Here is a 232,583-nt window from a genome sequence, read left to right as displayed (position 1 = left end):
CCCTTGTGAAATGCTCCCCCCCACACTGCCCTCTCTCCTACCCCCACCACGGATGGGGTGGAAAGGGACCCAGGATTCAGTCACGCTAGGAGCCCTGTCCTGGAGTGGGGGGTTATAACACTGAGTAGGGGAGGGGAGAAGAGTGAGGGTGTCTGGCTGGAGCGATAATACAGGGGGCTGCGGATGGGAGGGGGGGCAGCAGGGCCGGCACCCCTGGGCACAGGGGCCCCATGGCACAGAGATATTTACATTGGCCACTCTCAGATTCCGACACACAGCACTTGGCCCTAGCACTGGCCCTCCGGCTCAGCTCGGCCCCCACCCCAGCCAGACAGGCAGCAGTGGCCTCAGGCACATCTTCCTTCTCCTTTGGCACAAGGCCCATGCGCCCCCATAAGGTGGGGCCCAGCAAAGCACCCGTCCTCCTTGCTCAGGGGGGGTAGGGCAGAGATGTGGCACGATGGGAGCAGTTTCTCCCGCGCTGACCTGGCTTTGGGTGAAACGAGTGGCCTGAGTCTGCCAGGCCAGGGACTGGCACCTTGCTTTTTGGCACGGTTTATTATAAATACCCTGCGGGGTGCTGGGGGTGAGGGGGGGGGGAGGGGCTGGCATCCCAGCCATGCGAGAGTGGGGAGGGCGGAGCTGTGCATCAGGACTGAGGGGCATTGGCACAGTGGGAGCAGGAGCTCAGGGCTGGGGGCTATTGGCATGGGTAGAGGCTGCCTGCCTTCTTCAGATAATTCATTGTTTGTTCCTGATGCGACTCCTGCTCCTTTTCCTCTTGGAGCAGGGGTGGCGGGGGAGAGAACAAACTCTGGGAGGTACCCACCCCTGCCTGATCCTGCCCGGCAGCGATGCCCCCCACCCCTTTGGGGCCCCAGTGATTTGATAATGGAGAGCGAAAACAGGAAGTTAAGTGCCAAAGAGGAATTTCCTCCCTGTGACCCCCACATCCCCTGTCCTGCCGGGGGGAGAGAGGGGGGACAGCACGGCCCCTGCCCCACAAGTTGAGCTGGGAAGCGACAGGGGAGAAATGGATCCAGAAAGCAGGATCCATTCCCAAATGGGCGGGGGGAACAGGACTCTGCCCCACCCCCTCCAGAGGCCCCGCCCTTCATGGTAATGTACCAGCAGGGAGTGGGCCGGAGTCACAAGGATCAGCAAATTAACAGTTACGGTTCCGCTGGGGGTGGGGGTGCGAGTAAAACCCAACCCAATAAATTAAAGGGGGGGGGGCGTGGGGGTCAGAGGCCATTGGCACTGGAGCGCTGCATCAGTGGCACCTTGCTTAGCTCCACCACGGGCGAGCGCGGCTTGTTCTTCATCTTGGGCACCCGCTGCAGCAACTGCTGGGCCTCGTGGTAGGCGTCACGCAGCTCCTTCTTCCACTGCACCAGCTCAGGGTCGCTCTGTGCCGGGAGAGGGAGCGGAGGCGGAGTTAGCCAGCGGGTCAGGGATCATGGCCAGGGGCGGGGTCAGCCACAGGCATGGAGGGGTCGGGCTCTAGTCTGGGGGAAATGACCTTTCTGGCAACCAAGAGGTAAAGATGGCTCAAGGGCAAAGGTCAGGGGTCAACACCTGGGGTAAGGACCGTTCTGATGACCTTGCTGGAGAATGCGATCAGCCATTCGAGGTCACAGGTCATTCTGGGACATGCCCTGGCTGGTGAGCCAGGTGGGGTTGGGCTCAGAGGTCATAGACCGCACCTATGGCAAGTGACAGGTACGGGATGACCTTTAACATGTAGGAGCAGGCTGAGGCCAGCCCAAGGTCAGGGCTCACACCTGTCCTGGTGACCGAGGCGGGGCTGTGCTCATCCACCCGGGAGGTCAGAGGTTGCAGCTCAGGCCCACAGCCTGGAGCTTTGGTTGGCTGGGAGGAGTTCCCGTCCCGCCTGGCACTTGGGCAGCTCTCAGCCTGCAGGACGGGGAGGGAGCAGCCCTAGGGAACAGGCCCTGGGGGGAGCAGAGACATGGTGTGGCCCTGGTTCAGCCGGGGGCGCTGGTGGCAGGGCAAGGAGGTAGCGTTAGGGAGGAGGTGGCGGGGGGAGGGGGCGCACTCACATCACACTGCAGGATGAGCTGCCTGTGCTCCCGGGTCTTGAGCAGAATGCATTTACGCTCCTTGATCTGGGTGTCCTCGACAGACTGGATTTCCTCCATGGTGAGCAGGGACTGCTGCAGGAGGCAGAGTGCCAAGGGGATGAGAGGGAGAACATTGCTCCCCACCCCCACCTAGCGTCCCCCCCCTTCCCTCCCCCCTGAAGCCCTGCCCCCAGCTCCCTACCGGGGACTCGCCCTCCCCTCGCCACTCCAGCCGGTTGGGGAACAGGTAGAAGTATCGCCGCTGCCATGGCGTCAGGAAGGGGTTGCCCATCTTGGACATGTAGCCATGCATGATGCAGTCCTTGCCCAGGGCGTAGTCTGTGCCGGGGGGAGAGAGAGAGAGAGAGAGAGAGAGTCAGATTGCAGCACCAGCCAGCTGTCAACACACAGGGAAGTGCCAGCAGGGGGCGCTGTTGAGAGTGGGGCAGGAGCGCTGGCTGTGGGGGGAGGGCCTGGCTAGTGCAGCCCCAGCTTCTCCCAGCACGGGGCGCTGTAAGGAGCTGGCTACTGGAGAGGTGGGGTGTGGTGGGGAGTGGGACTGGCCATGTGGGAAAGCTCTTAGCAGGGGCACCATGGGGATGGAGGCCAGCCATGGCGGGGGGGATGTCTCCCAGCAAGGGGCACCATGGGGAGCTGGGCTGGCCATGGGGGGGAGGGGATTTGCCAGCAGGGGGCACCGTGGGGACAGGGCTCCCCCCACGCACCCTCCTCGTGGCCCAGCTGCTTGTTCTTGGCCTTCTTGCGGGCCTCCAGCTTGTCGGTCTCGGCATTGACGGCGTCGAAGACGGTCTCCGTCACCTCCTGCTGCCAGCGCTCCGAGATGGTGAGCGGGAAGTTGCGGTACAGCTCCTGGTCGCTGTCCAACAGCTGGGGACGGATGGATGGATGGATGGACGGTGGGTGGGCGGGCGAGCAGCTGGGGCTCCCCCAACCCGGGGGGCTGGGTACCCCTCACATCCCCTCGCAGCATCACACTCTCTGGGGGAAGGGCTGAGGCTGGGTGGTTAGCTGGGAAGCCCTTTGCTGGGGTGCAGGAGGCTGGTAGGAAGGAGAAGGGGTCCCCTCCCCTCCACAATAGGGAACTGGGGTCCCAGAGTGAAGGGCTGGGTGGGAGATGCAGCATGTGCCCCCCTGCGACCTCTCTTGGCTCTATTCCAGCCCCAGCCAGCTCCTGCTGCCACCCCAAGGGACTCCAGCCCAAGCACTGCCCCCTCCTCCCTGAGATCCTCCAACCCAACCCCTGCTGCTTACCTACCTCGCCCAGCTCAGACACCCCCCACCTCCCTCAGGCCAAGACCCTCACCTGCTCAGAGACCCCTCCCCCACATCATCCTGCCCAGGATGAGACCCACCCCTCCCCCCATCCATCCCCCCTGGCTCAGACACCCACCCACCCGCCCCCCCCCCCCCCCCCCGCCATATAACCCACACTCAGGGCCTCCTCCCTCTGCCGCCTACCCTACAGCACCAGAATTCCCCCACTGGCAGCCGGGAATGCCACACCAGGAGCGCTCCCCCAATGGCAGCAGGTGGCACTGCGCCCGGAAGGTCCCCAGCCCCAATGTGCAGCTGTGTTACTGGTGGAGCTCAGCCCCGTTAACTCCTAACGAGGAGAGTCCGTGGGCACTGGGATGCTCAGGGCTTGTGCTGGGAAATGGGATAGGAGCTGCACCAGGGAGGGAGGGGAACCTGTATTGCCCAGTTCCTCCCTAGCAGGGGGAGGAGTGCTAACCCGGGGGGTTTCCTTTGGTACCTTGATCCCTTTTGTGTCCTCTTCATCGAAGGATCCAATGTCGAAAGCGTCGGCCGCATTCACCTCCCCGCGCGGTGGGATCAGGGGTGGTGGGTACTGCAGGGACAGGGCAGTGGGGGAGGCATTAGAGAATCTGGGGGGAGGGGAGGGGGGAATGGGACAGCAGCTTCCGCCACATGTCCCCCCAGCTGCTCCCTGTCCCCCTCCCTCCCCACTTACCTTCTGCAGGAAAACCATCTGCCAGTCCAGGCTCTGGAAGAAGGGATCCTCCTTCACCTCATGTGCCCTGGGAAGGAAGACGGGGGGGCGGGGTGGTCAGCAGAGGTGGCGTGAGGGTCTCCCTGACCCCCTACGTGAGGGGAAGGGATGCCACAACCTGTGTTCCCAGCCAAGGCAGTAGCACAGAACCTGATGTCAGGGCCCAGAGGCCTGATCCTAGCAGGGGCGGGCCTGGAGCGTGGAAAAGAGGGGCAGATGGAGATGGTGCCACCAGGCCAGCAGGAGCAGCTCTGGAGCTGCCTGTTCTATAAACACAGGGACTGTACTTCTGTAGGGCCTACGTGAACAGTGCCACTCAGGCGGAGGGATGGGTCTATCCAAGTTGGAGGACTGTAGCCCCCTGCACCCATCCTTCCTGGGCTGGCTCTCGCCTTGTGCTTCCTGGGTCCTGGTGCCGCCCCAGGGTGTGGCATAACCACCCCCACCAGTCAGGGACTTACCCATGCCCCATGCAGCCCAGCCTGCGGTTGACATCTCTCTGGAGCAGCCCTTCCAGCAGGGAGCGCAGCTGAGGCGAGAAGGAGTCGGGCAGCTCCACAGGCTGTGGAGGAGGGGAGAGGATTATCTTATGGGGAGGGGCACCCAGCACAGGGGCCAATCCTCGGCCCGGGGAGCTGGGCAGATCCTGCCTGGGGGTGGAGGGACACCATGGTTCCAAACCCAGCCAGCAGGGGGTGGTGGTGCACACACGCACACTGTCCCAGCCAGCAGGGAGCAGTTTCATACGCACAGCCAGGCGGGAGCTCCATTCTGCACAGGGGCTACACGGCTGGGCCGGGCTTGGGTCCACGGAGCCGGGTGCGTCCAGCTTGGTGACGCAGGTCCCTGGCTGAGGGCCCGTGGGACGGGGCCGGGGGGGAGCTGGCCACAGGCTCAGAGCTGAAGAGCAAGGCTGTTCCTGGCCTAGAGCGACAGGGAAGTGGCTTGTGCGGATGGGGCGGGGTCCCTCTCTGCGCAGCCCTGCGATCCTGACTGCCTGGGCTGGGCACCCCCTCTGCTGGAGGTCCCTACTCACCATGGTCAGGGTCATGCGGTCGATCTCATGCTTGTCCTTGGTCTTGTGCTGCCGGAAGGGGCTGTGCCTGCGATGGGAGGGGAGAGGGTGGTCAGCCGCTGTCCACGCCATACCCCCCTGCCCCACACGCGCCCCCCTCCCCCCTGCTCACTCACTCACCCCCTCAGCAGCTTGAAGAGCATGCAGCCCAGGGAGAACCAGTCGGCGCTGCTGTCGTAGGCCACACCCTTCTGCAGTACTTCCGGCGCCATGTACCCATGCGTGCCACTGTGGGGATATTGGGGGAGGGGAGGCGAGGGAGAGAAGACAGACAGACAAGGGGGTCAGAACACAACAGAGCCATGGCCAGCCTAGGAACTGCAGTGCCACACTCTCCCTGAAGAGGGTGCCAAAGAGCCACCCCAAACCCAGCCTCTCCCAGCAGGAGGCGCTGTAGGGAGTGGGGTGGGGGGAGGGAATTCCCGGTCACTCACACGCTGGCATGCGGCTTCTTCTTGGAGAAATCACAGGCCAGTCCCAGGTCCGAGATCCTGACGTGGCCAAACTCATCCAGCAGGATGTTTGCTGGCTGCAGAGACATGAGAGCAGTCCCATGAGCCGGGGTGATGGGATGGGGAAACCCAGGGTGGGGACAGAGGGGAAATGCAGTGTCTGAAATACTCTGGGAAATGGGAGGGGAGCCAGCGGGTGGGAGGGGGGCGCTGGGCAAAGCCAGTCGCTCACACCTGCCCTTCTCCCCTGAACTTCACTAATCAGGAAGGTGGGGTCCTGGAATGGTAGCTCTGCTCTCACCCTGAGATCTCTGGGCACCACCCCCCGGGGGGGGGGGGCGGCTGAGCAGGTGGGAACCCAATGGGGGAGATGGCAGGGTTCTCCTGAGCCCCTGGCATGGGGGAACTCCCATGGCGGGAGGGCTGAGGCTCTGGGAGGGGGCGGGTTTACCTGGAGGTCCGGGTGTGGGAGGATGGGACATACCCGTGGTGGGAAGAGGAAGGCGTGATGCTGGCAGATCAGGTGCCAGCTCTTGCTAAAGCTTTAGACCTCAGCCACGCACAGACAAATTCACGGCTGGAAACCCATCCAGCTCACCTGTGTGTCAGTATGGGTCAGACGGGCATCGGACTTATAACAATGTGTTTAGACTCTACGACATGCTTGTATGTTGCAATGTGTATTAATCCTGCTCAGAATACCTGTAACTCCTTGCTACCAGGTGATACTTAAATGTTAGCTGTATCGCTGTAAAGCGTTTGTTCTGAACGATGTAATTCACCAGACAAGAACAAACCTTTACGGAGTGCAAATTGCTATGAAAGGTGTTAGCCCTTCCTGCTGGGCGAGGGGTATCAAAACTAAACGGGCCATTGTGGGGCATCACAATACAAAGACTTTGCTACCTGCCCCTGCACAGGCTATGTGCAAAAGGGCTCGTCTCATCGGCCTGAATTCTGGAAGAAGGAAATAAAGAGCGCAGACATGGAAGTTTTTGATCTCTTCGCTGTTTGGATTCTCCACAGGACTGGAGGCAGGAAACAGACGCAGAGATCCCCAGGGTCAACCTGGGCTAGCCCAAAAAGACATTCAGTGCTAACAGATTACAACAACTCTCTCATCTTTTGAAACCATACACTGTAACTCATTTGTGTATATAGGTTTGCGGGCTTTCACCTGTAAATCATGCACCTTTCTTTTTCCTAGTTAATAAATCCTTAGTTAGTTTACTATAGGATTGGCTTCAGGCGTGGTCTTTGGTGTGAGATCTGAGGTATAGATTGACCTGGGGTAAATGGCTGGTTTCTTGGGACTGGAAACAACCTGAATATTTTGTGACTCTGGTGTATAGCAACCAACCAGCGCGAAGTCCAGCTTGCCTGAAGGCAAGATAGACTGGAGTGTCCAACGGGACTGTCTGGCACTCCATGGTATGACTGGTACAGTGCCTGAGGCGTTCACACTTGTTACTGGGTTGGTGAATTGTCATTAGAGTCCACGCCACCCACTGGGGTTCTTTGCCTTGCCTTTTAGACAACCTGCCCTGAGGTGAACCACTCCAGACAGCGTGACAGTGGGGTCACATTGAGGTCCCGGTGTGGGAGGATGGACACCCGTGGAAGGAGGAGGAGGGGTTACCTTGAGATCCCAGTGTTGGAAGAGGGGACACCCATGGTGGGATGGGGCAGGGCTCCAGGAAGGGGTGGGATTACCTTGAGGTCCTGTGTGGGAGGGTGGGAGACATCCTCCCATGGTGGGAGGGGGTGGGGCTACCTTGAGGTCCCGGTACACCACGAAGCGGTTGTGCATGTGCTCCAGGCCCAGGATGATTTCAGCGGCGTAGAAGCGCATCTCGGCCTCGGAAAAGACCCCGTGCTGGGATAGGTGATAATGCAAGTCGCCCCCTTGCAAGAGAGACAGCCAACATCTCCGTCAACATAAAGCCCTGCCCCACAGGAAAGAAAAGGTGGGCCACGTGGGGGGTGGTGGGGTGGCCTAGTGGCTAGCACACCAGGCTGGGTTCAGTCCCCACCACAGGCTCCTTGGGCAAATCACATCCCCGCTCTGTGCCTCAGTTCCCCTCCCCCTCTGCCTGTGTGGACGGCAAGCTCCTTGGGGCAGGCAGTATCTCGCTGAGCGTGTGCAGCGCCTGGCACCGGTGGGTGCCCAGACGGAGATCAGGTGTATTAGTGGGAGCAGTGTGGGGGCTGCAGGGTCCCACGGGGATAGCGGGGGGCTCTCACCGTTCATGAGGTCCAGGATGAAGCTGAGTTTGTCGGGGGTGTGGAAGGCGTATGACATACACACGATGAAGGGGCAGTCCTGGGGCGAGAGGGTGAGAAGGATCATCCACAGATCGAGGGAGCCCCACTGACTGCGGCACAGCAGCCTCCTCCCCCGACCATCACATGCTCCATCCCTTCCCCACACGTCTCTCCCTACCCGCTGCCCCCCCCATGCACAGCCCTCTCCACATTCCCCCACGCGCTGCCCCCACCCCCTTCATCCCTGTCTGCATGCTTCCCCACCTGTCACACGCTGCCCCCCTCAAACTCCCGGTCCCCCCTTGTGCTCCCCACCCCTTGCCTGTTCCCTCCCCAGGGCTGTCCCATGTGCTAACCACCTCCACCGCTGTCCCCAGGCCTAGGCCCCCCCTTTGCCCTGGATCAGACTCCCCCTGGTCTGATGCACCCCCCCCCCACTCCCACCCTGGCCAGGCGGGCTCCATGGCTGCAGTGCAAGGGCTGTCCTCACCCCAGTGCTGACAAGGGACAGCATGATGCGTTCGTTTAGGGCCAGTGTCTCCCCCTGCTTCATCTTAATGCGCTTCTTGTCCAGACACTTCATGGCATACCTGCCCGCAAGAGAGAGAAAATAATCCTTGCTGCTATCCTGGCCGCCTCCCACTGCAAATCTCCAAACCCCGGTATCCCTCCATCTCCCTCTGCCTCCCACGGCCATGGCAACTTCCTCCCCCTCTTCCCCCAGATCCCTCCGCCTCCCATGACCACGGCTACCTCCATAATGACAGGTATCCTTCCATCCTAGCCACGGCACCATCCTCCTCCCTGAAGGTATCCCTCCCCCTGCGGTGGCCAGGATAACACCAGCACCACTGGTATCCCTTCTTGTCCCCCTTGTGGCCCCCTTACCGCTCGTGCAAGGGGCCCAAGTGTGACAGCGAGCCCCCCCAACCTCCTCCCCAGGGGCTCCCCCCCCCACCAGTCGTAGCTCATTACATTTTGCCCGTGTCCGCTTTCCGGCAGCCGTACACCTCTCCGAAGCCGCCGCGGCCGATGATCCGGTGCACGCTGAAGTCGTTCATGGTCAGCTGGGCCCACGCAGGGGGAGAGCAGGTGGGGAAGAATCCAGACATTAATCATATCATACGGCAGCTAACTCACGGCACATCACACAGCGCAGCATTAGCTCCCAGAGCACCCCACCCACGGGCATCACGCGGGAGGCTGTGCTTGGCATTTAGGCCTCAGACCCAGAACTCTTGGGTTCAATTCCTAGCTCTGCCACTGACACCCGGGTGATGCCGAGCAAGTTGCTCCCCTCCCCCCCTTCGGGCCTCAGTTTCCGCAGATGTGACGCAAGGAGAATAATCCATCCTATGTCCAGACTGTATATTATTGGGGGCAGGGCCCAGCACCTAGCACAATAACAATCATTCATTGGAACAGCAGCACCTGTTCCCTTGCCACTCCAACCGTTGCAAGCACTTTCACTAAAGAATTGTAGGGAAGCGCGCCTGCGCCCCGCCCCCCACCTCCGAGGCAGAGAATAGGAGGGTGTGGGACAGATCCCAGATTGGGGCAACATTGCAGGAGGGCACTGGGGATGGTTTTAGGGGTGGCACTCCCCAAAAAACATCCCTTTACCCTGGGACATCCCCCTTCCCTTATCCCCCCATGTGTGTTTAAGGGTCCCGCCTCCCCTTGAACATGCATAGCCCCAGAGGGTTGGGATGATTTGGTGGCAGTGGGGTTAGGTTAGGACCCAGGGACTCTATGAGGAGCTAGGTGGTGGTTGTGGGATGTCCCTGTGCTGAGCAAGTGGCACATGGAAATGGGATTCAGTTCCAGGCAAGCCCATCCCCCCAAATACAAACTGCCAACCATCCCAGGCCAGGCCTCACAGATGGACTCCAGCCCCCTCCCTTGCCCAAGCCAGCCCCCCGCCCCCCCCCGATAGAACCTGCCACTATATAAATCCACGGTGTGCCCACACCTTGAATATTGCGTGCAGTTCTGGTCACCCCATCCCCAAAACAGTATCTTAGAATTGGAAAAAGTAGAGAGAAGGGCAACAAAAATGATGAGGGGTCTGGAACAGCTTCCTTAGAAGGAGAGATTAAAAGGACAGGGACTATTCAACTTGGAGAAGAGACAACTAAGAGGGGATATGACAGAGGTCTATAAAATCATGACCGGTGCAGAGAAAGTGAACAGGGAAGTGTTATTTACCCCTTCATGTAACACAACAAGAAGGGGTCACCCAGTGAAATTAAAAGGCAGCAGGTTTAAAACCAATGCAAGGAAGTATTCCTTCGCAATGGCAATTAGCCAAGATGGTCAGGGTCAGAACCATGCTTTGCGTGTCCCTAAACCTCTGACTACATGACAGGGGATGGCTCACTCGATAGCTGCCCTGTTCTGTTCATTCCCTCTGGAGCACCTGGCACTGGCCACTGCTGGAAGACAGGATACTGGGCTAGCTGGACCATTGGTCTGACCCAGTGCAGCCGTTCTTATGTTCTTACGCCCCGGGCGACACTCACATGGATGTTCAGCTCCACGTTCTTCCACTGGCAGAAGCGGGTGAATTTGTCGCTACAACAAAACGGAAAGAGGTGAAAAAACGACAGAGGCCCCAATAGAGCGACTCCCCACCCCCATAGACCACCCATCCCGCCCCACCCAGAAAGAGATCCCCCTCCAGCCCTGTGCAGAGACATCCCCCCACCTTCCAGGATTGCTGCAGGGAGAGAACCTCCAGCCCCCAACAGAGACCCACTTTTCCAGGCGAAGCCCCCCAGCCAGCCCCCATGGCAGCAGGCTGCTCTCACCTCTCAAAGAATTTCTGGAAGATGGCCCCATGCAGGTTCTGGCAGATCTCCTCAATGTACGGCTGGGGGAGACACGGGGGTCAGTGCATGGGAAAAAGGCGCTTACAGCAGAGAACCCCCCCAGTGGGATTAGCCCTGCCAGAACATTCCTCTTCACCCCTACACCACCACTGTGGCCTCCTCCCCCAAGGGCAGTGGGATGGGACCCCCTTTCCCGGAGACTGTCTGTCAACCCCATCCTGCATTGAGGGAAGGACAACGCTTCTTAGACACTCTCCCTCCCTGGCTGCCAGAGCAGTCCACCCCTTTGCCCTTCCCCAATAGCAACCCCCTCCCACACCGCACCGGGAAGGGACCAGAGACCAGGCTAGATGGGCTCATTGGTCCGATGTGGTGCAGCTGGGGAGGAAATAGTGAACTAGGTGAACCCATGGGATGGGACTGATTTGGTTCAATGCTGGCCTAGTGGGGCCTGTGTGGCAGGTTTGGCACCGCAGGGGGGAGATCTGGGGCTAGAGAAGTCCATGGGGCTGAGCCCGTGGGGTTGGTGGGAGGAAGGTGGGGGAAAGGTGGGGAATATGCACCTGGAACAGGTCTGGCGGCACCTGCTTCTTGCTGAGCCGGCTCTGCACGTGCTCCGTGGCACTCTTGGTGAAGGGCTGCGGGGAGAGATGTGGGGCAGTGAATGCCTGTGTGGCCCCTTACGCCTCCTCTCAGGGGGTCAGGGTGAGTCCGCGGCTGGGTACCTCCCCACCCCACGCTAGGCCACAGGGCAGGGCTGGGGCACCAGGGAAGACCCTGGACCATTTGGACAAGGAGAAATCCAACTCTCAGGACAGGATGGAAGGGCTGAGGGAGCAGTGTGTGATGAGGCCCTGGCCTGGCAGGGTGGTTTTGGGGGTCCTCATCTGGGGCAGGGTCTGTGGCGGTTTCAGGTCCCCTCCAGGGCAGGGTCTGTGGCGGTTTCAGGTCCCCTCCAGTGCGGCGCACTCACATGAGAGCAGGACAGCAGCTCTTTCATGATGTACTGGTCGAAGATTTGGCGGCTCTTGGCGGCTCGATCCTCCTCCGAGTCCAGCTTCTCATATTTCTTAATCTGGGGGGCAGGGGGAGCGGTGTCACAGTGGGGTGGGCTGCAAAGCCATAGCTGGGAGCCCCCAACATCCCATAGGGCAAGGGAGCCCTCCAGCAGCCACTCTAACACCCCACAGGGTGGGAATTTACAACGTCCCCTCCCCCACGCTGGGCCTCACCTCTTCATAGAACTCCACCAGCGGCTTAGCCTCCTCCACCTGATTCAGGCAGAAATCTCGGAACAGCAGGTACCCTGGGAAACAGGGAGACAGTCAGGATCCCGGAGTCCTGAACCGAACCCTGAACCTGGGCCCTCCTCCCCTCCATCAGAGCCAACGCCCCCTGCAGGGGACAGGCCCCGTGTCCCACTCCCAAATCATGCAATCCCACAGATCCAGATCCCATCTAGACCAGGGATGGCCACAGCGGGTTATGTTTGCCAAGCGCCCCTAATGTAGACCCCACCAAAGGGGGCTGGCCCCACCCAACAGGCCAGATGCTGCAGGCCCCTCCCCGCAGATCCAGGCTGGGCCACGAGGATCCCCGTGTGGCTCTACCCCACCCCCACTTGCCCCGCGGTTAAACGGCCCCAGGTGCTGCCGGCTTCCCCCCACCCACCCTCCAGGAGGGGAAGGCCGCAGTTCACAAGGCTAATTGGTTAAGAGGCCAGGTGGTGCGGAGCAGGCAGGGGAGAGCGGGGGTGGGGCTGGGGGAGCGCAGCGCCAGGGGATTGTGGGGCGTATTGGCGCGGAAACCACAAACGCCAGCGTGGGCGGAGGAGGAAGTGACAGGGGCTTCCTGTTGGGGGCCGTTAGCTACCAATGGCAGAAAGGGGAAGTGCCCCCCACTGCGCCAGCGGGGGTGCCCGGGCAGAGACCCTCCCAACTCCCAGGGACCCCCAACCCACCAGAGACAGCAGCCCCTGCCTCCAATCCCCCTCCCAACCCCAGCCCGCAAGGGACCCTCTGCTCCCAGGAACCCCCAATGGACCGGGAGGACCCGGGATTCCTGACTCTCCACCCAACCCAGCCCTGGACCCCAACCCTGACCCCAAACTCACTGGGGAACACCTGTCTCCTCCCATACCCCACCAAAACAGCGACCCTCGCCCCTGCCACACTCATCTTTACCCACCCAGCACCCCTCCCCACGGACCCCAGTCTCCCCTTCTCCCTGCCTACCAACTGACTGGGGTCATCACCTGACCCTTCCCTCCAATCCCCACCCTGGGATCCTGCCCCCAAGTGGAAAATCTCACCAAATGCTGCCCCTACCCCAACCAGAGACTCAGGAGGGGGATTTGGGCCTGGTGGGGGGGGGGGGGAGGGGAGGGGGGAGGGATGGGAACTGCCCAAGCCCTACAAAGAGGAAGGAGAATTTCCTCTTGCGTTTTAGCACCCTCCGCCTGTGTTCACAGCCAGCCTCTCACCTCCCCGGAGCTGCGTAGCCAGGAGCACGGCCAGCCCTGGGGACGTGTGAGCACAGAGCCCCCTTGCTCTGCTGCAGCCCCCTGCTAGCCCAGCCCTGGGCTCCCCGCCCCACAGCTCTGATGTTGTCCCTCAATCTCAACCCTCCCAGAGACACACACAGAGGAAGAAACACCAGTTATGCCAAGGGCCTTGAGAGGCTGGGGGGGGGGGGGAAGAGGTGAGGGGGAGAATGTGTGTGTATGTCTGCATCCCCTGCAGTACTTCACCCCCACTCACCGATCTTCTGAGAAAAGATCTTGTCAAAGGTCACTTCGCCCCGGTCCTCCAGGTATTTCTGCATGACACTGCGGATACTAGGGAGATACACAGCACACAAGGGGTTAACTGGGAGGACCCCCCTCCACACACCTCACTGCTGTTCCCACCCCTTGTAGAAACATCCTGGGCCCATTTGGACTCTGGATCTACTCGCCCAGGCATGCTGGAACAAGCATCTCTCCACCGGAGCCCCAGACTTTCCCACATTGGGGATTTCAACATATGCCTTTTCCCCTGAACCGAACCTTCCTCAACTTTCCAATATTCATCGGTTTGTTAAATTCCAGCTCCCTTTGAGATCCTCCCCTCCCTTCAGTAACTGCCTCCAGCTGCAGCTTCACAAAGTTCTTTGGGTGGGAATTGCCTTGTTTCTTTGTTTAAACAACAGCCGTACGGCAGCATTATTTAATCACTAGCACATTCGTAAAGTAGCTTTCTGTGATCAAGACAGGAGCATCCAAAGGCCCCAGCTGAGATCAGACCACCCATTGTGCCAGGCACAGTATTCACACATAAGAAATAGCCCCTGCCCTTAGGATCTCCCACAGAACAAACACCAAGAACGGAAACTGAGGCACAGAGACATGAAGGGACTGGCCCAAGGTCACCAACAAGCCAGAGCCCCATCCACTAGCTGCTGCCGCCTCTTGACGCTGACATGGGAACTGGTCACATCGTGGTTTGTTTTTGAGCGGTGTCAGAAATGGGTCTAGTTCTCCAGCACGTTTTTCATCTATCTCAGGGGCTCAGCTTGCCCCCATGTTTGTGGCAGCCGAGAACCTTGTGATCTTTAATGGATCTAACCTCACAACACCCCCTGTGAGGGAGAGAAGTGCTGTTAGCTTCATGTTCCAGATGGGGAAACTGAGGCGCAGAGAGGCTGAGTGATTTGTCCAAGGTCACACAGCAAGGAGGAAGGAACTGAAACCAGGTCTCCTGCTGCCCAGCTTAAGACCTTAGCCACTCCCTCAGAGTCGCCACTGAGTCAGGTCAGGCTCTGTGAGATCAACACGAGGCCCACCCCAGCCAAGCCAGACCTACAGGCTGTGTAACATCCTTCAATCAGGCTGGTCCCCGCAGGGCAGAGGCCAGAGACCTCTGCCAGGGGTTGTCAGAGTGGCTGGAGCCCTCCGGGGCTCAGAAGCTCTGCCCCAGAGTCTTAAAGACCTGCCAGGTCCTTCAGGCCCACCGGGATCCGCCTGGTGCTCCCAAAGTGCTTGGGTAGGCCTCAGAACCTCACCCTAGGGAGCGTCCCACCTGCCCAGTGTACCCATGGGCAGCTCCCCGAGGGGCACGAGCGCCGTTGCAAGACAGCAGCTGGCACCCGGCAGACCTGAGAAGGAAGACACCAGGCCTCATGGCACAAGGATCATCTCTGACCAGGGGGACGTGACCCCTGGGGCCCAGCAGGAAAGTCAAGTCTGGTGGATAATGGAAGGAGAGGTGGATCTGCACAAATAAGGCCTGACAGTGTACAGGGCAAAGAGGAGAATTTTTAGCTGCGCAGGACTCCTGGGTTCTCTCCCAGCTCTTGGAGGGGAGTGGGGTCTAGTGGTTAGAGCAGAGCGGTCTGGGAGCCTGGACTCCTGGGTTCTCTCCCAGCTCTGGGTGGGGAGTGGGGTCTAGTGGTAACTGCAAGGGGGGCTGGGGTTCTATTCTCGGAAGCGCCACAGAGACCCCATGTGACCTTCATCTCTCAGTGCCTGAATTCCCCATTGGCAAAGTGGGGAGGACGACCCTTGCATGGTCTGTCCAGCCTATGTAGACTGAGCTTTTCTGGGCAGGGACCCTCTCCCCACATGCCCATGCAGCGCTTAGCACAGCAGGGCCTGATTGCAGTTGGGGCCCTTAGGGGCTCCTGGAAGGTGGATAATAAGTGAAAGCTCCAGCCCAGAACCGATGGGGCGCCAGGTGTACATAAGGATGTGTGAGTGCACGGATGTGGGGGCGGGGGGTTCACGCAGAAGCCCCTGCACCCTCTTCTCCACCCCGCAACCAGATCGGACGTGAGGCAGCCCAGCCCTCTCAACCCATCTCCTGGCCCTGTGGTGTCACAGCTGGCTTAGCACGGCCCCACACATGGCCACATGATGTCCCTGAATGCTGGGGCGAAGGGGGGATTTCTTCAGACCCCAGCCTCCCTGCCCCCCCTCCCCCACAGGACCCCATCAGGCTGTGCCCCTCATGCCCCTGCTAGTCCCTGGCCCCATGCACCATCCAGGCCAGCAGGACTGGGGCTACAGCAGGCAGGACCTTTCCCACAGGCCTGGCTGGTGGGATTTGGGGGAAGGAAGGCTGGGCTGGCCTGGCTTAAGCCACTAGAGACTTCCAGGGAAAACAACAGAATGCTGCGAGGATCAAGGGCAGGGGAACCCCAAAGCCCCTAGTCCACCCCCCATTCACCCAGACCCCATCCACCTTATAGACCCAAGGTCACCTCCACACAGGAGATGCACCCCTCCCCCACCACATCTCTCCCAGTGATCCTCTTCCACCCAAAGACGGCCAGCCCCCAACCCCCCCTCCCAAGGCCCATCTCGCACAGCAGGGGCATCCCACAGCTGCAATGGCCATCCCATGGGCCACACTGGGGTAACGGACTGCAGGGAGCCCCCAATAGTGGGAGTAGGAGAGTGCAGGGAGCCAGCTCTCTGCAGCACCAGGACTTAGCGGTGGGCTCTGCCCACAGCCCTCCCCAGAGGGGACATCTGGGTAAGGCCCAGCTGTAACCGGGGCCCTAGGCCACAGTCCCGGACATCTTATCACAGCTATGTGCCTCGGCTTCCCCACACACCCCCCTCTACACCCTGGCACACAGCTCCAGCCCCTCCCCGCCCCCACTGCACCCCAACATGCAGCTCCAGCCTCTCCCTATCCCCACTGCACCCCGGCACACAGCTCCAGCCCCTCCCTGCCCCACCACACATGCCCAGCCCCCGCCCCTCCCAGCCCTCACTGCACCCCGACACACCAGCCCAGCCCCCACAAGGCCTACCCGGATCCCACACAGAGATGGGGTACTGTGGTGGGGGTGGGTGAATGTACAGCTAAGGAGGCACCTGGGGTCAGACAGGCCTGGCTCTGGGGAGCAGGGCAGGGGACCCCATCCAGTCATGGCCCCCACATGGACCCAGCACAGCGAAATCTGGAGTCCAGGCAGCCAGGCTGGGGCTGCCCCTGGTGCTTCCAGGGGCTCATAGCTAATAGGGTCCCCCTGCTATCCCTGTGGGCACCTGCCCCCTGTGGAGAAGCAGGAGCTTGGCTGGCCGCAGGGTCGTCCCCCTGCCGCCAGGCCATGGGAGCAGAGGGGCCGTGGGGTGGGATGGGTGCTCTCACACGTGCTCATGTGGGTGGAAACCCACAGCCCCACACCTAGCCCTGTGTGACTGCCAGGTGGTACCTGGGCCACGGGCCTCTGCCAGGTGGCGCTTCTGGTCTAGTCACCCCCTTGGCCTGGGCCTTGACTGCCATTGCACTGTGGGCCTGGGATGAGCTGGGGGGCTGGAGCCAACAGCTTCTACACTGGGTGGCCGATTCTCAGTGAACAGCCCTGACTCTGAGCTCCCCCCTGCAGCCGCTGCCCTGGTGGACACAGTGTAAGGCCCTGCTTTTTGCTGGAAGGGATGGAGGTGGAGGGCAGGGATTGGTGGGGATGGGGGGGGGGACCTCCATGGGCCCAGTACTATCCTATCCATGGGAGCAGGAAAACAGCCCCAGCAGGGCAGATTCTGCCCCCATCCATCCATCCACCTCCTCACCAAACCCTCCTCCCTTCCCAGCTCCATACACTAAGCCCCAGCCCAGTTCTGACATGACACCCTCCAACACCCCAGCCTGTCCTCCATCGGCACTACAGACCCCAGGGGGCCATGGATGCAAAAGGTGGGAGATTGGCCCTGGGCTCTTTGCTCTGCATCGCTCCTCTCCCCGCCATGGAGAGCCCTCCCACCCCAGAGCCAGCTGCATTTCGATGACTTTCTGTGCCCAGTTCCCACTGAAGCCAGATTGATGCCCGGCGTTGGTGAAGGCCTTTGGACGCAAAAAGGTGCCATGCACGCTAGCTTACGTGTCTATCGCCCCACAGGCCGCCCTGACCCCCGGGCACGTGTCAGGTGCCACTAGCTGGTTGAATAGCAACGATATTGTGGATGGGGCGGGGAGGGGATAAGGCTCGGCACAGATTGTGTCTAGAACACCACCGTGTGTGTGTGTGTGTGTGTGTGTCACAAAAAATCAACAGGCACCAGTGCAGCCCTGCTACACCCCTGTGTCTGATGCAGGCACACATATGGCCAGCTGTGTCTATCAGCCCCTGTGTAGGTGCTGCCCAGGGCTAGCAGGTACCGGGACATCTGATCTGCCAAGACGTTGGGCACCGGGGCCGCTCCGGGGTGCTGCAAAAGTGACAGATTCAGAGGAGGAGGTGGGGGAGGAAGGGTCTCTGGGCTTTAAAGAGGGGAGGGTCAACGCCCCCCCACCCCAGCTATTAGAGAGCAGGACACAGGAGCCTGGAAGGAAGCAGAATAATGGGAAGCCAGCTGGGCTGCAGGGGAGACAGAACCAGGAAGCCACAACTCCGACCCACACACACACACACACACACACACACACCACTTCGCCGGCCCCGATGCCAAACTTGGGGCACCCACTTTGCTCAGGTCAAAACACCTGCCGGGGAAGGGGGGGAAGGAAACGGTGCGGGTCCCTTTCACAGCCTCTCCCCCCCCCCCCCCGCCCGCTCCATCCAAGGGCCCGGCCGGCCGCCCCTCGCCCGCCGCGGGCTCACCTGGGCTCCGGCAGCAGGATCTTCTTGCTGGCCCGGGCTGCCGGGGTGGATTTGCTTTTCTCCATAGCCATCAAGTAGCTCACATCCGCTAGCACGGCTTCCAGGTCGGCCATCTTGCCCGAAAAGCCTCCCTCCCTCCCGCCTCTCCTGCCCTTGCTTTGAAAGACCGAGATCGGGAGACGATCGTGCCGGAGTCTCCCGGCCGCCGCTGCCGACACAGCCCCCTCGGTGCCGGGGGGTGGGGGGTTAAAAAAAAAGCAGGGGGTGCTGTCCCCCACCCCTTTCACCAACAGCTCCACATGACGGTCGCCCCTTCCACTTCTTCCTGATCAGCTTCACCTCCTAGCAGCAGCCGCCGCAGCTCCCCTTCCTCTGTGTGTGTGTGTCTGTGTGTGTGTGTGTGCAGGAGAGGCGGGTCTGTCTTGCAATGGATGCGGCTGGGGTTTTGCTTGTCTTCTCTCTCCCACACTCCCCCCCCCCCTCCACTTCTCCTCCTCCTCCTCCTCCCCCCGCGCCTTGACAACTGCTTCTGTTTTCTGGGCTCTGTGTGTGTGTGTGTGTAGCTGTCGGGGAGGGCCAGCCAAGGAGTGTGAAGGGGGAGGAGGAGGAAGGGACACGACCCCTTGGCTTGGAGAAAACGGTGCCAAAATAATCAGCCGATAAACTGGCCAGTCACTAGCCCGTGCAAGAGAGAAGGGCACACGCAGGATCCACAAGCCGCCCGCCCCTGCCCGCCACACGGGCTCCGCTGCTCCCACCCAGCTCCCTTGCTCGGGTCTCTCTCAGTCCGGCTGCTGCAGCTTAAAGCAACAGTGCCCTGAAAAAGGGAAGCGGAGGGAGGGAAAAGATTGAACGCTGCCCTCTGGAGGTTTTGTGTTAGCCCTTCGCCTCCAAGAGAGACCAGGCCAAACTCTCTCTGTCTCTCTCTCACACACACACACACACACACAGGCGCAAGCAATGCGCCCCCCCCCCCCCCCCCCAGCGCCTGTGATTCGGGTGTCACACGTGCCACCTGCCTGCACCGGTTCTCCACGATGCCGGTACACCTGTGGGAGAGCAGTGGGGTGCTGCTTTAGTGACGCATGGGCATCTAGAGGCTCCCCAAGCAGGGGGCAGGAGCCCATCGCTCTTGGGGAGGAGTGCCCCATAAAAACCTGCAAAGCCTCTATGCCTTGTCCTCCTTTGAGTCCCCCTTGGCCATAAGGCCTGCAGAAAAAAATGGCTAGGGAGCAGATGGGCAGCTTACTATGCTGATCAAATCTGTTACCCCCTGTGCCCCCTCTCTTTGGCATATGTGTCCCTGTTATCTCACCTCATGCCCTGAGTTCGTAAGCGCTTTGGGGCAGGGAGTGTGATTCAGACAGTGCCCAGAATCACTGCTGTGTTTGAGGAGCCGGAGCAACTCACCCAGTGATATGGTAGATTCCTCCATTACTTGGAGGCTTTAAACGGAGATTGGGAGATCTCAAGCACCCGTTCTGGGCTTGATGCAGGAAGCACTGAGGAAGTCCTTTGGCTTGGGTTATACAGGACGTCACGCTAGCTGTCTGATCGCAGTGGTCCTTTCTGGCTTTTAAAATCTATGACTCTCTAATATAGACAGACAGCTGCCACCACTCTGATATAAACAAATAAATAGTTCTAGGCATTGTACACATGTGAAATGACAAGCTAGAGTCTACCCCCCAGACTGCTATAATCTAGGCATAAAGACACAGATTTGGAGCTTCTATTTGGAAAAATCAGGCTTTTAAACCATATCAATTTTCTTTTTATAGACAAAATGTGTCTGCCTGTTGGATTAAAATGTGTCGATTCTATACCTAGATCACAGTTCAAACAGAGGCTAGGTGAGACAAAAGATTTTGATTGTGTTCGTTAATCCTAGTTTTTGTCCTTTACAAAAATTATTTAAAACTCCTGGCTGGGATTTAATCCCTCCCTTGCATATGTTTAAGAGCAGGAGCAGGGGGAAGTGAAATTGGCTAGCCAAATAATGAAATTGACTAACCTAGTTACACAGGCCAAACTGTGAAGAACAAACAGTGTGAATGATGAAAAGCATCGTATCACTTGGCATCTCTGAGAATGGTGACACTTCTGTCCAAAGACATCAGTCGGACTAGCGCACAGCCCACTGGTCAGGGCACGCTGCTGCCGTGTGGGCAAGCCCCCCAAGTGCAGATCCTTTCTCCACATCAGGCAGAAGAAGAAACTGAATCTGTATCACCCCCTTCCCGGGTGGGTGTGCTAAACACTGGGCTATAAGTATTAAAGAAGACCATTGGTGCCTTCCCCTCCACTATCTAGAAGCTGAAGCTAGAGAAATGCAGACTGGAAATAAGGTGTACATTTTTAACAGTGAGAGTAATTAACCATTGGAACAATTTACCAAGCGTCGTGGTGGATTCTTCATCACCAGCAATTTTAAAATCAAGATTGGATGTGGTTTCTGAAAGATCTGCTCTAGTGCAAACAGGAATTAATTCAGGGAAGGTCTCTGGCCTGTGTTAGACAGGAGGTCAGATCAGATGATCACAATGCTCCCTTCTGGCCTGGGAATCTATAACAATCTCTTGCCACTTTGACAACCCCAAATGTTAAAAACGTAGGAGTCGGGATCCAAAAAATCAGGAGATATTGAAAAAAAATTAATAAAATGTTGGGGTCTTTTTATTTGCCCTCTGATTTCTGAGCCTTTAGTTTTCATGCTTTCAAGCTTTTCCTGCCAAACAAGAGGGCTTTAAAAAAAAAAAAAAAAAAAAAAAAAAAAGCTGAGATTTTCACCTGATCAGCTCACTCCAGGAGCTGGCAATTTTAGCAAAAACACCAAATACCCCAAAGCTCACTTCAGGTGGCAGCATCGATGTGCTTAACTTTACTCCCATGACATCAGTGGGGCTATTCAACTGCTTGATGTTAAGCACGTGCATAACTGTTTGCAAGATCAGATGATAAATCCAGTCCAGTAGGCCCAGTGCCCCATATAACATAACCAGCTGTATTTTACAACTGGTTTCAGCTTTAGTACGCCCAGGCATTTAGTATTACAGGGAAAGAAAGATTAACAATGAGAAGCTTAATGGGCAACGTGATCACAGTCTATAAGTGCCTACATGGGGAAGAAAAATGTGATAACAAAGTGCTCTTCACTCTCTCTGAGAAAGGTAGAACAACCAGCTGGAAGTTGAAGCTAGTCAAATTCAGAGTGGAAATAAGGTGCAGATTTTTAACAGTGAGGGTAATTAGTCACTGGAATATCAGATGCTCCATCACCAGCAATTTTTAAATCGAGATGGGTTCTTTTTCTCTGCTCTAGTTCAAACAGGCATTACTTCAGGGAAGCTCTCTCACTTATGTTAGGCAAAAGGCCAGAGTAAATAATTACCATAGTCCCTTTCTGACCTTAGGCCTGGTCTACATGAGGAAATTAGGTTAGGATAACTATGTCACTCAGGGGAGTGAAAAATCCACACCCCTGCGTGACACAGTTAAACTGACCTAACTCCTGGTGTAGACAGTGCTAGGTGGAGGGAAGAATTCTCCTGTCACCCTAGCTCCTGCCTCTCCCGGGGAGATGGAGTACCTACGCCGACCGGAGAACCCCTCCCATCAGCAAAGGTAGCATCTTCACTGAAGCACTCCAGCAACGCAGTTGCAGCGTTTTGTGTAGACAAGCCCTTAGAATCTATGATGTGTGAAGATAAGCTTTTTAATATCATCCATGGCGCCAACCACAAGTGTTCAAAATTCATGAGTCAGCCTTTGTAAAATCATGATGGCTAATAATAAGAAACCCTGGGTTCTAATTTGCTTTCTAGCTTTTGAGACTTTGGGCTGCATTGGGGTCACATTTTCAAGATTTTCTACACAGTCAGGAGGGTCAGAAACTTTCAGGGGTGGCAGAACCAGAGGCAGGGGTGAGGGTCAGGGTTAGTGTCCCCGCACTGGAAATATTGCATGCAGGGAGTAGATCTATGTTTCCACCCCCACAACATCTCACAGAGATGAGAACAGAACAGGAGCCATCTATGTTTCACACACTCGCAGATGGGCAGAGACAAAAGTGGGAGCTGGAGGAGGGGCTGGAGTAGCCACTGCCCCTCCCCCCCCACCAGTGCATGAGATCAGGCAGGGACAACCAGCCTGGAAGAGGGGCAGGAAACATGCAGCAGGTGCCGGGATGTGGAATAGCACAAGGCTCCAGGAACTGAGTGGGGGGCAGTGGGGCATTGGCTCACAGGGCATCAGCCGCTGAGGAATTGCCATGGGAACAGCAGCAGGAACTAGCGGATGCCCCTTCCCAGCCTGGAGCTGCCACCCCACCCGCCAGAGTCACTGTAGCTCCCCTCATTTCTCCCACCCCCGGCTCCTCTGCACCCCCATTCACAGGGAGTTTCCATCCTGCCCCAGAAACTTTCATTTGAAGAAAGCAGGGGTCATCAGGTCAATACCATGACTCCTGGAGCTGGAGTTGTACGGAAAACACCAGATTGCAGGAATTGGCAACAATGAGTCATTCTCCGTTTTGCAGCTTAAACAAGAATCACGTGTAGTTGAACACGGAGGGTCCGATTGAAAGTTTTCCATCAAAAATGTTGTTCAGTGGAAAATTGGATTTTCAGCTAAATGAAGTTTTTTGTGAAAAGTGTCTGCTGCTTTCCACAGAAAATTTAGATTTTTCATCCAAAAACCCAGTGTCTGAAAACTGAAATATTTCAATTTGGAAAGGCTGCTGTGGTGCCTCATGGGAGTTGTAGTTTGATTTCCTCATATCCTCATTTTCATCTGTGGGCTGGGCTCCCTGGGCAAACAACATCTCCCAGAATGCACGATGGCCAAAGATTCCAATGATGCATTGCCTCCTCTCTTCAATAGGATCAGTCTGTGGGGCATCATGGGAGATGTAGTCCAACCAGGAAGCCTGGCTCATAGAGGAGAATGGGAGCATGAGGCACTCAAACTACAACTCCCACAAGGCCCTGGGGCAGCATTTACTAATTTATTTTTATTTTTTAGTTTGTCAAAATTATCAAAAGTAAAAAATAAATAAACAAATAAAAATCCATCACAGAGTGTGTGCCTACCATGTAGTGCTCCCCGCTGGCCAAGTGTGGTGCTGCCTGCCTCAGTTTCTTCTTCCCCAGAGTTTTCTCACTCTCCTGGAGTGACTCATGCCTCAGCCCTTTTAAAAATGTCACCTAACTGATCAGGACCAGCTGGTGAGGGGTGGAGGTAGTTTATCCAGCTATGCAGTGGAACCCAGCTAACCTTAAAGGACCAGACAACCTGTGACACCCACATTTTCTTGACTAGCTCTGTCAGTGTAAGAATTTTAGGGCTTTTGTTTTCAGTCTGAGCCTTCACTTGTACAGGTGCTGCACTCTCCTGGCAAACACACAGGGCTCCTTCTTGGCTTTGTCCAGTTGCCGCTGGTGAGAGAAATTGGGGTGTTGGGTGGCTACCTCTGATCACCACCGAGCTGAGCTGGAGTCAGACTGGCAGCCAAGAGTGGGATGGTGCATTTTCCCCATAGGCTGCACGTTTCCTGAAGCATTAAAGTGCTAGCTCAGCTTTACCCGCCCTCGTTTGGTAGCATATGCTTCGGTGTCTGTGATGACACAGGGCTGGGAGCAATTCATAAGTTGATTCCACATGTGATGACCTCCCATGGGGACAGAAGCATCTTCCTCTTGGCCGCCTCTTCTGCAGCCTCCCAGGAGCTGCCTCCCAGCACCCGCTGTGCATTCTGCTCCCAGATCTGATGGGGAAGGTTCTGCAGGGTCCTTAAGCCCTTAGTCTTTCAGCTGGAAGAGGATGAAGTTGGAAGCTGTAAAGTGAAAATGCTGGTAAGAGAGCTCCTTTCTACAGGCAGGTGGGATAGCGTCACAGCAACAACCCAGGAAACCTGGCTTCTAGTCCCAGGTCTGCCTGTCTCCCTTTGTGACTTTTGGACTAGCTCCTCAAAAGTATTTAGGCACCTAACTCCTCTTGCAATCAATGGGAGTTAGGTGCTTAAATTAGGGTTGCCAGGTGTCTGGTTATCAAATGGAAAGTCCGGTTGAAAATGGGACCTAGCAGTGTCCGGTCAGCAGTGCTGGTTTCACAAATTAGAAACCTGGCCACCTTAGCTTAAATACCTCTCAGGATTTGGGCCTTCCCCTCTCTGAGCCTCAGTCCCCCATCTGAAAATTGGGGACAAGGATCTTTCTGTCTTGTCCGGACTGATCTTTGGGGCAGCAGCTGTCTCTCCCCCATCTGTCTGTGCAGAGCCCAGAGCCCTAATCTCAGTGGGGATCTAGGTGAGATACCACGCAGACTGAAACTTGTCAAATCAAAAGTTATCATCAAGGAGACAACTAAAACCCCTCAAATCTACAATGCTGGGACTGGGGAGGGGGGAGGAGAATCTACCACTTTTATCCCTCGCCCTCCAATGGATCATTGCAAAGAGTCGAATGACATGGAATGAATCAGGCTGGTCTATTTCAAAGGGATGCGGCCAACTCTGCATTCGCCCCCTGTGCCTGGCACTTAAATGATTTGCAGAAGTTTGTACAGTTGAAGATAGAGGAAGCTGCTGCTAAAAGCTTCCAGTGAAAATTGTCCCCCTTAAAACAACTAGCTCAAACTTCCGCCTGCTGGGCTTCAGTCCAGCCACTGCTGCGCCAAGATCCTGAGTGTGATCTGACTAAGTCACGTTTCTAGGTTCCCAGCCCGGGATGCTGAAACTAGGGGCATGGGTGTGGGAGGGAGGAGGGGTGCTGCTGCACCCCTGACTGGAAATGGTTTCCATCGTATGCAGGGTTTACAGTTTTGTTCAGTGACTCTCAGTGCCTCCCACTATACAAACTGTTCCAGCGCCACTGCTCCCAGCTGAGAGAAAAATAAAAAAGGAACTACATCACGGAGGAGATGAAAAGTTCCACTGGCCTTTCGTAGAAGCTGCTGAGTTTTATTTTCTGCAAGTGGGTTGGGGAGGAGAAGCGATGGCTTTGTTTACAGGATCTTTTCATCATCAGGGCTCCCTTTGGAGGTGGAACTGGCTGTTGGTGCCACGAATGGAGAATCCGAGGCTCATACATTAAAGGAGAAGGGTGGGTGAACACGCCCGGAGTGCTGTGCTATCAGATCAGTGGGTGATGCCTGCTGGCTAGACACAAGAAAAGCAGCTGCGTCAACTGTCTGACTGGTAAACAGATTACCGGATGATAGCATCTGCCTTAGAGGATGTTGCCACTGGTGGTGAAGTGGTCCAGGCTTGGGAACTGGGCTGGGGCAGACAGATCTCAAAGGCAAATCAGGAATCCAAAGAGAGCTCTCTTGCTGTCGCTGTGGCTCTACCACCAGTTGCTCTCAGGGATTTTGCCCATGGCCATGTATTGATCCAAAGGGCAGGGTGAGGAATGCAGGCTGGCACCACCTGCTGGGGCACATGGGTTCAACACCACAGGGACAGACCTCCCATCCCACCACTGCTTGAGACCTCCTGCCCACATATGGCCTTGGGGGAATTGTAAGAGTTGGGGTGGGGCAGGAGCCATAATCCACCTCTCAAAATCCGGCAGCTCCCCCCCTTGTCCCCCGTCCAGATACCCAAATTCCAGTCTCCCCTCCCCCAACATTTTGTAGATCCAGGCCCCGTAGGCCCCACAAGACAATCTGCCGCTCTGGGCAAAGCGTCAGCCTGCTGCCCCTTTAGACATTTGCGGCCAACCCCCAGTGCCTCCCCCGCTGCTGCCACCCCCAACCTGGGACCTCCTGCACCTGGGTCAGAGGCTGATGGGGCAGGCCCAGACTGGGGCTGCAGGGGTCACGGGGCCCAGAGACAGACTCTCTAGGATAGAACCAGACCAGTCCAACGCCCAGGGACTGGCAGGAGCAGCTCCCAGCCCACAGGGTCCTGGTTAATGGGCAGTGAGGATCCCCCGCCATGCATGAAATCCCCCCACCCCCTATGCATGAAACAGACAGATGGTGGTGGGCTCCTTCCCACTGGATGGAGAGGGGTGATCTCTGCACCTCAGCCCCCACATCCCCAGCCCAGCCCCACCCCTGGCCTGCTCTGCTCCCCCACGGCACCCGGAATACCCAGCCCAGCCACCTGCACCCAGCCTAGCTGCCCCACATGCTGCGCACTGGAAGTTCAGGGCCAGTATCAAATCACCTAGACCCAGCATCAAATGAAACATGGGCTGATAGCGCTAATGGGGGTGGGTAACACGGGAAAAGGGCACCACGGTGCTGAGAGCTCTGCTCACTTTCATTTAGTTCCATTAAAGCAGCCATTTTTTCAAACATCCATGCAGTTTCTGGGGAAATCCCCAGACGCCTGCACAGGAGACTGCCAGATCCAGGGGTCTCGGCACGTAAGTTTAGCTCCCCATGGAGCGCACATGCAATTCTCAGTGCTCAGTGCCAAGCAGCAGAAAAATCTGTGGCTGCACTATAAAGAAGCTGTTCCCAAGTTTTAGGTGTGCTACGGTTATTTGCAGTATATGATCCAGCCACTAGAGGTCTCCATGTGCTGTGGAGCGTCCCAGGCAGCATGTGGTCTCTGGTAAACAAGAGAGACTACGCTGGGATGTGAGCTGCGGGGAAGCCTGTTTGCATCAGTACCTGTTTCCTTTAATAACCTCCCCCCACTTTAAAGGTGGAATGGAATTCCCTAGATCAGGACAGTAGGAAGGGAGGATGCTGGCCAATTTCAGAGGCCAGGCCCACAGGTGTTTTGGGGGAAGAGGCCCTATGCCACCAACTCTGCTGCGTTGCTTCTTTCAGACAGTGGCCTCTCTGCACAGCCACCCCAGTGAGCTTCAGATCCTTCCTGAGGGCCCCCACCTTGCACCAAGCCATCTGAGTTGGGGTGTTAAGAGGTTCCCCCACTGCCTTGGTTCTTTCTGCTGAATGCTGGAGGTCCTGAGAGAGGAGGAACTCCAGGAAGGTGCCTGGCTGGTGCAAAGAGGTAGAGGCGACTCAGCTGTTGGCGAGTTACCTCTTCTCTCTCTGGTGGCCTGGGCATCATCCCATGTGTGGGTGTTTAGTGATCTGCCCAGCCCAGGAAAGTGGGTGGAGGAATCCTTGACAAACAAAGGCTGCAGAATGCCCTGTGTCCTAGTCTGTACAAACACACAGAGAACGCGTTCTTCTGCTTAACTTCTTGGCAGACTCGAGGACTGGTGTCTGCAGGAATCCTGAACTCTCCCAAAAGACCCGCTGGCAGGTGCCCAGGCCTTAGAGATCAGAATGATAAACACAAATATGTTTGACGCAGCTCATCAATGTGGGATTATTTTCGCCACTCCTCCACCTCCTGCCAGCTGCAGCATCTGATCCAGCGTAGAGGAAACAGAACTCCACGTGAGGCAGTTCTCATTGTAAAGGACACGCAACGTATCCAAACTAGACACGAACTGGGCGTGAACATTCCACGGGAGCTGACGGAAGACCCATGCTCAGGACGTGCCTGATGGCACAAGGAACTTTTAGGGGAAAGCGTTTCTTTTCACTTTAAGAGCATCTGACTGTGGATTAGTTGAAGCTGATTCCTTATTGACTTAAACTAAGCTGATCTGAGCCTGGTTAAACCAAAGGGAGAGCATCTCCTTGCAGAGATTAGCCCGAGTTTAAACTCACCACTTACGTTAAAGGGATGCAATTTTCTTCTGAAGACAAATTCTAACTCTAAGGGGAGAGGGCTTTCCCAGGAGCTAAGAGCCTGGCCAGTTTTAATACTGCCATCGTTTCCAGATTAACTCTAACCAGAGGACTCAGTGCCCGCTGGGAATTCTGTCATCCTCAGAACATTTCCTCTCTTATTCATAGATTCCAAAGCCACAAAGGACAATTAGATTGTCTGGTCTGACCTCTTCTAGAGCACAGGCCAGAGCTGGTCACCCAATTACTCCTGCAATGACCCCAATAACTCGTTTTTGACTCCAGTGCATTTTCCTTATCATCATCATCATCGTCGTCATCTCCAGCTTGATCTTTAAGCTGCAGAATCTCTCAGTCCCCTGGGAATTAGGTCTGTCCAGTCCCGCTGTAGAACCATCAGCACCAGACACGTTGCTTTCTGCCTTTCAGAGAGTGTTGCCATTTTGATTTTTTAGGTCACTTCTATGATGGGGCTTTCGCTCTTAATAATGGTCTGTCCAACATGGCTAACTCCCCAGTGCCATTCTTTGAGGCATGGCTCCTGAGCGGCAGGGGGCAGCTAGACACCACGTTGAATGACCTCCTCCACCTTTGGAGTCCTTCACTCTTTGTTTCAAGACCGATGCACATTTCAAAGGGTCTCCAGCAGCTGGCGAGGCCTCTAGGGCCCAGATTCTGAAAAGTATTCAGGCACTTAACGGCTATCCATGTCAGTGGACGTTAGGCTGCCCAAATACCTTCAAAGACTCAGTTCAACTAAATGGCAAAGCGAGAAGATGGCTCAGTTCAACTAAAGGCAAAGCGAGAAGAAAAGGAAATAGCAGCACGTATGGTGGATAGATACCGCAGGCCGTGATTCATCTCCTGCTGCGCCTGCCAAGAGGCCATTGGTAGAGCTGGGTTGATGGCCAAGGGCTTGAAGATGGCTTGGGGGTGACCCACATGAGACACTTTAAAGGGCCCTGAATTAATTTCAGACCTCCCCCAGCTGAGCACCCATGAATCAGGCCCCGGTGCATCAAGTTGGATGCCCAGAAGAGTCACTTGGGGAAATCTCAGCCAGAAGGCATGAAACGAGCAGGTGATAGGCGAATCCTGTAGTAGGTGGAGACCCAAGGAAAGGGGGCAGAGAGAAAGGAACACAGGCCGGAAACTGGGTTGTGGGGAAAACGAGGGAAGGTGGAGGAGAAATGAAAGGCAGCCACGGTGGGAAGCAGCGCAGGTTGCTAAGGTGTCTTTGCAGGGCCGAGCAAGATGAAGACGGATGGAGAGGGATCCGAATGAGGATCCGGGGCAAGAACATGGCGGTATGTGGAGCTGAGGAGGTTGCAGTGGTGAAGGACACCGGGAGAGCAGCTCCCGCAGGGCACAGGCCACACGAAAGGGTGCAGGCAGCAAGATGTGACAGGGCCAATGCCCGACAGGGAGCAGGAAGGAGAAACATGGGCTGGTTTCTCCAGACCGTCATTTTGAGCAGGGAAAAGCAGAAGCATGAGGGGCAGAGCCACAGGGGGATGGAGAAGAGCTTGCGTGCCTCCAAAGGGCCCACTTGGGATGGGAGTGGAGATGGCATCCGATGCCGTCACCCGCCATAGGTGAGTCTCCAGTGGCCTGAAAGACCCAGTCCTGCACTGCAGAGATTGGCACCAGGTGGCACCTTCATCTGGTGTTAGCTGTGGGGGAGGGGGGGTAAGTGTCTCTATTCATCAGTGAGTGGAGTTGCAACGGTTCTCAAAGGGCGTCTACACACTCAACCCCTTCGCTCATTGCCAGGGTTACGCTGCCATCATGTGGCCACTTGGGGAAAGAGCAGCTCCCAGGCAGGAAGTTTGTCAGTTTCACGCTGATCAATTCCCCTAGGGACGCCTGGGGTGTAAAAAGGGCTACACCACATTGACAGGGCAAAGAGCTCTGCAAGGAAAGGGTTGGGTGACGGTGCTTTCGTGCAGCAGAGCCACTTTCAACTGAGAGGTGGCTACCGGCCGCTGAGGAGTTGTTTCCAGCTGTCTCCTCCCTTCAAATTCATGCACATCTGCCTATCTTTGTGTCTTGCATGATGTCTGTATAATACTGACAGGCTGAGAATCCTATTTCCCCAATGGCTTGCACAGGGCCAGAAAGGACTGCTCCATTTCTGTCATTCAGAGAGCTTCTTTGGACTCCCAGTAGGTCTTTTATCCCCTAGCTTCTATTCCCAGGTCGCAATCAGCAGCCTGGGACTCAGCCAGGGTGTGTTTTCATTTAGCACATTTGAGTCTGAGGGTGTGTGTGATCTGAAGCCCAGGTCAGGCGGCAGAGGAATACGAAGAGTCATCGTGATCGAGGCGCCAAGGACGACTTCCCCTGCAGAAGAATAAGGAACAAGATGCAGCCATGCTAGTTGCCCAAGAGCGGAAGTTAAACCCGGGTTGAAATGGACGGGAACAAGCAACGAGCCAGCCAGGAGACATGGAAGGGCAATGGAAAAGGTGAATGCATGATTTCTCGTCAAAGGAAACACACCTCAGAGAAAGTAAAGCTAACCAGGAAACAAAGAGGGGGAATTAAGTTACAAAATATCTGGGCTGGTTTTAAAGTGACTCTCTCGGGAAAAGGTATCTATGAATAGACCCTGCCGTTGAGGAGACTAAAGGCATCCAGGTCTGGGGGGGTAAGTTCACCTGGGATGTTAATACTTAGCTTTTATATAGCATTCTAGCTCTCAAAAGCACTTTACACAAAAGGCAGGGAGGCAGGGATGAAAGGGACTGGTTACGGAGCAGGTAAGGGGAAGGCGGAGGGCTCAAACTCTCCTGACTTTCAGTTTAGGGCCTCCTCTGCCAGACCATGTCCCTCTGCAAAGAATTAGCTCATGAATTTACCACACCTCTGATCGCCAAGCAGGGAGGGACCAGAGGGCTGGGAGTAGCCATAGCAAGAGCCACGAAGCTTTACCAAAAATAAAGTGATCCGTGTAAAGGTGTGTGAGCGGTGTCTCTATTGCTTGGAATCTTTCAATCCAAATTGGACATCGCTTGCTCTAGCTCAGTGAAGAGCTCTGGGCTGGAGCCGGGAATCCTTGGAGGAAGCCATCTGTGGCCTGGGATATACAGATCCGACAAGGAGATCACAACAATTCCTTCTGGCCCTAAAAAATGTGAATTACCATCCACTCCGTACATTTAACTTCTTCTCAGCAATCTATATAAATGAAGTGCATAAACCAGTTAGCACACCCTTAAAGGTAAGGGGGAAATGGGTTTGTGTCCTTTCTTGCCTCATAGACAGAGCCTGAGAAATTTGCTACACTAAAAATTAAACTTTCTTCTCTCCTTTTTCATGGCGGACCGGCACTTCAGCGCAGTAGTGCCTACGAGCAAACCAAGATGCGGGGGAGGCATTGTGCCAGGCACTGCATAAAGATGAACAGTGCCTGCTGTGAAGGGCGTACGATGGGCATGGCCAAGGGGAGAGGACAGAGCAGGGAAGCAGAGGGATGGGTGGGGGCGTTATTAGGATCAGGATTGATTAAAGGAGGGTGGGACATTGAAGGGAGAGGGTGGAGGAGCATAGAGGGGCAGGTGAAGAGGCTAGTACAGAACAGCTACTTAGCACAGAGAAGACCATTTCCAGAGCCAGCAGTCTGTGGCCATCATCCATGTCCCACAGCCCCGCCTAGGGCTGGGTGCACCTGCTGTGACGCTGGCTGGATTAGGGGGACCGTTTATGACGTTATTTAACATCCATATGTCAAAATTACAACAATTCATATGAGATAGGCCAAGTCAGCTATCATTAGAAAGGTTCTAGGTTGCTAAATATGATGATATTGTTTGTGTGGATGTGTCATATGTGCCTTGGAAGTTATGGCTCTGTTTGATGTATCTGTATTTCAACGTGTGCTGTGTTTCTGGGCGACACCTAGCCCAGACAGGATGGCTGCAGCACTAGCTGCTTGATGGCCCATTAAGGGAACTCAAAGATGCAATAAGCCCAGGGAAAGAACCCAGGGGCTACATCTTATGAGTCGCCAGGACTTACTCATGTGACCCTGGACGCCATCTTATTTTTGTAAATTTCCACAAGCTGCATGAAAAAGGCCAAGGAAAGGACATAAAAGGCAACTGCACCACATCCATTTTGTCTTCAGTCAGTCTTCAGTTGTCAGTCTTTAGTCTTCACCTACCTCTGGATCAACTCATCTACAGCTGAAGCTGTGAATCAAAGGACTGAGACCCATCCAGGTACTGGATGTACACCAGAAGGACTATACAGGCCTGCAAACTCCACAGTTGTACTGGAAACCTGATATATAGGGACTTTCAAATCATTTATATGTATCTAATTGTGTTCATCATTTAACATTTCTCTTATAGTTTATTTCCTTTTATAATTGGGAAATTACAAATTACTAAAGGATTGGCTGGCAGTGTGGTATTTTGGGTAAGATCCAAACTTATATTGATCTGGTACTGTGGCTGACCCTTTGGGGTCAGGAGAACCTTTTTGGTAAAGAGCATAGAGTTTGAAATAGCTTATCTCTTTACTTGACCTAGTGGCTAATTGGGAGCCAGAGACTGGAATGCAGTAAAGGGGGCTGTGTATATTTGTATTTTGGCTTCTTGATAACCAGTGTGGGGAATCAGAAACACAGTTTGTGGTTAGTTGGGAAGTCTGACTTCAGTGTCACCCACCCACCCAAGTGCTGGGAGAATCTTCTCTCCTCTTACAGCCTGCCCTGAGCTTGGCATTTTCAGGTGGTCTATCCTAGGCACGGACGGGTCACAGCAGCGCTGCAGGGAATCTGGGACAAATGCTATCCCAGAGTCATTCAGCCTGGGACCGGGACTTGAACTCTGCATTTCGCGACTGTCCTGCCCAATTCAGGACGAGTGGTCACCCTATACTTCCCTGGGCCTCTTCCCATCTGGCCCCTTTATCTTCACTCTTAGCTCAGGGCCCAGGGTCATGTCCCTCTCTCCCTGCTACCCCAGCTAAGCAACTGTAGCCACAGATAAACCCTGGCTAATCTTCAGGCTCCTGTGGCCAGAGAGCACAGTTCCCTGCTCCTCTGCTCCCAGCCAGGGACTGTCCTGCTAAGGACCTGCAGCTCCTTTTATCTGAGCCAGCTGGGCTCTGACCGGCTGTCACTAGCCCTTGGACGACCAGGTCTCTGTGGTTTCCAAGATGGCTGCTCCAGAGAGACTGGCAGGAGCTCCTTCGCTGCGCCATTTCTCCTACTTTGCTGCTTCCTGGGCGGGGTGTAGCATGACATGTTCAAGCCACCTGTCTGACCAGCAGTTGGCGGAAAGATCGTCAAGCTCCCCATCCCTGCCCTGTCACATATAGAAAAAGGCTTGGTCTGCACTAGCACTTCTGTCAGCAAAGCTTTTGTCAGTCAAGAAAAACATCCCCCCTGACTGACATAAGTTTCACTGACGAAAGCGCCGGTGTGAACTTTGTTGGCAGAAGAAGCTCTCCTGCTGACATCGTTAACACCGCTCATTGGGGGTTTAATTTATGCCGGCAGGAGAGTTCTCACGTCGGCTCGGAGCGGCCACACGGGAGACCTTACAGTGGCGCAGCTGCAGCGGTACAGGTGTGCCGCTCTAAGGTCTGTAGTGTAGACACAACCTTAGGAAACTCCCTTGCCAGTTCCCCCGTCCTCTGAAGAGGCCTTCAGCAAAAGAAATGGGAGCTGCTCTGGGCTCCGTACCCCTGAGATTTCTGAAAGGTAAAACACAAGCAGAAAGAAGTTCAGAGACGCCCAATTCCTCTCCCCACCCCAGGGAAGGGACAGACGTCACATACATACAGAGAGTTTAACTTAAACAGCCTAACTAGGAACTAAAGATATTCCTGCAAAGATGCCAAATTCAGATTACTGGGAGAGAGAGCAGATGACCCTCCCCATGGACTAGCACTGCAGAGTGCCCTAGTGGATGACACTGACCAAAGGCAATGGTTTCAGAAGTGGCAAGTGACTAAGGACCCTCTCTTCTTTGCCAAGGTGATTTAGGCACATCAGAGTCTAAATCCCATTGACTTTGAACACGATCCTTTGTCACTTTCCATCGCTGGGCCTGCTTCTCCCTCTCATGGCTTTGTCTGTTCAGATTGAGCTCTTTGGGGAGGGACTGTCGCAATATGTATCTGTGCAGTGCACCCTGCCATGGGGTCCCTCCAGGTCACACTACTAGCCTGCGTTTGCCTTGGTGTTCAAAGTGGGTAACTGGCTGCTTCCTAAGAGAAGATGCTTCTGGCCATGGGCTCCCTGGGACAGAAGCTATGTCTGGAACAGCACGTACAGCTAGTTATTAACTGTCTAGAACTATGACTTTAAAACACGTATAAAACAAGGGGGAGAACTAAAAACATCCCATGTACATTGGTACATGAGTGATGATTTAGACTGTAGACTCTGGGGGCATGCACCATCTTTTTGTTCTGTGCTTGCACAGCACCTAGCACAATGGGGACCTGGTCCATGACTGGGACTCTTAAGTGCTACCGCAATAAATAATCCTAAAAGTGAATGGGACGAGTTAGTACATTCTCACTTTTCAATCCCTCAGGGTTTCCACCCTGCTCCAGAGGGAACTTCAGCCTGTAGCGATCACTAACATATTTTGCTCCGCTGTACTGTGAGCCAAGTCAGTCTTAATATACAAATGGGTGCGATGAGTAGTGAATTTGCCCCCAGCTTTAAATTTATCCCTGGCTAAGCCCACGCAAGAAAGATTCCAATGGAAAAGCTTGTTTTTCAGGATGGCAGGAGCACGGGGAGACAAAGGGTTAGAAGGAACGTTCTAACATGCTCTTCACCAAAAACCCCACAATGCCATTCATAAAGCTATCCAGCGCCATCTAAAACTAGTCAGGTTGTTCGCCCCGACCCTCTCTGCTACTGCAAGGCCAGCCCAGCATCTCACTGTGCTGAGGGTTAGAAAGCTACTAATTCCCAGCCTAACTTTGTTCATGGCCCGTTTATCTCCCTTTGTTCTTGTGCCATCCCTGTCCTTTAGCTGCAACAGCTCTTCACCCTTGCATGTGTTTACCCCCTCCAATGTATTCAGAGAGAGCAACCAGATCCCCCCATAGCCTTTGTTCAACCTGCCAAGCTCTTCAGTCTCCTCGTATAAGCCAGGTCCCTGACCATGCTACCGGCCCTTCTCTGGGCCTGGTCCAGTTTGAGTTCATCTTTCTTGAACATGGCTGACCAGAACTGGGTGCAGTATCCCAGAAGAGGTCTTACCCCTGCCTCCTACAGTCGGTATTGATATGTCCCTCTCTCTACTGGAACTACCTCTCCTGATTCAGACTATGATCACATTTTGCCTTTTTCACAGCCACTTCCTAGGGCTGGGTTGTAGTCATCCTGTGATCAGCTATAGACCTAGGTTTTTCTCCTGCTGTCATTTCCAACTGAGAAACCTTGAACTTCGAGCAGTTTTTGTAAGTGCATGATCTTGAACTTTGTACTATTAAATATCATCTCATTTCTATCACTCCAGTTCTCAAGGTCATCCAATTCTTCTTGTATAATACTCCAGTCCCCCTCTGTATTCACAATGCCTCACAACTTTGTCTCATCAGCATAGTCCAAGTTTTTGTTCCATGGACATTATCTGAAACTCTTAGCTATTACCATGATCATAGGCCACATTGGTAGGCGTGGTTTAAGTTATACTGAAATGGAAGAGACAAGGTAAAGGGCCTGTCCAGAATAGATCTTAAAGGCAGAAGAGATCACTGTGATCATCTAGTTTGATCTCCTGTGTAACAGAGGCCAGAGAACTTCCCCAAAATCATTCCTGTTTGAACTAGAGCAGAGAAAAAACATCCAGTCTTGAAGTTGTTAATGGTTAATTGTACTCCTTCTTAAAAATTCAATGGGCAGATGATGTGAAGTTGGTGCAATACATCGGCTAGGAAAGTTAGAGAGAGATGTGAGCAGGACATTGTGAGCTAATAAACATCATCAAGCCCCGCCAGCCCAACAACCAGAATTAGACTAAAGCATTACAGCCCACAGAAAACCACACTATTATGTGCCATAGGCAGAGAACAGGACAGAAGCCCTAAATGACAAACTTCTAGGAACCCAAGGGCTCCAAAAAGTGTGAAGGGGGCAAGCAAAGTGGAGAGGAATTGAGTCGGTCAAAGCAGGCCTAACAAGGAGATATGGAAGGAAAGGACAGGGACACACGCTGTTGTGGAGACATACCACAGTGAGATCTTTCAGACTGTGAACCAGGCTGAAGGGGAGTGGGGGAGGTTTCAATTAGGATTGCAGTAGCAGTTGGTTCTTCTAGTACCTTCCATCAGAACCTCTCAAAGCACCTTCCTGCTTCAATGGCTGTTTGTATACAGTAAGTGGTCTGAGAAGCTTTGCTTCTCTGTTAACCCTCCCCCCACCAAATTTCTTCAGTGACACCCAAAGCTATGACGGAGCCTGTGAATGGAGCCAGGGTACAGAACCTCCCACAATGTGCAAAGAACTTAGAGCATTTAAAGCACTGAGGAGTCAAAAGATGACCTGCATAATGGGTGCTTCACCTTTTGCTTCTTTACAAGAGCCTGAAGAGTTGTGGGGTTTCTAAACCATTTTCCATTAGAAATCTTGGGCTAAAGACTGTCTAATCAGAGAACTAGCAGGGCTCTGACAAGAAAGGGAACCATACTGACAGAAACGGAGAGAGAGAGAGAGACAATAAATCGACTGTTATACTCTTCTGTTCACCTGAGGAGTGGCAGAATGGGGGAAGTGGAACTAGGAATCTCTCTGAGTGGTACCATTGACTTGAATTCACTTCCTGCTTTCGGGACATCCAACTTCCACACAACGTTCAGACCCGAGGCAGTTTTTTCTTTAAACTTTTATTCCAAAAATCCACCCCCAAGAAACAAAATATTTCCCTTCAGAGGCTGGTATTTTCCCCTCCCTCCCCGGCAAATGTCTCTCCTGTTCATGTGGTAATAGGTTAGGAGCAAAGATTCTCTCTAAAACCAGTATTGGAGACTGCTTAGAAAATAAAAACAAAAAAATTCCAATGCGCTCCACCTCCCTTTGCCCCCACATAATAACCCCCCAACCCAAAGGGCGTAAGACTTGTTTTCTTTTACCCTTAATGCTTACATTTAATTTTAAAGCACAAATGTTGGAGATGGACTCTAAATCACCAACAAAAAAAATATATATTTACAATATTTCTCTGGGGGAAAAAAAAAACTAAACAAAAAAACCCAAACACAAAAACACAACCAAAACCCTTTAAACCAATAGTGACTTTCTTCAGGGAGTTTTATTTAGGGTTTTTTTTTAATCACTAAGTGATTTCATATATATATATATTTTTTCTTCTTTCCTTTGTGGATTTTCATCCCTTGCCCTCCAAGTTGGTGGCCAGATACAGCAACGAGTATCGCACCTTTATTTTAATTTTTTATGTCTCTGAAGCCACAGACTTAGTGGAGGGCGGCGTCTGAGGCGGCGGCGGGACAGCAAACAAACTGACCACTTCCTTCACTCCTCAATCAGCTCGGCTCCTCCTCCTGCCTACCCCAGACACCCCTGGAGCATTGACCTGCTGTAGTTGAGCGCTGAATGCGTATGTGACTGTAGCAAAGATGCATTTGTTTTCCAAACTGAAAAGCCAGCCCAAAAATCCTCATGGCTGGCATGCCCCCCACGTTGGATGCACTTAAGATCTCCTGCTTACAGCTTCCCCTGCCTTCCTTTGAAACAAAAACAACAAACATAGTTTGATTTTTCTGTTTTCCACAGGAGTAACCAAAAATAAAATGGTGGAAAGCTTCCACTTCTAGGTCAGTGATAAAGTGGGGTTTGGTGGTTTGTTTTTTTTGCTCAAAACTCAGTATTCATTGCAGCAAAACTCCCATGTACCGAGGCACTGCGGAATTCATCACACTTGCACGTTCCAGTCAGCAAGCAAGCAGGCTCACGCTATGGAGGGCGGGGGCGGAGGAGGGGAAGCATAGGACCTGAGCCCCCCCCACTGGGGGTTCAGTGGATTTAAACAAAGACATCCCCCACCCCCAGCCAACACTACAGCAGCAGGAGTCATTGGTGCCAGAGCATTTGGAGCCAGCAGCCGTGGGGAGAGCTGGAGGGGCGACAGCTGCTTCTGCCTCCCTTATTGCTTTTGAAGCAGTGAGGGTGCATCTGGTCGAGTCTCCTTTGAGGTTTCACAACCACTCGTCCCTCCCCCTTTTCCCTGCTGCATAGAGAGTCCCTTTCTCCCCCGCCAGGCTGGAGAGGGCTGTGGGAATGCGTGGCAGGCTGGTTTGTGCTATCAGTATGCTCAGAAGTAGGGGGTTGGGGGGCAGGAGGAGGGGAGGAAGAGAGCAGAGTGCAAACTGTGCATTAAACATCGACAAGCTCAGAGAGTCAGGGGAGCGTCCAGTCGCTCGGGGAGGGGGGGGGGGGGGGAAATAACAATGACCCAAAATAAGATTCCAACCTGTCTTTTTAAAGTGCAAAAAGCTCTCTGCTGCCCGAGAGAGAGGGTTCTTTGGACCGACCATTCATTGCAAAGGAAAAGTGGCAGCTAAAGGGGTAGGGGGACGGGGGCAATCACGCCCCTCTCCACGTCGCCCAGTTTGAGATCCGGCAGCTATGCTGGCGAAGGATCCTCTCCTCTGGCTGCACCGTCCCATGAGCACTCAATGATACTAGCCTGCAAGAAGCGGGTGGGGAGAGCACGTAGTCCACCCTGTGCAGGATCTAGAAACCCCACTGATGCCTTCTGAGTCCTCCCTGAGCTCTGATGGACCCTGGACCCCTGCAGACTCCCACCCCCAGCCCTCCCCACAGCCCCAAGGGTGTGTGGCTAGACGGTGCTCTGAGCAGGCTAGCACTGCTCTGGAGTGGAAGCGTGGCTAGCCCTGGAAGAGACACCAAGCCTTAAGAACCCACTGCAATGGGGCTCTCGCCCTTCTACATGCAAGCCGACCCCCAGCACATCAGCAGGAGGAAAACCCCAGCCACTTTAGCTAGGCAAGGCCAAGAGGAGGAGAAGCTTAGGGGGCAAAGATATGGCACGCGTGCGAGGTTATGAGAAGCCACGGGGCCAACAGCGACACACATGGCAGTGGCACTGGAGAGACCAGGCACGCTTGTTTCACACCATCCAGCTCCAATCCCTTTTCCACGGGGAGGGTGCTGCCCTTGCCCTGCTAAGTAGGAAGTGAAATCTGTTTTCAGGGTGCCAAGGCAGGGAGAAAAGGGGGGCACGGTTCCCTGTGCAGACACCTCTGCAAAACCTCAGACTAAGAGCAGCCAGCTTCCAGAGTGAGCGGCCCTGGCCGCTGCCCATTCCTCCTCAGCTACGCGCCAGCCTGGCAGGGCACTTTCAGCTGCCGAAGTCCCAGGAAGAGGAGGAGGAGGAGAGACAGTGGAGTCGGGCTGGCCACTGCCCTGCCTGTGCAGGTAGGTGACGGAGGAGTGCACGATGTTGGCCTCACAGCAGGACAGGGCTAGGGAGGAGGAGGGGCTCTCCAAGAGGGGTGGGATGGGACCTTTCCTTCTCCTCAGTCTGCCTGGGGTAGGTCTCTAGCTGATTTTCTGGATCAGCTTCTCGTCAGACAGGCAGTAGAGGCTGCTGATGGACAGGTCTGAGATGAAGTGCTCGCAGGCCTTGCGGGTGATCTGCTTGCAGCCTCGCAGGTCGATCAGGGTGAGGTTGGAGATGCGCCGCAGGTATAGCAGGGACTGGTCCGTCAGCTTATTGCAACCTGAGCAGGAGAGGAAGGGGTTACAGTATAGAATGCCCCATGCCCCAGCCACGCACAGCCCTATACGACCCCGAATGTGGGGTAGATCATGGGAAGGGACGCTGAAATGTATATTGCATATGAAAACATCCCAGCCAGCCCCCCAATACCCCAGCCAGCACAGCAGCCCCTGGGATATTTAATCAGTGGTCAAATTCAGTCTAAACAGCCACTACATTTTAACCTTTTCAGTCTGCCATGGGCTGTCTCTCTACCATCCACCCTGCAGCTGCCAAGAGGGAGATGGTGATTTCTGCTAGCTAAGGGAACAGTTGGGTCTCACATCTAGAGCTGGCTGAAATTTTTCAGACAAGGTTTGTCACAAAATGCTGATTTCACTACATCAAAATGTTCCACTGGGATACGTTCACTTGGTCCATTCTTCCAGTGGAAACCCGTCTGGTTCCCCCACATCCCCCAGCAGACTGCCTGGTCAGCTGCCACAGAACTGGGGGCCTGGCAGAGCCCTGGCAGCTGGGGCTCAAAGCTGGGGGGTCCTGGCTGAATGCCAGAGAGGCTGGAAGCAGGGCTGCCTGGCATCCGGGCGGCTCAGGGAGTCACTTCTGAACTATTGTTTTGATCACTCTCATGTGGAATGAAGGGTTTCATGCGTTTGGGAGCTTGCCCACGGAATGGGAATGCCGAGCAGCCCTGCTGGCCATAAGGGCTATAGGCTTAACGTGTTTCAAATGGGAGAGTGGGGATTTCAGAGCGCAAGCCTACTGTAGCAGATGCTGCGGAACACCTGGTGCACTGGAAATGCTGCCACGTGAGCCCACGCCCTTCATTTAGCCTTGGGAGCAGAGTCCTAGCTGCTGTGTATTGCTGAACAGCTGCAGCTCACTCATCTCTGGAGCAGGACTAGGGTGAAGGCCACAACTGAGCCAACATGAAAACCAACCCTCCCTTGCCCCCCAGCAGCGTGGAACCCCCTAAGGAAGGGTAAATGAAGGTGGAGCAGTGACCCTGTCTGGCGCCAGGTAGGGGTGCAGAAGCTGCAGCACCTGCCATGTTGATCTCGGTGAGCGAGTTGCGCGTGGAAGACCCCACGGCCGTTAGGAGGTTGGCCGACTGGTCTGTAAGGTGGCTGCAGTGACTAAGGTCGAGTCGTGAGAGCAGGGGCATATGGCGGATGATGAGCCGGAGCGTGGCATCGGTGATGTCCAGGCCGGCCAGCCGGAAGTCCGTCATGTTGCGGAGTTTGCTGCGATTGTCTTGACCTGCAGAAGAGGGTGGAAAAGAGAGTCACGTCATGGCCACTCCCAGCTGCAATCTCTCCTGTTACAGGCCAGCACCTCCCCCTTCATCACCTGCACCATGAGGTGAACTTCTACTAAGTCAGTGCAGTCCATCCACCCTGCAACCCTGCCTGGAGACCACAGCCCCCAGAATACTGATCCCCCCATCCCGTGACAAGCACAGGTCCCATTGCACTCCCTGAATACTGGCCCCCTGGAGACTCTCGGTAACCACAGCCCCTGCCCCCAAACATGGTCCCACCCGGGGCCCTCCTTGTGCAACCACAGCGCCCATCCCCCACATGACCCAGGGACCAACATACTGGGTTTGTCTGTTGGAGGTGTGAGCAAGTCCCGGATCTGAGGGTCCTTGATTCCTACTGCCCACCGAAGATCGAGGGTCCTGAGAAGGGGGCAGCTGGAGGTACTGAGTGCGCAGACTGCTGACCAGGAACAGCCTGCTAAGATGAGGTCTTTCAGGCCTGCCAGGAAGAGGGTGAGACAGTGAGTCGAGAAAGCCCTGAACTCCAAGACACTCCTGTAGCTTCCTTCCTTACCTGAGACATATAGGACCCTTTGCCCACACCCCCGCCAACACATGCTGATGAATTCACCTCTCGCTCACCCCTGAGGGACAGAAGACCAGGATGGGACGTACACAGAACCTGAATTCCCATCTCATCCTGGCAAGGTCCAGGGGAAGGGGAGGTTTCCTGGGTTCTCCGCTATGTCTCCAAATCTCCTGGAGATGTGAGGACACAGTGGAGGACACAGGAAACTAATTGCTACAGCTGGATTCCCCACAAAACTCAAAGATTCACCAGGACTCCAGGGAGTGGGCAGTGCCATGAGACACCCTGAAGATACATGAACATGGCACCAATCCTAGATTACCTCTGACACCCGCAAAGGGCACAGGGCTATGGCACCCATTGCCAGCTGGCTATTCAGAGTGGTGGCAGGGCTTCCACACCAGGGGCTTCCAGCACAGGGATGTTCTGCTTTGCCCTCAGCATTACAACCCATGTGCTGAAGAGAGAAGGGTCCCCCCCTAAAAAAGCACAAGCCCCGCTCACCTGGCAGCCTGTTGACAAGCCAGGTGAGCTGTTTTTTGGAGATATTGGTCCAGCTGAGGTCGAGGCTGACCGGCTGCCTCTTGATGATGCCGCTCAGAGCCTGGGGAGTGATGGACTTGCATCTGCTCAAATCGATCTTCGTCCACAATCTCTTGTCGCAGCACCTGATGCAGAGAGACATGCATGTGGGGCGGGAAAAGCCCATGGCCCCACCCGATGCAGACTGCTACATGCCAAATGAGCGAGGGAGCTCCAGTGGTAACATGCTCCGAAGGGCTGGAGGTGAGCCCCCTGCCAGCTGCGCTAGCCACACTGTGGCAGGCTCTTAGAGAGGATTGTTCCTACCCATCCCAGTTCCTCTCTCTAGACGCACTCCAGTTTGTGCGGGAGGAGCCATTCCTGAACCCAATTGTACGCTCACTCCCCAGCACAGTGTTGGGCTGCCCCAGGAAGCAGCAGCAGGGCAGTCCATCATTTCAGCACTGTTGGCCACACCAAGAACGGGGGAACGAACGCCCAGAAGAGAAGCCACGCTGGGGCAGCAACTCACAGGTTACAACCCTGGCAGGCCTGGGGGATCAAGTGTGCTTGTGGCCTTTGCAGGCACTGAGGTCTCTGAGGATGGCCCCTCCTCTGAGGGGTTGGAACAGACGCGGTCCCTGCTCCCTGCCTCACTAGCTAGGAGGAAGCATGTGGGCCCAGCTCTCCTCACAAAAGCTACAGGCACCTCCACTGCCTTTGATGGGAGCCTGAGATGAGATAAAAAGGCCGCTGGGTAGAACAGGCAAACGCCATTGCCCATCACGACTGGGGACTGGCGGGGCTAAGAGATATTCAGGACCCCATGGGAGACTTCACTGCAACAGCATCAAGCCCAAATCCTCAGTGGCTTTGTGCAGCCTTGAGACATAGCTCGGCAAAGCCACCAGGAGAGGGGTGGTGGACGCAGGTCACGATCAGCCATAGGCCAGGTGATGAGAGTGCAGGATTGGTCCTATGGGGCACTAGCAAGGATGGCAGGCAGGACAGGAATTCAGGAAATACTCTGATGGAGAGGACACTGGCTGGTTATGGCCCAGTGGCACCATTCCAGGAGAGGGGTATTTCTTAAGGTTGGGAGAGCAGGTATGAAAAACAGAAGCAGGGGAAGCTTCCAGCACCAGCACACCACAGTCAAGAACCAATGGGAAATAGCACCTCTGCAAGGGGCCCAAAACATACTAGTTGCAAGGGTACCGTGCTTGACCCTGGAACAACCCTCCCCCCCCCCATTTCTCTCTCATTTGGTACCAACCAGCTGGCGGGGGTCCTATGCCTTTGAAGAAGGCGGTGGTGACACCACGCCCCACTTACCATTTGTACCAGGTCTTGCACACCCGCATACACTCGCACAGCTCCCTGCGGCTGAGGTAGCGGAAGACAGACATCCACACCTCGCGCTGCATCCAGCTCTCCTCGCCGTCCTGCGCCCGGCCACCTCTGCCGTTCAGCCGGACCACCCCGCCCTCCTCCGCACTTTCCTCCTCCTCCTCCTCGTCCTCAGCCGCCCCCTCCTCATCGGCCATCTCCTCCTCCCCGGCCCGCTGGGGCGTCCTGGCCGGGCAGTGGCGCACGACCACACGGGGAGAGTGCTGCAGATTGGTGGAGGAGGCGGTGATGGCCTGCAGCTTGGGCACAATGGAGGTGCCGTGCAGGTCTTTGGCGGGCCTCTGCAGCGTGACCGTGAGATAGGATCCGTGCAGCTTGGCCTTCTCCACCTCTGACAGCTCCTTCTTGCCGCTGGGGTTGTTCTCCTTCTCCCGCACCATGGTACGCTCTGTGTTCTGGAGCCGCAACAGCTGCCGCCGCTTGAAGCGCTCGTCCCGGCTGGCGCTGTGGTGGTCGCTGGGGCCGGCCCCCGGCGACGAGCGCGTCACCACGCCCCGCGGTGACGCTGGATCGTGGATCAGCTGCAGCATGGAGGTGGGCGAGTGCGGCGGGGGCGTCAGGGGCTCCTCGCAGCTCCGCAGGGGCCGCAGGACTTTGGCCTGCACTGTGTCCTCGTCACTCTCCTCCATCTTCCGCTTCTGCGAAGCGGCCAGAGAGGGGAGTTAGGACCTCACACGTCAGTGTCCAGCCTAGGCAGCGGCCCCCGACAATGTAGCAGGCAAGACCCCGGGGGAGCACATCGCCCCCACTCACCTGGGCAACAGCACCTTCTCTAGGCACTGAACAGTGGGGACTGTGTCGATAACACCCAGTATGTGCAGGAAGGGCAACAGAGAGCTCCTCCCCACCCTGGGCCCAACACTGTCCACATGGCAAGTCTGCTCTCCAGCACTGATTTGTAGAAACCAGGACAGGGAGCAGAGGGTGTTACAACTGAAAGCACAGCAGGGCTCAAGCCAACCATCCAGGCTGTGGGCATCTTCTTCACCGTAACCTCGCCCCCAGGCCATGGCACGCTTACCGGGCCCTCCCAAAGTGCTTAACTCGTGTCTGGTTTCCAGGATGGGGCTAGCAGCCCCTCCACCCTTTGCAAACCCACCTGCACAGGGGACTCTGTCAAACTGTTGGGAGTCACACTGACAGGAGGGGCTGGGAACAGTGTCAGTTTTCAGGATTACATGATCAGAGTTCAGCCCCTAAATCCACACCCGGCCACCCGAATAAGTGGCCTGATTTTCAGGGCTGCTCAACTCCCAGCCGTTCCCCCCTGAGCTACTTTGCCTAAGGGAGCGGTGGTGGAAGGGCTAAGCCACAAGACTTTGCTTGTCCTTGAGGCCAATGGGAAACCTGCCCCCTCCCACTGCTGAGCCCGGCACCCAGACTGGACACAGTCATCTCCTCCCGACTTGCAGCCTAGCCCCTGCAGGAGGGTCCCCACCTTGCTTGCCTCTGTTGGGACACTGTTCTCTGGGGCAACAGGCACAGTTCTACGTATGATCTGGTAACCGTAGTTCTGCTGCCTAGGAAGCGCTGCCAGCCTCCACTTGGCCAGCCGGCGCCGCACATAGTCTGCTCGCTGCTTGGTGGCAGAGTCTGGGCGCCAGTGCCCCTTGAGGAGCCGTTTCTTCTGCAGGATGCTGGAGTTTTTTTGTTGACGGGCTCTCTGTGAACGCGGCGGGTGGGTGGAGATGGCAGAACTATGAACCTGCTCCACTGCAAGTTAGCAACACGCAGCTCCACCAGTGCCCACCAGCTGCCTGGCCCCACCAAGGTGCCGCCAGCTTCACCAGTGCCCATCTGCTTGACACCGCACTCAGTGCCCTCTGGTTCCTGTTGACCCCATGTGGCCATGCATATACGCACACACGTGCCTGGCTTCGTGGCATGAGAACCCCAGTGGAGCCTCCTCAATTCTCCCTGCAGCCGTGTGTCCAGAGTGAGCAGAATCCCACACCCAGGTGGGCTCCCTGCTCCCCCAGATCTCCCCACCTGAGAAGAGCTGAGTGGGTGTGTGTTTAGAGGGCAATCCAAGTGCTCCCATACTCCACCCCCCCCCCCAATGCAAGCAGGTCTCCTCTTACCTGGCCCTTCTCCGAGTCATCACCCTGGTAGCACTTCGGACACTCCCAACAATTGGGCAATTCATCATTCAGCAGTCCTTCCCCATCCATCTACAAATGGGAGTTATCAAGTGGTTAGGCACCGCAGTTCAGCCCCGTCCTCCCTATGAGAGTGGACCCAGAAAGCCGTCCCCCCACGCCCCACTCACCTGCAGGCAGCCAGGGTGAACGATCTCATTGCAGATGCAGCATTCCATGAGCTTCTTCTCAAAGTCCTGTGAATCCTCGTTCTGATCCACCTCCCCGCAAAGCGCGCATGTGACCGAATGAGGCAGCCTGGGCTACAAAGGAAGCCAAGAGTGAAACCAGGGAGACGGGCACCCTGAAGGACGTGCCCTCATGCTTGGGGGACAGTTAGTTCCAGGAGCTCCCTTGTGTTGCCCCAAATCCTGCTCTGTCAAACTTGGGAGATTTGGAGTGGAAGGCTCAAGCAGATTCCCCTCCATCCTTGTCCCCAAGTGGCCTGCCTCTGCTCCCCTACTCCCACATTTAACCTGCCGCAGAACTCACCGCTAAGCACTGCCGCAGGACGCAGGACTGCTTCATGCGACCAGGACCCCCAAACTTCTTCATGTCCCTGCAGTAGTGGCACATGCCGCACTCGCCCTGCATGCAGGCCTTGCATTTACGGCACCGCACCCGCCTCCGCCGTGCTCCTGACACTATCGGAGACACTGTGGGCCTCACAGGCGTTGGGCGTGGGGCTGGCTTCATGGTGTGAGGCTTGGTGATGGGGATGGTAGGCAGACGCACCTTCGGCCGGACCTGGAGCTTTAGATAGCAAGGGAAGCACAAATGAGAGGTCAAAGATTGGAAGGTTCATGACTCACAGCTTTCAGTCTATCATGTTGGGGCAGCAGGAGCATCTCAGCCAGCCTATGTCTCACATCTTTCAGCATCTTGCATGCTGATCTCAAAAGGACTGCACAGATTCAGCCCAGTCAGTGTTATCCCCGTTTTACAGAGCTGGGAACAGACGTATCCAAGTAAAGGTAGGATTAGATCCCTAGCCACTAAACTGCTACACCCCAGAGACAGGTGGGAAGTCTGTACTTTCATACCATGAGCCAAGGAAGGAGAACGACTGTCTGAAGCACTTACCATCTTCCCCAACCCTTGCACCAATCTCTTCTTCCAGTTGTTGAGTCAGAGCTATAAAGGGGCCCCTACATCTGTATGACCTTAGAGAGCGGCTTGTCCCCTTCCAGCCTCCCCCTGGTGAGACCTGTTTGTCGAGCCTGGGAAAGCATGCCAAATCTGAAACGGTTTATAACTAGCCCAGCCGCTAAGCACCTTCGTAAGAATCTTCTCCACACAATTGCAGCAAATTCACCAATTGTGAGTGCTTTATACTGCTGGGAAGCTGGGATTTCAACCCTTAGCGGCATCCACCTCAGCCTGTTAGGGCTGGTCAGTGGTCTTGAGCTAGCATGGCTTTTTGGTCCAGGCCTGAATATTGATGTGCTGGCCCTTGGAGCAGTGCAGTTCCCAAAGTCTCTACCAACAGGCCACTATTTGGACATTTCTAAGAGCAACACCCCTAGTGAGAGTAGCCTAAACAAAAGGGACAGAACATCAACCCTCATGGAACTATGGGCATAAACTAATCTCCAGCTGGGGTAAGATGCAGACCCACCTGGCCAAAGGTGCTGGGTGGGGGGGCTTATTGCATCTGCCTTTCTCCAAGTCAGGAGCTAGGAAGACAGACAAACTACTTGGCCAACTGCCAAGGCAATCATTTCTGTTAGAGAGGGCCCCATTTTCCAGCACTCTCCTTCCCTTTTGGTCATCTAATTCTGACTTATGAACACAGAGAGATTTAAAAATTTAGGTACTTAACTCCCATTTATCTTTTAAAAATCTAGGCCTTATTGCTTATTCCCATGTATTCGCCAAATAGATTATGCAAACATTTAGCCTATGGGAGCTTTCATAAAGTTTTCCCATGACTACTTGCCATTAGTGGCAAGTGACTCAACAAATAAGTCACATGGTATCACTTGGCTCCACACCTGGATGGCAAACTTTGGATGGAAATGGCGGAGAGTGGCAAATCCTGTTTGTGTATGAATAGCTGGTGCATTCAGACCAACACACTCAGATTCATGTATAGCAGCGGTTTTCAACTGGGGGGCCGTGAGCCCCCACCCCATAGGGCTGAAGCCCGGAGCTCCAAGTCTGCCTCCCCCCTGAGATTGAAGCCTGGAGCCCCGGCCTCAGAATTCCTTGGCAGGAGCACAGCAGGGACTGATTCCCATAAGAAAGGGGAAGAAGCCTGCTTCACCCTGATGTGGGCTTTTTAAGACAGCAGACACTAGGTAAAGAGTATCTGTGGGAGGCCCAGACTCTGCTCCAAGCCAGCCACCTAAGGAAAGTTGACGGGCTCAGAGGTGTTTGCTTGTGGATGCAGACTCGGGTTTATGTTTATCTTTAACTTCTGCACTTTGCACTTCAGTTGCAGTGCAGAATGTGACAGCACCACTTTCTCCAATCTTGCAACTCTCCTGCCACCCTCTAAGGACACCTCCTCCCATCTACATTCCCGCATTTAAGTGGTTCTGGGAAGGGCTGCTTGGAGGGTCTCCGGGCAATCAGGCTACAGGGCTCTCTGCTCTATTTCCACCACTGGAGACTCCTCAGCAGAAGCAGTGGGGAGGAGAGAGGCTATATGAAACCTGAACTGCCAGCAGTTGGCTGGGATATGTGACAGCCCCGTCTCTTACCTTGTCTCTCTTGGGCCACTGGACGATAGGGATTCCTGTAAGTGCCAGTTTGGGGTCGCTGTTTGCGTGCTCCTCCAGCAGCAGCTAATGGAGAGTCAGGAAGAGAAAAGGAAGGAGACAAACAGAAGCACAAGTAGGTAAGCAAGGGAACAAGAAACTGCTGCCAGCCTGGATTTGTCCAGATGCCAGGGAGAGAACATTCCTTTTCAACACTGCTGCAGTGGCTGGGGAAGAGATGTCCTCCACCCTACCCCCACCAGTTCCTCACCACAGCAGACACCTGTTCATCGTTAGCAGAGCTGATCTACACAAGTGATAGTTATCATCTAGCCATTTCAACCCAGCAGTCCCTGGCAGACTACACTGAGATGAGAGTGTGGGTGTGAAAACTAGTTCCTTTGAAACAGTGTGGGGCACAGGAGAGTAAACCCAGCTCCTTTCCCCCCAGTTGCGGAGCTGGAGAATGACTCTTCCCTGTAATTCAAATGCTTGAAACAACAGAGTGCAGGACAGACAGCCCTTGCTCTGGTTTACGAGGCAGTGAATCTCACAAGGAAATTGTAAAGCCCTGTGCTGGGTGCCAGGTAGCTAGAAGCTTCTTTCCATTCTGCCTTCCCATTTGGATTTGACAGTAATGAACAGTTCCAAAAGGCGTTGGGGCTTAGAGGCTTCTGGGAATGTCCCCAGGGCCGGCTCTCCCGCCTTTAACTCCAGGACATCATCCTAAGGCCAGGTGCGAGCGACAGGTGCCTGCATTCCCCCGGGAGAACTCCTGGGCTCCCTGTGCCAAGCCTCCTGCCTCCGCTCTCCACTCCACCCACCCAGACTGCCGTTGCAGATGTGCTTTATTTACTTGGGTGTTGCTATGGCTACGTTTTCAGGAACCTCCCGCTGGCATTCCCGTGAGCCAGGGACCTGCGGTGCTTCCTGCTGCCAGGAGGGAACAGGGCATGGGCTGGGCTCACATCCCCCCCTGCAAAGGAAGCCTCTGCCGGGGAGGGCTGCTTTCCAGTTACTCCCCCGCCCTTCTGAGAAGGCTGCGGGGCGGGAGGAAGTGGCTGCCTGCACACCAGAGAAGCACAGCGTGCTGCTCACAGCCAGACTGTCCTCCCCCAGCCAGCCTTCCCATGAGCACGCACTGAAAGGAGAGGTCAGGGTCTGGGGCATTCACTCTCTCTCTCTCTCACACACACGCCTCAATGCCTAACAGAGCAGGGAAGGGAAACGCACACTCCCCGGCCGCGGGCACTCCAGGAGGCGGCTGTTCAGGCACGCACACCGTGCTGAGTGGGAGGGGGAACACCCTCTTCCACCATCTAACCAAGCAAGGCATCGGGGCGGGGGACCCGAAATATGCCCCGTGGGCTGTGATCTGGGGCGGGGGAACGCCCCGCTGCGCGGATCGCTAGCACAAGCGGAAAATGCTCGGACAGAGGCGAGGGGAGGGGAGGCGAGGTTCCCACCCCGGAACACCCCCAGAAAGGTGCAGCGACCCCGCTTAAGCCAGCAGACCCCAGCCAGAGGCGAGGGGAAAGCCCGAGGAGCTGTTCCGGGAGGGTGGGACAGGATCTCACAGAGCAGCGCCAGCAGCATTGTTCTGCGGCAACGTGGATGGCAGCTGAGCCCCCACTCGCCCGGTTCCCACCCGTCCCCGTCTCCCCCCCCAAAGAAGCTTGGCTGACTGCCTGACCTTGCGTGCCACGTCCCTCCGGCGCTGCCGAGGCTGGGGGGGGGGGGGAAGTTTGCGAGCCCCTTTGTTCCGTGCCTGCGCGGCGAGCTGCGGGGCGCTCCCTCGCTCGGATTCACGGTGCCAATCGGCCAAGCCCCCCCTCCTCGGGGGACATGTCCCCGAGAGCCGCCCTGCCTCCCTCCTTCCCCCCCCCCCCAGGCAGCTGCCCCAGCGGCAGCTCGCTCCTCCAGCGAGGCCGGCCCTCCGTCCGTCAGCCGCTTCCTGTGCCTGGCTGCAGACAATGCTGCTGCGTCACCCACATGCGGCTCCCAGCAATGCTTTGCAGCGGAAGATGGCAGAGGAGAAAGAGCGAGCGAGCGAGGCAGCGCGCAGAGGGCAGCTCGGTTCTGCTGCAGAGTCAGAGGAGGCAGGGACCAGCGGCTGGCTGCTCGCTGATTGGCGGCCAGGCCTGCCCCAAGAGCCCCTCGCTCCTGTCCCCTCCCCTCACCACTGCAATCGGAGAACCCAGGGCCAGACCCGGAGGGCTCAGGCAGGCGGCGTGTGGCAGACTTCAGAGAGCCACAGGAAAGCCTTAACCCCTTGTGCGCGCCGCAGCGCTCCCGCATCGCTCTTGGTCTTAACACGCCCTCGCTAGCCGCCTTCCTATTGTCTGAACCGGGGGGCTTCACGGGCTTCCTCTGAGCCACACTCAGCCCCTGTACAGCATCTGACGGGGGGGGAGGGGGAGGTTTATATTGGGATGAGAAAGGGGGAGATCAGGCCTGATTGCAGGCGCCCCTGAACACGAACTGAGTCTGCATGGCATTGAACCCGGGTCCTAAAAGCATGAACCTCTACGACTTCAGCCAAGAGACCACGTCGGCTAACTTTTGGAGGCAGCTGCCGGCTCAGCTCAACGTGTATTTCCTCCTCTGGTGGCTAGGTCAAAGAGCCATATGGGTTAACCGGACTTACACAATATGCCAGGGCACCCTTCCCATTCCCATCACCGGTGAATCGCAACACAGCACCCTGTGCCACAGCTTCAGCTAAAAACGGAGGGGTTATTTCAGTATGAAACATACAAGGAATGTGGTACCAATCAAGTTCTATTAAATTCTGTGGTATGCTGCTCCCCCAGTTTAATTTATTACACGCCCCCGCACCTTCACTCTTGTAGAAGCTGGCAGGGAAAGCTGAAAGTCTGGCAGGTGAGTAGGGCACAGTTGGATATTTTTGCACCCAAGGGGCACGGAGAGCAGCTGGGGAAGGCCATGGAAGGGAAGTGCACATTAGCTGGATGTTTCCTGCTAAAATAATCAAGGAGCTAGCACGGCTGTGGTTTGAACTGCCATCTAGGTTAGGCATCAGCATCACCACCATGGTGAACTGTCCCTCTCAGAGCTACTGTTGCAGGCTGGCTGTGGACTCAGGCAGACATCTCTGCATAGCTTCCACTGTGCTTGTTTGGCAGAGCCTCCCTGCCTCCATAAAAGGTAGAAGCTTTGTATAACAAAAGCCGAGATGCTGGAGCACAATTCTGCAGAAGTCTGAACATCATGGAGTACAACCAACCACATGCACCTCCTGTGAAATATGCCCTGCAGTCTTGCCCCTCAATGGGAATGGTTTCTTCAGTTTCATTAGGTAAGGGCCCTCACCTACTCAATACACATACCTCCCTTATTCATCATGTGCTGTAGGAAGCTACCTCCTCTCACCTCATCACGTTTGATCTCCCGGCCCTGATCTATCATCCTTGAGAGTTTGGGCAGTTGTCTACTCCACTTTACAGGTGAATAGGGAAGGTTTAACCCTCCCTTTCATAGCAAGAGAGATGAGAAGTGACTGCTTTCTCAGACCAAACACCTCTCACAAGCCACAACCTTGGCAGATTTCATTATGCCCTGTGGCATGGGAACAACTTCCCATGTAGCCAGTGACCTCCTCCCTGCTGCAGAGGGCGCCTATTCCATGCTTCTGGGCAGCCTCCAGGACTGAGTAAGGTCCAGCTCCCTCCAGCACTTCCTCACTTTCCCAACCTTTTCTCCCCAGCAGTGGCTCTTCTTGCTCCAGTATCAGAAGAGGAGGATGTGATGACCAGAAGTCTAGTTTGGCCATTTTAAAAGATGTGGGTTTCAGCAACTGAAGTCCTCGCCACCTCTTTAAACAGAGACAGGAGGGAGCAGCTCTAGACCCTCAGAACCTGGAGAGAGAATGGTGAGGAGGGAACATAAATGTATCTTGATTTATTGGAGGAGTTCAAGAGAGCTTATAACCTGCTTTGAATAAATGGTGGCTACACTTGCATGGCCAAAGGATGAGTGGACAATGGACCCTGCAGGCAGGGAAGGCAGTAGCAGACTATTAGGCAATGAAGGAGGATTTAATTTGGTGACTGAGGTAACAGAAACCAGCAGATTGGTGACACATACAGCAGTTCTGGGGAGCAGTCAGACTATACCATGAATGATTAGCTCTGCTACAGATTGGCAGCAGTCAGACCAGAGAGGATATCCTAGATATGAGAACTTCAGATTCCCTACCCTGAAAGGTGAACAGTGTCTCTCTTCTGTGTTGTACAGCTCCAGGCACAATCCCAGTTGCGCCTTTGGGCACTACCAGAATATAAATGTTTACTACTGCAATTACTAAGAGGTCCAGATTTGGGTTTATGAATAGCTTAAGTCCAATGAGCAGGTAGCAGATATAACAGACTTCCCTGAAGGCCCACTGAACAGCTACACCACTAAGAAACCAGGTCCTCAGACTTTGGGAAGCATTGTGTGGGAAGACTAAGTGACAATGGTGATTGGAAAAAATGGGGGAGCATGAAGCAGATTTAGATCAAAAAGCAGGGAGGGAAAAGGAGCCTCATTTACTACTGTGACCTGACGAGACATAAACTAATGGCTGCCCTGTTAAAAATCCACAAGTGCCATTTTACGCTACGTATCACAAGAGGAGCAAGATGTTAGACATGCACCAGTAAGTGTTGCTCAGATGCACAAGGCTTTGCATGATGGTCAGGAGGTAAGAGTGCTGCTGGATAACGAAAGTTTTCAGAAGTTAGTTCTTCACAAGAGATCTGGACCAATCTACAAATCATCACGTTGTATGTTTGAGGACTGAGGAATCCATGCAGCTCCTGAAGTACACATCACCGTTTTATGATGCAGGTTATTGTAGGAATATTCTCTTCCAATAGGGTATGAGGACAAGGTTTTCCAGTTCTCATAGGCCTTCTTAGTGAAACCATTACAGCTTGCGTAGTGATTCAATCATGGGCCAAGAAAGGAGAGACCTGGGATCATACCAAGAGGTTTTTTTGGGGGTCAGTAAAAACTAAAAACAAGGCCATGGAGAAGAGAGTAAAGGCATGAGGAGGCAAGGTTAAGAGAAAGATGAAGATGGATGTGATACAACCCTCTCAGTATTGATGTTCTAGTCAGAAGGTCTCACTCTTCACCCTCTGTATTTCCAAGTGGTAGAAGTCTGTGGTAAGCCAGTGAAGGGTATAAACTATGTCCAGAATGGGACCACACAGGAGTATGCATTAGGGAATCCCACAAAGGGTAGGAGCCAATAATCTGTAAGGCTTGTAGAGGAATGCTCCTCATGGTTTGACACACACCATTCCATAGGCAGGACATCTACGAACAAGAGGAAACCTAGGACAGGATAGCACTAACATTTTGTTGGCTGCAGAGGAATGAATTCAAGCCTGGCCTGAAACTCCAGAAAGTTGCCCTCAATAAGAAAAAAGGTGGTTACACATCTTGTGCTTCTTCCAGCTGTAGGAGGTGCCACTTTCCCAACATAAATGATGGATGCTGCAAGACCTCTAGAATGCAGTTATCTCGATAACCAGTATATAGCGGTTGTTAGTGACTATATACACATTCTTAAAGAAAGCTAGGAACTGTAGTTAAGCGTTTCAGGTAAGATATAGTTTCTTCCAAATGAGCAAACTGGCACAAGAACATTTGAAGAAAGTCCCTAATTCCAGCGTAATGAGGAAGCAAAACCTACTAACACCAGGACAAAGGATTTCACTTAGTGTTGAAACAGAGTAAGTTACTTATTGTCCTTCCCCCTCTGAAAGTTTGAAGAAAGTGAGCCTGATAAGTTATCAGACAGCCATCCCAGACAGACAAATGCCAAGTGTGATGAGAACATATCTTCTCTGAGAGTGGGTATAAATTAAGGAGCGGAGCAATGAGCCAGACAAAGATGAAGAATTGAGAAGATGTAAGATCTAGACAGGTTGGGGTTACACCAGGAAGAACCTCACTTGAGGTCTCACCTCACAGAACAAAGAATTGCCAGGGAAGACTGAGCACTAGAAAGACCAGTAAGAACAACACTGGTACAACATATCACCACTGATGGACTCCACTCAGGTACAGCAATGGTATCATCGTATTTCTAAAAAGATGGCTGCAATTCTGCAGGGAGAAATACAAACCATGCTGAATATGGGAGTTATTGAACCAACCAACAGTGAACAGGCAAGAGTCATAGCACCGGCCCCAAAGAGATGGGAAGATCAGAGATATTTGCAAACTAAACACAATACCTAAGTCTGATACTTCGCTCTAAAGTTAAGATTTGGTTCAATTTTTCTACATAAAGCAAAACCCCTTTGTTCTCCATAAATAATGGAGCTTATCTCATCCAAATTCTCAGCACAATCTGAGTGAATATTTAATGTTGAAGATTTTCAGTTAGCAAACTGATTGAGAGATTTAATTAAAATTTGTTAAAAATGGCCCCTTTAGCTTAATTCAAGTCTTAAGCTTTTGGGGAAGTTAATCATTTGAGATTAAAAGATGACTACCCTGTAGATTTTAGTTCATCTAAGGGAAAGCTGACTTTAAAGTTTATTATTGGGTTATTTTGATGTGACAATATTCATCCAAGCGGTTTTTTCCTCCATCATGATGTTTGTTGATTAATATTTTTTTATACTAAGTAGATACTCCAGAATCTAAGTTTTCATTTGAAGAAGTTTCTAGCTCTCATTGGTGTGGAGAAAAAGTCTTGAAAATAAGGACTGAGTTTATTTGCTAGCTTCTAAGGAGTTCTTTCACAAGCGGTCGGATCTCTGTGGAAGTGCCCAGGTGGCTCAGGAGCTCCACTGCTTGCTCTGGCCAGTCTGCACTACTTTTCTTTTTGCACTGCAGTCCTTCTGATTGATCCACAAGGCATGATCAACCAAGTTGTTTTGTGGATTACAAAATCTAGGTAATGGGCCAAGAAGTTCCTATACTCCTCCTGTAGCATCCACTGATAGGCCTTTAGAATGTGCTGGTACATCACGCAATTCATAAGACAGGACAGTATATTGGTACAATCTGCAAGGTGTTCTAAAGGCAGTATACTTGATATTCAGAGGGTAAGGATACTCAGCAAATACCCCTTACTCAGAACAAGAGTGCAGATAACATTTTGCTTTCACAATTCTTATATCACAATACTACAACAATGTGTATTAGTTAAGATTGCTACACACAACATACAGGACAAAGCCACAAAAGCAAAAGAAATCAAAAGTTAAACCAACCAACAGTACTATTCTCTATGCAGAGACGCCTCTCCACTAGCATAACTACCCTAAACCAAACCCTCAACTCAGCCCCAGCAGGGAGACCAGCCACCTGATACTCACCTGACCTCACCAATCTGGAAGAAGAAAGTTTTTGCAAAACTTTGTACAGAATGGGGTGGGAATCTAGTCTATTTGTGCTGATGGCGGGAGTATGGGCAAGGGGTGGCTAGAAGGCTGGCAGCACTACTTGTGGAGAGTTAAGGCTCTTCGTCTTTTTCAGATTTTCATCTTTTTTGCCTCTTTGTCTGTTTCAGAATGAATATTTAGTGTAACAGGGAAACAGCCAATGAGGAAGGATAGGACAGAAACCCTGCCTGCTGTCCCTGGTTTTAGGGTCCAAGACTGATGTTTTCAGAATAAGGTGGGCTGGAATTCCCTTCTTCCTTCAGTAATGCAAGGGTTAAAGACCTGTGGCCATCTTCATAGGCTTCATGGTGGGAAACAGGGTGGAAAGGAGAAACATGCATATAATAACCCATCTAGAAAAACCGGAGATCATATATCTTGGGCAAACAACGGAACAGAAATACAACCAAGTCCATCTGCAATGGGCAACGAGGAATGGAAGAGGCTCACCACCAACAGAAGATTAAGGCTAATACAGAGAATATGTTGTACCATCAACCTTCTTGCAGCGGGCACCTGAAAATGGACCAAACGGGCCCTAAAATGATTTTACAAACTCATGTCTATGATGGCACTAGAAAAAACTGCCTTGGTAGAGATCGTTAGTCACACTGGCATCTCTACAACCCTAAACAGATCCAAATTAGGTTGGGTTCTGTTTTCCCCTTTGAGCCCAGAGTTGCTCTGAACATCATTCAGTAGATTGAATACCTACATTTTACCTCTTAAATATGAGTAAAGAGGATCAGTCCCATAATACCAGGATAAAGGGACACCAAGTTAGAGGGCAGCACATTTAGAACTAAATGACCCCTTGGAGCTTATAGAACACTTTTGGGGCACCTCTCCTAGGTCACCAAGACAGAGTGGACTCAGTGATGGAGGCGTAGTTTTATAACCATTGATAATGTGCTTAGATCATAGAACCAGGCCTCATGGTTTCAGGCATAAGCTGGTCATCTGCAGGGAGGAATTCCTCCTGAGTCTCTCTGGTCCTGCCCCCAGCAAGCCAGATGCCTCCTGGCATGCCTTGCTTTTGTATATGGACAACGGCAAGCAGTGGGACAGGGGATTCCTTGGCTCTACGTACCTTAACATCAGCAATGAGAGCGTCTTCATCCTCTATGCCCGTGGGAACGCACTTCTTGTGCAAAGGCAGCGACTCCAGCTTGTCCACCAGACAACGTAGACCTTCCAGTTCAAACTGGGTCAGATGCACCTTCCTGTACTTGCAAGGACTGCTGCCATGGGGATCCCAGGCCTGGCCATTGTGGGATCCCCGGCTAGAGTCAGAGGAGGAGTCCATGGACAAGGTTCTCTTGAGGCCTGGCAGGCTCCTGCAGCCTCTGCTTAGTTCATCATAGTCTAGGTTGGCACCATTAGCCACAGGGCTTGTAAGGACTGACCGTCTGGTGACTGGCCGCCTGGGCTCCCTCTCTGCTGCATCATCCTCTTCATCCATGTTCCCTGGCTCCAAGCAGCTCAACTCCATATCTGCCAGTGGGGTGGGGGGAAGAGACAGCAGTGAGAGGAGCAGAATCACAGGCCTGCCAAGCAGATTGCCTACTCCAGATTGAGGGTTTTTTAAGTTAATCATCTGAAGGCAACAGGAAGGAATCTCCCTCAACCACCAGAGAGAGAATGGCATGTAAAACCAGGAAAATGACAAGCTCTTGGACAGAGCAAGACACTGAATAGAAACACCAATGGGGCTGATCTAGAGCGGCCACTGCGGGGAAGTGGCAGAAAAGTAGTTGCACTATAGCCTGATTTCCAGCCAGTGCCACATATAAAGCACCCCTCCCCATCGAGGCTGTGGCAGGAGAAGGGTTGCAGATGCTGCTGTTCCTACAGCTGTCCCATTAACATCTCTGCTCTGTCCATTATTTCACCACATGCCACTGCTGGGGAAAACTGATCAAATGGACATGGAGCTCTTCTATGCTGCAGAACAGCAGGCGTTTGAGAACAGTAGGCCTCCCTGACTGATCATCTTAAGCTTCTGAAGAAAATACTCTCTGAAATCTGCTGGGGAAAAAGGAGTCACGGCCTTTGCTGGAACTCTTTGGGTAGATGTTTGAGCCCTAGAAATGCTACAGCTAGGATGAGAGGCAACCTGGAAATGATTTTCAGATCCCTTTTGAGAGCAAGGTCTCATACATCACCCTTTATAGGATCCTGGCTCCAGCTATGTTGCAAGAGGCCCTGCAACCTTCAACATAAAAACCCATGGACACAGCAATTTAATACAGCACGCCACAAGGTTCTAGGCCATGGGAAATATTTACCCATTATCAGCTGGAGTCTGCCCATGAACACAGCAGCAGGGACCACATCTCGCCTTCCCCATTCACTAGAACCTGCAGACCACTTCACTGGGCACATACACAGTGACAACTTGGGCCAGATTATCTGCAGCACTTTAGAGCAGAGATGGCTGGTCTAATACTTCATGGGGATAAGGGAGAGCTCCAGGCCAGACTGCTGTTTTGACTCTCTGATAAAATCATGCCTCCTCCATCCTGTTTGCCCTCTTCCCTAGCATTGAACAGGATTCCCTTAAATGCGGCTAACAGGAAAGACAGGAAGTGTGAAATTTGAGGAAGTGAACCTCCTGAATCCCCCCATTCTGCTGCGTTGCCAGTGAGGGAAGTGGAAAAAACGGCTTCAGTCTGACAAGGAAGAGCTGGGGCCAACCAGCTGTTCTTACCCATGGTGAGCGACTCCTTCTGGAAGTCCTTGGTCAGGTGGGAGTGGCTGGTGATGCAATAAACATAGCGTTCCAGCACATACCAACACATCTCATAGTAGAAGGGGTAGCGAAACTTATTTGGGACCTGCCAAGGGGTGAAAGAGGCAAGACAAAGCTCAGGGAAGGGATCAGTTACACTCCAAATACAACCAAAAAGCACAGTGACGGCACTCCAAGCACAGCCACGCTGGTCCCAGAATGATCTTCTGGGAGGTGGGAATTGCAGGTACATGGAACAGCATATAAGAGGAGTGCTTCCAGAATCCTGACATTTTGTCTCACTGCAGGAAGCTGCCAACAGGCAATGCAGGCATAGCTCACTCCTAGGCCATTTGCATTTTATTCTTGTTTAGGGTCATGGATCTGTGCTACACTTGCCCTGAACAAACCCGCCCACCCATTATTACACGAATAGTAGCAAGGCAAGCACACTACACAACTCATTAGCTGTGAATACTGCACTTCGACTCACCCCAAGCTAAAATCTTACGTAAGTTACGTGTTCTGAAGGATGCTTAAGAGAAGGGAAGACTATTGCCAATAAGAGTCTTAGTGGTGCTTTTGCAGCTCCATGTTAGGAACTGTGTGCTATGCCCAGCAAGTCCTGAACCCACTTCACAGCAGTTAACTGGTAGGGATGCATGAGCTTGCAGATCCAAGCACACTCACCAAAGGTCACAAGAGGCTTTTGGCCGCAATAATCCCCTCTGCCTGGTCAAAACTTAGCAAAGCAGCAGAGAAGGGAAAGTAAAAATGCAGAAGCAACACACTTGAGCAACCCCAGTGACAAGTAGTCTTCCTATTCCTACAAAGAAGGGCTTGGAGATTCCCACTCAGATTTACTGTACCCAGTTCCCCGCTCCTCCTGGCTCTCTCCAGCCTCAAGCAGGATTGGAACCGGTGCCCCAGAAGTTAACGCCCCCATATCCCATCATCCTCCCCACCCCCAAACCAGCCATTCCTCCCATTTTAGACACAGTAAACTGGAGACAGATCTTTTTGGAAGCCTGGTAGCCTGTATTTCTTCCCTGGCATTGAGGGAGAGTCCCTGATCACAGGTCACCGTCAGGCCTTCCCAGTGGTCCTTACCCGTGTGCGGTCTTCAATGCTGTAGATCCGTAGCTGCATGGGGATGTTGAAGCTGTGCAGGAAGTTCCCCCCGAAAACCAAAGTGTCAGTGGGAGTGTACACAGCATGGATCCAACCTGTCAAAGAAAGGTAGAGTTCATAGGCCAGGTCTGTCTACAAATACATGGATGAAGCATCCTCACACACCTTACCCCTACTCCAGCTGGCTGATCCCAGCTCCTGGAAGGATGTTAACAGTGTGTGCCTGGGGGTGATCATCCCAATCTTAGCTGCTCTAGCCACCTGTCACTCACTCCCGTTCCTCCAGCAGCATCTTCCTTCCCTCTTCTACCTCTTCCTCGTCTTCACCCAACCTGTTACTGTTAGATTAAACTCTTTGGGGCAGAGCCTGTCTATATCAGCATGGCACCTAGTTCACTTGTGGTCTCAAAGAAATAGCCTGCAGTCTACCTCATCCATGTAGAAATTACCATGTTTCTGATCACACTAAGTTCTCCAGTATGATGTGACCTTGATCATGGGTTCCCTCAGTGTGGATAGGTAGATAGCTGTCCTGCTCCTTGTCTTTACCCAATTTGCTCCAGTGAAAGTTTGCAGTTCTCCATTTTGCATGCAGGCCAGCTATAGACCCTAAGTCAGTGGTTCTCAACCTGCGGCCCAATCAGCACACAGCTGCAGCCCATGTGACATCCTCAGGGCCATAAAGGCAGTATTGGATGTGGCCCACATACAACAATGGTAAACAGATTGAGAACCACTGCCCTAAGTCAAACAGGTCAGTGCCATGAGAAAAAGTGGAGATGGGGTATATGCTGTTTACTACACCAGCAGATCTAGAATGCACAGATGTGCTCTGCAGCGATGCCTTTTAAACAGTGGTCTAAATCCCTGCTCCTTCTATCTTTTCCAAAGGTGCATGTAATTCTCACTCTTTCGTACCATTAGTACTCTTTACTCACACAGCTCACTCTCCTCACTGAAACCTTCCCATAAACAGCAGGGAGGAATTTACTTCCTTCCAAGCTGCGGCAGCCCTAGTTCAGGGACATATCTACCTCCAACCCCACTGATTCCATCTTTTTCCTTTCCCACATAGCTTCCTATCATCCAATCTCTTAGGAAAGCCACCTCTGCAACATTTGGCCTTAATACCCCATATTCTTGCCACTTACCTCTTTTCTTCATATATCTTTCAGGTGACCTCCATCTGTTCTCTCCTTTACAAAAATATCTCTCACTTACGACCTTATTTGTAATCTTTCCTTTCACAAAAGAAGTCTTAACTTTTCTCATCTCTCCGACCACCTCTTAAAAACCAAACCCTTGACAGATTTCAGCTTCGTTTCACTGCAACAAGAGCCCTCCTCTGCCTCTATTTAGTTGCTAGGCATTATGAACACAGCTGAAAAACCTTGACACGTGGTATTCTCTATTTCTTGCCCCCAGAAGGAAGCTGCATGTGGTTATTTATGTGCTTTTATTAGTGAAGGCAGGGTAGAGTGTGGCTTGCATTTGGGACGAAGTAGTGATCCCCTAGATCCTGCAAGAGCTCCATAGTCTTGGACCAGCCCTTGAGAAAGCTCTGTTTTGCTCAGACAAGCTTTGACCTTGCCAGTAGACCATTCCATTTGCCAACAAAGCCCAGTTGACTGTGTTCATTTTCAAGACTTCCCAGACCCAAATCATTAAGAGTCTTGAAGATAAAGGTTCAGATCTATAGGTTTCCACAAGAATCAACTCTCATATTTCTCCATTATCTATCTTCTCTCCATGTTCTTGTCTTCACCTTCTCTACCACTTACTTGGATCACACTCAGCTGTATATTTAAGGACTTGACATCTTTCTTTTTTACCCTCTGCCTGCCTTTGCCAAGTGAGTCTGAAGCTTTGTCTCAGCTCCTTTTAGCTGAATGTCTCAATGTCTCAGAGACAGAAGGGTTTCTCTTGAACTGATGGACCAACTTCAAAACCCACTTCTCATTTCCTTTCTCATCTGCTTAGAGCTCCCAAATGATTCCACAGTTCCTAGCCCTGGAACCATCCTTGCCGATGGACTCTTTTCTGCCACATTTTTTGTACTACAAGTCTCTTCCACACTACTGCATCATCATTGCCCCCACTACACAGTCAGCCCTCAAAGTCTCATGATCCTCTAACCTTCACTCCTGCAACTCCCATCTCGATGCTTCCAACTATCCCGATTCCAGCATCTGTAGGATGCCACTGCTGCTGCCGCCACCGTCTCACACACACAAAGCAGTGTATTGCTCATTTCCTAAATACATGCAGTTACCTCCCCCCACCTTTCATTTCAGGAGGCAGGTCAAAACTGGCCTTATTTTAGGAACCTCCACGGAGTTATAGCCAACCAAACCCCCCCTCTACTTCCCTACGTTGCTTCCTCTACCAGGACTAGCTTCCATTTTGCACCTCCAATTCTTCTCACCAAACACCTTCTCTTCAGCTCCTGCCATCTGGAAGAGCCTCTCTCTCTGTCCAGCTCATTTCAAATATTCAGCTGAACACATCTTTCTCCTCTGCCTCTTACTTACTGACCCGTTTTGTTATTTAGATTTAGTACCTATTTAACTTGATGATACATTATGGGAGTTTGTATGAAAGATGCTAGAGAGAACAAAGGTATATCATATTTCCCTCTCTCTTCCAGTGGCTTGCTACCTAGGAAGTTAAGGGAGAAGTCACCCTGTTCTGAATTGCCCAAGTTTTATGGGTGTGTCCCCCAGAGATTCTCCCCTTCCACTGCCTCAGGCTTCCCAACCCCTGGCAAAGACCATATTCCTTTCAAAGACAAGGACAAAGGCACACTTTCAGGGTCCTCCCCGCATCCCCTTATACCTGAAGGGATGACGAACGTGTAGCCCTGCTTGAGCTCAATTCGTTGGCAGTCTGCCACTTTGTCACCAAGAAAGATGTCCCCCTGTTTTCCTGACAGCAGCCAATTCTCGTAGAGCTCCAGGTTCTGGGGCGTTGGAGGGATCAGCCAGAAGATCTGCAAGGTTCAGGATTGTTAAAAGAACTCTACCTATTAAACAAACCCCCCTTCACTCCTTTATATTATTTCTTTCAAGCACCAAACATCCAACTCTTTCCACCCACAATAGGCTCCACATGAAGAGAATGGTTCTAACAGACTCATTAGTAGGTATTCCGTTAGAGATGGCCAGCAACTAACAAGGCAGACTTCATGTCAGAAGGATGAGGCTGAGGACTGCAAGCATCCAGGGTATGTGGACATTCAGCACTTCATCACCTTACAGGGGAACCAAAGTCACAAGAAATACAAAACCCACTGGAGACTCTGGACACAGAAGATGTATAGCAATGGTTTCTGAAGTGCAGTTCTGCTATGGAAAATGCCTATTAGCAATAAAAACTGCTGGCAGAATTATTCTCTTATTAACCTCTGTGTAGCTCTCTACAGTATGCAAATAGTAGTTAGCCATTCCCTCCCAGAAGATAGCAAACAGATCTCACAACCTTCTGGACCAAACTTAAAACCCAATCCATTGAAAAAGTGCTTCAACTACAAGTCTCCAAAGTAATAAGTGTAGTTCAGGCTTAAATTAAGGAGTTCTGTGTTTTACTCATATAGGTGGTGGGCACAAGAGAGGAAAGCGCAGACTCCTGAAGTCTTGCAGTTTGTTGCATGCTTTACTGTTTTTGTAAGGTGCTCAGATACTATGGTAGTACAGATCATATCAATGCATGAGGGAGAGTGGAGTCCAGCATTCTATTCCAAAAGAAGCATTTACTCTGCAGTTTTGATATGATTTTTTAAAAAAAAAATATGAGGTCACCACAAGCAAGCAGCTATGAGGGGTTGTACAAGATATTTAAAGCTGGAACCAAGGTTCCTAAATATGCATGATTTTCATCCTCCTTATAACTGAACAGATCCTTTTGTCTGCAAAATTTGTGATTGCTATTTTTCAAACTGAAACAGATCAAATCTTTTTTGTTTTTAAGTTTTAGGACTCCGGAAACTGATTTTTTTTTTTTTTTTTTTTGAAAGAAATTTGGACAAAAATCACTCATATTTGTGTGCCTATAATAAAGAGCAAGTTGCCTGTTACAGCTGAACACTTTGGGAAGACTTTCAAAATGCAAAGATGAGAGAGTTGTGCACCTTTTGGTGGTCGACAGATGCCTTAGCTATCTTGGGTGTTAGAAGGTCTCCCCCTTCCTGTACATGTCCAACTCCACAACATGTTGTGCATAATAAAAATACTGTTTTTACAAGAAGCAGCTATTACAAATCTTTGGCATACATGACACTGAGACCTACCCTACACGGGAAAGGGTTAAAAACTCCCAGACCAGACAGCTTATACCAACAAAAAAGATCTTTTGCTCACAGAGCCTATACCAAAGTCCCTGAATGAAGTAAGCTATACTGGCAAAAGCATATATGTCAGTATGACTAATAAAAGCCCAAAAGTAGATTTAGAGTAGTTATGTTAGTTAGGGGGTGTAATTTCCCCTTCCCCGCACATCTCTAACCAAAATAGCTATGCTGGCAAACCTTTTAGCTTAGACCTGACCATCTCTTAATTCAAAATATTATCGATAGAAGTTTTTGCACTGGTTTAAACTAAAACCGTGCAAATTTGCGTCTCAACATTTAAGCCCTGTCTACACCAGGGGAAAAGGTATGTTATTAAAACATGATAGCTAACATATATCCCAGACTGAAAAAAGCGAACATCATTCTTGCAGAAGTATTGTAAGCATGACAAGAAGCAATTCTTTCACATTACTCCGCGCTGATAAGGCTTCAACTGGAGTATTGTGTCCGGTTCTGGACGCCACATTTCAGGAAAGATGTGAGCAAATTGGAAAAATTCCAGAGTTGAGCAACAAAAAATGATTAAAGGTCTAGAAAACATGACCCGTGAAATAATTGGGTTTGTTTAGTCTGGAGAAGAGAAGACTGAGTGGGGACATGATGATAATTTTCAAGTACATAAAAGGTTTTACAAGGAAGAGAGTAAAAAATTATTTTCGTTAACTTCTGAGAATGGGTTTAAATTGCAGCAAGGGAGGTTTAGGGTGGACATTAGAAAAAACTTCCTAACTGTTAGGATAGTTAAGCAGTGGAACAAAATTACCTAGGGAGGTTGTAGAATCTCCATCATTGGAGGTTTTTAAGAACAGGTCAGATAAACAATTGTCCAGAATGGTCTAGTTATTACTTAGTCCTGCTTTGAGTACAGACAACCAGACTAGATGACTTATTGAGATCCCTTCCAGTCCTTGCACACTTCTATGATTCCATGTTTTACACATCCTAGAGTAGACAGGGCAAGATGTAATTTAAACTAGCATTTAACACACGTCAGACAGGGTGCTGGACAAGATGGACCTTGGTGTGCCCCAGTGTGACAATTCCTACATGAATGCCCTAGGGTTCAGCTCAAGAAGCTAACACACTAAGCGTTAAGACCAGGTCTGAATCAAGTCAATGACAAAATAGAGTTTCAGGACAAAAAAAACATTTAAAAATACTTTATGCAAGATGAGTAGGCAGGGAGATCTATCACGCTAGGCAGCTATAAGCAGCCACAGATTTGTTACAACACATTATGCAAGAGCCTGCATGAGCTAGGGGATCCAGCTCCCTTTCAGGTGTGGCTGATTTCACCAGCTGAAATATTAAGTCTGGGGTTCCAGACCTACAATTCTTCTATAGACTGGGGGTGGTGAGATCAGAGCTCTGTGGGCTTTTCTGTGCATTTTACCAAGGACTAGATCCTTGGTGATGAAGTATAGACCAGGGATGAGAGACAGTTATGTTTGTACAGGGAAGAAAATCTGGATTATTTAGAGCAGTTTTCTATGCAGGAGTCCATGTGGTGCTTATAAGCCCCACAGGTATCAATAGCCCAGGAAGGCTTCCTCAACACTTATTTTATGTATATCAAACTTTATGCACTGAAATTTATGCTCTATAATATACCTTAAAGATTCTGCTTGGATAGTTTCTTTTTTACTAACTTTTTGCCTTGTACCTTTAAATGTTATAAAAATCTATAACGTTAATAAAGACAGTAACACTATGTCAACAAAGGCTGTGGGAGCAAATGCATGAACTGCACAAAAATGGTTAGACCAGTGGAAAGTCACATTAGGCTCTCAAAGACATTCCACAGCCTAAATCATCAGAAGTGTATTATACAAAGTTGAGAGACTTAATGCTAAAATCAATCAATGATGGTCCAGAGAAATTTGTATCCAGATCCATCCAAGCTTTGATGAAGTTTGACAGGGTTCAGTTACAAGAAACAGACTTTTTGAAAGCACTCCAGTCTTTAGAAAGCCCAGAGAGTCTCTACTACTGGTCTCAGAGTGCTGATACTTATGTCACACGCATCATGGAATCCCATGGAACAACATCCCAATTTAGAGGTTGGATCTTTCCTGAAGCACGTGGCTTTGGAAGTTTAGCTCTACCCTGGTTACTTTCTTAAGACTCACATAGAGCATCTTTAGTAGCAGTCCTCACAGGGGCTGCCCTCATACCTTTCCCCCTCGGTGGATGTGGTACCATACGGAGGTGCCGCCAAAGTCCACGTGGAAATCTGTGTAGCAGCCCTTAACACTCATCAGACAGTACCTAGCAGGAGACAGGAACAAGAGAGGAGCAAGATGAAGAGAAGTTGCACATACCTGTTTTAAAGTGTCACTTGTGAAAACCCAACAGCTGCAGTATACTCAAGGGTGTGTGGAGGGACAAGATGCGGGGTGGGCGCAGAGACAAGTACTCAGTGGTGTTAGGCTCCAAGGAAATGCAAACTGAGCAGCACTTGAGGCTAAATACTTACAGTAAAAACAGATTGCTGGCAATGGCAGGAGAGTTTATATCAAGAAATCAAATCCACCAAAGGAGCTTTAGCTCAGAGAGGAGAAGGAACAGAATCCCTCTTCACCTTCCTAAAAAACTCTGGGATTCTAAAAGGTCCTTCAAGTCTGTCACTGGCCTACTCTTCTTTGCTGTGGCAGGACAGTAAATACTTGGCAATTCATCCAATTCAACATGCTGTATTAGAATGACAAGCCATGCAAGTTTTACCAAGTGCAACTGGGACTTGCACAGTACTTAATGGTGTTTGCAAACAGTACATGGGGGCAGGTATACACGGACACAGACTCCTCCTCTCTCCCCAACAGCAGGCTGCCTGCCACATTGTTTTCCTTGAGTGACTGCCTGACCCCCTAGATCCACCAGAAGAGGAGGTGCTTCATGAGGGAACTTACTTCTGCACCTTGGGATACTGCATCTCCAGAATGGCATTCGTAGACTCTGTCTGACTCTCCTTCAGGTGTCTTGGCCACATGTTGTCGACCCAGTCGATCAAATCCACCTGCAACCAGAGAGGAATTAGGCCCAAGCCTTGGTAAGAAGGTCCCTAGCTCTCTCCCTCATCAAGTGAGTCAGAGATGCTCCAGGATTTCTAGGAGGCCCTTTGGCCAATTTGACACCTCCAGTGGCCAGGTAACAAATACAGTACTAATGAAGTAGAAATACTATCTATGACTGCAGTGAGACTGCCTCCCAGGCATGATCACAATCACAAGGATGACCAGGCGTCACAATTCCTAGCCAGTTTGCAAACACTGCTACTTCAGGCTTGGGACCGGAATTCAGGGTCCCATGCATTCCATAGCTCTGCAAAATCCAGAGTGCAGATCACCCTGCCATAGAACTGTGCTCTGAAATCTAACTTATTTAAACAAACTGTTGTAATCCTTATGGCTGCATAGGAAACCTTCCAAATGTGAATGAAGAGTACATAGCGCAGCAGTGTCCAATCTACAGAGACCCTGAAACAATAGCTGAGGTATGAACTGCTACCCATTTATATCAAATGGGACTCTCTTTAGGTTTAAGAGTTAATTTAGATGTCAACATTCACTACTAATAGATATCCTGCTTACTTCTCTCACATTCCCAATTGCCTTCTACACCTTCTCAGGACCACCACCCATCCCTACCCAAGCTGCAGAAACTTCCAGCTTTCCCCCCTGCTCAATGCAACTCCTACACAGCAATGTGCATTTGTAAAACAAGATTCTGCTGCACACAGAAGGTTTAAGGATCGTGTAAGTAATTTGAACATGCGATGCTTCACTGGGTTGGGTTATTTCATATTTCATTCAACAGAAATTACTTTAAAACATTCTTAACTTCTTCCAGAAACTCCAGCCTCCTTCACAGGGGGCAAGAGAAACAAGGAAGGCCTGATGCAGGAGTTTAGGAGTATCTTTGTTGGTATAGTAGAACCTCAGAATTATGAACTGACTGGTCAACTATACACCTCATTTGGAACCAGAAGTACACAATCAGGCAGCAGCAAATACCAAAAAAGCAAATACTGTACAGTACAGTACTGTGTTAAATGTAAACTATTAAAAAAAAAATAAAGGAAAAAGTTTTAAAAAGATTTGACAAGGTAAGGAAACTTTCTGTGTTTCATTTAAATTAAGATGTCTAAAAGCCACATTTTAATTTTGCATAGTGAAGTTTCAAAGCTGTATTAAGTCAATGTTCAGTTGTAAACTTTTGAAAGAACCACCATAACGTTTTTGTAAAGAGTTACAAACATTTCAGAGTTACAAACAACCTCCATTCTTGAGGTGTTCATAACTCTGGGGCTCTATATTCCCACCTCCCATTTGGTTGCCTGTGCTTTCACTAACAATGAAACGGAGGCTTCCCCCAAGATGCAGGAAGGGGTTCTACACACCAAGCTTCATAGCAGTTCAGTGCACACAGCTGAACGTGGAAGAACGCGCTGGTTGGAAGACAGCCACGGTTTTGTCAGGCAGTGGAACCAGCTTAACAGGATGAGGTTGGGAGTCAGTGACTCAGTCCATCCCTCCTTGGATTAGCCCAAATGTGTCTTTTATTCAGATTTGGATGTGCTCTACTGTGCATCTGCTCTTGAACCCCTTCCAGCAAGAGCAGGTGACTCCACTCTCTAGTTAGCCCTGCTCATTAGGATCTGTTCACATTTCTCTCACCTATAGGCTGTCACTCCTCACTGTAGCTTTGCCCTCCACCTGCCTCATTAGCTACAAATAACTCTGCCTCCATGACTGCCTTGAGGATTTAGATATGATTATGGTGGCTTCCTCTGACAGCAGAGAGGCGAGGCTCAGGCCAGGCTACCCAATCCTTTCTGCACTTCTCACCAGTTTAGCAAGGTCTGCAAAGCCCAAGGCTTGCATAGAGCTCTAGCTGCTCTTTGGGGCTGAAGCAGCAGCAGCAGCCCCATGAGTATTATGGGGAGGCCTCTGGCTGCTCTCTTCTTCAATACGGGGAGGCCAGCCTCAGTGCTCTACCTTTACTGAGATGAATGATAAGGGGGGAGGAGAAGACAGCTTTACTGACCGTAGCAGGTCTCTGCACAAGGTTCTCCAGCCTCGTGTGGCTGAACTCCAGGCTGATGACGTTATACAATTTCTCCCGCTCTTCCTCTGGGGTCTCATAGTAGCGTGCCCACTGTGCCATGGACATCTCAATGTCCCTCTGCGTGTTCACATCCATGACATCCACCATCCGCCGGCTCCCTGCCAGAGCAAAACAGACATCACTGCTGTGTACAAGGGGCCACTAAGAACAGACAAGCCATGACACCAGATGACAGGCCCCTCCTGAGGGATGAATTCATTAGTCCCACCCATCTATATGCAAGGCCAATCCCTCTCCTGCATGAGTGTACCAATGCCTTTATCCACATCCATACCAGGGCTATGAGAAGCTGTTTAGAGTTTTCTGAACAAAGTCCATTGCTCAGGCTACTCCTGGTCACAGACTAGATTCCTTCTCATGCAGTAAAATCCTTGATTTTTTGGACTGGGAGGAGCTGTTAGAGCCCAGCCAGCCATAAAGACTGTTCTAGCTCATGAAACAAGGGATTCAACAGCTTGAACTACTTCCACCGCCCCCATTTGTCTTCTGAATGTCACCGTGACCAGTTAATGCCATGCCACAAGGTAGCCGAAGAGACACTTACCTACATAGAGTCGCACGTCATTCACACTGAAGTCAGGATCTGGCATCCTGCAAGACAAGATACTTAACTAAAACAAACCAGGGTCTCTCACCACAGGCGCCTCTTCCTCCTGTAGCACTTGGCCTCCATATAGTCATCTCAAAGGCTCCAACCCCACATATTTCCCTTCCTCTCCCTTACAGGACACTACATGCTTCCCCCTCCACCTGTCAGGGCAGTCAAGAGAGCCATAACAGCAGCACAAAATCCAATGTGTGCAAACATTAAATCTACTCAAGTGCCTCAACAGGCAAATGCTGTGCACAACCCGTGGCAAGGGGAATAGAGGTAGCTTAGGAATGGGATAAATTGTCACCAGGGCTTGAACTACAAGTACATACCTAGGAAAAGGTCAGCCTGTGCTTGCGAATCACTGGGCAGGTCTACACTATGGACACCACAGCAGCACAGCTGCACCTATGCCACCATAGTACGGGTGCTTCTTACAGCGACCCAAGAGGTTTTCCTGGCGACGTATGTAATCTGTCTCCCCATGAGGCGGTAGCTAGGTCGACAGAAGAATTCTGCTAAGCTAGGTTGGTTTAACTACAATGCTCGCGGGTGTGATTTTTTTCAAACCCCTGAGCAATGTAACTAGGTCAAACTAAATTTTTGTGTAGAAAAAGCTCAAGTAATGGCCTATCTACACTGGTGATGTGTACCCAGCGTAGCTACACCAGAACAAGCCACATCACACAGATGCAGCACATCTACCCTGTGAGTTTGTACCGGTGTAGCTACACTATCATAAACATCTCCATTGCACACAGGCCCTAAGTCTCTGGCCCTCATGGTTAAAGAAAATCTTTCAAAGTGTGAAGTGAATAATGCAGCAATATCTTACACACCAGAGTCATGGTGTTTTAACTATACCGATCAAGTTAAAATGGTACAAACCACCACTAGGGTGGACAGTTATACCAGTACAAATGTGCTTTTACTGATATAATTTGTTTCCAACTTATTCACAGCTGTAACAGGTAAAAAAAATAAATCATCCCCATAACTAGCATACCAGTACTAAAAACTGTGCAGACTAGGCCTAAATTTGCAGGGAGTCTGAAACAATAGTGCTGAAGGGTGAAATGCCACATTCATCTCAAAGAGAAATTAATTTGAACGCCAACAGCGTTAGTTGATCAAAGTATATAAAGAAAGAGGGATGAGCGTGTTAAGCAGATCTGCATAATTGTAAGTGACATGTCACTTGCACCATCAGTTAATTCTCTCCACTCAAGTCAGTAAAGAGCCACATCCAAGGGACCTACCAGAGCTCAGGGCATTTGAGTCCCACTAAAAGAGATCCAAGCCCAACGAGACCTACAGTGTGCTCGTGATCATATTCTGAATGGTCTCAACCAATTGACTGGCCTCTCCCTTTAGCAGCTCAGGCAGAGTACCTTCATTCTACTGATTATCCCATTCTTATAACTCTCCCCTCAATTTATACTCTCTCAGACAGGGCTGATAACCCAAGCAACTGTCTTTTTGTTCTGTGCTGCTGCAGCACCTAGCACAATGTGGTCTGGTCCATGACTGGAGCTCCTAGCTGCTACAGTAATACAGATAAGACCCAGATGGGGAACCAGTTAGAATGAGCACCTATGTCAAAAGCATGGTATAAGTAAGTTCGACACAGCACTAGTGCAGCTACCAGAATCTGCTTTCCCACAGTTGGGCATGGGGGGCAGTGGGACTAGATTCTGAACTGAGCACTCTTGGGAGAACATCCACAGATACAACTTGGGATAGAAAGACCACCCTCAGGTGGAAAAGACCTGTCAGCCTGCTAGGTTATTTCTCTAGCACAGTCAGTGGCTAGCTAGGCTATAGTCAACCACCCTTGCCTATCCTCAATACTTACTTTATTCCGAGCCCATCGGAGTTCTTGAAAATCAGAGGGTCTCTCAGGCCACCCCGCTGGATGTACTCAACATTGAAGTCTGTATTGGGGCAAAAGAAGAGAAGGGGGGATGTATTAAGGGGAGGTTGCCAGAGATATTCACCAGAGAAAGGGCACGTAGCATGAGAAATGGAAAGAAGAAATGGGCTTGACCACCCTCCCCCACAGAATTTCATCTTCAAGCACTGTCCTAATCAGCAGTAGGCCCTGCCATAGGCATAGGCCAGACAGGCACAAGTAAGGCAGGCCTTGGGGGTTCCTACAGCTGCAGGGACATAGAGGAAGCAGGGAACAAGCAGGGAAATAAATAGAGTTTTTACTAATAGTTTTACTATTAATAGAGTTTTTACTACTATTGTTTACCAAACAAACCAAGTCAAACCCAGTCAAGAATCTTAAAGAAACCAGTAAGACTGCCTCCTTACTGAGGGCTCTGCATCTAAAGCAGTGGTTCTCAACCCATGGGTCAGCTGTGGCCCAATTAGCATACAGCTGCAACCCATAGGACATCCTCAATGCTATACAGGTAGAGTGTGTGTGTGTGTTTGCACGTGCACACGCAAGACAGAGGAGAGGAGGGGGAAGAGTGAGAGAAAGAGAACCACTGATCTAGCGCCTAGCTCACATTAGCTGTATGATCATAGGTGTCACACGCAGGCTTATAGTTGTCCCTTTAACTCTCTCCTTACCCCACCCTGCCTGGGTATGCAAAATAGGGACCTGTCTCCAGTCTTGCTCAGTATGTTTCAGGTGGAGCTTTTCTAGGAAGCAGCTTCAAAAATCATTCCCTGGGATCAGACACCCAGCTGCGGGTCCTGTTGGCCAGAGAGCTGAGTGGGGTAGAGCAGAGATTCCACTTAGCATCTTTCATTGCATCTCCAAGCCACATATCAGTGGGCTACAGCAGGGCATTTTTGGGGGAGGTAGGACTGAAAAACCCTATTTACTCTGCTGCATGTGCTAGGAAAGCAGAGTGGCAGAGAGGAGAAAAACTGAAGACACAGCAAGGGGGAACAAGGCCTTGCTGTTCAAGGGGTTTAGGGGGAGAGAGGAGATAGAAAATAAAAACAGAAGCAAACTTCTGGATTTCAGGAAGGGATTTAGCTACCAATAGTTGGGTCATCACCAATCAAGCTGGCGGCTAAAGAACTCAGCTGAGAGTTGTGTCCCCTAAAGCCCTGAGCACTGGAGGAAGAGCTCCTCTCCTCCCAGAGATTACATATACGCCCTGCAGTACTAGAGAAGTAGTTCTCCTCCCACAAGAGTAAGGATTGTAGAGGACACACTCTGATCAGACAGTCTGTTCACAAGGGCACTTTTTCCCCCCAGAGTTGCTCTCCAGAAACTTTGCAGTAGTGTGTGGATGTGGGCAGAGCACCCAGCAGAGGGGGCACACACCTTTGCCTTCCATAAAGATGACGAAATTGGCATTGAATTTATTGGTGGAGAGTTTCTCCTCCAGGTCGAATGTCCTCTTTCCCTCAATTTCATCATCCGAGATGCCATCATCTTCATAGCGCCGCCTCATTGTGCCACGCTGTGGAGAAAATGAAGAGGAGGAGGAAGAGGAGAACAGCTGAAGACAGCGCCCAGCAGCCAGCCGACTTTCTTTTCCAACTGTCACAATAACCCCAATTTAGATGGCTTGCTGGAAAATGCATTCCAGCTTTACAAAAATCTAGCCTGGGATTTCAGTGGGCCTCACATCACTTGATGGGTATTACACTGGGAATAAGAAAGCCACCCCCTCCCCGCCAGAAAGGAGAAAAAGCTATGTTAGTATGACAACACATTATCCCGGTATTACTCCGGGATATCTACCACTGGCGCACACATTTATTCTCCAGTCCCTTTTGCTCAGGGAAAATCATCAACAATTGTGGTCAGGTCCCTGGATGTAGGCCATGCAACAGCAAGAACAGCTAACTAAGCAACCTCTGCCCCCATTACCAGAAAGCATGCAGCTGTAACTCCGTATTTGTTCTCCCCACCACCTATAGGTTCTCGCACTTTAGACTGGATGGGGGACAGGGGGGATTGGGTTCTTCACTGCCTCCCCTCACTCCAAGTGTTGACCGCATCTCAATTTACAAGGGAGGAATGGGATGGGAGAGTGGCTCACACAAAGTGAGGCCAATGCTCCCATTTCCCTGCTAATTTTCATGAAGAACGTTAGCTGGGCTTTACAAGCTCAATCAGTATTTTGTCTTGAGGTGGGAAACAGAATTTGTTTTTTGTACATTTAGATTCCAGCAGGCCTACCATGTTATTGTATTCTATATACACAGCATAATCAGTCATATTTTCATCTTTGGCCTTGTTGGCACAAAAAAGTTAGTAAGACAGGGAATAGGCAATACCAGTATAAAGATGTTTCTATACTGTTCACACTACAGGATAAACAGCTATGTAGCTTTTCCAGATATATCTCCTAGACACTTCCCTCTAAAGTGCTTAACCTTCAGAACAACGGAGAAGCAAGCTTCAAAATGCCACTCAAAACTGGGCTTTCATTTATTCTTGCAAAATGGCACCCATCACTCACCACCAGGTACGCGGGTGAATTATGGGCACCATTGCAGAGGAGATCATAGAAAGTAAGCTCCTCCAGCCAGGCACGCTTATTTGCCAGCGAAGGGTCATGCACACTTAGGTGCCATATAAATAAATGGTAACTAGCTCGGAGATAAGCAGACGAGTGGTAGGAGCAAATGTAATGCTATGACAGTTGCAGGGCACCTTTCATTTAAAGCTATAGTGCTCTGCAAGCAGGTTTATAGCAGCTGGAGCAAAGGCAGCAGAATAGGTGATGGGCTGAGGCTCATTCAGGGGCCATCTCCACCAGTTCAGATCTGAACCAGGGGGCCAAGTGCTCCCTTGAATCTCCATCCCAGCCAAGCGAGCTGGGATATGAGGGAGTAAAAGCAGGAACTTTCATGGGCAGGGCAAACCCCAGGAGCCACGAATCCCCCAACAGGAGGCACCACCACCTCTGGACATAGTGATGATAATCAGAACAACTAGCAGTTTAGATCCTGGACTCAATTTGCCATTTTACTTGGCCTGCTTTAGTCCTATCCCATCTCTCTGCGGTCAGCTTTAGTCTCTCTACTTTTTCACTCTCCCCGGGCCCCACAATGCATTACAAAGCCATACCATGAACACAAAACCAGAATATTTTTAGAAGTTACAATAAACTTGCCAACCATCACTGTAGGTTGAGTCTTTCACCCTTGTCCTTCTTTGGTCTTGTCTATTAAGACACTGCTCTTTGGAACAAGGAGAATCTTAAGGCTATATCCACATGAGAAAGTTGCACTGGTTTAGCTTAAGGTACACTTCTTAAACCAATTTAGCTAAATCGATATAAAAGGATGTGGTTTAAGAGTGGATTATTCTGACTACCTGAACTTGCAATTAAATTTACAAGTTTGACCTAATAACACCTTCTAAATCACGGATAGATTTATAAGACATTTTCTACCATCCAGCAAACAGAGACATTTACCCACTGATAACACTTCATTAACTTAGTTTGGTTTTCATGGAAGCTTACACATCTTAAACAATACAGGAGTAGCCACCTTATCAGCAAGACGTGACAACATGCAAATAATGGATGAGGATTATAAAAATTACCTCGCTAAATATTCTACAACAATTTTTTTGTTCTCAAACTTGTTTGCATAGTTTGTAGATGGTTAAGTGTTCAACTCCAGTGAAAGTTAACGTTGGTCTTAGAAACCACATTTCCAGAACAGATTGCAAATATGAACAGTATTCTTTGATGTTTTATAAAATACAGTAAGATACAGCCACTTTACATTTTAGGCCATTTTAGGACAAATTAAGACTTTAGGAAGTCTATACTATATCGTTAGCTGTGTACAAATATGGCCAAATTAGGGCCTCAATACTTAAAGTTATAAACGAAAATTTCATATTGAATAATTTTAATTTCATAGTTTTAGAACCATATTTTGCACATTAGCCACTGGGAATAGCATTTACTATAATTAGCCCCAGTGGGAATACTCATAGTAGTTCTGCTATTGTTGTTAAACAACATACCTAGTTGTATTTGTAGGACAAGACCAATAGTCTAAATTCCCAATGACATCCTTGGAGTCTTGATCATCTGAAATCTTAAGGCTGGGTATCTTTCTAAGACATACATTATAGGGCAAACAGAAGTTACGGGCTTAATACAGAGGTTACTGGGTGAGCTTCTAGGGGCTGTGTTTTACAGATCAGACTTGATGACCATAATTGTCCCTTCTGGCCTTAAACTTTTTTTGCTTGCCATGGAAGCATTCACACACACCTAACCGTTTAATGCAGCAATTAAGAGTCCTATACTATGCAGCTTTGGCCCAGGATTTCAAGCTACAGTGGTACAACAAATCTGTGGTCTTAAGCTCAAGGCTTGGTAACGAGTAGTATTTCAGGAGGCAAGAAACATTCGTCTGCATGTTGATTCAGGAAAGGTTTATTTCAAGCCTAAATCTTCCAACCAAACACACATCAAATACAGTACTAACCACTAACAGTTATGTACTTGAGGAAGTTGTGCACCAGTGCAGCTGCACCACAGCTGAAAAACAGGTAAGAAGCTCCTTAGTAAAGATAAGGCCAGAGCTACATTATAGCAGAGCAAAGTGCTTTGCTTTTTGTATAAGTCTTAGGCTAGGTCTACACTACAGCCTATGTTAGCAAAACTTGTCGTTCAGGGGTGTGAATATTCCATCCTCCTGAGCGACATATGTTACACCAACCTAAGTGCTTGTTTGCACAGTGCTATGTCAGCAGGAGAGTTTCTCCTGCTGACACAGCTTCTGCCGCTCGCAGAGGTAGGTTTTTTTTTTTTTTGTTTGTTTGTTTTTTAATGCCGATGGGAGAGCTCTTTCCTGTTGGCATAGAGCATCTTCACCAGACATGCTGCAGAAGTGCAGCTATAATTGATTGGTACAGCTGTGCTGCTGCAGCACTGTATGTATAGATGTGGCCTTACTTAATTTTTAGAAACTCAACTCTCCTTTAAGTGAGAAACCTGTGAGCCCACCTTCCAGCTGCAGTAAAGCCTCCCAACAAGACGGATTGCTAGGATTTGACAGTAGTCAGGAGAAACGGTAGTGACTGTCTTACCACACTGTGTTCATTGAAAGATGCACACTTGCAGCATGCCACCTCCTGCAAGATGGGAGCGAAAGAGACCAGCTCCTTTAACCCCTTGGGATCTGGCTTTTGTCCCCTGGGAGGGTCAAAAAGAGGAAAGCCCCAGATCAAGAAGTGAAGCTTTATCCTAGTCTGTCATCGTATCACTGGAAAACAAGTTCTGAAACTATTATACACCCTCCCCTCATCCAATGCACATATCAAAATAATACACCTCTACAATGGAAGTCTGGATCCTGCCACTGAATCAGGAGAGGCACAGCATCTCACTTTCCCCTGCCCCCTAAGGATTATTATTATTATTTTTTTTTTTGAACAGGTCTCCCTCTGCCTCCCACTCTTTGCACAAGCTAAGGGAGGGAACAATCTGCCAGGATCCTTACAAAACTGGGACTTTCTTGAAAAAGCCAGAACATTAGTCATTCTACACAGAAGGGGTGGAGCTGGCCAAGGAAACTGTCTGTGGTCTGGCAGCCACACAGAGAAGACCCACTCCAGACATTGGAAGTTTCATTTCTGCTCATTTGCTGGAAAAGCTGCATAGCTGTTGATTTTAAGGATACTGACTAGGGCACACCCAACGCAAAACTGAAAGTGAAAAAGTTGGGACAGCCATATTTGTCAGACAACCATACTGGAGATATGGAGTGCTATTTTAAAATAATTCCTAGGCTGAAGAGAAAGCGTGAGGGTGTTAGGAAGCCTTACGGTTACATTTAAAGGTGACTTGCCTGCTGGCACAGAGAAATTAGACTTGATGCTTTTTCCTTCATGATATTAAAGAAAAAACACAAAAGATTCTCTTCTCCTTGTTACATTAGAAACTGAGGTCCTATCTATAGTAGGACATTTTAGAAATAGATGTGGCAGTCAAGGATCAGTTCATCTGTACCAGCGGAAACAGAGCAATCAATGTTTCAGCAGCTTCTGATGATTTCACCATTGTGTTAGAATGAACCTGCTTGTGAGCAAGTTTAACTAAGGGTATTTTTTCTGTTAGTGGTCTCTCCCTTGTTAATAGACTACAGGGAAGCTGACTACACACAAAGTACTGTCAAATGTCCTATCAGAAAACAGAGCCATACCCCTAGCGTTACTTTTTACTTGCATGCAACACATAAGGTTTCTGTAACAATAATTGACAGTATCCCTTTAAATATAGAGACTAAAGAAACTACAGATCCCAGCATGCAATGCTCTATCAATCTGAATAGAGACATGCATATTGAAGCATAATAATAGCAGGCTGGGCTCAACAGTCTGTAGGCCATGCCTGCAGCAAAATGCAGCATCAGATAGTAGTTGCATTTGGCCCTCAATCTGCCCAACTCCAGGTACATCACTAATCCCAGATTACCAAAATGCCCACTAAGTGCCTTCGAAAAGGAAATCTCATTTTTGTAATGCAATTTCTGGTACAAGCTGATAAAAAAGGCACAGGGGCATCAATGCTGGGAGAAACAGGCTTCTTGCAAACTAGTTTCAACAGAAGGAACACCTGGTTGCCATGACAGAAACAAGAAAGGTGTTTCAGGGTTTCCAAGATGAAGCTATACAAAGGCAGATAATAAAATGGGTTTGACCTGAGGCATGTCAAGTCAGATCATGAACCTTTTGCTTCAAGAGACCTAGGCTGAAATTAAACTTTGGTCGCAAGTGACATAACTGGCTGCATCTGTTTAGTTTCTGAATCAGTCTGTAGCAACAAGCACAGCTATTTAGGATAACTAGCAAACATTGCTCAAGGACAGCAAAGGATTGGAATAGCAAGAAGTGCTGCGGTACAGCAGGAGAGCTCCATGTGAGTAAATAAACGGAGCTTACTTTATTTGTAACCAGAAGTTCTTTGAGATTTGGGGCCCTTATCTATATTCCACATGCAGGTATGCATGTGCACCACATGCCTGAGACTGGAAAAAACTTGCAAGTATCATCATGTTGGTCCACAACTGTGCCCTGGATCTCCTCATGCTTGGCACCCAAGAGCATAAGGGGAGATACCAACTGACCACCTCTCCAATTCTTGCTCTAGCATAAATCTAGTTATGATCAGAAGCAGAAGGTAAGAAGGTGGGTAGTGGAATACAAACAGAGACCAAACATCCCAAAGAACTTTCACTTACAGGTATGTAACCTCCATTTCATCTTCAAGTGCTGGTTCCTCTAATTATTCCATGTGTGGCTGGCTGGCAAGCAGTACTCAAACTGGAAGGGTGGGGGACGGTGGGAAGATAACCTGATCCTTTAAGGATCTGACTGTTACGGGATGAGTAAAAATAGAATAGCCATATACTGGAGGAGGAAATACACTTATTGGTGCTAGATGGACCCGCAGTGAAGACCTGACATCTTGAGAGTGGGAAGGTAGTCTAAAATAGCAGAATGCCTGTTGGCCTTGATAACTGGTTCTATTGTACCAGGTAAAGAAATACCTCAATTTGGCTAGTTAACATTTTCTGGCAGAGATACAAGGTGGCTGAAGTAATATCTTCTACTGGACCAACTCCTGTTGGTGAAAGAGGCAAGCTTTCAAGCTACTCAGGTTTCCCAGACCTGAAGAAGAGTTCTGTATAGCTTAAAAATTTGCCTCTTTCACCAACAGGAGTTGGTCCAGTAGAAGATATTACCTCACCCCACCTTGTCTCCCTAATATACTGGGATCAACATGGCTATAACACAGCAACATTTTCTGATAGTCTTTCCTGCTGTAATTAAGAAGAGTTGGAATGGCCACTGAACATGAATACTCTTGATATTTTGATGGGTGTCAGACCTAGCCATGAGGTGGAGAGAGCCTGGGTTGGAATGTCTGCTTTCACTGCTCTTCTGAGAAGGACTGAATGCTGATGGGTTGACATTCACAGAAGGTCTGGAAATCAGCACTGCCTGTGCCAACAGAATACACTGAGAAGGATTCATGCTTTGTATTGACGAATCATCCGTAGAACCAGAAGTGACAGTGGGATGGGAAGGAAAGCATTCAAGTGGCCTGTCCAGCATGGTAGATACGCATCGCCCCTGGAGTCCTGACCCCATGCCATTCTGAAACAATACAAGTTGAACTTCTTGTTCGTGAACAAATCCAAGATGGCATACTACACAGAGTGAAGATATCATTCAGCACTGAATTGTGTAACTCCCATTTGTGATTGATGGCAAAATGCATGCTGAGATTGTCTGCTATCAAGTTCTGAGTGCCAGGAAGGTACGTTGCAGAAACTATGGGGTGATTTCGGATACATCAGTGCCATAAGTTGGCTCTCTTCTACACATAGTGAGAGGGACTTTCCCCCTCTTTGTTTATATAGAAGACGGCTGTCATTTTGCCTGACATTATCCAGACATGATGGGAATGGGAGGAATGCATTGCAGGCCTGTCTGACTGATCTTAGCTTTAGGAGATTGGACATCTTTGGAGGCCATGATGCATATCAAGTACCTTGTTCTGTGTGACCTCCCATGTCTACGAGGGATGCATCTGTGATTGTCATGTCAGGTCTGGGAAGTATGAAAGGAATTCCAATGCACACTTGCTCTGGGTTTGTCCACCAGGTGAGTGAAGCCCTGACATTGGAAAGGGATAGTCATGATGGTTTTCATGCTGTGTCTGTTGTATATACCATTTGCAACCAAGCTTGCAGATAATGGAGATGGCTTTACGTAGGTACAGGTGGCCACGTGGCATACTCAAGAAAGACAGGCTCCGACTGTTATCCAAGGTTTGAGAGTGACTTGATTTATCAGAATACTCATGGCATGGAATCTGTCTCCAGGAAGGTAGGTGGTTAAGTCCCAGATATTCCCTATATAGTTTATGAGCCACATGGGAGTCAGAGTAGACTTTTCCACATTTATTTGGATTACCAAGTATTCCAGGAGGTGGAACGAGGACAAAGCTGTCGACTCAACATCCAGTTGGGATCTGCTGGTTAGAAACCTGTTGTCCAAGCACTGGAAGACTGTGCAGCTCTCTCATCTGTGCTGCCCCTAGTGAAAATATATGACCTTCATGAAGATGCTGTTGGTGGTGTTGTCAGTCTGAATGGGATACCCTGAACTGATAGTGTGCCTGTCCTACCAGAAGGCTGATTAACCTTCTGTATGCGGGTGAACATCCACACAAAGGAAAGGATCTTTCATGTCAAGAGCTGCAAATCATGTGTTTTTCCCCCCAAAGGAGGGACTTATGGATGCCAATGTAAACATGTGAAATTTTAATTTACAAATAAAAATGTTTAGCTGACGTAGGTCAAAAATGGATCTCCATCCTCTCTTTTCCTTGCAAACTATGAAATAGTTGGAGTAGAATGCTCCTCCTTGATGACGTGATAGCACTTGCTCTATAGCTCCTTGTTCGAGGAGAGAGTCCATCTCCTGTCAGAGGATCTCTTTATGAGAATGGTCCCTGAAAAGGAGCTGGGAATGGGGTTTTGAAGGAAGTGGAGAAAGAACTCTGTGTAGCCAAAGTGAATGACATTTAGTACTCATTTGTCCATGTTTACAGCCCTCCGGTTGTGGGCAAAGTATGGTAGGTGGCCACCAAAGTGGATTTCAGAAACATGTGGGGATGGCATCATTATGAGGTTGCAACTCTTGAGTATCCCATCAAAAGTAACATTTAGCTGGTAGATGAGGCTGGGTGATTGTCTTTGAGGTAGATAGGTCTGCATATCTCGGCCTCTGCACCCTTTGATGGTTGCACGGGTTCATATGGTTTGTGGTGGCACAAAGGCTGTGGAAAAGGCCTTGGCTTATATTACCTGTTTATGATGCGTCCTCTTCAGCGCCAGGGTATAAATGCCCAGGGAGCAGAGGACTGTCTGAGAGTCTACTAACAAGTGCAAAGACTTGTCTGGTTTCTCATTAAAGAGAATGATTTCTCTTTGGGAAAAGTCCCTACTGGTGTTCAGAACCTCTCTGGGGAACCCCAAAAGCTGAAACCAAGACTCTCACCATATTACTATTGTGGTCACATCCACTACAGCTTGAAGTGAGGTTTTAGCCATGAGTACACCTTTGTCAACAAGGGTTTGGAATTGGACCCTTTTCCCATGGGGAGGATTCTTTCTGAATTCCAGGAACTTTGAGTAGTTCATAAAATTGTATTTTGCTAACAAGGCCTGGTAGTTAAAGATTCTGAACTGGAGATTGGTGGATGTAAATACCTACATCCCGAGAAGGTCCAGGCGTTTCTTGTCCTCAGGGGTAATCTTAGGGTTTTGTGCCTGGATATTTCTGTGACTGCTTGTACTACTAGCGAATTGGGGGCAAGCTGAGTAAACAGGAATTCTGTCCCTTTTGCAGGCACAAAGTAATGTTTCTCAGCCCTTTCAGGCGTGGGGTACACATTGCCAGTGTATGCCATACCACGCTAGCCGGTTCCATAATGGCCTCATTTACCAGAAAAAGCTACCCAATTGCCTCCGGTGGGCTCCAGGATATCTAAGAGCTTATACCGCATAACTTGAACTTCTTCTAATGGAATCTGAAGTTCTGCAGCCACCCTCTGCAATAGTTTCTGATATTACCCATGGTAATCAGGTGGGGAAGGTGAAGATAGAGCAAATAATACACATCTGTACTGGCAGACCCAGCTCATCATCGCCCTCCTCCATATACCCCTGTGGAGCCAGTTGTTCTTTAGAAGGAGAAGGATGATGTGACTCTGGTAGAGTGCACAGATCTAGGGTATCGTGCATAAGGATCCCACGGATCAGTTATGAAGGCTGGCTTAGGGAGGGCGCCCAGGGCGTTGCATACCAGTGATGTCTTGGAGGGCAACCCTGCTTGGGCAGAGGACTGGTCCGAGAAACTCTCAAGGCCGTCTGGATTAACTTGCTTGAGTTGGGAAGGTGATGGTTTGTCCTAGACATCAGATTCAGCCAATGAGAAGGACGGCTCTGGCTTCATAGGCAGTACCATGAGTGCTGGTACAAGGAAAGAACTGTTACTTACCTTGTGACTTTGTTCTTCAAGATGTGTTGCTCATGTCCATTCCCAATTTAGGTGAGTGCGCACACCATAAGTACCGGTGCTGGAAAACTCCCCCCTCAATGGTACCCGTACAAGCCAGCTCTAGCGCCCCCTGCAGCAGCACGCATATGAGCCTGCATATAGGCACCGCGGGCCTCCCCTCCCTCTCAGTTCCTTCTTGCTGGAACTCCAACTGAGGGGAAGGAGGGCGGGTGTGGAAAGGACATGAGCAACACATCTCAAAGAACAAACAGTTACAAGGTAAGTAAACATTCTTTCTTCGAGTGCTTGCTCATGTACATTCCCAATTTAGGTGACTTACCAGCAGCGTCTCCGGAGGCGGGCAGGAGTTCATGAACATGACCCTTGAAGCACCGCTCTACCGAAGCCAGCATCGTCCTAGGCTTGCTGCATCAAGGCATAGTGGAATACAAAAGGTATGTATGTATCAATGACCAGGTAGCTGCCCTACAGATGTCCAGTATGGGGACATGCACTTGGAAGGCCACAGATGACAGCCCACTCAACGAGAGTGCAGGCATCAAAGACACCGGCGGTGCAACTCCAGCCTGCTCATAGCAGTTTTGGATGCAGGCCGAGATCCACTTCAAGATATGCTGTGAAGAAACAGGCAGCCCTCTCATTTGGTCTGCAACTGCCACGAAGAGTTGTGTTGAGTGCAAAAAGGTTTGGTTCTGTTGATGTGAGATGGGCCCTGGCGTTTTACATCGAGAGAGTGTACATGCCTCTCTCCACTGGAGTGGAGAGATTTGGGACAAAAGACAGGTAACAAAATATCCTGGTTAAGGTGAAAATGAGAGACAACCTTAGGCAAAAAGGTTGGGTGCGGGGGTAGTTGGACTTTGTCTTTATAAAACACCATGTATGGTGGTTCTGATGTTAACGCCCTGATCTCTGAAACTCGCCTGGTGGATGTAATAGCCACCAAGACGGCCACCTTCCAGGACAGGTACGTAAGGCAGCACAAGGCCATGGGCTCGAAGGGGGGGACCTGGTGACTCTAGAGAGAAGAAAGTTCAAGTCCCACTGAGGAGAAGGCTCCCTTATTGGCGGGAAAAGCCTTTCTAAACCCTTAAGAAACATGGCTGTTATCTCGTGCGAAGAGACTGTTTTACCTTCCATCATGGGGTGGGCCACCACATGGGCCTTGATAAATGAGAAGGCCAACCCCCTTGTTTCAAATAGAGCAGGTACTCCAAAATTATTGGAATCGATCCCTGCATCAGGGAAACGCCATGCTTGGTCGCCCAGCAGGTGAAGCATTTCCACTTAGCTCTGGTCGATGGTTTCCTGCTTTCCAAGAGCACGCGCTGAACTTGGGATGAGCAGACCTGCTCCTCCTGACTCTGCCATGGAGCATCCATGCCGTCAGGTGTAAGGAGGCCAGATCTGGGTGGAGCAGGAGCTGATCTCCCCTTTTCTAATATGGCCTCAATTTCCTTCTTGGAGGAGGGGGACAATGAGTCTGTGAACTTGGCCAGTGACTGTCAGATATTAAAGTGGTATCTACCTAGCATCACCCGTTGGTTTGCTATCCATAGCTGCAGGCTAGCTGTGGAATAAATTTTTCAACTGAATAAGTTGAGTCTCTTCACGTCTTTGTGCTTAGGGGTTGAGCTGACTTTCCCCTGTCTGTCCCTTTTGTTGGCAGCTGTGACCACCAGAGATCCCGACGCGGGTATAAAGATATTCAAACCCTTTAGCTGGTACATAATATTTTCTCTCTGCCCTCTTGGGGCGGGACAGAGGAGGGAGGCTGGGGTTTTCCACAAGGCCTTGGCCAGTTTAACAACCTCCTCATGGACTGCGAGGGCCACTCTATTAGGGGCTGCTGAGGCCAGTATTCCAAAGAGCTAGTACTAACTACAACTAAACAACAAACTATGGACACTAGAACCAAGAATAAACCACTAGGGCTTAGCTAGAGAACTTGTGAAGGCAAGAGACGTTCTAGCACCGTCACTGGAGGCAAGAAGGAACTGAGAAGGAGGGGAGCCAGTGGCGCTTATAAGCGAGTGCACGTGCACGCCGCTGCAGGGGGTGCTAGAGCCGGCTTGTACGGTACCATTAGGGGAAAAAGTTTTCTGGCATCGGTGCATGTGGCGCGCACACACACCTGAGTTGGGAATGGACATGAGCAAACACTTGAAGCAGCAGCTCTGGCTTGTGGCCAGAATAGGGGAGTAACCTCCTTTCCATGAAGTAGTTTTTTTGGGGCTCAAAATGTCCCTCAGGAGAACTAGGCCTGAAAGCAGAGGAGATTGTGAGTTCAGGAGGGTGAAGATGTACTCTGGGAAGAACTGAGATGGACAAGGGCTCCTGGTTGTCTATTCCACCAGATCCAGTGCCACAACACTTAGTGGTTGGTTGGTCTTTACAGGGCCATGATGGTACTGGGAGTCAAGAGATAGAGTGTCCTGTCTGGAGCTCTTCATTAGCGCCGGCAGATGTCTATCCTTCAGCTTTGCTCCTGCATGCTTTCCCTTCGTGATCAAGAGGATTAGGCAGATCTAGTGCTTCGAATCTGCGTGGGATGACTCACCCAACTTGGAGGAGTTGGGGAGTGATCCCTTCTCTTGGAAGCAGACTTAGAGGGAGATTTGTTTTTATGTCTGAGAGACTGCCCTTTACTTTCATGAGAGGCCTGAGATAGTGGTCCTTTAGATTTATCTGATCCTGCCTGTGCTTGAGAGCTGTGGATGATGTACAGAGGGTCTCCCCAGCATGGATCTGGCTGGGGTCTCTTGGCTTTCTCCAGGAGGTGCTTTGTCAATCAAAGCTCTCATCCCTCTAGGGTTTGGGGTGGAACAGACCACAGATACCACACTTGGCAGAGATATGCGCCTCCCCAAGGCAGCAAAGGTAGTGGTTGTCACAAACTGAGGCCATGTCTACACTACCACACCAGCAAAATGTATATTGCTCAGGGGTGTGAATAAAACACACCCCTGAGCGACATAAATTTCACCGGCATAAGTGGTAGTGTGCACAGTGCTATGTCGGCGGAAGAGCTTCTCCCATCAACACAGCTACCGCTGCTCATGGAGGTTGTTTTATTATGTTGACAGGATAACTCTCTCCTGTCAGCATAGAGCAGCTATATGAGCTATCTTAGAGGCACAGCTGCACTAGTACAGGTCTGCTGCTGTAAGCTCACTAGTGTAGATGTGGCCTAAGGAGGAGTGAGGGCAGGAGACAGTTTTTAAAATGCCAGAATTCTGGGTATAGTCCTATTCCCGAAATGAGTGGATGGAGAAAGTCAATGGGGTGCAGAAAAATTAGCTAAACTATACAAAATACTACAACATTATAAAAACACTAAAAAATTACATACAATTATATTTACATAGATGAAGACAATGTGAGGATAGCTCCAGACAAGAGGATTCTGACTCAAACCATGCAGCAGTAAGAAGGAACTGGAGAGACAGTTGGTTCACACCTCCCCATATGCCCTCAGTATTGATCATGAGGAGATCCAGGAAGCAGGCTGGACCAGACACAACTTGCAAGATATTCCAGTCTTCGGCGCATGCACACCCATGTATGGAATACACAGGGACCTACACTCAAAAAAGAGCCTAAAGATATGTATGAGCCATCCCTGAGATGTCCTCACTTCTTACAGAATTCTGTGTATTTAACGTTAACTAAAGTCTAACCCAGACTAGGATTTAAAAGGTGCGATGTTAGATCGTGTAACCTAGCTTGATCTAAATTAGATAATCTAAAACTATAGTCAAGACAAAAGTAATAACATTTTATAGTTCTGCACCACAGTAACGTTATACTGGTGTCCTTCAAGTGGTATAACCTCTAGTGTTGATGCAGTTGTACCACTACAAAGGTGCTTATGTTGGTACAGGTTATTCCCATAAAGGAAGTGGAATAAGTCATACTGGTAAAGGTGCCCTATACCAGTATAACTACAGCCACACCAGGGGGATGGACCAGTATATAACCGTTTGGTGAAAAAGTCACACCCTTAACCAAAATAGTTAGGCTGCTACAAGAACTGTATTTAGACAATGCCACAGAACATGCTAAAGATATTAAAAACCTAAACTCAACCAGTTTCACATGATCTAGAGTACAATTGCTTTGTCTTGACTTAGAGTTTTAGGTGTTACTACACTGAGCTAGAAAATTCCATCAAACCTTTAAATCTTAATCTTGACAAGGTCTAAGTGTTTATATCTCATCAAAGAGGGTCAACTACAAAGGGTTCAGACTCCATTTGCCAGGATATCTAAGCAGAAGTACTCTGTGAGCAAAGTATTTTTCTTCAAGTAGGCAATTTCTCTCCCTCCTGTTCCACATCTATATAGAGTCTTCATTAGAAGCTGCCAGTGGGGAGGAGCAGCCCATTCCCAGGTAGAACACAGAAAAGCCCTCGTGTTTTCAGCCTAACTAGTAAAGGATCTAGTGTGTTTCAAAATGGTCTGTAGCACAAAGATGCTCCATTCAGCAATTCTCAGAGCATTTGAGAGAAGGGATTGTTTTTCTTGACGGATTGGAATTACACACACAGATGACTATACCAAAGTCTAATTCTACTATTCTGTTGACAACATAAATAAATAACCTTACACACCCTTAGATTTACTTTGCTTGTAAATTCTTTGGCAAGAACAGTGTTTGTACAGCATCTAGCACAATGGGGTCCTCATCCATGAATGAGGCTCCTAATCGCTACCACAATACAAACAGCTATTCACTGTCAAATTACTAGAAGCCTCTCATGCACATAGTAGGTCAACACATTTAAGGAAGACATTTAACTGCATTTGTAGAGTGGAGCAAGGAAAAATGTGTCTCCTAAGCCAACTAATTATGGCTGTTATTTGCAGTGATAATCAGAAGTACTTCAAATATAACCAGTTATTTTCAGGACATTCATCACAGTAGTATCTACTGGACACAATGACAATTACATATAGTGGACTTTTATCTCCTAGAGTTTGCAGCTTTAACTCTATGCAATTAAGCAGTTCACTACTGTCTTCTCTTCTGCCTCTCCCCTCTGGGATTTTTTTAAACTGTTGCCCATCTGGGATATTTATTGATCCCCCTCCCTGGATCATGCCTGCAGAATGGAATTGTTGCCTAGACAGTTTCAGACTTGATCCTGCTGAGCCTGGAAGACCCTGTACAGTGACCTTTATGCAAAAACCATTTTCACTGTGATACTATTCTGATCCTTACCTGCCTTACCAGATAATTACTATAGAATTACATAATTGGCCAGTTAATGATTGCAAAGGAATTTTATGAGTGGGAGGGGCAAGGAAAGGCAGGCACACAAAACACCATAGGCAAACCTCTGCTCTAGCATGTGTTTAGTATTAGTTGCAGACCCTTTTTCAAGGGGGAAGGAGGTGCCCAGCTGTTCAGTTTCTTTGCAGGACCAGCCTGCACCCTACACCCTGCAGCCCAAACCAAGATATGGCAGGCAGTAAATAAGGAGATATCATGCTGGGACCTGCTCTATTTTTGAGTACACTCCACCAGATCTCCCCACAGTGCTCCCTTCTCATTTTATACTGAAGTGTGTGGCCCAGCTGCCTTTGTACCAGGCACCAGTGTATTGCTTGCCGGCCCGCTGCTTTTCTTGAGCACACCAGAGTGCAGCAAAGACTGGAAGCTCCAAATTGTGAAGCAGATAAAACTTTCCTACACATCGGGTGCTCTGCTGTTTGGAGTATTTGAATCCACTGGCAGTCAGAACCCTTACAATTTACAAGGGAGGCCAACTTTTAGTGGGACAAAAATGCATATTTATGGTACAGTGGTGGAGAGGCATGCTGGAAGCCACTGCACAAGGGTGAAACTAGAGAATTCAGGAATCCCTCATGACATACCTCCTCAACCCAATCCTCACCTTCCAACACTGAGCAACCCAGCTAAATCCACACAGCCATTAAAATTATGTCCTATTGTCCCTTCCCCTCCCCGTCTACTGAATTCTCTCCAGCCATCTGCCTCATATAGATGACCGACTCCTTCAGACCACACACTTCTCCAGCCGTGGTGAGATTCCTGCTCTCCTCATCCACTAAGTTGTCAGTTGTTCTACTTCCCATCCCACAATATTACAGCAGGCAGCTTATGATCCCATGTGGATATTTTGCATAAGGTGCCCTCCAAACCTAAGACACTCACCGCACATAGATTGTACAAGGCACTCACCAAAGAGCTCTCAACCACTAGGGAGCAAGAGAACTCCACTGGTGAGGTATGTTGCATACGGCTGCCGCACTACCTTGACATTTAACAGATCTCAGCACCAAGTGGGGATAGCTGTGAAAGTATTTCAGTTATGTTAGCACAATAGAATCTGAGTATTCTTTGTACTAATGAGAGCTCATGTAATGAGTGGCTGGACTGAAGCCCAGCAAAGCAGCCCTCACTGCAGCAGAGTCCAACCTTGAACCATAGGTAGAGGAGGATATATAATGGTAGTTACACATTATTCTCCCTTCATCCCAACACTCAGAAGCCAGTGGTCAAACTCTTAGATAGCTTCTTGGATACTCTGACTACATGTCCCTTCCCCCATTTATTCCTAGCCCTCTTAGGTAACATACTAACAAAGGAAATGGAAAACACTGATAATACTTCTACAGAGATAAAGATGAACTCTGCAGCTCTCCCAACTCAAGCTGATCCTTCAACCCCACATCTAATCTCCTTAAGGATGGCATGGCTGAGGCTTACACCTGTTTCCACAATGGAATTCTTCAGACATTACTTCCTTTGATGCCCACATCACCACCTCTCCAGGCTATTTTTGCCTTCCAAGAGTCAGATCCATCTCGAATACAAATGAGAATTGAAAATCCAGATTTTTGAAACAAACTAGGAGTTGCGGTTTTTTAAATGTAAGGTCACATTTAAAAACCGATCAAGCTTGCTCATGTTTTAGGAATGAAGCCAGTGAACACCACAATTCTTTAGTCACTTCCTGCCTTGGTTATTGCAATTCCCTCCATGACCTTCCTAAATCTCTATTCTTGAAGCTTCAGGGGCCCCAGAATGCTGCACCCAAGTTCTCTCCATCCCAGGAAGCAGGAGCACAGCATGCATCCCTACCCTCCCATGCCACTGTCCCTATCTTATCTTTTGCTTTCAGCTGAGAACTGCTTTCCTGGTTTGAAACTCTATGCAAACTTGTTCCATATAACTTCCCTCTCTCCCCCTTCCCCACACTCTCTGCATTGTTCTGATCTTCACACTTCCTTTCCATAAAGGAAATTTCTCATTTATTTGTGCAGTCTTTTCTGAACTCCCTCCTTCAAAACTAACTCACACATACATACCACCACACCTATACACCACACATCTACCTTCACATGCATGTCTACCTGTAAACATCTTGAGAACCACTAGCTGTTACTTTGATCATAAGCAACATCCTCATTAGCCACCCCACACCTCTTTTCATTTTCCCCTTAAGCTAATTAGATTTGGATCTTTCTAAGGTACTTTAGCATCCATACACCTCCTAAACATTTCTAGATTTAACCTCAATGCCTCTTATGAGGCACTATTAACCTCATCAATAAAAATGAGACACTGAGGAAGAGATTAAGCAAGTTGCTCAAGGTTGCACACAAATTTTGTGGCATTTCAAGAAATAAACTGAGATCTCCCAAATCTTAGTTAACCTTAACCATAAGATCATTTTTCCTCATCTCTAACCCTTCCTTTAGCTCATCCACAATTACCTCCACCCACTGTTCCTGGATCACAATGACCTGCCTTTTAGAGCCAAATCAACACATCATGTGTTGCCAACTTTGGTGGGGAACAGTGTAGTGGTCCAAGCACACTTTATTCTTTCCAGCACTAGTGCTTTTATAGTTTCAGCTCTGCTTTTCCTGGATTCCATCTCTGTTTATTTTCTCCCTCCTTAGCTGTTGGAACAGTTGCACCCAACTCTGCAAGGCACATGCTACTACAACTATCGTAGCAAACGGTTGTGGGAAGGACACTTATGCAGCTGAACTTGGTGTTGTAAGGTTCATAATATCCTGATTCCCAATTGTAATTCGGCTCATCCAAAACTGCTGGACCCTTGAGGGAATTTATTAATATAGCAGTGCTGTGTTTCCTGTTCAGCTTGAAAAAGGTTTCAAACCTTAGTGTGATAAATCACACAAATCCCCATACAAGGGACCCAAGACACACTCTGCCAACTACTGCATAGATCTAAATGCTGACCTTAATCTGGAGTGCAGCCTGATACTGGGAGAATCAGGTGGCTAATTTTAGTAGCACTGCATACCCCATCCTCCAAAGAAGTGTTTCTGGAGAGAAAGCCATATTAAGCTAACCCTGACACTGGCTGGTTTCACAAGGGGAACCCTAGAACTAATCCAGCAGGTTTTGCTGAGGTCTAATACCCTACTACTTATTGCTTTGTGTTTTCAAAGCCCTGTACAACCTAATTAACATTTATTGCATTAGGTATTTATTCAGAATAGGAGAGACTCTAGCACCAGGCTCATGATTTAGCAGGAATCTAGTCAGAACCTGGAGACCTTCCAGGGTTTAAAGTTCCAGGAGGGACTCCTATCACAAGCAGGTCTGGCAAAGTTTCAGATCAAGTGGGAGGAGAGTGTGTGATTTGTGTGTTTTTTTTTGAGGGGGGAGGGGGAAAGATATAACTGATAATGCCATGGGTAGCTGGACAATTCAATGGGGAGTGCATGGGGACATATAGTTAGGCTCTTTAGCACCCACAGGCCGAAGACTTCAGCAGCTGTTGACATGCGTACTGATGGGCAACACTGTTTAACCCTAGGACCCACCCTGAGCTTTTGGCCAGGTCACAAAAGTTCTTGGCAGCTGCCTTGGATACAGGAATGCTGTTCCTCACAAGGAACATGGCAGTGCCAACCTCTGCAGCAGCTGCTGGTTACGTTGTACTTTACACCCTCTTCCATGATGTTGCCCATGTTCCCAATTGGCTTATCGCTTCAGTAACAATATTCTGCCTACGGAGTGTCTTTCACATGATAAGGAAGTAGCAAACATGAAGAACAACAGTCATTCACTCACTGCAAACTACTCCTTTTACTATCAAGCGTTTTTTGTTTTTTCTGACATTTGACAGCTTAAGTGAACTATGAGAGATTGTCCTGGAGATGATGTCCTCTAGCTACAGGACAGGTAGCATAAGCTTCTTCCATAATACCCCACGAATATGCCTCAACCTAGTATAGTAGTTAAGTATTTATGGGCAGTGCTACCCTAGTATCAGACTGTGAAACAAGAATGCCTGAGTGACAGCATACTGAAGGTAAGACAGAAACTCAGCAAGAATACTGTCAGAGCTACATAAGGATTCACTAAGTCTCTGCCATGTATGTTTTGGACACAGTATCCTTCTGATTGCTCAGCATATGTTAAATGGTTCATTTTGATTTAAACTTCATTCTTCTGAAGTAGATGGAACACAACCCATTTCACATCACCACACTCCAACCAGAAAGTCTCAGTAGTAAGCTATAGCATTACCACTCTCCCCCTTCCACCTAAGTTTCCCCAATATATGCACTACCCACTAAACCTCAGGGTGCAACCAATAGCTTGTATCTTTGTTTGGTCTTATTACTGTACTGAGGTGACAAAGCACCTTAAGAGTGATCAGATAGACTTCTCCAAACAAATCAGAAGGGAAGTATAAATGCGTAAACTTAAATTACTCTCTGCCTGATCTCCTTCATGACCCCCTGATAACTTTAAGTTGAGATGCTCTCAAATCTCACAGTCTAGATAAGGCTAGACCAGGACAGTATTTGAATAGTAGATATCAAAAGATGTCAACAGCATGGGAAAGATGGGGTTGCTGTTCCCACCAAATCAGTGCCATCTTTTAGATAAGACAACCCAAGATCCTCACCACGTCTGTTTCAAGGGCTCCATGGCGCTTTTTAACTGAAGTAGGGGAACTAATTTCAGTGTCCTTGTCAAATTCAAATTGCATGAATCTGGCCAGGTACACTCGCCTTTTTAGAGCCCTTCAGCTTCCCCCCAACTTGGAATGAGAATCTTACTTTGCCTTATGTGCAGTGTTACTGAGCACTGTTTGGCAGCTGCCATGTTCCATCCCAGAAGTGGCTGCATTTTATCTTTAGGTGAAGCATTCACTATACATCCTTTTGTTACTTCACAAGGGTATTAAGCAGATTAGTGAGCATTTGTAAAGCACCTGGAGACACTCAGGTGAAACATGCTGAAGAAGGTATGGAAGTTGAAAACTCAAGCTATACATTCTCGGCCCTCTACTCTCCACTTACAGCTGCTAAAACCTTCCAGTGCTAGTTCCTGCACTTGACTCCCAGAAGCATATTCATCAGACGCTAGCAGCAGAGAGGTAGGGTTGCATGGGAGTACATGAGACTAGAGGAAGGTAGGGCATATTATGACTCATTCTAGACAGTTAAATTCAGCAGCTTCCTAATCGGTTGCCTAGGGCTTTGCCTCCTCTTCCCCCAAACCCTCAGGAGACTGGCTGTTGAGTAAAAACAGTACAATTTCTCCAGTCTGTACCCAGTCTTTAGGATCAGTAGCAGTAAAAACCACAGGCAGTTATCACAATGAGCATGTCTACACAGCAATTAAACACCTGTGGCTGGCCCATGTCAGCTGACTGAGGCTCATCAGACTTGGGCTGCAGTGCTGTAAAACTGCAGTGTAGATGCTCAGGCTCGAGCCTGCACCTTCACAGGGCTCAAGCCCAAGCCTGAACATCTACACTGCAATTTTATAACCCCACAAGCCCAGGTCAGCTGACCCCGGCCAGCTGGAGGTGTTTAATTGCAGTGTAGACATAGCTCCACAGTGAGGTTGTCTCTTCACTACCAAAAAAGGGTGTAAGCTACCCTGTTGTAATATCCTAGTGGAGATAAGGCAGACAGTTTTTACTATGACATAGCTGGGTGAGGTATTAGTACTGACCCTGCCTAGCTATATCACAGTAAAACCTGCCTGCATCTCGTCTCCATTAGGATTTTATAGTGGGATAGCTAACGTGTCAGTCATCATGCTGTTTAAAAAAAAAAAAAAAAAAAAAGAATCTATTTTGGCAGTGAAGACCCAGCCTGAATTCTGCATCCTCCCTGGTGTAAAATTTGTGCACAAGTGTAACAAAGAAAGACACCTCACCTTAAAACTCCTATTCAGTTTAAAGGACCTGTGTCTGACAGAAGTGAGTGCAGGAGGATTAACACCTGTTATTTACTACAAAACCTTTGCCATACTGTAACCTATAGAACATTTCACATCACCATACCTCTATCCAGTTAAGCTTCTGGAGTCTCCACCGAGACTCAGAGTCCCTGCACAGAGAGCTCAAACACACTGTTTACTGCCAGTATTGTTTCTACAGCAACAGAAACAAGCAGAGCATAGAGGCACAAACACTGCCCATATTTTGTTCTCTTTTAAGGAACACCTGCACAGAATTTGAACAGGTATAGTGCTCTTTTAAAGAGGCCTTCACAGCTGAAGATGAGAGAAATCCAATCAAGTGGACTCAGCATCTTTTTCTGCTGCCTATTATACATTACTCCCTCTTTCCTGATAATCAAGTCACACACTAGGTTTCATCCCCAAATTCCTCAGAATCATCTGAGGTACTGACAAAAGTGCTATGAGCAACTTATGCTGGCACCCTATGGGCTTCTATAGAGTCTCTCCCTTTTCCACTGCTTCTTTCAAAAGGCCTCCTTGTTCACAGTTGCAGGGATAGAGCTAAAAGGGACATCTGGAGTAGACACCACCCTAAAGGTATTTCTATAAGCCTACCTTTCCCTCTTCTGTATGCCCTGGATTAAGCCACACCAGAGTAAATCCCATTTAATCAGTATGTGAACTGCCTTAATGTAGACAAGGCTTAAATGTTTCCACAGGAGGTGTCAGCCTGAGTAGTGAGTTTAGGCTTCCCACCACAGCATGGTGGGAGACGGGGGCCCTCCATCAACAGGGCAGGTACAAACTTCATAGCACTGAAGCATGCTTATGAGTGAACACATGCCACCCAGCAACTACACCTCTGCCCTGAATCAGCCAGAGCACATCTAGGGTGAAGGGAGTTCAGTTCCCAAGGCCCATCTAGATCTTGGCATCTCTGCTGACACAGAACCCAATTGTGGTGGTGGTTTTAGGTTTCATTTATAGATGTCTCTATGATACTCGGTGTGCATGTGCAGAGGTTTTTAGGACAAATGCATTAGTATTCCCATTTGGCGGATGGTAAGACTGAGGTATAGAGAAATTCAGTAATTTGCCCTTAGTCAAGCAAGAGGTCTTTGGCAGAAGTTATCAACAGAATCTAGATCTCAGATGTCGCAGTCCAGTGCCTTAACCACATGGCCATCTTGCCTCTCAATATAAATATGGCTTCACTAGGATTTGGACTGAGACTGACCCATGTCTCTCAGACCATTAAACAACTGTCAGAGGTAACCACTTTCAGACACTACCAAGTTGCGCTAAATTGGAACTGAAAGCTGAGAGGAAAAGTTTCATATCCCATTGCCAAACTAGTACCCTGTGCTCTTCCCTCAAAGGCAGAGAACAGTCCACACTTGTTCATTATGTGCTTCACCTCTGCACTCCAGCTGATTCTCTTGATTCATTCCAACTCATTCTCCCTCAACCCCATTCAGCATTAGGATCTCCCGTTTCCTATTCCCATCTTCTTTCTCTGAAGTATTGAGCATGGGCAAATAGAGGCTGGAGACACTCCAGGCTGTAGGGGCAGAAGCAGCCAAAGCAGGGATCTTTGGACATTCAGAGAACTTTCTACAGTTTTGACTGGACTCTCTCGGTCCTGGGCTGATTGGCTGTTTGATCCAACCTTCCCCCTCTCTTACAGGATCTGCCCCTCAGCTTCACCCCACACAGGCTCCTCTTATCCTTTGCTCTCCTGCCATGTCCCCCTCAGTCCCTTTCCCTTCCATCTAGCTGATCCCCTTCTAGCTAAACCCTCCCACCCAAAAATCATGGAACTAACCTGTCATTTGCTGCCACCACTTTGCTCACTCTACTTGTGCACTATAGCCTTTCCCTCACTGTGTCAGTGAATCATCTATTTAGACTATAAGCTCTTCAGGGCAGTGGTCATCTACTAATTTGTATGCACAGTACCTAGCACAATGGGTCCCTACTCTTCAGTTGCCTTTAGGCTCTACCATAATAAACATGTTAAATACATGAATTAGATAGACAAGATCCGACCTACTATGGAAATTCTTATACTGCTAGAAGTGAGTCTGAACACACATGTACATATTTCAGTCTAGTGACAGACCTCTACCACATCTGGGCACAATAACCAGGAACTGGCTGATAAGTGCTGTATTAATATAGTAGAGACCACAAATAAGAGCAGAGCCCTGCTGCGCATTTGCAACACTGACTATGGCAGGTTTCTCAGATCCTTAACTTCCTTCTTTAGCACAGTGATGAGTATCTGGGCATTTTCACAACATCATAGGATTTAACTACAAATCCAAACAAAACAGTGACTATATAAGTCTGAAAGCCCATGAACTGAAAAGTCAACAATGGCCACTGAATTAACTTTGAGTTCATGCAATTTATTTAGTGCCCTCCACTAAGCTCATCCAGGTCATCTGCTTCCATCGAATCAGCAAATCTGGTCTGTGCATCAGAAGTGTTAACAGCTTTCCCCAATGACAGGGAGCAATTGCCCCAAACGTTTGCACAGGCAACAGCCTAATTCAGACTGAGGTAAGAGCTTTTGTTTTTCCTCTAAACACAGTGCCGCTGCCCCATCACATGAAGTTTCTGTCCCAAAAGGACCACCTGCTGAACTACAGACCAAGTGTTGGAATTAACAAATAATGATTAGTGAACAATAAGCCAATGGGGAGGAATGGCCATCCTAAGGAGTTCACATCACCTCCAGCAGGGATAACCCCATAAAACCTATTCATGCTCATTAAGAGGAAACACTGATGCTACTTGCAAACTTTGTTTAGTAATCCAACAGGCAACTGAAAGTGCTCATCTGCTGCACTATGAGTCTCTTCAGCACTGCAGCTTACAAATCATGATAAAGGGACAGTCAGCTTTTAACAACAGCTGTGTTAAATAGTAAAGAGCAAATCAGCCTTTGAAATGTTTGTTTAAAGGCATTTATCTCCTGCACATCTCAGCTGAGAGAAAGTGAACACAATTGAGTCACATTCTAGTCTCGTCTCCTCCCCACCCCCCATTCTCTCATGAGCTAGTACAATACTGCCATGTTTAGGATGCAAATGCTGCAGGGGAATACTTTAACATAACTGTTCCACTGACATTTTAGAGTATTCCAAGTAACCCTTTTGACTGATTTTAGGCTCCATTAAAGACATGTTCAAAAAACTAACTTTGAGGCTAAATATGAGCAGTCTCTCTAAAAGACTAAAGATAGTTTGCTGCCCACATGTGGTTAGTGAAGTGAGCCTGAAACCCACTTTTTGAGGCCAAGGAGAGGAGTGAGTTAGAGTAATTAATCTCACAAGTCCTGTCTAGATTAGGAAAGTAAGGTGTGTTTAGCAAAAATGATCATACTACAGCTGAAGAGCATCCAGCCATACAAGGTTTCACCTATTTGTTGTAGAACCACTTTAATTGGTCCTCTTAGATAATGTAACAAAGCATAGTCTGTGCAAGGTAAGTGCTCAGAACATCTGTTCCTAAACGGGGAGGCAGCACTAGAATATGGATATGGGGTGAATGCAACACCTCCAGATTCATATGCAAATATATTTGGCACCTCCCACTCCTAGGCATCTACAGCTGCACGTATTTGACAAGACCCCCCCGCCCCCATCCAGCCATGCAGCCACAACTGCAAGCACTTGAGTAACTGGGATCAGGGCTTGAAGAGCTACCTATCACCCATGACATCCCACCCACATCTCGGAACCCAAATAGTACCCGTGACTCGGACCTCTTTTGTAAAGCATTTTGAGATCCAAAGTCAAGTGCTAGGTATTACTTGGTAGAGGCCCTAAGGCCAACAGGAGCAGAGAAATTCTTCTGATGAAGCATCACCCCAACACCCCTATTGTTAGGAAGCCAGGAGCTACTTGACTTCCTATCCATTGGGGCTTTTGATGTTGGCCCAGGTATGATCAATTTGGAGCCTCCAAACTTCTTAGAGAGAGAGTGGAAGGACCGGTCCATTTTAACTCCCTATCTCCATGGTAGCTGTAGAGGGGGATGTGCCCACTCTTTCAGTTCTGCTGCATATCCCCTCCATGTGCTGCAGTGCTTTGGGGTGCAAGAAGATTTTGCCCTTTTCCTGCTCCCAACCCCCAATACAGCACAGCATTCTGAGTTACAGTGGTCTAGCCAGTTTCACTGCTACTCAAACACAGGAAGTATAAAACTATGCTTGTATGTTCTACTCTGTTGCAAAGGGCATTTTCTTATAGAAAAGTCTCTCCCACATCCCTGCCTTGAGTGCTTCCCCAAAACACAGACTACGATTCTTCCTACAGTATAATGCAGGTCAGCGTCAAAAACTATGGTTGAGCACCTTCCCTTATCCTATGACTCCACACACTGTAAAGCATATCTGAACTAGAGCCTGGAGGGATACTGCGGACATCAAACATGTCATAGCAGGTTTACACCTTTCATGAAAGAGCTTTCACTTTATGCTGATGGAGACAGTTTCCCACAGGCAGAGGATCTGCAGATTTCACATGCAGATCTAGTCAGAGACTAGGCCAAGTCAGTACTTAAATGGGAGACCTCCAAGAACACCTAGGTCCTAGGGGCAGTGGGAGGAGAGGCAGTGGGAAGCAGTATTGGTGATTCAATAGGTTTTTTTCTACTGTGACAGAATAGCCGGCATGGGATGAGTGATATGGAGATGCAGCCTTTCAGATTATAGGTATAGCCGTAGGGTCCAGAGGCCCCAGTCAGCAATCAAGACACCCATTGCACTAGACTACGTACAAACACAACAAAAAGTCTGAGATAAAGACCCTGGGGCTTGATGACTGGACAATGTACAAGGCCTGCAGAATCTCCAGTTAAGGTAATGGCACTTTATCTCTCTATGTTTACCAATCCATTTTGACTAGATACAAAGTTATTGATCTTCATTTTCTAACCTAAACTTCATTAAGGAACAGTTGTAGGACAATTTCAGAGGTGGGTGAAACAAATCCTAATTTCTATCCCAAGGGTCTTGCAAGTCTTAAGTCATGTGTATCTGGATAATGCTTTGAGTTCCACTGAGGAATGAGAGGGTGAGATTTCTTATTCCTGTGATTCAAATATTCACACACACACACTCCCCCCTGGATGGCATCCCTAGGTTGCACAAGGGATTAAGAATGAATATGGAGCCTCTCTCACACTGGTTCTTCTCCAGCCCACTAGTACTAACTGCATATACCTCCCACCATTTGGCAATTGAGAATATACAAAAGGCAACACTTAACTGTGTTTCCAGTGGAACATTTCTACACTATTAAAACTAACCCACAATTACCACATGCTCTTACTGCCATCAGTGAAGACAAGGTCTGAGTAGGCCTTGGAGACTGAATTTCCCTTTCACTGCTAAAAGTCATTAGCCAGCACAGAAATTCTTTTTATACCAATATTATTTAAACATCTTTGGTTGAATACAGCCACACACTGATCTGGGAAGCTGGGATTATTTTGCTCTTATCCACTCAAGCCAATGAAGCTCCACTGAGAGGAAAAGAATTTCCAGAACTAACAATACCTTGGCTCTATAACACAAGAGCAAGGGGACCCTAAATTAGAGGGCAGTAACTTTTCAAACTAAAGATCCATTTCTCTCCAGGGTAGGCAGCCAACCTGTAGAATTCACCACTGGAAGGGACCACAGAGACAAGTACTGCACTGGGACAGCTCAACATGATAATTGAACACATTGAGTTCACAGAACCACAAGACAGCGATGAAAGGGTAATGAAGTCTCATGTTTCAGGCAGTAAGATGAACATAAGGGTCAAGGAGAAATCTTCCTCTTGTACAGCACTCTGCAAGTGGCCAAGTGCAGTATGTGAAGGGTTTTCACTTCCCTCTGAAGCATCAGACACTGGCCACAGCCAAAGATAGAGTCCTCAACTAGCTGGATCAGTATTCTGATGCAATATGACAAACCAGACTCTTCAAAATGGCCAGACAACTTACTAGAAAGCCTTAACTCATTCACTCTCTACAATGTCCATTTGAACATGTGTCTGCCATGTAGTCTACATGAAAATGGAATTGTGTTAGGTCAAATTATGTGGTGTCTGAGTGTGAAAAGCACTGGACTGACAACCCAAGAGAATGAAATTCTCAGTTCATTCTTCAAGGGTACAGCATAGACATTGGCAGTGCATGCTTCCTACTCACAGTGCCATTCCTGCCAGCATGGCCCTGCAGGCACCAAGTGGGAAGCTCAGTCTCCACAGTGGTCAAACACCTGATCCCCAGACTTAATGTCCACTTGGCGTCATGCTACTCACTGAAATGCATTCAGGCCTGGTCTACACCTAAAAATTAGAGGGACTTACCTACACTGTTCAGGGCTATGAAAAATTGTGTACCTGTGTGATGTAGTTAGGTCGATCTACCCCCATCGTAGAAACAAGTAGGTTGAAAGAAGAATTCTTCCATCAACTTAGCTACTACTTCTCAGAGAGGTAGATTAACTACAGCGATGGAAAAACCTCTGCTATCGATGTAGGAAGCATCTATGCTATGGTGTTCCAGTACTATAGCTATGCCGCTGTAGCGCAGATATGCCCCCGCACTCCTCAGAATCAAAGCTTGCATTTAGAAGAGTTTCCAGCCTTCTTCCCAGACAAAACCAGAAGGTAATCATGGCTGCTAAATTTACTAATGATGGGCTGTCTTCTTGCCTCTGCAACAACCCGAAACAATGGTTTGGAGAATTTGTTATCCAGTCCATCCATCTCAATGGAGATGTTAAATAGTCAATGCTGGTACTTAAGAGTTAACACCTAACAGATCTTCAACCACTGATCATTTTTGGAAGAGAAGATTAGGAAGGAGGTGTCAGTAAAGCCCCAAAAAAGTGATAGCGTAGTAAATTGGAAGTTGCTGCAGAGGAGGAAGCAGCAGACATTTACAAAATGTTAATAAATTAAATATCATGACCCCCATGACACACAAGCAGGGTGACCAGATGTCATGATTTTATAGGGACAGTCCTGATATTCAGGGCTTTGTCTTATATAGGCGCCTATTACGCCCCAGCCTCTGTTCTGATTTTTCACACTTGCTATCTGGTCACCCTAGACATAGGTCTCCCTGAAAGAATTTGCCAGTATAGATATGCCAGTAGAGCTACACAAGCCACCCTCTCCAGTAGAGGCAGCTTATGCTGGCAAAAGAACTCTTTTCACTTAAGTCAGTTACTCGAACAGAATAAGCCAATAGGGCAAAAGGACTTTTTGCTAGTATAGATGCATCTACATTAGGGTTTTTGCACACTTAGCTATGTTGGTTGTGGGGTGGGTGATTTTTTAAGTGTGGCAGAAACCTCAGTGACTTACCCCAAGACCACAGGAAGACTGGGAAGACCAGATAGAGAACCTAGCTATGATTCAGTCCTCTGCTCTAATCTCCAACCATTCTCCTCCTCCTGTGCTCTGAGCTTAGTTCAACACTACTGTTTATTCAGCTCTTAATATTCTGTTGGAGCTAAATCACCAATGCTATCACAGCTATAGGTAAAAGAGCTCATAGCTCTTGGTAATTTTAAATTTGATGTGACTATAGCCATTTTTAACAATCAAGCATGGCTAACAAACAATGACTTAACTATACAGCCTGTAGGAGTTACTTCAGTTTCCCCACAGAAGCCATAAGGGGTTGGAAGTATGAAGAATTTGTTTCTTTCACCAAGATGTCTTCTGCACCAGATGTTTAGCCTGAAGATTATATTCCCAAAATTTAAGATGCAACAGATACTATCCCCTGCTATATACAGTCCTCAGACAAGAGCTTTATCATTAAGTCAAGATGAACACAGCCCTACTAACTTCCCCTTCCTCTAAGGAACAAATTATTTAATGGGAGAGAAACCAGTTACTCAACAGATCACAATTGCTACCTCACTCTTACAAGGCGAGCACTAGTTACAACTCTCCAGCAGGCTCTCTGTAGGCTGTTAAGGCACAGAAGTAGCAACTGACTAAGACAACAAGGAAACTGACCTCCCCCCCTCTCTGGGAAACGCAATCCTAGAGAGCAGTGCACCAGACTTATTAGACTTCATGCCAATTGATTGTATTTCAGAAAGTTAAAGGATAAAGATTTAATTATAGTAGTCACAAGCCTGAGGGTTAGGACAGAGAGACCAAATCAACCATGCTGCTTGGCATGACTTCTCCAAGAAGTGGAAATTAAAGAGAACACCAGCTCCTTTTTTCCCATCCGTTGATAGGAACTCTGTCCCAGGCACAGACACAATTAAGAAAATCTCAGACATTCTACAGGAAGGTCTACACTTAAAACACTGCACTAGTCCAGATGCATCGCTGCAGCTGTGCTTCTGTGGCACTACAGCGGAGACGCTACCTACACCAACGGGAGGGACTCTCCTGTTGACATAGGCATGCCACCTCTTTGGGAGGCGGTTGCTATGTTGATGGGACAATTCTCCCATCAACTTAGCACTGTCTACACTAAGGATTAGGTCAATTGAACAGCATCATTCAGGGATGTGGCTATTTCAAACCCCTTAGCAACATAATTACACCGATCTAATTTCCTAGTGTAGACCTGGCTTCTGGAGTCTGAATATTAAAATTAAACAGATGCACATGCAGCCAGTTCCAACTAATTTCAGCATGATGCCTATTTCCTCAGGGCTGGTCTACGCTGAAGATTGACATGGGCATAGCTAAAAATTCACAGCCTTGAGAGACATAGCAATACCAACCTAACACCCCAATGTAGACAGTGTTAGGTTGATAGAAGAATTCTTCTGTCGACTCAAGGAGGTGGATTACCTACAGCGATAGGAGAAGCCTATCCCATTGTTGTAAACTGTCTACACTGAAGCAATACAGTGGTGCAGCTGTGGTGCTAAGTGTCAATATAGTCACAGGTTCAAAAGTATACTCAAGTCAGATCTGGGCCAATGTAAGAAAGTCATCCCAGTTTAACATACACAGTATCCCAACTCCCACTCTGCCCCAAATACCAAGAGATGCTTGTTTTGTCACAAGTTACAACTATACCAGTTTCTTATGTCAAAGCATATTCTTCGACCTGTGACTTTTCCCTTTTTGAAGCTTAAGTAGCCACGTGTTGGGCTGTTAATAACCATGATTATAATGTTCCCCTACGATAAAACACATTTGTATGATGTTAACTGGAGGCATCAAATGATCTGATTGACTGCCCAACTAAGTGATTATGTGTTTCAGCTGGAGATGTTAGTCTTATTGCTACATGGGGTAGTAACAAGCCCGTTCCCACTATAAAGCCAGGGAGCTTTTTTGTGTTTTAAAGGCAAATAAAGAGACTAAGAGAGAGAGTATGATGGGTAAAAAGTGAACACTTACCAATCTTTGGCTGTAACGGATCCTCTCTTCCTCGGGCTCCATCTCTGACTCTTCTGAAGACAGCGAGAAGGACACTCCAGGGCTACTGTCTTCCTCGTCTTCCTCCTTAGAAACCAGAATGAAACAGTGAAAGATTGCACACAGATATTACAAACTCTTCTTTAAGCCTTCATTTCTTCATTCGTAAGTGAATGATTCTGTAACATTGTGCAATACTATGTACAGAGGCCACAGAACAGCAGTGGGCTAGCTTCTGCAAAGAGTTACAAAGGGATCTCACTAAACTGGATGATTGGACAATAAAATGGCAAATGAAATTCAAAGTAGGTAAGTGCAAAGCAATGCACATTGGAAAATATAATCACAACTATACATACAAAATGACAGGGTCTAAATTAGCTGTTCCTACTCAAGAAAGAGATCTTGTCGTCATTGTGGATAGTCCCTCTGAAAACATCCACTCAGTGTGCAGCAGCAGTCAAAAAAGTTAACATGTTAGGAACTAATATGAAAGGGATAGATAATAAAATAGAAAATATCACAAGGCCGCCATATAAATCCATGATATGCCCACACCTTGAATACCACATGCAGTTCTGGTCACCATATCTCAAAAACCTATATTAGAATTGGAAAAAAAGTACAAAGAACAACAACAAAAATTATCTTGGCTATGGAACGGCTTCCATACGAGGAGAGATTAAAAAGACTGGAATAGCTCACCTCAGAAGAGACATGACAAAGTGGGGACATACTTAAGGGCTACAAAATCATAGTGTGGAGAAAGTAAATAAGGAAGTGATATTTACCCCTTCATATAACATAAGAACTAGGGGTCACCTGATGAAATTAATAGACAGCAGTTTTCAAAACAAAAAGAAAGTACTTCTTCACACAATGCAGTCAACCTGTGGAACTTGTTGCCAGGGCATGTTGTGAAGGCCAAAAGCATAACTAGGTTCAGAAAAGAATTAGAAAAGTTCATGGAGCATAGGTCCATCAATCGCTATTAGCCAAGACTATCAAGAATGCAACCACATGATCTGAGGGTCCGTAAACCTTTGCCAGAAGCTGGAACTGGATGACAGGGGACGGATCACTCAAAATTGCCCTGTTTTGTTCATTCCTTCTGAAGCAGCTGGCACTGGCCACTGTTAGAAGGTAGGATAGTGAGCTAAATGGACCAGTGGTCTGACCCAGCATGGCCATTCTTATGTTCTTTCAACTTTAACTCCTTATGGTTCTAACTTGGCCCCAGGTGACTAGAAATCTGGAGTCATTACCATTTTCTCATGTCTGATGGTTTGTGTGAAGAGAGTTGGTAGTCTCAGTTCAGGGAGATGCCTCCACATTAGAGTCACAGATAAGCCGTTCCACTTTAAGACCAGAACCATTCTAGTTTCAAATATATACTTAAACATATTTGGTGACAACAGAGTTGTAGCATGGTTTTCCTAGAGCATCAGATGTGTGTATCTGAGAAGCAGGTCACCTAAATCATGCTATAGATTCCTCCTCTGGATAATTTTTAATATGGTTCTCTACAGTTCCCCTCCCCCATCCTCCAACAAAAACAAACAAAAAATCCACAACAACTCTGGTCAGGGAAAACCTGCAGAAACTCTTCTAACAGTATTTCAACATACTTGCAGGTAGTGCAACTGACTACAACATAGACAGATCCCACAGCTCAGAATTTGCCTCACTGTAGTGCTATCATCACATGGAGGTGCTCTGATCATGTTATAATACTATTTGATCTTTTCTATATGGACAGGATGAAGTTGTATTATAACTATGTTACAGAGTCCAATCTTTATGGCCTTGTCTTTCCTAGACTGTTTGGGGAAATCTCCCATGGTAGTAATAGGAGTGATAGCACAGAAAGAGCTCAAGCAGCGACTGGTGTTTTCACCACCAAGTCATATCTACCCATTATGAGCAAGATCAGACAACACAGAGGTTAAAGTGCCAGTGCCCTGTCTATACTAACACTTCCGCCACTGCTACCACAGTGTCTTTAAAAGTTTACTGGAGACCGTTTACATGGCTTGAGCATGGTCTCATAATATAGTCAAAGTTTCTTCTCATGTGCACAGACAAGCTTTGGTATAATAACCACGGCACTAGTACATCATAACACAATGTGACAACACATGCTAAATTCCATAGTATAGATAAGGTCTAATGGGCCCCACCCTAACAGTATCATCAGAGAGAACAATATCTGATCTGGCCATATAGATTTAATTCTCCACCCCTCATCCTTGGAAGTGATCTTGGGCCTGGGCAGAGAGGAAGCTGGCTGGATAAGGGAAAGGAGACAGCATGGCTGCTGCCGGTGGTCTGGATATGCTGGGAAGACATTCAGAATGCCAATCTCTGGGGAACTGTCAATCCAGCATCTTTTAATAACACAGAACTCACTTTAAATTGCACAAATTGTTAAAACAGAAGTGTGACAGATGTCAGATGGCTTGCCAATAACAAGAAGTCTTAACCTAATTTCCCTCTTCAGAAAATGTTTACAAAGTTTTGTGTTTAAAAGAAATAAAGGGCAAGAGGGAAAGAAATCTCATCAACTCTTTCTCCCTCCTCTCAGGGAGGAAACCAACCTCTTCTACCACTCCCCTCCCTCCCCCCGCCGCCTCTCTTAATGCCATGGTCTCTCTCTTCAAAAGTGTTTTTAAAACCATGAAACAAATAAGAACATTGCAATATAGTAAAGAGATTAAACAATCCCCACCTACAAATCCCAGCTCATCCCTGAGGAGAAAGGCAAAGGAGAGATAATGCCTGTGACTGGCTGCTCCTCAGAAGCCAGAATAAAATACGTGGTTCACTGAGTTACATAAAGTTAGAGGGGTCGAGGACGGAGACCATGAACACTGGAGAGAACAGGTCACTAGACCCATCACTCTTGGCAAAAAGCAAGGGGATATGAAGAAAATCAAGTCTCTCACCAAGTCTCTTCTTCTCCTTTGTCCTTTTCTAGGGATGAAAAAAAATTCATAAAAATAAAGAGGAGAAATTAAATCCCATGTATGGCTGTCTTCTTCTCAGGAACTCGGAGGATCCTAGTATCCAGAAGGGATGGCAAGTCCCAGGAAAACAGCTCTGCTTGTAGAAGGGGGTCAGGATGGTCCCAGGATGCCTGCAACGCTCACCCTTCTCAGCGTGACTGGGAGCAGCCACACGGACCACCCCCAAACCCCTAAACTAAACCCACCCACCCCAGCGAACGGACTCTCAGCCAGTTACAGGCACTACCCTTACGTGAGAGTCACCCCCCCCCCAAAATACCCATCCCCTACCAACCCCAGTCTCCAACCCCCAAATCACCACCCACCAACCCCAGCCCCCAACCCCACCCTCTCAGTCACCCCACCTCAAATCTCCGCCCACACCAACCTCTAACCTCAGCCCGACCCCAATCCCCCGCCCCACCTCAAATCTCCACCCCACAACCCCCAATTTACCCCCCTCCCCAAATCCTTTGCCCCACCCCCTCAATCACCCCACCTCAAATCTCCCCTCCCCAACTCACCCCAGAGCAGCGCGCACCGGGGAGACCCCAGGGCTGTAGGGGCCACAACGGGGGGGGGGGTGCCCCTCCCCCTAACTCGCCCCCAATCCCGTCCCCTGCCCCCTAACTCGCCCCCCGGCCGCCGCCTCTCCCCAGACCTGGCCCCCCAAAGGCCAAGCGCCCCCGGCCCCTCGCTCTCACCCCAGCGCCCCACTGCCCTGCCCGGCTCTGGCTCAGCGCCCCGCTGCCATGCCCGCCCGCCCGCTCCCCGCCCGGCCCGGACTCGCTTCCCCTCCTCACACAGAAGCAGCCGCCGCCATTTTGAACCCGTCAGACTCTCACATATACACACACAGGATCGGCCCGGCCGCCCACACTGCGCCTGCGCGGCCGCGACCTCCTCCCAAGCCGCTGCCCCCTCCTTCCCGTTCCAAGCAGGCTCTCCGGCCGCGCACGCGCACCGGCCTCCCCGCCGCCGCCACCCAGAGAGCGACGGGCATTCCCACGCGGCGCACGCGCACGAATCTCACGTCCGCCGGCGGAGAACGCCGGGTGCGGGCGCTTGGGCGCAACTGCAACAGCGCCGCCACATTTTAGCGCAGGCGCAAATGCGCGCCACGAGTCCGACTCCTGTCTTCGGCCTATCGGAGCTTATTCCGCCCGGAAACCCATGCGCATGCGCAATGGCAATGCTAGTATTAAACAGAGGAAAACTTAGAGGAGAGGGACCAACTCTGAAACGTACAGGGGGAGAGTACAGCACTGGGGTACCTCCAGTGTGATCCTCCCCACAGCCCTGGGGTGTCCCTGGTGTGGCCTCCTGCACAGCCCTGGGGGCAGAGTGATCAGCTGTCCCGATTTTATAGGGACAGTCCCAATATTGCTTTGTCTTATATAGGTGTCAATTACCTTCCCACCTCGTTTTGATTTTCCACACTTGCTATCTGGTCACCCTACCTGGGGCACCCCCAGTTTGACCCCCCTGCACAGCCCTCTCAGAATTCAACCCCATACCCGGAAGGCACCCATGCTGGAATAGTTTTCCCACCGCACTCTTTGCACAGCCCTACGCCTAGGGCGGGAACCTAGTATGTCTCCCAGTGCCTGCTTTCTTGTCCCTCAGAATCTCAGCTGTCTTGAGACAATAACAACTAGATTCTTTAGCTGTTTCAAATAAATCTTGAAAACGTGATGTGTAACTGGTGCAGAGAGGCCATGAACAGAGCACTGAGCTGGACACGGGCCCTGGGTTTTATTCCCAGCTCTGTCACTGGTCTGCTGGATGTCCTTAGGCAAGTTGTTTTGTTTCTCTGGTCCTCAGTTTCCACATCTGTGAAAGGGGGTTAACAATGCTGAACTCCTTTATAAAGTGCTTTGAGATCTATGATTGAAAAGTGCTATAGAAGAGCCAGATATCATGAGGATTTATCTAAGATAGCAGGGCAAACTGCTCTGCTTTAGTTAAGGCTGAGACTTGTCTAACATGGTTTTTCAAAATGCCTCAAAATCAACAGGCTTGCTTGGATTGTCTTGAAAATGCCCATGCCTCATAGGACTCCAGGGTAGGCTTAGGGAGTCAAATTTGGGGTTGTTACAGAACGGGATCCCTGAGATACAGTCCCCCTAAAATATCATGTGATATCAACACATTCCAGCCCTTGTAACATTTTGTTTGCACCTAGATCAAGCAGTATCAGGGAATGACTTGGAAGGAAGAAGCAGGTGGTTGAGTCCCCAAGCAGGCTGGATTCCCTGAGGGACATGAAAACCCCAAGGAGTCTGCTAGGGATGTGGAGCCATCCCGATGGAAGGATCCCAGCACAGACTGCTGTCCCTAGGTTTCCCACCTCTCAGGTAGGAGGTCTCACAGTACTCAAGCTGTAGCGTTTTCCACAGAGTGTTCTCGACAACCAGCCCCCTCCCCATGCACTGATTCTTGGCCACTAGCAGCCCTTTGCACAGAGGGTGGATAGTGCTGTGCAAATGGCAGAGCCCCCTTCTGTATGGGAGCTAGTGAATCCCCACCAAGAGGTGGGCAGATCCTGGGATGCCCCACAGACTTTGGTGTTGGAGACTGGAAGGTGAGAGCTGCGTTCATGCCAGTCTGTGATGGTGGATGAGGCTGGCTGGACTGTGTAGCTCTTACTGCAATGATGGGCTTGGGAGAGGGTTGTTTCTGGTATGCATAAAGAGGCAATGGAGCAGGAATCCTGGGTCTCTTACCTTTCAAGTAGATGCCCTAGATGCACAAGGCTCTAGAGTCATTCTCAATCTCTCTCTCTCTGGCCCAGTAACTACTTAAGTATTTATCCGCAGTGGAACGACTTCAACAGGAGAAACCGAGGGAGCCTCACATCAGAATACCCCAAAGCCCAGTGGGCACAGCACCCTCCAGAGAGGGTGAATTGCAAGCAGAGATAGGCATGCCGCCCAGAGGTAGGCACTTACTGAGCTCCCTGAGAAGGGAGTGGCTTAGGACACATGCGTCTCATCAGCATTTCCCATTGGCTAGCCAAGGTGGCTGCCCACTTAGTATGCTGACTTTTGTGGATTGTTATCAAAGGCATTTATGTCTTCCCATTCATCATATGGGGAGCGTAGGCACCTGACTTGGGCTTTGTGGATCACAGTATAGTTGCTGTGATTTTCTAAGTGTCTGGTCCACACTTAAAAGTTAGGTCGACATAACTACAGTGCTCAGGGGTATGAAAAATCTGCACATCCCTGAGTGCCGTACTATGCAGACCTCAGCCCCAATGTATACACAGCTACTCAACAGAAGAATGCTTCCATCCACCTTGCTACTGTCACTCAGGGGAGTGGAATTCCTACAGTAATGGAAAAACCCCTTCTGTCGGTGTAGGAAGTAGCTGTGCTATGGTGCTACAGCACCCATAGTGTAGACATGGCTTGAGTCCCTTTGTGGATCTGGGTGTACGCTCCTAACTTTCATTAATTTCATTGGAAGTTAGGACCCTAAAGGCCTTTGCAAATCTGGGCCTGAGCATCTGTAGCCTAGAACAAAAGGATGGAGAGTGTTCACACTAGCACCTACAACTGTTGGTAAATACCTTGAGTTAATTGGCAATAAAGGTACAAAAGTCCAGTGAAATCAAACCCATAGGAAAAGCAATAGTGGTGCTTCTTCCTACCTATGGATTATGGTATCTGCATCTCTGGATATTTCTGTTCTCCTTCTCCCACAGCCTGCAAGGAGAGCCAATCCCCCTCTGCTGCCTTTATGAATGGCAAGAATGGGTGTATCCGGGGTCAGATTGCAATGGCAACTTCCTATCGGGTCACAGGGAAGGCTTTCCCACTTCCAAATTGCAACCTTGTTCTGCCAAACAGCCACATTGTATCTACTTGAATTCATAGCATCATCCAGTTTACAGCCAGAAGGGACCATTAGATCATCTGCATAACACAGCTCCCCAAATCTTCCTTCCAATCTGCAGATGTAGATATTACACCTTCTCCCCTTTCCCAGGGGCTTGCAGTAGCCTACATGCTATATGAAAGGGATCACTTTATCTTGTAACGCCTCCTGTTAAGAGTTTTCACCTCGTTAGAGGCAGTTCTCTTTAACAGTCTGTTTGGGAACAATTGGTTTCCATTATGACCGGGGGAGGACTGGGCTATCCACTATGATGTTATTATTATTTATAAATTATTATTAATTATAATGAGTGTGTCTGTCTAATCTTCAGACTGCAGGACTGGGAGTCAGGACTCCTGTTTGTTTTGTTTTGTTTTTTACAAACTCTGGGTTTGGAGTAGGATATAATGGGTTAGAACAGGAAGGACTAGAGGCTGGTCTTCTGGGTTCTATCCTGGGCTCCCCGAGGGGAGTGGAGTTTAGTGGTGAGAGCAGTGGGGGCCAGATCTCACTCAGGGGTCTATGCAGTGCCTGGTGCAATGGGATCGGATCTTGGTCAGGAGGAGCCTTTAGGCACTATTGTAGTTGCAAATAATAACAACCTTATAGAAGAAGGAAGCAAATAGAGTCACAGTGTGTAGGTAGCGATGACGCCTTGTTCCTCCCCAGACCTGCTCCCTGCAGGTCTCAGAGTCAGAGCCGGCTACAGCTGAGTTTGACTGCTTTCCTGCTGCCCTCCCTGCAGATAGCCAGCACAGTGACAGCAGAAGGAAGCGGATTGTGGTCTGCCTTGAGCATTGCTAGCAGAACCACAGCAAACTCTTCATTCTGGCTGCCCCTGGAGCGGGAAAGAGCCTCCAGGCGGTGGCCGTGGGGCAGGTGGTTAGGGAAAGCAAGCTTGTTTGGCTTCTAAATGGGGCATGGAGTTTGGCTCTGAGCTGGAGAGCTGCAATAAATGAAGCCCACAAGGCCAGGGTGCCTCCCATTCTCCTTTGACCATGGAAACCAGAGGAAAGGGGGCAGTTCGTACTATGGGAAGAAGAGAATAGCTGGAATGTAGGAGCTCTTCCTGGGCTCAGATACTAGAAGCGAACAGAGTGGTCAAGGCCATATGCTGGCTCTGTGCCATGCAGGGAGGCCCTCTGCTGATGGGGTTATTCCCTGGGGGCTAGGGGACACAGCTGTTCAACAGTTCAGATTGTACCCTGGGGAATGTCACAACCCTCTTGTTCAGGCTTTGCCTGTTTCGCTCCCTCTGATCTCTTGTTCAGTTCCCAGGTGAAAGCCCCTGACTCCCTCCAGCAGCCAAACCTTAACAACCTCATCTACCTCCTCCTTTGTTCTCCAGCCAGGGTCTTTGCATAGGGTGGGGAAATCCTCCTCCCCCTGGGTCATTGGTTGCTAGGTGTCAGTGTGCTGGTGACTGAGTTTTCCATTGTCTTTTTGGATTTTCCATTGATAGGGGCTGCCCTTGGCCAGTCTTTTTTTTTTTTTTTAAATGACCCTGTCATGGGGCATATGTACCTCCTGCCAGTCCAGCAATCAAAGGGTTAACACAGGCACTGCCTGCCACGGTTGATTGGCAGCCTCAATGTAGCTGGGAGAATAATAGGATGGGAGTGGGTGTAGTAGTTCCCAGAAGAGTGAGCAGGCCTGGAGGAGGGAACTTCTGCCAGCAAGCTGCTGAAGAGATGACGGACAACCCCTTAGAAGGAGACAGCCGGAAACCTGGTGGAGGTAGGCAGGAGCTCAGGGCAGAGCTGGAGACTATGAACCGTGATCCAGCTTACTTAGCCTGAGGACCCTGAGTTGGAGCCCAGTGGAGTGAGTGGGTTTGGGTCCCTCTACCAGCCTCCTGATGGACTTACTGGTGCCCCTGGGTCTGAAGACCCTCTCCACTCTTAATAGACTGACAGCCTGCCAGGCTGAGTTCAGCTGCCATGCCCCATCTGGCCAGAGGAGGCACTGTTCCACTGGCACTCAGACCCATTCAGGCTCAGACAGGTAGGTAACATTCTCACCTATGTCTCCCATCATGTCCTGAGAGCAGGCATTCTTCCCCCCCCCCCCCCCCCGCCCCTGCAATTGACAAACAGTGCTACACAGAGGTCAGTGGCTCTCAACCTTTCCAGACTACTGTACCCCTTTCAGGAGTCTGATTTGTCTGACGTACCCCAGGTTTCACCTCGCTTAAAACTACTTGCTTACAAAAGCAGACATAAAAAATACAAAAGCGTCATAGAACACTATTAGTGAAAAATTGCTCACTCTCATTTTTACCATATAATGAAATAAATCAATTGGAATATAAATATTGTACTTACATTTCAGTGAATAATACATAGAGCAGTATAAACAAGCCATTGTCTGTATGAAATTTTAGTTTGTATTGACTTAGCTAGTGCTTTTTATGTACCCTGTTGTAAAACTAGACAATATCTAGATGAGTTGATGTACCCCGCTGGAAGACCTCAGTGTACCCTTGGTTGAGAACCACTGACACAGAGGAAACTGAGGTACTCAGAGGGGGTCATAAAAATTACAGAAAATTCCTACTCAGTCACATACTGAAACAGTCTTGTGTATTCATAGACAGGGTGATCCCTTGTCTATTGTACTGTCTCTATCTCAGTGTTTCAGTTATCTGCTGTTGTCTCTGTTGGTTCTCCATTGATAGTCTTGGGACAGAGCAAGGCTAGGCAATTGAGCCTTGCATTACATCACCAGCTAATGAGGCAGGCATGACAACTCCTACTTGAATGGGCTATCTCCAAGACACATTAGCCCTGGGGGACTAACTTCTATTCCAAGTCCATAAAGCCTACTTTCAACATAGTTATATTATTTCTTAAATATTGCCTGTCACTACTGCTTGCAATGATCAGGAGTCTTGCTAAGTCACGAGCTCTCTGTACATGCCTTACATGTTACCCTTTATGGTTAAATGCCTGGCAAAACGCATGTTTGATGTACAGTAGAACCTCAGAGTTACAAACACCTCGGGGATGGAAGTTGTCCGTAACTCTGAACAAAACGTTATGGTTGTTCTTTCAAAAGTTTACAACTGAATATTAACTTAATACATGCAGAAGAAAAATGCTGCTTTCCCTTTATTTTTTTAGTAGTTTATGTTTAACACAGTACTGTGCTGTATTTGTTTGTTTCCCCCTCTGCGGCTGCCTGATTGTGTACTTCTGGTTCCAAATGAAGTGTGTGGTTGACTGGTCAGTTTGTAACTCTGGTGCTCATAACTCCGAGGTTCTCCTGTAGTGAATTTATCAGGTCTGAGACAAGAGTTGCTTGCAAAGAACAGGGGACCCTTTGCCACGGGCCCTCTGTGTCACCGTCCTGGTTAACCCAGTTAACCCCCAAGGGGGTGGCTCACTCCATTCCCTGTAACTAGTATGTATATAGGCCTCCCCGTGGGGCTGATCAGGAGACTTGCAGTGAGTATCAAATCCCTAGCAATGTCACACTCTGCATCCTGGGAAGAATTGCCCTCAGAGAGTGACCCACTAGGGCAGAGCTCATGGATTGGAGGAACTAGGGTTCTTCCCCATATTTTTGTTAAATCTGATAAACTGGAGAGGGTTCAGGGAAGAGCTCTGAGGATGATTGAAGGATTAGAAAATGTGCTTTATAGTGAGCCTTGCAGAGCTCAGTCTATTTAGTTTGAGAGAGAAGGTCAAGGGTCGATTTGATCAGTCTACCAGTACCTACATGGGGCAAGGCTTTATTAATGGGATCTTCAGTCTAGCAGAAAAAGATATAACAATCTAATGGCTGGAAGTTGAAGGTAGGCAAATTCATACTGGAAATAAGGTGTCAATTTTTAATGGTGAGAGTAATTAACCATTGTAACAATTTACCAAGGATCCTACTGGATTCTCCAGCACTGAAGTTTTAAATCAAGATGGGATGTTTTTCTAAAAGCTCCGCTCTAGGCATGATTTGGGGGCAGCTCTCTGGCCTGCGTTGTACAGGAGGTCAGACTAGATGATCACGGTGGTCCCTTCCAGCCCCAGAATCTATGATCCTGGGGAGTTGAGGACACACAGCCCTTTGGAAGTCTAGGCCCTGGGCTGTACTGTGGAGATACAGTCACACACCCACCTGGCCTCTCCCCTGGGCTAGGAGTTAACTAGACTAGAGACAAGATTTATTGTTCACTTGTAGCAGCCTGGGAGGCCTGAATCTGGGATCAGTATCGCTTGCAGTGCTAGAACTAGAGGCCCCAGCGCCCCATGTTCCACTAACACCATTAACCCACAGGCAAACCAATGCAGCATGTGCTTCTGCAGGATCCCCCAGTATGGATCTCAGGGGAGGAGGAATTATATCCCCCCTGTATCAGGAGCTGGGCACTAGGGTGTCCTGCAGAACAGCAAGAAGACTCCAAGGCTAGATGTACTTCCAGATGGGCTCTGGCATCTTACAACATGGATAGCAGAGGTGTCATTGCCCCCTGGTGGACAGATCCCCAGAGCATGGATGCAAGCACTGTTACATCCCCCTGCATTGCTGCAGCCAGGTCCCTTCATGGGAACCCTTAGGTCCCAGACAAGCTAGAAGGCAAAGCCCATTGGAGTCTTTCCTCGTTCATCCCCCTTCAGGACAGTGCAGTGTTGCTCCTCATGGTCCCTCCTTCGTTGCCTCAGGCAAGAGGCCCCTGGGAGATCAGGAAACTGCAACACTGCCCGAGAGTCAGGATCCCAACAAGGGCAGACAGAGCAGGGGCAAACCTGAAGCCAGGAGTAGTCAAGGAATTCATAGTCAAGTCCAGGCCAGGGTCAATACCAAGGGTCAGTCTCCAAGTCAGGTTTCAGGGTCCGAGTCGGGAGGCAAAGGCCAAGCCAGGCATTCAAGCGCAAAGAACAGTCATGGAACTCCTGTACTTGCCTTGCAGTTATCAGGAGAGTGGACGTGCCCAGGAAAGCCCCTTGAGTTTATATAAGGCAGGGAGCCAATCAGATGCTGTGCGGCTGCTGTCTGTCAGACCCTGGAGGTGCAACTTCCCATGGTCTGTGTCCACAGTGGGTCATGGGAAGTGGAGTGCAAGTTGGCTACAGCTGCTGCTGAGTGGCAGCCTGGAGATGTCAGCTGCCTCACTTTACAGGCATAGGTTCCAGACCCTCGGGGTCTTACAGTGGGGCTGGGAGAATGCAGTCAATCCAGGGAAATGAACGCCAAGCCTCTGGGAGGGAGGAATCTGAGCTGCAGGAAGGGATGATAGGGATGGAGAAGGGGCAGCAAACTAGATATCAGTTTGCAATGGGACCAAGCTGCAACTTTTTGGACTCTCTGTACATCATTTTCCTATAGTGGAGCAGACTGGTGATAGGCCTGCACCCTATTTCTCTGGGGTCACCACACCAGAATACTGGGCCACATCCCCAGCCGCTGTAAACCAGTGTCACTCCATTGGAATCAATGGGCCATATACCCAGCTGGTGTCAATGGGTGCAGCTCTCCTGGAGTCAATGGAGTGATACCAATTTATTCCAGTTGGGGATCTGACCCTGTTGTGCTGAGCTCTGGGTACCACATCACCAGAATGAGATAAGCAAAGTGGGAGCTGCTCGGAGAAGAGCCATGATGCTGCTCAGGCAGCTGATTTAGCAGGAAAGAGGAAACATGCTTGATCAGGCTAAGTCAGGGAAGCAGCAATGACGGCTGGTGGCAACACAGAGCTATGGATCTACGATGGGTTAAACCCCCGAGGAGGAAGGAGCTTAATTTGATGGCCAGGGGAATAACTGGGAGTCACAGGATGGAACTTGAGTGAAGGACAAGGGAAACTGAAGAGCAGGGAGATGGCTCAGGCTGGGGGATTGGCCTCCGGGGGAGGTGACGGGAACTCCAATGGCATTGAACATGACTGGCCAAGACAATGGGAAATGTCCTGCAGGGAACAATCCTGCCTTGGCCTCGTGGTGATGAGCTGGGTAGTCTAGTGGGCCTTTACCATCTCTAACACCAAGGGGTCTTTGATGGGCATTCCCTTACTCAGATCTCACTGACTGGAAAGAGATCCTCACACTCAGCCCTTTGTTCAACCTTATCTGTTGCTCCTAGTTAGTATTATTTATTATGTGTATTATCATAGCATCTAGGAGCCCCAGCCATAGAATCATAGAACCATAGGGTCAGTAGATGACCCTTGCCGTTCCTTGTCTCATTCCCTGCCAACATGCAGGATTTATTGTGTTTGTGAAAGGTGCTGTACGAACACAGAACAAAGCGTCTACCACATAGTTGTCCCCCCACAATCCTGCTTCCTCCTTGAGGTTGCACCCTGCAGAGACTTGTGGCTGTGGAGTCTCGTGGTTGGACTCCCAGGAGGTAAACATCACGAGGACTGGTCACTGGACACAGACTGGGGGGGGGGAAGCGGCATGTGGGCCACAGAGGTGGGAGCTGTGTGGGAACAGTGCCAAGCCAAGCCACGCTGTGGTGGCGGGAGCAGTGCCGAGCTGAGTCGTGCGAGTTGGTAGCTGCTGGGCCAAGCCAGACTGAGCTGGGAGGAGTTAGTGGTCTTGCACACATTCTCCTGTTCTGTTATGGAGCTGAGGGAATGAATCCTGAGAGCTGGAAAGTGGGTCCCCTCCACTCCAGTCTCCTTCCATGTCACAGCATGGGGGAAGCACTTACCCCTCCAGTGGTGTATTTGCCTCCTGGTTACACCCTCTGTGAGGAGGGGAAGATCTGCCCTGTCAGTGCCTGCTGTGTCCCCTAATGCCCACGGAGATGCCGGAGGACAGTGCTGGCTCCGGAATGGGTCCAAGGCACTGGGGCATCCCCAGGAGGAGCGCGGAGGTGGCTAGGAAAGCAGGCAGCTCCTCTTGGGTTTCCGTTTGCGCTGGCTCTTCCGCATGGCGCTCAAGGCAGCGCTGGAGGCCTCCACGAAGATGTCTGTGATGTTCTCCTGGAACTTGGCCGAGCACTCGAGGTAGGTCACGGCACGCAGCTCATGGGCCAGGGCCTCTGCCTGCAATAGAGGGGAGTGGTGTGAGACTTGCAGAGGGGGTAGGGGTGGGCAGGGGGTGGAGACACTGCTATGGGGAGGGCATGGTACAGCACGGGGCCTCCAGGAACCATTCCTGTTGGGCATCACCTGCCCTGGCTGTCATCCTTAGGCTTCCCAGTGCCTCTGGCAGGGCCCAGGACATGCACTGCTTTGACTGACTGAATTGTCGCCTTGTCACGACCTCATCCCAGCATGGCGTCGAGGAGCTTGGCTGAGCCCTGGCCCGTTATCTCTGGAAGTGACTATTTTTCCTCCCTCCCCAGAGTGGGGCTGAGAATTCAGGAGGGTGTGTGCTGGCCAAGCAGGCCAGGGGGAGCTGCCTCACCTGGTGGTAGGTGATGGGCTCCAGCCGGTCCTCGTGGAGCCGCCTCAGCAGGATCTTGTCCTTTCTCAGGTCAGTCTTGCAGCCCACCAGGACAATGGGGACGCCCTTGCAGAAGTGATGCACCTCCGGGTACCACTGTGCAGGGAGAGAGACGGAGACAGAGTGGAGGGGCTGAGCACTGGGGCAGGAGACCCCACATGTCATCAGGGGCTTTGGGGGAGGGTCTGAGCCCCATGTTCATCCCCATTAAATCATAGAATGGGACATATCCCTAAGGAACACAATAGAGGCCAGCAGAAGAGGGCTAGAATCACTGTAGAGTGGGGCAGGACAGCTGGCAGTGGGGGGGAGTGCCTGGCTACTCCAGTCCCAGCCTCTCCCAGCAGGGGGCACTATGGGGAGCGGGGCAGGAGTTCTGTCTGTGTGGAGAGCTCCCGGCTACTCCAGTCCCAGCCTCACCCATTTGATCAATAGTTGGTTTTGTTACCTTTGTGAGAATGTTTTCGAAGCTGCTGGGACTGGTGACATCGAAGCACATGAGAATCACGTGGGCTCCCGTGTAGGAGAGGGGACGGAGCCTGTCGTAATCTTCCTGCCCTGTGAGGAGGAGATGAAGGGCTAGGGTATTTAGTGACCTCCAAGTACAGGGTCCCCCTTCCCCTGGCTGTGAGAGAGGGGATCCAGTCCCTGGGGACAACCAACCATGGGCTCTGGACACACCTGCATGTGTATTCAGCCACCCACTCATGCATTCACACATACACTTACATATTGACACACACAAACATTTGCTGATACATATGCATGTTCACACACTTGTGCACTCACATATGCACAGATGCATGTACATGCGTGTGTACACACACACACTCTAGCACAGTGATTCCCAACTTTTTTGGCTCGTGGGCCACGGATATCATTTTTACAACCCTGAAGGGCCACCAGTCTCCGCCAGCAGGCTCCCACCTCCCCCCCTCACTGCAGCCAGACGGATGGAGTTCAGTGAGGAGGCTGCCTCCTTGCTGATCTCCCATCTCCCTGGCTGCAGCAGGGAAACCACACACATCCTGTAGCTCTGTGTGCTCCATCTGGGTCCCTAGACAGTAGCTCCCTTCTGCAGCCAGGGGGACATAAGATCAATGCTCCCCTACCTCTGGCTCCAGCAGGGACCCCAGTACCTAGGGACCCAGGCAGAGCGCTTTGATCTCCCGTCTCCTTGTCTGCAGCAAAGAACCTGCACCCATTTTTAGCCCCATGGAAACACGCTCCGCTGGGGTCCTTAGGCAGCAGTTCCCTTCTGCAGCCAGCAGTAGGGGAGCCATGGGCCACTTGAAAGACCCTGTGGGCCACTTTTGGGCCCCGGGCACAGGTTGAGGACCACTGCTCTAGCACATGCCTGAACTCACACATACATACACTCTCTGCTGCTGGAGAGACCCCCGCACCCCCAACAGCTGGCACAGATTCCAGGAGGGGAGATCCATAGCTCCTCCTGATGACATGGGAATCTTGACTCTTCTCTCTTCTGACTGCCTGGTACTGTCCTTGCTGGGCTGTCCCATGTCGTAGGAACCTGCAGTTCCTCTTTCCTGTTTATATGTCTGGGGCAACGCCGGGGCTGTCATCTTCCCCCCTCATCAGTTAGATCTTCTGATTCATTTTTATTTTGTTTGATTTATGTTTTCCGATGTTTAAAGATTCCTCCTACCCATTCCAGACACGCAAACGCACAATCCAGTGTGAGAGAGGCAGCGTTGCCCAATAGTTAGAACCTAGGCCTCCCTGCTCTGCCACAGATTTCCTGTGTAACCTTGGGCAAATCCCTTAGCTGCACCGTGCCTGAGTGTCCCCATGTGTACAATGAGGATTATAGCACTGCCCTGCCTCACATGGGCTTTGCGAGGATAAATACATTAAAGATTGTGAGGAGGTCTGATACTCTGGAGGTGGGAGCCAGATACCTATCTAAGATAAACAGATAGCTGTACACACACCTAGAGCCCTCAGTCCCCCTATTCGCCCATGCCTTGAGCCCCAATTCTTCCTCACACCCATTAACTGAGTGATAGCCCTGCTTTCACAATGTGGCATTGACAACTCTCATAATTTTATCATGATGGCTGGTGTTTCTCCGAAAGCACCAGCTCCTGGAGTCATTTGATTATGGGTAACTCTCAACTATCATTTAAATAAAAAGGAAGGTTCTAGCCCTCATTGAGTGGAGGAAAGTCTGAAAAGGCAATGGCTCATAAACCAGACAGCAAAGAAAAAGAACTCCCAGTTTATTAAAGATCTCATGATTTTTTTAAGCTGATTTTGTGAATCTCTGAGGCCTGTGATTGGCAGGGGTGACCAGTCCTGGGCTGTGTCACTTTAAGCTCAGGATAGGGGACAGAGCTTGGCACACCAGCATCAGCAGAACCCAGAAAGAACTTTGATCCCAGGGCGCTGAGGTGGGCCTGTGGAAAAAGGGCCCTTCTGTTGCCAGGAAAACGTTTTAAGAAAATTAAGGCAAAAAATACATTTTATAAATCGAGGAGGTCAGATACTGTGGAGATGGGAGCCAGATAAGTATTTAGGAGAGCTGGCTTTTTTAAAGCAAACTTGTAAAAAATGTGTCCCTTTCTTTCAAAAACCATCATAGTAAAAATTGGCTTCTTTGAAAGTGTTTCTTTTTCCATCGCAGAATTGCATGCTAATACAATCCACACTCTGATTTGCATAACAGGGTGCACCCAAACACACCACGCACATTGAATCAGATCCAGCTACGTACACAATTTTAGATCCAGTGATGATTTGCATAGCAAGCCATGTCCTAGCTGTTACACACGCACGCAAATAGACTGGTCAATTTTTCTATCAGGTGCTGGCTCCCTCAACTGTTCACATTGGGCATTGAAGGATCATACTCCCCATTCTCTCCCAGTACATACCCGCTGTGTCCCACAAATTGATTTGCACTGGCTTGCCACCAATCTGGAAGGAGGCAGAGTACTTCTCAAACACCGTGGGGACGTAGACCTAGGATGAGAAAGGACGGGAGAGTCACTGTGCTGAAAGGAAAGACACACAGCCATCCCATGGGGAGCTAGCATTCATTACTGCTGAGAATGCATGTATCAGGCTATCTAAAGTCCTCACGTGACCTCCATCATGGTAATAACTGAGTGACTCACAATCTGTAATGTATTTATCAACACCCCTGTGACGTAAGGGAGTATTACATCTATTGTACAGATGGAAAACTGAGGCACCGAGCCAGTCAATGATTTGTGCAAGGCCACAGAGGGAGTTTGTTGGAAGGGCAGGGACTTGAATGGAGGTCTCCCAAGTATGGCCCTTAATCACTGACTGTACTGTTCATTCACTGCAACAGTGTGATTTCCCTGTGTCATGTGCTACTATGGGCCAGGATATTTGTGTCGTGTGTCTCCTTGGGGTTTATTAATAATTCTTGTTTTATTTAAACAGAAAGCTGAGCCAATAACTGGTTTTTCAGTTCAGGTGCTGAACTGAAAGATCAAAAACCAAAATGTTTAAACCAAAATGGATTTTTTTTTTTTTGCTTTTCTCATGGACACAAAACAAAACAACAACAGAACCCCACAACACCAACTCCCACCTCAAACTCTTCTCCAAAAAACCAAACTCCCAAAATAAAATTCATTTGGGTCAAATGAAATGTTTCATCCCCCCCTCCAGTTCTTTATTTCATTATAAGTTGTTTTGGGGGTGTGGGGAGTGTTTCATGGTTTTTGTAAAGGGAAATCATGCCTCACCAATCCACTAGAATTCTTTGAGGGGGTCAACAAGCATGTGGACAAGGGTGATTCAGTGGACATAGTGTACTTAGATATTCAGAAAGCCTTTGACAAGGTCCCTCACCAAAGGCTCTTAAGCAAAGTAAATGGTCATGGGATAAAAGGAAAGGCCCTCTCCTGGATCAATACCTGGTTAAAAGATCAAAGACAAAGAGTAGGAATAAATAGTCAATTTTCAGAATAGAAGGAGGTAAATAATGGTGTCCCCCAGGGGTCTGTACTGGGACCAGTACAGTTCAACATATTCACAAATGATCTGAAAAAAGGGATAAAGAATGAGGTGGCAAAATTTGCAGATGATACGAAATTACTCAAGATAGTTAAGTCCAAAGCAGACTGCGAAGGGTTACAAAGGGATCTCACAAAACTGGGTGACGGGGCAACAAAATTGCAGATGAAATTCAATATTGACAAATGCAAATAATGCACAGTGGAAAACATAATCCCAGCTATATATATACAGTGATGGGGTCTAAATTAGCTGTTACCACTCAAGAAAGAGATCTTGGCATCATTGTGGATAGTTCTCTGAAAACATCCACTCAATGTGCAGCAGCAATCAAAAAAGCTAACAGAATATTGGGAATCATTAGGAAAGGGATAGATAATAAGACAGAAAATATCGTATCGCCTCTTTATAAATCCATGGTACGCACACATCTTGAATACTGCAGGCAGATCTGGTTGCCCCATCTCAAAAAAGATCTACTGGAATTGAAAAAGGTACAGAAAAGGGCAACTAAAATGATTGGGGGCATGGAAAAGCTTCCATATGAGGAAATAATACTTAGACTGGGACTTTTCAGATTGGAAAAGAGACGACTAAGGGGGGATATGGTAGAAATCTATAAAATCATGACTGGTGTGGAGAAAGTAAATAAAGTAGTGTTATTTATTCCTCAGAACACAAAAACTAGGGGTCACCAAGTGAAATTAATAGGCAGCAGGTTTAAAATGAACAAAAGGAAATATTTCTTCACACAATGCACAGTTAACCTGTGGAACTCCTTGCCAGAGGATGTTGTGAAGGCCAAGAATATAATGGGGTTCAAAAAAGAACTAGGTAAGTTCACAGAGGATAGGTCCATCAATGGCTATTAGCCAGGATGGGCAGGGATTGCTGTTTGCCAGACGCAGGGAATGGCCGATGGGATGGATCACTTGTTGATCACCTGTTCTATTCATTCTCACTGAAGCATCTGGCGTTGGCCACTGTTGGAAGACAGGATACTGGGATAGATGGACCATTGGTCTGACTCAGTATGGCCGGTCTTATGTTCTTATAACAGACTGCCTGGGCTAGTTAAGGTCTAGATTAGACCAGCTTTCTGTTTAAAGCTCGACTCTTCTAAGGACTATAAAATCTTTCCAGTTACTCGGGTCGCTTTGAAATTTGGTGTGTCTCATGGGGGAGCGGGGTATGGTTAGTGAGCTAAATATGGGCTCATTTCCCCAAGGGGTTACTGAGTCTGTACTGTGTAACACTGTCACCACTAGGAGGTTATACAGCGTGATCTATACTGTACAGTCAGAGCAGCACAACTACAACTTGTGTGTGCAGCCAGTGCCATACAGCAGATGAGCATGTGGCCTGGGGAGTCTGGAAATGCCCTTGTTCATTGTTGGAGGTGACCCAGACTGGCTGAAATCTCTCTAGCCACCACCCCACTGCAGTGTGTGAGAGGAGGCCGGCTGCCTGCCAGGGCGATCCTGTCTGGGTGAGCTCCTGCTGGCTCCTTGGGGAGGGTGTTTGCTGGCTACCTTAGCAGAGCAGGTTCCCTGGACAGGGAGAATGTCTCCTGGCCAGGACTCACCCCAGAGATCGCTTTCACTTCCCTTGGCCTGCCAGGCTCCCACAATCTGCTGGTGGGGGGAGTTTCCCCCCCACCCCCAGAGGTTCCTGCCTGCTCCATAGGGGGCTGGCTTAGAGCGCCTGTGAGCGGGAAATAGGGAGGGGGGCTTCTGGCAGGTAGGGGATGCTCTTTGTACCAGGGGTTTGACCCCGTAAGGACAGATATTACCTTGGGGACAGAATAGGTGGGCAAAGCAAGGCAGGTTTAGTGTCCCATGGGGGGAGCAGTGGGAGTCGGGTTCTCTCTGGGTTGGGGTCTCCCAGGGGGAGCAGTGTGTGCATGTGTGTGTGTGGGTCTGGGGCAGGGTCCCACAGGGGGAGCAGTGTGAGGGGCAGGGAGGTTTCTCTGGAGCAGCGTCCCATGGGGAAAGCAGTGTGAGGGTGGGGGCTCCAGGGCAGGGTCCCATAGGGAGAACAGTGTGTGTGGGAGAGGGGCTTCTCTGGGGCAGGGTACTCATGAGGGGAGGAGATAAAGAGGGGGTGCCTCTCCACAGGTCATGCGACTGGGGGAGGGCTCTTACCCTGGGGAAATCCCCCTTGGCGAAGACCATGAGCAGGGAGGTCTTTCCGCAGCCCCCGTCCCCCACGATCACGGCTTTGATCTCGGTGGCCCCCGACTCCGTGGGCCTTGTCATCTGACTCTGTTCTCTGTCTCCTCGCTGCATCTCCAGTGCCCTGTGTCCCCCAGCCCAGCTGGGGTTTCTTCCTGTTTCCGCTACTCAGCTGCCCTGGTCTGCCGCCTGCCAGCAGGCACCGTTCCAGAGCCCGAGACCTGGATGGGGCAGGATCCCTCCTCCTCAGATCATGCCTGAAGCTGCTCCTGTGTACGGTGAGTCGGTGACCTCAGTTCTCCAGGCCTCCTCCTCCTCAAGCGTCCACCACACACAGAGTTACTCTTGGCTCTGAGACTGCAGGTGACACTGGCTTCCGTCCCACACCCAGCTCTGGCAGGAGGGCGTGGCTGGGAGCTAGAGGGGTCCGCACCCTGCCCGGGCCCCATGGCCTCCTGCGCACTGGGGGGAGTGGGGACAGGTGTGGCCAGGAATGTGACTAAGACGGGCAGAGGTGAGAGAGAGTGATATAGAAAGTAAATAGTGACACACACTTGCTCACACGCTCACTCAGCAGGTCTGGATTTAGGCTTGGCAGAATTCAATCTTTTTTTTTTTTGTCATTTCAACAGATAATATCAACATTTATATTTTAGCATTTTTTTCCAATTTGTAGTGATTTAAATTTTCACAGTTGTGGGAAATCACAGCTGTGTGTGTGTCAGAGAATAAGGGAAGGGGTCAGACAATTCTTATTTAATAACAATAGATGCTAAGATTCAAAAACACAGGATCCAAGCATAATTTTTTCGGGCCCAGTACAAACTAGTAACAGGGGCCCCCTCCCACACTCCTACCACAATCCCTCATCCCATACATACTGGGCCCCAGTAAAGTGTACCCTTCCCCCCTCCATGTGGGGGCCCTGCAAAAACGTAATGCTTTATAACTGTTAAAACACAAACTGCCAGCCTCACATGTCAGAATATACCAACTCTAATCAGTTTGCAAGCAGCATTTTTCTGACTTTGCCTAGCTGCCCATTTCGCTGGGTCATTGATGGAAATAGTTTTTCTTCAGTTTGTGTGTGTATGCTGAAATTGACATTTACCGATATCACCAATAAAAATCGAATCCTTCCAAACCTATCTACACTGCAGGTGGGAGGTGTGATTCCCAGTCCAGGTTGACCTGGTTAACCTGTGGAACTTGTTGCCAGCGGATGTTGTGAAGGCCAAAAGTTAAAAAACAATTCAAAAAAGAATTAGATAAGTTCATAGAGGTCCAGCAACAGCCATTACCCAAGATAGTTAGGGACACAACCCCATGCTGGGTGTCCCTAAGCCTCTGGCTGCCAGAAGCTGGGACTGGACGACAGGATGGATCACTCAGTAGCTGCCCTGTTCTGTCATTCCCTCTGAAGCAGCTGGCATTGGCCACTGTCAGAAGACAGGATACTGGGCTAGATGCAGCCACTGGCCATGCTGCAACATCCACACTGCTATTTTTGCCACATCAGCTCAAGCAGGGCTAGTGCAAGTCTATCTACTCGGTCTGGGTACTACACTTCTCACCTGCAGGGTAGATGTACCCTTACGTATGCTCAAAGTCCACACATGCATGCACAATGTCATCAGCTCCCAAAGTTACACAATCATGAGTCAGGTGACAAATAATCAGAAGAGCCACTTTGAAATCTGGAGAATGGCCTCACAAAATGAGGGTCTTTTTTTTTAAAGATTAAATTGTGTCTTTCGGCTTTTGATTTTTGAACTTCTCCTGCCCCTCTCTCCACTCTGTGTGTGTGTGTGTGTGTGTGTGTGCCCTCTCTCCACTCTGTGTGTGTGTGTGTGTGTGTGTGTGTGTGTGAGAGAGAGAGAGAGAGAGAGAGAGAGAGAGACGCAATCATAGCATGCCAAGTAAGGGGATTCTGGCCCAGCTGCAGGAGCTTTCAGTACAAAGCTTTCAACTTCTCCCCGAGTCCCAAAAATATAATAGATTCATTCTGTGTCGTCCCCCCAGCCACACACCTGCCCCTCTGTCAGAATCCATGTCCACTTCTGCAGCTCCCAGGCCTGGGTTCTTCACCCCCTTCTCTTAGACCTGATGTTACAAGGATGCAGAGCGATGTGGGGAGTGAATGGGGCCAGATCCCCAGTTGGTGTGGATTGGCTGGACGGGACTGGCAGTATCTGAAGGCTGTGAGGCCGAGGAAAGGAGAAGGAATCCTGAGGGGGGTGGAGGGGAAAGGGGGCGTGTAACAACTCATGAAGCTGTAAGCCCTGTGCCCTGAAGTTTTACACTAGGGAGCTCACTACTATTGGTGAGAGGGGGGAGGAGCCTTCTATAACTGCTTCACAACTCCGGATGGACAGAACCACTGCCCCCCAGGGGAGGAGCTTTTTGCTGCCCTCTGTTGGTGAACTGGGGAAGTGACTGAATGAGCCAGATCTCATTTGCATTTTTGTTATGTGACAGTTTGGGTCATTTTGGTAAAAATTTAATAAAGTTTTGACTCGAGTGGTAACGAGACATTATTATCTTGTTGGGTGAGCAAAGGGCAAGAGAACTGCACAAATATAACCTGGTTAAGAGGTCATCCTAACCAAAGTTCAGGCTGGTACGGTTGGGTAGTGGTGTCAGGGTATATGCACTATAAAGAGGTACTTGATGTTTAGTGGGAATCTAAAGTGGCAAAGGATGTATTTAGAGTCTTTTATGCAATTGATCTTCTTCCCTAAAAGGCTTTGAGAAGAAGTGTTTCTGTCGAAGCTTTGTGGCCAGGGATGGGTCAGAGATGGCTACTGGCAGAAGCTGCAGAGTGAATTGGAGAGACGAGGGCGAGCATCGATAAAGCAAACTCACCAGAGATGGGTTAAGTGTTGGAAATTCAAGACTGGACCATGTAGCTCTTTCCTTAGGGGCTGGAGACAGATCTGCCTGACCTCTAGACTATGTCAACTATGGACAGCAAATTGTGAGTGGGGTGCTGGGTGGGGAAGGGGGAAATGAGTGCTAAGGGTGGAGAGCTGAGCTAAAGGATTTTGACCGAAGACATCATGGAGCGGGTGCCTTACTTAGTAGTCATATATATATAAATTAATAAATCAACTTATATATATATAATATAATATATATGTTGATTTATTGTTGCTGTACTTTCCAGAGTTGATTTTGTGTCCCTTCCCCCGATACAGTTCTTTGTTTCATACACGCTCACTGCATATGGGTGGGGTAAGGATGTCTGTTAAGGTCACCTGTGGAAGGTATTAGGTTTTTCTCCAGGTTTCCGGGTGGGGGCTCAGAGTGTTTGTTAATTTTAAGAGGAACCTTAGATATTTGAACCTGGCCCTTTTAACTGCCCCCTAGGCCTGGCAGAAGGCTTGGTCAGAGCTCAGGATCAGGTTCTTGACTGGGTGGTGGAGCTGTGTCCTGCAGGGAAAGGGTGGGATCTGGATAGACTGGGCTACACACCAACTAAATGGCCAACAAGGAGTGAGAACTTGAAGTGTAACCCGTGCTAATTCAGGACAGGGTGCTGCCTCCCTCTGGTGGCTGAATTGTGGATAGTGGTTAATTAGCTTGTTCCTGCTGTTTTGCTCACATAGCTACTCTTTTAGCTTCAATAGCAAATGCCTTTAGATCCAGAGATTGTGGGTGTGAGCCTCACGCTTGGCTAGATGATCGTCACACCCACGTTGGTCCCATTACCTCTTTGGCTTCCTTGCAGTCAGCAGGGGCATCCAAAGTCCAGGGTACAGGGAGGATCCCTGAGTCAGAGCCTTCAGCTGGGCCTATCAGTACTGGCACTGGCTACTCATCTTCTCGAGCCCTCCCCCCAGGAGGGCAGATCCCATAGAGTCTCACTTTGGTGCTGAATGCTATCGGTCCCCCAAATACTCCACAGGATAAAAGCAGGCCTTTCTGGGCTAGTCCTATCCTGACTACATCGACCTGCCCACAAGGCAAGTCTGCCGCAACCCCAACGCAACTCCGCAACCCCTTCCCCCTCCTTCCCTGGCCACTTATCGTATCTAGCGAGATAACACATATAGATAAGATGGATAACATCACTTTCTTACTTGCACTGCAGAAGTGGGAACACTGCAGCTTTGTGAGCTGGACACAGAAACTTTTAACATGAGATATCCCCGTGTACTGGGTAATAATGCAAAGTGTCAGACCCATGTAAAACCTGGCAGGTTAACTTATTAAACTGGCCAGGCTGGTCAAACACCAGCCAGGTGGTAACCCTACCCCAGCTGTGCTGGCAGCAGGGCCCCATCCAGCAGCCGTGCACCGTGCAGCAGAGCCCCTGAGGATCCTGGCTTATTTCTCTGAGTAGCTGCCGTGGAGTCTTTCCCAGGCCTGCACCGGCAGTAAAGTGCCTTTCTCCCCCCCAGCACCTCTGTGCCCCTTGCACCTGATGTGCAGGTGATCCAGGTGAGGCTGTTCTTGTTGAAGGGAGCAATTAGTGGGTTTAATGAGGTGGAAATCTGATGCTCTGACCTTGGGGAGGCAACTGAGAAGGTGATTCTAGGAATTTTGTCTGTATTGCTTGTCAGCTGAGCTGTCTCAGCCCTGGGTTTCCCATCTCACCTCAGTCCTGACCCCCAGCCACCCTCTATTTCAGCCCTGGGCTCCCCATCTCACCTCAGTTCTGACCCCCAGACATGCTATCCCAGCCCTGGACTCCCCCCACACAGCTCTGCTGGTGCCCTTCAATCCTGACCCACGGCCCTCTACTACTCCAGTCCTCTAGGTTCTGTATTTCTTTTCTCTTCCATTAAGACCTAGTCTACATTAGAAAGGATTTGCTGGTATATAACTACACTGGCCACCCTCGTAGTGGAGACCCAACTTATGCTGGGAAAACAGTGCTTTTGCTGGTATAGCTCTTACCAACTCCCTGAATGAAATAAGTTATACTGGCAAAAGCTTTTTTTTTGCACCACTATCATGGCATCTGCACCCAGGAGGGGTTTGCCCATGTAGCTATATTGGCAAACCCTTTGTACCATAGACTAGGCCTCAGAGGAAGGGAGAAAAATACCAAGCCTAGGATTTTGTACACTAGGGCTTTTGCTGGTATAGAAATCACATACCCTGTACCAGCAAAAGTTTCTCATTTTTAAAATATCCCTCCAAAGGGCCATAAGCCAAACCAAGAAAAAGCTGTTTTCACAAATAAGAGTACCCACATGGGAAGTTACACAGGTGTAGTAATGGCAGAAAGTATCATGTGTAGACAACTGGATAGATGCTGGCTACTGCTGGAGAAAAGAGCTCAATTTGGACAGACAGCATCTGAGGAAGTGAGCTGAAGCTCATGAAAGCTTATGCCTGCTGAAATTAAATTTGTTAGTCTTTAAAGTGCTACAGAACTCTCGTTATTTTTGCTGTATACAGACTAACACGGCTACCCCTCTGGAACTCTGTGCCAGGTGGTTCCTGAATATGTGCTGCCACCTTATGGTCATTTCTTGTCATGCAGTTTCCCATCTCTGCTGTGGTAAAACCAGTGCAGCACTCCACACTCCCAATGGGCTAGCAAAGGGGGGGCTGGTGCTTGAAACTGCCACCTGGCTGGTGTGGATTTAATTCTTCCCTCCCAACTCTGATGCATGTGTCTGTTCTCTGCAGGGAGTAGGAGTGAATCACAAAGGGACCCTGAAAGTTCCTGGCACAAACTCTTGGGAACAGGGAGCCGCCGTGTCCCCCTATTTCTGTGTTCTGGTGGGGGAGGGAGTCTTTAAAATACCAGCTCACAGAATCCCATTGATTAGCCCTCAGTAGTAGGAGTTGCTCAGACCAGCAAACAGTGTAGTGTTTGTCATCTGGAAACAGGACACAACCCCCCACGCCAGCCAAGCAAAGAAACATGGGTTCAAAGGGCTAATAAGCACATGCTTGATGGCTTGGTATGTGGGTGTGTGAAGGGGTGCCTCCCCTACACAAGGCCTTAAGAGAGAGAAAGGGCCCATTAACCCTGTGACAGGCGGCACCTGGAGAAGAGTCAGGCATGATAAGCTTTTCAGGGATGATGAAGGCCAGTGGGGCAAAGGAAAGGCTGAACTGCTATAAAACCCGGAATAGAGCATACGAAGGGGGCTGCAGTGTGACGGCCTGGAGTCGTGCTCTGGGCTTAGATAGGGAAAGGGGGAAACATGGGGTGGGAAGAGAATTGAAGCCCTGGGATCCTGGCCTTGAGGGAACGGTGCACAAAGAAGAGGGTGGAGAGGGTACCTCACAGAGGTGAAGTAGGAAGCAGCCCTGGGAAAGAGCAGCAAGGTTTTCAGATTTTGGCCACTAACTGAAGGAACCTGGGCTGGAACTGGGAGTAGTGGGTGGGCCCAGGTTCTCCTACCATCCACTGGGGCAGTGCACAGACTGGGTAGTGGAGCAGAAGACCGCCTGGGACAGTTTGTCCTGTAGGACTTTGATACCTGAGAAGGTGAGGACTATAGTGAGTTGGCTGAAGGGCTAAGCCACAAAGAGGGAGCACCCGGCGTGATGGAGTGGGAGGAACCTGATTCCAGAGAGAGAGTGAGCATGGGGTGAGAAACTGAAGGCAGGGTTGTCAGGCTGATTCTGAGCTAATCCCCAGATAAGCAGCAAAGAGGCGCCTTGGTGGTGACTAGCAAAGCCCATGACAGGACTGTGGGGAAGAGTCACAGGCTGGCTGGCTCTTTAAGGAGGATATAGGTCCAGGCCAACCTGGGAGACACTTCGCTTGCCTTCCCAGGCAGGGCATGTGACTAAATCAGGTGTGGCAGTACAACCAGGTCCCTGCTGGGTCCCATCAGTGAAATGTCTTTTCCACACTGGGCAGAGTGAGGCATAAAAATCATAACATGAGGGCATCTCATGAGTACTGGGCAATTTTATCACATCAGGCAGCATCAGAGCTCTGTTTCCTTTCTTTGAGTGTTTCTGCTCTCTTGGCTGGAAAAGGAAATGACTTGCCCAAGGTTGTCTCACAGGACAGATATAATAGAAAGCTGTTCTTATCTGTGAAAGCTCCTACTGTCTTTAGGGTGTAATCAACTGTGTTAAATAGCATGAGAATTAGCACCTTCTTCATTGTTTAATTTTCTCTATCTTTCCAAATAACACATTTATCTGATACATGGCTTTAACTTTGGGCTAGTCTGCACTTAAAACTCACAGCGACACAGCTGTATCGGTACAGCTGTGCCACTCTAAAAGCACTTGTGTAGCCACGTTATGCCGATGGGAGAGAGCTCTCCTGCCGACATATTAAAACCACCTAGATGAGCAGCGGCAGCTAGTTTGGTGGGAGAGCGTCTCCTGCCGACATAGCGCTGTCCATACTAGTGCTTATGCCGGCAAAATTTATGTCACTCAGGGGTGTGCTTTTTTTCACACCCCTGAGTGACAAAAGTTTTGCCGGCATAAGTGCTAGTGTAGACAAGGCCTTTGTCTTGAAAACTCCCATCGTTACGGTATGTAGGTCCGGGGTGTATATATATTACACACCCCACATGTCTGTTACCTATGAATATATATTTTAAGTTCATGTGACAATATCTGACATCTGCTTCTTACTACAAACCCATCCAATAGTAACAGATGTTGAAAAAAATGCATTTTGACTGGATGGGCATGAAAGGAAATAATGTTTTAATCTTAATGTTGAATGGTAACTTTATTGTATTCAGCCAAAGTGTAATAATCCAAGAGAAAGAAAGTCATTCCAAAGAAATGAATGAATGCCAATATCCATATAGTTAAATAACATATACATTGCCTGATTGAGTATTAAACATGATTTTAGACAATTAAAATAATTGTGATAAGCCTGGTGTGACAGATGTCTCAACCACATGCAGTATCTTTGGGGACCATATTATATTAAACGTATGAATGTTTTATGTATTAATGTGGACTAGGGATTGTACTTTGCTCCATGGGGAAAGGTTACTGCAGCTCCTCCAGGAACTAAAGGCAGATCCATATCCAGACACAAGAGGGGTGTAATCAGCGGGTGTGCTCAAAGATATTCTGTTTTACTTTTGGGGAATGATGATATGGCTTTAAAGGATGTGAATCAGATTACCTCTCTCTGTTAGCTCCAAACAAGGGATGGCGACACCCAGATTGCAAATGGAGTAGCTGGCAGGGAGAAGAGGGTGGGCTGTATCCCAGCTGCTGTATCAGAGAACTAACACTGTGAAGATCAAATTACCTTCCTAATAGATGCAAACAAATACCTGAGGGTATTGAGGGAAGGAGGAGATGAGATAGCCTTTTGCTCCATGGGAGCAATGAATCCCGGATTAAATGTTGAGTCCTAAAGCCCAGGGGAAGGAGAACAGCTGTTTGCCCACCCTTGAGACAGTACAAAACATGGTGATGGTGAGGTCTCTGGCCAAAACTGGTGACACTGAGGCAGCTACAGAGCACTGCCAAACTCGTGACACCCACCCAGGGGTGAGAAATGTCCAAATTAAATGTGCAACCGCTGCTTGGGAGTTGGGAGAGGTAACTACAGAAGGAAGAAAGTGGGGCTTCTGCACCCACTCTGATTGCTTGGTGGTCTGTGGAAATGCAAATGACCCTCAGTGGGATGGGGGAGGAGCTGTTGCTTGTGACTATATGGGAATCCATTTGTAGAATGTATGAAGTTGCTGATATTATGGAGTTATTAGGAAATGTTCCCATGAAAATCAGCCCTATCCTGAATGCCTGTCTGTATTCAGCGGGGGCTAGCAGGGTTGTATCACATCCTCCTAGAACAGATAAAATCGGATAACTTTGAACGACTGTGCCTTGATCAACAGTAGTTATGCTAAGGAGTAGCTGCATCTGTTGAATACCAGTGTTATCTTACTCCTTGGGAAGAGGGAGGGGAAGCTAGGAGCAGTGGATATTTACCAGGAGCAGAATAAAGGAAGACAAGGGACCAGGAGAGGTTTAAACAAGGGAACACACAGAGACTGTTTGCCTCCTTTTCTGGACACTGATGACCCCCAAGGGAAGGGTGAGCTGGTGGGGAAAACGGGAGCAGGTTTATTGTTTTGTGTAATCTGTGCTTTGTGATTAAGTAAAAGAGCAATAACGTGTTAGGAAGGGCAAAGCGTGTTAAATGCTTCACCACTTCTGCATGCCTCGGACGAGAGGTAACCTGTGAACCAGGCGATTCACACCTTTGGGGTGGTGTTCAGGGAGATGGTATGTTGGGGAAGTCTGGAGAGTCAACCCTGAGCCTGGAGGATCTAGGTAGCTGGAGAGTGGGTTCTAGCTCTCAGGAGGAAGTGTCAAGGGCAGGTCTGGGGAACCCAAGATTGGGGCTGTAGCTGGACTCTAGTCAGGCTCCGGAGGCTTAAACCACCTGAGTTTCCAGGGGCCCAGAGGTTTGGATCCCCCTGAACAGTCTGGTGGGGAGCCAGCAGGGGAGCTGTAGCCTAAACCTCTAGGGAGAAGGCATGGGACAGGGTTCCCTGCCAGAGAGGGGCGACAGCTAGAGATCTGATTGAGGGGGCATTCCTTGAGCACACCACGGAGAAGGTGAGAGGTGTAGTTACCCTGAAACTATGACAGAAGGGAGGGATGGGTGTCTGTGGGGCAGGGTCTAGGTCCCGGGAAGCAGTGAGAGAGGAGGGGGGTCTTTTCCCAGGCAGTGCTGGTTTGGGAGAGGGGGAGGCGGGAGACTCTTGACCTGTGGAAATCCGGCTTCATGAAGACGATGAGCAGAGAGCCCCCATCACCCACGATCAGGGCTGTGCTGGCAACAGAGGCTGATCCAGCAGCCCCACGAGCCATGCGGTGGAACCTCTGAGGCATTCTAGCTTATTTCTCTGTGTAGCTGCCGCGTCTCTCCAAGGCCTGCACCTGCAATAAAGCGCCCTTCCCTCCCAGCCCTCTGTGCCTCTTGCACCTGACGGCAGGTGTGCCAGGTGGGGCTGTTCTCGTCAGAGGGAGCAATTAATAGGTTTAATGAGGTGGAAAAGTGACACTCTGACCTTGGGCAGGTGGCTGGCTGAGAAACCACTGATGGAGTTCCAGGGACTTTGGCTCCGTGGCAAATGAACAGAGCTATTCCAGCCCTGGTCTCCCTCCTCCACACTTCCTTGCTAAAGCCCCTCAATCCTGACCCACAGCCCCCTTGCTATTCCAATCCCAGTGGAGATGAATACAGCCTGAAGTAATAGCTTGGAGAGGTGTGAACGACCCCAGTCATCTCGGTGGGGGGTCTCATTCCCCCTCCCCTCATCTTGGCACTGAATGCCTGTGCCATGCCCTGAGCATGCCTGGTCCCAGTGCCTGGCACAGACTTGGTCTGTCATGCCCTTGTGCGGCCCAGCAGGAGTTCAGCAAGCCTGTCCCAGCAGAGAATTGATTTATCGTGCCTGGGACTCTTCCACTGGCCTCTGCGCGGCATCATTTGCTGTGTAGCCTCCAATGTGTCCTATATCCGCCTAACTCCACACTGTCGGCCAGGCTGCAGATCCCCAGCACAGGACTGCACCCCAAGCTAGACCAGAGCAAGACTCGGGGGATAGCACTGGGTGAGAAGGGGTGTTTGTGCAGGGTTGAACTTCCTCAGAATGGCACACCCCACTCATGCTTCTCAAAGGAACTCTGGTATGGCCCAGACCCCAAGCTGGCTGAGAGGTCTAATGTGCCCAGCACGTGAATCTCCTGAGTGGAGGATGTGAACTCATAATCCTTGGATTCCAGGCCTGGTGCTGCTTCCCTAAGCCACCAAGAGAGCAGTCTAGTCATGGTGTGTCACTCATAAAGGTGCTCCTGAGGAAACAATAACTCGCAGAGGTGTGAACTGTCTGTAAGCAGAACCAGGAAAGCTTTTTGTAAATTCTGAAATACAGGGCTTGTCTACACTTGAAATGCTGCAGTGGGTCAGTGAAAACACTTTCTACATTGACGGGAGGGGTTCTCCCGTCAGCATAGGAAATCCACCTCCCCAAAAGCTGGTAGGTAAGTCGACAGAAGAATTCTTCCATCAACTTAGTACTGCCTATGTTAGAATTTAGGGCTAGTCTACACTTAAAACGTACAGTGGCACAGCTATTTTGGTACGGTTGTGCTGCTGTAAGAGCACTTAAATAGCCGCATTATGCGGATGGAAGAGAGCTCTCTCACCTTCATTCTGTGCAAAAATTGTGAGATTTCAAATCAGGACAAAACCAAATGTCAAATGCTCAGAATTTCCCACAAGATGGAAATTTTGTGGGGTTTTTTTTTTGGGTGGGGTGGGGAGGAAGCCTTAGTGATTTCCCTCCTTAGCATACCAAAAAAAAAAAAAAAAGTGCAGCTTTTTTTTTTTTTTTTTTTTTGGGGGGGGGTGGGGGACGGACGGAGGGGCCATGGCTGTATATAAGAAACCCCTTGACCAAATGACCCTAAATGTATCCCAGAAAGTATAAGTCTGGGCTCTGATGTAGCATACCAATATCTATCCCTATCCACATGGATTTTACAGTGCTTTGAAAATTAAAAGGTGATCACTTTTTTGGGAGGAGGGTCGGGGGCTATGTTCTTAGGAATCCTTTCACTAAACAAGTCCACATGTGCTCCACAAAGTCTAACCCAACCCCTAAAGTGGCCCATCAAATTTCAAGGTGCTCTGACTCCCCCGGAGTATTTTAGAACGCCTTGAGTTTTTGCATTTCCACAGGAACTTTACTTCAGGATGCTCCTGTGTGTGTGCTTGATTTGGTAGCTTAGCCCGGCATGTGTGCCACTTTACCGATCCAGAATGAAGGTCTAAAGACTTTTGAAATATTAGGTTTGGAAGTTGGATCTTCATTAGATGAATTCTTGGCAGTGATCCAAGTTTTAGGTGGCTAGTGCCACTGGTTTATTCTCTGGCTGGGAGTAAAAAATAGTGATAGGCCCCAGTACATTTTTAAATATGGCTATTCTGGGGGACTCTATCTTGAGAATCCCTTGTCCAAATGACCCCAAATTTGCTCTGCTTCCTCCATTCCAGCCCCACAATTGTCAAAGCAATTTTCAAGACAATCTGATTATGTCTGTAGATTTATACAACTGTCACAGCCCTAGTTGAGCTCCCCCTGTTGGACATTCATTGTGCTGATGGGTTTGGGCCTCCACACACTAGACCCATGTGCTTTGAGCCTCTCTCAGGACTGGTCTACACTTACCTGGTGATTTGGCGGCAGTTGACGGGAGTTACGCAAGCTACGCAGAGTAGTTTGCGTAACTCCCGGGGACTGTTGTGCTTCCCTTCTGCACGCTATCTTCACTGCACTGCGCCGTCGACGCAGCACTACGCCACTTGAGTGGGGGGGAATTAACAGCGTCGACTTCTGGATCGACTGAGCGGGTCTTCACTGACCGCTCAATCGATCCAGATAGGTCAATCTGATGGTGGCAAGATGTACCCTTAGTCTGAGTAGGTTCCAGCACCGTCTCTCCCCGTGGCCTCTCTGGTACACTTTCTGGGCACAGACTCTGTCTGTTATTCCTTCATGGAAATGAGACCCTGCAGCTCAGCTGCCATACAACCCCAGGACTAATACCCTACAATCCCCCAGAGCTGATCCCTCCAATTTTGTGGGCACTCTGAATTACAGATCACCTCTTCAGGGACATGTGAAAGAGGAAGCAAATAGACACATGGGCTTTTCAAAGGGGTTCCAAACCCAATCAGTCTTGACATTAGAGATCACAAGAAATGTACTGATCTATACACAACAATAAAACACCTGTTACCATCTCCCTGCCTCAGTTTCCTCACCACTCTGAAATGTTCTTCAGGATTTGGGACAGTGTCCTTTCAGGATTCCATGTCCCCCGTCATGGACCTCTCGCCTCCTGCCTTCCCCTCTGGAACATAGTCTGCCCTCTCTCTCCCCCAGCCCGCTTCCTTTGACTTGGGCTGGACCCACTGTCAGAAAAGGTCCCTCCCCTCTTCAAAAGTCTGTGCCTTTGTTTCTCTTTGTGACCCCCTGCTGTGACATTTCTGTCCCTTTGCTTTCCTTTTGGGGGATTTTCCACTCTCCCTCCACTTAAACTTGGTGGAATTGGTTTTCCAGCACAGGCACCCTCCTTAGTATGCCTATTGTTTGGCCAGAGCATCAACTACTAGCGGTAAATGTACCCAATGGCCTGTGATGGGACGTTTGATGGGGTGGGTTCTGAGTTATTACAGAGAATTCTTTCTTGGGTGTCTGGCAGGTGAGTCTTGCCTTCATGCTCAGGATTTAGCTGATCACCATATTTGGGGTCGGGAAGGAATTTTCCTCCAAGGCAGGTTGGCATAAGCCCTGGGGTTTTTTCGCCTTCCTCCGTAGCAGGGGGCACAGGTCACTTGCTGATGGATTCTCTGTACCTTGAAGTCTTTAAGCCATGATTTGTGTACTTCAGTAACTCAGTCATAGGTCAGGGGTCTATTACAGGAATGGGTGGGTGAGGTTCTGTGGCCTGCATTGTGCAGGAGGTCAGACTAGAAGATCATATTGGTCCCTCTGACCTTAAAATATATGAGTTGTTGAGGTTAACAACTTCTTTTGTTTGTTCTGTAGCTTCTTCCAGACAGAGTAAGTGATACATGTCAGGGTCTTGTTAGCTCAAGGCTGACATGATTGAGGCATTCAATAATATAGCAATTTCATAAACTTAACCAGAATTCATAATCTGTACATAGACAGATTTCCCCAAATCATCACAAGAGCACTTTGAAAAATCATCTCTTACACAGAAAGTTGTGCTCAGCCTTAATGGGAAAGTTCGTAATCTCCTCCATAACAGCATAGCGGGAATGGGAAATTAAGTGCAAGAAAAGAAATGGCCGCACAGTGGCAGCAAAGCCTCAGGAATGGCTGCTTGATAGAAACACAGAGCTTTGACATACTGGTTCAGAGCACTTGTCCTGATTAGAGCCAGCTGGAATTTTTTTGTTGAAACAGTTTTCTATTGGAAAATACCGTTTTGAAGAAATTGAAAGGTTTTTGCAAAATTGTGTCAATTTTAATGCAAATTCCTGTGAAAACAAATTTTCCCCCACAGAAACATTTTTCCTTTTGGAAAAAATGTCAAAATTTTGCTTTAAAATGAAGATTTCATTTATAAATGTATTTTGTTTTTTATTTTTACAATATAGCAGACATGTCAGTAGCAGTAGCATTATGTGAAATGTCAATATCATGTCAAGTTGTGTCATAATAGAATAGTCAAATTATATATATATTTATAAATATATATATAATTTAAAACATGGACAGCTCCTACTTAGTACAAATTAAAACACCTAATCTTACTTTCTAGGATAAAAACATCTCCTGTTTGTGTTGTAGTGGAACAGACAATACTTGGACAAAATTTTCAAAACAGAAATTTTTCAGAATGTCTTTTTCTCAGGAAATTTTGAAATGTCCACATTTCCAGAGAAATGGAAATTCCAAGTTTCAACCAGCTCTAGTCAGAGTTTGGGAGAAAAAGAGAGAATCGAAGACCAGGGGCTGAGAATCAAGATTCAGGGGCACTGACAGAACTGTGTGTGGGGGGAGGCCAGGGCTGGGAGAACTGGGGGGGCTGTGGGTTGGGATTAAGGGGCATCAGCAGAACGGGAGGTGGGCAGGACTGGAATTGCAGGGGGGCAATGCTGGGATAGGAGGGGGCTGTAGGTCATAACTAAGGGGCACTGCAAGTGGGTGACCTAAGAGACCTTTTTCATATTGAATTTATCTGGTTCTGGGATGTAGGGAAATCTCCATCCCCAGAACAGGGTCTCCCAGATGAGGTATGTAGCGATTTAAGTGTCCATCTCCATTGGGTCTGCCCTGAGCTGTCTCTCCATCCTCTCTGTGATCAGCCTGATCTACTAAGGCCCTCTGAAGTGCAACCTTGAGGGAACCCCCGAATCACCACTTCTTGGTGATCCTGACGAGGAAGTCAATAACTGGGTTGATGCTGCTGTTTGCAGAGGCCAGCAGGTGACATGTCTCAGCGTGGAGAAAAGAATCATTAAAATACTGGAGGAAGCTCCAGAGCCTGAGGGGAACAGTAAAGGTGAGGAAGAAGAGGACCATGAACAGGATAACGGTGAGGAGCTTTCCTGGTTGATGTCTCTGCATGACAATGAACCTTGGTGAACAGAGTCAGACTGGACAAAGTCCTGGTGGAAGTGAAAATCGGGAAATTCAGACTGTATATGAGCAGGGCTGCCATCCTACAGTCTGTCGCTAACCCAACACGGCTCGATAGCACCATGCCCCTCGATGGCTCGTTGAACCCGACTGAACTCAGGATATCTGGCCCTGAAAGCAGGAACTATGACTGGCTTTGCTAAAGACCCGGCGGATGCCAATGCCAATCCAGCTCCATGCCAGTAGCAGACTTACAAAACTCCATGTTCTGCAGCCCGTGACGAGGGCCTGAGTACCACGGAGTGAGCCCGTGTTACCTCACCGAGTAGAACAGTCGGCAGCTTCATTGTTTCTCCATTCTCCAGTTGGCCCATTTCTGTGAGGTTTTGGCCTCAGCACATGGAAATTGAGAGGGTTTCCTGCTGAAAAACCAGGCGGGAGAAGGAGGGAGTGGAAAGTGCACTGAGACTGGGTGGGACTGCAAGGAAAGAATGGCCCTATGTCAGTCTGTTGGGTTGTGTATTGATTCCCCCAGAGCAGTGGTTTTCAAACAGTGGCATACCATGGATCTCCGGTGCCAGGGGGCCAAGCCTGCATTTGTGCCCACCTGCCAGGCCTGACGCCCCCACCCCGATGCAGGGCAGGAGGGGTCCCCAGCTCCCACCAGAAGGCACCATGCCCCCCCAGTTTCCCCGGGGAGGGGCGGGTCTGTACCTGCAGGAGGGATGAGACACAACTCACCTCCTCCCCCTCCTGCTTGGGGGACTTTCTGCGGCTCAGTGTGGTGGCGGAGCTCTTTTCTGGCCCCCCAGCCCTCACTTACCTGCTGTGTGGTGCCTGACTCTCTTGCTCCAGCTCCGCAGCCCGTGCCAGCTCGGGAGGGGTGGCCTCATCTCCCAACCTGGGCGGGGAGGGGGGGTGCACCGAGCTGGCCCTTCACGTGAAAACCCTTCTGCCAGGTGAGGTTGGCAGCAAAAAGTCCTGGGGGGTTCCTCTTAACATTACAAAACAGAACCAGCTCAAACCAGCCACCCAGAAATCTGGGGAAACTGAGCACCACCTGAGGGTTCCTCTAAGAGGCAATATTTCCCTGAGTCTGTGTATAACAAAAGAAAAGTTTAATTAAAAGAAGGCAACACCACATTCATTTGGGAAAACACTGCTACAATGACCCGAAAGCACACAAACAATAAGTAAAACAACCTCCCCACTGTATCTTGGGCAGTGCCCTTTGCCTCAGTTTCCCGCCTTGTGGCGTGAAAGCCTGATGCATGAATGTTTCTTTAAAAAGCCACTCCCCTTTCCTTCTGCTGTATCCCCCTTATGGTTTGTTGTTTGAGGTCAGAGACCAGGGAAGCCTTCAGCTGGGTTCACCTTCTGCCTGAGAGGAGGTGGTGATGGCTGAGTAGCGCCTTCATCTCTGTTGGCTCCGCCACTATCGTTGCTCTACTTGCTGTGCTGCTGCCCCGGCTCTGCTCACTGTGGCCACGGTCACTGCTACCTCTAGCTGCAATGCTGTATTCTGAGCTTCCACCGCTTAGCCCTGTTCTCAATGATTTCATTTCTTTAATGATTTCACTGGGTGTAGTGAGGAACTTGTCTGCTGCTGCCTCCTCTGTGTTGTCTTCCCACTGCAGCGCTCTTTCCATGCCAGGTCTAAGGCTCGGGGCCTAGACCAGCTTATGAGTGATTTCAGCCTTCGTGATACCGAGAAAGAAACAGGATTCTTAACTGACTCTAGTCAGCTCTGTCTTGAAACACCAGAACACAGGCTCAAATAGCTTCTAGATCTCCTTAAACAGAGTCCAGCCCCCCCATCTCCTCTGCTTGGCATCTCTACCCCCTGCTTAGTGAGCGAGCTTCAATTTTGGGTGAGCGAAGCATAGTTCAGCTGCCCTTATTTGTATAATAAGGATTACAACATTTCATTCCCCCTGCCTTCAATCCTAACGTGAATTTTAACCCAAAGCAGCCAAACTTGATCACTTCGGCAAAGCAGAGTAGGTGTGTCAATGCAAATAGTCTTCTCCTGTGGTTTTTTCCCTCAATTCATCACTAGATGTCAGGGCAGAGTTTGCTCAGTCCCAGTTTACATCAGATTGAGCTAATTTGCCTTATATAGGAGAAATCTAAAAGCCAAAGAAATATTCATGGTCAGAGATTTTGATTATGTTATAGGGAAAAGGAGTATTATGGTCGTGATCCTGTTCCTATTAAATTCAAAGGAAAATTTGTCCCTGATTTCAGTGGCAACAGGATTGGGCCCTCAGCGGTGGTGGGAATCCTCTCTAGATAAGCGGAACACAGGGGAATCCAATGAAGGGAACTTTCTCCTTTCTAATTTCTTTGATTTTATGATCATTCCAGAAAAATCTCCAGACCCATAATAGGGTCTTCCAGGCTGGTTGCCATGGTGATTTAAGTGGCGATCACCATTGTGTCTCCACTGAAGCACCCCCTTTCCTTTTTGGGATCTGCCTTATCTTCAAAGACCCTCTGTAGTGCAAACTTGATGGAGCCCCTGAACCGCTGCTTCCTGTAGCTCCCAACAAGGAGGTAAATAACCGGGTTGACACTGCTGTTGATAGAGGCCAGCATGAAAGTGGTGGAGATGAGATTATGATCCTCATAATAAAAATTCTGCAGGAAGGTGACAAGACTGAGGGGAACAGCAAAGATGAGGAAGAAGAGGACAGTGAGCAGGATAACAATGTAGAGCTTCCCTGGCTGGAGTCGTTGGGAGCTACGCTGGACCTTGATGAACAATGTCAGACTGGACAGAACCATGATGGGAGCGAAAATCAGGAAATTCATAACAGAGAGTGGAGTGAGCATCATGGCACAATTTTTAAAGGAGTCCCAAAAACAAACAGAAGATCCCAGTCCAGTTAGCAGGCAAGAGAGAGCCCAGAGCAGGGCAGAGAGAATGGCAGACAAGTGCTTTGGGCGGCAGCATCGGTGCCAGATGGGGAAGAGGACGGACAGACACCTCTCAGCACTGATGGCTGTCAGGAGGTACAGGCTGGTGCTGTATGTGAACAGAAGCAGCATGTTAAATGACATTCCTGAGTAAAATAAGTCTAAACTAAAAGAAAAGAAACTATTGACATAAATTATATTGAAAACAGCCATGCAGAGGAGGCAGCCAAAATCAGCAACAGCCAGGTTGAGGATGTAGACAGTGAAGGGGTTCCTCTTAATGTGGAAGCTGAGGAACCAGAATACGATCCCGTTTCCCACCAGCCCCAAAAGACAGAAGAGCAAAGTGACAGCATCAGTGATCACAGAGATTAAATTGTCTATTTTAAAATCAGTCCCATTATATTTGGTTCCATTTTCCAGGCTGTGCTCTGTCAGGGGTAGGGACGTCGTGCTCAGCTCAGTCATCATGAAACCTCTGCTGCTGGAAGCTGGTCTCTCCCTCTCTCTGACACACACCTGTGAGCGGAGAGAGGGGAATTAGTGACTTGGACCTCCCCAGCGCTGTGTTTCACTGATTGTTCCAGCCCCTGCTTAATCTTATGGCCTGGAACAGCCAGACTGCAATGCGTGGGAGTGAGAAATCTACAGAGAGATAATGGCCTTGGGGGATTCTAGGGACAGAGAGACATGGAGAAAGGCTGATGGGTGGGGACCAGCCTGGGTACAGAGGCAGAGAGACAGTTACACACGGAGAGAGGGGTAGTGAGGGCAAGAGAGAAATTGGGAGGGGCTGTCAACCATGTATGGAAAGGGAATGATAGGAAAAAGGACAAGGGTGAAAAATGGAGAGTCAGAGACAGAGAAAGAGAACATCCATGTATTGTTAATGATGATGAAGAACACAGAATCCACCCAGCAAACCCTTACCTTGCTTCCTTCTATCCTTGATGGCTCAAATGAGTATTTACAGGAGTTGAGCTGGAATGGATCTACTTCAGAATCTCAGTCTCTGTTGGCCACTAATTGCGATTCTCCCCATAGGATCTTCTTGCAAAAATTCTTTGAGTAATAATCTGTTATCAAGACACTACACATTTGCCTGTCAGCTCTTGTGCTACATCTGACACTCAGTCCCAGCTGGATCCCATCACAGAAATGCCTTCTCTAGAGTGCACAGGGGGGTACACAGAGATCAGAGGTATCTCGTGAGAACTGGGCATTTTTTAAAGTATCTGGGCTCTGCCACCCTTCTCTGATTGCTTCTGATATGCTGAGCATAAAGGACATAACTTTCTAAAGATTAAGTCTCATAGGACAGATAACAAAAAAAGCCACTCATATCTGAGAAAGCCTCCTGGTATATTTAGGCTGTAACAGACTGTGTTTATGATCTTGAAAATTAGCACCTTCTTAATTCTTCAGTTTGTTAATAATTTTTCCAAACATATTGCTGGGACACTTGATTATGGATTTTGTGTCTGCCTTGTACACTCCCATCTCCGTGGTATCTGGCTCTTGATACATATTCCTCATATCCCCAAAATACATTTCCTGTCATTGTAGTTAATAAATTAAGGTGGCAATAAGTTGTTTATGTTTCTTACTACAAACCCACTGACTAGAAAGAGAGATTGAAAAAATGCATTTTGACAGGGTGGGTGTGAGCGGAAGTAACAACTGGGCATTAACATTGAATGGTGACTTTTTTGTACTCCCACAAAGCATAAAGTTCCAAGAGAAGGAAAGGTGTTCTAAACAAGTAATTCGTATAAATATTGATATAGTTTAATATACATTGGGCAATATGTATGTGGTTTAGTATGATCATTAAAAATATACATAATCCCAGAAGGACAGAAATAAAGGAGCAGTGAGCAAGGGAAATGCAATGGATGAAGATTACCCAATGGCTATAAAAGAAGGAAACAAGTTTGCATATTGCCACAGTGTGATAGAGCCAACACTGTCCGCACAAGCACTGTTTGAGTGGGAGGTGGGCAGAGGGGAGCTGGCCACAGGCTCTTGGTTTTCTTGAGGTTTGGGAGGAAATCTCACCCCTGACTCCCTTTAGCCTACCTCTCATTGGCAGAGGGAAATGCCACTCTAGAGCAGTCTCTCAGTTCTACCCAAGTGACGACAGGGCATTGGTTGAAGGCCAGTCAGTTGGCACAAGGGTGGGGGACAAAAAGAGGAGCCACATAGTTTAGGCTTGAGTTCACATTGCTGTTGTCGCTAGATGAAGTGGCCAAAATGCAGCCTGAAACAGGGGCTAGGGGCTCAGCCCAGAGAGCAGGCTGGTGCACATGTGTAGCCAGGCTGGGGGCGCAGACCAGACATAGGTGAGGAGAGTTGATCAGAATGGGGACAGATGCCAGGTAAGGCAACAGATACTGGGACTTGCCCACCAAGATCTCGTTACACCAGGCAGGTCCCTGTTTGAGGCTAAGACCCAAATCTATAAAGCTATTTAGAAGTTAGGAGCCTAAATACCTTTGTGGATCTGGGCCTAAGAGACTTGGGCTGGTGTGTGGTTTATAAATGGGTAGAGGTGAGTGATCGTAACTAAATCCTATGAAAACTGAAGACAGTCTACACCTGAGGTACTTAAATCAAACCTTTCAAGTATTACTCAGTTGAAATAACAATGTTTCATATAAACTCACTGTGAGAGGGTGTCCATCCCACACAAGACTGGAAGGGGTTAAGGCGGCCAGGTAGGCCAAATAATTGCCCAGGCTGCACCTGGAAGAGGAGCCAGGGACCAGGGAATTATTTCAACAGGAGGCTCAGCGGGACAGGAGCAGGAGGGGCCTGTATAAAGCCCAGGAGTTGAGGGCAGCTGGGGGCTGCTGGGGAGTAGTCTGCAGTCACTCCCTGGGAGAAGGAGAGGTGATGTTGAGGCTGTAGAGGCAAGTATGCTACAGTTACTCCCTGGGAGGAGGGTGTTTGGGCTGGCAAATCCAGAAAGGGGGGAGAGCCAGAAAGGTAGGAAAGGCTCAGGGGAAAAGCAGCAAAATATGGAGCAGGGTGACCCTTGGCTGCTAATGAGAGGGCTCCTGAGCTGGAACCTGGAGTGAAGGGTGGTCTCAGGTTCCCCTACCAGCCACTGGGGACATGGCATGGACTAGGCAGCTGGGAGTGGACGGCCTGGGGCAGTTCACCTCAGAAGATTGATACCCTAGAAGGGGAGGACCACAGTGACCTGGCTGGAGAGCTCAGTCATGAAGAGGAAGCTGCAGCTCCGGGAGCGAGAGGAGCTGCAGGGCAAGACAGGATGGGTGAAGAGACTGTGATGGGAGGGCACAGCGCCTGGAAAGAGCTAATCCCCACAGCGACCAGGAGGAGGCATCCCTAGCAGTGAGTGGCTCCCATGACACTCACTTTAAGGAGTAGTTCTGAGACAGGCAAAGTAAGGGAAAATCATGTATCTCCAATTAACCGTAAATCCTGCTTTTTCTCTCTGTTTATCAAAGTTAGCCTTGACTCCCCAGAAGTCTAGACAATCTTGAATTTAAGAGAAGTTGAAGAGAGTGGAAATTACAATAACATTTTAATTTCCCGTTACAAGGATCACAAGAACAGGTGACGTCTAATCCCTTGGCAATGCTTTTGCAAATAGTATCTTATCAATTATGTTGAAGTCTTAGCAATGTCATCATGTGCATAAGCCGAGTTGGACTGGAAGGGTGCTTTTTTGTGCCGGCTGGTTGTGGCTTCTTTGATCTTTGTCGTCTTGTTGCTGTTCGCTTGCATGAAAGAGGTGAAATCAGTAGACAGAGCTGAGGTGAAAGTGCTGAAATGAGGGTCTGGGTATCTCAGTTCAGAGAGGTTTATTCTCTTCTCTTTCCTTAGTCTCACTGGCGTTGTCTACACAGCAGTAGGAAGGGTGAGTCCCAGCATGGATAGGGAGATGCTATTTGAAGTCGCACACTAAAAATAGCAAGGTGGGCCTGGCAGCATGGATGGCAGCTCAGCCTAGCCACCTGAGTAGGTACCCAGGGGGTCAGGTGAGCATGTGCTCAGGTCGCAAGCCCAACCTGCTGCCCGTAATGCCTTGGCCACACTGCTATTTTTAGCGCTTAGTGCTTGCTCATCTGCTTGTGTGCGCTGTGAAGCGCACTCCCATTTGCTGTGAGTAGATGTACCCACTCTACGTGAAAACACACCTCTTTCAGGGGCTTGGCTGGATCCAATATATCAGTAACTGTTACTTTTTCATTGACTCAACAGTTACGTGGGATATTCAGTTCATGAACATGCAGTCTGCTAATGCATATTCAGCAGGGTCGTAATTCTTCTTCAGCTTTATGATGACATTGCTTTTGTCTTTGTAGTGGGAAATTCTGAAAACATCTTTTAGGATAGAATTTTAAGTCTGTTATTCAGGTCATTGTCTGAGATATTCTTTTATTTCCATTAGAGTTTACAGCAGTTGAAATTCTGTTTCTGTTTCAACTGAGTCTGAACAGTCGTATTTCCAAAGTAGAAGTCTGCTTTTGAAAAAAAATCTTTTTACTGTAGTCATCAGTGAAGAAACTTATATGGTCATCAAAGACACTATTGTCTTTTCTGTTTCCCATCTTTGTGGTGGTTCATCTTATTTTTCTGAGTTTGTTAAGGGAGTTGCTTAAGCGTTGCAAGACAACTACTTAATTCCTGAATTAATGTAAGTATTTTATACTCCAATAGCTTCTTGTATCCGTAACTTGCTGTATAGCAAGGTATTTGATTCCATGTCAGTACACAAAATATCTCACTATTAACATAGCAACGGTAGCAGTAAGTATCAGATTCTTGGATTTAGACATAAAACATTTGCAAATAAACATCATAAAAGAAGCGTTTACCATCTTAAGCATTTAAGGAATAAACAATGGTTTTCAGGTTTAAGAGGAAAAATGAGATGAGAAGCAGTCAAAATATTTCCCAACCCTACATGTTCTCCTGGAAGATAAATAAGTGAAGACTTCAGAGTGCTTATAAAAGGAATCATTTCCAATAACAATATGTCTAGAACTGGTTGTGGGAGTGTAAATCAGGTTTCTCTTTCTGAAGAAATGAGGGGAAAAGAAGAGGTGATCAAAGGCTCCTGGCTTAGCTTTTGTGGCCTTGATAAACCAGGTGCTACACACCACTTTTCTCTGATACATCTTAGGAACGGACTCTTCATACCCATTGACAAGAGGGAAGGGTCCAGCTCTTTGAGAAGACACTCCTGCTCATTGTTTGCCTTTTAACCAAGCAGTTTCTAATAATCTGTGGTGCCTCCATGTCTACAGGACTCCAGATATTCATGGAAACCATCCTCTTTATATGTATAAAAAACTGGGAGATTGATGAGAGATAAAACTGGGAGATTGTTGAGGGATGATTGTCGTGGCAGATGTTTCCTATTGGGGAATGAACATGAAAGAATGATGATGGGGTGGGGGGAAGGACCCAGTGAAAGATATTATCTTGAAGAACTCTTGGTCCTTTCAGCTGTAAACAATTATGCCTTCACACATCATTCCGGTAAACTAAGAATGTATGGATATTAAAGGAAATTCCACCAGAATGTAAGAAATGACATCTGAATATGTGGTTCTGGGAGACAATTTTTGGCAGAGTGGTCTCTTTGTCTAAAAACCTTATATAATGACAAAAGTTTTGGAACATTGCTGGGGAATGAAACCGTTGTTTCCCACCAGTTACAGTGAAGAAAAGACACAGAGCCAGCTCTGTACCTCACATCAAGGGTGGTAATGTGTTTGTATCTTTGTGTATTCTGTATAGTGCTGTACTAATCTCTGACTGCTAATCTTTGATTAAATAATTCTAATTGAGCCTGTTATTCAACAAAGTTGAATCATCATTAACTTTAGACATGCAACATACGTGACTGGAAAGAAGTAAAGTGCGGGTTAGATGGATGGATTCTTTGCTATCATCAGAGATACTTGGCTGGTATCTCCCCATCCCTGCCTCCTCCCCATGCTGTTCTTTATCCCTACAAGACTGACAGCCCCTCTCAATCTCTCTCTCTCTGTGTCCAGGCTGGTCCACTCCCATACCTCCTTTTTCCTGTCTGTCTCTGTCCCCAGAATCCTCCATGGCCATTCTCTCTCTCAATTTTTCTCACACCCACTCACTGGGATCTGGCTGTTCCAGGCCATGAGGCTTGGGAGGGACTGGAATGATCAATGAAACACAGCACTGGCGATGTCCAAGTCATCTGCTTTCTGCTAACAGGTGTGTGTGTGAGAGAGGGGGAGAAGGAAAGACCAAGTATCACAGATCAGAGGTTTCATAATAACTGAGCTCAGCAGTGTGTTCCTGTCTCCGACAAGCAGAATACAGCTTGTATTCTGGGGATACAGAAAATAGGACTGAATGCCCAATATATGATTTACCTGCAGTGGTCATTGATGGTACCACTTTGCTCATCTGCCTCTTTGGGCTAGTGGGGAACAGGATCGTCCTCTGGTACCACGGTTCCCACCTTAAGAGAAACCCTTTCAATGTCTACATTCTCAGCCTGGCTATCACTGACTGGATACCGTCTCTGCCTGCTTGTTTTCCTCATAATTCTGTTGAATATTTCTGTTTTAGTTCAGGTTTCTTTTTTCTTTTTCTTTTTTACTGAAAACTGTCTGATGAAACTGAATTTCCTTCCCCTTATGGCCTGAATTTCCTTCCCCTTATGGTTCCTTCTCCTTATGGTTCAATCTGACCCTGTTCTTCAATCTGTGAAGTAACTCTCACACTGTCATCCAGGAAAAGAGCACAGAGTATTGTGCCTACTGTCCTCTTCTTCCCCATCTTGTCTGTTTTATGTAGCGCCCAGTACCTCCTCCAGCTTATCAGTTCTTATCACCACACTGAGATATTTTACATGCTGGCCTCTGTAAACGGCAGCATCAATCCAGTTATTTACTTCATAGTCAGGAGCTACAGGAAGTGGCGATTCAGGAGCTTTGTCAGGGTCACGCTCCAGAGGGTCTTTGAAGATAAGGCAGATCCCAGAGAGGATGGAGAGACCTCCCAGGAGAGACCCAATGGAGGCAGCCAATTATGTCCCTATACACCCAGCCTGGTAGAGCCTGCTATGGGGATTGGAGATTTCCCTATATCATAGCACCAAAGAAATTAGAGATGGAAAGGATCTTTTAGATCACTTGCTAAATTCCTTCCCCTCTCCCCACACCCAAAGCAGGATCCTTCAGCTGAAAAAAAAATATACAAGGAGAGTTGGCAGCAGGGAGCCAGGGTTGGGATTTCCTACCAGTCCTATAGACAACCAGGGCCCTGGGGCCAGCTTCCCTCTCTGCCTACCCCCTAATCAATCAGAGCTTGTGGGGAGAGGACTGGCTGTCTCAAACTGGGGCCGTGTGAAAGTGGGGTGGGAGCTCCATACTTGTTTCTTCTCTTAGAGGCATTGCATTTCCCTTGTTCACTGCTGTGACTTTGAGTTCCTCTGGGATTATTGAAATTTTCTAATGATCATATTTAATACTTAGTGGGGCAATGTGTATGTTGTTTCATGATATAGATATTTATATGTATTATTTCCTTTAAAGTCACCATTTGATGTTAATGTCAGGACAATATTACCTTTCGTGCCCATTCTGTTGAAATGCCTTTTTTCAATCTTTTTTTTCTAGTAGATGGGTTTCTTGTAAAAAGCAGAAATAATTTATTGTCTGATTAATTTTATAAAAGATACAGACAGGAGATATCTCTCGGGAAATGTAGAATATATATCATGGGCCAGATATTATGGTGATGGGAAATTTCAAGCAACAAAAATCATAACCAAGTGGCCCAGAAATATGTTATTTGGAAAAATTGTAGAAAAGTTAAACAATTAAGAAGGTGCTAATTTTCGTGCTAATTAACACAGTAAGGTTACACCCTAAAACACCATGAACCTTACTCAGATAAGGGCAACTTCTTAGATATCTGTCCTGTGAGACTGATTCTTGTGCAAGCATTTCCTTTATGCTTAGGAGGTCAGAAGCAGTCAGAAAAGGGAAGCATAGCCCCAATGTTGTCCGATGTTATCAAACTGCCCAGTGGTCATGAGATGTCCTGATACTTTGTTCTCTGTGTCCCACCCTGCCCAGTGTGGAGAAGACATTTCTCTGACAGGACCAGAGAAGGGACTGAGTTTTGAATGCTGCATATAGCCTGAAAGGGAAATTCTTAGTGTCTTTATAATACGCTATTACTGAAAGATCTTTCCCATGAAGATCCTACAGTGAAAACTGCAGTTAGTGACTGTGAGACAGAGAGGTTCTGAAGCAGACCTGCCCCAGCCCGGCTCCTGTAAACACTTGGTTCAGGCCTCAGGCCGTTGGAAGGAGGGAAGGAAGGTAAGGCATTGATCTTTGTCATCATTGATGGTACATAGCTGTTCTTTGTCTTTTTTTCTCTCTGACATAGATCAACTTACGTTTCTAGTGTGGACATGCCTTTCTGTCTCTGTCTATCCCATTCTTCCATTCTCCTCCAACGTTTCTTACTTCTGCCATTCTCCTCACATACCAGGCTGACAGCCCCTCCTGTCTTCTCTTTCTCCCTTTCTATTCCTCTCTCTCTCTTTCTTTCCCCCCTCCCTCCCAGGTTGGTTTGCATACATCAGTATTCCTCTGTGCCTCTCTCTTTCCCTAGCATCCTCCATGGCCTTTATCTCTCTGGATATTTCTCATTCCCACTTGCTGGGATCTGGTTGTTCCAGGCCATGAGACTGGGGAAAGGCTGGAATGATCAATGAAACACAGCGCTGGGGATGGCAGCGTCACTGATTCGCCTCTGTCTGCTCTCTGCTTACAGGTGTGTGTGAGAGAAGGAGAACAGGAACAGGAAAGAGCAGAATCCCAGAGTGGAAATTTCTTGATGGATGAGCTGAGTACAATGTATGAGTTTCTGACTATGTCCGGCTCGTGGACCAAGGATGAAAATAATTGGACTAGATGTCAAACAGATAATTTATCTACTGTGATCACAGACGGGGTCACTGTGATCATCTGCCTCTTCGGGTTGGTGGGGAATGGGATCGTCCTCTGGTTCCTCAGCTTCCACATTAAGAGGACCCCCTTCACTGTCTACATCCTCAACCTAGCGGCTGCTGACTTTGGCTTCCTCCTCTGCCTGCCTGGTTTCCTCATAGCCTTTAATGTCAAATATTTTTGTTTTCTTTTAGAAGGACATACCTTAATAAACTTGTTTCTCTTGCTGTCTTTGCTCACCTACAGCACCGGCCTTTATCTTCTGACAGCCATCAGCACTGAGCGCTGTCTATCTGTCCTCTATCCCATCTGGCACCGATGCCGTCGCCCAAAGCACTTGTCTGTCACTGTCTGTGCCCTGCTGTGGATGCTTTCCTTCCTGCTGTCTGGAATAGTGTCTTCTTTTTGTTTTGCTGATGAAACTGAAATGTGTTGGGATACCCTCCCACCCATCTATGGCCTGAATTTCCTCATTTTTGCCCCCATCTTGATTGTGTCTAATGTAATCCTGTTCGTCAAGATCCGATGTAGCTCTCAGCGACGTCAGCAAGGAAAGCTCTTCACCGTTATCTTGCTGACCGTCCTCTTCTTCCTCATCTTTGCTGTTCCTCTCAGTATCCAATACTTCCTCGACCTTGTTCAGCAGAATCTCGGCAATGAAATATCTTACCTGCTGGCCTCTATAAACAGCAGCATCAACCCAATTATTTACTTCCTAGTCGGAAGCTACAGGCAGCACCGAGTCAGAGGCTTCCTCAAGGTTGCGCTCCAGAACGTCTTTGACGAGAAGGCAGATTCCAGAGAGGATAGAGAACCCTCCAGACAAGACTCAGTGGAGATGTCCATGTAAATCTCTACAGCACCTAGAGTGCTGCCTGGTGACTGTTATTGTCTTTTCTGTAATGAACTTTTGACAGTGATTCTTCACCGGCTCAGGACTTTTCCTGCTGAGTGAAAATACAATGGTCAGGAAAAATGTGGTGTAGACTTACAATGATAACTCAGAAATATTCCCATGTAAATCATTCCACAGCCAGCTCTCCAGGTCATGAAATGCAGAAAGTGTTTCTACGCAACTCTGGACTCTCGCTTCTGCAGGTTGATGTTAGAAACATTCACCACTATTGCAATGGAAACAATTAAGAATTAGTATCAACAAATCAGGGAGTTCCAATCATCTACTGGTAAGGCCTGGTACCTGTGCACAAAAATCACAGCTGTAACTGCCTGCTGCTTGGTTGTCTAAACCTTTTTATCCTGTGCTCACCTAGTGTTAATCTGAATAAACACCATCTCACAGTTGCTCTCCTAGGCCTGTGGCTGCTTTTTGTCAATTGCCCTGAACGGGAGTTGCGTGTGAATGCCCCAAGTAACAGAAGGATCAGACCAAATGGTATTTTCATTCCTTTGGATGCTTATGACATTTCCAGAAAGATTCTTCTCACACAGCCGATGGACCCTGAGTGCTGGGGGTGGAGGGGCTGAGCGTGCAGCTCAATGGACAGATGGTCAATGGATGATTGATTAGTTGGGATTTTCAAAACCCTCCCTCCATGTTTCCAGCTGAGTTCTGCTGCTCCATTCAGTCGGGTCAGAGAGGCAGGGAACTAAGCACACCCAAGTGAAGCCACTCACCCAACAAGAACAAATTGGCTGATCCAGGGACCACCATAGCTGCCCTGGAAACCGCAGAGAACAGTGATTAGAAAAGGCCAAGACACACAAGGGCATTCATGTCAGGCACAGAGAGAATAGGGATGGATGGAGTTATGCAGTAAGGACCTGATCCAAAACCCATGAGAGTCTTTCATTCCATGGAACTGGATTTGGATCAGGCCCTTAGAGAGACAGAAGGTACAAAAGAGGTGCTGTGGCAATTGGGGGAGAGCTGGAGAAGGAGTGCGGTGCCAGAAGTGGGAGAGAGCAAACCCGAGAGGGGAGTGCAAAGGGTGGGCCTCAGGGAGGGGCCTCTAAAGAACGAGGCCCTTGTTCCTCAGGAGGTGCTGTGGGGACCACACATGGTATGTGGGATGTGATTGTTTGTAAGGTGCCTGACCTGCTGCTTTATTGAATGCCAGGACATTAACTCTGATGGAGATCGGCGCGCTGTTGCCAGGTACTTGGCTTCCTTTGGAGTTTTGCACCGGAGAAGCAAAAACTCCTTTACACACCTGTTAAACATGCACACCCACAATGGGGAAAGGGGAGGCAATTAAAAGAGTTAAGAAAAAAATAAGTAACCATTCTGTGACAGGGTGCACCTCATTCTTCGAGGCCCCTTGGTCCTAGCGCATCCCACCCCAGGAAGGAGCAGCAAAGGTGGGTCCTCCAGACCTGCCTAGATAGGTTGCCACTGAAGCAGCCAATCAGAGCCCAGCAGGATTAGATAAAAGGAGCTGCAGGTCCTGAGCAGGTCAGTTCCCTCTGGGACCAGAGGAGCAAGGTGGGGGGCGGGGGTGCTCCTTAGTGGTTCCAGGAGCTCGAGGAAGAATCGGAGGATGGGGGTTTGGGTGGCACTGGCATTCAACGGGGAGGAAGAGGATCTGAGAACTTCAGCTCTGAGGTCAGGGTGAAAGGAAATGGGCTATGAGGGGAAAGGATCAGGAAACAGCAGCAGCAAACTGGAAGCAGCGGTATATGGCTGCCCTTTATAAGGTCCCTGGATTGGGACCTGGAGTAGCAGGTAGGCCTGGTTCCCCCCACCAGCAATTGGGAAAGTGGCCTTAGCCCCGAGAAGGGGACAAAGCTTTGTTGGGAAGCCCAAGGTGGGAGGGCTGACAGTTTGTTGAACTCTTTGCTGCCAGCAGCACAATGATCATTAGAAGCAGTGAGTGAGGGAATGCAATGGACAGAGATCACCCAACAGCTATAAGAGAAACAAGTGTGTAGCCTCCACCCCACCTATACAGTGGTCTCTTCCTGTGTACCTGATGGCCCATTGAAGGCAAATGAGATATTGTGTAACATCAAAGGAGAAAGGCCCTGTTGATTGCATTCCTAACTCCCTCCAGGAAGGAGAGAGCTATTCATGAACTCACCCCATCCTTTGGACTCTGGAGTGGAGGGGATAAAAATCCTGACAAAGAGAAACTAAATCTCTTTTATGCTGAGGGGCAAAGATTCCTAAGCATAAGGAAAGAGATCCCCATGTTGTTTGCCATGGATTACCCCTGAAAGACATTTTGAATTAGCAGATTATTACAACTCTGTCACCTTTTGAAACTCATTTGTGTATATATGCTTGTTTGCTTGCTTGAAATCTGTAAATAACTCATTTCTTTTTCCTAGTTAATAAATCTTTAGTTAGTTTATTACACGATTGGCTACAGGTGTTGTCTTTAGTATGAGATCTAAGATACAAATTGTCCTGGGTCAGTCACTGGTCTCTTGGGACTGGGGGCAACCTGAATATTTTGTGAACTTTAGTTTAAGTGACCATGTATCACTAAGTCCAGCTTGCCTGGGTGACAAGATAGACTGGCATGTCCAAGGGGACTATCTGTGACTCCATTATAAGACTATTGTAGTACTTTTGGAGTTCACATTTGTTACTGGGTTGGTGAATAATTATAGAACATATCACCAGTTTTGGGTGTCTGCCCTTCTTTTTGACAGGTTGCCCTGGGGTTGGCACACTCTGTCATGAGCCACTCCAGACTGTATGACAATTATACTTAATACTCAGTTGGGGAATGTGTATATTGTTTTACCATAGAAATATTTATATGTATTTCCTTCATTAAAACACCTTACTTTATCTTGGGACCTTATGTTTTGGGCAAATACAGTGATGTCTGCAGCAGAGATTTCATGATGAATGAGCAGACTTCAACATCCCTGACCCCAGCTAAGCCAAGCCTGGATAATGGGGCCAAAAATACTGGGTCTGGATGCCAAACAAATGATTTAACTCTAGTAATCATTGATGGTGTCACTCTGCTCATCTGCCACTTTGTGCTTTTGGGGAACAATAGTCTGCATTAAGAGGAACCTCTTCACTATCTACATCCTGAACCTGGACGTCCCTGACTTTTGTGGTGACCATCTGCCTTCTTGGTTTCCTCATACTTGTTGCTGTCAAATATTCATTTTGTTTTCTTTTAGAAGATTTGTACTTAATATACTCATTTCACCTGTTCATATCCCAGCACCAACCTCTGTCTGCTGATGGCCTTCAGCACTGGGAGGGGTCTGTCAGTCCTCTACCCCATCTGGCACTGATGCTGCTACCCAAACCACTTGTCTGCCGTTATCTGTGCCTTGCAGTGGATTATCTCCTGCTTGCTGTCTAGAATAGTGTCTTCTTTTGGTTTTGCTGATGGAACTGAAAATTGTTGCAGTTCCCTCCTATCCATGTACACCCTGAATTTCCTCATTTTCTCTCCCCTCATGGTTCTGTCCAGTCTGATCCTGTTCATCAAAGTCTGATGTAGCTCACAGAGATGTCAGCAAGGAAAGCTCTTCACTGTTTCCTGCTCTTTTTCCTCATCTTTGCTGTTCATCTCAGCGTCCAATACTTATTATTCTCTCCCCGGTGATGTATCTTCCTGGGATGGTTTGGGGTGCAACCTAGACCATCAAGAGTTGTCACTGCTTGACCTGTCACTCTGATTGCCTTAAGTGCTCTGTTCCTGTGACTCACAGCCCGGACACCCCAGCCAGCAGACAATCACGCAGTTCCCTGAATGTCTGTGCGCTGTGCAGCTCTGGCTCAGAACTCTGAACCCAGCAGTCTGCTTATAAAGCAAGACACAACCTTGGTCCCCTCCAGCCTTGATTACTACTTGCAGGGTGGCTGAAACATACCCCCAGTCCTGAATTTCCTTTCTCTGCTAGATTAAAAGAGGGACTTTTAGCAAATCTGCTCTCCCTATAATTCATAGATTCCAAGGCCAGAAGGGATCGCTGAGGTCATCTAATGTGACCACCTGTGTAAAACAGGCCAGGGAACTTCTCCAAAATCATTCCTAGAGCAGATCTTTCATAAAAAAATCCAAGCTTGATTTAAAAATTGCCAGTGATGGAAAATCCACCATGATCCCTGGTAAATTGTTCCAGTGGCTAATTACCCTCATTGTTAAAAAGTGATGCCTTATTTCCAGTCTGAACTTGTCTAGCTTCAACTTCCAGCTACTGGATCGTGTTATACTATTCTCTGCTAGACTGAAGAGACCATTATTAATTATTTGTTCCCCATTTAGGTACTTATAGGCTGATCAAGTCACCACTTACTTTTCTCTTCGTTAAGCTAAATAGACTGAGCTCCTTGAGTTTATTGCTATAAGACAAGTTTTCTAATCTTTGTCATGGCTCTTTTCTGAACTCTCTCCAATTTATTACCATCCGTAATTACTAACATAATGGACCAAATTATTGAAATAGGAGTGACAAGGTGGGGAAGGTAATATCTTTTATTGGACCAGCTTCTGTTGGTGAACGAGACAATCAGCTTACACAGAGCTTTCTTTTCAGGTTGAAAGTTTGTCTCTCTCTCCAACAGAAGTTGGTCCAATATTGCCTCGCCCACCTTGTGTCTCAGATATCCTGATGTAAGCGGGGGAACAGTCCCGCTATTGTAGGGAGACTTCTGAGCTTCTGCACTAACCCTCATTATTATTGCATTAGGTAAGGGACATGAATGAATGTTTCTGTGGGGGCCTGCCCCCTAGCGGACATACCAGGGATTGAACCAGGGGCATCTAGCACTACAAACATGAGCTGCAATATCTTGAACTAACAAATGAAGCTTCTGTAGCTTCTGGCTGTAAAAACTCCTATCTTCTGTGGTCAGCATGGGGGGAGGGACCTGTAACACACACTCATAGATGGGTTACACTTGTTTGGGCTTTTCTTGTTGATTTCTGGCTCCTGTTTTCAGTTGAATACATACAGTTAAAAATAAGAGAGAATAAAGTGAAGTAGATAATAAATGGACCTTGTTAGTCCTGGACTTCAAAATCTATAGTGCGAAAGAGGTCAGATTACGTGATCTAATGGTTCCTGCTGGCCTTATCTCTGAGTCCTACTTAACGAGAGACTCAGAAAAGAGTTAAAGGGGCTAATTAAACATTATAAACATTTGTCCAATACAAAATAAAGCTCAGTTGATCCTATGGCTATTATTTCCAGGGGGGAAATATTGAAATGCCTCTGGGAACTCATTACCAAAGTCACTGACTTACTACCAGCACCTAACTTACTTTAAAGATTTCTGCTTTAACTTTAACTTTGCAATCAGGACACAGACACACTTCTTTTTTCCCTAAGGATCCTATCAGATGATAGATTTTTTACAGGGTTCAAGATGGAGACAGGTACTTAGCTCATTTTCTTTCCTGAAAGTCAGAACTGGCTTTTACTGCTTTCTGAGATACCTGGATAAGAAAGAACCACTTAGCATTCATGGGTAGAATCTTCTCTCTAGTCCAGGAAATCAGTTCATCATCCTCATCTTGGTGCAAAGCACTTAGGCACCATATTGATGGAGGAGAGTGAGAGATTAGATTAGAGTTTGCCAGGGACATCTGAGGACAGGTCTTGTGAAATTTACAAATCAGGGAACCTTTACTGAAATGCTTTTCTGATGCCACAATGCAGGAAGCCCTGTGTAAAACATCCCACGCTGTAGGTGCTTTATTCTTCATCACAGGAATAGGTAGAAGCTGGGGAGATAAAACCAAATAATACTTAGGAGACTACTGGAATCTGCAGACACAAGGAGGGTAAGTTTTTTTGCAGCATGTTTGGCTTTTTTCTTTTACAACTGTAGAAAGCAAATAATGGAAACATTCACTAAGATTTTAATCTAGTCTTTCTGTCTGCCCTGATTTATCTCTTGCTGAAATCATGTAGAGAGAGCATTCTGAAATTCTCCTATTATTAAATTGCGATTGGACCAGGCAAATATGATTTTTTTTGGGTTGCTGGCAATGCAAAACAATTTAAAAAATAGTTGGGTCAACTTAAACCCCAAATTTTGCAGAATTTTTGGCAAATTGAAAGGTTGAAAAGAACTCACGTGTCAGATGAAATGCTTTGTTCACTCCAAAACTGAATGTTTTGTTTTGATTTTGCACATTTTTGAATGCTTTTACATTGTTTTTTAATGTAACTGAAGGAAATTTCAAAATGCAATGTCATTTTGAACTGAAAAATCAAAACATTTCACTTTGGAAAATGTCCGAAGGAAACATTCTAGGTTTTTGGGGGTTTTTTGTTCCAGATATTTTGTAAAGTCTTTGGCTGAAACAATTAAGTAAAACCAAAACAAATTTGTACAATATTCCAATGTCACTGAATGTGCATCCTTTTGGCTGAAAATTTTTGCCCAGCTCTAATTGTAATAGACAGACAGAGGCCACCCCCTCCAGAGTCCTAAGTGGTGTAGAACTTGATAGTTCCTGCTCCAGAGTTCTTATAGTCTCGGGGCATATGTACACAGAAATCAGAGCTGTGATTGCAGCACGTGTAGATGTGCCTGAGCTCGCTTTGATCTAACTCTCTCCAGGAACATCGTGGAGAGAAGTGACAACAGCATGAACTTTGCAACCCTGCCTGAGACCTTTGCTATGTACTCAGGCTGCCAGCCTGTGCTGCCATGGCTTTAGTGCTGTTGTTTTTCGAGCTAGCTAGCTAGCTCAAAGCTAGTCCAAGTCTGTCTCCATGTGCTGCAGGCAAACCTTTGATTGCTCCTGGCTTTGGTTCACCCTAGGCTGCAGCACAATCAGAAACAAATGTTTGTAGAACATCTAGATTCAGGATTCTAGTGTTAGTTAACATCAGTTATATGGCAGTCACTTAATCTGAGTTATGACATGACCAAAATTTCTAATCCGCATGCTAGGACAGGCCTATATGGGAAAGTTTTGGGTATAAACTAAGATGATTGAAATTGATATAATTATACTGGTATAACTCCTAATGTAGAAATTTTCATTCTGGTATAAGATTTTTGCTTATATCACTTGGGAAGGGGATTCAGCTAAATCAAATAAGCCACACTTATGTCAGAAGAAGTCCTGGTCTACATCCAGTTTTTCTGCAAGTATAACTATTGCAAGGTCATATATCTAGGAACAAGGAATCTAGGCCATATCTACAGAATGGGGGACTGTATTCTGGAAAGCAGTGACTGTGAAAAGGATTTAGGGGTCACAATGATTAAGAGGCATAGTGACTATAGTTTGCAAGTACTTCCACAGGTAGCAATTATGAGATACTAAAAGGTTCTTCACTGTACCAGAGACAGGCATGACAAGAACCAATGCCTGGAAGTTTAAAGCGAGACAAATTCAAATTACAAATAAGGTGCAATTTTTTTTAGCAGAGAGGGTAATTAACCACTGAATCAAGGGAAGCAGTGGATTCTGCATCTCTTAATATCTTCAGATCAAGACCAGATGCCTTTCTGGAAGATGTGTTAAACACACATTATTGGGCATAATACAAGTGTAACTGACTGAAATGTAATGGTTTGCATTATACAGGCATTCAGACTTTATGATGTAATGATCCCTTCTTTCCTTAAAATCTATTAATCTATGCATTTGGCTATGAAGTGATTTTATTAACTGAAATAGTTATATTAGTACAACTAGTGTTGAAACACTTATATCAGTATAAAGGTATGTTTATAATGGTGTAGCTTATTCTCCTTCCTGTATGGGAATAAGTTATCGTGATATAACCATTTTTATACTGGTATAACTGCGTTCATACCGGGGGATTGTACTGCTTTAACCATTCTGGGGATAGCTAAAGCATCACAAGTTTTGCATGTAGACAAGGGCCAGAAGCGTCCACTCTGGGGGGTGGGTTGGGTTATAATTATATCTGTATAACTGTTAAAGGCCTTGTCTTCATGGGAAAGTTTTATCAGCTTTCTGGTTTATGTGGATCTTTTCACACATCAAGAAGGGCGGGAAAAACATTTTTAAAAAAAGAGAAAATGATTATAAAACCACAAAAGGCTGGAAACTCAGGGGCGGGGTATATGTCTATATTGAACTTGTATGTTAATGGATTACATATCAATTTGATGTCCCTTTAACTTGCTCATTGATCCATTATCTTTATCAGGATGGAAATGTCTCTGATGGGATCACTTTCTCAAAGAAAGGTCTGGATTTTGCTTTTAGATTTCCAGGATATTTTGGATTCTGATCTGAACAAAATGCATTAAGTGATAAGAAGCGGGCTGTAGTTGGCATGGCAATAGAAATGAAATGAGCATGTACATCCCTGATCCTAACAATTATTTTTAAAGAAGCACTGATCCCTCATGTGGCCTTCTGAAAGAATCCCATTAAAAAAAAAAACCCTTCTCTCTCCTCTGTTTCCTATGTTTTAATGCTCTGTTTTTACTCCTAAGAGGCATTTCTTTGAAAACCGAATCTTCGTTTCATCCATTTTCCTGCTCCAACCACGAACTGTTTCCAAAACTACAAAGTGACATAATTCAGTGAGAATGATTTGAGTAAGAGATGGCTCAAGGGGCTCCTTAGTGGCTTTTTCACCAGCAAGTCAGGGGTTTGAATTTAGCCAGGGACCAACAGTTAGTACTGACTGATCAAACCTCAGTCATTTGTCTATATAAAAAGAGGTGGTGGACTCAGTTCATTTCCTGATGGCCATGAATTATTTTAAATTTGGAAATATTCATTTCATTATGGTATTTTCAAAACCCCATGCAATGGCAAGCTGTACAAATCGTGTCAGTCGCAACCCATATGTGCATGTGCAGTTAGGGTGACCAGATGTCCCGATTTTATAGGGACAGTCCTGATATTCGGCGACTATTACCCCTCACCCCCATCCTGATTTTTCACACTTGCTATCTGGTCACCCTAGATGCAGTAATTGCATAGATCAGCACCAATGTCTACCTGCGGTTATCTGGTCTGACCATATGTGTGTGCAGAAGTAGATTCAGTACACTGAACTGGTGCATGCTTTTTGAATGTCTCACAGCCTGTACGAGGCTTGATAATATAGAGCTCTACAGTGTGTCTGTGCAAAAGGGTTCCTGCATGTTTAGTGAAACATTATTGATGAGGATTGGAATTCTCAGTGGTCATTTCTTTATACTAACTTGTTCGCTAGCTGGAAGCAGGCTTATTGCTAGCAATGCAGGGTGGGGAAGGCAATAATATATTTTGGGGAGGCAATCAACAAATGCATCCGTAATAATGAAGGGATATGTGGCTCTTCCTCAAGGAAATTTTGAATATTTCCTGTGGGTCAGAAGGTTTTAAAATATCTCAGAACAAAAAGGCCAAAACAATGTGGGTCATATCCAAAATTGGTGTAAACCGAAGGAGCTGTGAATTTATGTGAATGTGAATTTAGACCATCTGAGCATGAAGCCCATTCACATTCAGTGAAAGGGGAAATGATGCAGCAAAGACAGCTAATACCCTCTTCACACATGAATCTTAGAGGCATGATTTGGCCTCTGTTATTTCTTGTTTGTATTGTCCAAACTATCACCTAAACATTGTCACAGAGAACTTGTTTTTCTTTCCCAAAGCCCATTTAAATCATGGGGAGTCTTTCCATTGATGTTACTGAATACTGGACCAGTGCATGAGATGTGTGAAGTCATAAAACTAACTGAGTTGATTCCCCCACAAAAATTAGAGGGGGAGATCTTGAAGCTACGTGACGGTGGAAGGATGGTCCCGTGGCTCGGGCCCTCGCTGGTGACCCAGAAAAGTTGGATGTGAGTCTATGCTCTATCACAGATACCCTGTGTGATCTTAAATAAGTCACTATGCCTATACTAAAGTGCACTTGGGAACCGTTAGTGAACACCACAAGGTTCTACATGGACCAGCTAATGGGTAACATGTTAGTGCTCTTTAAAAATCACACTCCTGTACATGCTTGTTATCCCACTGTGGAGACAAGCCTTACGTCTCTTCAGTTCCCCTCTTGTAAAAAGGTACTGATATCACTTCCTTTTTTCCCGGGAATGTTGTGAGGATAAGCAGCTTAAATTGTGAGGTGCTCAGATACTTACTTGGCTCCCATGACTGTAGTACCATAGATGGATAGATATCAATTTGGACCTTATGAAAATGTCAGAAACATGTTACCTTGCTAGACCATTAGAGACCAAAACCAGCCCAGTCAAACTACTTTAGGTGTGTCCCAGTTGTCCAAAAAAGTCAACGCTCAGGAAGTCTGAGAACTGAGAAGGTCTTCTTGGAGAACATTCAAGGGTCTGGAGCTTACAATGGAGTTTTGCAATGTTAACGATGATGTTTCACTCGTTTGATTCTGATATATAAAAGGAGCTGATGGCAGCCTTTAAGTGCATGCACATAAATAAGAAAATCACATGATCAAAAATTGAAATAAATGAATGAAATTTCAGCTAAAAAATGTGCCCCATGAAGCAATACATTATTATTAAATAGTTGACCAAGCAAAGAGTGGCCCTATACGTGACTCAACGGCATTTATATTTGTCTGTAATGCGATAAGCTCTGAAAACCACATCCAATCAATTACAAAACTTCAGGTAATGTTCTAGGCACCAATGGACACTATTTGCTTGATTTGGGTGAAAATCAGAAGAGCCAGATTTCCATTAAAATTACCATTTGGCCACTCAGAATACAGGGGTGAGGGTTTTAGGGTTAGTGGGCCCCACATTGAATTGTAACCAGCCACCCCGCTCAGCTGGCCCTCTCCCTAACAACTCTGGCCACCCCCGCAACCGGGGCTATCACCCCCCACTCCAACTGAGCTCATTGACACATCAGTCTGGTCAGAATCCTCTTGACTTTGGGGAAAATTGGATAGCCAGAATAGTTTGATTTTAGTGGAAAGAAAAATGGATTGCTTGTTTAGATCATCTTGACCTTACCTTCACGTTGGTTAATATTCACTTCTTGGGTTATAAAAGCTTGATATTCATGTAATAATTATACAATATATTTATGTTAATGATATTATTCCTTATTTTGGCAGGTAAATTAGCTCTGTATCACTCAGCCACCACCTAACCAGAGCACATGGGGAATATAAACAATGTGACTGAATTTGTCCTCTTGGGCCTTTCCCAGAATCAGAAGCTGGAGAAAATGTGTTTTGTGCTGTTTTTATTCTTCTATTTAACCATCGTTCTTGGGAACCTACTCATTGTTTTCACTATAGTTAGCAGTCCACATCTGAACTCACCCATGTATTTCTTCCTGAGTTACTTGTCCTTTGTAGACATCTGCTACTCTTCTGTCACAGCCCCCAAAATGATCACAGACTTCCTTACGGAGAAGAAAATGATCTCCTTTGTTGGCTGCATAGCGCAGTTGTTTGGAGTCCATTTCTTTGGTTGCACTGAGATCTTCATCCTGACGGTGATGGCGTATGATCGTTACATTGCGATTTGCAAACCCCTCCATTATACAACCATCATGACCAGGCGTGTGTGTGGCCAGATGGTGGTGGCCTCATGGATAGGGGGTTTTGTGCATTCTATGATACAGACTCTCCTAACCACCCAGTTACCCTTCTGTGGGCCCAATGAGATTGACCATTATTTCTGTGATGTGCACCCTTTGCTACAACTGGCTTGCACTGACACCTATGTTGTTGGCATCATAGTTGTTGCCAATAGTGGGCTGATTGCTTTGGGCTGTTTCCTTCTCTTGGTTATATCCTACATTGTCATCTTAGTCTCCTTGAGGAGGCAGTCTTCTGAAGGGCGCAGTAAAGCTCTCTCCACCTGCGGTTCCCATGTTGCCGTAGTGATTTTGTTTTTTGGGCCTTGCACGTTCACCTACATACGACCTTCTAGCAGCTTGTCAGAGGATAAGATGGTCGCTGTGTTCTACACAGTTATCACCCCCATGCTGAATCCGCTGATCTACACACTAAGAAATGAGGAGGTGAAAAGTGCCATGAGAAAATTATGGAGCAGAAAAGTGACATCAGATGGGAAATCAAAAGGGTGACATGCAGAATTATGTTAACTGTACAAACCAGGAGAAAAATGATGATATTCCTGACAGATTTTAGAAAAATATTGGTCTCTAGCTTTCAGTTCATCAGTGAAAATTCCCATTGTTTTCCCATGAATGCACAAGATGGACAACCCTTTTTCAGCTATTGCTATGGCTCTAATTTATTAGTAATATTGGTAAGATTATTAATAAGACACTAAATTTATAACTAGTAAACACTGGACACCCAGGGAATCATTCTGTGAAGGTGAACATTCAAAACACTCAAACATTAATCACATTTTAGTTAGATTGTAAACTCGTTAGAGCTTTGCCTGTGGTTGTTTGTTCTATGTCTGGACAGCACCTTTCAAACCAGAGCTCTGGCCTGTGGCGAGGCTTGCAGATGCTAATCCTATACAAACAAATACCCTCTAACTAGCCACAATTCTGCCCTCTCCACCCCAACATTTTTCTAATAGAATGTTTCTCTCTCTATTAAGTAATTAATTAATTAATTAATTTCAACCAATGGAAAATCAACAGCTGACATGCTCTTGCCTGGTAAATATACCTTCATATTGTATCTTGTTATTGTAAAGTCGTGATCATGTTAAAAGAGACTGAAACTAGCCAAATGTTAATGGAGATTTTCAGCACAAACAGGAAGCAGCCATCTTCCTTGAGAGTAGGCTGGCTTCAATCCCACTGGAATAAAAAAGAGGAAGTGGCCATCTTTACTAGGGGCAACATCATTGCCATCAGCAAAGGCTGCGGAGAAGTGCTAACCATCTTAAGTGAGAGCAACCTATGGCTTCAGTCCTATTGCGATAAAAGGGAGTATGGGGGCCATTTTTGGAAAAAAAAAGTTTGAAACTTTACAAGTTTGTTCTTTTTCATGCCTAGATCATGAGGAGCTTATAAAACAAATCAAAACACACACACACATGCAGGCATGGATTCACACACCCTCCCCCCTCACCAATTATCACATTGTTATATCAGAATTGTGAGAATTGGCCATTGAGTTAAAGGGCTTTCCACCTTAGTTCCCTGAGGGCAGCAGGAACAGATAAATGAATTCCTCTCCCTCTTCCCTTCACTCCTCTTTGAATTGGGTGGGTAGTAAGAGCAGAGGCATTCAGGTCTGACATAACAGGCTCTCCTGCACAATCATAGAAAAGTAGCAATTTTGGGGAAATGATAAACCAGTTCAATTAACTCAAGGTCTTGTCTTATCACAATCCTGTTACAAAGGCATACTTTTATCCTAATCTGTACTAGTGGGCAGGTGATCTTTGGTATCAGCATGGAATGATGGATCTGTAAATATGCATCCTTTTATACTTCTAGCTTATCTGCCAATGGTCCTTTAGAATATGCGCTAACTACTTATGCTAAACAATCTGTTCCGCCTTCCATGTTTTGCTGTGACGCTTGGAAAACCTTTCCCAGACCTGAAGAAGAACTCTGTGTGGCTTGTAAGCTTGCTTCTCTCACCAATGGAATTTGGTCTAATAAAAGATATTACCTCATCCACCATGTCTCTCTAATGGAATTATGGGTTTGTGTGTGTCAGTTCAACCAAACGATTCTAAAGTAGAATTTAGAGAAGTTACCTAATCATCCAAGAATGTCAATTCAGTTCAAAGTGACTGTGTTCAGGTGATACACAAAGCCAGGCGTTGCCACTTCTACATGCACATGTTCCAAACATATTAAACCTAAAACATAACATGAAGGTAATGATTTTGATGTTCTTCTAATTTTTCTGGCATGTCACCAGTGCTGTAGGCTCTTATGCCACTTTAGCCAAAGGTTCAAATACGGGTACAGTCTTTAGTTTACAAGTCAATTCAAAGCTTCTTCCTCTTTTTGTTTAAGATTCTGTCAATTCCTTTGACCACAAAAATCTGTGTGATATTTAGGATGAACTCCTTGAAAAGTGCAGGGTTTTGCACAGCTAACTTTTGCTGTGGGGATGCCCAGTTTCCTTTTACAAGTAGTACTAAGCTTAGTTAGTGTAATTAATTTCTCAAGCCTCAATGTTCTCAATTACTTATCGATGTAGCATAACTTCCATACAACTAACATTAAACTTGTTAGTGAAATGCCTGTGCACTTATTATATATGTGTACATATTATGTAATATGCGTATATATTAGTCCTTCAGAGATTTTTAACTCAGGTATGTACTTACTGAGAAACAATTAGAATCATCACTTGGGTAAACAATGAATGGAACAAAGTATTTGCTTGATAAGTTGAAACTGTCTTGAAGATGGGTTCTCCAGCTCAGCTTCACAGATGCAGTGACTGATTACTCAAGAAAGACAGAGTTCATTCAGGTGACTGACTCAAGGTATTATGATGCTGGATTCTTATTCTCATTCTGTGTTCTGCAGCCGTCTCCCTAGATAGGATTTTCAAAAACAGAGTGAACAGGGGGCTTGTCAATGATGGTGCCACTCTCAGTTCCTCTAGCCTAGATTTTTCAGGTTCAGGGAGCAATGTGTTGAGCAAATGGGGTGTTTATACACTTTCTGCTGGGTGGCATGGCCTAGGTCCTCTTCTTGACAAAGCTGATGTGGGCCAATCAGAAAGTGACCCATGCTTCTGGGGAAGATTTGAAATCTCCAGCCAGAATGGATTGTATCCTTTCTGTTCATCCAATGAGAAAACAAGGCATCTCCTCTTGCAACTTTGTGTGGAAGATTCCAGTATCTTTGTGTGCCTGAAGCTTAATTCTAGAAAGTTATGTCTTTGCCTGAAACAGTTTCTCACTTAAATCAAGTTACCAGCATCTCCAGGCAAAAGAATCCAATGTTCACAGAATCAGATGGTGCTGTCTCCTTTGTTCTCTAAGTGATAGATAACTAGAATGCCTTTTTTCTCCCTTTGTTTCCCAAAGTCCATTGTCTTTGCCTCAAGAGATAGCTGGGGGTTCAGACTCCAATGTATCTCCTGATGTGCTCATCTAGCCGTTTCCTCTGCTGCTTGATTGCTTTGTTTACCTTATATGTAAATATACTTTCATTGTCTCTGGCTTACAAAACTTGACCCAGACAGGTAAATCCACATTCCTTTGTCTAATGCAGGCTTTTTTAACAGATGTTTTCAGAGACCTATCCATGATGACTCTAAGATCTCTTTCTTTAGAGGTAATAGTCAATTTAGACCCCATAATTTTGTATGTATAATTGGGATTATTTTTTCCAATGTGCACTACTTTGCACTTATCAGCATTGAATTTCATCGGCCATTTTATTGCCCAGTCACCCAGTTTTGTGAGATCCCTTTGTAACTCTTCGCAGTCAGCTTTGGCCTTACAAAATTTCTCAAGATAGTTCTCATCTGCAAATTTTGCCACCTCGTTTATCTCCTTTTCTGGATCTATATGTCTCATCTAGCTGAGCAGCAGCTTTATATACTTAAGCTGCTGTGGTACTGGGTCCAGAGAGGCCAGAGAGAGCACCAGGGCCAGGAGACCAGTGACTGGGTCAGGTGGATGTTACACCTGTGGGCAACAGGGACATTGGAAGGGAGAATGCCTCTACTGGGATGAGGAACAGAAGCCTCACCCCCAGAATGGAAAGAAGAACGAACCCAAGACTGTCCCACCTGTGAAAAGAACATGGATAGGGCGGGCACGTTGGACATGTAGGGAACAGGGGCACCTGCAGAGCGAGTGCCCGAACCTGAGTTGCAAGGTCAAGGCTAGCCCAGGAGAAGGGGCTGAGTGAGGGAAAGACAAGGGGAAGCCCAGGGCCAAGAGGAGGCAAAGAGCTTGCTTCCGGTGCCACGAAGAGGGCCATATAAAAAGACATTGTCCCCTTGGACGAGGAAGAGATAAAGGGATGCCCAAGAGCCAGGAATATTCAGAGACTGCCTTGGGGGTAATGGAGCAATGATGATTGTGGACGCAGTGGGGAGCCAGCTCCCACACTCAGCAGCGAGTAGTAGGGAGATGGCAGATAAGAGGACTGGGACAGCGAGAGCCCAGTCAGGCAAGAAAACCCCCACTGGAGCAGGACAGGCTGTGGTTGCTGGGGGAACCTGCAGGGCAAGGTCCAGGGCTACAGGAAAGCCACCGAGCTGGCCTTGCCAATAGCGCTTAATGGCACAGGGGCCAAGACAGGGAAATTTAGGGTTACTGGGGAGGAGAATAACAAGTTGCTCCTCCTAGTAGAAAACCTAAGATGGGAGTGGGATACCCTGTGAGTCCAGCTGTGGGAGAAGCAGGGAAGGTAACCTTCACCCCTTGGGCATTCGGTATTAAGTGGGAGGGTGTGTGATGGGGCGTCTGCCCCACACTGGCCACTAAGGGGTTAATAGAGCTTTAGCAAGACTGCGCAGGTGGCAGCCAATTAGAGATGGAGTGAGAGGAGTGGCCAATCAGGGCCCAACAGGCCCAGGTAAGAAGAGCTGCAAGGCAGAGCAGACTGTGTAACTCCCCGGAGCTTGAAGAGGTAGGACTAGCTGAGGACAGCTAGCACTCAGGACAGAGAAGTCTTGCAGGCAGTGACTGGGGAATCTAAGGACAACTCCAGGCTGGCTGCAAGGATTTGTAGGCCGATGCCCTGAAGCAAGGACGGAGAGGGAGCTGGGATCTGCAGGGAAGTGGCTCAAGGAAATGGACTGAGGAATTGGAGGGGATGCAGCAAGTGGCTATCTTCTATAGGGTCCCTGGCTGGGACCCAGAGTAGTGGGTGGGCCATGGTCTGCTCCCTCACCATTGGGGAAGTGGTCAGACAATACACTGCAGTTGCCACTGAGGGAGGTGGGTAGACAAGGATTGCAGAGGCAGCCCCTGGAAGGAGGGGGAAGCACAGATCATGACACAACCAGAGGGCTCTGGAACGGCCAGCAGGAGGTGCTAGAGTGGTGAGTTGAGCCCATTACTCTGGGATTGACTATATGAAGGAAACAGTGAAACTGATTTTACACAGAGAGCTGTCCAATACACAAAGGAATTTTTTAGTAATAATCTTGAGGTGTTACTTGCAACTAGAACAGTTACAAAATGCTCCGGCAAATGTCATTTTAGATGATCGTATCCTGGCAGAATTATATGGATATTATCTGGTTTATATAACAAAACAACACTCTGATTTAAGACTATTCATAACAAAGTCTTCAAAATGATTTGCAGATCAAGAATTATTCATAGATTATTTATGGATTAATTTGAGAATTTCACTATCTGTTCATGGGCAATTTGCGGACATGATTCATCACCTAATTTATTTGTATGGAATTATTCATTCAGTTGCAATTACATTATTGAAATAACATTGAAATTTTAAATAACAAAGACCCTGAATCTGGAAAGCAGCCATTTTAGGAAGGGTGCTTAAGGGCTTTCCTGAATTGGGGCCTATACACATTATATACCACAGTAAAATTTTCCAAAGCACTTAATGGTGTGACATTGCTCTCATTGAAGTCAATGGCAAAACATCCATTAGATTATACCATATGTTTTAAGTGCCCATATGATATGAATAAAACTTTTTCTTCCAGAGAATAATGAAAGGTGGGAAAGTGTTCTTTCTGGGACCAATTTCCAGAAGAAGAATTTGTGCCACACTTACCTGCCGATTCAGCAGCAGTCGACAGGAGTTATGCAAGCTACGCAGAGTAGCTTGCGTAACTCCTGTCAACTACTGTGCTTCCCTTCTGCGCGGTGTCTTCACTGCACTGCGCCAAAGGGAATGCAGTTCCTGTCGACGTAGCACTACGCCACTTGAGGGAGTGGTTTATAAGCATCGACTTCTGGATCGATTGAGCGGGTCTTCATTGACTGCTCATTTGATCCAGATACGTCAATATGATGGCGGCGACTTTGCTATGGTCAGTATAGACATACCCTGTGATAAAATCTGTGAGGGATTTGGGGTTTGCAAACTTTTTCATGAACACACCAGTGGTCATCCAAATGTTGAAATCACACATAACAAATGTAATGTGAAGGAACCACATGGGAACAGTGGAGTCAAAATAACTGTCTATTCCCCTGCTTCCTAGTGTACTTCCCATTTTCCCAGGTTCACCAGACCCTTGGTATCCTTTGCTTTCCACCTGTATTAATCTGGACTCAGTGACCTTCCCAGTTCCTAATATTTAGCTGTTCCATTTGTGTCCTTTCCCCTCACTCCTCCCTCTTCCCTCTTAGATCCTCTTACTTACTCCACATCAACTGGCTTCTCACCTTATACTTCCCCGTCCCCATCTTTCCCGTATCTACCAGCTTCTCACAGTTTGTGACCTACCTTCTGTCGGCATAGGAGGTGGCCATATTCCCTGAGGGCTGTCTGGCTTCAGTCCCCTTGGAACTAACAGCCATTTTTACTTGGAGCAGCCACTCTGCATCCTGCAAAGGCTGTGAGGAAATGGCAGCTTTCCAAACCGAGGGCAGCTTTGGAGCTTCAGTCGAATCTCTGATGGGAATCGGTGGCCATTTTGAAAAAGGACAAAACATCATCGTCTTCATTTTTCTTATCTATTATTTGTATTTTTGTAGCCCCCCCCCCATCAAGAATCAAGAAGCTTAAAAATAGAACAACATTGTGAGACTCATGGTTCATAGATTCATAGATTCCAAGGCCAGAAGTTTTAATTTTTTTCTTGAAATTAAATTTCAAAAAGCACTTTTTGTCTTGGAAAAATTTGTTTTCATGGGAATTTTCATTCAAATCAATATAATTTCATTGGAAAAAAATCATTTAAACCTAAATAACATTTTCTGACAAAATTTCTTTTAACAAAAATTTTCTGACCAATTCTACAGTCAACATTTTGGATATACTAAGCATTATATGCACCCCATGGCCTTGCTAAAATATACCAAAATCACACTAAGCACTTATGGAACATATGGGTGAAATGTTCTGATGTCTAGTCAAGCACAGCTGGGTTCCAGCAATGTCAGAACAAATCATTGCAAAAGATGGAATCTTCATACTTTATTTGCATGTTTGCAATCTAGTGGAGCTTCAAAACTCTGGAGGTTGCAGATTCAATTAACAATTTATTTTGATTGTTGGCAACTTAGTAACTTTTGAAGTAGGACTCAGAGTCTGATAACTTTTTTTTTAAATAATCTTGTTCTTATCCCAGATAAACACTAACATGAGCATGTCATGCTAACATTTAGAGGTTCTTAGAGTATAGTCTAGTGGGCATAATTAAAATGCCTTTGGAAAAAAAAATTCTGCAAATGATGCAGGTAGTAAATTGAATTTCACTGTTGCACACACGTAATTACTCAGTTACAAACTGAGAATACACCATGCACAATAATAATTAGGGGAATCTCCACTCACTGAAGTAAACTTGGAACAAGAGAATTACAAAATTACATTTGTTTGCTTCACCCATGTTAGCCCAGCTCCTATGCCTGATTGATGAATATTTCTACAACCAAAGTAACAACTTTGGGTCACTATCATCCATTGGGTTCTGTTATTTGTTTTGTGTGATTTCAGCATTTGGATGACCATTCGTGTGTTCATGAAAATGTTTGCAAACTCCAAACTTTTCACAGATTTTATCGCAAATTCTTTTTCTGGAAACTGGCCCCAGGAAGAGCACTTTTCCACCTTTCATTTTTCTGTGGATGAAAAAGTTTTATATTCCTCCCTTCAAGCAGGGAGAGGGAAGTATATCATATGGCTTAGGTGTCCTGTCTCACAAAAGAACAAATAGCAAAGACTGAATAGTCAGAATGAGCAGTTTGTGAACAGTGCACAAATGAATATGATTTGGCCAAACTACTATCCAAATACTTATAAACACCAACTTCATTCAAAGGAAATCAGGCTCATTTGACAAACAATTCACTAAGCAAAAATCTAATTCCCAGTGAATACTGTTTTAAAGGAATAGTTTCGCGTTGCCAAGTGCCTGCTCTGAGACAGATGTGACAGGTTTGGTTCTGTCTCATTACAGCTAGTTGCTAGAGAAATTGCTAACATTACATGTCTCTCATTGTGCATCAACTTATGATTGGTACTGTCGGTGTGTGAGGGTGAGCGGTTACTCTCCCCACTCCCAATACATTTCTTGCACTGGTGAATAAAGCACAGCCACTTCCTAAATCTGTGTGGAGTCTGAGACAGGTCCCAGTAGGAACACAGCACCACTGCTCGTGCTAGACATCCCGCAGGTGCTGGGTGCCCCTTCCACTCCAGCTGTAGGCCCAGAGCAGTCATGGGGTGGGATGTAAATTGCTAAATACCTATTTCAAAAATGACATAAGCATTTAGCAGACTCAGTCTCAATGAGGTTTAGGCTGCTAAGCACCCAAGTCAATTTTGAAAAGGCAGTTTAGCTAAGTCCCTTAGCCCTTGTAACGCTGGGTGGAGAAAAGCCTAAAATCTGGGCCTAATAGTCAATGCACAGCAAAAGTTTGCCTGAAATATGTGTCCAAAGCAATATGGCTTAGCTGCTTCTTCCTTGATTGCTTCCAATGGAGCGGCCTTCAAATGCCTTAGGGAGCTCATTACCCAGAGCAATGACGTGCTGCCACTATGTGATTTACTCTAAATATTTCTGTTGTAACTTCACAGCCAGGAGAGAGACAACTTTTTCCCAAAGATCTTGTTGGATCTTATATTTTGCAGAACAAGGGATGGAGACAAAGTTTCACAGCAGTTTCTGCCCCTAAAGGCAGAAATGGCCCCTTCGGCTTTTGAACTGGGAGAGAGGTGGCTAGGAAAGCATCGCTCTGTGCTTACAGGTTCCAACCAACACTAAATTAGTCCTTGCTAATCTTTACAGAGGGCAAGTCACTGACGAGATTAGGTCTAACAGAATAGAATAGAATAGGTCTTCCTCGTTGGTGCTGGTGAAAGCTGGGGAGATAACACCATCCAAGAAACTATTAGGATCTGCAAATGCAATCACTGTAAGTATTTTCCATTAATTATTTCGTTTTTTATTTTTATACATATAACATAAAGGAAAGAAGCCTTTTTATTAGGGTTTCAGTCTTGTCCAATCCAATCCATCAATCTGAAAATAAACTTGGAGCATGACTCTGAAATCCTGTCTCCTAATTTTTTTCAAATTTTGTATTTATTGTTGAGCGTTTTTTGAAATGTTAGTTTTTTAATTCAGAAACAATGTCTATCATAGTCTCTAGATGCATGTCCATATAGTCTAACAAAAATTGGATGAAATTTTTCAGCCAAAACATTTTCAGCAAAAAATTGCAGATTTTCCAACATCAAAAAGTTTTATTAATTTGTGTTTGGTTTAACCAAATTATTCTTGTGTTTTAAAAAAAATCCAAAAAAGTTAGTTAAAATGTTTCATTTTGACATTTTTCAGAATGAAAGGTTTCCATTATATGGTTTGAAATGACTTTATGTTTTGAAAGTTCCTTCAATTAAAAGAAGTAAACAATTTAAAAACACTAAAAAAAATTCTCAAAATTGAAATGAAACATTTTGTTTCAGGTCCAATGAAATGTTTCAGTCAATCTGAAACAATGTTCTTTTTCAACTTTTTGATTTTCCAAAAATGTCATAATCAGTGGTCATAAATTTACATAGTCATATATTTCTAAAGCAGTATTGCGGTATACAATTATTATCTGAAAGTGTAGATCCAAATATATAGTAATTGGTAGTAATGGGTACTATCTCACATCTGGGAGACATTGGGAGACACAGTCACATTCTCAAATTATACAATATAATTTCATATAAGGAGTGATTTTGCCAGAATTCAAGAGTCTAGCTCAATGGGAACACAAACATTGTAGGTATTAATCAGTGAGTGATTCGTTACAAGGATCTGTATTGGAATACGTATTGACTATGTACTTCAGTAACAACTTCAGTTTATAGTCCATTGAAGAGACTATTGATAGAGATTCAGTGTCCTCAATCAACATTGTATGTTTTGCTCAGAAAATAAATCCTGATGTCAATGTGAAGAGAAATCAATATTTTGTTATTGTTATTTTCAAGCACATAATCCTGGCTCATGATTGATGAGAAAATGGGCATGTGCTGATTGTTTATCATTTGACTCCTTAGAAATGAACAATACTAAGTTCTGGAGCAATCTTAACTAGTTGGATCACCAGTGTCAATATCTGAATTCTGATTATAGCAAACTGAACTTCTGCTTGTGTTGTCAGAGGCAAAATACTAAAGAGTTGTTTTTTAATATACCTCTATCTTATTCCCCTTAAAACATTACTACCATAAAGGTATTCATGACCATAGCAGAGAGATTTCCAGATTTTTCTGATGAAAATATTCAGGCACCAATTTTCATACATTGCTTCCTTAGTGGGACCATCTCAGTCCCATACTTGGATGTTTAAATCAACAACTATGTGCATAAAATGGTCATTTAGAAGTCCAAGGGACAATGTGGGAAAGCTATTCTTCCTGTTTAAAAAGATACAGTTGAAAAAGAGGCTTATTTAACAATACAGTACAAATAAGTTGAAATACTTGTTCATATATGTATTTTACCAATTCTTGTTGCATTGGTCATCAATCTCGAGTGTTCCTTTGATGGAGATATTGACATTGGTTTGTCTTTGGACAAAATCTATTTCTTTGGTTAATACATCTCAATATTCACTGTGACAGAGTAAACATTGTTTGTTTGTGATTTTAAATTGATGATATTCCTTAATCTGTGTCATTACAGGTGAATTAATCTGACACCTTAAACTCCTCTCCTACTCTGAATACATGGAGAATACAAACAATGTGTCCGAATTCCTTCTGTTAGGACTCTCCCAGGATCAAGAGTTACAGCAAGTGTTTTTTGTGCTTTTTTTACTCTTCTATGTAGTTATCATTCTGGGAAATCTGCTCATCATTGTCACTGTAAAACACAGTGAGCATCTGAACTCCCCTATGTACTTCTTCCTTAAGTATCTGTCCTTTGTAGACATCTGCTACTCTTCTGTCACAGCCCCAAAGCTGATCGCAGACTTTCTTGTTGAGAGGAAAAACATCTCCTTTGTTGGCTGCATAGCACAGCTGTTTGGCGTTCATTTCTTTGGGTGCACCGAGATCTTCCTCCTTACAGTGATGGCATATGATCGTTACATAGCAATCTGCAAACCCCTCCATTATATGACCATTATGAACAAGCAGCTGTGCAGCTGGCTGGTGGTGGCTTCGTGGATGGGGGGCTTTGTGCATTCCATGGTTCAGACTCTTTTGACCACCCAGTTACCCTTCTGTGGGCCCAATGAGATCGACCACTACTTCTGTGATGTGCACCCTTTGCTGAAACTGGCCTGCACTGACACTTATATAGTTGGCATTATCGTTGTTGCCAATAGTGGGATGATTTCCCTGAGCTGCTTTGTTGTGCTAGTTGTATCCTACGTCGTCATCTTAGTCTCCTTGAAAACTCGCTCTTCCAAAGGGCGTCTCAAAGCTCTCTCCACCTGCGCCTCCCACATCACTGTAGTGATTTTATTTTTTGGGCCCTGTATCTTCATCTATATGAGACCTTCCACCACCTTCTCCGAGGATAAGATGGTTGCTGTGTTCTACACCATTATCACCCCCATGCTGAACCCCTTGATCTACACGCTGAGAAATGAGGAGGTGAAAAATGCCATGAGAAAATTATGGAGCAGAGAAGTGACTACAGGAGGGAAATTAAAAATGTGATGTGTAGCATGATGTTAGTTCTGTGAAGTGGAGATAGAGGGGGAAATAATAATATTCAGAAGAAATTTTAGGAAAATCCACATATCTTTTTTGTCTGTTCTTTTGTGACAATTCCAAGTATTTCCCTCTGAATTCAGAGCTGCAGACTGCCCTTCTGCTTCTGCAGTGGTTCTGTTTTAATATAACTGTTTGTAAGATTATTGGGAAAAAAAACTAATGAGGCTTTAAGTAGTTTTTTTTTCTTTTTGTGCAAAGGTTATAAATTGTGAAAACTTAAGAGGTAAGATAGCCACTAACTGTCTTAATAGAAGAAGAATATATTTCTCTGGGGAGCTTATTTCATAATTCTGCAATTGGTTGTTCCTTCCTCCTTCCTGTAAAGCAGCTGGTAGCGGCCCCTGTCAAATATAGGCTGTTGAAGTACATGGATCACTGGCCTCATTGGGTATAGCAATTCTGGGGAGAGGATGTGAGGGTAAGGTGAAACCACATGTGATGGATGTTAGTCATGAAGCTTGATATACTAATATATACTAATATATGTTAGTCATGAAGCTTGATATACTAATTAAGATGGGGATGAGGACCATGCAGTAGAATAGAAAAGATGATTAGTAGATTATAAAACCCAAAGGGACCATTGTAATTCATAGATTTTTATGGCTAGAGAGGACCATCAGATCATCTAGTATGACCTACTGTAGAACACAGGCATCTAGTTGGACCTTTAAAACACCGGACACAGGATTTGCTTGAATAAATTCCTGTTTGAGCTAGAGCAGAAGTTTTAGAAAAACATCCAGTTCTGATTAAACATTTTCAATGGGATGGAGAATTCACAATCCTTGATAAGTTGTTCCAATGGTTAATTAGAATAGAAGAGAATTCCTATGTTTTAAATTAATATATATTCTTTGAGTACAACTAGAAACTTCTTTCAGTGAAGTCCTGCAATGCTGTAACATGTAAATAAACTATACTACCATCTGACTTATTATTTTCAACTGTGTTTTAGGAGGTTCAACCAGAGGCCCTAGAAATACATGATTCTGGCCCAAAGAGGCTGTGGCTAAGGAATCTGTGGGAGATGCTGGATTCTCAGCACTTTGATAATTGGGCCAGTTATTCTGGGGCCCTACATTAGACAGGAATAGTTTTAAAATCTTGACCTAGTCTCTAAATGATGTAACTGCATGAAAGCTACAGCTACAGCTGCCATAGAGATTTGAATTCCAATTGCTGTAGGTAGAGCCCAGAATAATAACCACTGCAGAGTCATTAAAGAAGTTCTGCCATTGACTTACAAAACAATATAGATATTAAGCAAACATTCTAGGAACTTTGCCACTCTGCTCCAGATTTGAGAAAGGAAAATATTATTGTTTCTTGACTGTTAGATCTGGCAGATCCTTGGACATAACAGCAGATTTTTGGTGTTGGAATTTCAGCTTTTCTCACCCCTCCTTGCCTCACTCATCTGTGTGCTTATTCTAAAGTGAAATAACAGCTGTTGGCATGGAAGGAGCCATCATGACATCATTTATGATGACAGCATTGCAATAGAACAAAAGCTAAGAAACCGATGGTTGATGAATAGGATTGAAGCCTATATTATCACAAGCACTGGTGCCCGTTGCCACATTTCTCTATATCTCCTCCCTGAAAAATAGATATAGGTATTTAAGTCTTACTGTAAACCATTTCTTGAAAAGTTGCAATATATTTCAAAAGAAAATAGAACTAACCAGACATTAAAGGCTATTTCCATGGCTGTTAAGCTTCAAAACTTATGGCACCATTAGTTTAAAAAACCTACTAAACTGTAGGATTATCTAATTCTTGGGCTACTGACCACGACTGCAAGGCCTACATGTTGCTGGGTTCGTATTGATTGTCTGGAAGGCTGAATGGATAACACCCAAAGAAAGGAGAAGCCCTGACTGTCAACATGAAAGCAGAGAGTCCCTAGAGAAAGCTGCTTGACAGGGAACTCCACAACTCCTTCTCTGACCCTTGGTGCATGGGAGCTTCTCCAGTCCTCATCCCTTATCACTCTCCTTCCATCCATGACTTCCCCGCCCATTTCTTTTAAACTCCTTCTCCCATTTTCACCTCCATGACTCCTCACTCTTTGGTCCCCTTGTGCTCCCATCTCACATTCCTTTCCCTTTATTTTTCTGCAACCCAAATCACATCTTTGTCTCCAGTTTCTCACTTCTACAGTCTCCTTCCTTCACCCTCTAGATTCTCCTTGCCCTGCTCCCCATGTTCACCTGCTCCCCCTCAGTGTCCTTCCCTGTCTTCTCCACAGTCCTAGGATCTTCACAGTGACTTTCGCTATGTCCTGACCGCATAAAGGGCTGCTTACTCTCTTAAGGCAGCCTGGCTTCAATAGCACTGGAAGCTATAGGAGATAATAGCTGTCTTTACTCAGGGTAGTCTCATTGGCCTGTGCAAAGGCTGTGTGTGAATGGCAGCTATTTTGGTTTGAGGGTGGTCTGTAGCTTCATTCCTATTGAGAAAAAAGGGTGCTGGCAGCCATTTTGATCAAGCGGAGTTTGCTCCTGTCATTCCTATGTCATATAAACCTTGAAAAATCGCCAAGCATGGAGGGATTGAGTTACAGCAGCTCCATCCCCATTCTTCAAGGCAAAGACGGAGGGTCAGGGGTGGTGCCTTCTCCTTGTCCCCTGAAAAAACCCACCGTGTTTCCATGGCAACCAAAGCTCACTTTAATTTTATTACACCCCAGGGCCAAAAGTGTTTCCAGAGCAACTGAGAATCACTACTCCCAATGCAAAGGTGCTTCCCTGACAGATGAGCCAGGAAAATCGATCAGCCGAAGAACAATAGTAGTTTGGGTGGGTTATTTGCTTAGGGACGTCACAAAGGGCCACTCTGGGCCTTATGTCCATTCAGTAGGAGGGGCAGCAAATTACCCCTCCTGCCCCATGCCATCTTGGACATGTGCATTCTGCGCTCATCACTTCTATTTGGTGGCAGAGAACTAGCACACACTGATCCCCACCCAGGCATGGGTCATCACGCCCAGGGGAAGGACCCCAGCCTCATCCCTTACAGTACTGGGCAAGTCATAGACTCTAAGGTCAAAAGGGACCAATATGATTATCTAGTCTGACCTCCTGCACAATGCAGGCCACAGAACCTCACCCATCCACTCCTGTAAAAGACCCCTGATCTATGACTGAGTTACTGAAGTCCTCAAATAATGGTTTAAAGACTTTAAAGTACAGAGAATCCACAAGCAAGTGAGCCAGGCCCCATGCTACAGAGGAAGGTGAAAAACCCACAAAGCCTTTGTCAATCTGCCCTGGGGGAAAATTCCTTCCCAACCCCAAATATGGCAATCATTTAAACTCTGAGCATGTGGGCAAGACTCACCAGCCAGACACTCAAGAAAGAATTCTCTATAATAACTCAGAACCCACCTCATCAAACGTCTCTTTAGAGGCCATTGACATATCTACCATCAGTAGTCAAAGATCAGTCAATTGCGAAACTAAGCTGTTGCATCATAGCATGTCCTTCATAAATTTATCAAGCTCAGTTTTGAAGCCAGCTAGATTTTTTGCCTCCCACTGCTCCCCTTGGAAGGCTGTTCCAGAACTTTACTCCCCTGAAGGTTAAAAACCTTCGTCTAATTTCAAGTCTAAACTTCCTGATGGCCAGTTTATATCCATTAGTTCTTGTGTCCACATTGGTGCTGAACTTAAATAATTCCTCTCCCTCCCTGGTATTTATCCCTCTGATGTATCTATGGGGATATACTACAGGAATTAATGCAGGGCTGTCCAATGGAAGTTCTGAAGCTAGGCAGGTTACTGCTCCTGCCATAGTGATGCCTCAGTCTCCACGGTTTCTTCAGCTTCTCCTGCTGCCCTAGGACCAGGCTGTGAACAGGCAGCATCCCTCAACACTGGCAAATATTGTGCCAGGAGGTAGGGCTATCTAGATGGCTGGAGCAGGGACAGAAAGGGGGCAATCTGAGTAATCAAGGTCACCCATTGGAGAGTGAAACTGATGCAATACTGCTTTTTGGAGATGGGGAAATCAAGGCACGGCTTTCCAGGATAGTCACTAAGAGAAGGAGGGCAGCAAAGCCACCAGGCAAGGATGAGTGAAGGCTGTTATTTGCTCTGCCGCAGCAGGTCAGTTAGTGGTCCAGGGGAAAAGTGAGGCCAGGAATTGGCAACGCTGTCTATGGGGAATACATCTTGGGAGCCACAAACCGCAGCTTGGCTAGGTGACTTGGTCAGGACCCAGCCGACTTGACAAAGCACCATGACTGATGACCAGTGTCTCAGAATAAATATATGGATAGTTTCCTTACTTAGCTACTCTGTACTCTGCCCTAAAAGGGGCTTAAAGGGGCTTCCACAGCCCCTTCATTGGTTCCATTCATGATTGGGACGTTGGAAGTTTGCTGAAGCCAGCTGGGATCCCCACTTCGATCTGGGAAGGCATTGGCAGGCTGTCAACCTGCCAAATTCAATACAAAGATAGAGGAATCCAAGTAATCACTGACAGGCTTCTCAAGGTCCTCTTTCTAAGCATAGGAGTGGATGGAGGAACTTAACCCAGTGTTTCCTGTGTCCCCTTGTTGTGTAGGAAGGTATCAGTAGAAGGAACCAGATAATAATATGACGTCATTAAGATTCAAAGACATCTGCGGGCCTTCACTTGGTGAAAATGTGAGAAAGTGGAGGGATGCCTATCTAACTGAAAGATGGGGATTATTATTATTTATATATTATATATATATTATTTATATATTATTTTTTATTTGTTATTTTAGTTTTTGTTTTGAAATGTATAAAATAGGTTTATTGGATGCTAGTCCATAAGCAATGACTACCTCCCACCCCATCATATTTAATCTATTCTTGGTTATGACCACTCATAAATACATTCTTTTGAACACCGAAAATTTTTCTGTGATTATGTGGACATATGTCCGACAGGAGCTGTATTGTCATGATTAGCTTATTTCGCTCACCCAACCAGTCAGCAGAAGGCAATGAAGTTTGGTTGATGTTGACTTGGGGTGGTTTGGAATGGGTGGGAAAAGAACTCCTAGCTTATCACCTCTCCCACCTGTGGTTCTCGCCTCTTGGAATTTGTCCTGCAGTATAAAACAGCAATGTTCCAGAAGTCCTGATACTGCATTTTGAAGTCACATCAATATGTGATGGCATTGTGCCATTACAATGGCATAGTAAAATACCATCGCCTCTTGATACTACATGAAGACAACATGTCTTCACATCCTGATGCTGGTTCACGATACCCACAAAAAACTTAAGTCTATTTGAATGGACCTCACTCAGCACCCAAGGCAAAAAGAAACTGGTCAACATCAGAATTTTAATAGGATATATGGGACAGGTGGTAACCTCACAATCTCAGCTATTAATTAGAGTCTTCTTTGAAGATGAATCTTTACATAGCCCTTGAGGAAACTGAGATAAAATACAGTCTGTATGGGACCTATTAGGGAGTGCATGAGGCCCAGTCTGTGACTTGGGAGAAACTAAACACAGAATTTCATGGAGGGGGAGGGATGGTGATTGCTCTGGAGGTAACAAAGAGGTTACAGTCACTGTCCCTTCTTTTCCTTCCTCACTCTTCATTTACAGCAGAAATCCAAACATTGTTAAATCCAATATACCAAAGATTAAGGGGTTGATGCAAAAGCCATTGAAGTCAGCAGGGTGATTTTCCATTGATTTTGTTGGTCATTGGATTAGGCCTTAACTGAAGAGAAATAATGACTGTTTACACTCAACAATTCTATAGGACTTATTTGCTAGACTTCTCAAGCTCCCCTTTCTAAGTATAGGAATGAACTGAGGATCTTGACTCAGGATTTCATGTATATTCTTGTTATGTAGGAAGGTGCCAGTAGAAGGAGCCAGATAAAAACACAATATCTTTAAGGTGCTAGTAAATATTAACACTTTTAGTTTTTCTTTTTCTTTCTTTCTTTCTTTCTTTCTTTCTTTCTTTCTTTCTTTCTTTCTTTCTTTCTTTCTTTCTTTCTTTCTTTCTTTCTTTCTATTGGATTTATTTATATATTGACTATACTTTAGAATCTTTATCTTCAACAAAGCATATTGGCTATTATCTTTGAAAGCTCGTGGTGATTGGGGGAGGTCCCTGATGATTGGAAAAAGGTATATATCGTGCCCATTTTCAAGAAAGGGAAGAAAGAGGATCCAGGGAACTACAGACCAGTCAGCCTCACCTCAATCCCTAGAAAAATCATGGAACAGGTCCTCAAGGAATCCATTTTAAGGTACTTGGAAGGGACGAAGGTGATCAGGAACAGTCAGCATGGATTCACCAAGGGCAAGTCATGCCTGACCAACCTGATTGCCTTCTATGAAGAGGTGACTGGTTCTGTGGATGAGGGGAAAGCGGTGGACGTGATATACCTTGATTTAGCAAAGCTTTTGATACAGTCTCCCACAGTATTCTTATCAGCAAGTTAAAGAAGTATGGATTGGATGAACGGACAGTAAAATGGATATAGAGCTGGCTAGATCATCAGACTCAATGAGTAGTGATCAATGGCTCCATGACTAGCTGGCAGCCGGTCTCAAGCAGAGTGCCCCAGGGGTCAGTCCTGGGGCTGGTTTTGTTCAACATCCTTCATTAATGATCTGGAGAATGGGGTAGATTGCACCCTCAGCAAGTTTGCAGATAACACTAAGCTAGGGAGAGTGGTAGATACCCTGGAAGATAGGGATAGGATACAAAATGAGCTAGACAAACTGGAGGATTGGGCCAAAAGAAATCTGATGAGGTTCAACAAGGACAAGTGCAGACTCCAGCACTTAGGACGGAAGAATCCCATGCACAGCTACAGACTGGGGACCGACAGGCGAGGCAGCAGTTCTGCAGAAAAGGACCTGGGGGTTACAGTGGATAAGAAGCTGTATATGAGTCAGCAGTGTGCCCTGGTTGCCAAGAAGGCTAATAGCATATTGGGCTGCATTAGTAGGAGCATTGCCAGAAGATCAAGGGAAGTGATTATTCCCCTCTATTCAGCATTGGTGAGGCCACACTTGGAGTATTGTGTCCAGTTTTGGGCTCCCCACTACAAAAAGGATGTAGACAAGTTGGAGAGAGTCCAGCGGAGGGCAACAAAAATGATTAGGGGGCTGGAACACAAGACTTATGAGGAGAGACTGAGGGAACTAGGTTTGTTTAGTCTGCAAAAGAGAAGAATGAAGAGGGGTTTGATAGCAGCCTTTAACTACCTGAAAGCGCTTTCCAGGGAGGATGGAGCTAGACTGTTCTCAATGGTAGCAGATGTCAGAACAAGGAGCAATGGTCTCAAGTTGCAGTGGGGGCGGTCTAGGTTGGATATTAAGAAAAAGTTTTTCACTAGGAGGGTGGTGAAGCACTGGAATGGGTTACCTAGGGAGGTGGTGGAATCTCCATCTTTAGAGGTTTTTAAGCTGCAGCTTGACAAAGCCCTGGCTGGGATGATTTAGCTGAAATTAATCCTGCTTTGAGCAGGGGGTTGGACTAGATGACCTCCTGAAGTCCCTTCCAACTCTAATATTCTATGATTCTATGATTCTATATGCCTGAATTCTAAGGCCCAGAACACTGGTCCTTGACCGATAAGTAACCCTATCCAGCAATTTTATGCATTAAGCTGTATTTAATCATTTTTGATGCCTTCATGTCTATAAAACGCCAGATATTCTTGGAAATCTCCTTCACTCAAACACACACAGACAGAATTGGGAAACTAATAAGGGTGATTGTTATGGTGTTATGGGACATGTTTTCTGTTGGGAAATCTAGTCAATAGGGAAGAATGATTATGGGGTAAGAAGGACCCACTGAGAGAGATTATCTTGAAGAATTGTTGGTCTTTTTAGCTGTAAATAATTATGCATTCATACATAAATCAGGTAAATTGAGAACATATAAAAATGACATCAGAACGTATGTTTCTATGGAAAAGAGGTTTTCTTTGTCTAAAACCCTATAAAATGACACTGGGTATGGGAATTTAGCTGGGGAATGAAACAGCACGTCCCTCCAGATAGAGTGAAGGAGAGATACAGAGCCAGCTTTGATCAGACAACAAAAAGTGGTAATGTATCTAGTCTTTCTACATTTTGTATAGCGTTGTACTAATCTCTGATTGATAGTCTTTGATTAAATAATTCCAACTGAGCCTGTTATTCAACAATCTTGAGTCATCATTAACTAAGACATGCAACACAGGTTCAAAGACAGTATAGGCCATCGCCTGGTGAAAATGTGAGAAGGTGAAGGGGTTCATATCTAAGTGAAAGAGGGTGTTGAAAACAATGAAAGGGACTAACTCAAAACAAGTTTGAAAGTTTGCCTCAAATATGTGACTAAAGCAATATAGATCATTGCTTTTTCAAGCACTGTTTCCAACTGAGAAGCCTTGAAATGCCCCAGGGAGCTCATTAACCATGGAAATGACGCACAGCTACTATGTGTTTTAATTTAAATATTTCTGTTATAACTTCACAGCCAGGAGACTTTTTCCAAAGACCCTGCTGGAGTTAAATTTTGCAGAGTGAAGGATGGTGTCAGAGTCTTCCATCAGTCTTTAAGGCTTTCTGAGGTGCAGGAGAGTGGATCTGAGAACATCCCTGAGTGCTGACTTGCCCAAACCACTCCAGTTCACTAGTTTTGTCATCGCACGTCTTGACAGAGAGCAAAGGACATCCTAAGATAGGGCTTGTATAGACTGGTTTTTGGGTGAAATTTAGAGACCAGAAAATGAATATTGCAGTGAGTATCTGATGCTGTAGTAATTCACCTTCCTCATTCTGCAAGTGGTTAGTGTTGTTCAGACCAGAACTCCTTCATCACTGAAGCAGATTAGAAGCTGTGAAGGTAAAACACATCATCCTCCAGGTAAGTATTTGGATGTGCAAATATAATTCATGGAATGTTTTCCAGTTAGGTTGTGTATCTTTCATTAATTTTCCCCTGCCCCCTTCTAATGTAAAAGAAAAGAAAACATTTTATTAGGCTTCACTGCAATCTAATTCCACCCATCAATCCATTAATCTGAAATTAATTCATCACAAGGATGATGCAAGACCCTAAAATATTTATTACAAACTTCTTTCTTTGATAATCTTTTTATTATTATTTATTAATAAAGATATTTTTATTGAATTTTTCAACATTTAAAATAGCTGTATCACAGCCATTAGCTGTAGGTCCATAATCTCTCTGTGTCTCTCTCTCTCTCTTTATCTATCATGTGCTCTGTATAATGCTTTTCCACTCATGAACACTCATAACATTTTACTTGGAATTCAGGAAATTTAATTAAATCATCTGAAGTCAAATGATAACACATATAGGGTCAAGTCTGCAGCCCAAAGTAGCTAAAGTGTATCAGTAAGTCTGACCCCTTAAATGCGATTCAATTGGGGTTTGGGGTAAAGTCAATCAAAATTTTTTCACCCAAACTTTTCTTCCTTAAAATGCTTCTGAACTAAGTGGAAATTTTTGTGAAAAAACTTGAAGGTTGTTTTTGTGAAAAATTTCAGGTTTTGTTGAAAGCCTTCAAAATGGAAAATGTGAAATCCTGTGATTTTTTTTTTTTTTTTGTTGGTTTCTGATTTTCAATGCATTTTGAAGAGAATTAAATGTTTTTTTCTTCATCTTAACTTTCCATGGGATAATTTTTTTTGTTTTGAGCCGCTCTATTTATGCTTAAAAACATTTGCCATAATTTATAATGGGATTGAAGCTACCTAAAAGAATTGAACCTGATGGGGTGGAGGGAAATGAAGAATCAATCTAGACAAGAACTATGTAATTAGCACCAATTTAGGTAATATATTTATGGCTTTCTAACTATAGAGACCTACCAGGAGGACTGTAAGGGTCATGATGTAGACTAGACCATAGTCTCCCAACCAACCTATGATCGCAGACTTAGAGCTGCAGCTAAAGCAATACAGAGCACTACTTCAGCCATGTTTTCCTGGCCCCAGGGAAATGGGAACAGGAGTCAGGGCCAGGGCCAGAGACCTTCCAGCCAACGGGCAAGGGGCAAAGAGCAGATGCAGCAGTAGACAGGCTCCTGTGCTCCAGAAATTCAGGTACCTTGTGATGAAGGGCAGAGACAGACTCTCCAATACACAGAATTAGTCCTTCCGCTTCCCCTCACCCTGCTCATTCCACTTCCCACATCACATCATGGAAGAAGTCAGGGAACATCTCTGCCCTCCATGTCCGGACATCACCCTCCGACCCTTGCCGTATTAAGGATATTTTGTAAAAAAAAAAAAAAAATCTGTTTCAAAGTTAGGTTATTTTAAGTTATGTGTGACGTCCGCAATGCAACCTCTAGCACAGATACAATGTATTTTTTTGCATTTGTCATTTCATTTGATCTAAGGAATAATTGTTCACAAATTGGGTTGCATTTATGAAGTTTATGGCCATGGCAGAAAGATTACTAATATTTGTGAAGAAAATAATCAGGGACTAATTAATAAGCATTGACCCCTTAAATAAGACGACTATGTCTGAATGTACCAATTAACTCTTATGAGCATTTATGTGCCCAAATGCAAAGTGAGAGATCTGGTGATCCTGAGAAAGAACAAACCTCTAGCTGAAAGTTGGGATCCCTGAAGATCTTTAAAATACAATAAAAACAACGAGAGTCCTGTAGCACCTTAAAGACTAACAAATTTATGTGGGCATAAGCTTTCTTGAGCTGCAACCCACTTCGTTAGATGAATTGAAGCCCACGAAAGTTTATGCCCGCAAAAATTTGTTAGTCTTTAAGGTGCTACAGGACTCTTGTTGTTTTTGCTGTATACAGACTAACACGGCTGCCCCTCTGGAACTTAAAATACAATGCATATTGTGGAAGGGCTGGTTGTGAAGCATGATTAAGGCTCAGTTTTTCACTTTATTCAAAGTCTTTACTGATTTATTCAATGGAGTTGTTATGTGTGAAGAATAGAATGAATTCTCCCCACATTTTCCAAAATGATATTTGGAGCATATGCTATTCTCATATTTCTGCCATTCAAGTTGAGTTCCTATTATTCCTTAAGTTAAATATTGGCCATTGTTTCTCTTAGTCTAAGTCTACTGCTTCTGTCAATGCATTCTTGTTATTCATCTCATCATTGGTCAATATCCATTTATTATTCAATTGCTTATTTTGTATTATGGCAGGTGAATTAGCTCTACGTTGTATGCCAATCACTTACACTGAGTGCATGGAGCTTGCATATAATGTAACTGAATTCATCCTCATCGGACTCATCCAGGATCAAAAGATACAGCAAGTGTGTTTTGTGCTGTTTTTACTCTTCTATCTAGTCATCATGCTGGGAAATCTCCTCATCATTGTCACTATAAAATGCAGTGAGCGTCTGAACTCCCCTATGTACTTTTTCCTGAGCTACCTGTCCTTTGTAGACATCTGCTATTCAACTGTCACAGCCCCAAAACTGATTGTCGACTTCCTTGTGGAGAAGAAAACCATCTCCTTCATTGGCTGTATAGCACAGCTGTTTGTGGTCCATTTCCTTGGGGGCACTGAGATCTTTATCCTCACAGTGATGGCGTATGATCGTTATATTGCGATCTGTAATCCACTCCATTATATGACCATTATGAACAAGCATGTATGTAGCTGGCTGGTGGTGGCTTCATGGGTGGGAGGCTTTGTGCATTCCATGGTTCAGACTCTCCTAACTGCACAGTTACCCTTCTGTGGGCCCAACGAGATCGACCACTACTTCTGTGATGTGCACCCTTTGCTGAAACTGGCCTGCACTGACACTTACATCGTTGGCATCATAGTAGTTGCCAATAGCGGGATGATTTCCCTGATCTCTTTTGTTGTGCTAGTTGTATCCTACGTCGTCATCTTAGCCTCCTTGAGAACCCACTCTTCTGAAGGGCGTCTTAAAGCTCTCTCCACCTGCGCCTCCCACATCACTGTAGTGATTTTATATTTTGGGCCTTGTATCTTCATCTACTTACGACCTTCCACCACCTTCTCGCAGGATAAGATGGTCACTGTGTTCTACACCATTATCACCCCAATGCTGAACCCCTTGATCTACACGCTGAGAAATGAGGAGGTGAAAAATGCCATGAGAAAATTATGGAGCAGAAAAGTGTCTTTGGGAGTAAAATGACAAATGTGATGTTTAATATGATGTTAGTTCTTCAGACTGATGGTAGAGGGGGAAATACTAATCAGGGGAAATTTTAGGGTAATCTGTATCTCTTCCTCTCAGTTCTTCAGTAAAAATTGCAGATGTTTCCCTCTGAATTCAGAGCTGCAGAGTTCTTTCTATAGTGGTTCTATTTTAATATTATTACTATTTGTAAGATTATTGAAAAGAAAGTACAGAAGTTTTAAGAAGGTTTCTTTTATCTTTGTACAAGGGTTATAAATTGTCATGATTTAGGGTATAAGAGAGCCACTAACTAACCAAGGTTAAGTGGAATCTTTTCCTATGGGTAGCTATTGTGCCAGGCACTGCTGCTGTCAGTTTTGGATACCAGGTGAGGAATAAAAACATGCCCACTCCAATTAGGTATGCATATCTTTAATATGCCTTATGCTTCAAACAGCAGAGGGAGACCCTATGGGTCTGCGAAGCGACTGCAGGGGAATGCCAGACACTCGCATTTCAATCTTTTATACAGCATTCTCTAGGGAATAGCAGGGATTGACTTATTTACAGCAGGTGGCTTGGCTAACACTTTCATTTTCCTTGGCAGAAAACACAATTAGATACCAAATTGCAAAACAGGTTATGTAACCTATTTGCTACTCAGCCGGCCTTGACCAGACCCTTCGCGTCACTATCTCAAATGCGTCACAACATCTTCCACGACCGTCACCAGAATCCACCCCTTGACGAGGTGGATATGGTCTGGCCATAAATAATATGCTGCAAATACAAAACACTTCTATAAACTCTTTTCTACTTATAACAAACATATATATATTACACATACTAACTAACACAATCACACCTAACATCAAAACAATTGGGTGTAACATCACATTTAGAAATTTGCTGGCTCCCAGGGACCAATTGATAAACATATCATACCAATGATGTATAATTAATTGTTGAATATGGTGTGCTAAGTGAACCACCCATTGACTGTCAATTGTCATTTTGACGGCAGCTGCCCTGGCCATCTCCTCAGCCTGGGCAATCAACCATTTCACTCACAGCCCCTTCCGCTGCAACTCGTGGGCCCGGGGCAGGGAAACATGATATTCCTGCAGCCACTGGTGCAGTAGAGCGACCTGCAGGGTCCTTGTTTGGGTTTCACAGACGATCAGCATAAAGCACAAAACACAATCTTTGTTGCAATAATAAATTCATGGTGGTGTTCTTCAGCTGCTCTGCAAATGCCCCCTTGTCTTGGGAGTTCTGAAATATTAAAAAAACCCAACATTTCTCTACCCCCTTTTGGGGGTGGCAAAGTATTGCTTAAAATACCTCTTTCTTTTACAAATCTGTTTACTGATTGCAGGCAAAACAGAGGAATGACCTCCATATTTTCCTGTATCTGGCTGACATTTCCACAGCCATAACTTTGGTTTTTAAAAGATATTGAATTTTATGAAGCATGGAAGTACCCAAAGGATTATTTTATTAACAAAACCAAGTCATTAAACCAAGAACTCCTTTTTTATAACATTGTTACCCTTTCAACATTTCCACAAATATTATCTTTGAGCATTTCCACATATCTTAACTGTTTAATTCCCTTCAACTTCTGTAGTATTTATTTTTACCAAAGCTACTTTTTAAACTCTTCTCTTTCTTTTAAGTCACTTACTCTTGCCTTCCATTTACTATTTTTAAACTTTATTACATGACTCTTGGCTGCCATAACTTTTAACATTTAAAGTGTATCCAAAATTCCTTCTATTAAACATCTCAGAAAAACAAACGTGCAAGTGTGTGTGTGAGGGAGAAGCAACCTATTAACCTTGTAAAATCATTTTAAGTTCCAGGCTAACAACAACACATTCTTTAACAGTTTAATCAGGGATTCACAGCGGCTATGATTAGCAGGTGCTCTGCCCTGCTTCAGGATCAGTCTTTTTACTATTCGCTGCACTGCTTGATTTTTCCTTTCAATAGCACATTTGTATTGTTCCAAAACACTATTCAGGGATTTCACCTTTTCTGTTAATAAAGTGATTGACTCCTGATCAAGTGCAGCTTGCATGTAGCCTGAATTACAGGCTTCCCACAAAAGCCAAATTGCTGCTCCATCTTTCTGTTTTGTTCCAGAGGTATTATACAAAGGGGAAATAGTTTTGACAAAGGGCAGGGATTGGGGTTTGGAATTGGGATCGTGCCCTGAGGGTGAGGAGTTCTTAGGTTGTTTCTTTCTAAATAGCCTGACTCTGTGACACGGGCCCGAATCTATCCCTGCTTAAGTGCCAAGGTTTTTGAGCTTTAAATGCTTGCACTTAATTTCCCAGTCATCGGCATGGGTGGTAGACGCCTCTATCACTCCCCGTGCCACTACCTGGGCTTCCCTTGTGGTGTCCAGGTCATCTCGGAGCACCTGCCCCCCCTTCTCTGTTTCTCGGAGTCGGTCCTCTAGGGAGCAGAGCGCTGTCAGGAGGAACGACTCCAGCTCCCCTGCTGCCTTCTGCTCTGCCTTCCCTGTTTTTTCTAGCTGGAGCTCGTCCATTGCCTTTGGCAGGGCTACTGGCGTGATGGCTCCTGCATTCTCAAGCTCCGGCCATGCGGTCGGCACAGCCCACCAACCCACCTTTTCAGCCACGGGTGACCACATACTGGTGCTGGGCCACCCGGGGATGTGGCTGACACCCCCTCCCTCTTTCACCTTTGTCCTGAACAGGGGCATGTTTCCTTCCCCGGTATCCTGTTCGTGACGCCAATTTTTGTGCCAGGCACTGCTGCCAGTTGGTTCTGGATACCAGGTGAGGAATAAAAACACGCCCACTCCAATTAGGTACGCTTATCTTTAATACGCCTTACGCTCCAAACATCAGAGAGAGGCCCTTTGGCTCTGTGAAGCGGCTTCAGGGGAATGCCAGACACTCCAGGGTGAGTTCATGGCGGGGTCTCATAACATAACTCACATTTCAAGCTTTTATTCAGCATTCTCTAGGGAATAGCAGGGTTTGGCTTATTTATAGCAGGTGGCTTGGCTAACACTTTCACTTTCCTTGGCAGAAAACACAATTAGATACCAAATTGCAAAACAGGTTATGTAACCTATTTGCTACTCAACCGGCCCTGACCAGACCCTTCGTGTCACTGTCTCAAACGCGTCACAACATCTTCTGTGACCTTCACTGCAGTAGCTTATTTCATACTTCTCTAAAGCAGCTGGTTGGCTACTATCAGATGTAGGATACTGGAGCAGATTGTCCACTGGACTTATCTGCTCCAGCAATTTCTGGGGAGAGGATGACAGAGAGACCAAACCACATGTGACTGAGGTTAGTCAGATTGCTTAATGTACTATTGAATGTGTTCAGATACATGGGGATGCAGAGGTGTATAAGAACATATATAAAGTAGAATAGAAGAGATTCATAGATTATAAAGCTAGAAAGAACCATTGTGATTTTTATATTTTAAGGACCGAAGGGACCATCAGATGATCTTGTCTGACCTCCTGTATAAAACAGGCATCTAGTTGGACCTGTATAACACTGGCCACAGGACTTCCCTGAATAAATTCCTGTTTGAACTGTAGCATAGTTTTTAGAAAAATATCAGATCTTGGTTAAAAAAAATCCAGCGTTGGCAATTTCACCACAATTCTTGAAAATTGTTCCAATGGTTAATTAGAATAGAACAGAATTCCTATGTTTTAAAAATAATACACATTCCTTGAGTATAATTAAAAGCTGCTTTCAGGGAAGTCCTGCAATGATGTAACATAAATAAAGTACACCACCGTGTTACTTCTTATTATTCTCAACAATGTTTTAGGAGGTTTACCAGAAGCCCTAGAAAGATATGTTTCTAGTCCAAGGTTATTATGGCTAAGAAGTCTGTGGGAGTGGTGGGTCTCAGCACTTTGTTAATCAGGCCAATTATTCTGGTGGCTAAATATGGACATTTGGCATACATTTTTCAAAATCTTGATTTTCTCTCTGAATGAAAGAATTGCTTGAAAGCTGCAGCTCTCCCTGAGGTTTGAATTCAGATTGCTGTGTTCAAAGCCCAGCGTGAGAACGACTGCAGCATGATTAAAGGAGTTCTGCTCTTGACTTACAAAACTATATAAATATTAAGCAAACATTCTAGGAACTTCTCCATTCTGCTCCAGATTTGAGAAGAGAGAACAGTGTTACCAAAAGAGATTTGCTTGATCATTAGTTCTGTTAGATCCTTGGACAAAACTGCACCCATTTTTGTCTGAATTTCAGCTGTTCTCACTTCTCCTCTCATTCATGTGTGTGCTTGTTCTACAGTGAAATCGCAACAGTTGGCATGGAAATAGCCATAATGGTATCAATTACGCTGACAAGATTGCAATAGAACAGAAGTCCTAAACTAACAAACTGTTGGTTGGTGAATGAGATTGAAGCCTATATCATCACAAACATCGGTAACCGTTCTGCCCATCATTTCCCTGAAAAATAAAAGTTCCTTGAGAAAAGAGTCAAGTCGTACTATACACTGTATACTGAGAAACTGCAATAATTTAAAAAAGAAAATAGAACTAACCAGATGATAAAGACTATTTCTGTGGTTGGTGAGCTTCAAAACTTACAGCACCATTAGTTTGAAAAAGCTACTAAGCCATATGATTCATTTAATTCCAGGGCTGCTGACCATGACTGCAACTCCTGCGTGTTGCTGTGATTGTACGGTTTGTCTTGAAGGCTGAATGGATAACACTCAAAGGAAGAGGGAGCCCTGGCAGTCAACATGAAAGCAGACAGTCCCTGGAGAAAGCTGTTTTAGAGGACTCCATATCCCTTAATCTGACCGCTGGTGCATGAGAGCTGCCATTTTTACCCGTGCCAGTTCTCCTCTCCTTTCATTCTCCTTCCATCTGTAACTTCCCTGACCCTTTCTTTAAAGTCCTTCTCCCATTTCCACCTCCAAGACTCTTTGGTCCTCTGCGCTTCCACCTCACATTCCTATTTCCTTTCCCTTTCCCTTTATTCTTCTGCCATCCCAAATTATCTCTCTGCTTACATTTTCCCACCTCTTCCAGCCTCCTTCCCTCACCCTCTAGCTTCTCCTTGCCCCGCTCCTCATGTTCATATGCTCCTCCTTGGTGTCCTTCCCTTTCTCCCACATGGTCATAGGATCCTCACAATGACCCTCACTACTATGTCCTGACAGCAGAGAGGGCTGCTAATGGTTTTAGGGCCACCTGGCTTCAATCGCACTGGAAGCAATAGGAAACAATAGCCATCTTTACTAAGGGCATCTTTACAAAGGGTGTGTGGGAATGGCAGCTATTCTGATTTGAGGGTGGACTGTGGTTTCAGTCCACTGAGAAAAAAGGACGCTGGCAGCCATTTTAATCAAGTGGAGATTGCTCATCTTGTCATTCCTAGATTATATGAAACTGGAAATAACAGTCTGTAAAGAGGGATTGAGTTACAGCAGCTTCACCCCATTCTCCAAGGAGAAGACTGAGGATTAGGGATGGTGCTCTCTCTGCATCCCCTGAACAACCATGGTGTTTCCATGGTAACTAAGGCTCACTTCTATCTTATTAAACCCTAGTGCCAAAAGGATTTCCATAGGAACTGAGACTCACCACTCCCTCCCCCCTCACAATACAAAGGTGCTTCCTTGACAACTGAGTCAGGGGAAACCAACCAACTTAACACAAATAGGGGTTATTTGCTTAGGTGTGCCACAAAGGGCCACTCTGGGCCTCGTGTCCATTCAATGCAAGGGGCAGGAGATTCCTCTAACCTCCCCATCATCTTGGAGGTGTGGAATCTGTGCTCATCTCTTCCATTTGGTGGGGCCACTCCCCAGTGGCCCTGCACTAGCACACAGAGATCCCCATCAAGGCTTGGGATGTCATCCCCAGGAGCAGCCTGGGGTATAGTACCTCAAGCCCCACCCCTCTTGATGGCCTCATCCTCATGCCATCACAGTACTGGGCAAGTTCCATGGGGATATACTAATGAAAAGCTGCCCAGTGAAAGTTTTGAAGCTACGCAGATTACTGCTTCTGCCACAGGCCTGATGCTGTCTTAGTCACTGCTGTTTCTTCAGCCTCTGTTGCCTCCCTAGAACCAGGCTGTGAGCTGGCAATGCCTCTCAATCCCGGGCGATGCTACGTCAGGAGGTAAACTAACTGGATGGCTGGAGCAGGGACAACAAGGGGGCAGCGGGAGTCAGCAACGGAGGAGTTGGAGAGTAACGCTGTTGCTCTATTGCTTTTCAGAGCGGAGGAAACCAAAGCACGGCTCTCCAGGATGGTCGGTAACAGCGGCACAGCAGCAGTGCCATCAGGTTAAGGTGAATGCGGGCTGAGTGTTGCTGCTGATTGTTTCTGCTATGCTGAAGCAGGCCAAGTAGTGGACCTTGGCGCAAAACATGGTCTGGAATTAGCAATCCTAGGGAATTCACTTTAGGAGCCAAACATTGCCGCTTAGCAGGATGATTCAATCAGATTCCAGCTGACCTGACACAGTGGGTGTGGGGTCAGGTCATTCCCCGTGTATGGTTGCTGATCAAGTTCTCTGAATCTGTATAGGTTCCTCCCTTAGCTTCCCTGGCCTTTGTCAGGTAGAGGCTTCCACAGCAGCTTCCTTGATTGCAGTCGCAATAGCCATACTGGGAGTTTACTGAAGCCCGCCAGACACCTCCTATAGAGCTGGGAAATGATTTCCCCACTGACAATATGCTTAATTCAATAACAAAGATGGAACAGTCAAAATGACGTGTTTGTGAAGAGCAAAAAATGAAAATTGCCCATCGAAACACTTTCACAAATGCTTAAGAATTACAAATATGTCCAAAATAAATCAGGATAGTTTTCGTGGCCAGTTCCCTCATCACAAAAGAGGATACCTTCATAATGAATGTTATGTTAGGGGCATAGTTTGAAAATATCTGTTGGCTTCTCTGTCTGCTTGATCTGGCAGTAAAGTCACAGTCATGATTTTGTGACATAATGCCTTGTTGCCATAGAAATGACTACCACTACTTGTCTCTCATGATGGCCCATTTTTTGGATGGCTGTGTAAGCAGAAGAGAAGGTACAATGCCTGAGTCACTCCCTCTCTCTCCATGAACAGATCTTGCAAAAGGCATATAATGGGCACACATATTCCATATCTTTGGGCATTCGGGACACAATGATGCTTTTGTGACAGTCTCCATCTTGTCTGACACAGCAGGGATTGAACTGGGGAATTCCAGAGCAAAAAAGCAAGAGCTGCTGCTGCTTGAAGTAAAGAGAAGCACCTTAGGCACTTTGGCACATGCATACATCTGTGTCAGGAATAAGGCTCTGCAGCTGTGGTTGCTCAGTGCTCCTGACACACTAATAAGGCAGCTGAGCTGCCCTGACAGACTGGGTGAAGAGGCTAGCAGGCCAATTCTTGAACCCAACAGTAACAATAGCTTGCCCTGCTCGTGCTTTGCTCCTCCACAGCTCCAGCCTTGTTCCTATCCTGTCCCAGCCGTGTTCCTGCCTCCCCTGACTCCTGATAATCCGGTTCTGATCTTCAGCCCTGCTTCCTGGTTCTAGTTCTGTCTCAGCCTCTGGCATTTGGACTCCAATTTGGACTCCTGCTCCAACAGCTAGGCCTGACTGCCCACGTCCTAGTCTCTTGACAATCTATGAAACACATTCACTAGAGGGTTACACTTGGACTTTGAATGGTATTTAGTGCCTAGAGTATAAGGTGGGACATCAGAGCACCAGTGACGCTGCTAGACTTCCCAAAGCTTCTGAATTCCCCTTCCACACCAGTAGGGTTCCCAGACTAAAAATGAGGCGGAATAGAAGCTACCCCCTGGAATATAAGTAGCAGTGGCAACTTCTCAAGGCATTTCTTCAGAACTACCATCATCTAATGCAGCTAGGGTGTTTCTGAGAACTGATGATGCTGCGAATCCCAGTTGCCCCAGTCCTGCCACAGGCCTTGACTTTGTGTCACAGTTAAGCACCCTTGTCATTTAGAGCAGGAATCCAAAGGTTGTTGACTCCCATATGCCAACAATTAAGGGGCTGAGTCAACAGTCACTGAAGTCCACAAGCTGATTTTCCACTGGTTTCGCTGGACATTGGATCAGGCCTGAACTGAAGAGAACTGATGGCTGTTCACACACAGTGATTCCTACGGGGCTTACTGGCCATTGACCGCCTCCTCAAGCTCCCCTTTCTAAACAAAAGAGTGAATTGAGCTCACAGGACTTCCTATATCCTCTTGTTATGTAGGAAGATGCCAGTAGAAGGAACCGTATATAAACACAACATTGTTAAGGTTCAAAGACATCTACAGGCCATCAGTTGCTGAAAATGTGAGAAGGTGGAGGGATTCATGCATCTAACTGAAAGATGTTGAAAACAATGAAAGGGACTTTCTCTCTCAACACGGCATTGAAAATTTGCCTGAAATAGAGCAATAGAAACAATAGAGACAAGTTCTTCTTTAACAACTGTTTCCAATGGATAAGATTTGAAATGCCTCTGGGAACTAATTAACTGGGGATATGATGCATTGTCACTATGCAATTTACTATTTCTGCTATAACTTCACAGTTGAGAGAGACAATTTTCCCCAAAGATCTTGTTAAATCTTAGATTTTGCACAGTAAGGGATAGAGAAAGTCTTAGATCTGAGGCTTTGTGAGTTGGGGAGCGAGAGATTTAAAAGGATCCCTGAGTGCTGTCTTGACCAAACCACTTCTTCAGTTCACTAATTTAGCCCTCACAAATCTTCACCGAGAGCAAAGGACATTCTAAAAAAGACAGGTGTTTGGATGAAATTTACTAACCAGCAAATCTATATTGCCGGGAGTATCTTATGCCCTTGTAAATCACCCTTATCATTCTGCAAGTGCTTAGCGTTGTTCAGACCTGAACTCCTTCACCGTTGAAGCAGGTTAGAAGCTGGGGAGAGAAAACCCATCACCATCCAGGTAAGTATTTGGATCTGCAAATACAATTCATGTAAGTGTTCTAGTAAGGTTGAGTATTTTATACTGTTCTTCTCCTGGTTTGCTCTGGTAATGTGAAAGAAAAAACAGCATTTTATTAGGATTCACTCCAATCTAATTCCACCCATCCATAAATCATTCAGCCTAACTAATTCACCTGAAGTACTGTATGTTGAATGACTTTAAAATCTTTATTACAAACTTTTCTCTTCAAAAATCTTCATATTACTATTTGTTTATTTTAATTTTAATTTTGATATGTATAAAATAGGTTTATTAGATGCAGGTTCATAAGCAATAAAAATCCTCTCTCTCCTATATTTAATCCATTTCTGCTTATGACCATTCATAAATACTTTCTTTTGAACAACAGGAACTTTAATTCAGTCACTTCATGCCAAATGATAACACATACAGAGTCATGTTCACCAGTGCTTCCTGCTCTGGTGAAAGAATTTAACTGGCTAGTCGAACAGAGTTTATAGCTGCTTTGCATTTCTAGAGCAGCACAAAGTGTATCAGTGAATCCAGTCAATAAATTCTTGTTTTAATTGGGATATTTTGTAAACTTGGTTAAAATTCTCCACTGAAATAATTTTTAAATTAAAATGGATTTTCAACTAATGCAAATTTTTGTGGAATAATTTTCAGTTTCACTGATGTTTGTGATGAAAATAATCAGGGACCAGTTTTCATGCATTTGCTCCTTAATGAGACAACTCACTTTCATGTCTGTATGTACAAATCAATAATTTTGAGCATTTATGTGCCCAAATGCAAAGGTAAGAGATGTGGTCATCCTGATTGAAACCTGAGATTCATGAAGGTATTTTACAACGTCTTAAGAATAAAATACAATGCATAACATGGAAGGGCTGGTTGCAAAGCATAGTTATGGATGACCCAAAGACTATGATGATTCATTTGCTCTCTTTGTTACGTATGGAGAATAGAAAGAATCATGCCCAAATGTTCCACACTGATTATTTGAGTATATACTGTTCATGCATTTCAGCAACTCAAGCTGATTTCCTATTGTTCCTTGAGTTACACATTGACCGTTTTTTCTTTTGATCAAAGCCTACTATTTTGGTCAATACATCTTCATGATATTCACTTCATCATTGGTTAATATCTGACTTTTAGTCATATTCTTGTTTTGTGTCATGACAGGTGGATTTGCTTCACATGGTATACCCATCATTTACACTGAGTACATGAACCCTGCATGGAATGTGACTGAATTTATCCTCTTGGGACTCACCCAGAATCAGGAGTTGCAGCAAGTGTGTTTTGTGCTGTTTTTACTCTTCTATGTTGTTATTGTGCTGGGAAATCTCCTCATCATTGTCACTATTAAGCACAGTGAGCATCTGACCTCCCCTATGTACTTCTTCCTGAGCTACCTGTCTTTTGTAGACATCTGCTACTCTTCTGTCACAGCCCCCAAACTGATAACAGACTTCCTTGTGGAGAGGAAAATCATCTCCTTCAGTGGCTGCATGGCACAGCTCTTCTGGTCCCATTTCTTTGGGTGCACTGAAATCTTCCTTCTCACGGTGATGGCGTACGATCGGTACGTTGCAATCTGCAAACCCCTTCATTACATGACCATCATGACTGAGTGCGTGTGTGGCTGGTTGGTGGTGGCTTCATGGGTGGGTGGCTTTGTGCATTCCATGGTTCAGACTCTCCTGACCATTCAGTTGCCCTTCTGTGGGCCCAACGAGATTGACCACTACTTCTGTGATGTGCACCCTTTGCTGAAACTGGCCTGCACTGACACTTACCATGTTGGTGTCATGGTGGTTGCCAATACTGGGATGATTTCCCTGAGCTGCTTTGTTGTGCTGATTGTGTCCTATATCATCATCTTAGTCTCCTTGAGAACTCACTCCTCCAAAGGTCGTCGTAAAGCTCTCTCCACCTGCGCCTCCCACATCACTGTAGTGATTATATTTTTTGGGCCATGTATCTTCATGTACTTACGACCTTCCACCACCTTCTCCGAAGATAAGATGGTCGCTGTGTTCTACACCATTATCACCCCCATGCTGAATCCCTTGATCTACACCCTGAGAAATGAGGAGGTGAAAAATGCCATGAGAAAATTAGGGAGCAGAAACGTGACTCTAGGAGTGAAATGAAAAATATGATGCGTAGAATGATGGTAGTTCTGCAAACTATCAATACCCAGCAGGGCATTTAAATAAAAAAATATTTTAATATCATGGGGGTTCCCATCTTTGAAAATTCCCAGTGATTTCCTGTGAATCCTGCTATTGCCTTCCTATTTAAATATAAATGCTTGCAATATTGAAGGCTGAGTGAAGAGTGAAAAACGTTTCCAAATTTTACAGCTAATTTCAGGTTTTTTTTCATTATTATTACTGTCATCGTGATCGCACTGGAGCAGCATGGCCCAGTGTGTAGGGTTCCTAGGCTGTGGCTCAGAAACCATGGATACTAATCTTGGTTCTGTCACAATATGGCTTTGGGTCAGTCACTTCCTTTCTCTGAACCTCTATTTCCCTTCCCACCTTTTTCCAATTTAGTTTGTCATGTCTTCAAGGCATGGACTGTCTCTTAGTGTATGCTTGTATGCCACCTGGCACATGGGGTCCCAATCTCAGCTGAGACCTGTAGGCAAAGCTGCAATACAACAGTAATAATTCTGTATTATCTTGCCATGCATATTTAAGAATGTGTACATTGTGAGGGTCTGTTACATGCATATATATATGCGTATAAAACTGTGTGAATTCTTGTGAGCTATACACATGTAACGTTTTTGCTATGCCCCTTTGCAAACAAATAACATTACAAGTGAGGGAGAAAGTAAGCTTATTGCATCTTATATGTAGCATGCAGAATTCCAAACCATCCTGCTTTCCTTTTATGTACAATGCAATTTATATCATGTCAGAGCAGGACACTGTAGTCAAATAGGTGTACAATCTTGAAGCAGAGATTCTGTGGATAGAAGGATAGGAGGTTTTTTTTTTTTTAAACTTATTTAGAAAGGGAAGGTTAGTGAAGGGACAAGTTAAAGGCATTTGATATCCAGTGCATGACCTTTTGAATCTCTATTTCCCTTCCCAACTTTTGCCAATTTAGACCGTAACATTTTTAGGGCAGGGACTGTCTCTTACTACATGTTTGTACAGCACCAAGCACATGGGAGCCTGATCGCAGTTGAGGCCAGTAGGCAAAGCTATGACATTACTAATAGAAATAATTTTGTATGATTTTCTCATGAACATTTAGGCATATGGACATTGTGAAGATTTGTTAAATGCATATTTAAGATGTATAACATGCATAAATAAGAGTATAAAACTGTGAATTTTTGGGAGCTCTTCATAAGTAACTTTTTTACTATGCCCTTTTGCAAGCAATTAACATTACAAGTAAGGGAGAAATAAAGCTTATTGCATCTTAAGTGTACCAAGTAGAATTACAAACTACATCGCTTTACATTTATATACAACGTGATTTATGTCATGTCAGAATAGCACATTTTAGTTAAGCTGCCCACAGATTGTTGTGCAATATGGGTCTCTCTTGAAGCAGAGCTTCTGTGGTCAGAATGATAGCAGGTGGTTCTTTCAACACATTAGGAAAGACAATGATTGTGAGTGGAGATGGTTAAGGCTTTTGGAATCCAGTGCATGACCCATTATGAACAACTCCATCCTACTTTGAACAGTAATATCCTGCAAAAAAAGCAATCACCCTTCTTCACTCCTCAGAATTCTCTTTCTCTAACTATCTCTTGGAAGTCAAGGCTGGGTCCCCTTTTCCTCCCCACATCTCTGGAGGGTTGGTAAATGGGGGTGGGATGGGTTGGAGAGATGGGGTCTCTCTCATTTCTTATCAAGTCTGCTCTCTCTCCTTCCTCTTGGCACTCACTGGTCACCAGCACCTGAACAACACTCCTAGGAATTACTGTCTGGAGGGTCTGTCAGATCTGGCTTGATGCCTAAACCCTTGAATTTTGGCTGTGACGTACACAGATCTGGTGTTTTGAACTCCTAGGAATTGTGACCACACTGCCTTGTGAGCCATTATCTAGCCAAACACCTATCGAACTGCACAGACAAAGAAAGTATCAGGTCTGATATCCAGCTGGCATAAATCAATGTAACTTCATTTAGGCAAACAGCCCCAGCTTATGTAAATCAACATATCTGTATCGAAATCAATGGGTCAGACTCCCCTGCTGACATAAACTGACACTGTTTTTTTAGGAGATACACTAATACACTAATAAATAATAATGTGTGTACAGGCTTACAGCTGTGCTAACTAACTCCCATTCAGGATCTGTCCCAATTAACTTTCAAAACGAGAGGTGCTTAGAGCCAAAAATAACTGCTTTTGCTTTCTGTTCACATCCCTTGTAACTACAATCAGAGACTCTCCACGAAATCCTTTAACAATACTTAAAGTGTGTTCCCTTGGGTATAATTAAAAGTTGGTTTTAAAGTGGTCCTGGCGTGATGCAACTTGTGAATAAGCTACAGCAGCCAATCCAATACCAGTTTTCAGCTACAGGCCTGCAAGTCTATGCACACACCAGAGAAACATCAAAAGTTTGTCTCCCAGCACGAGGCTGATGCAGTACAAAGTTTAATTGCTTTCCAAATGATGCCAGAATCAGAGTTTGGTCCCCAGGTGCATGGATTTCTATTTAACTTGGTTTACCTATTTCTGCTTCAACTTCCTCATCAGGAGATAAATGACTGCCAGAAGAAGAGAGTGGATTGGTCAGAGTGAGGGGGCAAGCTGCCAGCAAGTTAGGTCATGTTCTGCCAACAAGGACTGAAATAACCATTGGTCCATTCTGAGCTCAGAGGGACCTTGGTATGAAAATTAAAGTCAATGCCGATGGCTTAATGTCCTTCCCAGATCCCTAAGTGGGTCATGAGTGACCTCCAGACTGCCTAGAGGGACCCTAAGAATAGATCTTATTTCTGGTCACGAGGACGAGGTTTACACATCATCAGACAGAACTGCACTGTCAGGCCAACATCATAGTTTAAATAGCTCTTTATAAACCAGGCTTCCCATGCTGTTCACACCGAAGGACTTTATCTCTGGAGCAGGGGAGAGCAGCGGAGATTAAACCAAACATCACTCGGGAAAGCATCAGCATTGCAGCCAATGTAAGTGTCCCATCTGTCTGTCTGTCTGTCTGTCTGTGAGGCATCCATCACCTTGCACTAAATACAAGGATTAGATGAAGCATCATTACTTTTCTGCTAGGACAATAGTCTAAGTCGTGTCTCTGGGAGATTGTTTTGTATTACTTTTTCTCTCTCTTACAGATAAATTAAAGCACAAAAGGCCAGATTTTTGAAGGTATTTAGGTGCCTAACTCCCATTGGAATCAGTGGTGTTAGGCACCTAAATACTTTTAGATATTTGTCCCTAAGCCCACTGATGTTAATAGGAATCTTTCCATTCACTTCAGGGACCTTGGACTGGGGTCCTAGTGCTGGATCAGTCTAATTAAACTTTCCCCTTTGAACATGTTTTCCTTTCTCTATTCATGTTTTGTTGGTTGCTCTGTATTTACAATGAGTTAGGGCTGGTGAAATGTGCTGGATTGTCAGAGTTGGAGAGTGGCTTCTAGAATAATCATCAGAACAAGTGCCCGTCCCCCTCTCAACCCCACACATGCCCCAACAATGTGTCTCAGCCATGACTATGAAAGACTTTCCTGCCCTTCCACACACATTATTTGTGACAAGGGAATTCAGAGCCCACCATTCATTCAGACCTTGTCCTCTGGTTGACAGACCAAGGGGGAGAACTACTGCCAGTTGCGATGATGGTTTTTGCTTAGTTGACACCTGTCCAGTAAGGAACTGTACTGAGAACCCATCAATTCATTTCTCACATGCTCCTGAACAGCCAGCAGATTGTAATGATGTGTGAGAACTACCAAGCTGGACTGACATATAAATTGGTGAGCTGGAAGGAAAAGAAGCAGTAACCCATAGCCAGGGTAACACATCATGCAGTGCTTAGTTCCTTGGGTAGACCACTGGCATATGAAAGCTATCCAGACTGAAGGTGAATGGACATCTCATATGAAAATGTGGAGCCTCACTCTCCTACGTAACTGCTGCTTTGATTATAACCCATTTTGTTAGTGATTGAAAATCATTCCCCTCTGTTGGTCAATTTGAAATGAACTGAGGTTTTCAGTCCAATTCCTAGAGCCGCACTGTGGAAATCCATAGTATGCACATAAAATCCAGAGGGAATACATCCACAGTAAGAGACAGTGCCTGCCCCAAACAGACAAGAGACGGGAAAGAAAGCAGCGACTTGTGCAGAGTCATGCAGCAGGTCTGTGGGGAAGCCAAGAACAGAACTCAGATCTGCTGAGATCTGTTTAATTGCCCCAGTCACAAAGTGCATTGCCTCAGGCTGTCCTCCCCTAGAGTCTGATCTCCTCAGTTCAAGGACAAAATTACCTTCACAGGTACACAAAGTGTGCCTGAAATATACATCCAGCACCCATGAAACAAAACCGCCCTCGTGGTGTGGAGAAGTAGCTGATGTGCTGCGCAACAGTTATGGCAACTGACACTCATTTTCTGATGTCCATGTAAAGCAACTAGAACTTCCCCTTTTTTCCTCCTCTTAAATTTACTCCAAAATGAACAATTAAATATTCATGGTGCCTTGTGACGGGACTTACCTGATCATGTCTCTGACTGGCACAGTGTGATGGAAGATTGTGAGCTGAAATAGCATGCTCTTTTGTTCAACCAAACTCCAAAATTGGAGTTTAGGGCTCATGTAAGTTTGAGGTTCCCAAAAGCCCCTTTCTTTTCAACAGCACATTTATTTAGTGTTCAGGAGTGCAATGGGATGTATTGTAAGGTCGTATCAGTAGTTACACTATTTCATAGCTCCAATTAGTCACAAAGTGACTTAGGAACTTTGGAACTTAGTCTCCTAAGTCACTTAGATGCTTTTGAAAATTTTACCCTAGAACTCTTTCCATTATATATGCTGCAATAAATCAAGCCACATAATTAAAGAGAGGCAAGTGGTTATTAGTACTGTGCTATGAATTGTCCTGAAAGTATTCTTTTACTAAGCATGGAGCTTTGTGCATGTGTGAAAATACCCAAATTACCGGACTCATCGACAGGTAATGACATAAGGTATTTGTGGAGGGAATCAGGAGGTAAGAAGGGTTTGAATTTTATGCACAACATTTCATTTAACCTGGCATGTAGATAACAATTTTATTTTATTTCTAAAGCAATTTTCATGTAGAAAGACACCAAAGATCTTTGGAAATTTTAGCAGTAGATTCAGAAACTATAGAATCATAGAAATGTAGGGTTGGAAGGGACTTTGAGAAGCCATCAAGAGTAGCTCCCTCCTTCCCCCCACCTCATGCTGAGGCAAGACCAAGTAAATCTAGACCATCCCTGACAGCTATTAATCCAATCTATTCTTAAAAGCCTCCAGTGATGGGGATTCCACAACCTCCCTTGGAAGCCTGTCTAGATCTTAATTACCCTTATAGTTAGACTTTTTTCTTAAAATCTAATCTAAATCTCCCTTGATGCAAATTAAGCTGATTACTTCTTGTCCTAGCTTCATTGGATATGGAGAACAATTGATCACAGTCCTCTTTATAGAAATCCTTAACATATTTGAAAATTTGGTCTTCTTTTTTCAAGACTAAACATGCCCAGTTTTTTTAACCATTCCTCATAGGCCAGGTTTTCTAAACCTTTTAATAACTGTTGTTGTTCTCCTCTGGACTCTCTGCAATTTGTCCACATCTTTCCTGAAATGTGGCTCCCAAAATTTGACATAGAACTCCAGCTGAGAACTCATCAGTGGTGAGCAGAGCAGCACAGTTACCTCCTGTGTCTCACATATGACACTCCTGTTAATACGCCCCAGAATGATATTAGCCTTTTTTGCAATTGCATCACGTTGATTTATAATAAATTTGTAACCCACTATAACCCCTTGTTCCTTTTCAGCAGTACTATTGCCTAGCCAGCTATTTCCCCCTTTGTAGTTGTGTATTTGATTTTTTCTTCTTAAGTTCTTTACCTGTATCTTTGTTGAATTTCATCTTGTTGATTTCAGACCAATTCTCCAATTTGTCAAGGTTGTTATGAATTCTAATCTGGTCCTCCAAAGTGCTTGCTACCCCTGCCAGTTTGATGTCACTTGCAAATTTTATGAGCATACGCTCCCCTCCATTATCCAAATCATTAATGAAAATACTGAATAGTACTGTACTCTGACCCCTGTGAGACTCCAGTAGACATCTCCCTTCAGTTTGCAGAAAACCATTGATAATTACTCTTTGAGTATGGGCTTTCAAACAGTGGTGCACCCACTTTATAATAATTTAATCCAAACCATATTTACCTAGTTTGCTTGTTAGAATGTCATGTGGGACTGTATCAAAAACCTCACTAAAATCAAGATATATTGCATCTAATCATTCCTCCATATCCAGTAGGCCAATAATCCTATCATAGAAGGAAATAAGGTTGGAATGGCAATATTTGTTCTTGACAAATCTATGCCACTATTCCTTATAACCTATTATCTTCCAGGTGCTTACAAATTGATTATTTAATAATTTGTTCTAGTATCTCTCCAGAGATCAAAGTTAAGCCAACTGGTCTATAATTCCCTGGATCCTCTTTGTTCCCCATTTTAAAGATAGGTACTATGTTTGCCCTTCTTCAGTCCTCTGGGACCTCACCCGTCCTCCACGAGTTCTTGCAGATAATTCCTAACGCTTCTAAGATTATGTCAACTATTTTCTTAAGTTTCCTAGGATGAATTTTACCAGGCCCTGTTGACTTGAATAGATCTAACTTATCTAAATGTTCTTAACCTGTCCTTTCCTTATTTTGGCTTGCGTTCCTTACCCCTTGTTCTTAGTATTAACTGTGTTGAGGATCTGGTCACCATCAACCTTTTTAGTGAAGACTGAAGCAAACTAGGCATTAAACACTTCAGCCATCTTGATATCATCAGTTATTAGCTCTCCTTCCCACTAAGGAGAGGACCTACACTTTCCTTCATTTTTCTCTTGCTCCTAATGTATTTAAAGAACCTCTGCTTATTGCCTTTTATGTCCCCTGGTACGTGTAACTCATTTTGTACCTTCAGCCTTCTGATTTTGTTCCTATATGCTGATGCTCTTCTTTTGTACTCCTCCTTAGCAATTTGTCCATGTTTCCATTTTTTGTAGGACTTTTTTTTTTTTTAATTTTCAGGTCTTAAAGAGCTCCTGATCCAGCCACTTTGGCCTCTTTCTCTTCTCCTCATTTTTCCTTTGCATAGGGATAGTTTTCAGTTGTGCCTTTAATACTGTCTCCTTAAGAAACTGCCAGCTCTTCTGACCTCCTTTTTCCCCAAAGATTTTCTTCCCATGGGACCTTACCTACTATTTTCCTGAGTTTGTTAAAATCTGTTTTTTTGAAGTCCATTGTCCTTATTCAGCTGCTCTCGCTCCTTTACCATAGAATCATGAAATCTATCATTTCAGGGTTACTTTCATTCATATTGCCGTCCACCTTCAGATAAACATTCACCACTGAAATGCAGCCTCTTCTGAAGTGAAATGCAGACGTTATTTAACAACTCAAAGTAGCATTCTAGCAAAGTTTAGAATCGGAAGTCAAGACGCTGTACCTTATCCTACCAAAAGAAAATGAAAAGAAAAAAAACCTTGAGAAATGGCATATATGGATATTCTAGTCCATGTTTTTCTATTTATGCTGTTGCTGTTACCCACAAAATAGTAAAGATCCTTATTTGTCTCTAGGTGTATCAAATCTGGAAAGGAATACATAAAACTTTGGTTAAATGTCTACTTCTGTCCCCTGGATGCCACTAGCAGAGCTGTCCAGGAAATAGAAATCCCTTCTCTGCCTCTCCTGGAGCTGGAATTGGAGGGAAGTGAGGAGTGTGAAACATTTCATGTTTTCAAGTTTCATCTGATCTCTGGCTTACAGGGGTTTTTTTGGTTGTTGTCAAAATGTTGAAATTTTTTGTGACAAGCAAGCACTTTTTGTGAAAGTTTTCCTTTTGTTAAAACCCAAATTCTACATAAAAACACAGTGGTGATTGGAACTTTTCAACCAGCTCCCACTACAGAGGAAGGAGTTATAAGAGGCTTTTGAGCACACACAAGGCACAGCAAGATCAATTGGCTGGAAGCTGAAGCGAGATAATTTCAAACTGGAAACAAGGTACCCGTTTGTAACAGTGAGGGCAATTAACCAAGAGAACAATTTAGGAATGGACATGGTTGATTTTCCATCACATGAGGTCTTTAAATCAAGATTAGGTATCTTTCTAAAAGCTAAACTCTAGCTCTATCACAAGTTCAAATTCTTGGTCTTGATGTAAAAATGACGGTGAAATTCTCTGATCTGTGCTATACACAAGGTCAGACTAATTGATCATAATTGTCCCCTCCAGAGGTGGTGCTAGCCCATTGCAGGCCCTAAATATGAATATTCCCCCCCAACACATAATAAAAAGTGAATGGGGGTCCCCTTGAGCTGCTGACAGCCCTAAGCAATTGCTTAGTCTGCTTATGCCTAGGACTGGCTCTGGTCCCCTCTGACCTTAATTTCTATGAAACTATGAACTGAAACTTTGAGGGAAAGATCATCCCTAATAATGTTCAAAAACTTCCACAAGTGATATCAAATAGCTTGTCTATAGCCCTATTATCATATTTTTACTATGTATCTTGTGAGCTAGGCTGCAAAAGCTTTTGCAAGGAAAGGGTAAATTCCCATTGGAAAGGGCAAATTCCCAGCTCCATAACAAGGCTAAAAGGTACCCATTTCTAGCTGTGATGATGTATAAGATACTGGATCTTAGAGCTGTCTTTAGTTCTGGTCTAAATGTTACCAGCTCTGAAATGCAGAACAGTATAATTAAGAGATGATGGGGAGAAGATAGAGGGAACTTCTCATTTGTCCTAGTATGTAGTAGACTGGACTGGGACTCAGGAGAGACCTGGGATACAATTCCCAGCTTTGCTGGGCGACATTGATCAAGTCACTTCACTTCTCTGTGCTTCAGTTTCCCCACATGTAAAATGGCAGTGATGATACTTGTCTCTTTTGTAAAGTGTTGGAGATCTAGTAATGAAACATGCTGTACAAGAGCTAGGTATTGCTATTATTTTACGGAACAGTAAGAAACATTTTGTAGCTGGTGATTCAAAACAAACAAACAGACAAACAAAACAAATGTCTATAGTAGGCAGAGTGTAGATGAAACTGTCAAAGTCCTTCACAAACACAATTCATCATGTGGTCTTGTTGTCTATCATGTGATTCTCTGGTACAATGGATCTCTCCACCTTACAGAGAATGTGCTATAAATGTAGAAATTGTTCAGCTGAAACTTCAGAGTAAAATATGCAGATTCAGCAAAATGGTGCATGAATTCCTGTCAATTTTGCTGCATTGTGCCAGTCGGAAAAAAACCTCTCATAAAATAATTCTGAAAAAATCAAAATAGCAGTTTCTGGCTCGAAATGACATTTAATTTCAAAATTTCTTGTATTTTTTTTTTTTTTTAAACTAAATCCATTAAGAATGCAAAAATGCTTTAAGTCAAGCCAAACATTTTGTTTCAGGTCAAGTAAAATGTTTCTTTGATCTGTTTTTTGGTTTTTTAAATTTGGTTTGTTGAAAAATTTGAAGGGGGGGAAAAAAAGGTTTTGGTTCAACCCAAAACAATTTTATCCCTCCGAGTTTTTTGGAACTGCAACGCAACAAACATTTCTGTCATTCACACACTTCTATGAATGTCTTTGCTTGTTTTTTTATAAGTGCATGTCTTGATGTTGTACGATGGACTTCATTATTCACCAGTCCTGAGCGTGATTGTAATTTCGTCTCCCCACCAGGTTTTCTATGAATGCCTGAAGCTATGGAGCAGGGGAACCACACAATGGTTACGGAATTTGTTCTCCTTGGACTTTCCCACTATAGGCAGGTGCAGCTTGTATTTTTTGTTCTGTTTTTATTGTCCTACATGGTGACTGTGCTGGGCAATCTCCTCATCATCGTCACCATACAGGCCAATTCCTGTCTGACCTCACCCATGTACTTCTTCCTCTGCAACCTGTCCTTCATTGATCTCTGCTACTCCTCCGTCACCTCCCCCAGGATGCTGGCTGACTTGCTTTCCCAGAGGAAGACCATTTCCTTCAATGGCTGCATGGCCCAGCTCTTTCTTCTGCACTTTGTGGGGGCATCAGAGATGTTCCTGCTGACGGTGATGGCTTATGACCGCTATGTCGCCATCTGCAAGCCGCTGCGCTACATGTCCATCATGAGCAGGCCCGTGTGCTGCATGCTGGTGGTTGGTTGTTGGATGGGAGGCTTTGTCCATTCCATTGTGCAGACCATTCTTACTGTCCACCTCCCATTCTGTGGCCCCAATAAGATCGACAATTACTTCTGCGATGTGCCTCCTGTCATCAGGCTCGCCTGCACCAATATCTACATCATTGAGTTGCTCATGGTCTCCAACAGTGGCCTGATCTCCCTGGTTTGCTTCCTGGTGCTGCTTGTCTCCTACACAGTCATCCTAGTCACTGTCAGTCTTCGCCTCAGAGACGGAAAGTGGAAAGCCCTGTCCACCTGTGCGTCGCACATCATGGTCGTCACCTTGTTCTTTGGGCCCTGCATGTTCATCTATCTACGACCCTTCTCCAACTTCTCTGCTGATAAGGGTGTCTCCATCATTTACACCGTCCTCACCCCGATGGCGAACCCTCTGATCTACACCCTGAGAAACAAGGAGGTGAAGGATTCTATGAGGAGATTATGGAGCCAGCACAGGTTATCCATAAAGAACTAAACCTAGGAGCGTTCAGAGAGATTTCCTTACTGCAAAACGGAAAAGATGCTTCCAATGTTCTCATAACTCACAATGGTAGTGATCAGAGTTTATCCCTTAGTTCAGATACTAGAGATTTTTATTTCTAGTACTGAAGGTGTCTGCTTCAAAAGGCACTGTTGGCCCAAGCTAGGCGGGTTATAAAAATGGAGCTTTACAGAAGGCTTGAACTTGGGGAGACCTCACTCAGATGTTTGGGACAAACTTCTCAGCATAGGGGAAATATGGACTCAACTCTTCTAGAGTTTAAGTAACTATCCCCCACTCTCGAGGCTGAGCCACAGAAGAGGTTTATGAGTCTCTGACTACTTTAATTGCAGGAGTTAATCTTTTAGCTCAAGTGGTAGATATAGGTCATGGAAAAACTTTCATATAAAGGGAGATTGAACAGACTGGGACTGTTTAAGAGATGAATAAGAGGGGCTGTGATAAAAGAATATAAAGTAATAAATGGCATAGACAAGATTGACAGGCAAATTCTGTTCTTCCTGTCTCATAACACAAGAACAAAGGGAAAGTCAATGAAATTTAAAGGTAAGAAATTCGGTTTACTTATCTCTGCATTATTAATGAAAATAAGAAATCAAAACTATTCAGTGTCTAAAATGAAATGTGACCTTTGACAATGTAGCATTAAAATAGTTGGAGAACCAATCAATACAGGTACAACATTGCCTTTTTAATTATAATATTTTTAAAAAACAAAATCGCTTCTAATCTATTGTCGTCTTTTTTGTATCATTTTCTTTCTTCTCTTCTCTCCTCACCTCTCCATTTGCCCAACTTCCCATACATTTTGATGTAGAATTGTTTACGTTGGCTTTGGTGAATTCTAAAGCTGGTCAGTTTTTCTTTTTAGTGAATAGTGTATTGTTCTTCTCTGGACTCTCTCCAATTTGTCCACATCTTTCCTAAGGTGTGTCTCTCAGAATCTGACATAGTACTCCAGTGGAGGCCTTACCAGAGCCAAGAAGAGCAGGACAATAATCTCACGTGTTTCACAACCAGTACTTCTGATAACGTACCGCCAAATGGTATTAGCCTTTTTCACATGCTCTTGAATGAACTCACACACCCAGGAAAATGATAAAAGACAAAACCACACCACCTGTGGGAGAGCACTTTTCACAAAGCGCTTACTCTGACCTGTGTCAGTCCTCATCCTCAAAGGAAACCTGCACGATACTTTCAAAAGATAAGTCTGGAAGCTTAACATCATAACTTTGCTAGACACTAAAAATCATGGACTGAACAGAGACCCTGGATTTATGGTTTATTATAACAAACTGTAACCTACTACCAACCCCTCTGGCCTGCCCCCCACAGCTGTTTTCCTCCCTCACTTTCTTTCCTCCCATGATTGGAGTGGTGTTAATGGGCCACTTCACCTTGAATGGTCCCTTGAAATATGTATTAACTACTTAGGCTAAACAATCTGTTCCATCTTATATGTAGCTGTGACACTTTGAGTTAGTTCCCAAGACCCGAAGAAGAACTCTGTGTAAGCTTGAAAGCCTGTCTCTCTCACCAACAGATATTGGTCCAATAAAAGATATTATCTCACCTGACTTGTCTTACCAAAATTAAGATATATCATGTCTACTTCTCTCCTATCCACTAGACCAGTAACCCTGTCAAAGACTCTGTGTTACCCATTTTCTGTATTACTGCATCTGAAGAAGAGAGCTGAAGTCTCTCGAAAGCTTATGCCTGCAAATATTAAATTTGTTAGTCTTTGAAGTGCCACAGAACTCTCGTTGTTTTTGCTGTATACAGACCAACACGGCTACCCCTCTGGAACCTGTCAAAGATTGTTTGCACTGACTTTAATGGGGCCATGAACTGGTCTTTAGAGCTTTGTTCAACCAGCTCTTGATTTAACAGCAGCCCTGACCAAGTGGCCCTCGCATTGTAGAGGTGGTGATACACAGGAGTGGGCAGGGTTGCTGAGGCCTGGTTTACACTGGTAATAGAGTAGACGTAACGCCACTTACATTGACCCCCTAATGTATGCGTCTCCACTGGCCCGTAAGTTCCATCGATTTAAAGCATGGTAAAAGGCAACCTAATAAAATCACCTCTGCAAGCGGTGTGGCACTGAATTCAAATTCTGTGGCTCAAATTTGCGTCCGTGTAGGAAGAGCGCAATTTACATTGACGCCATTGGCCTCTGGGAAGTAACCCATAATGCCCTGTTGTGACCGCTCTGGACATTCACGCTCTGCTGTAATGTGGCCATGTTCACAGGAAATAGCTCCTCCCCTCAAGCTGTGGGAAATTTTGAATGTCCATTTCTGGTTTAGAGAGAGAGAGAGAGAGTGGAGAGAGCTTTGTACTGCACAGCCGAATCGCGCTCCAGCTTGAAGTCGACCAGAGGTCTTGGATCTCATCGGTCTGTGGGGCGAAGAGTCTGTTCTTGCTCAGCTCCGAACCAGCAAAAGAAAGTTAGATATATATAAGAAGATATCTCGTGGCATGTTGGAGAAGGGGCACAACAGGGACGCGCAGCAGTGCTGCTTTAAGATCAAAGAGCTGAGGCAGGCTTATCAGAAAACTAGGAAGCTAACAGCCGTTCTGGCTCCTCACCCAAAACATGCTGCTTTTATGAGGAGCTGCATGCAATTCTCAGTGGGGACCCCGCCATTATGCCACCATGCAGCACAGACATACATTACTGCAGTTCATTGCAAAACCAGTTTTTCAATTCTTCCCGAAGCCAAAGCACTCCGTGGTTGGCTCTGAGCATAGCGCTGGAATCTGGCTGCTCAAAATTTGCAGTCAGCCTATCAACCTCCACGGCCTAACCCTGGGAGAACATTTCCCCCTTAATTTCACACAAATTATGGAGCATGCAGATATAACTGATGGGATGTTCTTTTCACTGATGTCAAGCCTAGTAAGCAGACATGTCCATCTGGCTTTTAAATGGCCAAATGCACATTCCACCACCATTCTGCATTTGCTGAGCCTGTTATTGAAACGCTCCTTCTCGTTATCCAGGTGCCCAGTGTAGGACTTCATTAGCCAAGGGATCAAGGGGTTGGCAGAATCCCCCAGGATCACTATTGGCATTTCCACATCCCCAATGTTTATATTTTGGTCAGGGAAGAAAGTGCCCGCCTGCATCTCATTGAACAGACCCGAGTTCCTAAAGATGCGCACGTCATGCACCTTTCCAGACCACCCCACATTGATGTTGGTGAAATGCCTCCTGTGATCCACAAGGGCCTATAACACCATTGAGAAATATCCCTTCCAGTTTATGTACTCTGTGGGAAGGTGGTCAGGTGCTAGGATAGGGATATGTGTGCCATCTATTGTCCCCCCCCCCAGATTGGGAACCCCTTTGCAGTAAACCCGTCCACTAAGTCCTGCACGTTTCCCAAAGTCACTACCCTTCTTAGCAGAAGCCTATTGATGGCCCAGCACACTTGCATCACAGCAGCTCCAACGGTGGATTTACTGACTTCGAATTGTTTCCCAACTGACCGGTAGCAGTCAGGGATGCCAGCTTCCACAGAGCAATGGCCACTCGCTTCTCCACTGTCAGAGATGGTGTCAAGTAAGTATTCACATGCTTCAGGGCTTAGGACAGCTCCACACAAAGTTCAAAGAAAGCGGCCTTTCGCATACGAAAGTTCTGCAGCCACTGCTCATCATCCCACACCTTCATAATGATACGATTCCCACCAATCTGTGCTTGTTTCCCGGGACCAGAACCAGAGCTCCACAGACTGAAGATAATGCATGACAGCCTGCAGCAAAAGGGAATTGTTCCACTTTATGGCTTGTAGCAGGGCAGCCTCCGTAACATCGCTATTTTCCATGCTGCAACTTCTCTCTTGCCTTTGAAAATACTGCAGGATAAGACATGAGGTATTTGTGATGCTCACGATGATAGTGCAGAGCTGAGCGGGCTCCATGTCTCTCTGGCAACGGTGTGAATGTGGCATAGAAAAACGGCACGAAAAACCTTTTGTAATTTGTTCGGGACAAGAAGGGAGGGAGCACATTGCATTGTGGGAGGACGACAAGCTTCCCAAAAGCCTCTGTGGCTAGTTGCACTGTGGGATAGCTACCATGGTGCACTGCTTTGAATGTCGACCCAAGCGGGATGAGTGGGGACACAAGAGCCCGGCAAAAGGAGCGTGGTGTGATCACGCTCCTGCAACTTCTAAAATTCGGCAGGTGAAAGTTGATTTAAAGTAAATCAACTTCAGTCTACCGTGTAGACATACTCTTATATAGCACAACAAAAAACAAGAGTTCAGGACTAAGGACCTGATTTGAATCTCATTGAGATCAATGGGAATCCCTCCATTGATTACAATGGACATTGGATTCGGACTTCAGATATTAGGAAATAGTTTCTAAGTGTTATGGGGATTGTGCAAGGGAATTAATGGCCAAGGGAGGTTGTTGGATGATGTTACAGCTGAGGTCATTAGAACAGGTGTGAGGAAACATTGGAAGGATCAACAAATCCTTGTTCTCCTTAAGGGGCAACGCTGCCCAAGGATCCTATATGCTATTGAGGATTATCCACATCTGGGATTTCATACTGTGAAGCAAATATAAAGCCTTCCTTGCTCCACAAAACAACAGAGAGCTTGAGAATCAACCACAGATCTGTCTCATTGGTGATGAAAGTTAAGTTGGAAATTCACATAGGTCTCTTCTAATCAGCATGACCAGCAACCTCTGATTAGGAAAGCCACTAGAATGAACAGAGATTTAGCACCTGAGGCAGGTGCTAACCCGTCTTCATGCATGGCAGAAGTGATGAAGCCCAGAGAAAGAAATACCTGAGAATGTAAGTTTGGGAAATCTCTTTCAGTGGATTTCACTTGCTATGTTCTTTCTTGTTTTTAGATCTCAGGAATTATTTCCCCTTTAAATAAACCACAAAGTAAACATGGTTTTTGATTTCTAGAGCTAAATGACTTTTTAAAAAAAATGGGGCAGGGAAATATGGTTTTCTTCCAAAAATGAAAAACAACTGTTTCCTTTTGGTTGTAGAATCTATGAATGTACAGAATATTAATCACACTGAGTAGCCCTGCTGAAATCAATAGGACTACAGAGGTGCATAAAGTTAGGATTGTACTTCAGAACCACCCTGAATTGGAGACCTTGGCATGTCTGGGATGCACATAATGGGAGTGACTTGGGTTGCTAATCTCCTAGCTAGATATGCCACAATTTGCAGAAATGACACAAGAAATGACATATATATATATACACACACACACATACACATACTTATAACATTACAGTGGTAGCTAATTTCTTTCAGAATCTATGAAGGTGTCAAATAATTGAATTAGTTTAATCTCTTTATTCAAAGCATAGGATGGGTGTCTTTTTGATGGAATGCACTCATAAGTGATATTATATGTATATTTATATACATTTAAAAATCAAACACTAATTGACATTCCATTATTTTAATCATTTCTGTACTGATACCCATGAGAACTATTTTTTAAAATCATCATCTTTTTCAGCCAACTGTAAGAATGTTCATATTAAATGGAAACTGACGCACTGCGGTAAAATGAGATATGTAGGAGATCACAGTATTGGACTGGTAGAGGTGCTCTAGATCAGAGAAGTGAATGGGCAGGGCTGGAATAGCAGAGGGGTTATGGGTCAGGACTCAGGGATATCAGCAGAGCTATGTGTGGTGAGCCCAGGCTGGAATATCAGGCAGGCTGTGGGTCAGGATTGTGGGGCATCAGCAGAGATCTGTGTGTGTGCGCGTAGCCGGTGCTGGAATAGCAAGGGGATGGATGAAGGTTAGGATTCAACAGCATCTGCAAAACTATGGTCGGGGTCTCTAGTTTGAATTACCGAGGGGCGCTGCAGTTCAGGACTGAAGGGCACTGGCAGAGCTGCGGGTGTGTGTAAACTAATACTGGAACAAGATACAATTTACCAGCAATGGTGTCATTAATGTTGTATTGAGAGGAAATGTCACCTTCCTACTCTCATTTAATATTCTGCTGTTCATGCATTCAAGTGTGGCATTAGCCCTTTTAGCCATAGTGTCACACTGGGAGCACATATTAGATGGATTATCTACAACTACCCTTAAATCCTCTTCACAGCCACTACTCTAGAATTTCATGTGAGGCTATGGAAAACGCTTCCCAGAAGTCCAAGTAAATTTTACTTCAAACAATTTACCAGCCAGAGCTGTAATCTCTGCAAAGAGCTGTATTAAATTTGATTCACAAGACTTACTGTCCATGAAACCATATTGGCTGGGATTAATTACTTTACCATTTTTTTTGTTCTTTATTAGTTGAAGATCATCCGTTCTTTTATTTTGCCTCAGATTGAAATTAAATATTATAAACATTGGCATGCCATCGACTTTCTTCCAGTCTTCCAGATCTTCCCCATTTTTCCAAGACTCACTAAAAATTAATCACGGTGGTCCAGAGAGATCCTTGGCCAACTCTTTTGAAAGTCTTAGGATGTAAATTATCCAGGCCTGCTTATTTAAAAATGCTGACTGTAAAAGTTCTGTTTAACATCCTCCTTAGATTAGAATTGGAATAGAAAGCATTTAATTATCATTATGTGATATCAATATCATCTAGCTTTGTTCTAAATACAGAGGAGATACATTTACTGACCAATTCTGAACTTTCTTTATCTTTACAGAAGTGCATAAATATTTGTCTTCACTGAACTACTGATGATGATGATGATGTTGATTATTATTCATGTATTTATATGTATTGTGTTAACACCTAGGAGCTCCAGTCCTGGACTAGATCTCCGCTGTGCTAGGTACTGTACAAACACAGAACAAAAAGACAGAGAAAAGCAAATGTAATACAGATTTTTGATAAAGGAAAAAAAAATAATCTTGAGGAATACTGTCCCTGAAGCCTAACTTCTATCACTAAAAAATTATATAACAAATATTAAGTGGACAACAATTCAAGAAAAATGGTTTGGGGAACAGAATCATAAGCAAGAGGCAGCACTGAGGTTTATAAATAATGAATTGTGCCAGACAAACATGAATGCTTTTTGAGAAGGAATAGTGAAATGAGTAAATGAAAAGAATGCAGCATTTAGGACAATAAAGAACTATTTCCTTTAGGTGCCTAAATAGGGGTTGTAGGTTGGGTGCTGTGCTCTTTTGAAAATTTGACTCAGAAGGAATGGTGTAAGCACCACAAAGGTTTTAAGTGGGAGTTCTGGAATGTAATGGAGAAAAGGAGAATTCAGGTTAAGTCTCCTGATAGTGAGATATATTAGACTGTAGATGAATGAAAGGGCCTAATCCTACATGGAAATCGAATCTTCCATTAAATTTACTGGGAGGGGTTGGTGCTCAGCACCTGTCAGGAAGAACCCTGGACTTGATCCGTCTCCTATTGGGAACCTGTCCCTCGAATTCAGTGAGAGAGCTGGATTGGGCCACCAGCATCTTGCAGAATCAGGCCTTACACAAAGGAGCTGGTTTCTTCTCATCCAGTGTTGCCTTCCAGCGACTACTGATTCCCAGTCTGCACTGTAGGGCTAGTAACAGACACTTTTCTGCTGGGAGAAACCAACCTTCTTTTGACTGTACTTTGTGCCTTTGCTCCCGAAGTCAAAGTCAGTTTGAAGGAAGGACTCTACTTACAAATGATCTGCTGCTGCGTGTCTCTCCACAGATATCAGAGGACAAATATCAGAGGATGGCCAAGGCCAATGATACCAGAGTGACTGAGTTCATTCTCTTAGGATTCCCAGATCGTCCCGAGCTGCAGGCCACCTTCTTCTTGTTATTCCTAGTGATCTACCTGATCACCCTCATGGGGAATCTTGGGATGATTGCATTAATCAGGATGGACTCCCAGCTTCACACCCCGATGTATTTCTTCCTCAGCCACTTGTCCCTGGTAGATGCCTGTAACAGCTCAGTTGTCATACCCAAGATGTTGGTGAACTTCTTAGTGGACAGCAAAGCCATCTCCTCCATCAGCTGTGCTGCGCAAATGTATTTTTTTGTTTTCTTTGCAACTACTGATCTCTTGCTCCTGTCGGTGATGGCATACGACCGGTATGTGGCTGTCTGTAACCCGCTACTCTACACAGCTGTCATGTCCCCCAGAGTTTGTGCCCAGCTGGTTGCTGGCTCATATGCATGCAGTACTGTAAGTTCTATGATACACACATGTTTTACTTTTAGCATGTCCTTCTGTGGCTCCAACGTCATCAGTCATTTCTTCTGTGACATCCCCCCACTCTTAGCACTCTCCTGCTCTGATACTAGCATCAATGAGATGCTGCTCTTCATTTTGGGAAGCACGGAAGCAGCCATTTCGCTCCTGATCATCCTTGTCTCCTACCTGTACATCCTGGCTGCCATCCTGCAGATCCGTTCTGCCAAGGGGAGGAGAAAAGCCTTCTCCACCTGCACCTCCCATCTGACTGTAGTCACTATGTTATATGGGTCTCTTAGCTTTATGTATTTGCGACCTAGTTCCAGCTATGCCTTAGACCAGGACATGGGGGTCTCTGTGTTCTATACAGTGCTGATCCCCATGCTGAATCCCCTGATCTACAGCCTGAGGAACACAGAAGTGAGGGATGCTCTGAGGAGAGTGATTGGGAGGAAAATATTTACTCATTTGATGTGATTTGTGGAGAATCAATAAAGAATAGGCAGCACTTGCTCCATAGGGCTGCTGGTGTCTCCATTAATTTCAGTGAGTTGGGAGTTTCTTTATGCTAACATGCTCACTATGTAAGGAAGGTACCATGGATGGGCCAGCTGGTGTAAATCCTTGTAACTCTCTTGGCTCCAATGGGGCTATGCTGATTTACATCAGCTGAGAATCTGGCCCATCAGTGCTGCACAGCTGGGGAAATGTGCACTCCTCATCCTGCAGCAGTGAACCCAGATCTGAAAGGCCCACATTTTCAAACGAGACCTCTAATTTTGTACCCCTCCATTTTTTCGGTGCCCAACTCTAGACCCAGAAGGTCTGATTTCCTGAGGTGCTGAGCTCAAAGCAAAGAATAGGAGCTAAGTGTGTGCAACACTTCCGGGAAGCAAGGCCTTTAGCATCTCAAGCGGGACACAGAAATGGAGGTGCCCAAAGTGAGAGAAGTCTCTTAAAAATGCAGGCCCAGAAGTTTTGCTCCTGTGGGCCACAGAAGTGGAGCTGATTGTACAGCTTCAGGACAAAACCGTGTGGAAGAGAAAAGGGTTTCTGTGAGCTGCTACTGAGGTGCTTCAGCGGAGCTGTGTGTATGAGGAGTCCAGAGCTGGGTCTGAGGGGCATCAGCAGAGCCAAGGGGGAGGGGAAGGGAGTGCAGGGCGAGGGCCTGCAGGTTGGGACTGAGGGGCATTGGCAGAGGTGTGTGTGTTGGCAAGCTCAGGACTGGGACGGTCGGGGGCTGCACGTCGGGATGGAGTGGCGTGGGCAGAGCTGTGCATGTGGGGAGTCCTGGTCAGCAGCTAGTGGCACATAATGGCAGGCGCATTTCACTGCATTAACCCAAAAGTAAGCGCATTGGAAAGAAGGGGGGGTGGGACCGATGAACTCTTCATCTACATTGCTGAAAGTCTATAAAACGTGTGAAAACCCAGGAAAAGGACTTGAGCATCATGGTGGGCAGCTCAGTGAAGACCCCTGCTCAGTGTGCAGCCGTAGTTTAAAAAAGAAAGAGGAAAATAATGAAAATATTATCATTGTGATTTTGTCTATTTTGTTTTTATTTTCCATTGGGAAAACTGAAACAAAATATTTTATTTTAGGTTGGGTCAAACGTAATCTAAATATTTTGGTTTGTTGACCAGAATTGACGTGTTTTGTCTCAGGTCTGTTTGGCGTTAATCTGAGTTCACCTCAGTTGCTGCGATGTGTCATAGGAGATGTAGTTCAGCTGCCTCATGACCCCATTCTCCTCTATGGGCTAGGCTTCTTGGCTAGACTACATATTCCATGATGTACCTCTGGATGAACCAATACGGTGCTGTGACATTCCAAAAGGTACAATCTGGAATGATGAATAGCTGTGTCACTTCAGTTTCCAACTTAGGGTGCCTTTTAAACTGCTTCTCTGTGAGAGCTACCACTCCTGGTCTGCTCACACACAGCCTCCAGCATGTAAATTACTCCCAGTTATACTGTATCAGTGCTGCAGCCAGCTACTCTTGAATTATACCGCAGAGAAACACCAGCAAAGTCCTAGACTTTCCCCAGAAATGTACATCTTGGACAGCCCAGCTCTCTCCTGGATAGTACAAGCTTATATAAAGTCCATCATTTTATTTATAGAAAATTATATGCACCAATCCTGTTATCCCAAATGGAGTTTCCCAAACACTTAACCCCAAACACATTAGTTTAGATAAAACAATGAAATAAGCTTATTAACAACAAAAGGTTAGATTTTAAGTGAATATGAGTAATGAAGCATAAAAGTCAATTCAAGTTAAATTCATTGAGTAGCATTCTGTGCTGATTTTTTGTAGTTTACGGCATACATGGATTATGTACAAAACTTCCTGCATACAGACTCATACCAGAACTACAGTATTTAAATAGACCAGTGGTTCTCAAACATGTTGTATTGCTGACCCCTTGTGCACAGCAAGCCTCAGAGTGTGACCCCTCCCCTTAGAAATTAAGAACCCATTTTTTATATTTAACACTATGTTAAATGCTAAATTTAAACCCTATTGCTTACATTTGCCCCTGGCCCTCGTGCACTCCCCATTCCCCTTCACCCCTAACCTCTGCACTCCCCCCCTTTGCTCTTAACCCCTGCCCCTCCTTCCTGCACCCCAACACCCTGCACTGTGCCACCTTCACCTCTAACCTCTGCACCCCCCTCTTGCACCCACATGGGGAAACTGACCTGAATGCATGGAGCAGCTGGTATTGCTGCTCGCTCCCCCCTCGAACTCTCCTCCGCACCCCCTAGGAGGGGTGTGAGGTTGGGGGGGGGGGGGAGGGAGTCAGGAACAAGGTCAGGGCTCCCTGCATCCAGGTCACTTTCCCCACCTGGGCTGTCTAAGGGGAGGGCAGAGAGCAGCAGGTCCTGATGCTTGCCTCACATCACTGCTCAGGTGGGGAAAGTGACCTAGGTGCAGGGAGCCTTGATGTTGCACCTCTCCCCCTGTACACAGTCCCCGAGGGGGGCACGGAGAAACGTCAGGGATGGATGAGCTGCATCTGTGTATCACCACTCACCCTTCCCTCCCCATGTTCCTCTGATGGGAGGAAGCAGGGAGGCCCATGGTCCCGCATCTGGTTGGCCTAAGGGCTCACAGCTACACGGGTGATGGCACTCTGGCCTCAGAGCCCTGTGCCTGGTTGGGGTCAAGGGTCACAGCTGATGACCCCCACCTAACGATGTCGCAACCCCCTGAGGGTTTGTGACTCCCCAGTTTGAGAACCAATGAAATAGACAAACAAACCAACCCGAATGGGATAATATTAATGACTCCTGCAAAGAGCAAGAATTATATTCAGTTTTACATTTTTCCCACTAGGTGGTGACAGCATTTTCTATGCTGTTAATAATTTGCAGTGCTGTTGTAGTCATGTTATTAATAGCAGGATTAGCCTATCTCAAATCATGCCATACACTGCTCAGCATGGAGACCAAGAGTTTAAAGCGTGACTAGTGCCTCAGCATCTGGGTGCTCAGCTTGAGACACCGTATAAAGGCTGATTTTCAGAACATGCTGAGCCCTCACTCTCTGATGATCAGGTCCTTTTAGGGTGTCTGTCTTAAGCTTCTTACCCCACAATGAAGACATCGGAATGCTCTAATTTGAATATTGTTTCCAGTGTGTTTAATTACACAGAATGCAGCGGATACCCTTGGAAATCTCAGACCTGATTTTCAGCAACGGTGCAGCTGTGCCCAGTCTGCATTAGAGCTTGCATTGCTGGTAGCACTGGTCTGGCAGCAACATTGCTAGAAAACAGGTAGTAAAATGCCCTAGTGCAGAGAAGACCCCTGCATCAATTTTTCTCAGGCAGACCCCACTGTAAAGCCTGATTCTGATAGTCCTTATTCTGCTCTAGATCAGGAGCGACTCCCCTGAAATAAAGGGAGTGACAATGGGAAGAAAGAAGAGGTTAGACAAATACCTGTTAAGATTGACCTCTCCTTCCTTTCACACTACCACATTGCTCTTTCTATAAACCTATTGTGAGTGCGGTCACAATCAGGCCCTCAGTCTGCTATTTGGTCCTGAATGTGGTCTTTACCAGTGTGCTCTATGGCAGGCTCACTCACACCAAGCCTCCGGGTCCAGCATAGAAAAGGGCTGCAATTCTTTGGTGGCATTTATTCATCACTTACAGATCGAGGGATAGAGATCCCCTCTATTCGGCATTGGTGAGGCCTCATTTTGGAATACTGTGTCCAGTTTTCAGCACCCCACTACAGAAAGGATGTGGACAAATTGGAGGGAATCCAGTGGTTATGGAGAGTCCAGAGGTTATGGAGCCTTTGAATTTCAATGCCCTTTCTATATCTTAGTACTAAAGGGCTAAGGGAGTAGACCTTCAAAACACCCAGACTTGTTGACCTTAAGTGCTATAGGCAACAGTAAAGAATTGATAAGATGTTCCAGTATTTGCTGATGCTTACAGTAAAGATAGAGAGATACTTCACTCCTGGGCTCCCATATAGTTCCATTCATTATAAATACAAAATGGAAAAATGACAATTTGTGTTAGCAACTTTATTTTCACTTTGCAGATTCCATGCTGAAAAATTAAAGATCTTCCTTTAAGAATGTAGGAGTTTGTTTGAAATAAAATAACCTGTTGGGCTGTTGCCTCGTCTCATTCCAAATATCCGGAGGCAGCATTTTCAAAAGCATTCACTAATCAAGGGTGTCTACGGACAAGAATGAAAATGTGGGCCATAAATTCTTTCTGCCTCCCTTTGCCTATCTATGAATGGGGATTACCATCCTTATCTGCCTTACAACAGGGTTCATAAATGTTTGTAGGTCCTTGTAAGGCCCTCCTCAGCATAGTACCTCTGAGCACGTCACACTCTAACGTATTCATCGCCACAACTTCCATGGAGATAATACTACTGCATTATCTAACATTTTACAGCTGAAGAGCCAAGGCACAGCAGGAGTAAATGTCTTGCTCCAAGATCACACAGGATGTCTACAGCTGAGCCAGGAATTGAGCCCCCAATTTACAGAGCACTAGGCTAATGCTCTACGTACGAGACAATCTTTCCTACTCATGGCAATAGAATTACAGGGATGTAGCACCTATAAGCTAAAAAGAGTGGTGACTTGGCCCCTCATTCTATACAGTAACGCAACCTTCTTCAGATTCACCACAGATGTTTCACTACTGAGCTGAGGCCATCTCTCACAGCCTCTAATTCTGACATTAGCTGTATAAGGGAATTTGGGGGACTTCCTGTTACAGTGTATTGTACAAATTACCTGCAGTGCCATCAGATTATTCCATATTTCACTGGCATAAAAAGCCTCAGGCCTATATACCTCTTACATTCTCAGATGTAAGGCTGTTGCATCAGACTCTTTTTCCTTTGTCCCAGTTGTTGCCATCTTAAATTTAAAACAGCAACAAGAAGAAAATATGATGGAAAAGGAATTTACACAAAAAACAATTGCGCACTGGGTATGGACAGGCAAAAGAAGAAGAAAGTCAGGGTTTAAGTAGTATGTACAGTAACACAAATATCTTTTTAAAATGTAAGAGAAATTAAAATAAATATAAATCCATTTCTCTCTGATGTTAAGAACAGGTGCAGTGAATCTGTGTACTTCAGAGAAATGAAGACATGCTGGGCTAAATCTTCAGCTGGTGTAAATTGGTGTTGTTCCATTAACTACAATGGAGCTATAGATGATCTGCACCAGCTGAGGATCTGGCCCAATGGAGCTAATGAGTGAAATTAGTTTATACACCTGGGTATGTGGACCATTGAGTTAAATGGAGCTATACTGATTTACACCACTGGGGATATGTCCTTTGACTTCTTTTAAGTTATGCAGATTTTTTTATAGATTAATGGTTTCTGGTCTGGCCTTCTGCTAGCACAGACCATGGAACCTCACCCACAAATTTTAGTTAGAGCACCACTTTTAGAAAAATAACGTGTCTTGATTTAAATGATATAGAATTCACCATGGCTCTAGGTAAATTTTTCCCACTCACTATTAAAAATTTATACAGATTCACACCAGTTGAGGATCTAGTCCCATGTTTTCAATGGAGAGACGTTGTTTACATCAGCTAGGAATCTGATCTAATGGGTGGTGTGCATGTTATGGCCTCCTATTTAAGCATGGATGTCCATATCAGCCAGAGTTAGATACATACATCGAATTGTCTAAAACAAAGGGATAACACTGTTTTATTTAAAGTAGCATGATGTTTGTTAAATCATTCCATGTAAAGTGTTACTCTACAAGTCATTTAAGGATATGAAATGAACATGGAATATTTTCACCTGTGATTATTTTAAATTATTTTGATTACTTTCACATAAACATCCTGCAAAATTAAAAAGCCAACCAGAAAAGCAAACAAAACAAACAAACAAACACAAACAACCCCTTCCCATACCACAATCTACACTTTTCCAAATAAAAGAAAGACAAAAAAACATCAGTTATTCATACATATGAAACATAAAATGATAGAGAACTACTTTCTGTGAAGCATACCAAACAGGTGTAGTCACACCTATAGCCCTGTGTAATCAGCAGCACAACTGGAACAAATTCCATGGCAATAACCCTGGATTCCATGTCAACGACCTCTAGATTGCACAGTAACACCCTTTAAATTCTGTGGGAATGTCAAAATATTCTATTGCCATAAAACTCTTCACTCCTGTCCCTCCCATCCCCAAAGAAACACATGGCAATGGTTCATAGTGTTTTTAACCTGCCTCCCAAGCAGTACATAACTTGGGGACCCAGCGAGAGTTAACATAGATTAGAACCTTGTTAACTTCTGGTCTGATTTCTGTTTGGTCTGGATCTACCCCCAAATCCCAGACCGTTCATGAAAAAGGCCTTCCCAGGGGACCTAGGACAGGGGTCAAATTCAGCGGACCCTTTGCTCCTCAATCTATGATGCTTGCTAAATATGACACCCGTCTGCTCTCATTCATTAAGGAAAGAATACAGGCCTGCATTTTGGGGAGATATTTAAACAAGTGAAAGATTCCCTTTTCAGGATCCTCAGTGGCATCTGTTAAGGAATGAAGCAGGTTTCAGTGAAGCCCCACCTTCCTGAGTGACATGACTCAGGGGCAGGAGGATAATGCTCAGTCTCTCTTCCTTAGTGTGATCAGGTAGCTAGGTAAGGACAAGGGGTTGCTGTTAGGACAATCTCCAAGGGATCCCCTTAATGACTTTAGGGGTCTGTAACAGCATGGTCAGGTGTGTTCACAGTGTTTAAACAGTCCGAGCCCTGGTTTTGGGCCATACCTCCAGGGTTTCCTCCCTGGAGGCAATGGTTTGGCTTCTCTGGGCCCTTCTGACTCCAGATGGGCCACTAAGTAGATCAGACCCCCTTCGCACGCACGCGCGTGTGTGTGTGTGTGTTTATCACTGTCCAATTGTAGTCCACTTTCTCAGTGGCCTATGGGGGTGTCCAGGCCCACTCACTACTCCAGTTCCCAGCCCAGGGACCCTAAGAATAGCAGCCACACACCACCATGTCCCTTTATCTAAACTGCTTTTGAATTGAAAGCCACCTCCTCACAGCCGGAGCCTTCAACAAGGCTTCACCCTTACCTCAGGGCAAATGTACACTCAGGCCCAGCAGCCAGCCAGGATCTCTTTCTCACTCCCCCAAGACTCTGCCAGCACTGAGCTGTCCATGGTGCTGCAGTTTCATTTAGCCAGCCAGGAGCACCATCTACAGCCCTCTGGCTCCAGCAAGGAACTGACTCTGTCTGGCATCTGGCACTGAAGCTCCTTTTTACATGGCCCTCCTGTGCCCTGATTAGCTGCCCCCTCCACAGTCTGCACAGCACTGCACTCCAATCCAATCTCAGCTTGTGTAGCTAGTTTCTGCCCATCGGGGTGGGGGTGGGGGGCATTTCCTTCAGTTGCAATTAACTCTAATAGTGAACATATACCTTTATAAATTACAGTGACAGAGAGACTGTCAAATACCCCATCTGCTCTTTACTGTAATTATGTAAGAGCACTTCTCTTTGCATAAAAATACTGCTCAAGCCTCTGACTATATATAGTACATTTTCCTTTGATACATTAAATTAGAAATTGTCCATATGAACATATGCAGCCATGATATTATCTCTCTCTCTCTTTAATAATCAGTTTTCACCAGTGAAAATCAGTCACCAATTTTCTCTGTTATGTTCACAGCATATACAGAGAATTAGTTAAAAAATCCAAAATACACTTGATGGACGTTTGCAACATAACACTACTCTATTTCTCAGAATTATGAAGAATAATAAACAAGAGCTGGTAACCAGAGAAAGCCTAAACAGACTGCTCCCTAAGGTAGAAGGGCTCATGGAGACTCTGCTTTTGTTCTTTCTTGTTTTGTGTTCTTTTAACAACTTTTGTTGTAAATGTAACCTTTCTGCTAGTTGGAGTCAGCAGCAACAAGGGGTGGGTTTTCCTTTTGCCTCAGATTCTTAAATCCAGCAACAAGAAGTTCCTTTAATGTGCCCCTCCCTTCACAGCATCCCACTCATTGGCATTGTCCTGAGTCTGGGCAGACCCAGAGTCTACTGGTGCAGCTGCTGAGTTCACCTCCCATCCTGGTTGAGGGGGAAGGGAAAAGACGGCACCTTGCTTGCTCCGCTGTCCAGCCACTACATTCCAGCTGTCCACCCTGCTGCACACCATCACCTTCTGCTACCACCTGCTTCTCCCCTGTGACCTCTGCATGTTAGTCTCTTGAGGTGCCACCCAGCTCCCTGATTCTCAGCTGTCAGTGATTTCAGCTCTTAGCAATCATCAGGTTCTAGGGAGTGAACCTCGGTGCTGAAGCTGTTACCCAGGGTTTCTTGACCCAGTAATTTTTAGTCTCTGCAAGTTAGTATCAGGAAGTAAACCAAAGGAAACACTGTACCTCTGTCTGCTATATGGCTGACCTAGACAAGTCAAAACCAAGTGCTTTTAACTTTAAAGCTTTGTGTTATTTGGTCTCCAGCAATTCCTATTGGAATCATTTTTACCTGAAGTCTCTACTTATTAGTTTTAAGCACCTACAAACACACTAGGTAGTTAGAGTACCCCCAAAACGTGATAGTTACCCCACAAGTCTGAGGCAGTCTTCAGGGTGAATCGGTCACAGATGTCTGGATGGCTGGTCCTTCCGTCTGAGCCTGGAGATCTTTCCAAATGTGTCCACAAAGCGTCCACCTGACTCAGACTTGCTACCTCCCTCTTACACCCCAACAGTTACAGAGACATGTCAATCAAAAGAATGTTACATAGCTGACCAAACAAATCAATCACTGGGCAAAAGCAGGAGTTACAGAGACACGCCACTAAAAATATATTGTGAAGCAAGCAGTCTTGAGTTGTTAGTCTGGTAGCTACATTTCCCTGTACTGACAATTCTACAATATATCCAGACTGCCTGTTTTTCACAGACATTTGCCCCGGCATGTTCAGAGAGAGACTGCACTGAGCCAGGCTCACATCACCTCTTCACTTTCTGTCCTCCTCCTCTTTCCAGTTTGCTTAGTTACACTAAGTTTTTAGAAAGGACTGAAAGTAGCTAGAAGCAGCAAGCAGAATAATTGGCAGTGGCTTGCACAGCTGGCTGATTGCTAAAATACCCCTGTTCAAAGCTGGCCAGAAGCACCGTCCCACAGCAGGTGATTTCAACTCTTGCAAACATTGAAAAAAACCAAGGACTCCTAAAAAAAAATCTTATGTAGCTCTAGCTTTGAACAGTTGGAGAGGAGGTTAAACCATACCTGGGGCTCTTAGATAGAGCTAACCCTATCAGTCAGGAACAGCTATCTCCACTCCCCATCAATCTTCACAGGGCTCTGGCATCAGACCCCCTTGCTTAGCCAGTTCAGTTCAGATGATAGCGACCCTTCAATCAGAACAGGCTAAGCACAGTTCTGCTGCCTTTTGCCCATACAATAAGGGGAACAACATTTCTTTACCCCTGCATTTAACACTAAAGTGATTTGTAACCCAACACCAGCCAAAAGGATAATTTAGGCAAAGCAGTCCCATCATGCTGAGCATCTACGCAGGGTGGGTGTGTTCATGGAAATACAGTCTGGCCCTGACAGCTGTTCCCTCCCCCAGCCAGCTTGGCAGGGCAGATCTTGCCCAGACCCTGCTTACATCAACTATCAGTCATTCCAATTGAAAGGATTTGTTTGTTCTTTCTGCATGAAGGTATATAAAAGCCAGTCCTCTATGCAACTGTTATAAACCCTCCAGAGAACAGGGAGAACTACAGAGAACCAGTGGGGAGTGCAGATTTCATTTTAGTTCATCCACAGAAATCATGCACTTTACACCTGCAACCATACAGTGACACCAACCCTGGTACAAAAATGGGGGAAATGGGCTAGATATTGAATTACCCCTTCAGCACAATGATACATGCTTTCATTGCCTGTCCCGGATAAGAGTCCCAGCTGGTGTAAATTGGGTAGGCTGTACTGACTTCAATGCAGCTTTGCTGATCTACTCTTGTGAAGGGTCCCACCCAATGTATATTGTTACTCAAACACATATGCACCAGCAGACTTCAGGGACATGACAATTCAGCACATGAAATTACATTGCAATGAAGTGTTCTGTGAGTAGTGTGGTGCTGCTTTAAATGGAGTCAGAAGGAGACTCGCAATTTAGTCATTGCTTTCCTCAGGGCAGCCTTCACCTCCTTGTTCCTCAGGCTGTAGATCAGGGGGTTCAGCATTGGGGTCACCAGGGTGCAAAACACCGAGGTCATTTTGTCCATGTCCATGGAATAGCTGGAGGCAGGCCGTAAATACATGAAGAGAAGGGTCCCATGGAAAATGACCACAGCTATCAGGTGGGAGGCACAGGTGGAGAAGGCTTTGTGCGGCCCTCGGCGGAGCGGATCGTCAGGATGGTGGCGATGATATAGATGTAGGAGAGAAGGACGGTGACAATGCTGCTCACTGAAATGCAGCTGCTTAAGACGAATAACAAAATCTCATTGATGTGTGTGTCAGAGCAGGAGATTGCCAGCAGTGGGGGGATATCACAAAAGAAATGATTGATGACATTGGAGCTGCAGAATGACAGCTCAAATGTAAACCATGTGTGAATCATTGATTCCACCAAGCTAAGAACATACACCCCAGCCACCAGCTGGTTACAGAGCCTCCTAGACATGGTGACTCTATAGAGCAACGGGCTACAGATGGCCACATAACGGTCATATGCCATCACGGCCAGCAGAAGGCACTCAACATCTGCAAAAGAGCCACAGAAATACGTTTGTAGAGCACAAGCATTGTATGAAATCATTTTAGTTTTGGCCAAGAAGTTCTGCAGCATCTTAGGGGAGATTGTTGAGGAATAGCAGAAATCACAGAAAGACAAGTTACTCAGGAAAAATTACATGCGGGTGTGGAGTCTGGGGTCAATCCTGATTAACAAGATCATCCCCGGGTTCCCCACTATGTTGATATAATAGATCAGTAGGAACACTGCAAAGAGGGGGATTTGCAGATCTGGACGATCTGTCAGTCCTGAGAAAATGAACTCAGTCACCATTGATTGATTTCCCTTTTCCATCTCTTCTGAAGAGAGCTCAGGCAGTTGTGTGGTGTGAGTCAGTGGATGGCTCAGGAATCCTATCCCTTCTTTAAAATGAGAGAAAATGAAGAGTTGATAGAAGGCAGTTTCTTTAGGGTTACCGCTGCTGATGACTTAGTCCACATAGCCAGATGTTTAGAGATGGGCATTCCAGTTGTTGGGGTACCATTATAAGCAACTAAATACCAAGGCCCTAAAATTGAGACACCCCTCAGAACGAAACACAGGGAAATTTCTAATGATGGGGTTTTTTTTTGTGGTAATGATTCACAAACAAAACTGGACTTTGAATGAAAAGGGCCTTTGAAAATCGATGTTTTAAAAAAGATAAAGAAACATTGACATTAAAGAGTCAACGTGTTTTCCATGCTGTCCCTGTCCTCAAATGGGTGAAGGGACTCTGAGAATGTACACATATTGAATAGAATTTTGAAATAGAAAAATGAAGGATTGCCAATGGTAAGATTAAAAGTTTCAATAGCCATATTTTAATAATTTGTAACTATTGGTGGTAAATGAGTTTAAACTGGGTAACACTTAAGCCTTGCTGGCATAAGTGTATTTTTGCCAATTCTTCTTTTACACAGAATTGCTGATCTGCTTAAAATGATATTGCTGATAGAACAAGTGTAACATGTCGTGCTGGAAGTTTTGAAGTAGAAAAACACAAACCTGCAACAATAAGAAGCCTTTTACTGGGAAAACCCAGGAACAGATTGACACAAAGCAACATGACATAAAACCTGCATAAACAGCAAAAATGTAGAAGCCAACAACTTCATTGAAGCTTGCGCATGTGTTACGTAAAAAATCAATGGGTGATGTTGTAAAAGCTAACTGGAGAAAAGTTAAGCAATATGGAATGTGAAAATATGAAAATATATAAAAGACTCAGGTGAACAAGTCCCATATAGGACAAACACGAGGCCAGTAACTGAAGAATGGGACTGAAGAAACAGAGCAGGAAGTCAAAGGAGCCAATTACCATCATATAAGGTGGAAAAATTTCCCGGTGCCTCAGAATGTGGTAATTTGGGCCTCCTACCAGTTGTGTCTTGTCTGGCATAAATACATCTTCAGACGCTGCAAGTGACCATATTTCTGTGTGAAATTGTATAAATAAAGGAGAAAATTGATTAGGCCTAAATTGGGTGGACTTGTGATTCAGTTTCCCAATTTAACCCCCAGCACAGTGGTCTGATAAAATGTGCACACTGTATAAATATAACAACACACAGGTTAATTATGGCCCAGGCATGAGCACAGCTGGTCACTAAGATGAGCAGTAAACAGTGACTTGAGACTCTTGTATCAGCATGTCAGGCTGAAAAACAATCTTGCTCTGATGACATCGTTTCTCAACTCAACAAGAGGTGAGAGTGAAATGATGTCAATCTGAGCTCTTCCCTATCCAGGCAAATTAAGCTCTCCATCATGGCATTTCAGTTTGGGGTAAAACTTTCTTACTTACTTAAGTGCTGTGATAATTAAGCTTGTTTAGACTTGAAAATGGCAGTTACTTTAGTTTGCATGAAATCCTAGAGTCACAATGGAATACACTGACCACTTTTGTATATGTAAACTCCTACTTTCTCCAGCCTAATAGGTTTTGCTTTTAGTTCAAGTGGTAAGGGCTGGGGCTGTTGGTGCTGAAGGTTTTGGGTTCAGTCTCTGCTAATGACCATAGTGACTGCATGCCTACGCGCCGATGATTCAGTATGAAAAATAGCACGTACCTGCAGAAGACAGAGAGACGTGTGTCTTTGCTTCCCTGTTTTCAGAAGCTGCCATTCTGGCAGCATATATATGGAATATATGAATTCAGGAGGCTTTATATTGAGCTTTGTCAGCTGTGGGTCCTGACACCTGAAGCACCTGGAACCACGTGAGCTCAGAGAAGCACAAATTAAGAAATCCCAATTAAAATGCATTCAATACACCAAAGTCACCTGAGTGTAATTCACACACTGGGGATTAATTTGGCCCACTCTTTCCAAAAGTATTATTCAATGATGCAATTTCCATAAGAGTTACAGAGTACAGAGTTGGGGTATTTTTCACTTACAGTCCCACTGTGAGATAATGTGTAGAGTTGGTAAAAAAACCCCAAAAACCTGATAATGGAAAATTTTAATTTTTGGTGAAAAATTGGAAACTGATATTTTTTATTTAAAAATTCTGCCACGGTGTCTTATGGGAGTTGTAGTTTACGTGCCTCGTACATTGGTTTGTCCAAGGTTAAACAGCATATCGGTCATACAACGCAAGTCTCCTGAGTTCCACTCACAGGGCCACTCTGCTCCTTCAGAATGTGATACAAATTACATGCAACATCCTCAAATTATCATTATTTCTGCTGTAGACTCTTCATAAGACTCTTCCTTCTTCCCAGTTACTGCTGCTCAAATTAAAGAAAGGAACTACAGCATGAGAGAGAAAAATATTTTTGTGAGGGAATTTTCAAAAGCTGCCCAGTGTAGACTTAATTTTCCTCCCATTGACATCAAAGGGAGTTTTACCATTGATTGCAATGGGAGCAGTGTTAAGTCAATGCTGTGAGCTTTGGAAAACCCTATTCTCCAAATCCAACACTATTATGGGCTAGCTATGAACATGCAAAACAAGAAGATAGCCAGGGTTTCAGGAGGGTGAAACACCAAAACATTGTTCTCAATAAAGAAGGTCCATTATTTTGAGTTCTGAGCTGCACTTTCGTCTTTAAAAGTCATCTGCTAAGAGGTGGAACAGTGCCTTGTGCCAAAAAGCCTGAACTCAGACTTTCCTAGCAATAATGCCAGCCTTCCCCACATAGCCAGCTTGGAACCAGATACCACAATAAAAGTCTCATGGCTACATACATAATGGGGACTGAGGACTTGTCTACATGGACACTTAGCAAGCTGGGGTGTAAATATACTCAACACTAGTGTGTCCTGCACTAACTGTCCATGTGGACTCTGCTGCTGCTCACTACCAGTTTCTTGGGGCACTTTAATCTACCACTGTTTCAAAGCTGGGTAAATTAAAGCACATAAAGAAATGTTAGTGCAACTGCAGCAGCATCCACACCTATTGTGCAGGGTGACAGGTTGAACCGCACTAGCCAAGAAATGGTTAACCCCACACTATGTGTGGAGGAAGTACCGACCCCTAGACCATGCTAGGCATGCTCCAACTTCTGCCTCAGTATGAGAGGGAGTGGCCCAGCTCACTCTAAGCCA

At 46.8% G+C, this 232,583-nt stretch overlaps 11 protein-coding genes, 1 long non-coding RNA gene and 2 pseudogenes across 14 annotated transcripts; 9 read left to right on the top strand and 5 right to left on the bottom strand.

The window, feature by feature from the left end:
- Positions 1 to 376: 376 nt before the first annotated feature.
- On the bottom strand, positions 377 to 18,778 carry GRK2 (G protein-coupled receptor kinase 2). Its single transcript, XM_067531989.1, has 21 exons — positions 18,327 to 18,778; positions 13,499 to 13,575; positions 11,972 to 12,045; positions 11,713 to 11,814; positions 11,303 to 11,377; positions 10,719 to 10,780; positions 10,431 to 10,482; positions 8,884 to 8,975; positions 8,399 to 8,498; positions 7,888 to 7,966; positions 7,418 to 7,548; positions 5,626 to 5,720; positions 5,312 to 5,419; positions 5,153 to 5,219; positions 4,578 to 4,678; positions 4,078 to 4,144; positions 3,859 to 3,954; positions 2,810 to 2,972; positions 2,287 to 2,423; positions 2,064 to 2,177; positions 377 to 1,409 (listed from the first exon to the last, which is right to left on the bottom strand). Exons 1-21 carry the CDS (start codon positions 18,437 to 18,439, stop codon positions 1,245 to 1,247), a joined length of 2,070 nt encoding a protein of 689 aa, XP_067388090.1. The 5' UTR covers positions 18,440 to 18,778; the 3' UTR covers positions 377 to 1,244.
- A 17,277-nt stretch (positions 18,779 to 36,055) lies between these two features.
- Positions 36,056 to 107,283, bottom strand: KDM2A (lysine demethylase 2A). 2 transcript variants are annotated; one of them, XM_067532017.1, is made up of 23 exons: positions 107,162 to 107,283; positions 106,299 to 106,326; positions 103,336 to 103,440; positions 72,971 to 73,109; positions 71,534 to 71,612; positions 69,631 to 69,677; positions 69,006 to 69,184; positions 66,869 to 66,975; positions 66,134 to 66,227; positions 62,450 to 62,603; positions 59,594 to 59,709; positions 58,463 to 58,589; positions 56,843 to 57,246; positions 48,347 to 48,430; positions 46,134 to 46,394; positions 45,773 to 45,904; positions 45,585 to 45,674; positions 44,942 to 45,166; positions 43,429 to 44,141; positions 42,076 to 42,239; positions 41,323 to 41,481; positions 40,766 to 40,981; positions 36,056 to 39,722 (listed from the first exon to the last, which is right to left on the bottom strand). In XM_067532017.1, the coding sequence occupies exons 1-23, from the start codon at positions 107,179 to 107,181 to the stop codon at positions 39,541 to 39,543; spliced, it is 3,825 nt and encodes a 1,274-aa protein (XP_067388118.1). In that variant the 5' UTR covers positions 107,182 to 107,283; the 3' UTR covers positions 36,056 to 39,540. The 2 variants fall into 2 exon arrangements, with proteins under 2 accessions (XP_067388118.1, XP_067388119.1); XM_067532018.1 differs by lacking the exon at positions 44,942 to 45,166.
- Positions 107,284 to 111,886: 4,603 nt separating this feature from the next.
- LOC137142576 (uncharacterized) lies at positions 111,887 to 126,788 on the top strand. Its single transcript, XR_010916965.1, has 3 exons — positions 111,887 to 111,977; positions 123,940 to 124,097; positions 126,564 to 126,788. It is a non-coding gene; the product is annotated as an uncharacterized lncRNA (long non-coding RNA).
- On the bottom strand, positions 117,061 to 123,933 carry RHOD (ras homolog family member D). The gene is made up of 5 exons (XM_067531980.1): positions 123,790 to 123,933; positions 120,529 to 120,616; positions 118,080 to 118,189; positions 117,593 to 117,727; positions 117,061 to 117,228 (listed from the first exon to the last, which is right to left on the bottom strand). Exons 1-5 carry the CDS (start codon positions 123,931 to 123,933, stop codon positions 117,061 to 117,063), a joined length of 645 nt encoding a protein of 214 aa, XP_067388081.1.
- A 14,547-nt stretch (positions 126,789 to 141,335) lies between the features above and the next one.
- On the bottom strand, positions 141,336 to 147,994 carry LOC137142610 (proto-oncogene Mas-like). Its single transcript, XM_067532011.1, has 2 exons — positions 147,971 to 147,994; positions 141,336 to 142,355 (listed from the first exon to the last, which is right to left on the bottom strand). The coding sequence occupies exons 1-2, from the start codon at positions 147,992 to 147,994 to the stop codon at positions 141,336 to 141,338; spliced, it is 1,044 nt and encodes a 347-aa protein (XP_067388112.1).
- Positions 147,995 to 150,734: 2,740 nt separating this feature from the next.
- Positions 150,735 to 152,138, top strand: LOC137142609 (mas-related G-protein coupled receptor member H-like). Its single transcript, XM_067532009.1, has one exon. The coding sequence runs from the start codon at positions 150,735 to 150,737 to the stop codon at positions 151,677 to 151,679; it is 945 nt and encodes a 314-aa protein (XP_067388110.1). The 3' UTR covers positions 151,680 to 152,138.
- Positions 152,139 to 154,642: 2,504 nt separating this feature from the next.
- LOC137142608 (mas-related G-protein coupled receptor member H-like) lies at positions 154,643 to 155,367 on the top strand (annotated as a pseudogene).
- A 7,482-nt stretch (positions 155,368 to 162,849) lies between these two features.
- Positions 162,850 to 163,788, top strand: LOC137142573 (olfactory receptor 4S2-like). The gene has a single exon (XM_067531977.1). The coding sequence runs from the start codon at positions 162,850 to 162,852 to the stop codon at positions 163,786 to 163,788; it is 939 nt and encodes a 312-aa protein (XP_067388078.1).
- A 10,695-nt stretch (positions 163,789 to 174,483) lies between these two features.
- On the top strand, positions 174,484 to 175,434 carry LOC137142628 (olfactory receptor 4S2-like). The gene has a single exon (XM_067532023.1). It carries the CDS (start codon positions 174,496 to 174,498, stop codon positions 175,432 to 175,434), a length of 939 nt encoding a protein of 312 aa, XP_067388124.1. The 5' UTR covers positions 174,484 to 174,495.
- An 11,279-nt stretch (positions 175,435 to 186,713) lies between these two features.
- Positions 186,714 to 187,643, top strand: LOC137142570 (olfactory receptor 4S2-like). The gene has a single exon (XM_067531975.1). It carries the CDS (start codon positions 186,714 to 186,716, stop codon positions 187,641 to 187,643), a length of 930 nt encoding a protein of 309 aa, XP_067388076.1.
- A 10,196-nt stretch (positions 187,644 to 197,839) lies between these two features.
- On the top strand, positions 197,840 to 198,769 carry LOC137142572 (olfactory receptor 4S2-like). Its single transcript, XM_067531976.1, has one exon. The coding sequence runs from the start codon at positions 197,840 to 197,842 to the stop codon at positions 198,767 to 198,769; it is 930 nt and encodes a 309-aa protein (XP_067388077.1).
- A 9,510-nt stretch (positions 198,770 to 208,279) lies between these two features.
- On the top strand, positions 208,280 to 209,528 carry LOC137142574 (olfactory receptor 4Q2-like). Of its 2 annotated transcripts, XM_067531979.1 has the most exons (2): positions 208,280 to 208,289; positions 208,591 to 209,528. In XM_067531979.1, the coding sequence occupies exon 2, from the start codon at positions 208,593 to 208,595 to the stop codon at positions 209,526 to 209,528; it is 936 nt and encodes a 311-aa protein (XP_067388080.1). In that variant the 5' UTR covers positions 208,280 to 208,289; positions 208,591 to 208,592. The 2 variants fall into 2 exon arrangements, with proteins under 2 accessions (XP_067388080.1, XP_067388079.1); XM_067531978.1 differs by lacking the exon at positions 208,280 to 208,289 and having other exon boundaries at positions 208,581 to 209,528.
- A 7,739-nt stretch (positions 209,529 to 217,267) lies between these two features.
- Positions 217,268 to 218,215, top strand: LOC137142579 (olfactory receptor 5J3-like). Its single transcript, XM_067531983.1, has one exon. The coding sequence runs from the start codon at positions 217,271 to 217,273 to the stop codon at positions 218,213 to 218,215; it is 945 nt and encodes a 314-aa protein (XP_067388084.1). The 5' UTR covers positions 217,268 to 217,270.
- Positions 218,216 to 228,403: 10,188 nt separating this feature from the next.
- LOC137142594 (olfactory receptor 5AR1-like) lies at positions 228,404 to 229,341 on the bottom strand (annotated as a pseudogene).
- Positions 229,342 to 232,583: the final 3,242 nt, after the last annotated feature.

This window comes from Emydura macquarii, unplaced genomic scaffold (assembly GCF_026122565.2).
Source record: "Emydura macquarii macquarii isolate MOO-44397 ecotype Brisbane River unplaced genomic scaffold, CSIRO-AGI_Emac_v2 contig_3235, whole genome shotgun sequence".
NCBI classification, from domain to species: Eukaryota; Metazoa; Chordata; order Testudines; family Chelidae; genus Emydura; species Emydura macquarii.
Note: the sequence above shows the minus strand (reverse complement) of the source record. Positions and strands in the feature narration are given on the sequence as shown.

What these genes read in the sequence shown, in the direction of transcription:
- LOC137142609 (XM_067532009.1), top strand. Translation starts at nt 150,735, where the DNA reads ATGTATGAGTTTCTGACTATGTCCGGCTCGTGGACCAAGGATGAAAAT.
- LOC137142573 (XM_067531977.1), top strand. Translation starts at nt 162,850, where the DNA reads ATGGGGAATATAAACAATGTGACTGAATTTGTCCTCTTGGGCCTTTCC.
- LOC137142610 (XM_067532011.1), bottom strand. Translation starts at nt 147,994, where the DNA reads ATGGCCTGGAACAGCCAGATCCCA. An exon ending in CCTGGAACAGCCAGATCCCA is followed by an intron (nt 142,356 to 147,970) that starts GTGAGTGGGTGT and finishes CTCCGCTCACAG; the next exon opens with GTGTGTGTCAGAGAGAGGGA.
- KDM2A (XM_067532017.1), bottom strand. Translation starts at nt 107,181, where the DNA reads ATGGCGGCGGCTGCTTCTGT. An exon ending in AAAGGAGAAGAAGAGACTTG is followed by an intron (nt 103,441 to 106,298) that starts GTGAGAGACTTG and finishes CTGGTTTCTAAG; the next exon opens with GAGGAAGACGAGGAAGACAG. An exon ending in CTCTCATTGCTGATGTTAAG is followed by an intron (nt 48,431 to 56,842) that starts GTACGTAGAGCC and finishes ACTCTCCATTAG; the next exon opens with CTGCTGCTGGAGGAGCACGC.
- GRK2 (XM_067531989.1), bottom strand. Translation starts at nt 18,439, where the DNA reads ATGGCCGACCTGGAAGCCGTGCTAGCGGATGTGAGCTACTTGATGGCT. An exon ending in GATCTTTTCTCAGAAGATCG is followed by an intron (nt 12,046 to 13,498) that starts GTGAGTGGGGGT and finishes CCTGTTTCCCAG; the next exon opens with GGTACCTGCTGTTCCGAGAT. An exon ending in AGGACACAAAAGGGATCAAG is followed by an intron (nt 2,973 to 3,858) that starts GTACCAAAGGAA and finishes ATCCGTCCCCAG; the next exon opens with CTGTTGGACAGCGACCAGGA.
- LOC137142570 (XM_067531975.1), top strand. Translation starts at nt 186,714, where the DNA reads ATGGAGCTTGCATATAATGTAACTGAATTCATCCTCATCGGACTCATC.
- LOC137142574 (XM_067531978.1), top strand. Translation starts at nt 208,581, where the DNA reads ATGCCTGAAGCTATGGAGCAGGGGAACCACACAATGGTTACGGAATTT.
- RHOD (XM_067531980.1), bottom strand. Translation starts at nt 123,933, where the DNA reads ATGCAGCGAGGAGACAGAGAACAGAGTCAGATGACAAGGCCCACGGAG. An exon ending in CCAAGGGGGATTTCCCCAGG is followed by an intron (nt 120,617 to 123,789) that starts GTAAGAGCCCTC and finishes TTCTCATCCTAG; the next exon opens with GTCTACGTCCCCACGGTGTT. An exon ending in AGCCCATCACCTACCACCAG is followed by an intron (nt 117,229 to 117,592) that starts GTGAGGCAGCTC and finishes CCTCTATTGCAG; the next exon opens with GCAGAGGCCCTGGCCCATGA.
- LOC137142572 (XM_067531976.1), top strand. Translation starts at nt 197,840, where the DNA reads ATGAACCCTGCATGGAATGTGACTGAATTTATCCTCTTGGGACTCACC.
- LOC137142579 (XM_067531983.1), top strand. Translation starts at nt 217,271, where the DNA reads ATGGCCAAGGCCAATGATACCAGAGTGACTGAGTTCATTCTCTTAGGA.
- LOC137142628 (XM_067532023.1), top strand. Translation starts at nt 174,496, where the DNA reads ATGGAGAATACAAACAATGTGTCCGAATTCCTTCTGTTAGGACTCTCC.